This window comes from Botrytis porri (genome assembly GCF_014898465.1).
Source record: "Botrytis porri strain MUCL 3234 chromosome Unknown BPOR_017, whole genome shotgun sequence".
Taxonomy (NCBI): domain Eukaryota; kingdom Fungi; phylum Ascomycota; class Leotiomycetes; order Helotiales; family Sclerotiniaceae; genus Botrytis; species Botrytis porri.
The window spans coordinates 122,262-336,717 of NW_024066091.1; the positions used below are offsets into that span (position 1 = coordinate 122,262).

General features: G+C 40.8%; 66 protein-coding genes across 66 annotated transcripts; 33 read left to right on the forward strand and 33 right to left on the reverse strand.

The window, feature by feature from the left end:
• Window positions 1-7,365: 7,365 nt before the first annotated feature.
• On the reverse strand, window positions 7,366-8,506 carry EAF01_010572 (uncharacterized protein; the record flags this gene model as incomplete). The annotated part of the gene is made up of 2 exons (XM_038918829.1): window positions 7,366-7,409; window positions 7,810-8,506. 2 exons carry the CDS (start codon window positions 8,504-8,506, stop codon window positions 7,366-7,368), a joined length of 741 nt encoding a protein of 246 aa, XP_038765532.1.
• A 33-nt stretch (window positions 8,507-8,539) lies between these two features.
• On the reverse strand, window positions 8,540-9,217 carry EAF01_010573 (uncharacterized protein; the record flags this gene model as incomplete). Its single annotated transcript, XM_038918830.1, has 2 exons — window positions 8,540-9,057; window positions 9,115-9,217. The coding sequence occupies 2 exons, from the start codon at window positions 9,215-9,217 to the stop codon at window positions 8,540-8,542; spliced, it is 621 nt and encodes a 206-aa protein (XP_038765533.1).
• Window positions 9,218-11,110: 1,893 nt separating this feature from the next.
• EAF01_010574 (uncharacterized protein) lies at window positions 11,111-14,308 on the reverse strand (the record flags this gene model as incomplete). The annotated part of the gene is made up of 3 exons (XM_038918831.1): window positions 11,111-13,394; window positions 13,573-13,803; window positions 13,857-14,308. The coding sequence occupies 3 exons, from the start codon at window positions 14,306-14,308 to the stop codon at window positions 11,111-11,113; spliced, it is 2,967 nt and encodes a 988-aa protein (XP_038765534.1).
• Window positions 14,309-14,901: 593 nt separating this feature from the next.
• On the forward strand, window positions 14,902-16,144 carry EAF01_010575 (uncharacterized protein; the record flags this gene model as incomplete). The annotated part of the gene is made up of 2 exons (XM_038918832.1): window positions 14,902-14,946; window positions 15,284-16,144. 2 exons carry the CDS (start codon window positions 14,902-14,904, stop codon window positions 16,142-16,144), a joined length of 906 nt encoding a protein of 301 aa, XP_038765535.1.
• Window positions 16,145-16,995: 851 nt separating this feature from the next.
• Window positions 16,996-19,601, forward strand: EAF01_010576 (uncharacterized protein; the record flags this gene model as incomplete). Its single annotated transcript, XM_038918833.1, has 3 exons — window positions 16,996-17,808; window positions 17,858-19,311; window positions 19,409-19,601. 3 exons carry the CDS (start codon window positions 16,996-16,998, stop codon window positions 19,599-19,601), a joined length of 2,460 nt encoding a protein of 819 aa, XP_038765536.1.
• Window positions 19,602-20,088: 487 nt separating this feature from the next.
• On the reverse strand, window positions 20,089-21,283 carry EAF01_010577 (uncharacterized protein; the record flags this gene model as incomplete). Its single annotated transcript, XM_038918834.1, has 3 exons — window positions 20,089-20,407; window positions 20,479-21,117; window positions 21,231-21,283. 3 exons carry the CDS (start codon window positions 21,281-21,283, stop codon window positions 20,089-20,091), a joined length of 1,011 nt encoding a protein of 336 aa, XP_038765537.1.
• Window positions 21,284-21,555: 272 nt separating this feature from the next.
• On the forward strand, window positions 21,556-23,333 carry EAF01_010578 (uncharacterized protein; the record flags this gene model as incomplete). Its single annotated transcript, XM_038918835.1, has 4 exons — window positions 21,556-21,653; window positions 21,843-22,314; window positions 22,369-22,687; window positions 22,741-23,333. 4 exons carry the CDS (start codon window positions 21,556-21,558, stop codon window positions 23,331-23,333), a joined length of 1,482 nt encoding a protein of 493 aa, XP_038765538.1.
• A 582-nt stretch (window positions 23,334-23,915) lies between these two features.
• EAF01_010579 (uncharacterized protein) lies at window positions 23,916-24,797 on the forward strand (the record flags this gene model as incomplete). The annotated part of the gene is made up of 1 exon (XM_038918836.1): window positions 23,916-24,797. The coding sequence occupies one exon, from the start codon at window positions 23,916-23,918 to the stop codon at window positions 24,795-24,797; it is 882 nt and encodes a 293-aa protein (XP_038765539.1).
• Window positions 24,798-25,616: 819 nt separating this feature from the next.
• EAF01_010580 (uncharacterized protein) lies at window positions 25,617-26,114 on the reverse strand (the record flags this gene model as incomplete). The annotated part of the gene is made up of 1 exon (XM_038918837.1): window positions 25,617-26,114. The coding sequence occupies one exon, from the start codon at window positions 26,112-26,114 to the stop codon at window positions 25,617-25,619; it is 498 nt and encodes a 165-aa protein (XP_038765540.1).
• Window positions 26,115-29,249: 3,135 nt separating this feature from the next.
• Window positions 29,250-30,734, reverse strand: EAF01_010581 (uncharacterized protein; the record flags this gene model as incomplete). The annotated part of the gene is made up of 5 exons (XM_038918838.1): window positions 29,250-29,529; window positions 29,630-29,746; window positions 29,812-29,958; window positions 30,030-30,185; window positions 30,286-30,734. The coding sequence occupies 5 exons, from the start codon at window positions 30,732-30,734 to the stop codon at window positions 29,250-29,252; spliced, it is 1,149 nt and encodes a 382-aa protein (XP_038765541.1).
• Window positions 30,735-33,786: 3,052 nt separating this feature from the next.
• EAF01_010582 (uncharacterized protein) lies at window positions 33,787-36,390 on the reverse strand (the record flags this gene model as incomplete). Its single annotated transcript, XM_038918839.1, has 1 exon — window positions 33,787-36,390. The coding sequence occupies one exon, from the start codon at window positions 36,388-36,390 to the stop codon at window positions 33,787-33,789; it is 2,604 nt and encodes an 867-aa protein (XP_038765542.1).
• Window positions 36,391-37,678: 1,288 nt separating this feature from the next.
• On the reverse strand, window positions 37,679-38,305 carry EAF01_010583 (uncharacterized protein; the record flags this gene model as incomplete). The annotated part of the gene is made up of 1 exon (XM_038918840.1): window positions 37,679-38,305. The coding sequence occupies one exon, from the start codon at window positions 38,303-38,305 to the stop codon at window positions 37,679-37,681; it is 627 nt and encodes a 208-aa protein (XP_038765543.1).
• A 1,856-nt stretch (window positions 38,306-40,161) lies between these two features.
• Window positions 40,162-41,513, forward strand: EAF01_010584 (uncharacterized protein; the record flags this gene model as incomplete). Its single annotated transcript, XM_038918841.1, has 6 exons — window positions 40,162-40,231; window positions 40,331-40,391; window positions 40,447-40,475; window positions 40,536-40,972; window positions 41,024-41,297; window positions 41,350-41,513. 6 exons carry the CDS (start codon window positions 40,162-40,164, stop codon window positions 41,511-41,513), a joined length of 1,035 nt encoding a protein of 344 aa, XP_038765544.1.
• An 897-nt stretch (window positions 41,514-42,410) lies between these two features.
• On the forward strand, window positions 42,411-44,153 carry EAF01_010585 (uncharacterized protein; the record flags this gene model as incomplete). Its single annotated transcript, XM_038918842.1, has 1 exon — window positions 42,411-44,153. One exon carries the CDS (start codon window positions 42,411-42,413, stop codon window positions 44,151-44,153), a length of 1,743 nt encoding a protein of 580 aa, XP_038765545.1.
• A 10,352-nt stretch (window positions 44,154-54,505) lies between these two features.
• On the forward strand, window positions 54,506-55,572 carry EAF01_010586 (uncharacterized protein; the record flags this gene model as incomplete). Its single annotated transcript, XM_038918843.1, has 2 exons — window positions 54,506-54,914; window positions 54,980-55,572. 2 exons carry the CDS (start codon window positions 54,506-54,508, stop codon window positions 55,570-55,572), a joined length of 1,002 nt encoding a protein of 333 aa, XP_038765546.1.
• Window positions 55,573-56,860: 1,288 nt separating this feature from the next.
• EAF01_010587 (uncharacterized protein) lies at window positions 56,861-57,391 on the forward strand (the record flags this gene model as incomplete). The annotated part of the gene is made up of 1 exon (XM_038918844.1): window positions 56,861-57,391. The coding sequence occupies one exon, from the start codon at window positions 56,861-56,863 to the stop codon at window positions 57,389-57,391; it is 531 nt and encodes a 176-aa protein (XP_038765547.1).
• A 2,228-nt stretch (window positions 57,392-59,619) lies between these two features.
• On the forward strand, window positions 59,620-62,843 carry EAF01_010588 (uncharacterized protein). The gene is made up of 4 exons (XM_038918845.1): window positions 59,620-60,322; window positions 60,379-60,605; window positions 60,656-61,328; window positions 61,378-62,843. The coding sequence occupies exons 1-4, from the start codon at window positions 60,048-60,050 to the stop codon at window positions 62,567-62,569; spliced, it is 2,367 nt and encodes a 788-aa protein (XP_038765548.1). The 5' UTR covers window positions 59,620-60,047; the 3' UTR covers window positions 62,570-62,843.
• Window positions 62,844-63,190: 347 nt separating this feature from the next.
• EAF01_010589 (uncharacterized protein) lies at window positions 63,191-65,890 on the reverse strand. The gene is made up of 3 exons (XM_038918846.1): window positions 65,502-65,890; window positions 64,479-65,440; window positions 63,191-64,424 (listed from the first exon to the last, which is right to left on the reverse strand). Exons 1-3 carry the CDS (start codon window positions 65,786-65,788, stop codon window positions 63,493-63,495), a joined length of 2,181 nt encoding a protein of 726 aa, XP_038765549.1. The 5' UTR covers window positions 65,789-65,890; the 3' UTR covers window positions 63,191-63,492.
• A 1,218-nt stretch (window positions 65,891-67,108) lies between these two features.
• Window positions 67,109-68,565, forward strand: EAF01_010590 (uncharacterized protein; the record flags this gene model as incomplete). Its single annotated transcript, XM_038918847.1, has 3 exons — window positions 67,109-67,228; window positions 67,284-67,590; window positions 67,646-68,565. The coding sequence occupies 3 exons, from the start codon at window positions 67,109-67,111 to the stop codon at window positions 68,563-68,565; spliced, it is 1,347 nt and encodes a 448-aa protein (XP_038765550.1).
• Window positions 68,566-69,140: 575 nt separating this feature from the next.
• EAF01_010591 (uncharacterized protein) lies at window positions 69,141-69,338 on the forward strand (the record flags this gene model as incomplete). The annotated part of the gene is made up of 1 exon (XM_038918848.1): window positions 69,141-69,338. The coding sequence occupies one exon, from the start codon at window positions 69,141-69,143 to the stop codon at window positions 69,336-69,338; it is 198 nt and encodes a 65-aa protein (XP_038765551.1).
• Window positions 69,339-74,133: 4,795 nt separating this feature from the next.
• EAF01_010592 (uncharacterized protein) lies at window positions 74,134-76,117 on the forward strand (the record flags this gene model as incomplete). The annotated part of the gene is made up of 5 exons (XM_038918849.1): window positions 74,134-74,443; window positions 74,499-74,572; window positions 74,629-74,790; window positions 74,840-75,322; window positions 75,377-76,117. The coding sequence occupies 5 exons, from the start codon at window positions 74,134-74,136 to the stop codon at window positions 76,115-76,117; spliced, it is 1,770 nt and encodes a 589-aa protein (XP_038765552.1).
• A 541-nt stretch (window positions 76,118-76,658) lies between these two features.
• EAF01_010593 (uncharacterized protein) lies at window positions 76,659-82,152 on the reverse strand (the record flags this gene model as incomplete). Its single annotated transcript, XM_038918850.1, has 4 exons — window positions 76,659-81,461; window positions 81,518-81,556; window positions 81,751-81,883; window positions 81,965-82,152. The coding sequence occupies 4 exons, from the start codon at window positions 82,150-82,152 to the stop codon at window positions 76,659-76,661; spliced, it is 5,163 nt and encodes a 1,720-aa protein (XP_038765553.1).
• Window positions 82,153-82,620: 468 nt separating this feature from the next.
• EAF01_010594 (uncharacterized protein) lies at window positions 82,621-83,718 on the reverse strand (the record flags this gene model as incomplete). Its single annotated transcript, XM_038918851.1, has 4 exons — window positions 82,621-82,849; window positions 82,901-83,454; window positions 83,522-83,578; window positions 83,641-83,718. The coding sequence occupies 4 exons, from the start codon at window positions 83,716-83,718 to the stop codon at window positions 82,621-82,623; spliced, it is 918 nt and encodes a 305-aa protein (XP_038765554.1).
• A 356-nt stretch (window positions 83,719-84,074) lies between these two features.
• EAF01_010595 (uncharacterized protein) lies at window positions 84,075-84,939 on the forward strand (the record flags this gene model as incomplete). Its single annotated transcript, XM_038918852.1, has 3 exons — window positions 84,075-84,338; window positions 84,409-84,585; window positions 84,640-84,939. The coding sequence occupies 3 exons, from the start codon at window positions 84,075-84,077 to the stop codon at window positions 84,937-84,939; spliced, it is 741 nt and encodes a 246-aa protein (XP_038765555.1).
• A 178-nt stretch (window positions 84,940-85,117) lies between these two features.
• Window positions 85,118-86,046, forward strand: EAF01_010596 (uncharacterized protein; the record flags this gene model as incomplete). Its single annotated transcript, XM_038918853.1, has 4 exons — window positions 85,118-85,120; window positions 85,193-85,328; window positions 85,619-85,653; window positions 85,816-86,046. 4 exons carry the CDS (start codon window positions 85,118-85,120, stop codon window positions 86,044-86,046), a joined length of 405 nt encoding a protein of 134 aa, XP_038765556.1.
• A 450-nt stretch (window positions 86,047-86,496) lies between these two features.
• Window positions 86,497-90,059, forward strand: EAF01_010597 (uncharacterized protein; the record flags this gene model as incomplete). Its single annotated transcript, XM_038918854.1, has 7 exons — window positions 86,497-87,245; window positions 87,293-87,405; window positions 87,459-87,629; window positions 87,682-87,706; window positions 87,774-87,820; window positions 87,873-88,398; window positions 88,448-90,059. The coding sequence occupies exons 1-7, from the start codon at window positions 86,830-86,832 to the stop codon at window positions 90,057-90,059; spliced, it is 2,910 nt and encodes a 969-aa protein (XP_038765557.1). The 5' UTR covers window positions 86,497-86,829.
• A 226-nt stretch (window positions 90,060-90,285) lies between these two features.
• EAF01_010598 (uncharacterized protein) lies at window positions 90,286-90,627 on the forward strand (the record flags this gene model as incomplete). The annotated part of the gene is made up of 1 exon (XM_038918855.1): window positions 90,286-90,627. The coding sequence occupies one exon, from the start codon at window positions 90,286-90,288 to the stop codon at window positions 90,625-90,627; it is 342 nt and encodes a 113-aa protein (XP_038765558.1).
• A 2,677-nt stretch (window positions 90,628-93,304) lies between these two features.
• On the forward strand, window positions 93,305-94,409 carry EAF01_010599 (uncharacterized protein; the record flags this gene model as incomplete). The annotated part of the gene is made up of 3 exons (XM_038918856.1): window positions 93,305-93,502; window positions 93,579-93,647; window positions 93,711-94,409. 3 exons carry the CDS (start codon window positions 93,305-93,307, stop codon window positions 94,407-94,409), a joined length of 966 nt encoding a protein of 321 aa, XP_038765559.1.
• Window positions 94,410-94,691: 282 nt separating this feature from the next.
• Window positions 94,692-95,873, reverse strand: EAF01_010600 (uncharacterized protein; the record flags this gene model as incomplete). The annotated part of the gene is made up of 2 exons (XM_038918857.1): window positions 94,692-94,932; window positions 95,017-95,873. The coding sequence occupies 2 exons, from the start codon at window positions 95,871-95,873 to the stop codon at window positions 94,692-94,694; spliced, it is 1,098 nt and encodes a 365-aa protein (XP_038765560.1).
• Window positions 95,874-96,503: 630 nt separating this feature from the next.
• On the reverse strand, window positions 96,504-97,159 carry EAF01_010601 (uncharacterized protein; the record flags this gene model as incomplete). Its single annotated transcript, XM_038918858.1, has 2 exons — window positions 96,504-96,801; window positions 96,885-97,159. The coding sequence occupies 2 exons, from the start codon at window positions 97,157-97,159 to the stop codon at window positions 96,504-96,506; spliced, it is 573 nt and encodes a 190-aa protein (XP_038765561.1).
• Window positions 97,160-97,545: 386 nt separating this feature from the next.
• Window positions 97,546-98,823, reverse strand: EAF01_010602 (uncharacterized protein; the record flags this gene model as incomplete). Its single annotated transcript, XM_038918859.1, has 1 exon — window positions 97,546-98,823. One exon carries the CDS (start codon window positions 98,821-98,823, stop codon window positions 97,546-97,548), a length of 1,278 nt encoding a protein of 425 aa, XP_038765562.1.
• A 1,047-nt stretch (window positions 98,824-99,870) lies between these two features.
• EAF01_010603 (uncharacterized protein) lies at window positions 99,871-100,355 on the reverse strand (the record flags this gene model as incomplete). The annotated part of the gene is made up of 2 exons (XM_038918860.1): window positions 99,871-100,224; window positions 100,278-100,355. 2 exons carry the CDS (start codon window positions 100,353-100,355, stop codon window positions 99,871-99,873), a joined length of 432 nt encoding a protein of 143 aa, XP_038765563.1.
• A 1,403-nt stretch (window positions 100,356-101,758) lies between these two features.
• On the reverse strand, window positions 101,759-102,181 carry EAF01_010604 (uncharacterized protein; the record flags this gene model as incomplete). The annotated part of the gene is made up of 1 exon (XM_038918861.1): window positions 101,759-102,181. One exon carries the CDS (start codon window positions 102,179-102,181, stop codon window positions 101,759-101,761), a length of 423 nt encoding a protein of 140 aa, XP_038765564.1.
• An 869-nt stretch (window positions 102,182-103,050) lies between these two features.
• On the reverse strand, window positions 103,051-105,239 carry EAF01_010605 (uncharacterized protein; the record flags this gene model as incomplete). Its single annotated transcript, XM_038918862.1, has 9 exons — window positions 103,051-103,289; window positions 103,337-103,484; window positions 103,536-103,596; window positions 103,652-103,819; window positions 103,870-104,370; window positions 104,437-104,901; window positions 104,971-105,035; window positions 105,101-105,141; window positions 105,191-105,239. 9 exons carry the CDS (start codon window positions 105,237-105,239, stop codon window positions 103,093-103,095), a joined length of 1,695 nt encoding a protein of 564 aa, XP_038765565.1. The 3' UTR covers window positions 103,051-103,092.
• A 571-nt stretch (window positions 105,240-105,810) lies between these two features.
• Window positions 105,811-107,762, forward strand: EAF01_010606 (uncharacterized protein; the record flags this gene model as incomplete). The annotated part of the gene is made up of 3 exons (XM_038918863.1): window positions 105,811-106,297; window positions 106,357-107,599; window positions 107,664-107,762. 2 exons carry the CDS (start codon window positions 105,811-105,813, stop codon window positions 107,328-107,330), a joined length of 1,461 nt encoding a protein of 486 aa, XP_038765566.1. The 3' UTR covers window positions 107,331-107,599; window positions 107,664-107,762.
• A 1,339-nt stretch (window positions 107,763-109,101) lies between these two features.
• On the reverse strand, window positions 109,102-110,700 carry EAF01_010607 (uncharacterized protein; the record flags this gene model as incomplete). The annotated part of the gene is made up of 1 exon (XM_038918864.1): window positions 109,102-110,700. One exon carries the CDS (start codon window positions 110,698-110,700, stop codon window positions 109,102-109,104), a length of 1,599 nt encoding a protein of 532 aa, XP_038765567.1.
• Window positions 110,701-113,942: 3,242 nt separating this feature from the next.
• EAF01_010608 (uncharacterized protein) lies at window positions 113,943-114,560 on the forward strand (the record flags this gene model as incomplete). The annotated part of the gene is made up of 1 exon (XM_038918865.1): window positions 113,943-114,560. One exon carries the CDS (start codon window positions 113,943-113,945, stop codon window positions 114,558-114,560), a length of 618 nt encoding a protein of 205 aa, XP_038765568.1.
• A 1,521-nt stretch (window positions 114,561-116,081) lies between these two features.
• EAF01_010609 (uncharacterized protein) lies at window positions 116,082-117,218 on the reverse strand (the record flags this gene model as incomplete). The annotated part of the gene is made up of 1 exon (XM_038918866.1): window positions 116,082-117,218. One exon carries the CDS (start codon window positions 117,216-117,218, stop codon window positions 116,082-116,084), a length of 1,137 nt encoding a protein of 378 aa, XP_038765569.1.
• A 662-nt stretch (window positions 117,219-117,880) lies between these two features.
• On the forward strand, window positions 117,881-118,177 carry EAF01_010610 (uncharacterized protein; the record flags this gene model as incomplete). The annotated part of the gene is made up of 1 exon (XM_038918867.1): window positions 117,881-118,177. One exon carries the CDS (start codon window positions 117,881-117,883, stop codon window positions 118,175-118,177), a length of 297 nt encoding a protein of 98 aa, XP_038765570.1.
• A 108-nt stretch (window positions 118,178-118,285) lies between these two features.
• EAF01_010611 (uncharacterized protein) lies at window positions 118,286-119,379 on the reverse strand (the record flags this gene model as incomplete). Its single annotated transcript, XM_038918868.1, has 5 exons — window positions 118,286-118,493; window positions 118,542-118,638; window positions 118,687-119,002; window positions 119,058-119,293; window positions 119,358-119,379. The coding sequence occupies 5 exons, from the start codon at window positions 119,377-119,379 to the stop codon at window positions 118,286-118,288; spliced, it is 879 nt and encodes a 292-aa protein (XP_038765571.1).
• A 747-nt stretch (window positions 119,380-120,126) lies between these two features.
• Window positions 120,127-121,517, forward strand: EAF01_010612 (uncharacterized protein; the record flags this gene model as incomplete). Its single annotated transcript, XM_038918869.1, has 3 exons — window positions 120,127-120,559; window positions 120,611-121,366; window positions 121,414-121,517. The coding sequence occupies 3 exons, from the start codon at window positions 120,127-120,129 to the stop codon at window positions 121,515-121,517; spliced, it is 1,293 nt and encodes a 430-aa protein (XP_038765572.1).
• Window positions 121,518-121,832: 315 nt separating this feature from the next.
• Window positions 121,833-122,642, reverse strand: EAF01_010613 (uncharacterized protein; the record flags this gene model as incomplete). The annotated part of the gene is made up of 1 exon (XM_038918870.1): window positions 121,833-122,642. The coding sequence occupies one exon, from the start codon at window positions 122,640-122,642 to the stop codon at window positions 121,833-121,835; it is 810 nt and encodes a 269-aa protein (XP_038765573.1).
• Window positions 122,643-127,117: 4,475 nt separating this feature from the next.
• Window positions 127,118-130,473, reverse strand: EAF01_010614 (uncharacterized protein; the record flags this gene model as incomplete). Its single annotated transcript, XM_038918871.1, has 2 exons — window positions 127,118-130,339; window positions 130,402-130,473. The coding sequence occupies 2 exons, from the start codon at window positions 130,471-130,473 to the stop codon at window positions 127,118-127,120; spliced, it is 3,294 nt and encodes a 1,097-aa protein (XP_038765574.1).
• A 1,297-nt stretch (window positions 130,474-131,770) lies between these two features.
• Window positions 131,771-132,251, reverse strand: EAF01_010615 (uncharacterized protein; the record flags this gene model as incomplete). Its single annotated transcript, XM_038918872.1, has 3 exons — window positions 131,771-131,875; window positions 131,934-132,035; window positions 132,102-132,251. The coding sequence occupies 3 exons, from the start codon at window positions 132,249-132,251 to the stop codon at window positions 131,771-131,773; spliced, it is 357 nt and encodes a 118-aa protein (XP_038765575.1).
• Window positions 132,252-133,566: 1,315 nt separating this feature from the next.
• Window positions 133,567-134,001, forward strand: EAF01_010616 (uncharacterized protein; the record flags this gene model as incomplete). The annotated part of the gene is made up of 1 exon (XM_038918873.1): window positions 133,567-134,001. The coding sequence occupies one exon, from the start codon at window positions 133,567-133,569 to the stop codon at window positions 133,999-134,001; it is 435 nt and encodes a 144-aa protein (XP_038765576.1).
• A 331-nt stretch (window positions 134,002-134,332) lies between these two features.
• On the reverse strand, window positions 134,333-135,176 carry EAF01_010617 (uncharacterized protein; the record flags this gene model as incomplete). Its single annotated transcript, XM_038918874.1, has 2 exons — window positions 134,333-135,064; window positions 135,138-135,176. 2 exons carry the CDS (start codon window positions 135,174-135,176, stop codon window positions 134,333-134,335), a joined length of 771 nt encoding a protein of 256 aa, XP_038765577.1.
• An 838-nt stretch (window positions 135,177-136,014) lies between these two features.
• EAF01_010618 (uncharacterized protein) lies at window positions 136,015-139,722 on the reverse strand (the record flags this gene model as incomplete). Its single annotated transcript, XM_038918875.1, has 4 exons — window positions 136,015-136,434; window positions 136,503-139,021; window positions 139,070-139,647; window positions 139,718-139,722. The coding sequence occupies 4 exons, from the start codon at window positions 139,720-139,722 to the stop codon at window positions 136,015-136,017; spliced, it is 3,522 nt and encodes a 1,173-aa protein (XP_038765578.1).
• Window positions 139,723-140,527: 805 nt separating this feature from the next.
• Window positions 140,528-141,682, reverse strand: EAF01_010619 (uncharacterized protein; the record flags this gene model as incomplete). The annotated part of the gene is made up of 1 exon (XM_038918876.1): window positions 140,528-141,682. One exon carries the CDS (start codon window positions 141,680-141,682, stop codon window positions 140,528-140,530), a length of 1,155 nt encoding a protein of 384 aa, XP_038765579.1.
• An 822-nt stretch (window positions 141,683-142,504) lies between these two features.
• Window positions 142,505-143,554, reverse strand: EAF01_010620 (uncharacterized protein; the record flags this gene model as incomplete). The annotated part of the gene is made up of 3 exons (XM_038918877.1): window positions 142,505-142,961; window positions 143,016-143,346; window positions 143,398-143,554. 3 exons carry the CDS (start codon window positions 143,552-143,554, stop codon window positions 142,505-142,507), a joined length of 945 nt encoding a protein of 314 aa, XP_038765580.1.
• A 1,020-nt stretch (window positions 143,555-144,574) lies between these two features.
• Window positions 144,575-147,970, forward strand: EAF01_010621 (uncharacterized protein; the record flags this gene model as incomplete). The annotated part of the gene is made up of 1 exon (XM_038918878.1): window positions 144,575-147,970. One exon carries the CDS (start codon window positions 144,575-144,577, stop codon window positions 147,968-147,970), a length of 3,396 nt encoding a protein of 1,131 aa, XP_038765581.1.
• An 878-nt stretch (window positions 147,971-148,848) lies between these two features.
• On the reverse strand, window positions 148,849-149,437 carry EAF01_010622 (uncharacterized protein; the record flags this gene model as incomplete). Its single annotated transcript, XM_038918879.1, has 2 exons — window positions 148,849-149,144; window positions 149,194-149,437. The coding sequence occupies 2 exons, from the start codon at window positions 149,435-149,437 to the stop codon at window positions 148,849-148,851; spliced, it is 540 nt and encodes a 179-aa protein (XP_038765582.1).
• A 1,609-nt stretch (window positions 149,438-151,046) lies between these two features.
• On the forward strand, window positions 151,047-152,197 carry EAF01_010623 (uncharacterized protein). Its single transcript, XM_038918880.1, has 4 exons — window positions 151,047-151,616; window positions 151,672-151,754; window positions 151,834-151,918; window positions 151,983-152,197. Exons 1-4 carry the CDS (start codon window positions 151,592-151,594, stop codon window positions 152,042-152,044), a joined length of 255 nt encoding a protein of 84 aa, XP_038765583.1. The 5' UTR covers window positions 151,047-151,591; the 3' UTR covers window positions 152,045-152,197.
• Window positions 152,198-153,383: 1,186 nt separating this feature from the next.
• EAF01_010624 (uncharacterized protein) lies at window positions 153,384-154,282 on the forward strand (the record flags this gene model as incomplete). The annotated part of the gene is made up of 2 exons (XM_038918881.1): window positions 153,384-153,776; window positions 153,827-154,282. The coding sequence occupies 2 exons, from the start codon at window positions 153,384-153,386 to the stop codon at window positions 154,280-154,282; spliced, it is 849 nt and encodes a 282-aa protein (XP_038765584.1).
• A 5,418-nt stretch (window positions 154,283-159,700) lies between these two features.
• On the forward strand, window positions 159,701-160,228 carry EAF01_010625 (uncharacterized protein; the record flags this gene model as incomplete). Its single annotated transcript, XM_038918882.1, has 1 exon — window positions 159,701-160,228. One exon carries the CDS (start codon window positions 159,701-159,703, stop codon window positions 160,226-160,228), a length of 528 nt encoding a protein of 175 aa, XP_038765585.1.
• Window positions 160,229-161,610: 1,382 nt separating this feature from the next.
• On the forward strand, window positions 161,611-162,876 carry EAF01_010626 (uncharacterized protein; the record flags this gene model as incomplete). Its single annotated transcript, XM_038918883.1, has 2 exons — window positions 161,611-162,649; window positions 162,710-162,876. 2 exons carry the CDS (start codon window positions 161,611-161,613, stop codon window positions 162,874-162,876), a joined length of 1,206 nt encoding a protein of 401 aa, XP_038765586.1.
• A 293-nt stretch (window positions 162,877-163,169) lies between these two features.
• EAF01_010627 (uncharacterized protein) lies at window positions 163,170-163,376 on the forward strand (the record flags this gene model as incomplete). Its single annotated transcript, XM_038918884.1, has 1 exon — window positions 163,170-163,376. The coding sequence occupies one exon, from the start codon at window positions 163,170-163,172 to the stop codon at window positions 163,374-163,376; it is 207 nt and encodes a 68-aa protein (XP_038765587.1).
• Window positions 163,377-166,548: 3,172 nt separating this feature from the next.
• Window positions 166,549-167,964, forward strand: EAF01_010628 (uncharacterized protein; the record flags this gene model as incomplete). The annotated part of the gene is made up of 3 exons (XM_038918885.1): window positions 166,549-167,024; window positions 167,088-167,457; window positions 167,509-167,964. The coding sequence occupies 3 exons, from the start codon at window positions 166,549-166,551 to the stop codon at window positions 167,962-167,964; spliced, it is 1,302 nt and encodes a 433-aa protein (XP_038765588.1).
• A 2,474-nt stretch (window positions 167,965-170,438) lies between these two features.
• On the forward strand, window positions 170,439-172,773 carry EAF01_010629 (uncharacterized protein; the record flags this gene model as incomplete). The annotated part of the gene is made up of 6 exons (XM_038918886.1): window positions 170,439-171,006; window positions 171,186-171,202; window positions 171,267-171,378; window positions 171,450-171,841; window positions 171,895-172,048; window positions 172,115-172,773. 6 exons carry the CDS (start codon window positions 170,439-170,441, stop codon window positions 172,771-172,773), a joined length of 1,902 nt encoding a protein of 633 aa, XP_038765589.1.
• A 3,910-nt stretch (window positions 172,774-176,683) lies between these two features.
• Window positions 176,684-177,624, forward strand: EAF01_010630 (uncharacterized protein; the record flags this gene model as incomplete). The annotated part of the gene is made up of 4 exons (XM_038918887.1): window positions 176,684-176,738; window positions 176,803-177,097; window positions 177,178-177,484; window positions 177,535-177,624. The coding sequence occupies 4 exons, from the start codon at window positions 176,684-176,686 to the stop codon at window positions 177,622-177,624; spliced, it is 747 nt and encodes a 248-aa protein (XP_038765590.1).
• A 486-nt stretch (window positions 177,625-178,110) lies between these two features.
• Window positions 178,111-178,797, reverse strand: EAF01_010631 (uncharacterized protein; the record flags this gene model as incomplete). Its single annotated transcript, XM_038918888.1, has 3 exons — window positions 178,111-178,504; window positions 178,563-178,675; window positions 178,779-178,797. 3 exons carry the CDS (start codon window positions 178,795-178,797, stop codon window positions 178,226-178,228), a joined length of 411 nt encoding a protein of 136 aa, XP_038765591.1. The 3' UTR covers window positions 178,111-178,225.
• A 919-nt stretch (window positions 178,798-179,716) lies between these two features.
• EAF01_010632 (uncharacterized protein) lies at window positions 179,717-179,977 on the forward strand (the record flags this gene model as incomplete). The annotated part of the gene is made up of 1 exon (XM_038918889.1): window positions 179,717-179,977. One exon carries the CDS (start codon window positions 179,717-179,719, stop codon window positions 179,975-179,977), a length of 261 nt encoding a protein of 86 aa, XP_038765592.1.
• A 539-nt stretch (window positions 179,978-180,516) lies between these two features.
• On the reverse strand, window positions 180,517-189,195 carry EAF01_010633 (uncharacterized protein; the record flags this gene model as incomplete). The annotated part of the gene is made up of 1 exon (XM_038918890.1): window positions 180,517-189,195. The coding sequence occupies one exon, from the start codon at window positions 189,193-189,195 to the stop codon at window positions 180,544-180,546; it is 8,652 nt and encodes a 2,883-aa protein (XP_038765593.1). The 3' UTR covers window positions 180,517-180,543.
• Window positions 189,196-189,679: 484 nt separating this feature from the next.
• EAF01_010634 (uncharacterized protein) lies at window positions 189,680-193,220 on the reverse strand (the record flags this gene model as incomplete). Its single annotated transcript, XM_038918891.1, has 2 exons — window positions 189,680-192,874; window positions 192,929-193,220. The coding sequence occupies 2 exons, from the start codon at window positions 193,218-193,220 to the stop codon at window positions 189,714-189,716; spliced, it is 3,453 nt and encodes a 1,150-aa protein (XP_038765594.1). The 3' UTR covers window positions 189,680-189,713.
• A 3,308-nt stretch (window positions 193,221-196,528) lies between these two features.
• On the reverse strand, window positions 196,529-198,733 carry EAF01_010635 (uncharacterized protein; the record flags this gene model as incomplete). Its single annotated transcript, XM_038918892.1, has 4 exons — window positions 198,080-198,733; window positions 197,952-198,019; window positions 197,261-197,896; window positions 196,529-197,140 (listed from the first exon to the last, which is right to left on the reverse strand). The coding sequence occupies exons 1-4, from the start codon at window positions 198,162-198,164 to the stop codon at window positions 196,529-196,531; spliced, it is 1,401 nt and encodes a 466-aa protein (XP_038765595.1). The 5' UTR covers window positions 198,165-198,733.
• Window positions 198,734-199,821: 1,088 nt separating this feature from the next.
• Window positions 199,822-202,633, reverse strand: EAF01_010636 (uncharacterized protein). The gene is made up of 3 exons (XM_038918893.1): window positions 201,939-202,633; window positions 201,449-201,886; window positions 199,822-201,398 (listed from the first exon to the last, which is right to left on the reverse strand). The coding sequence occupies exons 1-3, from the start codon at window positions 202,042-202,044 to the stop codon at window positions 200,608-200,610; spliced, it is 1,335 nt and encodes a 444-aa protein (XP_038765596.1). The 5' UTR covers window positions 202,045-202,633; the 3' UTR covers window positions 199,822-200,607.
• Window positions 202,634-206,580: 3,947 nt separating this feature from the next.
• On the forward strand, window positions 206,581-207,065 carry EAF01_010637 (uncharacterized protein; the record flags this gene model as incomplete). The annotated part of the gene is made up of 2 exons (XM_038918894.1): window positions 206,581-206,600; window positions 206,627-207,065. 2 exons carry the CDS (start codon window positions 206,581-206,583, stop codon window positions 207,063-207,065), a joined length of 459 nt encoding a protein of 152 aa, XP_038765597.1.
• Window positions 207,066-214,456: the final 7,391 nt, after the last annotated feature.

The following is a 214,456-nucleotide window of genomic DNA, read 5'->3' on the forward strand; positions in this document are numbered from 1 at the left end:
AACATCTCCCACGGAAAGCGTTATGAATCACAGCGCTTCCACTAATTGGAGGGATTTCAGAGATCATCATTATTTCTTTCCACAGTGATGGTAGAGTGCAAGAAAAATTGTAAGTAGTCAGGGCCCGCGGTCCCAAGAAGATATATGAAATTTTCGAACCCCAAATTCTGCTGCCGATTGACCATCAAAGAAGCCTCTTATTTGCAGCAGACATCCGATTAGCATTGCTGTCGAATATTAAAGCTTCATTCCATGGAAAGAGTCAAGGAATGGCATCATTCATGCCGGCATTGATCATGCTACTTATACAGCAGCGAGTGAGCTAGCGCAGAGTTCTGATGGTGAAATTAAAGCAAGAAACAAGATATCGCGAGAAGCTCTTGCCATTGAAACCAAGTATTGAGGTAGCAAGAAACGGCACAATGCATACCGGGATGAAAGACTGTCGAAATTGACATCTAAAGACTGGAAGTTTGCAGGATCACCTGTCAGAAATCCACCCCAATGATAGAAATTTTGAGCTTCTTTTTTCTCCTGTTCGTAATTGACATTACTCAAGTCGAATTGGGTCATTGATCCGCCTTGAACATACACACCAGTTTCAGTGATTGTTACGCTTACGTTGGGCCAAGAGATTAGTAGACACACACTTTGAATAGACCTATGGATACATATGAAATGCCGAATTTAGTCGACTCGATCTTATAACGAAAGTAAGCAGCTGTCACTTCGAAATATTATTCCGTTGAATTTTGCTTGGACTCAAAGAATAATATCCACAGACAACATCTATGACCGCTTAATTTACTCGCTCACTTTTAATGGCTCAAATGCATTGCGATCTAGAGCGTGAGTTCAATGATTGTTGCCGGGATATTGTGTGAAGGGTTAAATTGAGTTGGCACAATCATGGAAGATGGAAAATAGCTGGATCTTGTGGCTCTCAAAGAGCTTGCGGAGCGATATTCCATAGGGCTTCTTTTGAGACTGCGTGGTGATTTTGCTCGATCAATCTAGTACTTAAGATTTGGTGGTCGAGACAAAGAGACTAATACAACCGAATAGATGCAGACACCATCACATAAGTATCGCGACGATGAACATTGACGAAGACCACCAGCACTTATTGACCTCCACTTTGTAGTTGCAAAAACTTTGCTATTGACATCGCAATTGACAAGCCCGCAGCTCCAGTCCTGATTTGGATATCCAATTCTCTGATGTAAACTCGAGGGACAATCTATATAGTGGCTGTTTGTAGTGCCAAGCTTTGCCGTCTGAATAGGTATGCCAGCGTGTCGTTCAAGTTGAATGTCGGAATTTAGTGGAATCGGCCAACTCAGCAACGTCGGTAAATATTCTGTGGTTCTTCTGTTATGTACCTCTTCCGTTTGATCATTTTAAGCCGTCTTCTGCACAGGACTGTATACATCTTGGTTGTAGTTTCGAGCTTGCCGTCGTCGTTTCCTCCATTGAAGCTATTCTTGCTGCACTGCTGTTGAGATTTCACAAGGCTTTGGCTCGATAGTTTCCTGGCTTCCATATCCTCATGCTCGTTGTATACGTTGCATAAGCCTCCTCCGCGTAGGTCTCTTGCTTCTTTCTCATACAATTGACCACCCTGCGCCAATTTCTCATTCCATTCAGTGTCGTATTTCCTTTTTCCCGCGTTCATGTTCTTTTCTCTTTGTGTTTCTGCGCGGACCAGGTTTCTCACTCCAGTTTAAACCTACTCAAGGCGTTTCATTCGGAAATCGAAGTATTCGTTGTACTCATTCCCCTTCTCATTCGCTTTCAATCCAACGGGTTCTATTAATTTGCACTTCCATTTGTCCTGAAATGTACAACACCGTACTACCTTTCTGTCATGATTCGCATGCTATCTTCTCTTCTTTTTGTCCCAATTCTGGATATATTCTGTAGACTACAAAATTTGCTACACCCGGCCTTCTCGCTCATCCGAGCGACGTTCGAGCGTATTGCTAATCTCAACCGTCCTGATCATCGTGTATGCACCCACACCTTATTCTCATTTGTTCCAATCCATGACACACTTTAACAATGGAGAGTGTCGTCGACGTACCATCACGAATGCTGTATAGGGGAAATGTGGGTAGACGTATGGCTTCATATATGGTTCTCTGTTTACCAGTAAACAGATAGCAAGAGCGTTGGTTTTGCCTTTGTACACAAAAATGGTACGAATGTAGAGGAGCTTCCTGTAAATCTGGGTCTCCTCATTTTATAACCCTTTCTTGCACATTTAGAGCGCCTCGTACATTCAGAGCCCAACCATGTACAACCTCTTGTCATACATTACGTTGCTAACGATATTCACCCATCATAATACTCCAGTGTTACCATCGAAAGAAATGCACTATAGGTGTGCATCTTATTCTGGAGTGTGCAGCACTAAGTGATTGGTCACAAAGCAAAAATGCATTAACCTTTAATCCAGTGGCTCAGGTGTGTGGAACCTGCGTATATCGCATTATTTGTGACTTATAGCCTCAATGGAACATCTCTTCGTCGCATAACAAGTCGCAAACATATTATAGAAGGAGTAAGCAGCGAAAAATACAGGTCATTCGTGTGTGTACGTTTGCAGTTGTTGGTCCAGTGTTCTTTTCAACCCCCCCGTCCCCGCACCCCCCCAGGCCGTCATCCTTCAACCTCAGTTGTAAGAGGTCTGGTGACTTAATTCCTGGTGCGTAATGTCTCAAGCCTATCGAATTCGTTGAGAAACGTGGTCCAATTTTCATTCCCTCATGATTGAATCCCAAGTCTCTTGTTGATCCCTTGTTGTCGAATCCCAAGTCTCTTTAATTCCCTCATTGTTGAATTCCAAAATCTCTCCCTTGTGATTGAATTCTAAGTCTCATATTCGTCTTTTTCGTATGCCAAAGTTCTTTAATACCATCAGTTCCCTCGTGGTCCAATCCTAAGAGTCTTGTTAATCCCTCGTTGTTGAATCCCGAATTTCGTCCCTCGTGGTTGAATCCCAAAGTCTCTTCTGTTCCCTCGTTGTCGAATTCCAAAATCTCTCCCTCGTGATTGAATTCCAAGTCTCATATTCCTCTTTTTCGTATGCCAAAGTTCTTTAATACCATCAGTTCCCTCGTGGTCGAATCCCAAATTCTCTTTTGATCCCTCATTGTTAAATCCCAAAGTCTCTCCCTCGTGGTCGAATCCCAAATTCTCTTTTGATCCCTCATTGTTAAATCCCAAAGTCTCTCCCTCGTGGTTAAATTCTGAAATTTCTCCCTCATAATCGAGTCCTTAGTCCCTCCATTTCCCTCGTAGTTGTATCCCAAAGTCTCTTCAATCCGTTCAGCTCCCTCGTGATTGATTCCCAAGTCTCAACTCCCTCATTTTTGTACCCCAAAGTCCCTTCTATTCCCTCGTGGTCGAATCCCAGGTCTCATATCTCTCGTTTTCGTATCCCAAATTCCCTTCAGTTCGTTGAGTTCCCTCGTTTCCGTATCCCAAAGTCTCTTCAATCCGTTCAGTTCCCTCGTGATCGAATCCCAAGTCTCTCCCTCATTGTCGTATTCCGAGTCTCATCTTCTTTTTGAACATATTCCAAATTCTTGTGTTGATCCCTCGTTATTGAGTCCCAATTTCCAATCCTTTTTTGATAATGACCCAAGTTCCTACGTTGATCCCTCGTGTTCGAATCCCAAGTCTCCCTGCCAAGTCCCACTCTTTCAATACCGATTCTGATTTCCCTCGTGGCTGTATCCCAAGTCACATTTTAAGGCTTCATCGTAGATCTGCTTTTGATTCCCTCGTTTTCGTATCCCAAGTCCCTTTCCCTCGTTGTCGTATCCCTAATCCTATTTGACCCTAGACTATTAAATGACACAAGGTATGAATTGATGGAAGAATACATACTCAATACCGATTTTTATTACTGTCATCAATGCTTCTAATCCTATGCTTTAATTGATCAAATCGATTTTGAACGATTCCTTGGTCGGTCCGGCTGTCCTGGATGTCGATCACAATTTTCTTGTTGTAAAAGTGAAATGACACTCATTGAGCCGTGTCTGATTTATCAGGGCGTTGTTCCATATAAAATTGTGCAATAAAATATGGGCGGTTTAAAAAGTCGCGTTTTCGACCTATCCATCTCAAGCCGAAAAAACATCCAAATTTCAAGTTTATGATTAACCGTCCAAGTAGAATCTATGTAAGTACATAAGCTTATTGATCCAGTACTCGATTTGTCGATCCATATTTTCCACCAACTCCATGCGATGTTTCCTCTCAATTCCAGCTCGAAGGCGTACGCATCCTATTTTCAGCAAAATAATTTCCTTCGAGTTCGTAGCAAGTCGACCATTTAGAGACCGTTAGAGTAAAAAGATGGCGTAAATTTGAAGTCAAATCTAGCATTGGCGCGTGGTTGGTTGATGATTAAAATCTGAAAGTTGTTGAATGAATTGGGTTGTAAAGTTGAGGACTAATTTTTGGAAGCTTCAATATTCGCGAAGGTGATTTGTGCGCCAGCAATACCCGAATATCACGTGTAGTATTACGGTAAAGATTCTACGGGGGCCAAGTCACCTTCAAGTTCTTACCAGAGAGGAAGATTGCTCCAAATGTTGATTTTGTATTTCAAGAAATTCAGAACTCTAAATTGACCAAAAGAGTCGCGTAGTTCAGGGCACTTAGTCAATCACATTTGAACCGATATAGATATGGTTGGAGGGAGTTACGTTGAGAGATGAAAAGGTAGGCACTTTGAGATAGCTTTCCATTCTTTTGAAGCTATGCGCCTCCGAGACTGACAGAGACGATTTCATTCTGCTGATGTTTTCAAAAATACGTAAATTAGGAGAAATCTTTGGGCTACTGATTGTGTAACTTTGAGAAAAAACCAGTATGGTTTCGATTTGCTGGATTTAAAAACATGTCGAGAAACGAAAGATGCAAAAGTCTTTTTCGCTCTAGTCAGGTACACGACAGAATAAAGAGTCCTAAAATTTGCGTTCAACGAGAGCCAATCATTTCAAAAGGCGCTAAGGAAAAAGATGAAACGTCAGATATGCAACAAAACTTTTCAACTTTTGGTCTAGACTTGGCCATGGGCACTAGACTGGGTATCAAGGGTCCGACTACACATGGTTCAATGTGTTAGCGCCGGGTAGGAGGCGGGATGGAGCATGTAAGGCTGATAAGGAAGACTTTTCGAATCTTCAGATGTGCAACAAAACTCTTTGAAATTGTGGCCTCAGCTTTGTGCTCGATGATCCATTGACCTCAGAAATTCACTAGCAAGGAGATCTAATATTAGCAGCGGGTAGATATGTCGGGAAGCACAGTTGTACTTGAAGATGTGCAACCAGATGCGAATCCACTTTGCGGTTGTAACTATGGGGTAAATCAGGCAAGAAAAACGCGCCCACGAGGCTGGCGGTCCATCTCCCTTGAAATATATATCATCAATCTTTGCGCGTGCGCGGTTATTGGTCAACTAATCTTGCTTACGTCAAATTCGATGTCCTTCAGATATGCAACAAATCGTTCAAAGTTGAACTTCCCACGTGGTCCTGATAGTGAATACAATAATCTGAATAGGAGCTGCCACATGTTGCATATCTGAACTACCACAATGTTAAAAACCTACCCCAAAAGGATTCTTCCGCTGAGTGAGTGGAGGCGCACGAGTTGATAAGAAAGACAAAACTTATATGATATTTGGTTCTTAAGACTGTTCCCAATAGCTTGTTGTATGAAAGTGAATTCATGGGTCGGGAGTTGCGAGACTCCACAACGGTACTTGAGATTGATAAGATCTAGAATATTCTGAAGGCTGGACTTGTCCAATAGACCGACGAGCGCAAAGCTCTGGTCACCTTCCTCTCTCTTGCGCTCAACGAGAGCCAACCATTTCGGATGGCGCTAAGAAAACGATAAAACGTTCAGATATGCAACAAAAGCGACCTGGATTTTCAATGTATCCAATAAATGAATGAGCGCAAAGCTTGGGTCACTTTTTTCTGCTTCCTTTCTCTTAAACACAACGACAGCCAACCATTCTCAGAGACGCTAAAAAAACGACCAAACCTTCAGATATGCAACAAAACTTCTCAAAGTTCCGTATGTATCCAATAATTTGACGAGCGCAAAGCTTGGATCTCCTGATTCTGGCTCTTTTCCCTTTGTGCTCAACGAGAGCCAACCATTTCAAATGGAGCTAAGAAAACGACCAAACTTTGAGATATGCAACAAAACTGCTCAAGATTTGTATATGTCCAATAGCTTGACGAGCGCAAAGCTCAGGTCACTTTTTTTCCTTTGCGCTCAACGAGAGCCAACCATTTCAACTGGAGCTAACAAAAAGTTCAAACAATCAGATATGCAACAAAAGATTTAGGGCTGTATTTCCACGCGCGAGCCACGCGCGGGCCACGCTGGTAAGGCTGACAGCAATAGTGAATAACTTTGAGGATGTAATGTTGCATATCTGAATTTGTGACCCTTGCTCAATGTCAAAATGGCTGTATTGTAAAGGGGCGCAAGTTAATCTTGGCTTTGCAATTGGCTTCTAAGTGGTCTGACACATAGTTTATGTCTAAAATATCGAAGGCGAGATTAAAGCGCAGAGGTGGAAACACGCCGACATAGTGTAAACATACAGATCGACAACTTGGAGGATTGTCGCAAAGCTTGCGACAGTCTTGTTTTGGGAAATGGCCACGAATCAAATAAATTATTAAACAAGATCAATGAGGAACAAACTAGCAACTATGGGTAATAGCAATTAACTACCCAATGTGAATTTTGTTCCATTAATTCGGGACATCATTCTTGCAGCACCAATGTTTTTGGTAGGTAGCCGCTCAGCGAACCCAACCACTAGAATATCATGCCACATACAGTAAGGAAACGTACTAAGACAAGAAGTTTGAGTCTTTCAATTGCGACAATCTTTCGAAAATGTTTTTCAAAGACTCTTCATCGCTGTAGTTCGAGAAGAGAATACGTGATTCAACTGGCATTGATATTGCACTTGCAATGGTCTACATCTCTTATCGGAGACAAACTTGCGCTGTGAGACGACCTCGCTACTACACGTTGCATTTACGAATAGGAATGAGATATACCTAGCTGCAACCTACAAGATGAGAGTCACTAGTAACGTGTCCATTCTGTCTAATACACTCCGTGAGAGTTCTAAATCTGATTGTGTAATGGGCTGAAGATCTTTCCTGGGGAAGGAAAATCATAGGCGGGTTTTGCTTGAAGCCAACTCACGAGACATTGGCTCACGGGAGAAATATCATCATATCAATAGATCCATTAATTAATCAACAGATTTACCAGAATTAACTGTCTGCGTACCATTTCATGTAGAATTCAGATTTCTTTGGAACGCATGTCGTTGAATTTGACGTTTGAAACTAGTGAGCATGATTACATAAACACTGACTCATAATAAGTCATTCCACCCACTACATTGATGACTGCGCAATCGAGAAGTGGATTTTCGAGATTGAAGTTACATCTAAGGATTGATAGGTAAAGATGTCTAAGAATGAATATTCATAAAATCATCGTTTACAATTATTATGATAATCATCACAATTATTTCTGTTGCGCCACCAGTGAGGTGTGCATGGACTGATGGGTCACCTCAAACTTCAACTATGTTATTTGATATCGGAATCCATTCTTTTATTGTTTATCTCAAAATATGCAAACTAATTTCTCAAAAGATATATCTCAACCGTTAGCTTCCCACATAATCTGATGGTTCACGTTTCTCTGGATCAATTCTGCCACCTGATATCATCATCCAACGCGCCCTTTGAAGTATTGAAAGATTGAAGAACTCCGCATGCAATATGTCTTCCATCAAGTCAAGACCAAGGGATACAGCCAATCTTAATATCCTTCCTCCGCAACTGGCCAAATCAATTTCCGAAGCCAAAAGCATCTCTACCATAACCGTATCTTCTCTAGATACCACCCACTCCAGCGCAATATTGGCCGTTTGTACCCGGTATAGACTGGCTCCACGATCGAGGAACTTGCGAATAAGTAGCTTGTTTCTTGCCTGGGCTTCTTTAGATATAGGTTTATCTCCTAGCCATTCCAATTTGTGTTCATCCAAGCGAGCGAAGTTTGCATCAAGACCGTATTTAAGTAGAAGATAAATGATGTCTTGACGCTTTGCTCCGTGGGCGCTTCCATTCTCGGAAAAGAAAGCTCCTGTTGTATCGAGGATATACTTCACTATCTCAAAATTTTCTAAACCAATATGCCTCGTAAGAACACTCTCGGTGGGGCGCTGTGCAGGTCTTGGAAAGAATTCTTCGAGGTATTTGTACATTTCAAGATTCCCTATTGACATCTGCGCTTTCAAAAGAGACCGCCTAGCGGATGATTCTTGAGGAACAAATGGCCTATCTATGAAGTTTGCATCATCGACAGTTGAACATGATGGCGGATACAAAGAAGTTCGTACTATCTCTGTGTCTCCGCTCATCGCCGCCATTATGATCGAGTTGAAGTGTTCAGCTGCTGAATCTCAACTCGATTGCGTCTCAATCACCATCTTCTGCAAATATTCTAGTAGGTGTTTATTTCCAGCCAATGCAGCCAATTTCATAAGCGAATGGAATAAAGTTGACCTCCTTCGTGGCGGGTATCCTCTTTGGAGTAAACGTTTTATAACAGGTATGAAATTGAGACATGTTGCAGCACACAAAAGATCCAACCCAAAGTTGAAATCAATCAAATGTGGCTTTCTGGCATTGGCACAATCTGTTGCTATTCTTAATATCGGCCAGCAAAGAGTTTTTATTGTGGTTTTGACGTCGTCTCCCGTTTCCGCACGGAGAGCTTCGACAAGTCTTTGGATGTGGCGAAAGTGGGGTGGGCAAGAATCTGAATTATATTGGACTCTGTATACGAGATAGGAGTGCCAAAATTTGCACACCCTTCGATTTCTATCAACATAGGGGAAGGACAGAAGTTTCCAAGTGTGGCAATCGTCCAGAAGGTGAGATTCAAATAGCGCGAACTGCACGTCTTGAGAAAATCGCTCTGTACGGTGGTGTTAGCGAATAGAATATTTGATTACTAGCAAAAGATCAAACTTACTGCATACAAGTCTTAATCTGAAAGACCTTTGGATTCCACGAGTAAGGATGGCTTCGAGCAAGATCTGGTGGACTAGCTCAGGAGCTAGGTCGAGGAACTGCATCTCTTGTAGTTTGGTATTGCAACTTGTCGTTGCAGAGCGATGCAAGTTGAAGAAGCTGTATCGATTTTGAGGAATAGTGGTGTCGAAGGGAGGTCGATTTTGGGAAAATGTTGAAGCTGCTCTAGGTGGTTGAGTTGAAGAAAGCTGGTGGAAAGCGCAACAGTCCGCTAGCTTGTCTGATTATTTGGTCTGACAAAAGTTCACTAGAGCGGAGTACCCAAAACAGTCACACAATTGTGAATGAATACCCAAATCAAACATGAACTTTGACTTTTGGGCTGTTGTAAAAGCCTTAGTTATAGGTTAGTCTATTGGTACATCATTCAAGCTTGAAACTTGCTTCGTGCGCCGCTTTTCATTACTCCATTTCTGCAGGGACATTGAGCTTTTGGACCTCTATCTGTAGGCTTCCACAAAGATCAAAACCAAATTCCTGCAATTCAATCTTATGTCTTCTCCAACTTTTTGGACAAAGTCTTTGTAGAAAGACAGCAAAAGACCATGGAACCTTAAGATCACCTCTTTTCCTTTATTGTACATGGTTTCGATTCAATCCCAAGATTCAAAAGCGCAAAATACCATAGTATCAAGCATCCACATCATTCATTCACAAACCATTCCAAATTCACTCCATCTCATCCTCATCCCCACAATTCCCCTCTCCCACTCGCCAAAAATCCACTCCAAACCATAAATCCTTCAAAACAACCATAAAATTAACATAAAAAATGGCAAAAGATATGGACCAAGGAGTAAAGCTTGTACGGACCATTCCAAACCAGACGAACTGAGTTCTTACAACCGAGGTCGTGTGTCTGCCCTAGAGCGTGCTGTTACCACGGCGGCAAATGGACCTTTATCGGCTGAGATGACAATGTTGACTTATTTTTGGATTTATAGTATGGTTGGTGTGGGCGGTGAGGATGGATTGTAGTCATGGGCAAAAAAGCTGGTGAGGGGGATTCAGTCGATAAAGTTATGTTACTTGATGTCTTGTCATTTGTTAAGACTTGGTAATATCTTGGAGGTACCCACAGGAAGATGACTGTACTCGAGCTTCTTGTTTGAATATCGAGCAGCGCATACGGCAAGTACAATGTTTTCCAGTATAAAACCTCCCGATTACGAATTTTCGAGACCATGTTCGTCAATCAAAAAAGTCGCATGAGGAAAAGACAACCTTGGGACGAATCTTGAGGGCCACCCTGAGATAACCATGAAATTTTCGGAATCAGAATCATCCATCGGCCGTCTAAGAACGAGAATCACACAGAAGGACGATTCCATCTGTTCCATATGAATAGAGCACAAAACACGCGCCTCACCACAAAATAGGTGAGATTCAAGTGTGTGCAATAATTAATATGGACTAAAGCATGGACTGATTATGAACATTGTGATAACTCACAATACGATGACCTCAACTCCTTCTCTCTGCTGTTTCCTGTGCCGGCAATATATCAAGCATTTCCAAATGATGGCCAGGCTTACTTGTCGGCTATTCGTGATATGGGCAACCCGCCCGTCAGATTTGGTGCTACCAACCACCTTAAATGGGACGGCAGACTTCTTCTAAATAGCTGGCAAGTAACAAAAACTTCGAAGAATTAATATTTGCAATTCCAAGGAGAGATTTTCTTAGTCTGAGTTTACTACATAATATATCGCAGTACGAGATATATCAAGAAGCGAAATCTCTTTTAGATTAGTAAAGGAAGTTCTCCTTATTGGGGACGGATGCAATCTACACGTAGGATATTCTCATCACAGTCGTTGCAGTGTTTTTCATGGTGATCAGAATATCTCTTGACTTTAAGATGAAGTAATCAAACTGGAAGGCCAAACATCTGTTGTTGAGTACCTAGGTAAGGTAAGAATGCCACTCCAACAGTTCTAGTGAGTCATGATCCACCTCCTAATCATTGAAGGTTCTAGTTTACCACCTTTCTGACTAAACATTTTATCCACAGTCGACACCTTGCTCCTCCAATATTTTCCCAGAGTCTCAGTCAACAATTTTCTAGAGGTAACTATTCGTCCGTTGCAATTGAGCGTCGTATTCGCATTTGCCCCGTTGTCCAGCATGAGTTTGACAATTGCTAAATGGTTCGAGACCAAAGACTTTTCCTCCTCAGAATATTGCGGATTTTCACTTTCTTCCGTGTCCACGGGCGGTAGGATTGCGCAGATATTGCGAACGGCTATCTCAAACGCAGTCCATTCACAAAGGTCTGGAAAGTCTTTAAGTTTTTTGTTAGGCTGCGCTCCGTGTTCCAAAAGTAATTCTATCATGCGATTGCTAGGAGGAAATCGATCTCGCCGATAATCCGAGTTCTCCATTTGCTCCATACCGTGCACGTAGTATTCATCTGTTCCCGCAAGCGCATATGCTAACAAGGCCTGAGCAACAATTCCTTTCGTTTCGGAGGTGAGTTTTTCTAAAATAACTCTGACGTATGCACAAAGATCCCATTTGGTTGCGATGTGTACAAAAGAAGAGAACTTCGCTGGTGCCCAAATGATACTTTTGGACCTCGCACTGTGCGTCAATGTCGCAAATGTATCTAATGGCTCAACGTAAGCATCGGAGCCCGCAATGTCGGCATCGTGGGCGAAATGAAGGACTGTTGCCACAAATAAAGGAAGGCCCGAAGGTTGATTCAAGATGTCTTTCCGAGGTTCGGAAATCTGAAGTTCTTTGATGTATGAGCACATAAGGGCAGTGTGTGGCTCAAAGCCTCTTCCCGCGCCATCTTTCATGAACTTCTGATGTATTTCTGAACGTTCTAAATATTCTCGGACGCTACGATGCAAATAAGTGAAATGATGTCCAAGATATTCAAAGCCTGGGGAGTATCTTGGTCCCGCCTCGAGCAATCCTGCACATCGCACTTTGAAGTGATCACTAATCTCTTTGTTTTTCATCTCTAGGTCCTGAAAGTTGAATCTGATATCTGCGAAACGAATGGTGCCATAATCAAGAGCAAAGGATAGAATCAGCGTGTCTAATGACTTGACGCTCCTCTGATGTACGTTTGCCGCTCGGACAATCAGAAAAATTGATGCAGCTTTCTTTCTATAAAAGGGCTCGATTTTTCCAAGCATCGAGGAGAACAGTTCTTCCAGGTCTTGCGGCACTATTTCTATACGTTCCTGTAGATCTTGCAAGCCGTCTCGATTGTCGAGACCTCTTAAAACCTCCTGTAATACAAGCCTAACCCACAAGAAAACCCCGTCTGCTCGCGATACAATATTTCTAATTAGAGTCAGTGCTTGAATGGGCTGTTCCACGCAAAATCGTTGATAGTTGACATTGTCTTGGAGACTCGACTTGACATAATGGCTAATATCGATACGTGTGAGATCTTGCAGCCGCATTGATGGCCCGGATCCAAAAGCATCATCGAATCCAAGTAACGGACGACTGGAGACGCATATTTTCAGCCACGGTACCTGAGCGAGCATGCTAAAGTATCCAGTAATAGCCGAAGGTCCTCCCTCATATTCGTCAAGACCGTCAACGAACAAACAAAGTTTGAAGTGTTGTACGCTTTGACTTACGAGGCTCCGCATTGCAGCCTGCAATTCAGTTAAACTCCAGTGCTCCATTTCCATTGATTGAAACTTTTGGTGTAGTCCACAGAACGGTCTGACCGAATCAGTGTAGATTTTGACCCACCTTTGGGGAAAACAGATAGGGAGAAGATCAGGAAGATGTCCCAGAATTTGGGAAAGAAGAGCTCGAAGAAAACCGCTTAGAGACCTTTGTACAAGGCTCCCGCTATTCCAAAAATAAAACTTGGCTGTGATAATGGGTAGCGGAGCCGACCATTTTTCTAAAAGTTCCTTCGTTTTACTGTGATCACATATGAATCTCATTAGTGTTGACTTTCCGGAAGCCGCTTTTCCATTGATCCAATAAATATTAGATCCATGTTCCAACCAATAGACAAAACTATGCCACGGTGTAGATTCATGACTGTCGTTGAATAGCCACTCGAATGTTCCTCGATATACATCCGCGATAGTTTCTTCACGTTCTTTCAATGCTAGGAACTTTAGATTTTGAACAAGGTATTGAGTAATCTGCAAGCGGAGTGCCGTTTCTTGCCACTCAGATTTATGCAACAGCTGATTTTGAGATGTTTGTGTTCCGGCGAGTATCAAGCTTTGGCTCCTAATACAAAGGAGAATGAGTGAATGTTCGGATCCAATCAAACATCCAGAGGTATCTAGGTAGTTTAAACGACTCGCAGGTCGAAAGTCTTTGGTTGACAAACGACAATCTGGACTGTTGATTGTCCGGCTTGAGATTAAATAATGTGAATTTAGAAAAGAACCGCAAAACAACTCACTGGTTTATTTCAATCTTTTCAATCTGCTGCAAAATTCCTGGCGGAAACATGTGCTTCTCAGCTAGAATCTCCATTCTACCGAGTAACTGAGTAATCGCTATCGTTTGATCTTGGATCCCTTTGCTGACTTCATCTTGATGGGTGAGAAGGGCAGTGACGATAGTCTTTGTACTAGTATCAAGGCGGTCGAAGCCAACTTCTTGACTCGGCGATATAGATTTGAGCTGATCCCTTTCGCTTGTCATTTTCTATTGATATCTGGCGGAGGTCATTGCTCTACTTACCGAAGATCTACAACGACATGCATCTGAATTGAATCTCTCAACAATGTCAAGCGATTCGTTAAAGTCGTCAATTCCTTCTCAGTCCAAACTGACTTCAGCGCTTGCATCACAGTCTCCCATTTCCTGCGCTTGCCAATAGCTGCCACTTTCAAATTGTTCAGCTTTCGATTCAATTCAATGGCCAATTCTGATGCTTCTCTGCAGATGAAGATAAACGCGTCATCTGATGGTGTAGAAATGACTCCCATCTCAGATAAGCCGCAGTATGAATCCGAGAGCCTCTTGGACATCTTATTGAGATCATCCGCCACAAGACCCAATTGTTGGTGAACGGCTAACGCCTCAGCACCCGATTTGTACAGTTCATTAGTACCAACCAACACCTTCCAGCTGAAATCCACGAATTGAATAATCGTTCCTGCCAATGACAACGCGTCTAAAGGGTTCATCATTGTGATGACCGAGAACAGATATCAAAGTAGTGATGAAAATTCTCACGAGAAGCGGAGGCTCAGCTGCAGCACAACCTCAATGTCGTGAAAAGGCTGTGGGATCTGAACCCATGACATGTTGCGCGAAAGTCATCATTTCCACCGGCTAATCAAGGCCCGGCTAATGACGAAAGATACCAAAACGCCCAGGATGGAAATTCGTCATTTTCCTCTTACTAACATAGAGAGCAAACAAAAGCTAGGTATGCGGCTTTGTCGTTTTGAATGAGGACCTGCCATATATCGTTTCGCAAGGACCCTTTTGTTGTTAAATTTATGAGTTCACCTGCCCGCAGGTGTAGCTTTGCGCTAGTCCTGATTGGGTGCGTGCTTCCGCTAGCGCCCGCTTTACCTCTCCCACCCCTCACCCCCTCGTTCGTCGCTCCGTTGTTCCAATGTTTTCTACTTTCAAGACTCTTGACAGGCAGCAGACTTGAGAACTCTTTTGGCGAACAGCAAGCGTAAAGCGGACTTCTTGGTAAGCATTGAGTTCCGCACAACATGATCAAACACTGATAAAGCAAAGATGAATTTAAGAGCACTAAATTATAAGAATGGCGTCAGTATATAAGATTGCGTTGGTGCAGCTTTGCCCCAAGGTTCGTTGACATTCCTCTTTTTAACTTATTCGGAAAAGATCTGTAAGTAATGGATCTGTATCACAATAGTACCATTTAGGGGCCGTTAGAAGCGTCTCCGTCTATTTTCTCATTGTTCAAGCCTAGCCAGTCAAAATAGGGTTAAATGTGGGGGTTTTGGCTTCCAGTCATCATTGCTATAAAGTTCGATACAAGAAGGGACCCTTGGTTCGAAAATATTCGCTTTGCTTTTTCCTTTTCTTTCATTAGATTGTTCTTCGTATATGTCATTCACAACATGCAATATCCACGATTTCCTAAGTTCTTGAAAGAACTCGAGCTCATATCTTTCTACTAGCCTTTAGCTATTGATTACAATTATAAGAAAGCGGTAGAATTTATCAGAGAAGCCGCTTCCAAAGGTTGCGACCTTGTCGTTCTGCCTGAATATCACCTCACATCATGGGTTCCAGATGAACCTGAATTCCTGCCACTGTGTCACCACGATGTCACATCCAGATATGTCTCTGGTTATAAGTCTCTCGCCTCCGAACTCGAAATATCTATCGTCCCAGGAACCATCTGCACTTTACACCCCGAAACTTCTCAACTCCACAACACGGCTCATTTCATCTCCCCTGAGGGTAAAATACTTTCCTCCTACACCAAGAAGAATCTCTGGCATCCTGAACGTCCACATCTAACTTCGTCTACAAATGATCCACACACCACTTTCGATACTCCTCTTGGCAAAGTTGGTATGCTTATTTGCTGGGATGCTGCATTTCCTGAAGCATTCCGAGAGCTCATCTCTCATGGTGCGAAACTCATCATTATCCCAACCTTCTGGACTCTCAGCGATTGTACTCCTGCCGGGTTAGCACGAAATCCGCTCTCTGAAGAGTTGTTTGTTCAGTCTGCACTAGTATCTAGAGCGTTCGAAAATACGTGCGGAATCATATTCTGCAACGCTGGAGCACCTGTAGGGAAAGGCAAAGAGGATTCTGGATTTCTGGGAATTAGCCAGGTCACCGTACCATTCCAAGGAGCTCTAGGAAAGATGGGAAGAGAAGAAGGAATGAACGTGGTGGAACTAAACATGCAAATTTTAGAAGACGCGGAAGAAGCGTACAAAGTACGCATGGATATTGGAGGAGATGATTGGCATTATGCACATACGTTGAAGAGAGGAAATAGCAATGAGGAAAGCAAGTTGTGAGGAAACTTGGTTCGATTCGATCGTGCCTTGCTATCAAACCATTTATCGATAAATCTATATCAGATGATTTCAATATCTCCAATCAGCTCAGATGGGTCCGGGATAGTCTATGAATGTGGTGTGGAAGAGAGAAAGACAAACAATCTTTCAAATTTGTAGCGGTCTTTCGACCATATAAACAGAACCGAGGAAGACCCAGCAACTCGCACACACTGCTGAATGCAGGTTTAAAATAGTAGATAGTTCCTGATATCTCTCCGTTTTGAATGTTTTTGACCATGATACTGATCCCTGAAATACTAATAAGTACCGAAACATTAGATTTAACGAACAGCTGAACTTAATGGAACAAACATTTAGATCCCAATGAACTTCACATACATGAATATCCCCGGTTGACTTTCAAACGTGGATGTGTTCGGATATGATATTTGTCTGCGCCGAAGATGCAGTTTGATAAATTACAACCCCCATTTTTAATATACACAGTCACGACCTCATGCTTATTAATCAACATCCAAGTTTCAAAATTCAACTGCGTCAGCGAGCTCCAATGATATAAAGGTTCTTGGTCGAGAATAAGCCATGTACTGGTATTGATTCAAAATTAATTAATATATATGAGTTGAGACTCAATAGTTCTCCCTCTATTGAGATCCTTCTGCTTTTGCCTACTTTCTATAATAAATCATTAATCCACAATATCCTAGATGGGGCGTCGCGGGCAAATCAGGTAGCAATACCCTCAAAGGTCATTCTTTCCGAGACAATGAGATCACATAGCACGACGCATACACGCAACCCATTTCAACATTCGCTGGTATCTCAATTACAAGATCCCACGGACAAAAATGCCTCCCAAGACCAGGGGAAAAGCAAAAGGGAAAGGCAAAGCTGCGGGTCAAAATGCAGTCCCAGATGTATATCGTGATATGCTAGAAGAGGCCATACCATCACAATTAGCAGTACCCGAACGACCTTTAAAGAGACGGAAAGTTGGTTCACGAGATGCCGTAGCTACGGCGTCAGAAGCAGGGCCATCGAGACCTTCTGTGGCGAAGCCACATGACGAAGCTGAAGATGATGAAGATGAAGATGAAGATGTCGAATTTGAGGATGTCATGACGGCACCAACGAGTCTCAATGGCGGGGACCCAGGAGAAGACGCGGATGGGCCCCAGCAGACAGCATACAGAGATTCGGATGAAGAAACAGATGAGAGCGATGCAGGTGTTGAAATTGACTGGAAAAACATCGATTTTAACCCCAAAGATGATGAACCATCAGGAGATCTAGAATTAACCCTCACTAGACCAGCACCTCAACGTCAAACTGCTACCCCCAGACGTAAAGCTCTCACACGAGGAGACAAAAGTCTTCGATTGGAGACTCACAAATTGCATCTTTTGTGTTTATTATCACATGTGCATAGAAGAAATGAATGGTGTAATGATTCTGTAGTTCAGGATTCTCTTAGACCGCTTTTGAATAGGAAAATGATGTCATTTTTGAGGCCAAGAAAGGATCTATCGCAATTTAGTCAAGCTGAATCGTTGAAGAAAGGTTTGGATATGGTGGCTGTTTTGTGGAGGACAAAATTTCAGATTACAAAGAGGGGATTGAGGAGAGCATTGTGGGCGGATAATGAGGATGATATCAAAAATGTAAGATTTCTTATTGCTTTTTTAGAAATAAAAATTGACATGTTTACAGTACAAATTGCCTGAAGATGCAGATGCTTCATATGAAAGGGAAGATTTTAGGCAAGCGGCGATGGAGCTAAATGGCTCTAGAGACTCAGGAGCACAACTATTCTGTGCATTATTACGAAGCGTGGATGTTGAAGCTCGCTTGGTATGTTCTTTACAACCTCTATCCTTTACCACTGGCGGCCCATCTATGCCCAAACCACCCAAGCCGAAAGCAAGACCGACAATTCCACCTCCACCCATGCCCTCACCAGGACCTATTAACTCAACTCTCCTCTCAAATCCACGCAGTCGCCTCGGACATCCCGGGGCCGCCGGCTACAATATTCCCACCATAAAACCCGCATTTTTACCTCCACCCACCCCAAAAGCAAAACCCATCCGCGAATCCCCCTTCCCCATCTTCTGGGTCGAGGTCCTCGACTGTGCTCACCAGAAATGGATTCCCATCGACCCCCTAGTCACGGAAACAATCTATAAACCCCGCTCCTTTGAACCACCTCTCACAGATAAGGAAAACGCGCTCTCATACGTCCTGGCCTTTGCCCCCGATTCCTCTGCTCGCGACGTAACTCGTCGTTACGCCAAAGCTCCCAATTCTAAAACCCGAAAACAACGCATCGAATCCATGCCAGGTGGACAAAAATGGTGGAATAAAGTCCTCTCCCACTTTTCCCGTGGTTGGAAAACAGATGTGGAACAAATCGAAGACGGGGAATTGGCAGCCCTAGAGGGTAGAGAACCCATGCCGAAAAACGTGCAGGATTTCAAGGATCATCCTGTTTATGCACTTGAACGCCATCTACGAAAAAATGAAGTTATTGTCGCCGAAAGAGAAAGTGGAAAAGTAGCCACCGGGAATGCGAGTGCGAGTGGAATCAAGAAATTGGAAAATGTATATCGTAGGAAAGATGTTCATGTATGCAAAAGTGCAGATGCATGGTATCGACTTGGCCGCGAGGTCAAGATGTGCGAGGAACCAGTAAAAGTCGTTCCAACTCGAAACCCACGAAAAAACGATCTTGCGGACGATGAAGAAAGAGAAGAAAGAGCAGGTACAGCCCTGTACACGCAATTACAAACAGAACTCTTCGTCCCACCCCCTATAGTAAATGGTCGGGTGCCCAAAAACTCGTTCGGAAATATAGATGTATATGTACCAACTATGGTTCCCAAAGGGGGCGTTCATATCTCAGCACCTGAATCAGTATATGCGGCAAAGTTGCTGGGTATAGATTTTGCAGCCGCGCTTACGGGGTTTGAATTCAGGGGGAGACATGGAACGGCGGTTTTGAGAGGGATTGTGGTGGCGAAAGAATATGCAGAGGCGGTGGAAGAGGTTGTAAAGGGATTTAGGGAGGAGAGGGAGAGAGAAATAGAGGAGGAAAAGAGGGAAGTGGTGTTGAGGCTTTGGAGGAAATGGTTACTGGGGTTGAGGATTAAGGAGACGGTGGATGGGTATTTTGATGATGAGGAAGGGGAGGACGATGTTGAGGTTGATGGAGGACGGGGCTCACAATGAAAAGGAAGCGAAACCCGAGATGGGGGAAGGTAGATTTGTGAGGGATGATGAGGAAGAAGAAGGTGGTGGATTCGTCAAGGATCCTGAGAATGAGGATGATGGTGAAGCAGGTGGTTTCGTGAAAGAGGATGAGATTATGGAGAGTGACGATAGTAGTGAGTTGAGCGATACGTATACGGATGATGATTATGACGATGATATGGGCGGTGGATTTATTCCAGAATAGAGGTCTATAAAGAGCAAGTATGATAAATTATACATTCATTGTTTTTATCTAACCATCTTAGATTTCCGGATCACAATCCATATATTCTACCGAATCCCACCTGCATTCATTGAAAGAATTTCATTTAATTCTAGCAGGGGGGCTTCATGACTACTGGCGAAACCTTTCAATGATCTCATTGTTCTAATTCAATTCAATTCAATTTAATTCAGAGAATCAAAAGCTTGATTAGTATAATAACTGAATACAAATGGATGGATTTGTTCAAAACGATTAAATCTCATAAACAAACCGGAATAGATCACTAGCGAAACTTTCGATAATATATTTGTTCCAATTCAACTCAAAAAGTCAAAAGCTCGAATAGTATAATGATTGAATACAAATGGAAGGGTTCGTTCAATACTATGAGATCTCATAAACTTAGGTATTTAATGAGGTGATCAATTTTGCCCTCTTTTTTCTCCCACATATAGCCACTCTCACACTACTCCTTAACTCCCATAACCCAAGTCATATAACCCGTTGGCCATGTATGTCTCTCCCTCCCACTCAATACCTTCCATCCATTTGTGTCACCGCCACTCTTCTTCATCAATGCCTCCACTTCACCTGCACTCCTGGTCCTTACAGAACTTATGATTCCATCAAACACTAGCACGAAAGGAATAATCGGTATAACATATGTGAAAAATAGATGACCAGGAGAGCGCCAAAAGTAAAAGGGAGTAATTCCGAGCATCATTATACCCATGGCGAACATGGTTATTAGGGAAGAGATGGTGCGCTCTTGGAGTTCGAAAATACTGCATCCATGTGTTAGTAACAAACAAATGGGAAAGAGAGAAGATTGGGGGTAAATAAGAGGAAAACATACCCAAAACCATCCGCAGTCTCCACCGTATTCTTCAATATATCGCCTCCCAAATCATCACCGAAATGATGAAAAGCCAAATTATACAAGCGGAAAACTTTCGTCTCGCCATGTACACCATTCGTCTCACCATTGACATTCTTCAACAGGTCCCTCGGCGCATTTGCTGCATCGACAGGTTCAGATATAAAATTAAGGTTCTCGCTGCGTTTCGACGCTTCTGTCCAATCGGGTATATGAGGATGCAAATCTGTTAACACAAATTGAACTTTTCCATATCTATCGTCGCCATTGACAGGACGTGGTGAGCGCAGAGCGAGTCCGTCTATCTGGTTCTTTGGCGTAGCTGCAACTTCGGCATATGAGACTTCATGGTTTGAGATTGATGAGGTCGAGGCATTGGTGGTAGAAGTAGAGGAGTGGTTCAAATGTGCATTCATGTACACTTCGATATAAGGAGTAGGACCCCCAGCCCCGGCACAGAAATCGACATAGGTATAGGATGTGACGTTGTTGGATAGCACTCGAGAAAGGGTTGTGGCGACTAGTTGAGCGGGGGAGGAGGGTTGGATGACGGGGACGCGGAATGTCCAGCAGAGGGTTAGGCAAGATTGAACCTTTAGACGGAGGTATTGAGGAAACCTGTGGAAAGCTGTTAGTCGTAGCAAGAGGTGGGATGATGATGATGGATCAATGAAAGATGGGAGAAGTGTGGAGCTTGGAGAGCTTGTCTTGAGCTGCAAGGGCAAACAGACCAGGGTTGATCATTGATCTCGAATAAATGAAGTCGTGGACAAATGAGTACCATTTTTCCTTTATGCTTCCTCGTATCTTCAATTCGATTACAATGAATATCTTAAGTTGTATAAATACCGTCAACTGAAAGATGTCAAGTTGTAACAAACGAATGATGAATGGTGTTGTATCCGAATAATGAGACATGAAGCTTTATCTCTTATCCTCACAACGCTAGTTCTAGCTCAAAATCCGGGTTTCTTCATTCCATCCTTATGCACATTGCATCACCACATTTTTGACGGTTATGATTCTTTGTCTGATGTCGTACGAATTCGAAGGAAAATGTTCATCTCGATAATTGTATCGATTGTCATTGCGATTTGTTTGGGGGGTTCTTTGTATAAAGGTTCGGAGATTAGGAGGAATGGAAAGAAACTTAGGTAAATAAACACGAATTTAGCACGAAATCACGAGGTTGCCACATCTTTTAGTGAAGATCTCACATAACATTGAAATTGCGTACGAGTGTACATTCATTTGTTCTTCCTGTTGACATCCAGCATCTCCCTCACGGATGTCCACATCGAAATCTTTTTCCTGGTCTCTTATCAAACTAATCAACCATCCAGACGACCACCAAATACACTACCATTGGTTGGAAATGGTATCCTCTTTCTCCAAGCTCGTCACAAGCTCTTTTCCTGGTTCGTTAAGTGCGAGCGCGAATTTGGATGGGAAACATTCGAAATATCAGTTCCTTCATTACCACCCGGTGTTGTGATCAATGATCCGAAGAATCTCGAGTTTGTTTTGAAGAATGAAGGCATTTTTGCAAAAGGGGACTTTTTCAAGAGCAGATCTTGGGATTTGTTCGGCAATGGAATTATCAATGCTGATGGAGATCTATGGAAAGTGCAGCGAAAAGCAGGCTTGAATTTTCTTAATGCTTCAAATCTGAAAGTTCTTACCGATGTTGCACTTCCAAAATATCTAGAGGAGACTCTAGCACAGCTTGGGATTGTAGGAAATGGCAAGACCATTGATTTGGAGGCCGTGTTCCATGAATTGACTACGAAGCTTATGGGTCGAATGGCATACGATGTAAGGATTTAAATATTCAGAATGCGACTAGGAACTTTTCACTGACAGTGTTAGATGGACATGCGCTCAGGTGACCCATTCTCGTTAGCTTTCGAACACGCATCCGGAGCTACCGGCGAAAGGTTTCAAAATCCTCTGTGGCCTGTCACCGAGATGGTATTTGGTGGTCGTTTTAGATCTTCAATAGCGAAAGTCAAAGCCTTCGGTACTGAGATTGTGTCGAATGCTGTTAGGGCCCGACAAGAGAAGTCTCTGGTGAACAACGAGCAAAACTCCTTGGATTCTATTTCTGGCAGTTTAATCAATTCTCTATTGGATTCAATTGACGACCATGAAATGGTAGCAGATGCAGCCCTGAATTATCTCTCTGCTGGTACGTATCGCATCGAATTGCCGTGTATCTATTCCTCAGCTAATGATGCCTAGGCCGTGATACTACTGCACAAGCTTTGACGTGGGCATTTTATCTTCTAATGCGTCACCCAAGAGTCATAGACAGTGTACGTCAAGAAGCAGCGTCTCTTACTAAAGAAAGTCCCCGCATACAGTCGACAACATACAAGCCTACAACTGTCCCGTATATTATGGCTGTTTTCTATGAAGCACTGAGACTTTATCCACCGGTACCATTTGAAATCAAGCAATGCGAGCAAGCGACTACACTACCCGATGGAACCTTTCTTCCTAAATACGCTGTATTGGTCTGGTGTCCATGGGCAATGAACAGGTCAAGGTCGATTTGGGGTGAGGATGCTGCTGAATTTAGACCTGAGAGATGGCTAGAAGATGGCGTTATAATTTCGAAGACCGCTTTTGAGTATCCAGTATTCAATGGAGGACCGCGTACTTGTCTAGGAAAGAAAATGGCAGAAGCTGTGGCTGCTCAGGTAATTGCAACATTGGTTGTCAATTTTAACTTCTCGTTGATCGACCAGAAAGAGAGAATTAGTAGGAATAGTCTTACTTTGCCCATGGAGGGTGGGCTGCCGTGTAAAGTAAGTATCATTGCCTCTGCATGAAGCATAAACCCATTCTCAGAGCCTTGATTGTTTAATTATGGAAAGAATCCTTTCGGTATCTTATTGGCAGCGTTCATTGCCCATTCAACCTCAGTCATGAATCATGAATGTCCCAATCCGGGCTGAACAATGTTATTCGGCGTTTGACCTAGATCTATTTAATCCCCGAGTTTGTGATATCTTGCGCAATATTTCGACATTCGAGGCTCTACTCCTTCTCATTGATTAATACCATGTGAACACAAATAAACATTCAAGAAAGACCTGAGTTCGTCGGAGAAGTGTAATCAAGGATGTTCTGAATTTGTTCCCTTGTTCGGCAAATCAACCAATCAGATACGCACTTATCACTAAGTCGTCAGCGTCATGTCAGCAAGTGACAAAGACAAAAGAATGGAAGTCCGCGGCCGCTTTCAGATTTTACAAACTCTGGCCAGCATATGCTTTCCATATTGGCATAATTCAGATATGGGTTGCGGAATGTACCCCGTAATTCTGAAGATAGACGTGTATAAATGTTAAGACATGAGCCACCTAATCGATCTCCATTTGCTTGATATAATCACGCATCGATACTCAACAATGACTGCCGTGCACCTCAAAACTATTAATGCCGATGGCGTCGACATATTCTATAGAGAAGCCGGGCTCTCCAATGCTCCTACGCTCCTTCTCCTCCACGGCTTTCCTAGCTCGTCTCATCAATTTCGCAATCTAATTCCTCTTCTATCTAAGAAATATCACATCTTAGCTCCAGATATTCCTGGATTTGGGTTTACTACAGTTCCCGAAAGCCTCAACTACAAGTACACATTTGATACTCTAACCACTTCCATCGAGTCTTTCTTGCGTGAACTAAAAGTTCAAAAATACTCAATCTACCTCTTCAACTATGGTGGTCCAATTGGACTTCGTCTTGCGATTTGTCAACCAGACGCCGTACAATCAATAATCTCCCAGAACGGTAACGCATATACCGAAGGACTTGGTGGTTTCTGGGCCCCCCTCGAACAGATGTGGGCAACCAGGACATCTGAGGAACTCGCCTCTTCCAGAGAATCCCTCAAAAGAGTCATCTCCCTTGATTTTACCAAATGGCAATACGTCACCGGAACCCCAGAAGCCAATCTCCATAAAATCGCACCAGAGTCGTATACCTTGGACTATGCTCTAATATCCCGTCCTGGAAACACGGAAATCCAACTTGATCTTTTCTACGATTATCGTACCAATATTGAGTTGTATCCCGAGTCTCAAAAATTCTTCAAAGAGTCAAATGTACCGATTCTAGCGGTTTGGGGAAAGAATGATGAGGTTTTTGTTCCGGCTGGGGCGGAGGGGTTCAAGAAGGATAGTAAGAATGTCGTGGTGGAGTATTTGGATGCGGGACATTTTGCTCTAGAGACTAATGTTGAGGAGATTGCGGATGCGATTTTGAGGTTTAAGGAGAAGTTTGGACTTTGAGAGGATGGAAAGACGAACAAGTTTGAGGTATTTGAGTTGGCTTTTCGAGTAGACAAGGGAGGGTCAAGCTGGAAGAAATGTTTCAAATTTTTCAAAGCAATCAAGATTTCTATTTATCAGACAAATTGTTATCTTGATTGAATTTATGGAATTTGAGCATGACTAGCAACTCTGCCTTGTTTCATCCAATGTTTTCGGGGCCGCTTTCAGAATCATGTCTTTTGTCTCTAGGGTCATAGGGAAAGGGTGCGATAAGTAGATGTCTATATCCTTGAAGTATGTGATAATGTTATTCGATTAATAGTCAACAAAGGGACTTGCTCTATTTCTCCATACGTTACCCATTCGGTAGTTACAAATTCATGGTTACATTATCTTCACATCTCTATCATTATGTAATGAGATCAAGTGTGATAAGTCTTTTAGGCTGATTTTGAATTTGTTGACAAGTAATCATCTGGTCACAATGTGTACTTCATATAATCAAAGAACCTGTCCGTATCACTTCAGCAGTGCATGGTAGTTCCAATGCATTGATTGATATTTTGTATATTGTCACTCCAGGCTCAAAGCTACGAAGCAATCTAACACTCGTGCATTTAACAACTCCCATGTGAAAGAATGAGCGTCCAGATCAATATCAATACAAGAGTATGTGTGCCCTCTCTTATCGTGACTTGATGAATCTTCGATATATCATAGACTATCAAATATTTCACCATGCATCAAATCTGTCATTAGAGGGCGACTTTTTTGAATATATTTCGGAACTGGCCCGGATTCCCCGTGCCTTTTTTTCTTGATCTGAGACGGCTCTACTCAATATCTTTTGACGAATTTTCGTCGTGAGATTTCATAAAGTTTTCTTTTGGCCGCCTCAAAGCCGTTTGCAAAATGGTCCATAGCTCCTCCTCCAAAACCAGTGGTTGTATTTTGAAGATCCCCTATTTGCACCAGCTCTGATGCGTCTTGCTGAGATTGGTCCTCGAAGAGCGTGGCTCTAATTTTAAGCTCATGATTCCTCAATTGTTTTAGACGATCATCCAGCTTCTCAAACCTCAAACGAGCAACGTTCTTTCGAGATTGATATATAACGTACCGAGAACAGACAAGGTAAAGAGAAGTGAAGATTGCAGTGTGAATTAAGACAATGAGAGCGATGATTGGCACGGAAACTCGTCCCCGGTCGGCGGTTTTGGTAATGTAGCAGGTGTTATCATCTTTACTTGTGGAATTTTGTATTAAGGAAATGGTGGCAGGAAACGATGGTGGAGTAGGGCTCGAACTCGCTGTGTAAGAGGAAGATGTGAGATCCATCTCTTCGTGTGATGTAATGCGTGACTTCTGAGGTTTAGATTAGGTGGACTGAGATATATTTCGATGTGATAAAGATTGAAGTTGAGATTAAAGTCAATTTCTGAGGGTTTTACAGGAATAAATATCTAAATGAACGCCGGTTTATGATTGGGTTCAGAATGATATAGTGGACCTATCTTTTTTTAGGGCAAACTCAATTGTTTAATTCATCCTCTAGATTGGTTAGCTCTGATATTAAGTGTGCTCGTATATTTCGTGACATAACTTCTACGGTTCAAGTGTAGACCGGTTTCAGAGGTATCTGGGTTAGTTAGACTCTACAAGACCTTAATCGTAATCCTCCTCAAGTGTATACTTCTATGTGTATTCTTATAGAATCTATCTCCATAAAACTTTACATCACTATCTTCTCATTATTTTCCAAGAACATCTATCGGCATCAACTTCATTTAGTACTAGCAAAGTTACTCCATCATCATCTCCCTGTTGCAATGATATGTGTGCCAAGCAGACAAAAAAGTCAAGACAAAAGATCTTCGAACATTCTAGCGAAGAGTTAAATGAAGGATTGAGTACAACTAGTAGATATAACCATAAGTCGGGTACCCCACTTTCGGACCACTCTTTTTTTAGGTTACTTTAAAAATTTACATTATATAATATTAAAACATTAATTATTCAATAATTATTTGGTATTATAATAAATATTTGAGAATACATTTTCATTATTATTATTAGTATCTTTTATATCAATTTTATAGTTTTTTATTTCAATTTATATTTCTTTAATCTTTTTAATCTTAAAAAACTTCGAATTTGGATTAATTTTCATTTTATATTTCTTTTTAAAAACGATTTATTTCAATTGATACTTTAATTGTTTTATTTAATATCCAAATTGCAGAATTTTATAATCCTTAATATCGAATCCCTTAATAATCTTTCTAAAAAGCTAGTGGTAAATATAAAGATTGATTTCTTTACTTCAAAGGAATATATATATATATAATCTTAAATCACTAGCTTTTTAAAGCATTTTAAAAGTTGAAATTACGGACTTCTTATTTCATTAATATATAGAATTATTATTAGAAAGTAAATTCTGATTTGTAACTTTTTTATTATTATTTTTAAACAATAATTTAAATATAATAGGCTTAATATAATTTAAAGGTTATAAATCTAAAGCTTTCCATCCAACTAATATATTATATTCTGTTAAATTATTTAATTATGTTTTCTAATAGTATATAAGGAAATTGACCTTTTCAATTACTTTAGAATTCAATAAAAAGGCTAATTTATTAAAATAATACTTATATGCTTTTTTGAAAGATAAGAAAACAAATAAATTAAGAGGTAATAGGATATATAATATATATAATGAAAGGAATAAAAAGTATATATTATACTTAAAATACTTATATATAAATTCAGTAGTTTTATAACTTTTATATTTATTTAATATAAAAAGTTTCAGTTTATTCAATGAGGGGGGGCTATTTAAGATATAAAGATCTTTTTAAATCATTCTAGGGCAGTATTATTTGTAATTCATTTATTATTTATAATAATGAAATACTATTTTTTATAGGGTTTCAAATCAGCTGGAAATCATTGTTATTATACTGATTTCCTTTTTAATATAATGAAAGAATTAAAAGCTTTTTTTATAGTTAAAATGTATTTTATAAGTAATATTCAAGTTTTAAAATTAAGCTCCTTTTTTTAAATAAAATAATATTTTAAACTTCTTAGAACTAGTCTATTTAATCCCTAGTTTTTTTGTATATCTACTTCATTTATATTATAATAATATTAAAGCTTAATATAATAAATTAAAAATAAATTCAACTTTGAAAATTATTAATTAATAATATCAACAATTATACCTTTAATATATATTAAATCAATTTTAATTTATCTTTTAATTTTAATCTCTAAATTCCTTTAAAGAAAATTCTATACCCATCATTTTCCAAATATAGAATCACTTCCTCTAATATTAAAAAAGTGCTTCTTAATTTTATAAATTTACTAATATATAAAATTAATACTTAAAAACTTTTAAACTAATATTTAATCTATTAATTATTTCTTTTATATTAAAGTTATCTTTATATATATTATATATCTTTATTATAAAATAAATAATCATTTATACAATTTTGAAAAATAATTCTTAAAATCCTATAATTTAAAGTAGTTTATTAGATTGAATGCCTATTCATTACCATATATAAACCCAAATTAATATCAATTTTAATATATATTTTAAATATAATATAAATAATAATATATTAAAATTTTAAATCAATTAATTCAAGAATTATAAAGTTATTAAAGATTTAAAATAGAAGATTGCTTTCTATAATGAGCTTTTTTAAAGTGGTTTAAAAGAGGGGTGGCCCGAAAGTGAGGTACCCGACTTATGTGAGTGTGTGGATTGACTGGTCACCTCCGATTTCTCGAAATTTTTAGCAAAATCATTTTTCAATTGTTCGATATCGTAATTCACATTTTGATTGTTTCATTTCTATTGAATAATCGTAAATATTCCTAGGATGTAAATACCATTTGATACATCAAGGAATTCAGAAGTCCATCTTTGCAGTGTCCTATCAGTCCGCACACCCACTGATGGACGTGGCGCTATGATCAACACTACATAAAATGGTGCTAAGGGCTTTTTTTACACTAAAGCCTGATCACGAGGATACCTTAGTTGAATTGAGCTAAACTTAAGAAATAATTATATTTCCATTGAAAGCTGTCCCTAGAAGACGGCGAAGATGTAAATGCTGGTCATACACTTGGACAATGTTAATAATATTCTCAGATCTCGCATTTATGAACTTCGCTTGTCAAGAATTCGTTCTAGAGAACGTGAAACGGAAGTCTTCTGCCAAGATCTAAGCGAAAAGCTGTTCAAACAACCGCCCGACCAATTTCCGCCATACTATTAGCTCTAATCCCTGGCTCGCGTGAGCTTTCACCGGTAACCAGCACTTCATTGATCTCACGACTACTTCCTTCTGTCTTACTCCTCGTAGTAGCACTACTCTGACCTTCAGTATTCTCTCCCCCTTTTCCACCCGATTCCCCAATTTTCCTCTTCCTGACCCATCTCCACAACTATGCAAATCCTAAAACTGCCGCCAGACCCCCTCCGAGTCCTAATCCAAACCCTGGCCCATTCCGCACGTCTTGGGAAAGCCCTTCCTTCGTTTCGCCCACATAATAAGATTGACATCGAAATACCCGATTTTCATATGCTGGTGAGTTGTAACCATACTGCGCTGCGAATATCGTGGATGTGTGATCGTACACTGTACGGAGGGGTGAACAGTTAAAGGGACGATAGGTTTGTACTCGAAGGGATTCGTTCAGATATTGAAGAGCTGGAAGTGAAAGGCTGAATTTTGTTAGATTCTGGAAATGGAGAAGGCAATCGAAACGGGGCATGACGTGGGGAGTCTAGAAATCTGACGAGGAAAAAGGAAAGAACCACATACGAGCAAACTTGACCCTGGACCAATATGTCCGTCGCATTAACCAGCCTGGGAAAATTTACATCCCCATTTACTGCCGCAGAGATTGAACTGGCATTTGCCAGAACCGGCATATGGAGTCTATTGAAATTGTCAACATTGGTTCAAAGATTTGAACAGCAAGCCGCATTGGATGGAAAACGTACGGTTCAATGAAACCTTTCACATCAATATCGGCGGCATTAGTAAGAGAGTCAAAGTTAATGGGTACAGGTGATTCATAGTTTGTTTGGACATCAATAGATATGGGACTGTGTATATCTTTACCCCCGATCAAGTTGGGCATCGATAGTCTGTAATTTCGTCAGAGAATTCTTTGATTGCATACATTTGAGAGGTATAAAAGAAGACCAAGCATACATACTCCGATATATTTCCCCACGTGGTGAGGTAGTCACACGATTTTAGAGCTGGGAATGTAGCGTTTAGAGCCGGCATCTGTATTATCGCATATTGACCTACAAGAACCGGCTGGCGAATTCTAATCTGTGATACATTTACCAAAAACCCAAAATCTATGCTATATTGAAACATTCAGATTAGAAACTGATATCCTCTCAAATAGCTCCCTCCATACTTAAACCTCGAGTTTCTAATCAAGACCAAATGGAATCACATACGTAGAGACATTCCCATTCAACTCTAAAACCCCCGCACTTTTTAGCCCGGGAAATCTCAAAGTACTCTCCTTATTCGAACTAACCGTCACATTCCCCACTGCCTTCAAGGCTCCCATAGACACAAAATCTAGATCCCAGGTTGTTTGATTTAGATCCAGACTACCTAGATATTGCAAATCATCTAGTACAATAGAAGTTAAAACAGGCGGACCAAATTCATGATAGATAGATATAGAGCCCGTGATATTAATAATGTTAGAGAGGGAAAATGTGCCTGGGAAGATGGAAGAGATCTGAACGGACGTGGGAAAAGTATCGCAGTTGAGAATATTGGTGATTTGAGCAGGTTCGCGAAAAATGGTGGTGCTATTTGTAAAAGTACAGTCTCTAGCATGGGAGTGGGCGATGATAGTAGCTAATGCTATCAAATTCAAGAATGAGGACTTCATTTTTCAAGATCCTGATCCGATGTTGTTTTACAGAAGAGTAGTGGATATAGAAATGATAGACTCACTGTGGACTTCCTCAGGTTATCTCCAGATCTACAAAAATGATAAGAGGCAATCCACTTTTTACATCAAAACCCCTACCGCCAAGTTTCAACCTCACATACGCTCATCAGAAAGCCTAACTCTCAGCCCTGAGGCACAGTAGCCATACCTGTTATCACAACCCTCGAGTCCTAGAGCGCACGAAACACAAAAATAGCCACCAACTTTCCCACTTGCAAAACGAAACTAAAACAGCCTGTTCATTCTTTCAAACATCCAAAAGTTGAGCTAATAGTGCAACAGCAAACCAAACAGTTAGACTGTGCCTCTTCCTTCCCTACCTATCTAAAGCCAATCATCCGCTCTCGCTTAACTGAAAATGTGGGTGACGTCGAAAATGAAACAAATCTTGGCAAAAGAAATGGTGGCTATGCTAGTTTTTGGGGAATTGAGATGAAAATCATGGGATGGACTTTATCTAGACGACGGAGTGGGGGCTAGGAAGAAGAGCCACGTGTGAAATGTGGTGTTTTTCATTAGCGAAGAAAATGGCTGGTAGAACTTTTTACAATCCAAGTGAATCGAGACGTTGAAATTCGAGTATATACGGTTCTGAGCAACTACTTGTGGGTATGGAGCCTCCAACTAGATTTTCTGCCAGGTATTATCCTGGCTTCCCCATTGTCTCATTTGAATACCAACATTGAAATATTGGGTTCGTTGAGTCGTGTTAATAAATGTAGAGAGGTCTAGTTTGAGAGGTTCAGTAAAAGCCCCAAGTAAAATCTCAACCTCGACGAACGCTTTCAGGAGTTTTGTGTTCGAGTCGGTGCCCATTTACTGGAGCCTGTGTGCCTAGAAGCGGGAATGGAAGTGCCGACACAAAGGGGGAACCTCTTGTAACGTCCAGCTCTCCCTTTCAAAGCCCTATAGTTGTCGCAATACATGTAATACAATTACTTTTATACTTTCATGAATTACCATGCAGCCTAAATATAACCATATAGTTTACCTTAGTAGAGAAAAAACCCCTCTTATGCCATGTCCAAAGTTTTCCGCAAAGACCTCGACACGATGATTTTGTTGCTGAGCTGTGAAATATTTTAGCATGTATATAAACAACTTCGTATGTAAAGATGTAACGTTTTAGAGCTCGTTCGAATCGTCTTTTCGAATTGTTATTAGAGGAACATTAATTGAATTATTAATTAATAAACTAGCTTACATTTTGTAGACCTAGTTTTGTATTTATAAGTTTAGGAAATATAAAATAATAAAATTCAATGTGCTTTAATTAAAACTTTATTATAACTTTAATAAAATCATTTTCTAAATTTTTAATCATTGTAAACCTATATTTAATAAGATTTTATAATAACATATTAATGTTTAATAAATTAATTTTGTTGATAACAAAATCTGGAATAATTTTGTAAACAATATTAATGTTCGATAAATACTCATTCGAGCTACATTTGGTGTTAATATCGCCTAAAAAATCGATTCGAATGAGCCATTAGTCCCTTGTGAAAGAGATATCTGGCTAAAGAAATCGAACCAACAGTGGGTATACGGGCTGAGCGGACACTTTAAAACCTGTCTTAGAAATAAACATTCAAAATGTAAGTTCTAATATCGAATAACTGAATAATGGATAGATTTCTGAAGTTTCGAAGTGTTCCATCAATCCATATACTTACTGGTAAACAACTTATCAAGCCACAATGTAAAGTTCGCAATCTAGATAGTCAAAGATAATACTCAAGTACAGAAGAACAAATGTATGACGAAACACCAGCCGTCCTTACTTCTACTACAGATACATGAAAAGCATAGAGAATTTGATTGAAAGATCTCTTGAAGCACATCGATTGAACTAGATGATTGTAAATTCAGCACCTTTCAAATTAGGCGATCTTCGCCTCGACTGGAAACAAGAGGAGAATATATGCCAACTGAGGTCTTGCCGACTCGTTTTCATGTTTTAAAAACATTTTAAGCTTTTAATCAATGCTTCTGCCATCAAAATCTTCAAGAGAAGAAATCCCGTGTGTCCGCGGATCCATATATTTTTCCAAAATTGCACAATATAACAAAGAACGAGCAACTCAATCAAGAATATCTAATCCCCAAGGAAAAAATCAAAATAAAGCCAGACACCAGCCGAATATATCATTCCCTTTCCCATTTCTTCGCCTCTTTCAGTGACTAACTTGATAAATCCTGAGAATGCTGCTACTTGATCGCCAGGGCTAGTCAAGCGTCTCTGGAATTCCGTAATCATGGAAGCTTAAGATTCAAGGTTCGGGCGAGAAATATTGTGTCGACAGAATATAAGTATTTGTGACGTTTTTATCCTTCATCAATTTTCGTTGGTGATACCTATGTTGTATCATATATTTACCAAAGAAAAGTCGTTGAGATAAAGGTTATTCTTGTTATGGACAATTTCGACTATTCTATGTAGAGTCTTGCATATCATTGTTGAATAAGCTATTAACGTCGGAAAATTGATTAGTATGAAATTGCTAGAAATATTTGAATATATAGAAATATGAATCCTCTTCCAATAAAATTATGATATTATGAGTACAATTGACTTTATAAAAGGAAAATGATATAATCACTATAAAGATCCGAAACATTCAGACAATAAAATGATCTGAACTAGCACATACCAGACCCCAACTCAATAAACCCTTATTATATTATTTAATTTATTCCCTACAGAAATTCACAACATACGAGTACATTATACATCCCTCGAATCACAAGCTTGTAAATGGGAGTTGTAATTCTTCTTGCCGCCCATTGTATTCCCAACAAGGAGTAAGCAACTATAAGCCCCTGATTTCATCAAGGATTCCATTTACACAATCATAAATCTTCCCTCCCCGACTAGTTTTTCTACTTCATCTATTTCTACAAATTATACAATCCTTCCCTCAGACCCTTCTCCTCACACCATCCATCTGCACCAATCAAAAAATTCTCCAACCAATCTCCAGCACTATCTCCTCCTTTTCCCCTCTTTCCTCCCTCCATATATCTCATCATCATCATCTCCTGGTCGTATACTTGGCATCCCTCTTTTAGCGCCCCCTTTGATATCTCCTACACCAACCCGTTCCGGATATCTCCTCTCTCGTTTATTTCTCGTTTCCTTTCCTCCATGTCGACGGATATATCCACCGACCGTTTTGTTTTCCCGTGATTCATGATCTTTAGATCGACTTCGTTTTGCTTGTCTTTCTTCGATGCTTGGCATTCTTTCGGGTCTCCGAGCATCGTTATCAGTCATTTTCATTCGGTCTACATCTTCCTCTCCTATTCTTCCAGCACCACTTCTCTCCATCTTCCTCTCTTGACTTCCTGGCATCCTCTCTGGTGTCCTCGTATCCCTTTCTCCAACCATCAATCTCTCACCCGAACTCAAATATCCTTTCCTCTTCTCTCTTTCCCTCCTCACACTCATCGCAGCAGCCAATCTCAACCCCAGTTGTCTTTTCCTCTGTCTATATGTTTCTTTTCTTCCTCTTTTCCCTCTTCCACGATTATCTTTCCGTCCGAAATCTCTCTTTATTTCTGCTTTGAGTACTCTCACTTGTTCTTTCAGTTCCAACTTCTCCACTTCTATCTTAAGTAGTCTCAATTTCTCTTTCAGTCTTCCCTTCTCTACTTCTGCTTTGAGTAGTCTCACTTCCTCTCTCAGTTCCTCCTCCAATTTTGCTTCGAGAAGTCTTAATTCCTCTCTTAGTCCCGCTTCCTCAACTTCTCGCTCAACTCCCGCTGTCAAATTCTCACTAATACTAATATCATGACTCCCTTCCATTTCTGTATCTGTTTCCACTTCTAAGTCCTTCTTCTCCATCTCCTCTTTCTTGTTCTCCACATACACATCCATTCCCACATCCTCCCCACTCTCACTCCCCTCATCTCCCAAATCCCCATCCTCCCCACTCAATCTCTCCACCTCCTCACTTCCCAAACCAGAAGCATCCCTCTCCCTCTCCTTCTCTCCAGCCCCCAAACTCAAACTCATACCCAAGCCCACCATCGGCGTCACAGGCGGCGTAACCACAATCCTCGGCACTCCACCTTCCTGTCCCTCAAGATCCCGCAACGCCAACCCCAATTTAAAATCAAACCCTCTCCTCCCTTTCACACTCGGCGAGAACGGTGGTGTAGAGAGCTGATTACTAACCGGACTCAACGGTGCACTTTGGGGTAATGGCGGTGGAAAATTAAGCCCAAAAGCTACTTGTAGCGCTTTTCGATTCGGACTATCAACAGGCCAGACACAAAAAACAACCTTCCGAATTCTTTTCCGTCGTATAGCGCCGAAAACAGGATGACGCAGGAAGTCTCTCACAGTACCTACGGCAATGCGAGCAGCGAGACGGTGGGGGAAGGATTTATGACCCGTGGAGATAGCTGGGAAAGCGACGGTTATACCTGTTGGTTTGGGCGAGGATTGCGGAATATGATGCTTCGAAAGACTGTGAGAAATTAAGGGGACGGATGTGGATGATATAGATGATGGGAGTAGTATTGGCGGAATCGATGTAATCGACGGGATAGATGTACTTGGCAGCAGAGACGGAGACGGAATAGGCGAAACACCAAATGCATCTAAGCTCATATCACTCGGACTCGCTAGACTCGCTGGACCACTCATACTCCCCGCCATATTAACTGTGCCGAAACTTCCTAATCCTCTTTTCCTTGACATGTCTGGTGTACTTTCCCTTTCTGCTGACATATCCTCATCTGTATTTGGCTCTGTCTCCGCCATGATCATATCTTCTCCTGTGGTCGTGGAGAACACTGCATTCCCAACAATTCCTTTTATTGTTGTATTCGACGCAATTCCCTCCTCCTCTTTCTCTTCTTCATCTGTTTGCCTCTCTGTCTCCTCTCTTTCTTGCCTCTCTCCCTCCTCCTCCCTCTCCGCAATCCCCATAGCCTCCACCAAAGCCCCCCGGTAACAATTAACCAACAACTGTTTCACCAACGGCGTACTATACGCTTTATCCGCGAAATTTGGCGCGTGCGTATGAATAATATATTTCGGTCTTTCATGTTCCTCCCTTCCTTCCACTTTCCCATTCCTCTCTTTCTCAGAACCACCCCCGTCTCCCAATCTAAAACTCCCACTCACTCCGCAAGCTCCTGCATTCAATCCTTCCTTCCAATTCTTTTCTCTCCACTTGGGCAATTCCTCCCCGGCACTTTTATCGATTAAGCCGGGGAGACTTATTTGTGGTGTCTCTGTGCCAACACTTATACTCATATCCATCCGGGAAGGCGAGTCCACGAGCCCAGAACTCGCAGTCCCAGAACTCGTAAACCCCGTCATCGCACCCTTCGCACGCATGAGTGGATAGGCAGACGGCGATTGAGAAATGGGATTTACGATGGCGGTGCAGGGATATGAAAGGAGAGAGACGAGACGTAGTTCGAGGGGTGCGAGGGGATCGGAAGAGGAGGAGAGAAGGAGGCCTTGGGAGAGGGGGAGGGGTAGGGGAGTTGAGGTTGAGGTTGAGGTTGTGGATTTGGAGGGAAAGGAGAAGGGTGGTTTTGTGTTAAAGGGGTTGGGGGTTGGTGAGGTCATTTTTGTTTGTTGAGCGAGCTGGATTCGATATATTTGTTGGATTGAGGTAGTGGGTAGGATGGAATAGAAGTTGTAAAACATATAATGGCGAACAATATACCAATCACCTCAAAACCGCAAATCTCATTTCTTCCGAAAATCGTTTGTGATAACACAGCACTTCCAGCACCACTCTCATCATTGACTTGTTTAATCAAAGCAACACAGACAAAAACAAAACCACCCACTCACTCACCCATCCCATCCCATCCCATCCCATCCCATCCCATCCCATCCCACCGAACCCACCCTTTCAAACCATCCATGTTCTCTTTTCCTTTGTATTGCGAGTACCCCAGACCCGTACCGCTAGCAAAACCAACACTAGTGGCCCCAGGAACAAAGACGCATTTCTGACACGCGGGGATATGATGGGTGGAACCGGAAAGAACTGGGACAAAGATCTTGTCTTGGCGTTTGGGGTTTTGTGGTATGGTATGTGTGAAAGTATGGTGTGTGTGATTGGAGAATGGGAGAATGAGTGGTATTGTATGTAGAATTGGAGGATGTATATGAGGATGAGGAGTTGAGGAGAAGGGGAGAAGGAACTGCGGAGAAGAATGATGGTTATTTCATGATGGTGGTGATGAGGGTAAGGTAACCTTATTTTTGGAGGATACTACCTACTGGAAATGTGAAGGGAGAGTTAAAATCAAACTGTTGATTTTCGATTTGGATTGTGCGGAATGGGGGGACAGATTTGGAGATATTAGATCTATCCGTGACTGTTGAAACAATTTCGAAATAAGATAATGCTGCTAAGCACTTTTGTTCATTATGGAAAATCAATCATCAATTCAGCAGAGCCGCCCCCCTACACTTACAATCGCATCAGCAACAAACACTACCGGTATTCAACAAGATATAATACAAAATTAATTATATGCTTAACAATCCATATATATTAAAAAAAAAAGTATACCAGAATCGAATGTCGAAGACTGTGGTATCATAACTCCAACCCCTTACACCAATCCTCTGATGAATAATCCGTACAATCCAAGTGCTGATGTCCTGATTCCATTTTATGCACAGTGTGTGTGTCCATTTATTCCATTATACCCAACCCAATTAATGTTTGATATTTAATTTTTGCTCCGTCGGTCGAATAATATCGATATCGATTAATTACTGAGACTTCCTCCTCCAAGTTCTTTTGTGACGCGATGGTAAATTGTCGCAAAGTGGCCGTCAAAATTGTATCAAGGGCTTCCCCTATCCCACACCCACATCCGTCAATCGCGCTGGATTATCGTTCCGCAGTACTCAACACCAAACCATCTAAAGCTCCTTCTAACCATTTTCCCAATTCTTCTGCCTGTCTCCTCATACCACTAATACCCACTCCACCTCCCCTCGCACTTCTCAAACTCGCCGTCTCGCTCCCTTCTCCACTTCTGATAACTTCCCTCTCGTGTCCCCCATCTGGTGACGCTGGTTGCGATATCGAAATCAACCCTTCTCTGTGAATCTGCGGTGTGGTGGTTCCTGAAGCCCCGGGTGCTGGTCCGATCGCGACGAATAATAATCCACATGCTAATAGTCGTATTACCATAATGCCCAATTCCATTTGTATCAGTATGCTTTTTGTTTCTCGAGATTTGGGAGTGCGAACATGGGATGGTTCGACATTGGGAGGAAGCGCGTCTGATACGGTTTGCGCCGGAAAGGGGGAGTAGAGCGTCCAGAGTGAGAGGGCGAGTGTACCTTGATGACGCAGTACTGAGGCGGGAGAGCTGGATGAGGTGCTGAGGAGCTTACCGGTGGGTGTTAGAAGCATTAGGGTATGGAGATGTGGTGAGATGTTGTTTTGAAGGAAGGTGGATATTCTTTTGCTCAGGAGCATGGTTTGACTTTGGGGTGGATGGGATGTCATGGTTTATTTGGGTTGATCTGATCTGGTTATTTTTTGTGCTATTGAATGAGATATTGTTAGTAAAGATTTATTTATTTGTATGGGATTGGTTGTCTGGAAAAGTATGACAAAATGTCAATTGGAATAATTCAAGACAATACATACATTATTATGAATCAGTTGTAGTGAAAGGAACTGAGTGAGCAAGAAAGGATAATATAATAATAATAAAAAGAAGTGAATTGCAATTCTGAGCTGATAAGAGGTTGAATGGCTCGGCTTGGGCGGGGAAGGTCTGAGTAGTTTATATATCGAGGATCATCTCGGTAAAGTCTAGGCTATGAGAGAGATCTCATTGTTACAACTTCGAATTTATATTCATAGCAGTAAGTGTATTGTAACACATGATATTCTGTTAAAACATTAATACTCATTACTTGCTTAAGCAAAAGGCTACTTAACTACTCATAAAACTTGTACGTGTAGACTCATATAAGGATATCAAAAACGAGTATGTCACTATGGCTTCTCTAGACTGACATTTGAATTCATACTTTCAGAATCCTATTTTACATACCATCTGATCTATCTGAAAAGATCTAATTATATATTACATTAAACAATAGAGATTATATACACCTTCTGAAGAAACTACTCTGCCTCCACGGCAGTGGCTCCTGGAGGGCCAGCGGAGCGTCATTCTCATTCATTGATTTGTTTTATTAAGGGGGCAAGCCCCCAAACCCCCATAGCTCGCTGCGCTCGAGTGTATATGTCATAAAAGATCGAGTTGCTCATGGGTTTTAATTTCCAGAGGTTGTAAGGTTTCAAAACACGTAGTATCATTGTGAAGCATATCTAGTACTTACTGATCAAATGTTAGTGCTGCGTTCTAAGGTGTACTAAAATATGCCCGTCACATTTAGCACCCACAAATCGAGAATCGATGATTTCTGTGTCTACCGGTACTATAAATACCCAGGTACTTTTCTGTGCTTAAATATTCAATTCTTCTACTGAGATCTTTAATATATGAAGTTTCCAATATAGAACATTATTAATCTTTAATACTTTCTCCCTTCTTCACAAGATCCATAAGCACGCACATAGATCACAAACTCTCGACGGTATCAATTCTACAGTAATTAGATTCTGCAAGCACGGACATCATCGACATCGGCAAATATGACGGTTCTTGAAAATTGGATGAAAAGTTATACACCCGAGGATCCTTTTTCATTACATTATCTCTTTTTTACATTGGCATTTTATTTTTCATGGACGTATGCTTTCAAAGAAATCATGGAGTGTATAGTTGAAGAGCTTAGCGATGCCATTGATTTTTTCGAAGAATTACTCTTTTATTAGAGTTGAAGGAGAGGATAATCTATATGAGCTTGAGTGATGGATGGTAAGGCCCAGAATACCTTCGAAGTCTGCGTAGGTTTGATTAAGCGTATGGAGAGGTCATCTACCGAGGTATACATACTTGAATACTGAGAATTCGAGGACTCATCTTGTACTTGGTACCTGAGTGTGGATAATCCTCTGATACGATTCTTTGAACCCATGCAAAAGAATATCCTGTCTACTTTGATATACGAAGCACTCGGTACTGAAATAGTCTCTAAATACTTCGTACTGCAGCTCGGATATATGCTCAATCCACAGCTTTTCATCGGACAAGATATTATTTGCTTAGAAATATTATAAGTTATTGGATCTTTCTAACTCCCCCCACGTCATATTACCTTCGTAGACTAGCCGAAGAGAGGGGCGTGGGAACATCATTATTGTCGAAGTATTTTTGTACCCCTCATCAATACAATTGTTTCTATTCATCTATAACACCGTCAACAACTTTCGCATTGCATTCCATGTACTCCTTTCGCAATTTAAGCAGACTCATTAAACCAAACTATTTACGACAAAGCATTGTAGATTCGGGTACGTTCTCAACAGCTATACCAAAGCTACATCAATCAGCTCAATCACTCTTATCGATCCCACCTTGTACAGTTTGCTAATACTCTGCTCCTTTTATAGCAAGTAGATCATACGCAACAATGGCTACCGATACCAACACCTATAAGTTTAACCACTCGATGTACGAATATAGAATACACATCTTTTATAATTGGATGATGCTAATCCGCCAAAAGGATTCGAGTTAAAGATCCTAAGGAATCTGGTAAGTTTGTACCTCAAATATATGCACTCGAATAGCTACAATATCTAACAACTTATTCAGTCAAATTCTACGAACACTTGGGCATGAAAATGATTCGCAAGATTGAACAACCTGAAGCTAAATTCGATCTTTACTTCATGGGTTACGATTCCCCCAAAGCTCTCTCGCACGGAAACCACTTCAGTGATCGTGAAGGATTAATCGAATTGACACATAACTATGGAACGGAGAACGATGCCGATTATAAAGTCTCAAATGGAAACACTGAACCCCACAAAGGGTTTGGGCATACTTGCATATCTGTCGACAATCTTCAAGCAGCTTGTCAACGAATTGAAGATGCTGGATATAAATTTCAAAAGAAATTATCCGATGGACGTATGAAGCATATTGCATTTGCATTGGATCCAGATAATTATTGGGTTGAGATTATTGGGCAAAGTCCTGTTGAAGAGACTGAGAATATCAAAACCACTGACACCGAGACCTATCGAATGGTAATCCCTTTCCTCTGCAAAATGACATCCAGGTAACTAACGGAATTGTAGAACCACACTATGATTCGTGTCAAGGATAAAGAAAAGTCATTGAAGTTCTACCAAGAAATTATGGGAATGTCACTTATGAGAACAGCTGAAAACCCAGGTGCTAACTTCAATCTTTATTTCCTTGGTTACCCTGGTGAAAAGGGTCTTCCTACATCATCAGCCACAGCCAATCGCGAAGGTTTGTTGGAGTTGACCTGGAATTACGGTACGGAAAAGGAAGACAACTTCAAATATCATAACGGTAACGATGAGCCACAAGGGTTTGGTCACATCTGTAAGTTACAAAATTATTCTTTTGCATATGGACTAGACTAAATCTACAATAGGCGTGTCAGTTGATAATCTAGATGCAGCATGCGAAAGATTTGAAAATATGGGAGTTAATTGGAAGAAGAGATTGACTGATGGTCGTATGAAACACGTGGCATTTGTTCTTGATCCTGATAATTACTGGATTGAAGTCATTCAAAATGAGAAATTGAAGGAGTGAGCTAATTGGTAAAGGCTGGAGTGGGATACCCAAGTAGGTTACAGTATTTGGGGGTATATCAGAACTTGCATAGTGCATATAGCAGATTGATGAAGCTATCATACATTATCAACCACCAAGAACGAATAAGCACAGATTCTATCATTTCATGTGACCTTCGTAACTTCTGTGATATCTTCTTTTTACCAATGATGATTAGAATTCGAATGAACAAGGTTCTTTGGATGGTCGGGCTCTCATCGACATTCCGCATATTATACATTAGTGTATTGCGGGGTTCAATTGCGGGGTGGGGGGCTATCCATAGGAGAAAGAAGAGGCCAAAATTAATCTCCCATTAAATTCTATAACTTATTAAGTAATCAATCAATAATAAAATTTAAAAAGTTAATAATATTAAGTAAATTCTTAAATTATTTTCAATCACAAAAATCATTTAAATATTCGGTTCTCTTATTAGTTGGAATGGAACATTTGAATTAATGGAGGGCTTGACAAGTCGGCCTGTTTTTGCTCCTACGTAAAAGGGGGGGGGGGGGGGGGGGGGGGGGGGGGGTTCCGTGTCATCTCATCTCATCAGATCTCAGAAAGTTTCATAGTCGAATCAGGAGTTGATCTTCAATTTGGGTGTGGTACCTCTATACAAAAGGCCAACCTTTCCTGTTCCTGTTGGCTTTCATTGTGGTTGTTATTTATTCACTTCTTCCTTATTTATCCCATGCTTCTTGATTTCTTTCTCGATTCTCTTTGATATTGGCCTTCGACCAACAAAGAAAGGGTATCAAGTCTGCCAGGTACTACTTTATTCCTAATACTACGTAATCCTTATACACATAACCTTCGAGAAGCTTTGAATTGTTCTTCAATCAAAATCGAAAAGAACATAAAAACTTCACAATGGCACCATCAGCCTTACCAAATCTCGACAATACCTCTTTCGACTCCTCAAATTGTCCCAAAATTCTCATTCCAGAAAAAGTATCAGTCGATGGTCTTGCTCTCTTGGGCAATACATTCGAAATCCATCAACCTAAAAACCTATCACCTACAGATCTTCTCGAAATAATTCCTCACTACTCCGCTCTCATCATTCGCTCAGAGACAAAAGTTACAGCGAAAATTCTCGCTGCTGCGAAAAATCTCAAAGTGGTAGCGAGAGCAGGAGTTGGTGTGGATAATATTGATGTCGAAGCCGCGACGAAACATGGAATTATCGTGGTTAATTCTCCGAGTGGAAATATTGCTGCCGCGGCAGAACATACCATTGCGCTTTTAATGGCCGTAGCGAGGAATGTACCGGCTGGGGATCGGTCGTTGAGGAATGGAGGGTGGGAGAGAGGAAAACTTGTAGGGACGGAAGTAGGTGGGAAGATCTTGGGGGTTGTGGGACTAGGGAAGGTGGGATTGAAAGTTGCGAGGATGGCAGTGGGATTGGGAATGAAAGTTTGGGCATTGGATCCATATGCGAGTCCACAGATTGCGGAGGCAAATGATGTGCTTCTTGTGAAGGAATTGGGAGAGCTACTACCCATTGTGGATTTTCTGACGATTCATACCCCGCTTATTGCTAGTACGTTGGATTTAATCGGGAAAGAGGAATTGGGGAAAATGAAGACAACGGCAAAGGTACTTAATGTAGCAAGAGGAGGTGTCTACAATGAACAAGCTCTCCTTGATGCTCTCGAAGCGGGTATCATCGCAGGAGCCGGTCTCGACGTCTTCACATCCGAACCTCCAACTCCTTCATCCCCAGCTCAGAAACTCACTCAACATCCCAAAGTCGTTGCAACTCCTCATCTTGGTGCCTCGACGATCGAAGCGCAAGAATCGGTTTCGGTAGATGTGTGCACACAAGTTCGTGCTATTCTCTCTGGAGGTCTTCCTACTTCTGCTGTCAATGCCCCTCTGATTCTTCCAGAAGAATACAAAAAACTTCAACCATTTGTCAAATTGATGGAGAAGATGGGTGGATTATACACCCAGCATTATCGTGGAAAGGGGGTGGGAGGAAAAAAATTCGAAGTAATATATGAAGGAGAACTTGCGGGGATCGCTAACACGCGACCACTTTTTGCGGCCTTGGTAAAAGGATTGGTGGGGAGTATTAGTGAACGCGGTGGAAGAGATGTGAATATTGTGAATGCGAGTTTGATAGCGAAGGAGAGGGGGATTGTGATTAGTGAGACGAGGATTAGTGAGAGTAGGTATTTGGTTTATGCGAGTTTGGTGACGGTGAAAGTTGAGGGGGGTGCGGGAAATGCAACTGGAAATGGTAATCAGATTATTAGTGGCTATGTAAGTGATCGGGGAATTTTCATAAGTAGACTTGATCGTTTTAACACGAGTTTTTCGCCCGAGGGAACGCTGTGTTTGTTGAGGAATAATGATGAACCAGGGAAAATAGGAGTTGTGGGGGGGATACTGGGGAGAGCGGGGATTAATGTCAGGTTTATGAGTGTGGCGGCTTTGGATAAGAAAGTGGGGGGGAGTGGAAATGAGGATGGGGAGGGGGGAATAAAGGAGGAAATTAAGAATGAGGCGTTGATGATTTTGGGAATTGATGGGGTGGTGGGGAAGGAGGTGGAAGAGGAGTTGAGAGGGGAAGAGGGGATTTTCGATGTAGGGATTGTTTGTTTGTAGGAGGAAGTCGGACAGTTGAGAATCTAGGAGAAGACTATGAGGTGTGAGCGAGGAGGGCTTAATTTTTGGAGAGAATGGAAAGATGGAAGATGAAGGAAATGGAACGGATAAGTAGGAGGGAAGTAAATAGGGGATCTGGTTTCAATAGCATTTCAGTATCTTATTATTATAGCGAATCGAAGTTGGGATACCATGACTGGTATCAGTATTATGTATGTTGATACTCAGGTGAAGATGAGGGGATAAGAAGATTTCTGAGAAAACATATATCTATTGATATATATCTTTAAAATCTTTAAAATCTTGAGAATCTTCAAATCTCTGTTTTCAACTCTCTACCCGACTATCCTACGCCTCACATCCCCAGCCCATCTGTATCATCTTATCTCATCTTATCTCCTGTCATCTCATCTTACCTTATTATATTTATACACTATATCCTACCTAGTAGCTATTCACATCTCTCTACCCACTTCTCCTCCTCCTTCTCACCCACTTCTTCTTCTCCTCCTCAATCCAATCCAATCAATCATTCATTCATTCATTCGCCTTCCTTTTCCTTCTTTCTTTCTCTCTTTGTTTTCTCATCCCATCCTCTAACTTGATCAGCAGATAGGTAGATAAGTAGATAAGTGGATTTTTAGAGAAATAAGTATATAAAACCCCTAAATCCCCCCTCCCCCAAAAAGCAAATTCAAACACGAACTTGTAGTCCAGTATCCCAAAACCAGGAGAAATCGTGGGTTTCAATTCGTTGCGGTGAGGTGTACGGTCTGCTGTTTGCACTGTGGGCTGTGGGTTGTGATGGATTGTGTGTGTATTCTAGAACTAATCAGGGGAGTTTTCATAGAGGTTTCTCATTAGGGATTTTGTTGTTACATACCTTTCTTGGTTTTCTTTTTGATTTTGGGAAACGATTGGGATGGATGTGAAGGGGTGTTAGGAAGAGAGGGAGGGGGGAATGTAGTGTTATATTGTGTTGTGTTGTCGTTTATCTATTCTGTTTGGGTTTATTTTTCTTTCTCGCTAGTATTTTCATTGTCATTATTATTTTCATCATCATCACATACATAGACTTATTATCAAAGACCTTCCATTTCTTGATCACGTCGGAAAGTTATGATTTTACCATCGATGATAGATGGATGTGTGTATGTATATGTGTATGCTGTGAAATATTAGGGGTTTAAAAACGGATACTTCAAAGATGCAATCTCATCTGGGGTTCCTGCGAATCAGTCTGCTTTTTTTCTTTATGGAGAGAAACCTTAAAGGGGAGAGTGGTGTTTATCTAAGTTTGTTTGTGATGAGAGTTTGCTCACGGAAGAGGGGAGAGATTGGGCGAGGAGGAGGGGAATAAGAGGGAAATGAATGTCGTGCTGAATTTGTGTATTCACTTCCGTGACGATGGGATTTTCTCAGCCTGTTGAGATTAGATTGCAAATTGATCAGTGGAATTTTTGGAGGATGGTGATTGAGAATGGTGAACGTATTCACTCATCCACATTTAAAAATGCTCTAGATAGAAGCTCACAGATTAGGAGTACTAATCAGAGCAACTTGGCGGTGTGGTCTATATAAGAAACGCCTAGCGGTTCATTCCATTTCATTTCCCCAACGGAAAAAGACGAAGAAAAGCGTGAGCACATTTTCCGGATAATTTTGGCGTTCCAGTGTCCCAACTCGTAGGTACCATGGTTGTATTAAGCTTCCATAGGAAGAAGGTAATACTTTGGCAGGTATATAAATGGATATCTTTCGTTGGTCTTTTGGTATTTGAATTTTCATTTTCGGATGAGAGGTTTTGTTGTTGTTATTGTCAATAACTATACTGACTTCATTTTGCTATTTTAAGATTTTTGTCGTCGATTTCGTTGGGATAATGCTTTTGTGATGTTAATTCTGGAGACGTCGACTTATAATGTATATGGATTAATTAATGGAAAGGCGTGTATCTTGGGGATGTTGGTAAGTATGGCGGGTGTAAGAGAACTCACTTCTGGAGGTATGGTTGTGTTCTAAGTCGGGTACCCTACTTTCGGGCCACCCCCCTTTTGGGCCACTTTTTACATCAAAAATGGAATTTTTAATTCTTTTATTTATGAACAGAATTTATTGAAAATTTGTGTATATATAATTCAGATCGTTTTGAATTTAATCTGAAGTTTTTAGATTTTTAGGATTTTTCTGTATTAAGATCTAGAGCTTCAAAATATCGATTTTTAAATTTGTATGGAAATCACATATAAATTTGAAACTTTTATAAAATCTTTAATAACTTTTTATTAAAAATTATTAAAAATAAACTATAAAATTTTATTATAAATTTATAATATATTTATTTTGAAGAATTCAGAAAAAAAAGAAAATTTCCTATAAATAGATATTTAAAAGAATACTCTCAAAATTACAGGGATTATTTATATTACTTTAAACTTATTGTATATTATATCTCTATATTTATTAATTTTTTAATTTTTTTTTAATTCCTATATAAATTTAAATTCAAAACTTTCAAAAAGATATATAATTTTCTTTTAATGGTTATTATTAAAAAGTTATTAAAGATTTTATAAAAGTTTTAAATTTGTATGTGATTTTTATACAGATTAAAAAATTGATATTTTAAAGGTTTGAATTTTAATATAGAAAATTCTTCAAAATTTCAAAATTTCAAAATAAGCTTAAAATAGCTTAAATTATATATATTCAAATTTTTATTAAATTAGATTATATATTGATAGAAATATTAATAGGTTAAAAAAGCGATTTTTGGTGTAAAAGGGTGGTTCAAAACAGAGGTGGCCTGAAAGTAGGATGGTCGACTTAATATGAATGTATATTTCGAATAAATAGTCACTAGGACTTGAGACGAAGTTCTTATTATACTATATAGAAGCTATTTATATATATCTAGGTACCCTAGTGCGCTAGTATTAGCGTACCAATATTCTTTTGTTCAAAAAAATAATGATTAATTATTAAAATATAAACATTAAGAAAGGCTTGATTTTGATGTATTTTCAAAGTAGTAAATATATTAATATAATACACGCACTAATAAACTACGTTATTATTCCTATTTATAATCTTTCTCGCTTATAATCAAACAAGAGAATATTTTTATACCTATAACATGGTTTAACACTAAGTGTACTATATCACCGAATACACTACTTTTATCTTAATTTATACTCTTCAATTTTAACATACAATTTATCAATCATTTATTATATAATTAATAAGAAAAGAAGCTCAAATACTTTTAACTATTAAAACTATTCAAAAAGATAAAAAGTTTAATATTTGTAAAGCTGTTAAACTATATAATATAATATATATAATACTTTTCTATAAAATGAAAGGCTTGCCTTTTTATATAGAAATTCAAGTAAATAATTATAAGATTACAAAATTAAAAGAAAAAGTAATTATTTAATATATATTTGATATAAATTTAAAAGGATTTTTATTTAAATTAAAGAATATAAAGAATATAATGAATAATATTCTCGAATTAAAAAATACAAAATATATTGAGAAGCTTTAAGTGTATTAATTCGTAAAATATTGAATTGAATTAAAGATATGTTTTAATTATATTTATAATTTTCAAAAAGCTTTCTATAAGGATCCTAAGCTTTTTAAAAAATAGTTTCGATTAGTTATAAATATATAAGCGAAATATAACATTTTGAATAGAGATTTCTATAATTTCAATGAAATAGGCTTTATAATAGGGATTATATATATAGTAATAGTAATAATTAATGTTGAACGAAATAATAGAAGTAAGGTAATATAATTAGATAATTGAGAATGGGTTACAATAATAATATATGAAAATAAAGAGAATGGAATTATTCCCTTATTTCTAATAATTCAAGAACAAGTTTATCTCTTCAATTAGTATATTGAAATGAATCTTTCTATAAAATAAATTATTAAATTTATATTTAATAAGTAAACAAATAATAAAATAGATTTAGAATAATTGAAATACTTTAATAAATATATTAAGAATTAAAAAAGAGCAAATATCGAATGTTAATATTAAATGAATATAAAAGTTACAAATCAATAGCTTTTTAAGTATACTATAAAGAGAATGATATTATATATTTATATTTATTATTATATTTAAGTTATTTAATTCAATCATTTAATGTTGACTATTTTAGTAATCTAAAATGTTTATATAATGGTTAAATTAATGGATTTATTAAAGTATATATTAATTATATTTCAAAGATTGAATTCTTTATAACTTTTAAAGTTATATATAAAGAATCAATTATTTTTCAGAATATGAAATCAAAATTTCGAGGAACAGGTTTAATTCCATTTAATGTTACGGGAGCTGCCTCTAGGATTATGTGAAAATGTCTAGAGTTCTTTCGAGATGATTTAGATTAGACTTCAAATAGGAATTCAATAAAGTTATAATTGATTGTAATTCTTGTAATTATAATAATGAAATTAATAATTATTCTTGAATACAAAGCTCTATATTATAATGAAATCCATTTTTTATATAAACCTTCGTCCTTTTTGGATAGCCTGAATAGTCTATTTATTCTGTTTATTCGCGAATAGTCTGAATAGCCTATCTATCCTGTCTATCTATCACATAATACTTATCCCATAATTTATAATACTTTTACTACTTATCTAACCTATACTTACTAACTAATCTATAATTATTATTTACCTTATATTTATTATAAAGTAAATACCAACAAATATAAATGTCTATCTTTTCTCAATCACTAATTACTTACTCAATTACCCTTATTCCTAACTACCTTTTAATCTCACGATTCCTATAATACTGTTTTCGTAGGTCACAACATTAAGGCTCGTCTTTACCTTATAATCCATATTGCGGTGCGGGTACCTCCATAACATGTTGTTGAATAATATAAGATTGAAAGTATAAATTAAGGTAAAAGTGGTGTATTCGGTGATATGATGCACTCGGTGTTAAACCATGTTAAATCTATTGGGTTTGAAATATTTCGATGACATAAGCTTGCCAATCAATTTGGTGGATCTAAAATATTTCATGCTAGTGATGTGGCGGACTAATTGAATGCACGGATCTGAAATATTTCGAAATATTTAAGAGCTAAGGATAAGCGAATCAATAGAATCAATGGATCCCAAATATTTCGATATATTTCGACTATATAATAAGTCCTCAAAGCCAATTGTAGATACGGATCTGAAATATTCCGACGCCACCATGAACACCTTGACATGGCCACCAACTTCATTTGTTGTTACTGCCCAGGTGGTACCTAGCACGCTTAGGTAGGGGTTTCTTATTGTCATTAATGGTATGTCATCGCCGTAGCTCTATCGTTATTGTCGCTTTATCCACTTTCGTTTTGCTCCAACAGATCATTATCCCGTAAACATTGGTCAATCAAGTAGGTAACTTCACATTTCTCAGCTTACAACAGCTTCATCTCTCGCCGACGTTGACCAGTGTGCACTCGTAATGCGGCCCGTTATTTGTGAATTATATCAAGTCTCTCCTAGGTTTTAAGAGCAAACCCAAGTACTCTTTGGTCTCTTATAATCCCTATGAAGGAAAACTCTGATGGTGGACTGGGTAGTACCCTTTTGGTATTCACTTCATTTTCAAATTGCGATTTACTTTTCTTGCTATATACATAGACTACTGTAATCGCGGGTAAAGAGTTAAATTGAAAATTCACGACGCTATCGTTGATGACATGTCTTGTGAGCCTGCCTTTGGTCCTTGCACTTCGCTACGTTCAGTACTGTGTGTAATTCGGGGTTTTGACGGCAAGTCATTCTCAAGATTTCTGGGAGAAATTCTGAAATTCCTTTCAATCGCATTCGTCATTGTCGTCTGAGAATTCTGTTACCGTCCATAATTACACTGTCACTCTCAACACGCACATTGTACTTGCACGAGATCAGTGCTTGATACTTGCATTGCTCCCACCACCTCTAAGCTCGTATCAAGCTCTGTCGCAGTGGCTTACACATTAGTTTCCTTCAGATCAACACCATACTTCTGACACTCAACTTATTCGAATGCTTTTTTGCGTCTAACTCGATTACTTTGATATTCAAATTTCTGGTCTTGTAGCTCTCAAATAATGTGCAGAGCATACATTCGGTAATGTGCGAATCGATAATCAAGAAAGAGGGGTAGACCTCGGCCTCCAACAATTCAAGTGAATTGTAAGGTCAGGTAGACTTTGGGAGAATCGCTCGGCCACCGGGGCTGTGAGCTTCGTGACATCGTTCTTGGAGCCATGGCAAGCGCTCTTGGGCTATATAAGAGATCGAAGGTTGGCAACTTTACTCAACATCTAATTCAGTGGATTTTTGGTAATTTCTACCTTCAAGTGTCTGCGGAGTGGGATGATCAAAGTTGTGTGAAAGGGAATATGTATAGGGATTTGTTTCCAGGAGGGAGAGAGTTCTGGCGAGAATGATATTATCTGGTGTTTTGGTAGTCTTTCTTGTTGTTGTCTTTTAGTTATTTTGATTGTCGTTTTCTTTTTTTGTTGCTGTTGTTTGTCATACATGGTTTACTTCAGATTCGCAAACCATTAGCACGCTTGTGCGTATGGTGCAAAAGCTTTTGGAGAGACAATCTGCGTAACAATCATTACTCCACAGATATTTGTCGGATGAAAGGCGCATTGGATATGGGCTTATTTTTCAATCTACTTCCTCCTCCATCCTTTTGACTATCTCTTTTTTAATATGCCCTTCTTTTCAAAATCTTCTTGAACGGCCACGAGATACCTTGGGGTCCGTGACACCTCATTAACTTCATAATTAGAGATTCGCTCACGTGTCCATATCATACAGAGAGGTAAAGAATCAATTCACTCATTTTCCGATGAATACGCTTGATGATTAGTATCTGGAAAACTTGAAGATCCATTTGTTTCGATCTTTCAATTGCGGGGAAGCTGACACTTGGGTTATTAAATTCACTCCAGAAGGTTGATGTTGAGCTCAAAAATCATACTCGTACACATGAAACAATGGCTTTCATGTGGAAGCACATTTTCTCTCCAGTTATTCGCTCTTTGCGATGAACAAAAGGTATCCAATGGGATCACTGAAATCTGCTGGACAATTGTTTTAGGTCGCAATTGATCTCGCACTCCAATCAAACATTTTAGCTTTTAGCAAAGATTAGAGCAGAGCTGTTTGGTAACTCTAGGACTTATTCTTACATCACACCAGCCAGGAAGAAATGAGATGGGATATTAGTGATAGCGAACACTTGGATGTTAGCAACGACAACGGGAATCGTATATCATCTGAATTATTTGTTGCTGTCAACATGTTCTTTTTTTCGTATCAGTCAACTACCATTGTATGCCCTGTTGATACTACCAGATCTTAGTGTCAAGGGATGAATCTTGGATCAGAGGTTGATTCACGCGACTTCTCTGGGGATCGCATATTTGCGACCGAAAGTTGGTTAATCTTCTCAGATCCAGAGACCTGCATGTTATATAATAACCCAGGCAAGAAAATTAGGGTAACCGTCTGACTGCATTCACTCGAACTTGAAGATATTCAGGCATTTTACAATTGCAACCTCAGAGGCGGAGTAAATTCGATTTTTGTTGATACCTAGATATCTCATGACTTTTAATAATTCACCCAGAGATAGGGGGGTATTCTCAGTTTCAGTTAGAGAAAATTCGTTCAGTTGAAATTTTGTGAAATATATGCTTGATTAACACATATTTGCTATGGAAAAATAACTACGATTACCAGGAAGCTTGATGAACACATCCATGACCCAGGTTGAAGATTTCTCTCAGAGCGTTACCGGAGATTCAGAGCCCACTTCATGTTGAGTTTGAGCTCGTATGATCTGTCTCGGAGACTGCAACCTAGAACTACCTACTACTGTCTTGACCTGCGGTTGTTCAATTGAGTGCCATCGTCTTGCCGATCTAAAGTATTCCTGTAAATTTCATCTTGATTGCCGTGCTTCTACACAGACTCCTCTATCTATTTCATCTTGTTAACTAGTTGATTCAATGATATAGGTCAGGATTGTAATACTTGGCATGCGTTGAGAACACCACATCACACAAGAACGAACTTTGCATTTCTCCTTGAAAAATATTCAATCCAAGACCTTAGAAGGCAATGTACTTAAGTCTAAATCTGGTAGGCAATTTAGGAAAGAAACGTAATTCGAAGTCGAGACCAATGGGTGGCTTATCGAGTTTCATAGAAATACTTCTTTATTTATGATTTACACATCTGACAGACGATCATTCAATGTTCATCACCAATTCCTGGACCTGCAGTCTCGCATTAACCTCCGTCACGCTTGATTATGACACAATTTCAACACCACAGCCCAATCTTGCACCACTATCAGTTTCCCCTTCGCACTCAGATCAAAATACGTACTTCTATCTCATTAGTGACCACCAAGCTTTAGTTGAACATCAAGTAGTGGTTTAATGAATCATTGGGCGAAATGATCTTAGCTAGCTAATCAGGAGTTTCATTTGACTTGCTATATTCTTGTCTTGTTCCAAGCAATCAGACAGCTGATTTATTTGGCTAAATCTTGGCTTTTTCCATGTCTGGAAATCGGAAAACAAGCCAAACGGGAAGCTGGCCTGATCACTGGAGAAAATTATTCCAGAACTTTAAAATTCATGGATTGAATTCTGTGACGGAACAAGGGATCTAGTCAGTATAATTATATTATCTAAGAATACTCCAAGCAATTTCTAACACAAAATTTGCCTAACCCAAATTCTTATCGATTTCGTTTACAGTTTTTCCGCTCTACTATTTTCCCAATGCTAAAAATACAGAAAAATTCATTCAAACAAATCACCGACCTGATATGGAAGACCAAAGAATCTCAAAATGTCAAATTGTATGATTAATATCGTGGGAATCTCCTCATGTATATCTTTTCGGAGAAAAAGCGCATGATGAGATGGTTAAATATCATTTAATTAGTTGTTCAATCCTACGATTCATACACTCATGCAACTAATTCCAAGATAAGATTGAAAAATTAGTAATGAAATTACGATCAATGTTTGATAATTTACAATCCTACATGGCAGAATTCAGAGCTAGCTCGGCAGGGCACTGAAGTTCAATGGAGATCACAACTCGGAGCTAACGCAATGGATCATTAGCTTTACAATATTGTAGCTACTTCTGAGGCTGGTTTCGAGCTTTTAGATATGTTGCAGAAGTTCCAGCCGTTTGAAGAAGACTTCATGATGGGTTTTGCCTTTACTTACCTGGGTATTATGTGCTGTTCCACTAAAGTTCCTATAACAGAAAGAGTCGAAGAGATTGGATATATATTTTGAAGAGAGTAAAGAACACCATGCATATTCTCTGATACACAGAACTGCCACACGATAGAGGTCTGAGTTGAATCTTAGATTCATGAACTCCAATCTTTCATACTTCTTTTAGAAACATTTCAGAGCTTTTAGCAAATCCAGGGTTTTGGAATTGCTTCGTGTACAACTGCGGGCCATGACATCAAACTCCTTGATAAGGCTGTAGGAGTGTAGGGAGAAAACGAGAAGCGGAAAAAGGAAATAATATATAATGAGAGCAAAAAATCAACTTTCTAATTCAAAAACAGCCATACTATAAATAATATCAAAATTTTATATCCATACCCCTCTCAAAGATCAAGAAACTTCTCGCACATCACATCACAGTCCCCTCAAACATATATAGTCATCTCATAATTATTCTAAACTTTTCTCCAATTTCTCAAAATTTTCACCTTGCTAAATCCCAAAAGCAATCTAATACAGCACCTTCGAATCACTCACATACAGTACTTCGTTACCCATAAATATATCATTTAAACCACTCGCTTATTTTCGCAAATCCGGGACTAATAATAATGATAAGTATGTCATGTACGGCTGTGGAAAGGTTCTGTAAGAGTCTAGTATTATCACTAGTGAAGCTGTACTGAATTGTATAATTTATATTGTATTGAGGGTCTGAGAACTTCTCGTATGCAGAGATAGATTTCTTTGCGCGGGTTGAAGTTTTCTTGTTACAACAATATCTTGCAGATTCGGAACAGGACTTACTCGAAGAACTCTCAGGATATCTGGCAAGGAATACAAATGAATTATCTTCTTGAGATGATGTATATTTACAAAATCTCCTCATTACATCTTCAACACTTCCACGAACTACTTCAATAGCTAAATAGTAAGTTACACCCATTCTCTTCTCTCCTCACTTTTCCTTCTCCTCCATCTGGCTCATTCACAACACTAACGATTCACCCTGCAGACTGAATAAAAATCTAAAACATCAAAATGCCCACATCAAATAAGATCAATGGCATAGATAATCTCTCAGAATTATTTGGAAGCATCATTGTGACCAACAGAAATGATGTCTCGAGTATGAACTCAATCTTTGGCGCCATTAGGCGAGACCGTGAAGAGGCAGCAGCAGCAGAAGCCGCTACCACTCAATCAGTCCCAAAGGCTGCACCTGTAGCCGAAGAAAGCAGGAAAGCTCTTGCAAAGGATCACGAAGGGAATATTGTGATGAGTGGGGATGATGTGAAGATCTCATCGCAACATAGACGCAATGAGAAATCCATCACCAGAAACACGGACAACGATAAGATCACGCCATTCAAAGACAACGACACTGAACGCAATGGCAATGCTGCTCCTGCGCCTAGGAAAGTACTCCAAGAGAAGGTGATCACCAGAGGTACGCCATCTAAATGCCCCCATCCCCACCACATACATCTGCACCCCAACTAACAACCCCCAAAGAACAATTCTCCCCCCATCTCTTCACGATCAAGCCAACAATGCGAGGAAAACAAATCGGCACATTCGCCACGCAGCCCATCCCAAGACACACCGAGATCCTGCGCGAAGCGCCTCTCATTTCTGGAGGGCCCACCTGGCCCGGCCGCGAAGCAGCCTACAACCTTCTCTCCCCCTCCAAAAGAGCAGCAGTTGATTCTCTTTCCAGCATGTGCATGTGCGGTAAGAAACCCGAATTCTGTCTCGAGACCCCTCTCATGAAAAGATGGGCCATCAACTCTTTCGAAATAAATCCTTTTCTACAAGTTGGTGATGTGACGAATAACAATTTTATCTACGATAAAGCATGTCGTACCAACCACGCTGGTCTACCCAATTGTTCGCGTTCCTTCCACTCAGAACATAGTATCTCGATTCGCGCGATGAGGGATATCAAGAAAGGAGAAGAAATCACCATTAACTATGGGGTTTATGGTTCCGCTTCTTTTCCGAGGACGAATATTTCGGAGAGATGGAAATTCACATGTACATGTACCACATGTGTCAAGGGAGAATTTGGAATAATATTGTGTAATGGGTTTCGATTGATCTTGTGAACATTTCGTTTTCGGATGTGATGGTACGGATCTATTTTTGTAGAACATTTGAAGTAGATTTTAACGCAATAAACAATTCTAACAATGTAATCATATCTTCATATATCATGAAAGTGAATATAATCTCTAGTAGCAGCAAAACTCAGTGATAGAAATCAGGATGAGAGACAGCTTCATACGTAGTGAGACATTGAACAATACTTACCGATCGAATCCGGCACGTTCTCTTTCACTTGATAGATATCAAACCCTTTGCAATTAGCTAGATGGATTTGATGCATCGTGTGGAAGTCTTTGATAGTAATAAACTGAAATGTCATGATGAGAGACAAACCCCTACTTTGTATTCGAATGGTGTGCATTAAATGGGGAAATAACGACACACACAATTCAACTCTCTTAAGAACCTCATCATATGAAAATATCATCCATGAAACGAACCACCAAATCCAAATTACCCAAAATTGCTCTCAACACTGATCCGATATACTTCCTATCAACGAGCTCACATACCGGGACCAGTCTAATATTTGAAAACTATAGTCAGGTATCCATTCTCAACAACCCCCGGCGAACCGAGAAGAAAGATCTCTCTTCTCAAACCCCAGATATCTACCCATCAAATCACATGTAGAATGGTAGAAATGTAAACACAGATATCAAATCTGTATAGAACACAAACATATCTGGCGAATATGCAATGATGTAAATATATTATATTGCTACATACAAGTAGCAAGGACCAAAAGATAAATTCCCATATAATCTGTAAGCAAGACTCAGACACCCAATTCCTACTCCCCATATCCCTAATCAAGAGAACCATTCACAAGCGAGATTTCCCCGTAAGTGCACTTTTGGAAACCATCCAGCAGTCAAAATGCTGGGCTTTTCGGCCACTGTCGAGAAATTATCAATTGTGTGGAAAGCCATTGTCTATATTCATAACTTGGCGAAAGTACGTCCTTCTTGCGAAATGATCAGAAAGTACGGTAGTAATCAGGTACGGCTTCCAAAGTCTTTCCTTGATGAACCATATGCTTGAACGATGTCAAAACACTTTGAGCCGTGTTTCTAGGTACGGGCAACAAGACTAGAAGCTCATAAGGTCCAGCCAATTACTATTGAAACCTATAAAACTTTCTCTCAGGTACTCAATAGCACAACACTTCCTCTCACATAAACATTTCTTCATCTATAAGATACTTCCAGTCTCCAGATCTCGATCTATCTCAATCCATCAAAGAAAAATCAAATAATCAACATTTCAAACTTTGCTATCGAAGCAATGGCTCCCTTCAATAACCAATCCCAAAGTGTTGAGGCAGCTACAGCCCTTCTTTACAAATTCAGCCTTGCTGATATCACGGAATCCAATGATAAATATAACCAACGCGTTTCGTCCTTCTTTCGTCCTAACACATCAAACCAGGCTGCTAAGAATAAGCGCAGCACGCCGACCAGTAACCTAGTGGAAAGTCCCACAATCAAAGAGGCACCTGAAGAAGTTTTTGAAGGACGAGGCACCATGGAAAAAGCCCCCAGGAAATTGTTTAGGCGGCGAAGAAATTATCGATCCCAGGTTCAGGACGAGTTAAGATCTAGATATGAATATGGCGAAACGATGTCAAACGGCCGGAATTCAAAGCACATCAATCCCCGAACTACCCAGCTTATGATGCGACGAGAGCAAGGATTGAGACGATTGTTGACTTTGAGTGATGATCAGACTTCGCATGCAGAAATCTTGACTGCAATCGTGGCTAGAGATACTACCAAAGCGAATGTTCTCAAGAAGACGAACACTGGCTCGAAGTAATCTTAGTTAGTACGCTTTTGAAATCCTTCTGTAACCATGGATCACAACAACTGACTGTTTACATCCAATAGATGCAGAAGCGAGATAACGATCAGAAATGCTGCTGCTACTAGGTTGACGGTGGGGTATGTGGCACTGCGGGGTTTGGGACAATGATGGTGTTGGGAGTAAGCGAGAAGCATCTTTCGGTTGGCGCAAATTAATGGCAATAAATATCATAATTAAACCATGTTAAAGATAATCAAATACAAGAAATACTTAAATTGCGCGTGAGAAAGAAAGCCATCAAATTTGTTATTAATCGTTTTCAAATATTAGATGATCACCGAATAAATTTTTGACAATGCTAACTCTAACGATATCCTTATCTCAGTTGCACAATGCATGATTGATAACGTGAACACATTTGACATCCCGCGTTGAACACAAAGTGTTACGCGCACGCTAATGTCGTGACCATGTTTTGATTGATTGGACAGAAACGTCACAATGAGGCTCTCGACGTTTATGAGTTTACCGGGTGCCATCAACAACGTGCGTGTTACCCGTGCTACCAAGTGTTTGTACATATCCAAGAGACATTGTTTGAGAGAGATAGTATCTGAAGCGAGAGAAAACTAAAACGTGAACATAATACGGGTTTTTGTGTCCCAAGATCAGGATGAACAAGTCTATTCTCGCCGTAAATAGTCTTGCATGATATAATTCCCCGAGACTTCGGCGAGGAACTTTGTTATGATGTTGTAGTGATTTCATTCCGAAACGCAGAGCCTTCCGATAACGTGAGGGAAGTAAGATCTCGAGAGGGATGCGAGGAAGAAAAAGAAAAAGAAAGTAGTGTACCCCAATGTTTCAAATAAAAGGTTTTGCTACCTCAGTTTCATTCCCAAAAAACATTTGAAATGATTCAAAATGTTAGGTGTATTGGATGGAACGACTTTCCATATGAATTGTGGGTAGAGTATCAAACTTTACATGTGCCATGAAACTTCATATGCTCTGATTTCCGTGTAGCCCGAGGTCGCTATGATTTCAAAGAATCTTTGTGACCGATGAGACTTCGCACAACCTGATACATCGACTTTCATACCGCATAAGGCTTTTGCGGGAATAACCTCAGCTCTTATTATCGCCATGTCTTTATCTCAGAAGGAAGATTGAAATTTTGCCAAGACGAGAATACATGCTCATATTCTCTTCATCTCTTCGATATGCGTATTATCTCGGCTTGACATCCTAGTCTTCATCCTGGAGCAAGATAGGAAAATGAGTACTTTTGTCAATTAACTGAATCCAAGAGTGTTCCAAGAAACAGTTGAGTGATGGTATGCCGATTGATAGATTTTTCACTCCATGCCAAACTTTTGAAGGCAGCAGGTATGTACTCATGACGGATAACAAGAGATAATATGCAGTCAGATCCAAATACATGTCTGATAGGTGATGTGAGATCAAGCTTTTGGTACGAATCAAAGACATTCTCAGGAGAGGAAAGGACGCAGATGAATGTAAGATTTCACTTGGGTGAAGATTTCGACCATATGGACGTCGAGGATATACACGCTAATGACGTAAGCACTGACCGACTGCTTGGTACTTGACTTGGTAGTGATGATATAATTGATTGATGAGTAGCGGCGTAGTGTGATTCTAGTGAAACACTGAAAAAGCAGAAGTCAGAAATGGAAAATATGGAAAATATAGAAAATGTATACGAGATACGGGGTAGAGAGAACCAGTCGTCCGGTACCAGACCTCCATACCTACGCGCAGGAGGAGAAAGAGGCCAACATTAATCACCATAATAAATTCTAGAACAAATCAATCAACCACAAACAAATCTATAGGAGTTATTAATAGTGTTGGAACGAATCCGTGGATATTGCTCAATTATCATAAGTTAGTTACTATTTATTTAACTAAACTTTTAGTCCTCTGAATCGAGAAAGAATAATAATTGTATTATTAATAAGGTCCTGGACACACCTCCTCCGTGTGCGTAGTGAAGCGTGATTTTAGTGAATGGGAGTGAATAGTGAATGGGGATACCAAGGAATATCCGATTTAAGTGGAGCACCACCATCGTCATATGTGCTTGGGACTGATCTGATTGGCCAAAGGAGATGAGCCCCTGATGTATCAACCCTAATTAGGAGATTTATCAAGGTAGGCTTCACTAACTTTCTTTTCTTTGTTTCGTTTGTCCAGACTGAATGATTGAACTTCACGCAACACCAACCACAACCACACTTCAGTACATCAATATAGGAATCCTTCACGAATAACGTTGATGAGTCTTGTCAGTATCAAACTGCCGTGTTCTGGATTCCAATTCGACGTTCTCCTTCAATTCCCACACCTCATATAGTACCACCACCACATTGATGTCGTGATCATTACACCAACCTGCCACTTTTATCACCCATTCATTACTTGCCTAGGTAGTATCCACATCTCGGCCGAGAACTTTCAGATCATCCCAGTACTCAGTCTAAATAAGTAACCAGAGCCCGAAAAGAATCTCGAGAGAGAAAAAAAAAGCTCCACCTCTTTTAACCACACTACAGAGTAACATACAGGGAGCTGGACCCAATTGAATTACTGTCGTGGACAGTGATCATTGGAGAATACATCACAAATTATAGATAGAGTTGAGATGACCTCAAAATCGATGGTCGGAAATAGTCGCTCAAGCTTCATCAGCAATGGCTACACTTCTACGAGACCTGCCATCTTGGGCCTTGCGAAGATTCTATTCTTGAGTATCTGCCAAATCACCTCAGTATCTGCCGCTCCTATTACAGCGTTTCTCGGGATTGCCAGTGAAGAGGATGCGCCAAAAGATGCCGAAGATGCAAGCTTATGGTTATATCTATCAGTTGCAGCTGTTCTGGTTCTACTTGGAGGTGCTTTCGCGGGATTGACGATTGCGTGAGTGTTCAATGGAAGTTCACACAGTTCCCATGCTAATAGAAATTTGCATCCAGATTGATGGGACAAGATGGCGTTTATTTACAAGTTATCGCGACTTCCGGTGAAGGAAAGGAACAGAGACATGCACAAAGGGTATATGGATTATTACAGAAGGGTAAACATTGGGTTCTTGTGACATTGCTACTCAGCAATGTCATTGTCAACGAAACGCTGCCTATCGTACTCGATCGATCACTCGGTGGTGGATGGCCTGCGGTTCTTGGTAGTACAGTTCTGATTGGTACGTTGTATAGTTATCGCATTGATGGAGTGTGTGTTGATTTGCGTTAGTTATCTTCGGAGAAGTCATTCCTCAATCAATTTGTGTGCGATATGGTCTTTCTATCGGAGCATTTATGGCACCACCTGTGCTAGGTCTTATGTGGCTATTAGCACCTGTTGCATGGCCAACTGCCAAACTTCTCGATAAACTACTAGGAGAGGATCACGGAACCGTATACAAGAAATCTGGTCTCAAGACACTTGTCACTTTGCACAAAACTTTAGGAACAAGTCCTAGCGATCGATTGAACCAAGATGAAGTTACAATCATCAGTGCAGTATTGGACTTGAAAGAGAAAGCAGTTGGAGATATCATGACACCAATGGATGATGTCTTCACTATGAGTGCCGATACGATACTTGATGAGGATACTATGAACGTCATTTTGAGTGCTGGTTATTCTCGAATTCCTATTTACGAACCCGGAAATGAGAAGAATTTTGTCGGTATGCTTCTGGTTAAGATTCTCATTACATACGATCCGGAAGACTGTAAACGTGTCAGTGATTTCGCCTTGGCTACTTTACCGGAGACTCGACCTGAAACTAGTTGCTTGGATATTGTAAATTTCTTCCAAGAAGGAAAATCTCATATGGTACTTGTTTCTGAATATCCTGGCGAGAACTTTGGTGCTACCGGTGTGGTTACATTAGAAGATGTCATCGAAGAGCTAATTGGAGAGTAAGTAGAATTTGTCGCTCTTTACTTGCATGGAATTAACAAACAATAGGGAAATTATTGATGAGTCTGATGTTTATATTGATGTTCACAAAGCCATCAGACGAATGGCCCCAGCTCCCAAATCTTCAAGAATCAAGCCAAATCAAGTCGTTGAACCGCCGGCCAATGGTTCCCTTAAAGGTGCCGAGGACAGTCTCATTGATCTCTCGGAAGACCGTCCAAATAACTTGCATGCTGGCGGAAGGAGACGTAATCAAACCGATGTTAGAAGCGTCAGCCCTGCCAATCATTTCGGTACTAGTCCCAAGACGACATTCATGCGTAGAGTTTCAACAGGTGACAACGACAGAAACATCGTTGCCGTCAGAGCTAATATGAATGATATGCGTGAACACTTGAAACATCTAGGCCCATCCAATCTTGCTAGTCGACCAAAGATGACAAAGTATCAGTCTGTCAAAATCAAGCCTGGAAACGTTCTTGCTGGTAATAGGACCGATTCCAGAACGGACTCGATTCCTCATCGTGGATCTGTTGTCGAGGAATCTGAATTTGAGCCATACCATGACTCTCCAGGACCTCATGGTGGTGAAGGGGAAGGGTTACTCAGATCAGCCGGACAAGACGCCAAAGATGGAGTTCAAGCTTTGCAACAAGGTTATGGTACTTTAAGCAACCGCATTCCTAGTAAACTTGTCGAGGAGGATTCGACCAAACCACCCCAATATGATGGTCCACTCAGCCCAGTAGGGCAACCACAATCACCCGGCAACAATCTTTCGATCTCCAACTTTTTCAACAAAAACAAAAGTACAGATACCGTCGGATCCCTACCATCTCAAAAAAGCGGTACAAGTCCTCCAGCCAAACCATCCAAGAAGAGAAGTACAGCTAGAAGTGGAAGTATCACAGAAAACTTGGTAGAAGCTGGTGGTATTAGAAAGATGGTCTTGGAGACAAACGCAAGTAGTGAAGAGGAAAATCATAAAGATGGTAGAGTACTACACTCAAGTAGTACTGGTAGTGGAAGCAAGAGTGCTAATGGAGGAGAAAATAAGTTCATGCAATTTTTGAGTAATGCAGCAAGCACGGATAAATTGGCTGATGGAGAGAGGAAGAGTCAGAGATCTAGTCAGACGGATAATACGGGGGCGGATAGTGGAAGTGGTGTTGGTAGTTCGAGAGGTCATAGTAAAAAGAAGAGTAAGAAGAAGGGAAAGAAGAAGAGTAGTACAAAGTAGAGAGCGGTGGTGATATGTAACTGTTTTCAGGTGTAGAAACGTTGTAGGTGAAAATTCAGAGGTGGATGAAGATTGCTTTTAAATTGCTAGGAATGGAATGAAAGGGGAAGAAGATGGATTAATGATATTGCAGGCTATTATGCGAAATGAAGGATGCGAAGTACGGAAGGTTGGGTGGACGGTGAGGGTAAGGGTTTCTGTATTTATTTATGTATGTATATAAAAGTTATTCAATGAAATGATGTGATCGCTGGCGGTCGCAATCAATTCCCGAATGAAATTTTCTTCGGGGTGGTGTTGTATATATATATGTATGTGTATATGTATATGTATATGTGTATGTGTATATGTATATATATATATGTGTGAATGTCATCATATGTTTTGCTATATAATCATAAATATGATTGGGTCTAGTACCATCCAGGTGTCAAGAGATTCTCCCAACTAGAAGAGAACGATGTAAGATTACATTTAGATTGAGCCTCGTAGTTACGAAGCTAGTAATTCTCTGCACATACGAAAAGCTTTCGCAGAACTCTCGGAACTATGATTTTCTTATAGGCTTTATGTATGAGAGAGATGAGAGGCTATGAATGAGCATTCTCATGAATTTCTATGATGTGTCGATTCTGTGATATATCAATTCAATCAAGTCAGTGGTAAAAATTGTATAATCATTGATATGATATCGAATGATTTCTTGAATATTGTTTAACTAGGTAGGTATAATTGTTGGAGTTGAGTTGAGTTGAGTTGAAATGGAATAATTGAATTGTTGAAGGCTTTCAAAGGTAGATTGTTGGTGGTTAGATTCAGGGGAGGGAGGGGGTTCAAGGAGGAGTAGATTTTAGATGTTGGACTTAGGAAGAGATTGTATGCTATATCTGCGTATTTATCTGGTATTACGGCATATCCATCTCTCAAGTCTTCCCCATAACCATTCTCGCCCATGTAGGTTTAATCGTCCTTTCTTTTTCCTTTTCCTTTTCCCTTTCTCTCCCTTCATTCCCATTCTTAATCTTCATCCTCCTATCTCCCAGCCCTTCACCTAATCCCTCTTTTGTCTCGCCACGCCCCGGACTCCCAGGTAAACTCATCCTTTCCCCCGAACTCTCCGTCGACGTAATACTCCCATCCGTATCCGTCATTTTACTCTTGAGCGAAAAGATAGAATGGGTACTGCTGACTAGTGTGGAGTTTCCGCTTCCGGGACGACTGGCGGGATTACTGTTACTGTTGCTAGTGGGAGGGGGAGGGAAATGGGATTTGTGGGGTGTGGTGATGGGGGTTGGAGAGCGGGTGGGGATGGGAATGCCGGAGGGACGGCGGGTGAGAGAGAGGGAGGGGTCTTTCAGGTTTGTGAAACTGGGGTTACGGGGGGCGAAATAACTTTCTGGGGTGCGGGGCGCGGGGTTGCGGTTCGGATTGGAAGAGGGGGAGGGAGATGGAGATGGAGATGGCATGGAGATGCTGGAGTTGGTGTGGAAGGCGAGATTGTTGATATTGAGGGTATTGGTTGGATGTGGTGTTCCGTAGGGAACATTGCGACCGCGACCTCGGGTGTGTGATGGTCGGCGTTTGTGCGGGTTGTTTGATTCGAGTACTTTGATGCGTTCTTCTGCGCGCATCAGGGCTTCGGTTTGTGCTTTTAATTGCTTTTCATAACGTTCTTTCAGAACGTCGTTTTGTTTCTTTGCGTGGTTGCGTTCGTGTTCGATTCGTAATTCGTAGGTTTGATCTTTATTTTGGAGAGTTGCGAGACGTTCTCGAAGAGTGATGTTTTCGGTTTCTAATTCCAAGATTCGGCTTTTTGAGGAAAGACTATTTTCGGAGATGCTTCTCATTTTTGTGTCTGGTTGTATGGTTAGAGTGGGTTTTGGTTGGGAAATGGATAGAAGAAACTCACTTATTGATCGAGACATGATGTCGTTCTTTTTGTGACAGCAAGATAAATGATAGATTTGATCTAAGCCTCCAAGTTCACATAATCTCTCGTTAACTTCTTTGATTGAAGGTCGCTGTTCCGGTTCATATAACAACATTTTCTCCACCAGACCAAGTATATTCTTGGCGTCGAAGTTGGGCTCTTCTTCGTCTGCTAATGCTGCTCTTATTGCTTTGTCCCTTAATTTATTAAGATGTTTAGATAACATCTCATACTTCATTGGCCATTCCTTCTCCTTCATTACTTCGTCAAATGTCGCTAATTCAGTTGAATCTCCATATAATACCGTCGCAATATTGAGGAATATACAACCCAGGGAAAAAACATCTGCACTAGACATATGATGATACTCCCCATCATAAACCTCCGGAGCTATCCAAGACGCAGTACCATATCTTCCACAGGTTATGCTATTGTCCGAATCTTTGACATCTCTCGCGATACCGAAGTCGGCGAGGTATACCCGACCGGGACTTAGTAAAATATTCTTGGGCTTTAAATCCCGATGCCGAATACCTTTATCATGAACGTATAACAATGCCTCTGTAACACATCCCATAAGCTGTTGTAGGAATCCCAGTGCGGTTTCTGTCCTTTTAATATGTGTCGGATGATCTGAAGGGAGAATTGGTCGTCTCAACATACACAAATCGTCAATTTTTCCAATATCCTTGAGTCCGAGAGCAAAAAGTCGTTTCATCGCATCATCCCTATCGGCACACGTATCGGAACGAATCCCTTCTATATCATCGAGAAAATTGCTCAGATCGCATGTTGCCGCCGGATAAAGAAGTAGGTATAGATTTTTGCGCTTATACGTATATGTGCCGACCAGCTTCAAAATATGTTTATGCGCCAATTCCTCCATGGCATTAGCTTCCTCCCGGAGCTTTTCGACCGTCATTCCACCTCGAGGTATCACGCTGAGAAATACACATCAGCCTCACGGAGTCATAGAACCGGAGTGTTGGAGACAATGCTCACTGTTTGCGGGCCATGGTAACGGCACCATATGTAACGCGCTGCACAAGCCCATAGCTTCCGGAGCCTAATTCTTTTTCTGACGATAGGTGCAATTTCTTATGATCCGTCCAGTTTTGAGGATGTTTACCAAATCCAGACCAGCCCCCTTTCGAGCGCTCCCATTCTTCTATTTGCTTTTCCTCCCGTATCTCACTGGCGGGTTGTCCGATCACCATTGTCCATCCATCATCTACCGCGCCCGCCATGGTGAATTGAGCCCTAGCTGTCGCCAATTCAATTGCGCTCATATATCTCCTTTCCCGCTCCAAAATTCCACGATTTGGAATTAAAGGGTTTCGAATATTCAATGAGGAAAGATTTTTTAACAACCCAAAATCTTACGGTACAATTAATTGTGAGACTGTTATGTATGATGCACTGCCTCAGTTCAGAGCTGGAAAAGTCGCTGAGGCGAAGTCTGTGGCTGGCATCCCCGCATATGCAGTGTAACATCACTATGTGTTTATCGTGCATATCAGATTTTACATCCCACTTTACAGAGGAAAATATAAACGGAAGCTTGATAATTCGACGTAATGTCTAATTACGCTATATACCTAGTATCGTCGTCGCTGTGAAGATACTTGAGAAAAGGTATGGTAAAAATACAGAGTAGTACTCTGTACGTACGACATATGATGACCTCCAAGTTTTCTAGAAAGTAGTATCTCTCGCAACCGCTGCTCGTCTTTGCTACGAAGTTTGAGAGAATCTAATTAATAAATTGCTCTCAACATTCCCTGGTTACGTTTTCACTCTAGATGTCCATCCTCTCATTCATTCTACTTTGTCAAATCACGTTTCAAGACGGTATCGTGGAAGGGTCAGCTGATAATGAGGACAGGTAGCTCCTGCCTCAATTGCCACATTGAAATGCTTGGTGCAGCATCTTTTTTGTCTTCACCTTTCCATCATAATTTAAAGTGGAATAGCAGGTGAATATTCATCATCCCAATCATCCACTGTGTGCTCTGTCAAAAGGATGAGTGTCGCGAACACCTAACCACGCATTTCAATTGACACATGTGTTTCCGTGAATTACATACATTTGAATGATGGCTACAACAAACTCGAGTATAAAAGTACACGAGTTTCCAAATCAGAGGCTGTTACAAGCCTTTAAACTCCCTGTGTCAATTCAGCAAGTACAGAAACTCGATTCCCTCCCTGGCATGGCAATCTCAACCAACGGCGTGGTTCCGGTTGACCTTTTACAGATGCTCGCTTATCTACAGTCTAGATTCTGGCCGCAGCAATGGCTGCTAAACCACCTCCAATCTGCTTGTTGGAATTGATGATAAGCGCTTGCCCAGAGGCTGTAAGACCCTGTCTTAGACCATTTCTCCTTTCTACGTCACTTATATTTTTGGTTAATCCAGTTTGAACATACACACCAGACCATATCCTACCAATCCTGCCCTCAAGCATGGCGTCATATCTTCGGTCAATCAAAATATAATGGAAAAGATGCCCATCTCTAATGGCTTCAGTTCTCAATAGAGTGCAATCACAGCCCATTAATAATCTTTTAAAATCAGATTGGACGATCAATTCATTCAGTCCACACCATGACTTCACTACGGGTTTTGAAACCAAATACATTGTATGTATTTTTCCAAACAAGAATACCGAGAGACAAGAGAGAAGCGAGAGACGCATCTAGACTCGCCTTAGAAGATGACAATACTGTATTTAATTCCTTATTTTTCTTATTACATGTTGTATTTACTGACAATCTGGTAGAGAGTTAGTGCCTACATATCCGGCTCAAAAGATCCCTGGGTTGGACGTTGGGGTAAATTAAACCCAACACGATCCACCAACAGAACATTGAAATTTAGAGATGTTAACCTTCGCCGCCGTTCCCGAAGTTTCTTCCTTTGGGAGATCATGCCAACAAATAACAATAACAGAGTGCTGAATCGTCTTCAGCATATGTATATTAGCAACAATCATGGCAATTGGATTGCCCCAAAAGCATTATTAAATTTCTTACAAACGTTGCATGGAAGTCATGGAAGAATAAATCTTCTATTCCAGCCAATTATTCGTAAGTGAATTGGCTCACTATACAATTATGTAATGCGTCACTAATTTACTGAAAGCTGCCCATGCATCTGGAGTTTTCAGAACCATCCAAGAAGCTGAAAGGAAACTGCCGATGCAAGATATGGGGTTACCAAGAAACTTGACGATACTGAGAGTACAGCCTGGTGAGAATATTCAGACAGTAGATTTTGAATCGAAACCTACCCTTAAGATCATAGGTATACCTCCAGAACATTCGCATCATCATCATCATCATCATCATAAGCATCAGCATCAGCATCGTTGCCGAAATCCTAGGCGTCACCGCTTGGCACCCCGGAAAAGTTCATGGCATAGAAGACAGCACTATTATGATCATAGACGCCCTCGTGACAGAAAGGAGTCTTTTGGGGACTACCCGTTGACTAAGAAGACAACAAATCTACCGATGCATGAGCCGATGGTGAGTGAGTATATAGAGCCATCTATAAACATTCAGCAAGATCATTCGCGACGATCATCAGTGCCTCAGTTATCATCAACAGCACCGCCAATCTATCCAATGGTCGGTGCCCTTCCACCTGGAGGCCACGTAATGCCACCTGTGAATGCTCCCCAGGTAGTCGCCGTACCTCAGTACCCTCAAGTCACGCCAACTATGATAGCCGGTCAACCTGTTCCACCACAGACTTCTGAGTCACTTCCAGTACCGATATCCAGTTCTACGTCTAGTAGACGTCGATTTATATCTTTGCAACCAAGTGATCCATATTATCGAAAGGAGCCTAAGTCTCAGAACTCTCATCACCCTTCAATTGATTCCGTTAATTCCAATCCCCGCCGTCGACGTAACTCTGAGTCTGAAGCAAGTTATTATGGGAAAAGGAATCCACAGGAAGAAAACAGAAAATCCAATCACGGACACCATCTCGGCTTCAGAGAAACCCTATCTCATATTAAAGATAAACTCATGCATCCTGTAACACCAGCACCCTAAGGTCTATCGATCACATGATAGATGTAGGTTTGATTTATATGAGAGATCTTGGTGTACGCCTGTGTATATTGTTTGTATGAGCAGATTGGTATTTTGGACGAATTTAAGAAGTATCTCACATCCATAGATACATTTTAGAGTAATAATAATTATAGAATGAACTGCTTTTCTCAGTTAAATAGAATTTAAAGCTAATTGGTACCATAATTCTCATTCAGAGATTTGAGTTGATGGTTCCTATGGGATTATTTCCTTTGAGTGTGTTTCCGTGCAGCAAATTCTTCACATTTGTAATAGGAGTACCAGTACTGAATATACCTATTCAACTCCGGTGGTAAGGAGCATATTATAGTGGAATCAAGTGATTCGCTGGTGTGATTCTCTCATATATAGTGAATCTGTGATGGCAAATGCAATTCACGCACAATTTCTACACTTTTATAGAGAAGTAACGGTAGCCTCGAACTCTACACCTCAACTTCTTTCACAATATCAGGACTTTGTGGCACACTCCAATGGTCCAGCAATAACAACCTGATTATCGATATCACAAGACCTTGAAGACAACTGTTCCGATGGCTTCGGAACAACCAGAAAATGAAACTTCGGTTTTGACGAAGTGGGGTCCAGTTGTAGTTTTCAACGGCAAAAACTACCCCTTCTTCGAGAACTCGGTCGTAATGGCTATGGTGGCAGCAAACACACTAGGGTTCCTTAGTGACACTGAAACAACAGTAGCGGTACCAGCAGAAACAGACTCAGATATGCAATGAGAATATACCAAAGCTACATAAACAGAAAAGACTATGCGATCTCTATTCTCAACTCGGCCATAAACGATATTCAACGCGCTGCAATTGTCGATCTTATTCAAGCTGTAATATAGCGGGGAGCTGGAATAAATTAGTTGTAATGGATCAGGCACAACATCCTCTATTTCGTGACAATGTGCTCAAAACCTTCTATCAAGAGACTTTCGACCTGAAGACTCAAACAACACGGCAATACATCGATATTCTATTAAATCATCAAATCATGATTTCTACAGGCAAATTTCCTATTACCGATACGGAACTCAGATCGGCACTCGAGAAGCTTCCCAATACTAGCATCTAGCGTTTTCCGAGGTACTTCGCTATCGCTGAGGAGCTCTCACTCGAAAGTACTATTCTGCTTCTTGTCATACTTCCAAGCAGGCCGATTCGGAAATCTGGCGCAGATGACGGAGATGCAGTGAATTCAGTTGACGGAATGAATGCTGATAGTGGAGATGCTCAGGTTGATCGATTTGAAGGGGGATCACGAACAAAGTCTGTTGTATAGAGGGGAGATGTTGTCAAATACAGGGAGAGCAGAGGCAGGCGCTTTGGATGAGGAGAGTTTCGACAGATATCGTGAATTTGGCAAAACTTTAATCTTAATTAAGCTGGCTCAAATCAGTGTCATTGCTTTTTGCGAGGGGATTGTGCTGTATTTAGATGAAATGAATACGAGATGAAGGCTAGGAATGGATATTGGGGAGCGTTTGAGTGGAACCAGTCACTAGGTGGAACAGTCCAACATTATAGTCCACTTTGAGAGAACATACGAATGGTTACTACTGCATGTTTTCAACGAGCACATCTCAATAGATGCTTGAAAAATCACGTCCTTTGATCTCTTAGCTTCATTTAAGTGAAATTTCTCACTTCAACTAATCTGATGTTGGTTATTTGTAAAATCATGCTCTTTCCAACACTTTCTTTTTCACAACTAGTAGAATACTCTTTGACTCTAGGGGATCTAATCATGAAATACGAATGTGAATTCCTGTCGGTAAATATCAACCTCTCTGCACTTTATTTTCCTCGTCCGACAATGCCACAGCTCAGCCTCTCAAATCGTATGTAATTGTCGGGTTCAAGAAGTCTATATGCTATTGGGGTGTATATAGTGTCGGCTCCAGCTTGGAGAGGGCCGACAACTTAAGCGAATAATCTAGAAACTGCATTCTTCTCTCACCTCGTATCTTTCCAACCCGCTAGAAAGCTGCTATGAATAGTTATATCATTCAACGAAATACTGATTGATATATACCATGCTGATGCAAAATCTTAATGGGCATGTTAGAAACAAGAAACGTGATGGTTTTTCTTCTGTTGAATAAGCCGTTGATAATCATAATTCCCAAGTCATATGTAAATCGCTCGATTATACCAAAGCATTTCTTTCTAGCCACAGCCTTTTTAATGCTCTGAGCAAACTATTCTCTTGAACCATTGTAGGATTGTTGACAGCGCTAATTGATTACTCGGGAGACTATGATGTGAAGGGAGTTAGCGATGGGCGGTTAGGGATGAGGGGCCACTCTGAGAGATGTATAAGTACACTATTGGAGCTCCTTACCGCTCTCCAAAGATCTGGCTTACTTACCTATGATCGCGGGGTTAAAAAAGATATCGAAAAAGATATATGAACGTGATCTACTTTCCAACATGAAAACCTCCCACCCCCAACCCCAAAAAAGATCTTAACTAGAACCATAACCATCTATCCCTATAATTACGTATATTACCAGGGGTGCTGTTTAGTCCGCACTAGAATCCAACAATCATGAACCTCAAATCTAAAGTGATGACGAAACGTACATAAAGAGTAAAGAAGCTAACGTGGTTTAACACCGAGTGCACCATATCACCGAGTGCACCACGAATTTTACATACAAAATACGTCTGTGCGTAACCGTGCACTTTCTTTATTTAATAATATAATTTTTCAAAATTTGAAATTGTAACATTTAATTATATAAATATTATAAAAATTTAATTATTTAATAAAAATTTGAATTAATATAGTAGTTATTATAGGAATAGTTTTTTGTAACGAAAATCGTGACAATTTCCACTTTTTATAGAATATAATAGAAATTTTTATATAGAAACTTAATACTTTTATAAAAAATATTTTCTTATTAATAAATCTTTTTTGTTTTTTAAAAAATATTGATTAAGTATTAAAATATGAATATTAGGAAAAGGCTAATTTTGGTGTATTTTGAAGTGGTGCATTCGGTGATATGGTGCACTCAGTGTTAAACCACATTAGTTTAGTTAACATGGTTTATCATCGAGTGACCCATATCATCGAGTGGCCCACTTTCACCTCAATTTACACTTTCAAACCCATATTATTCAACAATAATTGAATCAATTGATTAAAACTATTAAGAATCTAATAATTTAGAATCTATTATATTATTTTGACAGGTTCTTGTATTATATTCTGTCTTTCCACATTTACTACAACATCAATTAAAAGATGCTTCCTTATTAGAATTCCCTCCTTTTTAACACTCATCACATTGAATCTAAATATCAACCTTTTACTAAGATAATATATCAAGAACCTTTTATTCAGTAAACATTTTTCCTTAACATAATTGAGTTTTTTTTACACATCAACACTTACTTAATACCTCATTTGCTATCCAAAATATACAATTCTTTATACTTAAAAATATATTCTCATAAGCTAATCTCTCTATACCCTTAACTAAAGCTAATACAATTTCAAATATAAATATAAGAAAGCTTGATTAATAACAAGTTATTCGAGATTTAACTAATACTGATTGAGAAAGAGCTTCTGTTGAATTACAAGAGGTTTGAGAGATCCATTGATCTAGATCGAAAGAGAGGGAGGTAAATATGCGAATTTGAATATCTAATTTCGAGAATATAGCTTCAGAATTAAATAAGATTAAACCTGTTCCTCAGAATCCTGATTTCATATTCTAAAAAGTGATTGATTCCTTATATACAGCTTTAAAAGCTATAAAGAATTCAATCTTTAAAATATGATTAATATATATTTTAATAAACCTATTAATTTGACTATCATATGAACGTTTTAGATTGCTAAAACAACTAACATTAAATGATTAAGTTAAATGACTTGAATATAATAATAAATATAAATATATAATATTGTTCTCTTTATAGTATATTTGAAAAGCTATTGATTCGTAACTTTCATATCCATTTAGTATCAATATTCGATATTTACCCTTTCTTCGATTCTTAATATACTTATTGAAATATTTCAACTATTCTAAATCCATCTCATTATTCGTTCACCCATTAGATGTAGGTTTAGTAGCCTATTCTGTAAGAAGATTTGTTTCGGTATACCAATTAGAGAGATGAACTTGTCCTTAAACTATTAGAAATAAAGGAATAATTTCACCCTCTCCATTTCCGTATATTATTGCTATAGCCCATTCTTGATTACCTAGCTGTACTATCTTACTTCTGTCATTTCGTTCAGCACTAATTACTACTATTGTTGTACATATAATCCCCATTATAAAGCCTATTTCATCAAAATTATAGAAATCTCCATCCAAAATATTATATTTCGCTTATATATTCACAACTAATCAAAACCACTCTTCAAAAAGCTTAAAATCCTTATAAAGAGTTCTTTAAAAGTTATAAACATAACTAAAATGTATCTTTAATTCAATTCAACACTTTACAAATCGATACACTTAAAGCTTCCTAATACATTTCACACCCCTCGATTTGAGAATATCATTCACTATATCTTCCACATTCTTTAATTTAAATAAAAATCCTTTTAAATCTATATCAAATATATATTAAACAATCATCTCTTCTTCTAATTCTATAATCTTATAACAATTCACTCAAATTTCTATACAAAAAGATAAACCTTCCATTCTATATCAAAAAATCGTATAAAGAATATTATAAAGCATAACAACCTTTCAAATACTTAATTTTTTATCTTTATGAATAGCTTCGATAATAAAGAGTATACAAGCTTCTTGATTATTCGAATTCATTATAGGTTGTTGATAAAACGTATGTTGAAAGAGACAGATGTAAATTGAGGTGAAAGTAGGCCACTCGATGATATGGGCCACTCGATGATAAACCACGTTATCAATAATCGACTTTTATTAGTCAGATTGATGGAAATGATTAGTAATCACGCCGGTAATCACCAATTCGCCCCTCACTAGCAATTCACGCTTCTCCGGATAAAGATATCCAAACTGCGGGGAGATATTCTACAGATATATAATCATCTTGATTGGCTTCATAGGGACACTTTGGTTTATCTCAAATGGATAATAGTACAAAAAGGCTCCATGGACAGTTGGTTTACCAATGGCCGACTATCATCATCTACCGGAATGCAGCACCAAGACAAAAATGAATGATGCTCCAATAGGAGCATTTTGAGCGGAGAATTTCCTCCGATCAACGAGTACTTTGTACGGGGTAATTTTACACTGTAACCATAAGGAATATGTTGGCTTGCAGTCGTGATGTTAACCATAATTTGGATACGTCAGGTAAGTTAGGCTTACAATAGAGAGTTCTGATTTCAATTCGGCACGTCATCTTGACGTGAGGACGACATTAGAGGGAAGATGGTAGTTTAACTTCAGAGGTTTCCTCATCTTGAGGCAGTGTCACCACTTCTTGCTCTTTTTATAATTAGGAGTTTTCACAGGAAGCAATCCCAGCCGAAACCACAGAAACTCAATTAATGGTCGCAATGGCTCAAAACGTTCATCCTCTTCAAGCAATCCAATCTGCAATTGGCAGCGCAGGTGGTGACCCTCGTCCGCTTCAGCATGGCTCCCTCTTCAACAATGCAAATGATGGCCCTGCAGCAATTATTTCCAAAGTATCAGGCGTACAAAGCGGAGGTATGCGTGAAGACAATGGCCCTTACTTTACCAACAATGAAGGTATCCCGTTTCCAGACCCTGCACACAGTAAGACGGTAGGAGGCTTGCCTTTGGCCAGTGATGTTTTCTTGTTTCAAAAACAGCAGCACTTCAATCGAAGCAAGAATCTTGAGAGTGAGTCCTTATATATGATGCATACCTTGTGAACCATATGTTGACGAAGAAACAGGAATGGTTCATCCTTGTGGTAGTGGAGCTTTTGGTTATTTTGAGACGACTGCAGATGTCTCGGACTTGACAAAGGTGAACCTTGACATGTCTTACCCATCGGCTGATTATATTATACTAATATTCAAAAGGCAAACTTTCTAAGTGGTAAGGGTGTGAAGACTCCAGTCTTCATGCGCTTCTCCACTGTCACCCTTGGACGTGAATTTCCTGACTTGGCACGTAATCCACGTGGGTTTGCAGTCAAATTCTATACCGGAGAAGGAAATTACGATATTGTTGGACTCAACTTCGTATGTTACTCAAGTTGCTGAAACAATATTTTTTCTAACCTTTCAACAGCCCGTCTTTTTCTGTCGAGATCCCATTCAAGGACCTGATGTCATTCGGTCACAAAGCCGCAATCCTAAGAATTTCTTACTTGATTATAACTCTCTTTTTGATCTTCTTGCTCTGACTCCAGAAGCCAATCATGCTGGTATGATGTTCTTCAGTGACCATGGAACCCCACAAGGATGGCGATTTAATCATGGCTATGGTTGTCACACGTTTAAGTGGGTGAACAAAGAAGGGAAATTTGTTTACATCAAGTATCATTTCATTGCCAAACATGGACAGAAACAATTCACGGCGGATGAAGCCATCAAACTTAGTGGAGTCGATCCTGATTACTCCAAACGTGATCTTTGGGACTTTTTGGAAAAGGAAGAAGAAGTGGAATGGACAGCACATGTACAGATTATGCAACCAGATGAAGCCGATGCGAACATTCTCGGTTTTGACCCATTTGATGTCACCAAAGTATGGCCAAGAGATAAATTCCCGGTTAGTTGACTCAAGTCATCACTCCTGATTGCGACTTGCTAACCCAGAAAATAGATGCGCGAATTTGGAAAGTTGGTCCTGAACAAGAACCCAGAAAACTTCCACCGCGATGTTGAACAAGCCGCATTTTCACCTGGAAGCATGGTACCCGGTATTGAAGATAGTCCTGATCCACTCTTACAATTCCGCATGTTTTTCTATCGCGACGCACAGTATCATCGCATTGGAGTGAATCTTCATCAAGTTCCTGTAAACTGTCCTTTCATGGCAGGTTCATACAGTTCACTCAATTTTGACGGCCCAATGCGTGTCGATGCAAACCATGCCGGAAATCCACAATACGTACCCAATTCCTTTAAGCACAAATTCCGTCCCGATGTGGCCGAGGCTCCTTATGCTGTAGCCGATAATGTTGTATCTCGCAAGAGTCATTACCACCACGAGGGTAAACTATCAGATTACGATCAAGCGAGAGAACTATACACTCGTGTAATGACCGAGACACAAAGAGATCACTTGCATCAAAACACGGCAAACATGTTGCGTTTTGTCGACACAAAGGTTATTAAAGTAGGTTACCTTGCCCAGCTTTGGAATATCGATCCGCAATATTCCCGGGCCATCTACGATTTGCTCCCAGAGGAATCAAAGACAGGTGCAGAAGGCTTTGAGTTTGTAGAGGTGCAGAATAAGGCGAAGGGATCCGAGCTTGCTGGAAAAGAGGAAAAATTCAGGCCTAGTGATGCTTCTGAGAGACTAGTGGGATTTAGCCCTGGAGGTATTTATAATATCTGAGATACTTGGACTGGGTTGGCAAGCAAATGATATGTGGGCGAAGTCATTCAATTGTCGCTACTTAATATAATCTTTTATGTGGGAATTTATAGCATTTAATCTATTTGAACAATACTAATCAATCATGCTGAATTTCTCACAAGGCTTCTCTCACTATTCTTCAAGATACTAATTGAAGGGAAATAAAAAACTTCAAGCAAGCAGTGAAATGATTTCATTCAAATAACATCACAATCACTTCCGTAAAAGATGTTCGTGGGTTCGCTAGACTTAATCATGCACACTACGAAGTAGTCTTGAATAAAAAAACTAAGAAAACAAAGAATAAAAATGTACAAGTAGGTAGTATCCAATCTGTTCTCCTACGTTCTTGTCCGAAAATATGAACCAAATATCCATCCCCTAGGCCCATCTAATTTTCCAATCTTTTTTTCCTCCAGTGTCGAGAAATCAAACTCATGACATGAACTTTGAGAGATATCTAGGAGACAAAACCTCTTCATCACGTAATCCGTCATAACTGATGACCACTTATGTAACCTCAGATTTCATCCTCCCAATCATTACCTGCCGCGCCCGCGCTTCCACCGTCTCCTCCACCACTACCACCAGCAGCATCCCTATCATCTTTTTTCTGTCCGCTCCCTCGATCGTCCCTTCTACCGCCACCACTACCGCTATCGCTTCCTCGACCTCTTCCTCTACCTCTTCCCTTTCCTCTTCCCTTTCCTCTTCCTCTACCTCTCGGATTCCCCCCACCTATCCCCGTTTCCTTATCCTTCTTCAAAAATTTACCTCCATGACTCTGTTCCGCTCGAAGTTCATGCGCGAGTTCCATTTGTTCGTTTCTACTAGCGATATTCATACCGAAACCTCCTTGTCCCTGTATATTTTGACCTTGCTGTGGCGGCTGTTGTTGTAGCGGTGTGGGATGAACAAAAAATTCGCCAAAAGGAACAGGTAATGTATGACGGTTTAAATCTGGTGGTTGCTGCTGTTGCTGCGCAGCCGTACCAAATGGTGACCAATATTGCAATCTGAAGGAAGATGAAGCGGGTTGTAAGCTCTGTGGTGGTGGCTGATTTTGTTGTTGCACCGGGGTTCCAATCCTTTGCCCGGTTTGAACAGAGGGTATCATAGTTATAGGAAGATTCGTGGGTACAGTAGACGGTGGAACCCATTTTTTACCAGACTGGGATACGAAGCTTTTCGAAGTATCGAAATTAGACCAAGCAGATGCGTTACTCTTTGACACAGGGCTTTTCTTCGACGCTTGACTGCTTGTCGCTGCATTTAATAAAGACACGAATTTTGATTTTGGAGGCTTGGAAGGAGGGATGACTGGTTGGTGTCTGAATAACCGAGGATTTGGTACTGCTTCGCCATCTCGATATTTCATACCCACCCAATGGTGTCTATTGTCTTCCTGACAGTATCCTAGTCGCCCATCAATGACTGACGCAACAAAGAATAAGTTTCGATTTTCAGAATTATATCCTTCTGGTTGAGACCAATCTCTAGCAATGATAGTATTGTCATCATGAACCACGCAATTGACAATCGCAAGTTCATAACCCCCTAGCGTCGGATATCCTCTGAGGACTCTAGCGACTTCTTCATCTTTCCAAGAATTTTCGTGCCCGGGAAAAACATCATTAAATGCTTGCAATACTAATTCTAGAGTGAGGTTACCTCTCAAATAGTTAGGATGTTGATGGTGGAGTGAATGATACACCGCTCGTGGAGCGCAATCATGTATCCAGAGTGTTCGATTACCACCACGTGTCAGACCTTCGTTGAAATGTTCTAGATCGAGGTCAAAAGTCCATCCATCTCTGTTGAATGGGGCTCGGATAGAATTGATGCCATAATTCTCAATCCTGGGTAAAATGACAGCTGGTAGTATTGGTGGTGCCTCGACTGGCTCATTAATCACAATTGGATCAACTGGTAGCCTTTCAGCGGGTAACCTCTCAGCGGGTAGCCTCTCAGCTGGTAAACGCTCAGCGGGTAATCTCTCAGCTTGTAGCTCTACGGCTCGTATCTCTTCGGCTCGTGGCTGCTGAACTGAGACGCCCCATTCTAGATCTCCAATAAAGTTTTTAGATTCACCATCCCGCCTTCTCCGCATACCCCTCCATCCAGTTCGCGGATGGTAACCTACGTAAAGCAAAGGACTCCCTGAGTCGCCTCCATGAATACTCTCAAAAAATCTAAAATCTCCAGCAGCTATCTCGTGTGCAGTAATGACTGCGAGTCTGTAATGCGGTCTGTTATCTCTTTTTCTTAGTATACCTCTCAATACCACTTGAATATGCTCTAGAAAATAATCTCCGTCGTGGTGTGGATGAACTCTCTGGAATCTATGAAAGAGATCCTCATAGGCCTCGTTTGCCCTTATGTTATCCCATAACACGCCTGGATACTGCCAGTGCAAGGAATTCGCCACTGCACTTATTGACGATAGACCTTCCCGTAAAACAGCCTGTCCAGGGATTGTCCACTTGTCGACAACAAAATCTACTTTCCAGTCTGTCAAATCAAATTCCACCAGCACAGGTAAACGTGGCTCCGGTGGAGGGGCTTGACCACCAGATCCGCTGTCAGACTCATGCTCAGAATCAACTGACTTCAAGCTCATACCCTGCCAAATATCACCTGATAAATACAATACAACGACCGTTTTGGGTAGAATCACTTCCAAGGTATCCGGATACAGAATTTCCCGGGACAGATACTTGAAGCCACGATTCCGTCGGGGAAATTGTGTAACAGTCTTCAGAACAAACGAATGCCTGATTTTATATAGAACTTCAGCGACCTCACGTTCATGAATTGGGTCGATCAGGAAGTTGCTATCTCTCCCTAGTGTACCTGCTAAGTGATTCTGAAATATAATGGGCTCAAGATCGCCCTCAACATGATACGGTAATTGCTCCTGGATGGATCGTTGCAACGCCGATATGACACTGAGAGCAGGAGTTATATTATCTTGATCGTGTGGAAACACATTCCATCTCTCGATATCAAATACCTCATAATTTGTGAATACTGCTGGAAATAGATCTCTATCCCTAAAACGAGGAGGTGGCGGAGATGGAGTTGGGGAAGGTAGAGGCGATGGAGACTGGGGTCTCTCGGGTAGTTCAACGCCAGGTTCTACGCCGAATTTTTGGCAGATCTCGCGGACGAAAAGAACAGTGTCATAATGTAACGTTCCGATAAAATCCCAAAGGTCTTTCAATTTTAATATCCGATTGAGCTTACGCGCACTCAAATTCTCCGGACTGTCCGTATCATCGTCCACCCAGTCATTTGTCGCTCCTGGCCATGGAGGGTCACTCTCTCTTACCAACCTTGATAAATCGTCAAACCTGACTTTTACCTGGTTGCAAAGTCTCAATACAGAAATTTCTATAGGCTCTCCTTCTACACGTGAAATACCATTGTCTTCCGGAATATCTGGCATGTCTGGCATCTCTCTACCCCTTTCTTGCATTTCTCTATTTAAGGCTAGAAGGTTCCTTGCATAAATTCCTATAATGGGAGTCGCTATTTCCGCAACATTCAGAGCTTCCACTAGTGTTGGTTCTGCCACTTGTGCTTCTCTGAGTTGAACCTGCAGTTCCATATTTCGTGTCTCTAGATTAGTCACTTGTGTGTTCCTCCGAGCCACCCGATCTCTTAATCTGGCCAGTTCCGTTTCACTCTGAGTTTTATTCTGCAAGAGCTCGGCTAGAATCACTCGCAAACTTTGTCTCTCATCTATTAACAGATTCTTTTCAGTAGTCAAATTCTCCAAGTAACGCATTTGATCTACCATTTGAGGTTCTTGAGGTACTATATTCTGGAAATGAACCTTCTCAAGTGCTATCGACATGCGTCTGATTTCCTTTTTTGCGCCAGGGATAAAACCAAAATACTTGTCCAGAGGCTCGAATCTATTATCAGCCCAATTCATAGAGCCCATCGCGTGGTCAATTTGTGCCTTGAACGTAGCTATTTGCACGTCCTTGCTCGCAATCTCGCGGTTCAAGTTTTCCTTTTCTTCGTCACATTGACGTTGAACCGCCTCAATATCATGTTCCGGATCTGTAGAAAATTCAAACTTCTTGAGCTCTTCCGTCAACTCATTAGCTTCGATGATTGCATCTGTGTACAACTCCCCCAGCCGCGCAGACTCCCCATATAATGCATCCCTCTTGATCTGTTTCATCTCTTCTTCATGCCTGACTTCATCAAACTTCATTTTCTCCACTATCATTTCGGAATGGGCGAGGTTGTTCTCCGCACTTATCAACCTCTCTTGCAGTTTTCGTAAGATTTGTTGTCCTCTAGAATCCAAACTAAGTGATGTTACAGCACTTTCATCTCGATCGTCTCTCAAACGCTTGATTGTCACATCTCGTTCCAAAATCTCTTCCTGTGCCTGCCTCCTCAATTCAAGATTTTCTTGCGCCGTCTCTCGCCACAACATTGTTGCCCTACCATCGTTGACGGTTTTGAGATCCTCTTCTAACGTTTTGACCTTATTTTTGAGTATGACCATCTCAGCACCAGCTTCTACGAACGAAGAAACAAGAGTTTGTATCTGTTTACGGTGCAAATCTCTTGTGTGAACAGCCACGCCAAGCAACTTTTCTGTCGCTCTAGCTGGACCTCCCGCTAATATCAAGGCACTTGAAGCTTGACGTTGTGCGTTGAATTTTGCCAACAGTTCATCATATGCTGCCTGTTTCTCACCTTGAACTTCAAAATGGTGATGATGTTCTATGCATCCATTTCGCAACCTCAGCATTTGCAGAAACCTTCTCCTCCAACCATTTCGGCCCTCTATAGCGTTATTTAATCGCTGTTCAATGACGGTTATTTGCTGTGTAAGATTTGCGACTCGGTTCCTCAAACCCCGTCGAGTTTCTCGAAAGATCCAAAGAGACCGACACGCATCCAAAAGCAGATTTGATATAATCGAACATCGAACAATCATTTTAGCAATTTCGAGACGAGCACGACGGAATAAACCTCCTCTCCACCACCGAATAAGATCCAACTCTTCTTGATCTTGCTGATTCTGAACGTTGTCCCAATCACGTCCAGCAGCAGCCAACCTTCTCTGACGTTCGAAGATCATTGATGCAACACGTAAAGGTATCCATTCTTGTCTATAAAATATTAGGAAAGCCGGGACGCCAAATTCAACCACACGCCAAATAGCCAACTCAACAAGGCCGGGTGCAATGTGGCCAAAATATACAATGAGGGCTCCGTGAAGCAGGTTGTTTATGAATGCGCTTGACGCAAGAACCATTGGATACCACATCCACTCAGGCAATTGTTTTCTAACCTTTACAATATTATAAGTTTGAGTAAGAAGAAGGAAGGGTGAATATCATCACATACGATTAGTCGATACAAGCCCACAGAAATTACATTCATTGGCTGTAGACACCATGTTAGACAATGTTGGTATGACTATCGGGAAAGTGATCATCTACTAACAAGTGTATATAATAACACCCGTTGGTCCGTATGCCAATCCGGCATGAGAATATCAGACAGTCTATTAATCGATTCGTAAATCGCGTCCTTTGACATTTAGTATCGACAGGCAAGTCAGTGTCGGGGCTACTTACCACATTATCCCACAATCTCTTCGACCAGCCAGCGTCATTTCCTAGACAAGACATATAAAGCCACCATTGATCGTTACGCATCTCCCAAAAATCATACCCCGGTTCCCAACCTTTTACGTTTTCCAAAATTGAGCTACATTTATGTATATCTTTGAACGTGTAAATGTTCACCAGCCAGTAGGCTTGATAATAAAAATATATTCCGCCTACCCACCGCAACAAGCCAGTCAGTGGCGTAGTGGGCCATGTTCGATATACTGTGGATGCTCCAAGAGCTAATAGCAGCAGAAAATGCTTTTGCAGCCACTGAGAAGCACCTTTGACCTCAATTCGCCCAAATTTTAACAGTTCAGCTAGATGTACCAGCCGACCCTGCCTGACGGGAGGAAGTGCGTCGGCCATATTGCTCTAAGCTCAGAACCGGGCACAAGGAGGATATCAACACAATAGAAACCAAAATCCTTGGCGCCCGATTTTTGTTTCATTACTACGAGTTAAAAGAAATGATACTTCCCCCGAAGTCTAGGTGTCAGAAGAAATGATGTATCAAAGACAAGGATAGTATAAGTGATATGAAATTGAAGTTGAACAGATATCGCAAAGCACCAAGTGATTTGCAGTGAAGTTAACAGTTATAAAACAAAGGACAAATACTGTCATTATGGTCACAAAGACTTCCACGAGGTTTCTCCAAAAATTGTTTCAAACACACAAAGAGAGCTGAAGCAAGTCATTTTCCCCAAATGCGGTAAAATTGTAAATGAATTTAAAGTGACTGGGAGACTCAAGAACATGAAAACGAGGCTTGACCTATACAATGGGCTGATACTACCACTTTTTTTTTTTTTTTTTTTTTTTTTTTTGAAAAATTTAGGATGCATCACTCTCGTTGTCAGATACATCAAACTCTCTAGCCCTACCCACTTCCGTTTCTTCATCGTTTTTTATCTTTCCAAAGCCTTGGTTGAATGCAGCTTCTCGTGACGGGTAAGGCTCATGACATTTCGAGGAATGCAGCCTTGGAAAATACCTTCTATATGAGAAATATGCTAGAGAAATGCCAAGGATAGATCCACATGTTACATCATACACATCATGACTATAATATCGTTAGTTAATGTCATCGAAAATTAATGAAAGCGCAACTTACCGGTAATCTTCGCATCGACTAATCGCAATCATGGCAGCTCCAAGCAATGGGGCGAGGGCTAAGAGTACCCTCCCGAGATCAGTTCTAGGTCTGAACACATGTGTTTGTCCAGCAAAGAAAAATGCGAGATATCCAAGTCCAGCAAATGCAAAGGAAGAATGACCAGAAGGAAAACTTCTCCATCCATCATGCAATGTATGGTGATCTTTTTCCGAGCATACATGAATGGTTACCAACTTATTTTCTGGTGTTTCAGGCGTAGGCTTGCAGCGAGAGATAAGATCGGGACGAGGTCTCCCAACAGCATTTTTGATAACATCAGTAATAAAAGATGTGAGAACCAGTCCTATAAAGAAGCCCAACATAGTGACATGGGATTTGTGGAGGTTCGCTCTCGAAATTCCAAGCCAAACGGCCAAGGTTATGCATGGAATAAGTCCTGCATATATCAAATTCCATCCAACGGGTACTCTCTCCACCAAAGCATGTGGGTATTGAATATTGATGTTGTTTATGAAAAACATGCGGTGAAATGGCTCTTGAAGAAATTCGATCTGAATGAAGGGGGTTGATTAGAACTTGTACGTATATAAGAAGGGGAAAATGGACCAGGGGAATTACCAAAATATATGCCGTCAATAGCAATACAAAGCCAACATAATCTGGCGCATAACTTTTCTAGAATAGAAGTATTAGGAGAGTGAAAATACAAATGAAATAATGTGTTTGAATGGCTTTACCTCCCAGAAACGTGCTACTGCACCAATCCAACCGGGTTTTGAAGTCAATCCTCCATTATTCCGTCCGATTCGAGACATTCTTGCGACGCAGCGCAGCGGTAAAAGTCAGGTTCTTCTCATTGAAGGAGTATATATCAAAAAATTCACAGATTGTGCCAGAACGTTTGGTTTCGTGTTATGAACTGGGCAGTTCGTGAGAAGATGTACCTTGAAAGGCACGCGACCCACTTTCCTCAGCCTTGTCTGGCACGGGGGGATCTTCGGTTGTAAGCTACTATCTAATCAATGATTGTCTACCAAGTCCATCTACCATTGTTTGTTAAAACAAAAGTATTCAACTTTCGACAACTCCCCAACATTGGGAGAGCTTGACTTATCACACGTTTCGTCAATTATCTCAATTCCATGAAAGATAATCCTTGCCAAAATCAATCATGGCGGAACAACAGCAGCAGCAGCCAAACTTAATAGCACAGGTTTCCCCCGGTCCACCATTATTTTGGAAGCAATTTACTACCGATAATCTTGAACGGATAGAGAAGCTACGTGCGGAGAACTTTCCAAACTACAAGGTCGCCGACAGTTTATCTTATAAGCTTCCTCCTCGTATTCATGATGTTCCCGTCGAGTTACGATTTCTGCAACCCCCAGAACCACCAGCGACTGGACTCTACAGAACCTTTGGACAAATGCGACAAGTATGTTGAACGCGCTACTGAACATTGATCTGTCAAATTGAGGATGAGAAGTACTAATATCTTATGTCAGATTAAAAATGAACTTCCTCCTCTTGAAGAGGGCATTGAACAAATATATACACCACCTACCACGCCAACAGGAACCGGGAAGCATGAGGATCGCAAGTTAATTCTAAAACGATTCGCAAAGTCGTTGCTGTTGAATTTTTTAGAATTGGTTGGTACAATGAGTATCCATCCAGAACAGGTATGAGAGCCATTTCTCTCTCGCCAAAAACTATGCTGATTGAGACATCTATAGAGCCACGAAAAGATCGGGGATTTGCATACTATATTCGCCAATTTCCATCATCTGCTGAACGAATATCGACCATATCAAGCGCGAGAATCATTGATTGCAATGATGCAGGACCAATTAGACAAATCCAGGGCGGAGACTGAGGGCATCATGAAAATGAAGGAGAAGGTCGAAGGGATGCTAGAAGGGTTTATCGAGATCAAACTAGGAGATGAGGCAAATGCCAGTAGTCGAGAACATGAGAATGTAATAGAGGACGAAGGAAAAGATATTTGGGAGCAATTGGACCTGGAATTTGGTTGAAAGAATATTGTCCAGATGATTCGAGAAGCCCGGGATAGAACACAGCCATCCGCTAGTGCCATGCATCTAGGTGTCGCTGCCATATTCCGATAAGGGATTTTCGGACGAGACGCGTCTACTGAGGCGTTGTGAATTCCCTCTCGAAATATCATCTGAAAAACCGCATATAAATTCTACAATGGTAAGGCTTAGCCACCACAGCCTCACGGGCTATAACCGTTTCTGGTACAGACGAGTTGATCTCAAATGTTAGACGGCTTGCTATCCTGGTCGAACCCAAGCTCCACTGTTCATCCCCAAAAGAAGGCAGACCAGCACGGAGGTGGGAATCTACAGCCACTTGGCAGCTTTTGAGATCGAGTCGGACAGGATGTTTTTAATGCCACATAGTAAATAAAATTGATAAACGACACCCTTGAAACCCGAAACTTAACCAAGGTTCCATTCTCTGCAAGAAAGTCATAATGATTATCCGCTAATTGCGCCTCCACTATTACATCGTCCAAAATGACGATGAGCCAATTGCTAGGCGAGTTCCAAGCTTCCAAGATTCATGCCTAACAATTGACTTTCTTTGTGTCAAGCCACGTCTAGAATTATATATCAGATCATTCACTTCCCTCCTTGGCCCTTTCTTCCCAAGCACAGAAACACATTCAAAGATTCCAACCCCATTCAGAAATCTTGTCTACAACTATCAATCACAACGTTGATGTAAGTTATGATACTCCCCCGAATTTCTTACAGCTATGATATGATGCTAGCTGGTACCACATATGACGCCACAGCCGTCACAATCCAAGACATTCCCCTTATCAAGCTTGTATCGTCATCATAAATAATCAGGCACAAAACTGACAAACATTCCCACTGCAGACCCCAAAACCACACAAACTCAACCTCATCCTCAATCCAAGTCAAATAAAACAACTCAAAATGTGCACCTCAACCTCCACCGGCCTCGTCAACCGCAACGGTCCTGGCTCTGCAGCCTCATCCACCATCTCCGATATCGTGAAGGGTACCAGTACCACTGGAAAGACAAAGTGTCTGGAGTGTGATGGATATGAATGCTGTTGCATTCCTATTCCTTGCACCGTTATGTGAGGTGCTGGGAGAGAGTTGAGATTATGGGAATCGATGAAGGGCGGTGAACGACTTCTTTCTGAGATGCTAGGGAGGATTTTGGAATACCATATGGGGATGAGAGATTGCTTACGTGGATTTGGACTTTTACTGGTGTTTGGGAAATGGGAAGGAGAGATACACACGATTGCTGATATTATGAATAATGAATGGATATCTTTTTTCAACGTTGAGCTGTACTTCAAAATAAGTCTCTTGTCATCTATATTATGGATGTGTCTGCGTGGTGGTAATCTTTAGCATGGGATTACGACAAAGTATATTACATCTTTCTGTATAGACTGATAAGCAGTAAGCAAGGCTATTTTTTGTAATCCCCATGCTCAACTAGGTGCCTTATCGTCTCTAGGATGCTATGCTGACTTGTCAAATCATTTATTATTGCTCTTCCTTTTTGCACAGCTCCCACACACTGAACTTTCCAATCTTTCGGCTCAATCGTTTCTTGGTCACTCCCAACTCTCACACGATATCATGCACAGCAAGGCTATATTATGCAATAAAATACTAAAGAGGAAAGTATCAAACCATTATTATGAGGCGAAGCACATTCGCAAAGACGTCTGCCATAAATTGGTTCTATAAGAACATTGACGACTCGGCGTGTTGAGCAATATGCTCAATATATGATGCAGCTTTCGATGCCTTTTTAGTGTCGCTGTGTATCATTGTCCCCAAACTTGTTTTTGAAATATTAAAATTCATACTCTCAATTTCCCAAAGGACCGACCAAGAAGTCTTAAGATGGCTGAGGCTCTTGGTGTCGCCTCGAGTATTGCTGGTTTGGTATCACTGGCTGATACTGTTGTTCGACTGGGCTACAAATACATCAAAGATGTCAAAGATGCCGAGAAATCTGTTCGTAGCCTTGTTGAAGAAGTCAACAACCTTTCTGGTGTACTTCATAGTCTCGATAATGTGGCACAGGCACTGGAAGCGCAAGATACTTCGGTGCATAGCTCCAGCAAGATACAACATCTATATTCTTGTCAAATAACCCTAGAGAAAATCACAGACCAACTCGAGAAAGCTATACCAGAAGTAAAGTCAACATCTCAGAAGCTCAAGTGGCCATTCAAGAAAGCAGTGGTTTCAGAGTTGTTGAGAGAGATACAGAATCACAAATCTACGATGATCATGGCCTTAAATACTCAACAAATGTGACACATATCAGCCCCATTGTCGCCTTTTGCTCAACTAACTTCAGCAGGTCAACCTTGATTGAGATACTTGCCAACCAAGAACAACTTAAGAAGACCGTTGCTGACACAAATTCCAGTATGGAGGATGCTCGAGTAGAATGGCGCAGGTTGACTACGGGTGAGTTGTTGGTCCAGTGGAACCTGCTTGCATCTATGCTGACTATGATGAAGATGAGAGTCTAAGGGAGAAGCTCAATCTTTTAGGTACCATCGATGTCATGAAATGGCAAAATTCGAATGTTAGATTGAGACAACCTGGAACAGGCGTCTGGTTCACCGAGAGCAAGGAATTCGAGGATTGGGCATCTACAGACAATTCAAAGTTATGGATCTATGGAATACGTTTGTTCACAATCTAGCCTTCAATGTCTCAGATGAGTTCTGACAATCGTAGCCGGAGCCGGGAAAACAATTCTGATGTAAGTCGCGTATCTATGTTTATGTCAAAATTTGATTCAAAAGAAATTAGTATTGAATTGCGAATAGGGCATCTGTTATAAAAGAGATTGAACAAAGCCAGGATCCATCTCATGGTATGCAGACACATATTCCGAGATAAGGACTTGGACTGACACTCTGGAAAAGGAACTGCAATGTTCTATTGTGATTATAAGGATACTCAGACTCACGATCCGCGGACCATTCTGGGGTCTTTGGCGCGACAACTGATTCTTCAGCATGAACATGCTTTTACGCAACTGGAAGCTTTCTGTGAGAAGCACCATATGACGGAAAACACTCAAGGCTCAGCCACTACTGACGATTTTTGCGAATTTATCGTTGAATTATCAAGAAATTTCACCACTACTAGTATCGTAGTAGATGGTCTGGATGAGATGGCTGAAGATCGCGCAGAGGTCACAAGACTTCTTGAATCATTGGACAGGCCATCAGAAACGATCAAAACCCTCCTGGCGAGTCGCAATGAGGTGGATATTCGAATTGTATTGGAAGATTATCCCCGTGTTTCCATTGCGGCAAAAAGTGGTGACTTGCGACTTTATGTGCATTCTGAGATAGAGAAGCGAACGAAAGTCGGCAAGCTCCGTATTAAAGATCATAACCTAAAGGACCACATTGTCAAAGTGCTTACAGAGGGCGCTGATGGCATGTATGTTTCATACTCCATGTATCCTACACGTGAAGCTGAGTAGATCTAGGTTTTGGTGGGTTGCATGTCAGATGGACTACCTTTGCGAATGCAGTACGGATAGAGATCGTCGTGAAGCCTTACGCAAATTACCCCCAGATCTGCCCAAATCATATGAACGTATTCTTGACAGGGTCAATCGAAGCAGTAAAGAGAATCAAACCCTTGTCAGGCATACACTTCTTTGGGTGGTATACGCCCAAAGGCCGCTAATGATAACACAACTGCTCCAAGCACTTGCAGTAAGACCTGGTGATGAGACTTTCGAGAGGGAAAATATGACTACATTGGACGAACTCCTTAACTGGTGTAGTAGTCTCATTCGCCAAAAGTCTCAATCGGATGAGCTCGAACTTGCACACTTCACAGTGAAAGAATACCTCTTGAGCCTTTCCGAAGAATGTGGTCCAGGTATTTCACAGTACAGACTTTCAGGGGATCATGCTGAGATTGTGAGAATATGTTGTGACTTCTTAAGTCTTTCGGAATTCGATGGTTTGCCACTGCCAGTGACGGGTTTCAAGCAGGAGTTGACAGATTTCAATAAATTCTGGAAGGAATTCGAAGACAACTACTCGTTCATGAAATATGTTCTTGAATTCTGGTCTGTGCATGTTCATCGAAGTTCATGGAGTGAAATTTCAAATGAAGTCATACTTCTTTTTGATGAAACGAGAAGCAGTTACAGACTGTGGACATTTGGCTACTATCATTATACAATGTCAGGTTCTTGCAAGTGCACTGGATTGTTAAATTTCGATGATTTTCTACCAGCAGATCACCTGAATTGCGTGATAGGGTCATCAAGACCTTCTGCCCTTCACTGGGCTGCTATGGTGGCTTTGCCTGATATTTGCAACTCTCTCATCGATCGTGGAGCTGATTTAAATGCCCCAAGCGTTTTTGGCAATCCACTTGAGTGTGCGATACTGTGCAATAACGCAATATATGAGGACGCACAGCTGTTATGTGACCATGACCTTGTATATCATGAACACTGGAAATGGGATTCAAGGAAGAAGGTTATTAAACATTTGATCATGGCCGGTGCAGCTCTCGACAATATCGATGTCATAAAACTCCTCTTTCGACACTCATCTACATTCGCAGAGTGTCATGGCGAGTCGGATGCTGATCTATTCCAAGTCATATTTGACAAGAATCCGACCTTTTCCGTTGAGAGTCTGTTTGCATTTCTTCGAGGCATTTTCAGAGAAAGAAACATGATTGGCTATTATCCAGAAAGAGGAATACATTATAATAATGCTAGCCTATTCGTCGAATTACTAGCATGGGGGGCACGAACAAATTTCGCACATTTCGCAACGGATACATTCCCATTATTTTTCGCTATTGTTTATGATTGTTTAGCGATCTCGAATTACCCGCCGTCGATTCTTGAACCTTTTCTCGATATTAAATTTCTTGGAATATCACGGCATCACGGGATAGGTACGCATCCTATTTTACCGGCGCATTCCGGGGATTGTGTGACTCAACTCCGCAATTTAGCATTGGATTTTTTTCGAATTTCCAGAATGAATTCGCCAAACTCGCTGGAAAGGATGTTCTCAGAGGTACCATTATGTGGTGTGCCCCAAATAAGCCAATACATTTTTTAGATCAATAGATTGATGAACGACAACATTGTGTTAGATTTCAACTGGCAAAATGAAGAAGGGGACACCATTATTCACACAATTCTTCAACTTCAAGCAGCCTTTGCTGATGGACCGGCGTTGACGGTAATCTCAGAAAGCCCTTTTGCAACATGGAGCAAGTCTGACTGTCTGGAATGACTTAAGCATCACGCCGATATAGTTACTGATACGTCGCCGAGATTACAAAATGTCGAGCTTCGATGAATTATGGCAGCTGGGTGACATTTTAACCGCGTGTAACAACATCTTTGGCCTACCTAGAAAGTTACTTCATGCGGCAGCACACTCACCCAGTAAGATGGCTTATATCTTTGGCCGCTTGGCCAAGGAAGAAGACAAACACGAGAAACTTCTGCAGAATTTTTCGGCTCGTCATTTTACTGCGGGTTACATGAAGTGGCTATTCAGGCAGCACTTCGGAGTTGAGACACAGATAGATTTTATTTCGGTGTTTGATGAATGGAGTAGCGATGAAGGAAGCAGCGATGTCGGATCGTTTGGAGAGGCTGAACACGAAGCTGGCATCTAGATCAAAGAGAAAGGATATGGCGATAACGGCCCATCGATCGTAAGCGTGATTGAAAAAAACACATCTTCCACCCCAAAAGACATCCATAGCTCTTTACCGGTTGTAGAAAATCAAGATGATGGCTTATACGTTGTGAAACAATCGGAACGTGCGACTTCAGTGGCCAAGACTGAAAATGAACCCTCGAATAGACCTCTGGAAGAAAGACATGGGCCTTCAGCCATAGATGGAAAGAAACATTCGGATCTACATTTACTATCAGACAGCCACGACCCAGCAGATTTTGGGAGGCTACAATTATTGTTAGCACATCATCCCGACTTAGAAATCCGTAATCACCAGGATTTCACACCACTTGCCATCGCCATTCGATCTAAGAATTTGCGTGCCATGTTTGCTTTACTTATCTCGGGCGCAAATATAGAAGCTCATCTCAGCCACAGGCAGACCTACTTGCATCTGGCCTGCTGTCTAGGGAATGAAGAAGCTGTGTGGGCACTGCTTTCTGCTGGTGCCGATACTTCCCCAAAAGACGATTACGGGCATACTGCAGAGGATCTCGCCGGTATTATTGGTCGTTCTGATATCGTCGATTTATTGCTTGGGCAAGGTGACGATGGCTCTTGGACAGGATATCAATATAGCGAATATTGCACCAACGAATCTCTTGACAAGGGTTTATTCAACGGCGATGAATCTGACATCTCAGATTCTGGTCAACTTCCCCCATTATCAACATCTCAAGACCTTGCTTTCCGTCCCAAATCAAGCCAATCTACCTCAAAGCTTGGAGAGTAAGCCGTTCGATTCAGCAGCCGCAGCTAAGCACTATTCATGAATGCTATGGACGAAATCTCTGATTATCTGCGACTCGGTTGTAGGTTGGGAATCGAAACTCTTCCAGACACACTGGTATAATATAGAATGAGGGATGAAGATCAGCTAGCGGACAGGTAGTTGGTCGTCTTAAGATTTCGAGAAACAATGATGGATCAAACTCCCCGGTTGTACGGAATTTTTTGAAAAATAGACAACATGCATGCCATGCTTAGAAATACAGTCGATTTTCTGCTTCTCCTTTAGTATAAAGTCTTGGAGTTATATTCACGCAATCTATCGATTCAAATACTAGAGCACCAACAATGGGTGTACGGATTCGTAAGACTTCATCAAAGTGAGAAAATTAAATCCTAATATCGTTTGATTTCGATAAAACCCCAAATCCGATCACTTGATTCATAACGAGTACTTCTATAAAGGTTTGAAGCTTTTGAAGCAATGATGCAAAAGTTATCTTCAAATTCACGTCTCACAAATCCGTGCACGTGCCCAAGACAAATCTTTCCTGTCTCTCGTGCGAACGACTTCTACCGACTTTACTCCTGAGCAAAAGGTGGGACCAAACGGGTTTATCAATAAATACATTAGTGACCGTTGAGTCCCGAGCATCCGAAGTTCTCAGGGCAATACTTTGTACTACAAAGACTATATGAGCAAGCGATATAAATCTTACTCTTACTAAAAGCTTTTCATATTTATAGAATTTATTATTGCTTTAAACGAATTGAATAGATAATAAACTATTCCTTTTCAAAATTCATTAATTGAAGCTTTTACTTGCTTTTTATTAACTTTAAGAATTTCATAACATTTAAAGTTTTTAAAGCTTTTTATAGATTCTAATTAGACTTATCCTCTAAGCCGCTAGTGACGGCCGGGTCCGCTTACAATGCTTTATCAGCGAATCAAAGTAATATGATCTGAGAGGTTTTGAAATCATAAATTATATTTGTTTTGAAATCATAAATTATATTTGTTTTGAAAATGAAATTTAATAGGGTTTAAAAACATTTAATAATTTTTCTCAAAAATAAAATATATAAATCTATAATTTACCTTTCGATTGTTACTATTTTAATAATTTTTAACCTTAAATTCAAGCTAAATAATTCTTATTCTCGCACGGACCACATTTCCTAACCGTAACTAATAATTTAGAGGATAATAGAGATTCGAATTCAAATTCCAATTAAAAGTAATAATGTTGAAAAAAAAGTGTAAAGATTTTGGATAAAATATAACTTTTACAAAACTTCCACCAGATAGATTTTACCATATAAGTTTTCAATCAATAATGTGATTTGATTTGTTCAAAGGCCTAAAATGAGGACACATTTAGGTGCGTTTTACATTACTTACCCCCTCAACCATTGTAGTTTGAAATCTATTTTTACATCGATCGACATCAACACGAAGTACTTCGTAGATATTAAGAGCTTGACTATCCTAGAAGAGAAAACCCTCAATCCAACGGGTATTCAAAGAATCTTATTTCGAAGATTCTTCTTCTTATGTATTGATTCTCTTGGCTCGTAAACGAAGCTTAAATGCATGACAGGACATCATGGAGAAATGATCCTCAACTTGGCTTTTTTTTTTCAGAATTCCTAAACACGACCCTTGATGCTTATGGCCCACCTTCAATTTCGGATATCGATATTTTCAAGGAAGATGATGTTGGCCATAGCAAACAAAATTGCGTGTACGGTCGAACAACCTCGTATCGATCCACCTGAAAATATGGATCTCACGAGGTTGGGCTTTTGGAATAAATACATTTGATATGCAGTTCCCCCCCCGTAAAACTCCACAACTTGTAACCCTTTATTCTTTTCACATGTTCAAACGTCAGAGTATTCCCTTATGGGGACTGTGGTTTTGGTGTTTGTCGTTACAGTCGAGGAATGCAAGTGCGAAGTCATCGAAGTATCAGGATTTGAATGAACAGTATGGTGGTGCGTTGACGGATTCCGGGGCTTATTTGTATGGGTCGAATAAATGGGGGGATGATGGGAGTGGAAGTCAGAATATGACTGTATGTTTTGGATCTCCAATCCGAAGTTTGCGATTGAATGTTGCGGGAATTTGAGATTAATTTTGGCTTCTCATAGGTTCTTTTGGCAGATGACAATGGCGCAAGTTTTAATGCGACCTGGATGTGGGAAAAGAATATCGAATATGTATGTTCCCATCCCATCTAAGCTCATCGCCACTCTGAGAACTTCAACCCTAACTTTCCTCAGGTCCACGCCTATCCCAACGTCGGCTACCAATCCATCCAACTCCCCACGACAGTGAGCAACGTCGACTCCTTCCACCTCAGCGGCAGCTGGTCCGTCTTCCCCGTCGCCTCACCCACCGCTTCAAATATGACCACTGCCCTCAGTGCCATCGCCTGCAAAGCCGACATTGCCCTCGACATGTTCCTCGACGCGAATAACGTCTCCTCAACCAACGCATCCCTAGCCACACACGAAGTCATGGTCTGGCAATCCGTTTGGGGCGGCGTCTGGCCAATCGGATACTACGATCCTCCTACCGGCGCTCCGGAGTACAATCTATCTGGCATCACTTATCAATTATTCACCGGACGCAATCAGCAAGGACAAAAACAAGCCGTGTTTTCGTGGGTTCCAACTGTATATCAGGAATCGATCAATGCGGATGTTTTTGAGCTTGTCAAAGAATTGGTCTCGATTGGAAATATTACGAATGATATGTATCTCGGACTGATACAATTTGGATCCGAGACGGTTCATGCGAGCGAGCCGGTGGAGTTGCAGATGAAGGATATTGATATGAGTATAGGGGTGAGTAGTAGTAGGACGGCGAGTCCGACAGCAACGAGTACGAGTAAAGGGGGGGCGGATAGATTTCAGGCGCAAATTACAAATTTTGCGGTGCCCGCTGCGCTGGGGTTGGGGGTTATGCTGGGGATTTAAATGTGTAATATTAGATAGCTGTTTTTTAATTACGACTTCATATGAATATGAGTAATGTTTTATTCTCTTAAGTGTTTGAGGATTGCGGCTCGCGGCTCGGTAGAGGTGTGGCACATGCATGCGACGAGTGACTAGTGACATCAATTCATGCAGCTAAGCTTTTAGGTTTTTAAATAATATAATTTGTTTCCTTTTATCCCTTTGTTTACTTGCACCCAAAGATATTTTTTAACGCCATGCTAAATCATACCTCAGTAAACGAACAAAAAAGAAACGGAAACCTCAAGATCTCAACTCATATCCAGGATGCTTTCTCCTCAAGTGTCTAAGCAAATGATCCGATCTCGCAAACCCCTTTTTGCAATCCTCCATAGGACAAATAGGTTTTGACACCGACTCAGAGCCCGAGGAACCGACGTCCTTGTGCTTGGCTGCGATGTGGCGCGTCATATCTCTGCGTCGGGCTGTGCGGTGCGGACAGAGTGTGCAGGCATGAGGAAGGGTGTGGAGGGGTTTGTGTTTACTGGAGGAGTAGTTAGTGAGTATTTGGAGCGGAGAGGAATGGAGATGGAAGATCTGGAGTGAGAATATAGATGAAAGGACATACTTGAATTCGAATCGCTTAGAAAATATTTTGGAGCAAATTATGCACGTGTATTCATTCTGGGTACTTGGTGGTGAATTGGATGTGGAGCGATCACTTGAGGGTGTAGTTGAGTTGGAGTTGGTTCGAGATGTTGAGATGGAAGTGTTGGTGTTGGAATATTGTGTGGGGGATGACATGATTTCAGAGTTGCTTGAAATAGGAGATAGTGTGGTGGAAGATATTGAGGGGAGGTGAACTCCAGTGGACGAACTTATATATAGCGAAGATTGCATTGGATCCCAGACAGTATTGTCTAGTATCGGTGGGTTAGTGGCCCAGTCGATGGGATAAGACTCATAAGCTTGTTGGGCCTCCGAGTGGTTGGAAGTCTCTGAGAATGGATCGCAATGAATATCGTTGGCGAGAAGTTCGGTACTGGTGATCTGAAGAATTGGACCAATGGAATAATCGATTGATGACAGTGAATTTGTAATAATTTCGTCCATATCCATAGGTGATATGGATAAGAGGTTATCGAGATCGTCCAAATTTGCTAAGTCCAATGTCCCATTCGAATTGTTCCAGTTTGGTACAGACAGCACTCCTAGCTCGTTCGCAGCATAAACGCCACTATTATAGCATTCTCCACCAAAGTTAGTCTCTGATGGGTATTGTAAGTTATCTCCATTAGCATTGGAAGTGGTCTGCGATGACTCGGAGTTTAATGAAGTCCCATCCAGCCAGTCTTGATTCCACTCCAAACCAATAGCGTTTATGTCTATGTCAGCCCCCCATGCGAATTCAGTGTAGGCGTATGGAATTCGGTCGGCATTTTGAGGCCAAGACGGCGAGTTTGAGCTGCTCTCTGTGTCATCCATGATTGGTAATATGGGGGTCTCTGTCGATGGTTGTACTTTGTTCGTTTTGGACAGCTTGTCGGCCTTTTAAAAGATGTGCAGACGGAGCAAGCGATTTTGAAATGAGTTTATCGGTCAAATATGCAGTTTTAAGACGTACATCGGTCATGTCCAAAAGAACCATCGAATTGTTGTCAAACCCGTCCATAATGAGGATGTCAAATCTTTGCAGTAACTCGCGGCCAAAGCGCAAGGTTGATTGCGAAAACTGAGGATGATAATGGCTATGACATTGATCATTCCTGTGACATCGACAAGTTCGATACTCCCAGGTGACTCGTTTAAAATCACCGAGGAGTATTAGATGCTGATACACTCGCTTCGAGGTATGAATTCCGGTGAAAACAAAAACAAAATGTGGTGAATGAAATAAAAAGTCGTTGGTTTCTTTCGAGGAAGTCGACGGTGTACCACCTTTAGGCGACAATCTGTCGGAGAGCAAGGCTCCCGGGGTCGAAGAGAAAGTACTGAAACATAAAACCAGGACCGTAAAAGGAAATTTAGCGAATAAAAGAATAGTCGGGAAATGATAGCTCTGGGAGCTACATATTGATATGACAGTGCCCGCGGCTATCGAAGAAGTTGGAGAAGTTATAAAGCGGTATCCCCCCGCGCGCTCCAATCGGGAAAACAGTTAATGCAAAGGCTTTGAACGTCATCATCTGGTAGACGAATCATCCGCTCTGAAGTGAAGACAGCGCTGTCCAAATCGAACTTTGCCATCTTGATGCCCTCGACATGAACCATTGGATTCTTTGCGAATGAAGAAAAGGCGCTACTCAGTCCTAGGACCCAAGTAAGCGCGTCACCTTCATCAAAGTCAGGCCGGATGGATGGAGCTGGTTTATAACCAAAAACTCCTGGGCTAAAGCCTTCCATATCAATAGTACTGCGAGGAGTTAGGATACATAAAACTATTCAAGGTAACCATTTAAGGCATCTTTAATTCTTGAGGAACAATGTAAAACTCACGATGTGATTAACTTGGAAGGGAAATAAGTATGGGGGCAGCAAGGCCAAAATCTTTGGTTTTGCTTTAGACGTTTCAAGCGACAGTAAAGGGGAGATAAGTTAGGTGAACACGAAAATGAAGAGAAAGTTTTATGGAATGAGGTCTGACAGACAAGGTAGTTTTGTATCCCATTCAAATTTGGAGGCCCTCCATTGTCATGAGCCATGCGCCGCGTTGACCCACAATAGATTCCAGCCCAGGCGAGATATGAGCTCCTATTGGTTAACCTCTGCATTGGTCGTACTGCGGCGAGCTAAAAGGGGAAAATAGTAAGCAAGTCTAATTAATCCATTAATGATTGGCTATCTAGGTGTTTATATGGGGCTATCATCTTCATTCATCACGCCTCATAATAATTTCAATGCCTCCAGAGTACCTAGATAGTCAACAATGATTCTGCCGCCCTGCTCAATCATCTAGTCTCTAGAACATAACCATCGATGGAGAGTTGAGGCTCGCTTCAAAAGATCAGTCAAAAATGCTTTATATACTTTGCTAATGAGAGACAAACAATATGCTCTCTCGCTATGGTCTATAATTCCTGGCAGTTCTATATAAACTATTTCCTGCTTTTAAGGCTGTGGCTTTCAGAGCTGCTAATTTTCATCCTTGTGAATATGATTACATAGGTGGATTGCAGTCAACGAGAAAATCCCGCGTAGCATGGAAATTCAGAGCGTCCTTTAAAAGCACCAACGCTGGCGGTTTCTGCCACTCGTGCGCCACTTTCTTCAAACCCGTATTAAAGCGTTTTCTCTCTTTCTCTACATCGAAGAAAATCGTCCCAGTGCCTGGAATGTGACCGTCTTGTATCTCGATTCCGGGTGGCTCTGTAATGAGCTGTGTATCTTTGTCGGGAGGCGCAAGAGTCTCTCGGTGTAAATGTCTGACAATTTCATTTTTATCATTTCTAGCAGGATAGTCCCTCAGGTTCCGGCACAATCGTTCGTAAATGGCCTTCTCCTCATTAACCTTCTCCTCACGTTCGCACGGTTGCTTTGAATCATGTCGATTATGACCCTTCTTTACCCTTGTCACCTGCAAGCAGTATTTGAAGTAATCGCGTGCTAAACAAGCAAACGTCACTTTGGTAAACCTTCTTAATTGAAAACGCCATTTATCTTCCTCTCTAGGAGAATCTGGAAGCTTATCGCTAACTTGAAGGGCCCTAAAGTCGATAGCTGACCAAAAATCACTGAAGACGTAGTACAATTGGTCATCGGTCACGGAGTTGTAGAAGAATGTCTCCAATTGGAAGTGATTCGCTATCGATCTACATCTTCGTTTAAACTCTTCGCTCATAATATTTCCCAGCACAATCATAGATGTGATTGCTCGGGCTCGTTCTATCGTTCGTTCTCCGATGTCGTTCACAAACATTTCCATTGATCTTTTGTAGTTCTCGAAAACTCGGTGGTAGGGCCTTTTTCCAACACGAGGAGGAGAGGTTGCTCTGAGTTCTTTGGCGGGCAAATAATGGTAGCGAAAGTATAGAAACTTCGTCATGTTAATTGCGGGTATCGGTAAATTCGTTCTCATATCAATGAGATCAAAACGAGGTGGAGTAAATGGAACCTCATTGATGAGATCAGTGTTGTGACCGATGTATGAGCCTATGAATATGTGGGATGAGGTTGACTGACAAAGCGACGATGAGTAATGCAAACAGCTATTGGAAGATAGAATGTTATAAATTACCTGACTGAGAGAGCTCACTGATCTTAATCTCGGCTGCCTCCAGGCAGCCGGGTGATCTGCCGGTGAAGCTCCGCGTCCAGTTAAGACATAGAGATAGGTTGCTCGAAAATCTTCATCATCCTGGATCAATTTGCCATAAATACACCGAAGCTCCTTTTCTAAAGACTTTTCGGCCAAAAAGATTTTAATTGGCATCGACATGACTGCACTCCTCTGGTTAGAGAAGTATGGCAGTCAAAAACGACGAGTGATTTCAACAATATAATCATACAGTGGAGTGAAAATGCAGTAAAGGATATAGACGACGATGGATGCACGAATGAAGCCGATCATAAAAGCAAGAATAATATCTTTATACATCTAGAATTTTATGACACGTATGATACAAAAATGAATGTCAAAGACAGGTAATGGTATCCAGACGAGGCTTGAAATCTCCTGATTTGGAGAGTTGGAAATAAGCGAATGAGACGGATCAATGAATTTTGTATTTAGAAATAAGAGTGAAGGGAAATCCAAAAGAGAATTAGATCATGAGTTTTTATGGTATGTAAGATAGAGAGATGAAAGTTTAGGAGAGGAAACGAATGTGTACCCAAGTTTATATGGAAACAGAAGGGGAAGGAAGATTTGCAATAGCTAGTTTATTCGATTTCTATTCTGAATGAAGCGGAAAGAGCAACTTTGCTTTCTCTTCTTGCCTCACTCGACTTTCTATTTAGCGATGAACATATGACATCTGTCCTGTAACATCCTATTCATTTCACAATAAATTATGTGATCTACCAACAACCCATTCGTATAACTTCATAAATTCATCATCCAATCCGTATGAATGTACCCGCATTCACTTTGATCCGGCCATTAGGCAAAAAAACACGACTTTTGTCCATACCCATCATACTTTTGCCAACAAATTAGATGTTTGCGTGCATAGCCAAAACTGTGACGACAACCATGTCCCATGTCGTCGGCCTTGTATATCCCACGCGACAATTTTTAGTGCTGAGCGACTTCCGAACTCGATTATCAGATGATCATTGACCATACTGACAATCTTCGATGTTTGAGCCATAGTTTGACTTTTTCATCTTCCAAATAATCTGAACATCCCACACGAACTTCAACTTAAGTGAAATAGCAAAGGATGATTGAAAAGCCTCCACCCCTTCTACGCTTTACTCAATGTTTGACAGTGAGGATCTGGTAGATCTCCTTTCATCCCCAACCTTCCACAAAATATTCCCCTTACAACAACCCCACCACACAAACCACCAATCCAACTCCAACATTAACCCACACCATATCCACCTTTACACCTCTCCCGGAGCCTGAGTTCCCTGTAGCGGCTTTTGCAGCATTTGAAGATCCGGGACCAACCGCCGAAGCAGCAAGTGTATAGCCCGGTAACGAAGCTACCGTTGATCCAGCCTCCACAGCTGATACTGAGGCTACAGAAAGAGAGGAGGCATAAGAAGCGAGTGCGGCTTGGATTTCCATTGATTGAGATGCGGATTGAGAGGCATTGAGGGTAGTTTTTGCGGTGGGTGTTGGGGCTGGAGTAGACGTTGGAACTGCATCTGAAGAAGGAGTCTGCCTGGCCTAGCGAGAGTTTGTTAATAATTTTCGGAATGTAAATGGCAATTTATATTTACCTCTATATCAACTGCAATAGAAGATGTAAAAAGAGCCGCGACAGCAAGTATAGTCAATCTGGAAATCGGAAAATACATGGTTGCGTTCTTGTCTTACTAGAAGAATGAAAATTCAGCAACAGAAAGACGGAGAAGTGTTTCTTATAGATATCAAATCTACTTAAAACGAAAAGACTCGACCGTCTGATGTACCAGGTAACGTGTACCTGCTTTATTGCGTGTTTCATGATAATATGTGGTTCTGTTCTATATATATTGTAATGACGTTAAAACTTCGCCGTGATGGTATGATCGTCTGGATGGATCGTCAACATTATTAATCACAAAACCATTCTACAAAAACGGTGAGATACAAGTCACCATTCATCTCAAAATACAGAAAAACAGTTACCAAATCCATATCTATATCTATATTTATTCCAAGATATATGTCAAATGTCAAACGTCAGATCGCAATAGGCTACAACTACGCGCTGTGTTACTTGATAATCAGTACCTAGGGTGTCTCACCCAAGTATGTTTCATGATTCGTTCATTTTCCCTCAAGCATGTTTCGGGAACGTTTTATCCGTTATTCCACGTGAAATTGAGTGGATATGATAGAGGGGTCGAGCCCTTAGGTTCACTCTAGTCCCCCTCGCTCGGAGTCAAAAGATATGGAAGAAGTCCCTGCAGGGTGGAATTCCGATCGAATTTCGACATTGAAAAAGATGGCTTTCCCAAAAATTTGACAAAAAAAGAATACAATGGCAAAAGACTGGTGATGAGAGTGGGATTCGAACCCACGCCTATTACTAGACCAGGAGACTGTAACATTCTTTAGATAAGAGTTGAATACCTTAACCTGGCGCCTTAGACCAACTCGGCCATCTCACCTTTGAACAGATTAGATCCGTTTGATGAATAAATTGTCGCCGTTTTAAACTATATTTAATAAAGCGCAAAGGTGGGATGAGTGAAAACTTTCGATGTTCGGGTAGTTCTGTGATTGGTGCGCTTGTGGGAGTATTATGTAAGCAAACACTGAACACAGCCACTCAAGTTAAGTTACATAGGTATTTAAGGTAAGCTTTCCGAAGGGTCTAATTTCATCTAGATCCGCTATTGAACCCTCATTTATTATAGATAGGACTTCGAAAAGCATTCAACATGTCAAGATGATGGTTACACAAGTTAACCTGCAAACCAGCGTTTGATATCAAACATTTTGAAAGACTACACTGTCCTTGTTATTTCACTTCTTACAAGTATTTCCTGAATGCCGAGCACATGATACTACAAACCTACGAATACAGACTGTTGGACCTTCGTAGCGATAAGTTCTTCGTTCTGGGAGCTGACTGCTTTTTTTACAAATTAACTAATCGCAAAGTTCACTTCTGGTAACAAAATTCCAATTCCATTCCAAATCCCAAGCAAAACTCTATATACATATACATGGTATCATATCTCAAATCACAAAGCATCCCAAAATAAACTTCTCAATCGTCCCCAACAACAGGTCTTCCACCTCCTCCAGCTCCAGCAACCGGTCTTCCCCCACCAAACCATCCTCCCATGCTCCCTCCCATGCTCCCTCCCATGCTCCCTCCCACTACTGGTCTTCCTGGCCCAACCCCTGGTGGAGGTCCAGGACCCCCAACAACAGGTCTTCCCGCTCCTCCCACTCCCACAACAGGTCTACCTCTTCCTGCTCCACCAATAACCGGTCTTCCTATCCCCGGTGGCGGCAGAGGAGGTCGTGGTGAACTTGTGGAATTCGATTCCGATTCCGACACTGAACTCGAAGAATAATCACTATAAAAAACTGTTCTCCTCGAAAGTCTAAATATAAAAAATGCAACGAGTATTAATGCGAATACGAGGAGAATCACTATGAGAGCTATCGCATCGTTCTCTTTCATTTTTGTGATTTGTGAGGAGTGGTACGGGATTCGGCTGGAGTTTGTAAGTCGGGTATGTGAGGGTGATGCGAAGGGCTGTTTTTTTTTTCGAGGACTCGAGAGAGGACTCGATGTGTGATTAGCTCGGAGCGACTGAAAGAAACTGTCAGATAAAATACTAAGAAATAGAAATTTCCAAGTGGAATGCATTTTTGTTCATACGATTGAAGAAGTACCTCAACACCAAGTGATTGAGCACTGTTCTTGACATCAGTAGAAATGCTGATCAACAATCCGCAAGCTTTGGCAATACTGCGAACAATTTCAATTTGAGGTTTCGATTATCGATGATTTTATATAATTTTCGTATAAGTATACAAAACCGAGATGATTCGAGAATATCGATGATCGGAGCCAACAATGGACAATTATGTCAACATCAGAAAATAAACTAAATTTCGAGAAGCTAGCTATTCAAGATGTAAACAAAAACAATTCCTTCAGCTAGATGACAAAGCCTTGCATAAGGGGTAACACCAGGGTAGTCTTCCCAGGATCATGGTAACGCCCTTCGGAGAACCAAAAACTTTAGGACCTATCATATTTCTGAAATGGTTCCGTGGGAGTACAAATTCATAACTCGAGCGGCTGGACAACATACAAATATTACTTTTTTGAAGCAACATCCCGCCAGCCACTATATCGCTTTTTGACTCTTTGGCTTCGCCTTGAGGTAACGAGAATTTCTCACTCATGTTCATTTTTCTATTAAAAGCTCGAGAATTTGTTCAACTTAATTATATTCGCAAGACCTTTTCAACCCTTTACTTGATGGCGATGATCCATATGCTTACATCAATTCAAACATATACCCATTTTCCACAGATCACTCCCAGCCGCGAACCACGAAATGAAGAAAATTAAGCAAATCTCTACAAAAATTCTTTCGTAGCTTCATATCGCTGATCACCATATAATAAAGCAAATGTGATGCTTCCGGAATGAATAGCCGTCTCTATTTTGTAAGGGATTCGATAGAACGCCTGGTGACCAACTCCGGTCTTTCTAGGAAAACTATCTGCTGGTATGCCGCTAATATCTGCGTGGATTTTAACGAGCTCGGAAACATCTAGAATATGATTAGCCTTACTCAGGAGTGGAAGAGTAGGTCCTCACGTTTCCTGTCCAGATGCACTGGTGCTTGATCTTTTTCACTGACAAGTATCCTTGTTTCTATAAATGTTGGGCTTCCGTCTAGGACAGGCTTCTCCCAGAAGAATGGCTGTTGTGTCACGACTGGTTTTGTGTCTTCGACGTTTGTGTTCTACGATCAAAATGAGAAGTTATCAGATTGTCATCGAAAAAAATGACATACCTTTTGAATAAACCACTGCATACATGGCACAACATAGCCAGATGAGTAAGGGCTTGGTTCCCTAGAAATTTTCTAATCAGCACTCTGGAAAGATGGTTGGAATTCCGGGGACAAACTTCAAGTTTTCGTCATGCACACCTGGAATGAAAGTATCATAGGCCATGGTACCATAATGCCTGCGAGCTACTCTCGAGTCAATTCCGAAACTTCCGATGGCATAAGGATGTCCAGGATCCTTCTTCGAAAGCCCACTGATCAAAGCTCCTTTGACAATCGCCGTATCGCTACACAAGGTCAGCTTTTTCATGATTTAATTGTCAAGTAGTAGACATACCCATTTGCTACCCTTCTCACTTCAATACTCGTGCCAACGACATCTTGAATTCTAGTGCGCAAATACTCACTCGAGCCAAATCCACCAGCCATAAGAACGGCAGTAACAGGTCTAGCAGTTTTACGAATCTGTGTTATCACCAATGATATAACATCTTGAATCACGGGCTCAAAGACGTTTTTGATTTCTTCTCCTGACAGTCTGAGCTTGTTTCGGTGAATACCCAATTCTGGTTTATTCAAGCCACGAGCGGGAATGAAAAAATGTTGGCTTATGTCTCCATCGAAATTTTTCTTGATATCATCTTCGAAAAACTTCAGAGCATCAGTTTGGTATTCTTCATCCCAATCTGGGTAATTGGCGAACTTGTCAGATAGGTGTTTGGCGAAAATTCGGTTGAGAAATATGCTCCCACAAAGTCCACCCTCTCCACGCGCAGCTTCGCGGAGTCTGGGTACCGGTTGCAGTTTTGAGATGGTGTAAGAAACCAAATCCACGGTTCTGAGAAATTCGACTGTTAGCTTGACAGTTGTTGCGCTGACAAGGAGACGAATAGTGCCGACTTACCCCCCACCAGCATCACAGAGAATGAACGTCTCATTTTTCTTCAAAAACGTCGTTGGCATATTAGTTAAAGCATAAATACCCGCAGCTTCAGGCTCTGTTATGATTTGTACATGATCACCCATTCCAGCTTGTTTTGCACACTCCTGGGTTCGGCCTTGAGCCTTATCATCCCAAACAGCAGGGACGGTAATGATATATTCTATTGATATTCTTGAGAACACCGATGGACCGTACGTGTTAGCCATATTTGTTTCGGAATGAATCCTCAAACTTCTCAAGTAATGGATTACCACTCCCTCCTTATCATCTGTGGAACGTGCGATCAAGGAGTTGGTACTCGGATAATCCTTTGCAAGACCTTTGCCTTCACCACTCGGGTGAAGACCAAGCTTAAACCACTCATATCTGGGGTCATTTCCTCTAATTTGGTAGCCCCACAGATACTCGGGGCGGTAAAGTAGTGTTCTTTGAAAAGATTCTTAGCTTATGATTCACAATCAGAAGTTGAGTGCTCTGAGTTACGAAGTTACTCACGTTGGGGCTTTATTGTGGCTAGCACCATCTCCAGGCCAGTTTTGGACTAGATTGTGATCGTTGGGCTAGAAATCAAAACGTTAGCCTAATATGTCTTCTTGGCTAGCATTTTCACCCATGACATGCATACCTTATCTTTTAGAGCCCAACAAAGACCAGAAAATGTAGTCCCTTGTGGAGTTAGCTGACTTCATCGGTCAAATACAGAAGATCTACGTACCAAAGTCCACTGCAATCAGTACTTCCAATTTATCGCTCAAATCCGACATGCTTACAAGATAAATAAAAAGTGATAGCAAGAGTAGGCACGATAGTGGTACTATTTGAGCGAAATGTTGGCCTCTAAGACTCCTGATAATCCATTGATTTGAGGCTCTGCGGGATCTATTATGAAGGGCTGATCAGCCCCTTCGTATTTCGTTATGACACTAATGGTAGGCGTTTCCAGCCGTGGTAGTACTCGCAAGCACACATGGAGGTGCTCTTCAATGCTAAATCCTCAACAGTGCTGATGTGACCCTTTCCGTGTACGCCACAGGCAATCAAGCATAATAGGTCGTGTGAGATTCATACGACTTGCCGTCTGCCCCTCTTTTTTTTTGCTAATTACCACAAGCCTTTCTGTGCTGATTTACTGACCGAGTGCGAAAGGCAGCCAACACAATCACTGAGAATTATTGCTATTTGAAACATATCATGGGTGCGTTGGCATGTTGCGGCTGAGGGAGGTCGCACAGCATACACCTAAACACGAAATTTTTACGCTTTCTTGAGTGCGTGAAGCAGGCTCGACAAACATTGCAAAATATCTTCAACACAAGCAATTCATCTTAATACAAAATGAACGATTCGGACTCTGATGACTCCGAAAACGCCAACCTCAAGAAAGAAAATGAGGAATTGAGAAGAGAGTTGAAAGCATCAACATTACATCTAGCCACGCTGGCACACAAAGAGTACCAGGTACCCGATGGATCGATTAGAGAAGATTATCAGAAAATCTGTCGAGCGTTTGAGACATGGATTGATTACGCGTCCTCTAACGAGTCCGGCGACTTCAGGAGTGACTTCAGAGATGCTCTCCAGTCTGAAGAAAAGACTCATGCATTGAGAGCTATTGGCATTGAATACCAACCTCCAGCGGCCTCGGACCCCAAACTAGACTACCTGAAGAGTTTAGACATGCTTCATTACTTCATTCTGTCGCTCTTAATTGGAAAATACGTCTTTAATGAAATTTTGAGAAGGAAATATCCAGTTGGCGTTACCGAATCTCAAGAGGATACGTTGCTTGGTATTGAGAAGGAGATGATTAAGATGGGAAAAGGTAGGAAGCTCGTCTTCACTTAGTATCACAGTTGACATACTAATTGATACATTGGGCAGCAAAATCAAAGATCAGCCAATGGAAAGCAGATTCGTTGACTGCGTTATGTGCTTCCAGAGAGTACAAAGATGAACAGTCGAAAGAAATCTCTCATCTACAAAATGATCTCGAGGAAGAAATGTCTTTCTGGTGTGACTTCGGCGATTCTTCAAGATCAAAAGCTCGACTTCGAAGCGAAATCTTGGAACCTGCTGTCAAACTTCATTTGGAGATGCAATGTTCAACCCAAAGTTATGAGATTTTCGACGAGCCTAGGCGTAGCTCTAGCAAGGGAGAATATTCACAAGATCTCGTGAAGGAAATTTCAACGTGGAAAACAATGACCAGTGACGGCACCGAAGATGTTTTTCAGTGCGTTTACCCTGGCGTGATGGTGCAAAGTATGGAAACTGAAGATGAGTCGGTGCTGGTAGAACCCATTATGGCTGTCTATAAGAAAAACTTCTGGCCACAAGCAAAACGATCAACGACATCTTCCTCCATGAAATCCTCTTCGCGCGTAGACAATTCGATGAAAGGACCACGAAACTCCAAGCATCAGAAGATATCAACTAGCGCTTCGAAAAATTTGATTGGCTATTTTCGTAATCCCTTTACTGGAAGTAGCGGTCGAAAGTCCGGAGATGATCGACAGTCTCCTGAGCGTAAGTCACCAAGAAGGCGTCGCTCACTGGAGTCATCATCCTCGCGGCCTAATCGACGTGCGTCTCGAGATACAAGTTCAAAACAAGTTCAAATTATATCATCGGGCCATGATCAAACAATAAGCTATCAGGATTTAAGTCAGCCTCTACAAGATTGGAAAATGGCAGTGCACGGGTCTTCCACTACTTATACTCGTGTATTGACGGCTAATCCACACGAAAACAATGAATATTTCGTAGAAGTCGAGCCTGAAGAGATGTATACTGCAAGTCCTGAGCAATCGAGCGTTGCTTATTATGGTAGAGCTAGTGTACCGGATGAAGCGTAGATTAGGAAGCCCACTGGAGACGAGATATGCCTCGTCTAAGGATACAGCAAGGGACAGAGCAATGTCGGAGAGGACTAGTTAAGTTCAGTACCCCCACTTTTCGGCCACCCCTCTTTTCGGCCACCTCATAAAATATATATATACAATTTTAAACTTCAATAATTCAACAACTATTCAACTACAATACAATCTTCTATAGTATCAGTTTCATATATACTATCGGAGTCCACTCTATTAATTTTATGATCATCGGCTTCGATTTGAGCCTGGTATATAGCCTTAATTCCAGAAAACTTCGAATTTGGGCTAGTGTTAACCTTCCTCTTTTTTTAGGTATAACACATTCTAATTTGTGTTCTAATTCCTTTATTCGACGCTTAGACTTCATAATTTCATAGTCCTTAGTATCAAATGCTTTTTGGATCTTTCGAAAGAGTAATCGACGAGCGTATAAGTCTGTTTCTTTTTCAGATTCCAATATTAATATATATTTTCGTAGATCATTTGCTTTTTGTGGCGTTTCCTATCGAATCAAAGATGAATCTATATTCCATTGAAGCATGAAATCATCATCTGAAATCGAATTCAGGCTCTGAACTTCTTTATTGCTATTTTCAAGCAATAATCTGGACAAAAGAGGCTTAGCGCGGTTTTGAGGCCATAAACCTGAAGCTCTCCATCCTGAAGTGATATTATTCAGAGTTAAACTCTTTAATCTTGCTTTCTGATAGTATGCAAGAAAATTCCTTTTGCCTATAGGTGTAGAATCAGATAGTGAACCTAATTTATTGAGCTCATGCTGGTATTCACGTTTTAGAGAAGAGAATATCGATAAATCAAGAGGTTGTAGTACATGTGATGTATGTGGAGGAAGAAACAAAAGGTGTATATTGTTTTTGAAGCATTCAAGCATAAATTGAGTGGTTTCGTGGCTTCCATGCCCGTCCAAAACAAGCAATCTAGCCTCTTTTGGGTCAGAAAGGGCGGTTTGAGGAATAAAGACCTCTTTTAGCCATGCTAGACCTGTTTCATTAGTAGTCCACCCATTTTCTGTAGCATGGAACTTCCAATCCTTATATATATCAAGCTCAATAGAGAACCATTGTTGTTGAATACTTTTACCCTTATATATAACGAGGGGTAATAGTGCTTTTCCTGTAGCAGAGATACACTCAATAAAAAAGGTCCAACTTCTTATGCCAAGCTGCTTCTTTTGAATAAAGCATCTCTCAGCACTCCCAAGTACCATACCATTCAAGCCCTAGCCTTCCATAATACCAGCTTCATCCATATTCCATCTGTTTTCCGGTTTAATATGGATAATAGCCAGCAAATTCAACTTTTCAAAGAACTTGCTAATAATTTCGATAATAGCACCTGAAACACGTTGATTATCGATTCTGATTTGTCTTTTGGTTCGAATTTCAGGGTTTCTAAGCAGAAAGTTGCATATCCATCGTTTTCCAAGTATAGACTCATTCCCTTTCACCTCAAAAAGGGTTTCACCAATTTCTCATATCTGCCAATATATAGAACTAATACCCAAAGCCTCTTGAACTAATATCCGTTCGACTAATGCTTTCTCCTGTATCGAGGCTATCTTTTGCATATTTTGAGCACCTTTTTGATGGGAAAGGTGACCTTTTATACAGCACTAAAGAGTAATACAGGGTATCCCATAAGTCAACTACCCCACTTTCCGACCACCCCCTGTTTCCGACCACCTAAAAAATTCATATTATCTACACTTAAAACTTTAATAACTCAATAACTATTGAACTTCAATGAAATCGCCTGTAGAATCACTTTCTATAGCACTAGAGCTATCATCTACCTCATCTTCACGATCTCCAGCTTCAATTTGTGTACGCCTTATAGCTCTAATCCCTGCGAACTTCGAATTTGGAGATACCACAACCTTTCGCCTTTTTCTAGGTAATGCTTCATCTAATTGATATTCTAGCTTTCTAATCTTATTCTCTGCCTCTAAGAGTTCATAATCCTTAGCATCGAATCCTTTTATAATCTTGCGAAATAGTAATCTTCGTGTTGGCAAATCGATCTCCTTCTCTTGAATCATTATATCTCTATATTTTCTGATATCGGCTCCTTTTTGAGGGGTTTTCCATTGAATAAACGATGAATATATATTCCATTGAAGAATAGGATCATCATCAGATTCAGGATTAAGTGATAAAACCTCTCTATTGCTATTTTCAAGCAAAAGTCGACTCATAAGAGGTTTAGCCATATTTTTGGGCCAAAGACCACTAGCTTGCCACCCAGACTTGATATTTTGAATAGTTAAACCTTCTATTCTAGCCTTCTGATAGCAAGAAAGGAAATTGCGCTTTCCAATTGGTGAGGAATCGGATAATAGACTTAATTTATTAAGTTCGATTCGATATGCACTTTTTAGGGGTGAGAACACAGATAAATCGAGTGGTTGTAGTACGTGTGACGTATGTGGTGGGAGAAGTAAGAGATATATGTTGTTATTAAAGCATTCTAACATAAATGCTGTAGTTTCATGGCTTCCGTGTCCGTCCAAAATGAGGAGTCTTGAATTTTCCGGCTGAATAGGGGTAGTTTGAGGGATATAGATCTTTTTCAGCCATTCTAAAGCTGTAGCATCTGTAGTCCATCCATTTTCTGTAGCGGTAAAGTTCCAACCCTTGAATAGAGTCAAATCTGTTGGAAACCATTGTTGTTGAACTGATTTTCCCTTATATATTACAAGGGGAGTAATGCTTTTTCCATTGGCTGAAATGCATTCTATAAAAGAGGTCCAAATTCGAGATCCAGGTTGCTTTTTTTGAATAAATCTTCGATCAGTGCTTCCTACTACTAGTCCATTAAGACCCTGACCCTCCATTATACCTGCTTCATCCATATTCCATCTGTTGGCCGGCTTAATAGCCTTGATTTCAGGGATTGCGAGGTTCCGGAACCACTTCTTAATAATATCAGATGTAGCACCTGAAACTCGTGCAGAATCGATTTGATGTTGCTTCTTAGTTCCAATATTAGGATGCCTTCGAAAAAAGCTATGTATCCATTTCTTTCCAAGTGAGGGATCCTCCCCTCGTACAATAAGGAGGTGCTCTGCCATCTCTCTGATTTGACGATGTGTAGGGCTAGTACCAAGAGCTTCCTGTACTAATATCCATTCTGCTAGTCGATTCTCCTGAATTGGAGATAACTTTTGAAGTATTTGGGCGCCTTTTTGATGCGAAACTCCACCATATATTCGATCGTGAAGTGTGGTACGTGGAACACCATAATCCAAGCTAGCTCTTCGTATGCTTGCTCCATTTGTAATCGCTCTAAGAGCCTCTGCGATATCTTCTTCGGTATATCTATTCTTCATATCACAATTATAATAATATCAAAATTTCAAATCAATTGATTAAAGCATTGTTGAGTTATTCAAAGTATAAATTTTATAATTACTCAAAGCGGTGTGGTTTTTGAGGTGGTCGAAAAGAGGGGGTGGTCGGAAAGTGGGGTAGTTGACTTAATTCAAACCAGCTTTTCTGATAATCATACCTCCTACTATAGCACTAAATGCCATAGCAATATCATCTTCAATATAACCACTGCCCATAATATAATTGACAATATATCAAATTTTTGAATCAATTGATTCAGTGATTGTTGAATCATTAAAGATTGAAGAGAGGTGGTTGGTTAGAGTGGTGAGATTTATGAGGTGGCCGAAAAGTGGGGTGGCCGAAAAGTGGGGTACTGAAATTAGGGGGTTATTGGTCGTGTATTTGACGAAAGAGATTCCGATTAACGTGATTTATCAGTGTGCGGGTCATATCAGTGTGCGGGTCATTTTCACCTCAATTCACTCTTTCAAACTCATATTATTCAACAACCATTGAATCAATTGATTAAAACTATGAAAATTATAATAATCTAGGATCTATTATATTATCTTGACAAGTTCTTGCATTATGTCCGGTCTTTCCGCATTTACTACAGCATCGACTAGAAGATGCTTCTTCATTAGAATTCCTCCCTTTTTGACGCTCGTCGCGTTGAATCTGAATATCAACCTCTTGTTGAGATAATATATCAAGAGCTTCTTGCCCAGTAAGTACTCCTCCTTGACGTAATTGGGGTTTTTTCGCGCGTCGACGCTTGCTTAATGCCTCATTTGCCTTTCGAAGTGTACGAATCTCTGCATTCAAAAGTGTATTCTCATGAGCTAATCTCTCTATACCTTTAGCTAGAGCTAGTACAGTCTCAAATATAGGTGTAGGGGAGCTTGATTGATGTCGGGTTATTCGAGATTTCACTAAAATTGATTGAGAAAGAGCTTCAGTTGGGTTGTGAGGGGTTTGAGAGATCCATTGATCTAGATCGAAAGAGGGAGGGGTAGGTGTACGAATTCGAATATCTAACTTCGAAAGTACGGCTTCAGGGTTAAATGGTATTAAACCTGTTCCTCGAAATCCTGATTTCATATTCTGAGAGATGATTGATTCTTTATATGCAGCTTTAAAAGCTATAAAGAATTCAACCTTCGAAATATGATTGATATGTGCCTTGATAAATCCATCAATTTGACCACCATATGAACGTTTCAGATTGCTAAAACAGCCCACATCAAGTGGTTGAGTTAAATGACTTGAATGCGGTGGTAGACTTAAGCATATAATATCGTTCTCTTTGCAATATGCTTGAAAAGCTCTTGATTCATGGCTTTCATGCCCGTCTAGTACCAACATTCGATACCTGCCCTTTCTTCGGTTCTTAGTGTGCTTGTCGAAGTGTTTCAACCATTCTAAACCTGTCTCATTGTTTGTCCATCCATTAGATGTAGGTTTAATAGCCCAATCCGCAGGAAAATCGGTTTCGGTATACCAATTGGAAAGATGAACCTGTCCTTGAACCACTAGAAATGGGGGTATAGTTTCACCCTCCCCATTGCCACATATGATTGCTGTAGCCCATTCTCTATTGCCTGGTTGTATTGCCTTGCTTCTGCCATTCCGTTCAGCACTAGTTACTACCATTCCGGGGCATATTATACCCATCATAAAGCCCGTCTCATCGAAATTGTAGAAATCGCCATCCAAAATGCTGTATTTCGCTCGCATATTCGCAACCAATCGAAACCACTCTTCAATAAGCTTAGGATCTTCGCAGAGAGCTCTTTGAAAGTCATAAACACGACTAAAACGCGTCTTTAATTCGATTCGACGCTTTACGAATCGATGCGCCCAGAGCTTCCCAACGCGCTTTGTACCCCTCGATTCAAGAATATGATTCGCCATATCTTCTACATTTCTTAATTTAGGTGGAAATCCTCTCAAATCCATATCAATTATATATTCAGAAATGATATTCTCTTCTAGTTCTGAAAGATTATAAGATTTAGGTCGATATTCGGAACGGGAAGTAATACCATTAATTCTACGCTGTAGTGTTGTATTCGAGATATTATATATCTTTGCAACCTTTCGAATACTTGTTTTTTTGTCTTTTTGAATAGCTTCGATAGCGAGGAGTATACGGGCTTCTTGATTATTCGAATCCATTGTGGATTGTTGATAAAAACGCGTATTGAAAGAGAATAGAGTGAATTGAGGTGAAAATGACCCGCACACTGATATGACCCGCACACTGATAAATCACGTTACTGGTATTTAACATCAGCTTTATATACATGGTCATGAAGCGGTACGGTATATGATGAACGAACGTGCAAGAGCTACAAATGAAGTCGCGAGCAAGTTTTTGCCAGAGTCTACAGCAATTAATTCGTTCACAGGTCAACAGAAAAACATTATGTATTGTTGCACCTTGAGCTGTCACAGAGTCAAGTTGTGAAACTTTAGTGACTGAATAATCTCAATTGATGTCATAAATGGTGAGGAGAGAAGAACTAAAGCTATGAAGAGAAGCCGTATCCATACCCTCCTCCGTAGCCCCAAACTTAGGTCATATCCCCAGTACACGACGCACGTACTCCCCTGATCAATTTTGAGGTATAAATAATATCAATTAGATTTCATATTATAATAATATGAATGCTTGATCGAAGTTCAAGAATACTAATGATCTAATTAGTCATTAAGATTACCATTGGGCGACGGCTTCTTTACTTGATACGCAAGAGAATACATATTACAATTTGGTCGAAACAGGAAATTCCAGACGAGATAGGTAAAATAAGCGATGCTACATCAACAATAGTACATTATTTAGGTTTGGAACTGATAATGAATATCACTATATAGTTCTGTAAAGAATATCAGAGATTAAGTGAACAATTAGAATCTGGATTTAATAAATTGCTTTCAAATTAAATATGTCGTTGAATGGAGCAAAGTTGAAATGTTGTTCGATCAAAAAGCATATTAGGAATAACTTATAAGACACTTGATCTATGTGTATCCTAGTATAGTATCCTGAACTTTTGAAGATTAGCTCTCCCCCATAATACACCTAGGAATTGTGTTGATAATAAGGGTTCACTAGTATAAGACCAATCGATACGTCATATCGAATGATCATGCTACTGGCACGTTGAGAACATATATCACTCTAATTAGTAGAAACCAAAAGATTGCTCATTGCAGTATAAGGTGTAAGAATATGGCCTTCACACTCTCCAACAACACGGCGACTTTAAGCTCTATGACATCTTTGTTCATAACTTCTACCACTTCTTCTCCTACAATAACCACCTCAAATCTCAACGCAATGGATACTAAGTCGACCTCCTGCTGCACAATTACCAACGGTGGGGGATGCCCATTCCCCACCACACCTCTCATCGCTTTGATTATTCTTGCAGTCCTCCCTTGGATATTTCTTGTTATCACTTGTTACGTGTTATCGGAATACCGATCTGAAAATGACAAGCTCGAGAAAGCAGAAAGACAGGGAATCGTGGGAAAGCCATATTTGAAAAAACATCATGAGAAAGTCATTCGACAGGAGATCTGGGAAGAAGACTTCCAGCGAAATGCGGCCCGCATGATGCACATTCAAGTCCTAGATGAAAAATGCAATCATGCTGTCAATCCGGAGAATGACATTCTTTTCCGTTATAAATCCCAGACTGCACAGGAGGTGGCGTGGATAGAGATCCGAGATTCGATCAGGGCAGAGTTCAGAAAGAAATACATAATGGATCAGTCTGACATCGAGGTCGATGCGATGGGCAAATATGGACCTGTTCCGAGAAATCATCGCTTATCCTTGTTGTAAAGCTAGTAAGAGGACGAGCTTTCCAGAAACTTGAGGACGCAGGTTCTGAATTAAGAAATATGGGGCCTACAGAGAAAGGGTGTGGTATTCAGCAAAGGAAAATTTTCAATTCTCGGGCAGGTGATTATTTTCATGGTCGAAAAGTGTCACATAGCTAAAGATCTCCCTAAAGAAGATAATTTATTATAAATCTAGTCAAGAGGGACTGTCGAAAACGAAAGGCTGTCAAAGAGGGTTAGTCCATATTATAAGCAAGATATTGGGCTGGATATAAGGCTTCTTAGAATAACAATACCACACTGCCACATACAGCTATAAGGTAATGGAAATCTGCGAAGTTTTAAAATGACGTTTCTGGTGTGAGTCTGAATATGATTGTGACTGCGCAGAATTTCACCAACGCTGAGTATGCTACTATAACATGAGCTCTTTCAACTTTTATACTGGTATCAATAGGATTATAGCATATGTATTAGATATATAGTGTCTAGAAATGCCATGGTACATAAATTGCTATCTAAAAGTAAGACGTTATCTTTAGTTGTACGCATATGTATATATCATGGAAGCTTCTAGAGGCAGTACCGAGTTTTTTCATGTTCACACTCACTTATAATGCACTCACTATCTGACTATCTATGCTACATATATGTATAGCAAAGCTTCCAAATTATAGGCCTCTACAGGCTCAACACGCTACAACAGATATGCAACAAAAGAATTCCACGGGGTAATAATAGGATTTGAGTGGTCGATGGGATTTGCGAAGCGAATATCGATAGTGATTATTCAAAGGAGAAAAAAGAGGCTAAAATTAATCACCTCATTAAATTCAATAATAAATCAAATAATAATGGAAATTGAGAAATCAATCACATCGGATAAATTCTTGAGTAATTTTCAGTCATAGAAATAATTTAAACTTTTGATTCTCTGAATTATAAAGGAATATTTGGATTATTGAAGGGCTTGACTAGTGGTCAATTCCGGCCTATTTTTTCTCCTATATAGAGGGGGAATGCAAGGGACTGTTGCTTTTTCTTCATCAAAGACATTTCTTTTCGCTGCATATTATTTCTATTACCCTAATAATGTTGAGTTTCAGTTCAGGTTAATGAACCTTTCAATTGTATATTACCGATTTTCGTGATTAGGTCAAAAGCACAAGGCCACTCACCGGTGGGTATACGAACTGACAAGACATAATTGACTTAACAATATCTTTTGAGATCTCAATTTCTACATCTTAAAAATTGCTTCAATAATCCATTCAAGATTGAACAATGGAACAATGAAAAAATTTGCATTCATTACAAATTTTGAAAGTCGAGAAGTGTCCTGCTAGTCTACACACCTACTGGCGTGCTCACATCTCAATAATATCAAAAGTCTCAGAAACTGCACTAAATAAATACCATTAGATACATTACACAGTAAACATAACTAAGTATACTAACTACACCCACCTCTTCTCACCAAAATCTACCTCTATACTTCTATTCTAATCTATCCTTCCCAAACTCAAAAATCAAAATTCACCTCCGGCCACTCACTACTAGGTCCATCCAAAACCTTCCCTCTAATCCCCATAAACCACTTTCCAAAAAACGCCCCCACAAACGCTGTTTCAATCTCCAAAATTCTCACACCACTAATCGTCCCCAACAAATCCTCAAATCCCTGTACTCCCAGCATCGTAGCCCACACCGCCAAATCCGTATAACTACCATGCTGCGTCGCATTGACCCTGACATCTCTCTTCCACCCTCCCAGCTTCACCGAATTTCCCCAGAATTCATACCATGTGGGATCTCTCTCTTCCGTCCTCGTGTGATTCTGATTCCCCATAATCATGAATGATTTTTCGAGTCCGCTTTGTACGACATCGCCTTCGATTGCACCGTCGAGATTGACTCCGTAGGAGAAACGGGAATCATCATGCATAGCTTGGAAAGCTGCAGCTCCGCCCAATGAGTGACCAAAGGTTCCGACTGTTTTGGTTTGGAATATTGATTGAGATTTTCCATATCCATATGAATGGGATGAGGAATTCTGGATACCAGGAATTTGAGCAGTGAATAATGGATCCGAGAAAGAGTTCAACACAAATTGCATATCTTTAACTCGAGCATTCACATATGGAATTGGAGCGGTATAATTATCAAAGTCCTCGCCTACCCAGGTTGCTATTGTACCATTCGAATATTCGATGAATTCGACATCGAAAGGGTGATCGATAGTGATGACGAGATAGCCCAGAGAAGCGATATTCTCGGCAATGACGCTATAGATAAGTCGCGTATTCCCATAGCCGGGGGAGAAGAGAAGGATTGGGAAATCGAATGAATTGTTGTGGGAAAGAAGAATAGGAGCGGAATTATAGGAACGAGAAGAGAGATCTTGGAGGGTAGCGGAAGGGAGAGAGTAGGTTTCTGCTAAATAAAGAGCCGTGGCTGATGGGAAGGTGGGAGCGAATGTATAAGATGTGTCTTTGGCGGATGTAGGGTAGAAGAGGGAGAGCATTAGACTGCGGGAGGTAGACGAGTCCGTTACTTGGAGAGTGGTGGTGCCAAGAGTATGGGACCCAGGTAGTGGAGGTGCTTGAATAATTCCATAGACGACATGGGAAAGATTGAGAAAGAGCCAGCAGATTTTCATTGTGATGAAAGTCATATTACTTTTTGTTGATGTTAATCAATGTGGACAATTCAAACAATGAAGCCGTCTACCTAGATCACTTTATATAAAGTTTGAGTTTCTCAGCCGCAAGGACAAAATTTGTCTGCCTAGAACTAGCGGTACTCGGCAAGTACAAATTGCATGACAGCGGACCATTACCATTGTTGAAGATATTCGCAATCGTACATTTTTGATCTGTTACGCTATTCAATAACGTCTGTATGCTGGAATACGAACCGTAAGATGTCATTCGTGATTTATTGGGCACGTTTGACATAATACGCTTCGTGGCTGTGCATCAGCCCTGCAAAATTGGCAGTCCCTTGTGGAGTATTCTACCGAAAATAAAACATGCCCAATCATTTCATTTTCGACATATTGTTCTCGAAACTAAGAGTCCAAGACTAGATGCCTCTACAGCCTTGAACTTACGAAGAAAGAATGCAGAAGCCCTGCCCCTAAGCTTTGAAGGGGAGCCTTCTTTGATCGCAACCTGGTGACATTAATGTCATAGCTTAATTTATCACAGCCCAGTGGATAGATACCCTATGACAAGGCAGGGCAGGATATTTACCACATCTGATCATTCAAACCATTGCACTTACACAACGCTCCGTGTCAACTACACATAGCAAGCGAAGATGCCTCCTCGATTAGACCTAGTCGTTCGAGTCGGGAGACAAACACGTAGAAGACCCCCTGGACTGGTGACAATCCGACCTATCCGAAGACATCCGGTACGAAGAAGGCCGCCAATACGAAATGTAGGAGCGAGAGGAAGAGGTGGAAGGAGAAGATGTGGAAGAAGAGTAGCTACAAGGACACGACTGGATATCTTGCTATTTGCAGCTTCATACAGTGGTTGGGAAGACTCACATGGAGTAATCTGTCGATCTGGAAGGAGACAAGGAAGGTTTTCGGACGATGGAAGCACATGAGTGAATAAATCATGTTCACTCAAATTGCAAAATGGATATTGGTGGAACTTTGGACAAATGCTACCATATATTGATTGAAATACCGCGTAGCCTCATCAATTCCAGAACTTACTTTTGATATTCAAATTTGGTCATCATAGTTCCGATATGTGGTAAAATCTCAACCGAGAATGAATCTCCTTCCCTCAGATATTCCTTTGGTGTGAAACTATTACCAACACCCGCTGGAGTACCGGTCAAAATTATAGTACCTGGCAAAATAGTAGTACCTTGAGAAAGGAAAGAAACAATTTTCGCGACGGGGAAAATCAAATCACTGTTACTGGTCAGTTTACGGCTGAAAATCCGGATCGGGTATTCATACTCTGTTCCGCAATCTTGCATCACCTTCCCGTTCTTTAGACCTCTAATTCGAAGTTTCGATGGGTCTGGAATGAGTTTCGTGGATACCAAGACTGGACCTAGAATATTGTTAGCTTCAATTTCCAAAAACGAATTAAAATGCATACCAATTGGGCAAGCACCGTCAAAACTTTTGCTGAAGCACCATTGACTTTGCGCAAATTGACTTGCACGACTGCTGACATCGTTTGCTGCAGTATATCCCAAAACGTAATTTAATGCGTCTGCCTCGCTGACGTCCTTGCACTTATCTCCAATCACAATTACCAACTCGGATTCGTAATCGCAGCAATCATCTTTCAGCGCAAACTTTGGAATAACTGTCGGGGATGGATATGGATCTGCGAGAGAGGTCGAAGGTTTCATAAAAACGGTTGGCAGATCTGGAATGGCCATTTTAACTTCGTGTGCATGTTGAACATACTGCAATTTTTAGTCATTCCCTTATGCATATGTATTTCAGAGATTTGCTTCTTACGTTCAATCCAATACATCTAATTGTGCCAACTTCAGACTCTGCAAGGGGAGATAGGAGTCTTCCAATTTCTGTGATAGTTCCAGTTGAAGTGCCCGGTTCTAGGACTGATGATCCGCTGTATACATCAACTTTCACGTCCTTTCCTGCAATGATTGCAGCTCCCACATCGAGCTCTGAGTCTACTGGTTGACCAATGAGTACCTCCTCAGAAGATTTAGGTACAAATCGTACGAGACCTAGAATGTTATGTCAATTATCTTGTCGAAACAAGTATTTCGATAGGACTATAGAACAACGTACGCTCAAATGATGGTACTAGCATAGCTGATGTATGGGTGGGATACTAGAACTTCGTGGTATTTACAATGTTGATGAAATTGAGGAACAGAAATTGAGTCAAGTAGGTCTTTGGGAGTGAAGGAAAGAGAAAGACTGAAGAGGACTGTTTTGATTCAGACAAACATGACCTTCGAACTCCCCACCTACTCTTCTTCACCCCACTTTGATGGAAGCCGATTCAACTGCCTTCATCATGGCAACAATTGACCCGATACAGTATTATCTATACCTGTCACCATTCTTCGTGGATGGTCAATTTCACTCGGTCGATATTCGTACGGGAAGTATTGCAATCAGCGTGGACGCGTAAGAAAAGACCAGAGTCCCCACAAGATTTGAAGTCGAAGGGGTGGGGAGCTTTGAGGGGAATTCAAGGTTTCAAGACGCTAATTTGTGGGGATTATTGAGCATTGAATCCCCCGAAGCTTCAGGATGAAATTCCCAAGCTTCAACGATAGAGGAGTGTCCACTTGATCAAATCAATTCGTACTCGTTCGCTCTTAATAACTATTTCGCAAGCTCTCCACATCAACTGAAGCCATGGGCAGATCATTATTATCAGGTCATGCTTCGGCTCTGCTAGTAGTCATAGATTGATTAATTGAAGAACATCCATATCCAGACCAATTCCTCCTCCAGACTTTTGAACAACCCATTGTGATATAAGCTTTCTGCACATCAAGACCCAATCTCTTACCACAGCTCTAAGTCCTGTTAATCCACAGCAGATATGGCAATTTTACTAGAGAATTCAGGATATATCCAAAGTTCAGACCCTACAAAGCCTCGATCTGATGCAGCTGTCCCTTTCCGCGATATCATACCCACCCCAGACCATCCTCGCATTGCTGGGATACAAGATCATACAGCATTAAGTTGGTGCGAGTCCAGAAGGCAAATTGAGGCTCCAGCTTGGCTGATTAACCGACTTGATGCAAAGAATCTAGAGAAACCATACAAAGGATTCACATCAGACGGAAAGGTCAGAGAGGGGCTATATAACTATGCTGAGGATGAAGGTGCGCCAACGGAGGAGGTGATTTCGAAAACGGAAGAATTTTTGAAGGTCCTGAGTGAAGATCAAAGAAAAGTGGTTCAATTTGGAGATGTTACAGACGATGAATTTAGACTGTGGTCGAATCCAGAATTATACATGAACCCAGGTAAGGAGTGAAGATGCCTCTATCTTAATCTCATACTTATCTCTGAAATAGGTGGACTACGACTCGATGAGTGTTCCTCGGAGATTCAAGCCGCAATTCATGCCATTCTCAGAGCTTCATCCTCTAAGCAGGGCTATGAAAAAATTCACGCTTGTTGCCTCACAAATGATTTCCTTGGACATCTAGTGAACGGCAAGAAAGTTCTCAATGAACATTCCTACAACTTTCGCTTGTTTGGTACACCATCCATGACCAAACCATTCGGATACACATTCTTTGGACACCACTTGTGTTTTTGTGTAGTTTTCCTCGGAAAGAGAATGGTGATTGGTCCTACATTCATGGGAGCAGAACCTGATAGAATTGACGAGGGACCACATGCTGGCCTGAGGTTATTTAGATCAGAGGAGATGGATAGTTTAAGCTTGATGCAAAGCTTACCTAAAGAATTACAAGAGAAGGCAACTCTGAGTAAGGGTATGGATGGAAAGAGTTTGCCAGCTGATAGGTGGAATCCTTTTGACGAAAGACATCTTGGTGGTGCAAGACAAGATAATAGGATTGTACCACATGAAGGATGTCCAGTTTCTGAATTTCCAGCAAACCAGCGAGAGCAAATCATCAAGCTTTTCAAATCTTTTAATGAATATTATCCCGACTCGGTTTTGGAGCATAGGGTTGCACTATTTAAGAAACATCTCGATGAAACATATTTCGCTTGGATCGGAGAATACGGAGACGATGATCCTTATTACTATCGGATCCACAGCCCGGTAGCATTTATGGAATTGGATTTCCATTGTGGAAGTAAGTCTCACCATTTCTCCTGTTTGACATATCTGACCTTGTTTTAGTTTTCTTGACAAATACAAGTCCAGCAAGATGTCACATTCATACATGCAACAGATTGCCTAACCGAGGTGATTATGGGCGAGCACTTTTGGAACAATTGAAGTAGATTGAAATTAATGAAGTGATCAAAAATATATCTGTTCAAGAGTTACCCAGCTTCTTATTTATTGTTTTCGTGATTAGTCAATTTGTTTGACTATATGTGTATTATTGAAGATTGTGACTGCATCTCGAGCTTTGAATTTAGATACTGGGGACAGATTTTAAGAATTATCTTAATATTCAAATGTATACCAGACGAATTTTTCTCCTTTCACAGATCGCTAATAAATTTCCAGCAAATCCAATATTTTGGCTACCAAGTAAGAGGGTATCCATGCTGCCAAAAACTCCCAAACGCCGGTCAAGAAAATCGTACTGTTCATTCCTCTTGTAGCATAAAACTTTGTAGTTTCGTACTTAGCATTTTGATATTGCATATTTCAACGTCCTCAGGAGTATCTTCGTCGCAAATGCGGAGATTACTCGGAGGAAGTTTCTGCCTAGGATTTAACACTCCTCCTATCCCCTTTCGTTTTAATCCCCCCGTTCTGGACAAATCAAAAACACCAGTGAATCGATACCATGGGTAGTCTGCGCTCACTCCCGGATACAGAGAACCCATCTGAACATGCCATTCAACCGTGTAAGATACCTCACTCCCCCTCTCAACCGCAATACCTCCCACATGAAGATGATGCTTATAAAAATATTCCACCACCTCCGTCATCTGTAGAAGATCCGAGTTCTTACCCGTTAACGAAAACTTTCGATATCGAAACGGATTTTCAACCTCCTCGCCTGCGTCATTGACAATAATTGCGCGAAAACCAATATGTCGAAACTCATGATGTTTCTCAATGACGTATTTGTGAGCAACTGAGGGGTGAGTAACTTGTGAGCCTTTCTGACTTGCTTTTGGATCACTGAGAACCAGTGCGCAGAAGTGACATCCCCAGCCCAGGAGTTGGAGGTCATAGGAACTCTTGGGATTGGGAGGAGTGCTACATGGAGATGTGATGTCTTTGGATAATGACATGGGTTCTTGGGGGTAATGAATCCATCCGTGATCGAATCCGCGCGTGATGAGCCCGAATAATCCGTAGGTGGTTAGGAGCATGTAGCTGCAGGTTCTACACATGTCGTCGCCATCGCTGATGAACATCTTGTGGAGACGGTTCGGGTCGGCCATTGTCGGTTGTTGTTGTTGATGTATTCTTTGTCGAATTGATGTCTGCTGTTATGGAGGAATATATGCTTCGAATTGATAGTTCTTATGATGATGGAACATTTGATTTCAAGAGTCTTGGGGGAATTCATTATGCTTTTACTGGTGCAAATGAATATTCGAACCAGTTTAAGACATCGATGGAGCTAAGTTGAAAGGGTTCTGATATCAGGAGCTAACGGATCGCTTATCTTGTCGAGCTAGAGCGATACTTTCGCTCTAATGCATCGTCAATCACAGTCATTGGGTACGTGATATGTGAATGATGTTTTTGAGGTTAGTGTCCTTGTTTGAGCTTAGCTTCCGATTTGTCTGATGGGTATCTTGAAAACGTTAAGGGTCAACTAAGATGGATCATTATAATACCTAGGATACTTGACGTTTGGCGAGAGCCTCGAATTGAGATATGACCAGTCAATGACCTAGTTCCGCAAGATTCAATATAGGACTCAAATTTCGAAAACTTCGTACACCATTTATGCCACTTCATCTCCATTTCCCAAGCGCCATCGTCACAGAAAGCTATCTTCCCCAAGTTTCCTAGGTTGATAGCACGGGCACCCCAGAATTTCGGATATTTCCCACTCTAGGCTGTCCAACCGCCACGCATACTAGTTGCCGGTACGTTGGGACACCGATGCCCCATATATTAGCTCGTGAACTAGCTAGAATGGATTTAGAGTTAGGTGTCGAGAAAGTACTATTGTGAACAGTCCTCTTTGATTCAGGGGTTTGAGTGAGCACGGTGCATTTGGCACTTCATGTTGGTTCTCTTTGGTGAAGATCAATCACTTTGACTAGGTAGGTATGCCGTATTATGATGGAAGTGTTGAGATAGTGGTATGAGAGTGCGGGACCGATATTGGAGCCGCGCGGAAACAGATGACTTGGGATTTCTCGACGAGTATTCTGGTTGACTCCTGTCTGTAAAAATACTTATCTGATCTATCCGAGCAGTATCCCAAATTACATCAATGTGATATAAGAGGCGGTGAATATGATCTACATGATTAGTGGAGTCTTAAGGTTAGGGTCCAAGCACAAGATATCAACGTCATACAATTTTTGCAAAAAATTACAAGCCAATGAACATCTTGAATTGGCTTTTCAGATGTGCAACAAAACTGTTTTTTGTGGTATGTGCTCTATATTCACTTGCAGATGTTCTGGCATTGACTGTGATAAAGGGGTGAATATCAAAGAGTGAATATACTACCTAGCTAGCTGATATGGAATGGAAGTGGCAGGAGTGGCTAAAGAGTGAATGAGGTTTAAGTTTTGATATTTGGCATGTGAAAGGTATTTTGATTTCCTACGTGTTTAAGAGGCATGTAGGTGTGCTTGAATTTTTGTGCCACATAAAGACTAAGAAATCCCAAAACAGCATGCGAAGGACGGCCTCTGTAATTGGATCACTGTGACGACTTTATGTCCTTCTGGTGTCTCGCACGTAAAATGTCTTCGGCGTTGAAGATAACTGTGCGAGGGGCCTACGGAATTACAAGCTAAGTACAAACTTACTTATCATCACTGTCATTTATAGCACTGCTATTCTCTAGTCGCCCATCAGTGTAGGCAATAGTATACTATAGTAAAACGATGGCGTATATGAAGCTTTTAATACTATAAATAATATGTATTAAAGAAATATAAACTCACTATCATACATATCACTTAAACGAATATATATAAAGATATACAATAAATCTGAAACATGAAAACCTAAAAATAAAAAGATAATATTGAAAATCAAAATTAATCCTAATAAAGCTTAAATAATGAAAAAATACTCTCAAAATATTTAAATTCGTAAAAATAATATAAAAATATTAATATTTATATTTAAAGATATTAAAAAGATGAAAATATTTGATATTATTAATAGTTTATTATTGATTAATAATAATTCAATTGAATATAGGATTTGATATCGTTGAAATCTAGGAATAACTTTAAATTCGTATATTTCGGTTTATTTCATATCAATTAGAAATTCGTATTCTCATATCTTATTAATAATATTTAATATTAGAATAATATTGAACATCTTTAGTGATATTGAATTCCATATTATGTAAGAGTTTAAGCCCTAGCTTATTATATACTAAATAATAACATATTAAAAACTCTTATTTCTTTAACTTTTAAATTATATATTAATTTAATTAATTTATAAATTAAGTTTATAAAAATGATATATAAGATTAAGAATTATTAAAATAATTTAAAAAAAAACAAATGAAATATTTTTAGCTATTTTTTTGAGAAAATTATAGATTCTTAAAATTAATATTATTAAAAAACTTGAAAAAAGTGGTTTTTTTATATAAGAAAAGTATTACATATTATAAATTTTGAAAAATTTCAACTTTAAAAACCTATAACTTTATGTTACAACGGATTAGTAACAGGCTGTAGAATCACTGACTTATAGGCTATAATGGTATTATAGGCCTCAGTGATTCAGCTGCAGTATACCGGGGGACACTAGGCACCCAAGGAAAGCCTCAGGCATGTATATAGTATTAGTTATAGAATACACTGAATCATAGGACATGGTTCCTAGGACAGTAGGGTCCTAAGAAGAATAAGCAATACAGGACACAGTAAGCAAGAGAGGTCTTGCTAGGATTAGTAAGCTCCCAAGGGATTAGCCCTAGGACAGGAAATAAGACAGGACGACAAGACTCACGGGACTAGTATCACGTGATGGACCATCCCATCAGTCCCACCGATTATTATCAATGGGATCAGTGGGATCCCACTACGCCCACTACTCTCAGTGAGTGGGATCGATGGGATCGCAGAGTGCAAAGGTCTATATAAGGGAAAGGGTTTCCTTACATGTAGAGCTTCGTGCTCAAGAACAATCATTAGTTTCATTACTATAGTTACGAGAATTGCAACCAGTTACAACCTTATTGAATTCCTACTTGAAGTCTAGTCTAAACCACCTCGAGAGATCTCTAGACACTTCCACGTGACCCTAGAGGCAGCTCCCGTAACACTTTATTAATTTTCATAATTTCAAAGAATAATTTAAATTTAATATTTTTTATATAGTTATTTTTTATATATATAATTTTCAAATTAATTCTTCAAATAGTTAAAGAATTATGAAAATAAGTAATTTATATAGGAAAATAATATTTTTGTAGAGATTTTGTTATGAAAAAGGATAGTGTGCGATAAACCGGGGCCTCAACTCTTACATCATTAGAATTTAATGAATATTTACAAGAGCTCGATTATCAACAAGCAGAAATACCCACACGTATTTATGTATACCTAAGTACAAATCACACACCATCAAGATACGCATAAGTGAACACCCTACTTACCATCCTACCTCTCCCTCTCACCCTTCCCCCTTTCCCAACTTCCATCTCCACCTCCCCTCCATCCCATATAACCTCCCCTCTCCCCCTCCAAACACTTCCCCATCCCAAAGTGACAAGCAGACTAATGATCGAAATCCAAGGAGCGCTGTACACCACAATCCTGATTTTCCGTAGTATCAAACCTCTCATACACACAAAATACAAAATATGTATACAAACAATACACACACACACACACAGCTCTAGAAGCAAGTTCAAGCAACAGGGAGAGGAGAGACGACACATCTGACAGCGACTCCGAAATGAATATTACACCGAGAGATATGCAATTGACAGCGAGGATAGAGTGAAGACAACGGGGTTCATATCTTCCAGGGGATGAGGGTGCTGATAAAATAATAATAACCATGATGATGACAATCACAATGACAACAACAATCATTAGCAACAATCCCTGAATCCGAATCTGAATCCGAATCTACATCTACATCTACATCTACATCTAGAAATAAAAACTAATCCATCATCTCATCTCATACCCAAGCACACCACTCCTCAAACTCCTCAAAAAACAACACAAATATCATCCAGCCTAGGTATCTACCTACCAAATCCACCAAATCCATTCATACATCTCCCCTTGCGTTCGCTTAACCTCAACTCATATCGAGGTAGTTAGCCTACGAGGTAGAATCTAGACAAGCACGAAAAAGTCCAATCTCTCATTCATAAACTCCCACACAACATCATAGATTCATGAAAGAGTTCAACTTCGACCATAAGCCGTTGAAAAAATGAATCTTTCTTCCTATCAAGAAGCGAATTATTAAAACCCACAACGCCAACAAAATTCAACAAGTGTATAGAACCAAGCATAACAGACAGGTAATTCCGATCAGCCAATCAATCAATCACCAAACCAACAAGTTCAAATATTCTAAATCTCTCAAAAATCTATAACATTGACTCCATGTAGAATCTATATGCAATCTAAGTAATTCCATCTCATCTAACGACCGTATTCTAAAGATATTTGCAACCATCCACCCCCTCCAACCCGCAATCTAGGAGCAACACCTCACACGTGCAAGCAAGCATCTAATAAACCTCCAAAACATATCTACCCGCTTCCTTCAATCTCTCAATCTCCTTCCTTCCATCCACCTTCTTCCCACTAATTCTACCATCTTCCCTAATAGCTTCCTCAAGAACCTCTGTAATATCTGGAACTGGCCAGGTAGGACCACACAAATAGAATGATCCCTCATCCTTAATATACGCCTGGATAATATCCCTAACGGTTTCTCTCATACGATCTTGAATATAGATCTTTTGTTTCTGATCACGAGAGAAAGCTCTTCCTAACAACGTAATGACGCCAGCATCTTGATAAGCTTCCCATTCTTCACCATACAAATATTCTTCGCGTTGATGACGGGATCCCATGTAAAGAAGAATGGAACCGATGTCTTTTCCTTGAGCTTTTTGCATAGCTCTGTATTGAACAAAGGCACGGAAAGGAGCAAGACCCGTACCAAGACCAGCCATGATGAGAGGAGCTGAGTCGAGAGCTGGGAGTTTCATGACGGAAGGCTTGACGGAAGCAGTGACATTTGATCCGACGGGCAGGGAAGAAAGATAACGTGTAGCTTGACCGAAACGATCGCGACCCTTTGGATCAACCCAGGAGACGACGACTATCATGAGAGCGACGGTGTTTGGATTGACGGCTTGAGAAGAGGCGATAGAGTATTCACGACGCTTCATTGGTGAAACGATACGGGCAATGTCGTGGAAAGATGGGTGAGCGGACTTGAATTCAAGAAGGATATCGGCATAAGTGATGGTGTCAACTTCAGCCCGACGTTTGAATTCATTGGCACCTTCTGGACCACCAAGGGTAAGAAGTTCCTTCTTTTCATTCTCATCAGAAGCAAATTCGGCGAGGGCTTCGTAGAATTTCTTTGGTGGTCTACCAAAGATATCGATGTTTTGTACCAAAGATTGGAAGACTGTTCTAGTTTCCCAAACATTGTTATCCTCACGAGATGGGACCTCGACAACATCATCTGCATTGAGACCGTAGAATTTCATGAATTCTTCAACTTCAGCAACATCATTAACAGCATGAATACCAAGAGCTTCCCCGATATCATATTTAAGACCAGAAGTTCCCAAATCAAACTCGATATGGAAAATGTTACGGTCATATGTGATAGGGGTCAAACGACGGTTCTCCTTTACTGTGATTTCATAGGTCTTAGCAGTGAGATCTGGTCGAAGTGCAGATTTAGTGTCATAAGCTTCCTTGAAAAGAAGACCCTTAGCAGCTGCGTGCCAATTACGAAGCTGAGATGGAGCCTCAGTATCTTCCTTTTGGAAGCCAGTAAAGCTGCTGGACTTGATGGTTGAAGGAAGGTTGGGGACTTCAGCCTCAGCATCGACTTCAGCCCAAGTCTCAGGGATCTCGACTTTGCGCACAACCTTCTCGAGATCGGCTACAGCAGCTTGGAATTGCTCTTGGCTTCCATTGATAGCGGCGAGCTTGTCTTTGCCAGCTTCGAGAAGTTCTGGACGAGCAACCTTCAAGAATGCGAGCTCAGCGAACAAAGTTTCAAGAGCAGGTTCTTTCTCAAGAGCTTCTGACAAAGTTGGATCCAAGACAAATAATTCAACATCTCTTTTCTTAATTTCGTTACGAACGAAGCCTGGAATCTTCTTTTCCAAATCTTCGTCTTTGACACCTGGAAGCTTGACAATAATCTTTCCACCCAATTTGACATTCTGCAAGATGGCAATCTCCTTGAAAAGTTTCTCCTCTCCAATGTAGGCGACGTCGGCTTCTTCAATTGGATAAGCAGCCTCGATTGACTTCTTTGAGCTTCGAATATCAGTTCTAACGACACCACCTTGAATGAAGTTGTCATGAGTTTGATTGATAAGGACATTGGCAGCCGAATCTCCAGAAAGGAGTTTGCTAATTGCAGAAGGTGCAGTAGCAGCAGCAGAATCCTCAAGATCGAAGAATGAATATTGTTGAACTTGTCCAACTCTCAAAAGTGAAACGAAGTCATTGAAGGACTTGCCACCAAGTTGATGGAAGATGCTAGCGATGGAAGTAGGTGTGAATACTTGCGATCGAGCATACTTGACATCAACTACCTTGGGAGAAGCTGTGAATTTATCAGAGAACACAGTTGCTGCCAAAACATCCTCATACAAGTTAGAGTGACCAGAAACATCTGTTGCGGCCGTCTCGTCCATAACTTGACCAAGGACTGCAAGATTTCTGACTGATGCAGGAAGAGCCTTCAAGAAAGCTTCCTCTACAAAAGGTCTGTAGACTCTGACATTGATGACGCCAACTTTCTCTCCTTCAGCAGAAAGCTTCTTAGCAACTTGAGTAGCAAGAGAACTCTCAACAGAACCAAATACAACCAGGACGGATTCAGGTGACTCATGTCCACTGTACTCAAAGAGGCCGTAAGATGTACCAAGTTCGCTGTTGAAAGCCTCAAGAAGTGAAGAAACCTTACTTTCAGCATCCGCCCTCTTTCCAAGTTTCGAAATCTCTTCAAGAACTGTCTTGTAGGAACTACTAAGACCAGATTGACTAAGAATGTCAATGACACGAAGAGTATCACGACCAACAGTGATTCCATCATAAGTATGAATGGTTGGAAGAATAGTCGCTAACAGGGTAGAAAACAGAGACATATGTTGGGCTTCATATGCAGATGAACTAGAAACCAAACCAAGTCCCAATTCCTCTGCTACAGTTAAAGCAGTGGCATAGTCAGTGACGAGGCCAGTAGATCCTGGTGCATAGTCAACGGCCGCAACGTGGGCGACAAATGGGTTGGCGACAGAGTACAATAGGGAAAGTTGATCGAGAGTTGAACGCAAGCTATGCAGACTGGAAGAAGAGGCCAAAAGTGATTGAGGGATGTGTCTTTTGGTCAAGTCGAAATCCTTTGAAAACATGTATCCAAGAGCAATTGATCCAGCGCCAGAGCGAGCCTGCATGGGAGAAACTTCTGTAGTATATCCATTGGCATTCTTGGTATTTGCTGCAGCCCAAGACTTGACAGCAACATCCAAATCAAATGATTCTGGGGAATAAGAGAAGATCTTATCGGAGAGCGCATATGCTACTTGTTGAACCAAAGTTTGTGCAGTAACATAGGTAGGACCACTGATCGCATCGTATTCGATTGATTGTCCAAATGGTAAATTGGAAGACTTTTGGGAGAAAGTTCGAAAAGAGGACTCATTTTCGGAATTCCAGGTAGAGTTGAGGGTATCTTTTCCAAATGGGACCTGCAAAGACGAGAATGATTAGACACTGGTAAATAGTTCCTATGATTGTTTCTTTGAATCACCTGTTTAGATCCATCACCTTCTGGCTTAGTATTTATGCCTCTGGTTTGATCATAATCTGTTGTTGCCCCCATTTCTGCGAGTTGATGGGTGGCGGGGTATCTTTGAAGAACTTTTGACAAGACGACAAGAATGCGAATAAAAGAAAGGAAACTTCAAGACAAACTGACTTGACACAATTCTTCCAAGATAAAGAGAATGAGTTTGTTGTAAATAAAGTAAAGACAACAACAAGGTACTCAATCGAAGGATATATTATCCCTTCACAACTTGGCTTTGAAAGGGAAAGATTTATTGGTGTGAGATATATATATATAATCTTTTGGCAAGTCATTGGAATGGAAAAACCGAGATTCCGATCAATCACCTTATTTAGTAATAGGAGAATAGGAAATGCAGTCAAATCGTATGGACTTCTACCATTTGGAACTGGTGAACCTACCTAGAGTATCTTTTCTTTCTTCACTTATTTATTACCGTATCAGAAGATTGATATTAGTGAATGAAGTGAAATTTGGTGAGAGCACGAGAAAGCACGCAATCACCAGCACGCTGAACGCCTTCGACTAAATTATATACCCTTGTCGAGCATGTGAAGGAAGAAAGTTGGACCGATGCCGATACCGGTGACCAGTAGGTTTTCCTTTGTTCTCCATTCTTCCAGTTCTCCAGATTCTCCATTGCGATGCTATTTTGGGAACTTCGAATTTGGCATTGTTAACATTATTTTATTGTTGAAGATAGATCCGATGATATCGAGAGCTTCATAACCGAAGTAATTCTGTCATTCGAACATAAATCAATATCATTTACCTCCCTCGGATGATTATAACTCGCTTCCAATGAGCCTGATAGCCAAGTCAGAATGTAGTGGCATCAATTGGACACATTGGACTGGTAACGGAGGCTGAGGGAGTAATTTTCATTTCACAGTCTAGACGTTTGTTAACCTTTGAAGCGGATAAATTACAAGTCTCAGATGTCCTTGAATCGAATTCCTGAACGTAGGTCGACAAGGAGAATATCAACAGCTAGTGAGTTGTGCATCGAAGTCGATGGTTAAATACACCACAAAATACACGACGAAAAGGAGTATGGTACATTACAAGGTATCAAGTATGATTGTACCGCTTTTGAAAGACCACATATGTTTCAGAGTATGTGTGAGAGTATTTGCAAAAGAAATACGGTTTTCTATTTTGAATCGACACAAAAATCACCAATGCATAGATCAACAAACTCACGTTGTGTTTATTTATCATTATAATACATATGGCTACCTACCATCTGTCTGCTGTCAAAGACCTCAAAACTGTATTATAACACGCAGCTTCAGATTTATCATCAACCTTTATTCATCATCATAATTCATTACTTCTTCTCCGTAGCAGGTCTACTTGGCCCATCAACAGCCTTCTCAACCTGTCCGGCGAGACCATCTTTTGCAGCGTCGAATTGGGAACCGATAGCACCATCCTATGTACAATTAGCTTTTGATGAAGAATCGAGTATACAGAGCACGCTTGAACATTACCTTTGAGAATGGACCACCAATCTTTTCACCGATTTGTCCAATATTTCCATCGGGGTTGAATTGCTTGCCAACAGCACCTGCGGATGAAATGACAGAGGGGTTCTATATTATAAGATCAGCTTGCTGTACTCCAAGATCTCTATCACGGAAAGCAAAGGTAATACTTACGGATGGACTTGTATCCTTCTTCTCACCCGCAACTTGGGAAGCGGCTTCAACACGACTATCTGCCATATTTCTTGAGAAAGTGATTGTTGACGGTTTGAAAATAGTATTTGCAGATTGGGAGAAAGTCTTTCTGGAGATAGTGCGCAACATTTGGAATGAATTATTTCAAGAGTAAATGTAAAGAGGAATTGCAAGAGATTTATATGCTTCGATTGATATTTACTCTGAACGTTCCCTTTCTACCAGTATAGTGCATACCTAAGCTGACATCGTCATACTAAATCATGACATCAAGACTAACAACGCCACGATGAGTGACGATGAATCTCAACCCAAAGGAGAAATCTCTCCTAGGAAACTTTATCCATTTCTGACTTCTGGATTGACATACAAAGGCTCATAGGCTCTAGGTGCTTCCAACACGCCAACTATTATCTCACAGATCTAGGTATCGTATATAACAAATGATATAATTTGATATGCTAATGATATGCGGAGAGCGGGGAATGTTCCGGACCGGTATGTATGATGGTGATGTATGATTACCTACTAGGTAAGTGGAAATGCGATTTCCAATTCTACATGGGAAAGTTGGTAAAGACTGATATCTGAGTACCCGTATCCAATTGCTCGATTCTGCTAGATGACACTCACAGTCTCGTACCCAGGTATCCAGTACCGATACATATTTGCGGTGTAATAATCCGATGTTAGTATGAAGTTACCTCGAGATTACTCCATATCATTACCTCAGAGAGGAGTTTCTTCTCCGAATACAAGAAATAGACATGGCTCTACTGGTATTAGATAGTATGTAGCAAGTATGCACTCGCTGTTGTCGTATTTATGAATTACATACTGCTATCCATACCTACCTATCTATACTCAAACACTCAATCCAGCTCGTCAGTAGAACAAACATGAAACAACGATATAATATAACAATGAGTGTCACCATATATACCCAACCTAGATACCGTGATACACATACATAATATCCAAATATACTCTCATTCAGAGGCAAGACCTATTACAGTAGTGTGGGGTAGGTAGCTCTCAGCTCCGCTCCTAACAACAATGACGTCGTCATATTAACACACACACACGCATGGAATTCGAAATCTTGTCTATCTTATTTTCTGAACATAATTGGTATCTACAAACATACATACAAACAAACAATTCAACAGACAAACACGCAGATACGATTCAATTGAACGAGTTACAAATCAATCACACTTGATTCATGTAAGTTGGTCATATGTCTTCGTCGAGAGTACAAATGTAATTGGGTTCAGTCATGATGGAGCTGGATGCATGACATACTAGGTAACATTTGGTTCTGAAGACCACGCTAATTCAATTGACAGCTTTACCTTTGGAAGAAACACCATACGATACGATAAAACACGATACAAGACACTGCACCACATCAAACCAACCAACCAACCCACCCCAACGAAAAATGTCTCCAACCCCCTTCCTCCGTCTCCTCCGCCTCTCAACCATCACACGCACAAGGTCCCCCCTCATTCCTCGTACCCTCCTCTCCGACCAACCCCTCATCACCCGCTCCTTCACCAACACTCCCACCCTCCTCCTCCCCCGCAAAGACTCCCAACACAAAGACAGCATCGACACGACGGCAACCGAATACTCCAAATCTGGGAGTGACGATGCGGCCGCACGCGAAGGATCCGCCGCATTCGATCCTTCCATTACATCTCCGGAGTCTGAGAAGAGTGAAGCGGGGAAAGGAGGAGAGGGGAATCCGTTGGATGTGAGTCCGGCGAATCAGGAAGTGAGTAAGCCGAGGGGGGGACAGGAGGGGGGGGCGGAGAGGAGTCCCGGGGATAGGAATGTGAGTGGGAGGAAGGGGAGTGGGTTTGGGGGGAAGTAGAGGGGGAGGAGCATAAATGATGAATGGGGTCATGATGAAAATCGGAGAGTAGTCCCCGTAAATGGTTGTAGGAAACGGTAGGAATGAAAGGTGTGAAAAGTGTGAAAGTATGAAAATAGTAGCAATCTACATCCGATGAATCAATCAGTAAATTATTTTGTCTGAAAATACACAATGAACACATCCAAAGTGACACATAGCCCAGCAACAACATAACATAATCCTCCAACCAAGAATCAAAACTCCATTCATTCATCCGTCCATCCATCCAAACAAAGCATATCCCAATCCTCTTCCTCCCCATCACAATTCCCCATCCTCACAACCCCCATCACAACTCCCCCTTTCCCCTCCACTCCGTCTTCCCCAACCTAACAATATCCCTCTGTCCCAACTCCCAGACCCTCGGAATCTCCCCATTTTCCCCATCCCCCCCCCTCATCGCCCTAACCCCCGCCTCCACCGCCGCCCTCCCAATAACCCTCGCATCCTGCGCCCAAAAATCCTGCAATCCCGGATTGACCCAGCCCAACCACCCTGCCACCTTCCTCGCCACAAACTCCGTCGGTCTCGAATCCTCCCTCTCTCCTACTATCAACCCAGGTCTCAGGATAATAATATGTTTCACCCTACTTCCCTTCTTATCTAGCAGTGCTTTCACCGCGTCTTCGAGCTCGCCTTTCATTTTGGAGTAGGGGATCATGGAAGAGGGGTTTGCGCCGTGGGTAGAGACGAGGATGTAGATTTTATTTCTTTCCTGTCCGTTTTCTCCATTCTCCGCGGTCGGCGAAAAAGTAGACGCAAGCTCGAGATTCAAATCGTAGTCGATTTTGCGCTGGGCTTCAATACTACCCGCTTGCGCTTTCGTCGTGCCGAGCGCGGAAAAGAAGAGGAGGGGAGAGGGAGAGAGGGAGGTGAGGAGCGAAGACCATGTTGATGTGTCTGTGGAGGTGAGGGCATGGAGTTTGGGAGAGGTGGTGCTGGGTTTGGGATCGCGGCGAGAGAGGGAGTGGACGGTGGAGATGGAGGGGTGAGAGAGAAGGGTCGAGAGAATGTGGGAGCCCTGGTTGTGTTAGTATTTGGGGGGATGCAAAGGAGGAGAGGGAGATGTAAGGAAAGCGGAAAGGCAGACGTACGACGAGACCGGTACTTCCTACGAGAGATGCTGAAGCCATTGTATATCGTCTGTATCTTCTATACTTTTCGTATTCTTATCTTCAAAGGTACGATATATATCCCACTCGAAATCCTAATATCTCAATATCCAGAATTCAAAAACAATCAGCAAAGACAGAGCAAAAACCCTACCGAATCAAGCGCCCCCTCAAAATCCTTATCCCTCCCTCTGAGTTTCCCATCCCAAAAGCCGAACATGCCATCATCTCATCTCATCTCCACTCTACCCACCCAGTTGGCATGCAAAACGCTTTGTTCCTTCGCCACAAATTTTCGGCGATAACGATATCTATGTAATCATTTTTGGGCCCGTTCAGCGAAGGCTTCTTTTGTAGGCCTCGTTTAACCCTTTGGTCCAATCAAGTCCCGAAGTTGTTCCTTTTCGGAAGTTTTGGGCTTTTTGGACTTTTATCATAGTGATTCTAGGAATGAAGATGAAGATATAATAATAATTGCGGTTTTGCGATTATCGTGATTTCCAAGGGACACAGCATGTAGGCACACAAAACTGTAGTGGTGCAGTGTATGTGAACCGTCGGAATTAGTAACTTTTGAGGATAGAAATTCCAGCGATGTACTGGTCAGTGGAGACTTGGTGAGTAAAGAGTCACTAAGAGCAATACAGCACTCGAATACATAACAACAATATTCATTTCTCATTTAACAGCCATTTATCATCATATCCCCATGTAATCCAGGAACCCCAAAAGAAATGCTAAAACCCCCTCAAAGCGCCAGTCTTAATTCCGTAACCCAAATCTAGTATAAGATATTTCCTATCCAAACCAACAATCGTAATCTAACCACCAAGAAAATATCTTACTTTACAAAAATACGTTACCACCTTCTACCATACAACGAGTCTTCTACCTTTCTAGCTTGAAAAGGTGTTGGTGTAATCTTCCTTGGTGCCGATGAACTTTGTGAACCATAACTATCCAAAGTGGCTGCACTTTTACTTGGACTTCTACTGGCAGATTCCTTCAAGATTCTTGGCTTAGCACCAAGATCATATGCACCAGTAGTAGGCGGAGCATGTTCAGCATCTCTTCTGAATAATTGAAGAATCTCCTTCATTCCCAATTTACCAGCACCACCTTTACCACCTTCAATAGTTTGATTTGCAAGTTCTCGTTTCTTCTCTTGAAGAAGTAAAATCCGTTCTTCAACTGTGTCTTTGATGGTAATCTTGTAAACAATAACATCAATTTTCTGCGTGAGACGATGTACACGATCGATGGCTTGTTCTTCAACGAACTATGAAAGTATGTATTAGTAACTATGATTATGAAATTTAATCTGAGCAGCAACAGAAAATTACTTACAGGGTTCCAGAATGGTTCAAGGATAACTACACGAGTAGCTGCTGTAAGATTGAGTCCTAGAGAACCACACTTCAAACTACAAAGTAAAACTCTGCAATTCTCGTCGTTACGAAGTCGGTCCAAACTAGCCTCACGAAGATCATTCTTCATACCGCCATCGTATCTGGTATATTTGTAACCCTTTTGGCGTAAGAATGGTTCGACAAGATCTAACATCGATGTGAATTGCGAAAAGACAATAAATTTATGCTGAGCGGCTTCTTTTCCGAGGATCTTCATTAGATGTGTAATCTTGGTAGAGGCAGCAATTCTAGAAAGCTCGGCATCTTCATCGGAACCAAATTCGTCTTCAACGTCAGATTCCTCCTCCTCTTCTTCAGAGGAATCATCATCCTCTGACTCCTCAGCAGATTCTTCGGTGTCTTCTTCATCACCACTATCAAGATTGACGACCTTCTTCTTGCCAATATCTTGAATGTCAGGAAAAGAATCATCGAGATCATCATCATGATCCGAATCAAGCCATTCACCACCACCTTCACAATTCTCGTCTTCCCTTCCACCAGCCTTTCCAAGAGTAAGAGCACCACGTTTCTTTTCTCCAACAAGCCATTCGCCTTGCTCTTCTTCTTCTTCGTCATCACTGTCTTCAATAATATTCCTGTTTCTGGGTTTACGGATTGGAACAGGTTTGACCTCCTTGTGCTTCTTGCTCTTCTTGCTCTTTTTACTCTTCTTCTCCTTGATCTTCTTCTTTGGACTAAGCTTCTTCCCAGATATTTCATCCAAATCCGCTTCACAATCCAAACAGCGAATGGCACCTTGTGAGATAGCTTCTTTACCAAGATCAATTTGGCAAACCTCACATTTTTTTGAGCCTACACCTAATGAACCGAACATATCTGCCATCTCATCAACATCTGTTGTTGATTTCGATTTAGGGTTGCTGGTTTCTGCTGAAAGTGCATCGGTATCTTTTCCTAATTTATTTCCAACCAGTTTTGGATGATTACAAGCTTGTCTCAAACGCAATAGCAATACCAAAGCACTTGCGTAGTTAACTTTGCTTCCACCCATCATCTCTTCAATACTTGCATCGGTACGTCTTTCCAGTCTTTCATAAAATCTGCGCTCCTCTGGCGAGAACTCTGCAAAGACCTTTTCAATTTTTCGTTCGACGACCTTAAAACCTGTTGAATTGGCTTGTCCAGGAGCAGAAGGCTTTCCTCCAGGGTTGAGGGCTCCATCTTTCTTTAAAATGTCCTTGGTACGTCGCTTCATGAAAATCTGCAAGTAGTGACGAAGACGCTTGATAGCAACATCACCCCTACCATTTTTCATTGGTCGGTCGATTTGATCCTTCCATTCGCGAAGGTTGTCGTAAGGCTTAATTCTCAAGAATTTGATCAAACTTTGCAATTCATCCAAATTGTTTTGCATCGGCGTTCCTGTCAAGCACCAACGGTATTGACTTCTAAGTGAATAACATGCTTGTGTAGCTTTGGCGTTTCGATTTTTGATAGTATGGGCTTCATCAAGAATGACTCTGTACCAATGTATACCAAAACAGCCGACCTTGACACCTTCATCATCATCGTCCTTAGACGAATTACCCCATTCTGAAACGAGGATTTGATATGTTGTAATAACGACATCGAATTTTCTGAGATCCTGGAATCGCTTCGTACGTTGAGGGCCATGATGAACACAAACACGAAGAGAATGACTCTCTTCAACTTTGTCTTTGATTTCGGCTTCCCATTGTCGAATAAGTGCAAGAGGTGCAACAACCAAAGTACATTTGTCCAGACCAGAAGGTAATTTGCGTTTACTGTGAGTTTCGTCTGAACTTGATGGTTTGGGATTGCTCAAAATGAGTGAAATCGATTGTAGTGTCTTTCCCAAACCCATATCATCGGCAAGAATGCCTCCTTTTGGTACCATGCCTTTCTTTCCTGTGCCGATTTCTCGACCAATCATCCATTCTAAACCTTCAACCTGATGCGGGAGAAGTTTTACGTTGATTCCTTCGACAGTTCCATCATCTTCCTCCTCCTCCTCCTCTGATGCAACTTCGAGCTTCTCTTCTGGTTCAACATTTAATCCATCCATTTTTGCCATCAACTCATCAACCTCCGCATCCTTCTTCTTTCTGCGTGATCTTGTTCTTGGTTTCGTATCTTCCTCATCCTCAATAACGCCCTCTAAAAGTGCCTTTAGATCTTCTTGTGCCTTTGCAGGATCAACATAGGTATGTGGTTCATTGTAGTTTGGCTTGCCCATGGTAAGGTCAATATAATTGCTAGATGAATAGGTATTCACGGATTGGAAACCACCTCCATTGTTGTTTGGAAGGGAGCCGAATGTCGGTGCAGGTGCAGGGTGAGTTGTTGCATATGATGATGAGCCAGGAATCGGTGCACGAACTGCTGGCTGACTGTATTCCGCTGGTGCTCGCGGCATAAGGGGGTTGATAATCTTTCGGGCAACATCTTTTGCTGCTTGCAAATGTGGATGTGCTACGTAGATGTTAGCACCGTGACATAACATGGCACATGCATACATACATTGTCTTTCTGGATCTTTATGAAATTCGGGACGGGATTTTGGTTGAATGAATAATTCGGAGTATTGTTGCTGAGATTTATGATTCAATGGAGACTGTGGAAGCGTAGCTTCTCCGAATCTAGGAATACTGGATAGATGATTTGCTGTATTGCTTTGCGAGGGTCGATATTGATCCTTGGGTTCTTCAGGTCGAGGTGCCTGCACCTTTGCTGGAGATATTTCCCGAACCATATTGTTTCCTTTCTCAACAGGATATCTGTCGAATCTTGTAGTGTCAAGCACAACCACAGTTCCTTTCCTAGTCGAACCTAAATTGGATGCTCGACCAACTATTTCGAGGGACGAATCAAAGAGTGCAGTTGAATCACCAAGGTCACTCAAAGATGGACTATTCTCCGTCACTGGAGAAGGGAGAGTTCTTCGATAGTTGTGCGGTAGACGGATAGCTGGTGTTGTTGTTTTCGAAGTGTCGACAACTCTTTTGAACTTGTGTTGTTTAGTGATTGTATTTCTATTCTGACATTTGAATTTTGGTGTTTCCGTTGATCCAATGGTATTTAGCGGGGTGAATCCACCTCTGGTTGCTATCAGTAAATAAAATTCGAGATGACCCTCCACCTTTGAAATTGTGGATATAAATGGCTTACTTCATGAGGCTCAATAATAAGACCTTACTGTTATTTCAGGTTTTATGCAAATATCGGTGATTTTGTTTGTAAAAGGATTTATCACATAGAAAGGCGCGTCAAATTCTTAAACCAAGGGAAAAAGTGCAAAATCATGGTTGTTGGCATGGAAACCTTATCACCAATCAAAAACCACTTTACACGACCCTACCATAGAATGGCAGTATGATATGGAAATTCATTAATAGATACAAATTCAAGTGATACTGAACTTTATGCTTCTATATTGATAGTATTCATTAACTCCAATGTCATAAATCCAGAGCGATCAAACCGGACAAGATCAAGAAATAGGAAGTGTAATTCCTGAGCTCCAGCACTCACTCACACATTTCAACCTCACTGGGAGCCAACCAACAAACTCAGCACAACTAAGTTTTAGGGCATCTTATTAGTCTGATTGTCGCCTCTTCTGCAGCCGAGGAAACTTCACCATGTGTTTGGGGATGGTCTATACGGCGGAATAGAGGTGGCATGCCTGCACTCCTAATGCCGTTGTACAAGCTAGATTCCTGTAAGTCTGAATGGCTAATCAGGGAGTGATGAATACAAGCTCATGAGGTGAATGCATATGTCGTTTGTGAGCCATATACAAAGAACAAGTCGACCACATCTAGTCCGTCTAGATAGATTATTATAGTAAGTAGCAGCTACAAATGGTCAATATGTGTAGGTATATAAAAGAATAAATGACATGCTGTTGGAGTGAATTTCTTCAATTATTAATGTATGGGTATCATGAGCAACAAATTTCTATACAATTTAATGGCATCAGGCGGTAAGATTTGATGGTGCAACCTCTTCATCCTCCATTTCCTCATCTTCATCTTCGTCCTCATCTGAAGAGACATCACTAGTATCGTCTTCAGATTCCTCACTTTCATCACTTTCCACCTCTGGTCCGTCTCCAGTTGCTTCGACATAGGCTTTTTCTAGCATAAAAGTTTCTGGAAGTTCATCCGACTCAAATACATACAAAGTAGGAAACTCGAGGATTGTGCGATTCTCCAAGACTTTGGAAAGTGGCTGTGTTGGGTCTAAAGGTATCAATACTTTAGGATATGATGATCGAGTCTTAGGTCGATGAAGATAGAAACGATACTTGGAATCAAGCTTCGGTAGTGCATGAGTTTGGCGTATGGAGTTCTGGTTGTTTGATAAAATTGGGTGATCCAAAATTGTATTCCAAGCACCAGTCGAATCCTGAAATAAAGAAAGCGGTGATATATCCAACGAACGTTCATCTGTCTTGACCCTCTTAGCCTTGTTTTCTTTCAATTCGTCTGCCTTCCTTTTTTTCAGGGCTGCCTTTTCCTCTGGTGTCATGCTCAGCCTTCGTTGTTCTTCCAAGAGCAGAGAGTAGGTATCGTTTATTGACCATTTGTCTATCGATTTATGCAATATCCTTCCGCCTGCATCTGCCTCTCGAATCCATTCTATCTGCCAATTCATACACTTCTGCGATTTGCTCCAACTAGATGTATTCTCCAAATTTCTAGACATCCCGCTGGGCGCTTTGAATACCGTTATTCCAGAATTTTGAAGCATTTTAGTGAGAAAGTCTTCACGCTGGTTGCCTCTGCTTTTGTTGGGTCGTCTTCTATCGTCCTTGGGGCCTTGCCTTGCCAACTCAAGCTCCATTTTCTTTACAAGTCCTCGCTCTTCCACTATCTCCTTTTCCGATCTCTCAATTCGATGCTCAATTGAATGAAGGAAGTTATAATCATGATCAATGCCTGAAGGGGTTGCCAATTGCGATCTTGGTTTGTAGACAGTAGGATCGCGAATACCAGAGCATGTTGACCAGACTTTGTGACGCTTGGAGCAGGGAAGTGAACATGTTTGTTGAGAGCATCGTGGGCATGTATATTTCGTGGGATTAATATGACAGATGCGACATAATGAGGATAAAAGAGGATCTGACATTGTCGAGGAAGAAATTTATTGATATAAATGTTGTAGCGATGATAGATGATTTTGTTAAATCTTGTTATCGGAAAACAAAAATTATTATCGTAGCCTTGCAGCTAGTATGGAGAATTTATGACTAGCGCGAGGCCACCAAAGCGGGACAAGGCTGGATTCCCCATGACAGAGCCCTGATTGGCCGAATCGAATATATCATTCTCAATTGCTCCCAAATACATCTAAATGAGAGCCCATTCAATACTATGCCGTCGGTAGAAGGCTTATCAGGGACAAATTACCACCTTTTGTCTCAGTGAGTCTGCCCAGCGATTACCACTCCTTCGACCACATACCTAAGACCTAGGAGGTAGACCTCAAAATACTTATCATGTTCATCTCCCTTCTCGCTTGCCTTGACATCATATGTATACCCCAATTCTTCTACGGGTCTCCAAAGTCTCATATCCCAGACGGTCGTCGAGATCAACAGAAACAAAACAAAAAGCGAGACACATACAACAGTGGGGATTCGCTGGTGGTCACCCACCCAACTACTAATCCACCGATCTGAAGCTTGTGTATGGCAGAGCGGACGGGATGCCCAATTCTCTTCAGTCTATGGTCGTATGTGGCAGGGTTAGAGATATTAGACGTTATATCTAGAGTCAAGGGGCAGGCAATAGACTCCAGAGGCAAACAGCCCATCAAGATTTAAGATGCAATAATATTAGAGATTTAGATCTTCCTCCACCTTGGACTTTGTGTGGGAAACACACTAAACTGATGAATCATGGAATAGTGAGGCCATCTTTGGGATTCTGACTGTCACAAACCTCCAACTCAACCCAATTTTCCCGGAACGAAGGGGTGACCAGCACTAAGTCCTCCATCCACAGCCCAAGCCTGACCATTCACATAACTACTCTCCTCACTTCCTAAAAACAATGCCACCCTAGCTACCTCATCGGCATGTGCACCTCTTCCTAGCGGATTTAATTGGCCAATCTTCTTTTCCGATCCCCTGGCGCGTGCAGCTTCATACATCGGTGCTGTCATACCTGTTTCGATGACGCCAGGACAGATAGCATTGACGCGAATTCCAGTGCCTGCTAGTTGATAGGATATCGTTTGGGCGAGGGAAATGACGCTAGATTTGGAGGCAGAATAATCGCTGGGCCCTGCATTGGAACGTAGACCAGCAACTGAAGCGGTGGCTATTATACTACCAGATGGATATTGCTTATCCGGTGATGTTAACATCATAGCTGGTGCCGAGTATTTGGCTGCCATTGCCACACTATCTTTGAAATTAGTATTCAGTCTGCTGCTAGGAAAGTTGTTGATATTTTACCTGACAACATTTGTTCGTAGAGTAGATAGAAACTCATCTGAAGAAATATCCGTAAATACTTTATTTGTGCCTACAATTCCCGCATTTGCAAAGAAGATATCTAATCTTCCATACGTCTTCACCGCATGATCAATAACCTCCTTCACAGATTGTTCATCCGCTGCGTCAAACTTCCGCGTGTGTACTGCGACACCAGGGTATAATGATGCAAGTTCACGTTTATGGGTTTCGAGATTCGTATCATTGTAATCGCATATGTATACAGCTCTTGCGCCATTCTGCGCAAACTGATGTGCTGATGCTCGTCCAATTCCCAGAGGACTATTGGTCCCTAGAAGATATGTTAATATTGTAGAATTTGGCCTGGAAAGGAAATAATTACCTGTTACAATGACCACTTTTCCTTTGACTCTCGGGCCGGTTGAATCTGGTGCAATTTTCTTGAGAATTGGGATATTTTCAAAGTTACCCTGATCTTCAATGGGTTTCACAAGCTGCTGAGAAAGTGCTGCGAGTCTTCTCTTTGCGGATGCCGACATAATGGGTATTAAATGATTATTTATGTTTGACAAAATACAACCCAAATTCAAATGCTGCTTAGAATCCAACAACAAAAACCAGGGAAATCAAATATTTGAAGAGAAACAGAAGAGAAGGATTTGAATGTTCAACTGGGTATCTAACCTAGGTAAAAAGAAGAGACACTGTTTCGATTAATCGAATAGGGAGTAAAATAATAATAACAAGGCGGGGGAATCTGCAAGTATTCCCGAATAAAGTCTGGGGTAAGGTAAGATCTCCAATTGCCTCGGCCCTCGCCGCCCTATCCTATGCAAGTATGCAAGTATGCAAGTATGCAAGTGTGCAAGTATGCAAGTGTGCAAGTACCTAGGTACCGTGGGTAGGTAAGTAATAAGCACGGCGCTTTGAAAGGGATTTTCGTTTGATCTCGCTCGTCTCGTCTGTTTGATTTACTTTGAGCTCTGATCTTTTCATTGAGCGTCTCGAGAGCGCTGCGGACAACTAACTATAACTAGGTATGTACAACACACCCATCTATAGGAATCCTCAACTCCATTGATCCCTTAATCACCTTGATCCGCCTGATCTACCTTTCGAAGGGTAATCTACCTAGGTATACACAATGTGAGCGTCTGCATATGCGATCACCAAAGGAAAGGGCGGGATTGAGTGATACTCTGTAACACATGGTGGTATTTATTAGCAGAGAAGAAAGCATAAACCCAACAGAAATTCATATGCGCCATTTCTAAGACAGAAATTGGCTCATAGAATGCAGAATTACGTCTTCCGATATGAAGAGAACATGAATCGTTGTTCCTCTCCTGTACTATACTCTATATCTTCGTTGGGTGTATAACAATTGATGAGACCTCACATACTCATCGAAACTATATGTGAGTTTTTTGTTTTTTTGGCTTTTTCTTATCTTATACTGGGTTGTATATCTATAGAACCTTTGCTTGTTTTACATATTCGCCATTTTTTTGGAATAGTGCTCGGTGTCACACAAAATACGCGAGTTATCAGTGATGATGATGTCTCGACCTTTATTAACGAAAAAGGCATGGAGCTACTACGAATGTAAATCAACATTATCTACCAATTCCCATACATTACACGGCCAATTTTTCTTATTACAAACTCCAGCCTTTACAGAATCTTCTTATGTTTCTTCTCTTTCTCAATCCTTTACAAATTCTATTTTGAGATTTCAAGAGGAAAGTGAATATAATTGGAACAAATGGGAGGATTCATTTGTTGATATCGACCAAGATACAGTAGCGATGGAAAATGATATCACGGGGCATCTTTCCAGGACAGCTTCAGCCGCCTCGATGAGGAGTCAACGGTCGCAGACAGTACGTGGAAAGTCACGAAGACTGGCTTCGCAGATATCCAGTTCCGCATCATCGATATCGGATAAATCATTGACTTCATTCCCCTCATTCTCGGGGGATTCGCCAACACAAGAACGATCCCACTTCATACTACCTACAAACGATGGAATTGCGAATCGAAAGGCTTCCGCCGCAGCTTCAATTGTCGATAGCTTAACTACATCCTCCCCTTCTTTGCACAGTCGTTCTGCCTTGTTCGATGATGCACCATTAGGCTCCTCTCAAGTACCTGGATCAGTGCATCATGCAAACGACGAACATATCGAGAGATTGATAGCAAGGAATGGAGCTATCAAGTTGGTCAGACAAATCGCAGAGGATTTAGCTCGACGAGATGCGCAAATAGCTGCGCTCAGACGCAAAGCAGAAGAAAGAGAGAGGTCATTGAAAAAGATTATTCTGGAATGTGGTTTATCGAACCTGGATTTAGAAACTCGTCTGCGAGCCATCGAAGGCGAACGAAAACTCTCGGGTGCTCCAGCTCCACCCAGCGAATCTGCGCTAGAGGATCTAATGAATGATGCTATGAGTGAAACAGTGGTCGCAGGTGAATTGGAAAGTTTGGAAAATGATGCTACAATACGTGCTAAAGAGCCCTCGCCAGGTAAATCGACTACTGGAACGTCAAGAGGATGGAAGGATTATATTTGGGGTGGGACAAGTAAGACAAGTCGTACAACCAGCCGGGCAAGCAGCATCAATGGGGATGTGATCACCAACAGCGCAACCGCTCATGCGCGCAGTGGGGGCCCAGGTCGACGCACAATTCTACAAAATGATATTTTCCACCCACCAGATGCTGTATCCTCCCTGGAAAGTTTGAGCCGACCTCCCAGCAGTGGTTCAATAGCTGGCAATCGACAAAGGAAGCAATCTAGTCTAGCAACTTTGGCACTAAAGCTTGTTGCCGGTACCGCGACTGTTCGTGATCCGGATGGTAAAACAGGTCGCGGCAGATCGAACAGTGCCGAAACTGAACCATCAGATCGTACTCCTTCTAGAACTAGTACCAAATCCACAACTTCTGCTCGGGCGGTACCAAAGATGAACCCTAGAGCCATTCGCAATCCTACCCCGTTGACACAAAACACGACTGTTGCTGCACAGGAGAGATGGGATACAATGGGGTCTAGTCCACAGGGCTCTAGTACCACGGTGAAGGAGAATTTTGGTCCCGTCGAGATGGATACAATTTTAGCACCAGAAGATCAGCCACCAACCTTGATGCAATATAGAAACTACAACAATCCAGATTTTCTGACTGACCGATTCGGATTTATTTATGATCAGCGACGCAAGAAAAGGCAAAGAGAAGCCGCTGAGAGGATGCGAAAAGGAAAGAGAGGTAGTCGCGTAGAGATGCTTAGTGGTGGGAGGAGTAGCACTATCTCCGCTGCAGTAACTGAAGGCGATGATATCGATGATCTTCGGCCTGGTTCACCCGGATCCACAGCAACTGACGACAAGGTTGATGATGAAGATAAGCCAGTCAAACGTTGGCAAGACTATCTCAAGATAGCAACATTTCCCACGGAACTGCTAGCCCATACACCATCAGGTAGTATGCCTGCCTTTGAAGTCATGGAAGGAGGCGAGGTGCCAAGATCCCCTGGAATATTAACCGAAGAAAGAGGATTTGTTCCTTTGGCGACTACATCAGCCCCTGCATTGTCTATCGCATCAGATGCCGCCACAATCTCCAAGCCTACACCCTCAACGACTTCTACACCCGATCCTACACCAGAAGATACTGAACCTGTCAAGCTATTGCTACAACAACTGGGTGAAGTTCATGATTCCCTGCAAAGAGACAAAACAGTACGATGGAATGATTTCCTTCGCAAAGTCAGAGCCGAACGTAAACGTGAAGGAGAGGCTGCTGCTGCCGCTCTTGCCTCGAATACAGACCTACGGTCCCACCGGCCTATACCAGTTATGCCCGAAGCAAGCTTAGCAGATGGAGAAATGATTGGTGTTTCTGGTTTGGGCAATAAAGGAAAAGTTGGCCGTGCTAAGTGGAATGAGTTTAAGAATCTGGTTCTTGGTGGTATCCCAGTAGCATACAGGGCTAAAATTTGGGCCGAGTGCTCTGGAGCTTCTGCGATGCGTATCCCAGGTTACTATGATGACTTAATAGCTCGTAGTGAGGAAGATGATGATCCGGTAGTTGTTACTCAAATTCAGATGGATATCAATCGTACATTGACGGATAATATCTACTTTCGAAAAGGTCCCGGAGTCGCTAAGCTCAACGAGGTACTCCTAGCCTACTCGAGAAGAAATCATGAAGTTGGGTATTGTCAAGGAATGAATTTAATTACTGCATGTTTATTGCTTATCATGCCAACTGCAGAGGATGCTTTCTGGGTCTTGACTAGCATCATTGAGCATACCTTGCCACCTGGATACTATGATCACAGTCTTCTAGCTTCCAGAGCAGATCAACAAGTCTTGCGACAATATGTCACCGATATCCTTCCCAAATTATCCCAACATCTAGATGACCTCTGTATCGAGCTCGAAGCCCTCACTTTTCAATGGTTCCTCAGTGTCTTCACTGATTGTCTATCGGCAGAAGCCTTATTCAGAGTATGGGACGTCGTACTTTGTATGAATGATGGTAGCACATTTCTCTTCCAGGTCGCACTCGCTCTATTGAAGCTCAATGAACAGCAATTACTTCAATGCTTATCGCCTGCAAATGTATACACCTATATTAATCATCAAATGACGAATCATGCCATCAGTATTGATGGATTAATCCATGCTTCAGAAGGATTACGCAAAGTAGTTAAGAGAGATGAGATTGAGATTAGAAGAGCAAAGGCTATTGAGGCAGAAAAGGATTTAGTTAAACAGCGAGAGGCAAGGAATGCAGCACGCAAAGCTGAGAGAGCTGAAAGAGCTGCGGCATTAGGGTCGAGTCCGGAAATTTCAATATCTTCGCCAACAAAGGATAAGGATACCGGGAGTGATGAATCGGCCGAATTAACAGTTAGGTCGCCAATGCCAGTCAATGATGATGTGGATTAGACGTGGGAGTGATTGCATCGAAAGGATGTTTCCAGCTTCGGAAACACATTTCGGTAAATCTGAGGGGTGGATCTTGCATTTACAACGGAGCAGAGCGAGTTTGGGAATGATACCCTGGTTTCTCAACTTTGTGTTTCCTTTCGGGCCGTTTCTTTTGTTTTTGGATCATGGATACTGGGGGGTCGTTCCGGGGGTAGAAAGTGAAGAATACTTGTACATATGATAGGAAGATTCGAAAGGGTGATGGGTGGTTGGATGAAAGATTTGTTATGACAGGGATGATGTTGAACAATACCCTTATACGCAAGCGTTAGACATTCAATAGTATACGAGGAATTCAATACTATATCAATCACTAAATGGATGTAGAAGCTTGAGTTTGTGTGATGTGAACGTATGTGTGTGAGTGAGCTACTGTTGGTTACATGGAATGATGGGATATATTATATACAGTTGAGATAATCCCTTTGGATATTGGTACAGATGCTTTAATTTCTCAAAATGATTCATTTAACACAACTCGAAACAACGAAAGTATCAATCACAGCTTGAGACAAATCAAAAAATTGGAAAACAGCATTTATCGAAAACTTGAAGCAAGTGAAGAGTATTCCATCAGTTCATCTAGATAACTAACTCATGAGCTACCCTAACCTCATCAAAATCTCAACAGCAAACGCCAGCTGGGTATCATAAAATTGCAAAACCAACTTTCCGCTCAGGAGTCTGCCGTGCAAATATCTGAAATCTGTGGTTGTGTATGTATATGTGTATGTATGACACATCATCATCATCATCATCATCATAGCCATGTCTAAAGCCATAGCCCTACAACTCTCCATCACATCCTCATTAGACTCCCCCTCCACCCTACCATCTTAACCCTCTCTACCCGTCTCCCTCTCCTCTCTCCTCTCCTCCCTCTCCTCTCTCCCAACCTCCTCAATCTCCCCCCTCTCCCTCCCAATCTCCTCAATCTCCGCCCGCAACCTCTCATTCCCATCCATCAACACCCTCCTCAACTCCGCCTGAGCGGAAACCGCTTCGAGCGCCTCGTGCATTTCGCGCAGTTGTTTTTCGCGCTGCTGACGGAGGATTTTGGCGCGCTCGTTTTTGAGTTGCGTGACTTGGAGGTGGCAGGAGGCGCAGAGTTGGGGGAGGAGCGGGGTGTGTGCTGTGAGGGGTGTTTAGTAGGAAGTAGGAAAGAGAAGGAAAAAACTTACGACCCTCGATAGGAGGCAAATCCGCATCACAAATCGCGCAGCGCGGATCTTCAAAAATCTCGAAATCGAGCCCAGAGGTTTCTGGGCCGGGGAGTGTGTACTGGTTTTGGTGAGTTCCTGTGGGATTATTCGCGCGGGAGTGTTTTTTGTTTTTGGTGGGTTTTTGGTGGGTGAGTTTGGAAGATGAAGATGCGAATGTCGATGTCGATGTCGATGTCGATGTGGATACCGATGGGAAAGACATTGATATTGTGGGTGTGGAAGTGGTTCTCGAAAGTAGTTTTTTGGTGTGGAAGATGTCGAGCCAGGAGTGAGGTTTCATGGTTTTTATTTAGAGCTTTTTATGTTGGGAGGATGGGTGTGGAAATGGGAATTGGAGATTACTACGGAAGAGTGAATTGTTGATGTGGTGATGTTTAGGTCGGTTACTTGGAGTTGGTATTCATTAATTTGGATTGTATGGATGCATTTGCCTGATGGGTATTCAGGTGTCGTGTGATTTTGTCTTTCGTATGGTAGACAACAAGGTTATTTGACAAATTAAACTAAAGATCAATGATGGGCGGGAAGTCGAAGCAAATTTTGGTCTTCTCTTTACAAAGTACTGTACAATCTTTGAAATGAGTGAATAAAGATATTATTGCTCGGCCATAACAATATCTTGTATTAAATTCATACTTCTCATGTGACTTCAAGTGAAGGTATACCTACAGCTTCTGGCTACAAGACAGTGAATTCTGAAAGTCATAAAAAGATCAGGTATTGGAAGTTTTCATGCGGCATGAATTTACGAGAAGATTTGAGTCCGCCATTTGATGAATGCCAGTTTCGTTTCATCGCATCCACTTCATACAATCTGTTTCTTTCTTTCTTTCTTTCATTGTCCGTCTTCAACAAGCACATCGCAAAGTGTTACAAGTGCCCAGGTGGTCAAAGACTTGAATGGCAAGACGGAAAAGGAATCTGCAGACGATATTGATGGGAATTTATTACAATCTCACTTGAGAGTTCATGTTTTGGAGCCTGCGAGAAATCTTTGTTGAGGTTTTGGTATTGCAGTCTCACTTGAGAGTCCATATTCTAAAGCTTGCGAGAGATGTTTGTGTTGGGGTTTTTGTAGATTTTTATAGATTTTTGTATATCATGAGGTTTTTTACCTCTATGTCAGGTTTATACAGAGTTGTATGTTTTACTGATGTTGATGTATAATTATATCATATGATTTGGTGTCTTTTGAGAATGGGGAGGGGAGGAGGGGAATCGGAACACTACCCCTCCTCTCCAATGGTAAAAAAAGAGAATAGAAGAGGGGATGGAAGGAAGAGAGCGAAAGAGAGAGAGAAGAGAAAAGCGAACTGAGTGAGAAAGGCTCTCGACCAATGTGTTCAACGAAAACCAAGATGGAGGATGAGAACTAGCAGATCGATGTAAGGGTGTTGATTCTATGATACGTGCTGCTGGAGTGACATCATGAAATTTGAGACTTGTCATGCAGTATCCTTCTTCTGTTTCTCATAGCCAGAGCCAAATAGGGGCAGTGATGATCAAGAAGTAAAGTATAGCCGACAGGATGGTTTACTCCGTCTCTTGTTAGATGGTCTGGCTCATTTCCATACGTACCATACGTCTCATAAAACAACATAGCTCATACCTTACTCATGCAACGAGATCCATATACACAAAAATAAAAAACTTTCATTGAACCAATCAATATTAGTTAACTTCACATTTTTCTGACTTGGCAAAAACAACCAAGTCGCGGTGATCACATGATAGCGTGGAGTTCCCCATATTATCATGCACGTCACCATCGTGTTCGTGCCGTGTCGTTTGTATTCGCGATCTTGTTTTTGTTTTGTTGATCCTGTCTAGATTTACCGGGTAGCCACGTCAGAATATCTGAATATCAATTTATTCACCATTCTCCCTTTCCCCAGGATTTGCTTTTGGATGGCTTTTTGAGAATCCGGGTAGTGGCAACCAGGGGGGTAGCTGGAATTTCTCCAATCACCACTCGGAAAGGCTTCATGTACAGGGTTTGTAACAATCCATTGACATCATGATAAAATGATATCAGGATCATTGCGTTAAGTGTTACAGGAAAGTACGCAACAACATTGAATCTGCTTGATCTTGATCGAAAACAAGGTACTGCTTCAATTGTTGCCTACTCTAATCAAGTTTAGCATCATTCAATCACCCCTCCTGTCGATACTTGACGGAGTTTCGCTCCGGGGCGAAAGAATCAAGCAGATGGGAAGTTGAAATGGCTATATATACTTGGATATCTCCAGTCAAACTCTTTTAAATCATCAACAAGCAATTCACATCTTTCAAACATTGAAACAATTCAAACAACTCCAACAATATACCAAATAAACCATCAACCAATCTCAAAATGAGCGAAACATACAAGCCAACTGGTAAGTTGTTTCTCATCCCTCTGTGAAGCATGAACATTGCTAATATCTTTCTTAGAGCACGGAGGTCTCAAGGAGGACGGTACTCCAGACAAGAGAGTGGGAACTGGCGAGTTTGCTTACGGCCAAGTCGACCCAGTTGTAAGAAGCACTCTTGTCTATTCAGCAATCTGCATTCTTTATGTGTTTCAACCTGCTAATCATTCTCCCCTCATCACAGGAAGCTGGAGCCAAGGGTGGATCCACCAGCGACGCAAGCACTGAGAGCCCCTCCACCACTGGCAGCAGTGGTAGTGGTAAAGGCGGTATGTGTTCATACCAACATACTTCTCATCATTCACGAAGGTCGATGCTAACGATTCAATTCAGAATTTGCACACGGAAAGGTTGATCCAGTCGAGGCTGGCAAGAAGGGAGGACAAGCTTCTTAGATTGTCTCAAGATTTAATGATGTCTGAACTTTCAATGATGGGAATGTCGGCTGTGTACGACGAAATAATTTCGGATATCATTAGTTCTAGGTTTATGATGAATTATGATAACTGCGAAATATTGAGTTAGCAACAATGATATAATTTCATAACATATTCTTCCTCATGTACTGACAAATAATCACATCGTGATATTGTGAGATGCTGGTATGTTATGCATTATCACATTCGAATTCATTTCTCTCGGGTTGGTGATACAAATTATCATTCGAAAAATCGTGGTATAATCCATTGGCAGAGAACAAATTGTAGTTCACATCGTACCATATCGAATCTTGAATGACGTTGAAAGATATACACGATTAGGTAATGAATGTTGTACTCCGCAACTGGCGAATCTCTGGTTGAAACAGTCTGGTCTACATCTGACAATTTTACAATCCCTACCTAGCTACACAAATATTGTCTCCTCGGTGACTACTTGAGGGCTAGGACAAACCCAAGAAGGATACCAACACTGCAGATTTCATTTGTTGGAATATCTGCTTGGTGGATTCCATGAAATTTGCATGTTTTTCCTGCGAACGGCCGAGGCAGGCTTCTGCGGGATCTTGCATTACATGTTCTCGTTTGTTACCTAAGTTGAGTCGTTCAGGTATTTCCTTCTGGAGTTTTCATGTCCAGCTGCCCATTGAGACTCATTCGCCTTCAACATGTGCTTGCGATATTGGCATTGTGCTTTACTCTGAAGTGATGAGTGCTGTTCAGAAAAATGGTCGTATATCAATGGGTTTTGTGTAGCTTACCCCACCCCTTCATATGGATGAAGCAAACAACGAGAATTATCTACAGATATGATATGATAAGAATTAGATCATGATCACTTTCGACACAAGAATTCAACAAGGTCGACAACGTGTTCGTGCAAATCTCCGATGATGTAAGTGGTTAGTGCTATTCTTTGTAAACATTCAAGATATCCAAAAGCTGAGCAAATATTTGAACACTGCATTTTTCACAACATGAACAAGGACCAAGACGTTATACTCGGCCTTTCCTTGTTGTCGTTCCTGAATATCCCCTCTTTTCGTACATCATATACCATGTTTTTTATGGTAGCAATCGCATGGTCAGGCACCCGAAGGAAGGGTTGCCATGCTGATATTTGTGATAGATATGGGAGAGGCGTTGATACCGGATACAACCGTACAATCAGGGTCTAGAAAATTTTGATACGACTCATAGTTTTTGTTATAAAGGTTCGACGTCTCCATGAGAATGTAGGAGCTCTTTCTTTTTAGATATTTTTACGATCTAGAATTCATCGCTAGACTTCACGATGTTCAGTTTTTTAATAATACTTTTCCTGATTGCAGGAATCTGCATGGCAGATGTTTCCAACATCAAGACTCCAGCAACTCCAGGTTGCAATGCAGATAATTGTTATCGTGCAGTTAGTGGAGACTTTCGTGGACCTTTTCAACAAGCTATAGCATATGATGATTGTATCGAGTACATGGAAAACTTCTGCACAGTCGATATTATAAATATCACTGTTACATCTACCATCTTAACAACAATTACCGAAGCATTCACCGTGGGAAAAAGAGCAGTAGCAACGACTACATTTTCACTTCCATCATATGCTAGTGCTTGCTCAAACGAAGCTCGCTATTCGAGTGCGTGTTCATGTTGGGGAATTTTACCTGATACTATTACCAAAACTGTACCTGTATGTATATTCCCTATATTGTTTAGGAAAATCTACTAACAAACCCCTAGACATACACAACCTTCACCACTTCAACCGTCACCACCGGACTTCCCCCAGTCTGTCCCACAGGTAAAGCTCTCATGAAAGATGCTCTCAACTGCGGCTCCTGCGGCTACGTCTGTGATACCGGCTATTGTGAACACGGCACCTGCAATACCATTCCCTGTACTCCCAACAAATGCGAAGAAGGCATCAAACCATGCGCTGTCGATTCCACCTGTTTCTGTTTCAATACTATTACAGGACTTGGTTTCTGCGGTGAAAACGTCGGATGTGCTGAAGCGAAAGATTGTTATGATGACGGGGATTGTCCAAATGCTTATGTATGTGCTTGGGATACGTGTTGTGGAAATAATGTGTGTGTGCTGGGGAATTGTCCGAATCCGGCGGCGAGTTTGATTAGATCGGTACAGAGGAAGAGAGATGCTTTGATAGGGGATACAGCGGCTTATAGGGCGGATTGAGAGGGGATTTTGTGTAGTTGTGTGGGTAGGAGAGATGAGATTTACAAGTGGTGACTTTTCTCGGATTGGTTTCGCTCATTCGAGCTTGTTGTATTTACTGAGGTGCCACGATGAATCATGATCAGTTACGAAGCGATATCTTATGTTCTGATTGCTTGACCGACAAGAATCTGTTTATCAAGCACGGAAATAGCTTGCTCAATACACAAGACATGTTCTTTCGAAAGATGTCTCTGAGTATTTAGAATTCCACAACTTCCCTCGCTTCCAACTCTAACGTCAAGATCATCGTAAAACTTCTACAATTTTTTGATCATGCACAATCCCTAAAGCTCCTTTTTAGATCTCCAAGGACTAGTTCCAAAGGACCATTAGCTGCATCTATCCTTATCCCTACAGGGAGGACTTGGTTCTTTTAATACTAATTCATGAGTCTCTCAGATCTCTCAACGGAAGAGTAAGTAGCTTTATGCCACAATTTTCAAAAGTTTGTATCACACTTTTTTACCTCTACTAAAGGTTTTAAATATTCCGAAATAGCTTTTGAAATGTAACATCTAACATTCAAAATCAACTTTAATTTGCGGATTGGACTCAATGTCATCAACGGTTTGACTTTCAAAGCGAATTGAGAAACCCACGGAAAAAAGTAACTTTCATTATCTTATTGCAGTTTGATTATAGGAATTCTGGCTTTGGCTTTAAGAAGGACACTTTTCTAACCGTAATCTCTCAAAATTTACCTGGTAGTAAGTTGTTGACATATATTTCTTGAATTCATGAGAGGAACAGTACATCAGCATCTGATATCACCAAAGGTAAATGAACATCGAAAGTGAGCAGGATATCCAAAAAATGGCGAGAAATTTCTCGAGAAGCCAGAAAAAGATGTTAAATTGGATAGCAGACGCCTCTGAATCTCACGAGGAATTGATTGAAGATTGTAAGGGGTGAGACGACTTAACTCGTAATGAACATTATACAATCAAGAACCAAATTGGTAGTAAAAACCTACAGAGGTGATGACTCAGACTTCGAGAAACTTCTTCAAAGTTTAGATCAACTTGCCTTTACATTAATAGCCATTCCGAAATATAGGCATGATGTTATCGTCATTGCATCCTCGCCGCCAGCATACAGATCAATATCTAGCACCTCGAAATTCACTACCACCCCACAATACCAAGAGACCACGTCTTTCTTTGTATATTCTCACGTAAAATGACAAAAAGTCAAGCCCAATCTAAAGACTGAGAACTTGTTCACCTCAATGCCCAGTCTCGAATTGTGATATAGGGATGGATGGATGAACAAATAGATAAATAGATCTAGATCATCACTTGCAGCCAGTAGTGTCAAAGATGCTCAAACAGTATATCCGAACTCGCCAATCCGATATCCCTCACTTGATGGCACGTCCTAGGACAGTTTTTCTCTGAAACGAATAAAAATACAGGGAAATTATATTTCACATAGACAAGGATGAAGATATCGATGATGTTGTACTGTATTAGCAAAAGCACTAGTCACAATTTATTTTACATATGCAAAATCGCGTCTCTCAGCATACAAAATCAAAAGATTTCCCTGCTGGCGCAATGGTAGCGCGCAAGACTTCTATTAGGCTTGATCCTATGTGACAAAATCTTGAGGCTACAGGTTCGAGACCTGTGTAGGGAGTTACCCTGAGTATCATCGGTTTGAATCCGTTGCTAAAGATCATTTCTTTTTGCATTTTTGGTTGATTTTTGAAAAGGGGTGTTGATGGATGATGTCGAGGGCTTTTGGGGGGTTTTCCCCATCCCACCCAAGTAGAATTTTGAACGAATAAAAAGAATAGATTAGTTAGTTAGTTCTATAGATGTGTGAAAGGCTGAGTGAGTAATGGAGGGAGGGGTCTTCTCAACCAATACTTCAATCAATCCTCTACATAAAAAGTCCCGTAAATTTCTGGATATCTCTACAGTATGAACAAATCAAAAAGCAGTGTATTCTCAGATCCCTAAACTCAATCTAATAACCCCACTAAAATTCTTTTTTTATTTACACAAACTCAAGTGAAAGCGGGGTGGAAATATATTATCACTCCACTGTATCCGCTAGCTATACTTCGCTTGTGCCCGTTTACCCCACCATAGAATTCTCATCTTTTTCGATTTCGGAAAATTACACAAAAATGATATGAAATTGATGAATCAATAAAGAATTGGCAGATCAAAAGCAAAAATTATCTACCTCGGGTGGACTCGAGATCGCAGAATGCGGCTTCTGTGGATCGAACACAGTGCCTCCAGATAAACAGATAATAGGATCTATTAGGTTCCTGAAGTGGACTTCAGTCTGGCGCTCTCCCAAGTGAGCTAAAGCCGCTTGGTTGTTCGTGTTATGTTGAACATTGAGCTGAGATTTTGCTAATTGTTTGAGATTGAAATTTGCATCGTTTGGAAAGTCTGGCGATGTGTGGTTGGGTTGTAGAGTGATTGGTTGGTTGGGGCGTTAGATGTGGGTATAGCTTTAGTTAATACTGAGGCTGATATATGCATGACTTGCATGTTGATACTGGCTGCTGATGTACCGATATTCGATATGTATGGTTGTGTGATTGGGATATTGTGGTGAAGATTAAACAAACGTATCGAATAAACTCAATTCCTTCTATTATCGTCTAATCGCCTTACAGCAAATCTGAAATCAGCACATCAAGAGTCCGGCTGATCTATATAGGTACTAGTAGGTAGTTGATAAACTTCTCTTCAGTATGTATCGTAATCATACCTAGCTATAGGTAGGTATTTAGGTATATCTTCTATTCTAACCACTAGCTTTCCCGCCCCTCTCTTCCCCAGACGACAGTCAGTATGTTTTCCACCACAAAATCGTAAAGTATGGTTTGAATGTTCACCCATGATCAACAAACGGTTCGTACATGACAAATTTGACGACAAAGTGTAATTTCAATGACTAGGTACCTAGTCATTCATGATCATTCCTCGAGAAGGCAACTCAATTCAAATCACCCATTACCAGACCACACGAGGGGAAACATTAGACTCAAATCATTGTCGGACCATTATTGGTGTTACATTCAAAGTAGAAGTATCTAGGTAGCTAAATTCGATGTTACAATTACAAAAATAACAACAGGACCTAATCACAGTTATTGTAGGCAGGTACGAGTACGGACGTCCGAGACCGTTGTCGGTCTCAAATCGTAGCCCGTTATTCCGTTGCCTATGGGAATATCTTGACACTCTCACAACTTCGGGAACTTGTACCCCTGGGTGGAGCACGTCCAATTTTTGCTATAAAATAAAGAATTATAGAACGAATATAATGATTTTTGGCAGAAAATATTCGATGCTTATTGCGATATTGTGATTTCAAAGGATCGAAGATGAGAGAGTCGAAACGGTATGGTGATTCTTTAACAGACCTGGCCTGGACCTTGAGATCGTCCCAAGGTTGGCCGAGCACTCCGGGTCTCCGAGCTTATTGTGTTTGGAAGCATAAAATACACAATCGGATGCTTCTGTGGAGATTCTAGGCCGGATGCTCCTTGCCGTTTTGGATGAGATAGGGAAGAAAGGGTTTAGGATATAACGATTAGAAATGAATCCTACCAAGGTCTATGGAATCGATTTCTTAGCAATGTCGTCAGACGATGAGTGTTTGTAGAAAGACGAGAGGCAGGATGAACCTAACAACTCCACAGAATGACCAGCTGTCAAACTGGGGGCATTAACTATATCATTCTAAATTATACACAAGGTCAAAATCATAAGCAGTAAATAAATCGGATCGAGCATCATCACACCTTTCTTTTGACTCTTTTCCCCAGATCCTACCACCATATAGCTATAGATAGACTGAATCCATTAAGAATTTACTACTACTACTACTACTACCACCATAATCCTAATTTCAAACAATTGACCGCCATGACCACCTCGCTCAGATAACAAGCAATGAGCTTGCAATCCTTCCAGCAGACCACCAACCCTTGAGTCCAGATCATCACCCTGGGATACTGCCTTACCCTGGATACATTTTCCGAGAAAGAAGAAGAAATCCAACGGTTTATGACGTCGGTCCAGACTCAATACAAACAAAACTCCAATTCCATATGAGACTGTTAGAGAATTTTGTTATTGATTGCGAATATCCGAATGGCGAGTCTCTACCTGTTTGTGTACCAGCCATACTCGAGTACATATTGAGTAAATCCTTAATTAGAGTATTACAAGTACATTGTATACAAGCCACCGATGTAAATTCCGCCGTCCGATGTGTTTGTAATTTGTAACGTGAGAGAAACGGGCACAGCGGAATTTCATCGGTTAGTACGAGATATAGGGTTTGTTTTCAGGCACTGCTCGTACTTGCTCAGGTGGGCTTAAGGGTAGGACGGACCCCGAAATCAAAGTTTTGATGAGTGTATACGCAGGATGCTAGAATAGTCGAAGAAAATTTAAAGAAATTGAGAGGAGACTCATGTAGTGTGATGTGATGTGATGTAGGAAAATTTACAAGCAAGAAATTGTGGAAATGAAAAGCATCGGGAAATGAAGTCGTGAAATGGAGATGCCCCTTCATTTTTCGCCAATCTATCTTACTTTACCAGCCTTATCTCCACGAGATCCTTCAACATCACTTACAAATAATGGATCAATCCTAGAAAACCAGAATTCCAGTTTATGAACAGATAATCATCGTTCTCTCCATCCAATGATCATTCTCTGATTTATTAAAACCATCAAAATCTCCATTCATATACATAAAGTGTCTTGGAATACTTGACAGATCATCCACCAAAATACGCACAAGTATTCGTATCAGATGAGGTGGCATGGGGCCAAAAATGATTGCACCAGTGATCAGTGAGGTTACAAATTACTTTTTAGGAGTTTTATTACTTTAGGTAGTGATACCTATATGCAGGGTCTGTGAGGGGTGACAATTTAGGCTTTTGAAAGCTCCACTATGACAGAATTATGTGAAGAGAAACCCTTGTTCAAACGCGGCATGGTGGGCGCAAGATTTCTTTTGCCCTCTTAGACTTTACTCAAGGAAGCCGGAGTTACGACGCACATGGAACGGATGGATTTGAGTCAAGTATGTATGTTCCAGTTATTAAAAGTGTAGGTCTCCCCTCGGAGTGTGGATGATCATTTGGATTGCTTTTCTATATTGTGTTGGATATTCGCTGTTTTGCTTATATACCATCTTGAATCTTTATATCTTTTTTTTCAAGGTTGTGTATGGGTCAATCTACGTATTGATATTACTTTACAACTCTTGATATACTTCTATATATACAGACCGAATTATAGGTTATATATATAAAAATCACCTAAATATTTACATTGAAACCCAACATTCGAACACAACGAAAGCATTACAACCAACAGTCATTAGACAATGTCTACCTCACCCAGCCCAAAGGCCACACTTCGCCCCTCCAAATTCATCGAAGGACCTCCCCTCACCTCCACGGCCCCCAATCTCGCCCAAACAGATTCACAACTACAACTCATCCTCCTCGAAATGGATTCCTACGAATCCTCTCGCAAATCACCTCGCAAATCCAAATCGCGAACTTCTTCGAGTAGTTCTTCTAATTCTAACTCCTCACATTCTTCTCACAATTCTACTTCTTCGCTATCTTTTTTTGCCAATTCTTCCAAACGAATGAGTTATGATTGTTATTCGGCTTTGTCTACAAGTAACAAGATACTTAGTGGGGTGAGAGCGAGTATGGATATGAGCAATCCTTTTTCAAGCTCAGAGTCATTGGGAAGAAGTAGATGCAGTATCATTGAGAGCACGAATGAATCAGATGAAGGATCAATCAAAGATGCACAGCCACTAGGATCAAAGATTAAAGGCAGATTGAGGGCGTGGAGTCGGGGGAAGGACGATGCGTTTAGACCTTATGCGGCCACCTGAGTGGAATGGGATATGTTGGGAATAAGATTGGAATGGGCTACATTACGAAAGTTACGTTACGAAGTTACACGATGATTGAGGATACTCGATACGATATGAGGATATTTGAAGGAACGAATCACGGGCAAGATATACTTTGTCAGATGAGGAAGAGATCATTTAATGAAGGCAAATTGAAGAACACACATGCATGTCGATGCTCCGAAGAGGAGGCAGACGCTGTGTTGCAGTAGGGTGGAAGGAAATAGGTTAGGCAAATAGCCAACGCACAGCCATTTATGGAGAAGAGGTCCCGAGACAAGATTATGTGGAGGGGGAACCGAGCACGACACGCGATAAGTCGAGACAAGTAGATGGAGGGTTGCTTTGACAACAAGATTATCATGGAGTACTTGTAGGATAGATCAATAAATACATATTTTAAACACATGATATCGTTGTCTGTCCGTATTTGATATGAGATGCTATGTTATTCACATGTTGTCGTTTTCCTTATTTGATACCAAATATCATGATTCATGATTCATGTATGCAGTAGACTCAACGCATGTCAAGAGTTAAAATCGAAGTCGAATATCCTCGAATCCCGCGAAACCCATGATCACCCATGGACACCACCCAATCTCCTTTTTTCCCACCCCCTCGAAACCGAAAAGTCATTGAATGATAAACCGACCAAACTCAATGGCTAACGAGTACAAAAAATACAAGTACACCAGGTGACTTTCGATATTTTCCCACCCGCAGAATCCCTAACTATTTACAGCAAAATGCCTTACCCGTCCCTGTCTAGCCCCATGCGAGCCGGTAGTTGACGGTTCATTCCCCAACCTCGTGTTTCAGGCACATGCAAAACTACTGTATCAACTCAGTAGACTCGGAATCTAATTAACTGTATATAGCCCTAGTATGTGAGCCTCAACCTGACATAGTAATATTACAAATCAATACAAAACATGTTTCTAATTATTTAGATAATAAGTCACTAAATAAACAATTTATATTTTCCTTTGAAATTCTGAGTCTTAATATTCTTTATTAATAAGATGATAAATATTTAAAAAGAAAATTTGAAATTGAATTATTAAAAATCAGATTTAATTATTCACATGCTTCAAGCACGTGTATTATTATTTTATAAGCCAACGGAAAAGTGGAAAAAAAGTCGGATTTCAACAAGTCCGTCTGGGGAGATCGGCAATACGCTAGGCTGTATACGGCTAGGTAGATTCCGAGTCTACCGAGCTTATACGGTAGCGATTCGAACGATTCTTTTCGGACATGCATTGAAATTTGAGAACCTCTCCCTTCTCGTCTCTTCCTGCAGATGAAACATTGATTATCGAGTCACTCACAATTTCTATTTTCATTATATTTTTATCATGCGCGTCTCGTACCCCACAAACTCTCATATCCGCGCTTGGCAACGTACCTCCCGGTTTACGCAACATTGCTACCGCGTAGCCCGGCTTGTCTATTCGTTGGTGATCGTTACGCCGCAGATACCCCTTGTATTTCTCTCTTTCTTATTCTCACTTTCTTACTATGGTCGTCCGCATTGGTCCTTCACATATCGTGCTTCTCTCCTCATCGGCTCCCACTTAGCTTGGTCTTTAAATCCTGGTACCCAACCCCTTAAAGATGTCCTCTCTTTTTCCGCCCGCTGTTCCATCCCCAAACTCACCGACGATCAAAATGTACAATTGGAAGTCATACCGCCAGTAGATGAACACTGGCTAAAGGGCGATGCATCACATGCGATCATCAAACCAGAAAGCTGTCCATGTTTCTGGCAATGGACACGGAATCTTTCGTCTCCTATTGGCGACACCTCTTCCCCCGTATCTCAAAGAAAAATCATGATGTATTTCGTAGGTGGCGGAATGGTCCAAGGTCATCCCCTTACATCTGCTATTCCCTGGCGCGTCATCCAGAAAACCAATATCCCCATCTTCGGCGTCAATTTCCGTAAATGCGTAACTACCAAAACGGCATTTCCAGCAGCCTTACAAGATGCATTGTCGGCATTTTATTTCCTCCTCGAGATGGGATATCGTCAGGAGAATATTTCGATTATGGGAGATTCGGGAGGTGCGGGGATTGTGGTTACGCTCTTGTTGTATCTTAATAGATATCGTTTTCCCATGCCGGAAAATGCGGTGTTGATTTCTCCATTTGTGGATTTGACGTCGAGGTTTGATGGGAAGGGGGTGGGAGAGGAAGAGGAGGGGACTTTGATAGAGCTGGATTTTATGAATAGTGAAATGCTCGCAATGGCGGGGTATCAGTACTGTGAAAATAGACCGGAGTTGAGGGGCACACTTTTGAGTCCAGCGAGGGGAAGGTTGCCGGAAGGGTATAAATTTGAGGGACTGTGTAGGTGTATGGTTGTTTGGGGAGATGCGGAGGTTTTTGGTCTAGGTATGTATATGTTTGAATGTCTGATTGTATAAGTGATAACTGAGTATTAATATTACAAAGGTATACGAAAACTCGTCAATCATCTACGTCAAGCGGGTGTTAAGGTAGAAGCGGTGGTTGGAAAAGATGAAGTTCATGACTTCCCGATTTTCTCGAAAGCTGATGGGTCGAACGAGTTCTTCGGGCGAGTAGGAAGGTTTCTGGAAGGAGATGGAATTTATGATTGAGGGAACCGAGCTTGGAGTGTGTGGGATTGTGTTTGATTGGGTGAAGTTAAGAGAATTTGGGTAAGAATTAGGGTTGAAGGGTTATGGCATTAAGTGCATGAGTGAATTGTTTGGGAAGCTTACCACTTAGGGAAATTTTGCTATCATTGCAAGCCAGCCAAAACAATTCAATCACAGTCGTTTGCACAGTGCACGATCACCAGTATTTGTGTTCATTCAAAAGATTCAACAGAGACCAATTTCTTGATGAAAATCTTCGATTCCTAACTAACAAATGTATACGACGCATCAGTATGTTTTCCCTGTGCCACAAGGTTTTAGCGGAATCAATGCCAGCCCGAAACATGATCGTCCTGGAAAAGGTTAGGTTCGTCCATATGATTCGGAAAGCTGGTGAATCAGAGAGACTAGCTATGAGTTTGGGTGGCAGAAAGAAGTTCAAGAAGAGAAGAGAAGAGGCAATGAGAGCCACCGTGGAGCAGAAAGGGTACGTCTGTTAATGGCTGTTCGTTATCGAGTGGTAACCGAAGGAGAATTTCATGTCGTCAATGTGGGAATTGGAAAAGCATTTTTTTTCGGTCTATTCGCTGGAAAGTTCTGGAGGATCTTGGTGAGTACTCGTGATTGAATAAGTGAAGGAGGTGTGGTAGAAGGTCCACCAATGATTGAGCCATAGTGGTGAGTCTCTTGTTGGCTTCCTGATCAATTCGAGTCCTGTTCCTTTGTTGAATAGCTTTGCTTTGCCTTCCTAAGATTTCGATGGTTGACTTGATAGCATGAGAACAATTGCAAGGTGATTTTCGGCAATTGAATCTTCTGAAGTGTGACGGGTGTGTGGAAACGGCTTGTACTTGGAATGAAGAAATGGTCATCTGCAGCGGTCGATGCACATTCTGAAGCATCTCGTTCTTTCAGAAAATCTACAAAATCAGTTAGCATGAGCAACATCGGTAATGAAAGCAACGTTGGAGTTACATAACATCTTTGCTAGAATATTTGCTATGCTATCTCCTGAAAAAAATGAAATCCATCGTGATATGCTGGTGTCGAATGCGGTAAAGGTGTTGCTTTGAAACTTGAGATACTCGGTGCGAACTTCAATGCCTCGAACAATCTCAATCAAATGTAACTTCTGGACATTCTGTTGACCTTTACAGTGACGGCTAGAATCTACATCCAGACTTCGTTCATCCTCGGAGGTGTATTTAATCGCGCAATGTGAAACATTGGATTCCTTTTCCCGAGTGGTGTAGCATCATAGGTCGTTGACGGCAGAATTTCTGTCGGCTGATTGAAAGTGGGAAGGTGGTAGGGGCGAAAATGACATTATGGCGAAGACTTTACTTTTGACGGAAACAGAATCTGTAGAGATGGATCGAGATGTAGCTGCACTCGCCTTTATGCTGGCATCTCTGACTGAATCTGAAGAAGTCGAAATAAAGGAAGATCGACAGCTAGGAAGAGAAAAGTGCGAGAAATTCCTCTTCCCAGCCGATTGAAGATGAGTGTTTGTCGCGTGGAGGCTACCTATCAAGTAAACCAGATGATCGAAATATTGAAAGACTCGGAAGCGGTTGGTCCTTGAATATCATAGATTGAATGGTTCATTGGCAAACAGAAAGAAATGGAAGGATCGTGGCTGGAGGAAAGGATATGTTGCGTGGAGTTTATCCATTTGTCTTCAGAAAACTTAGATCGAACAGGACTTGAGGATGTCAAAACTGGAGAGTGGAAGTTGTGATTGAAAGGAAAAGAAAAATGAGGTTGTAGAGAAGAAATTTTAAATTCGCTAATGGAAGCGAGGAAATCGGTTTAAATTCACTTGTTCGCTTACCTATGGAAAATTTCACGCTGACTTAAAGCGTAGTTAATATTAAACTTCGGACTAAAAGTGTAATAGTGAAGTCCGGATGAGTACTGGATGCCTGTTAGAACTCACTTCTTCCTTTTTTTCTCCCTTTATTTGCTGGAGGAGAACATCATACTTCCCACTTCCCACAAGATCCTCCTCCCTAACGCCAGAGGTCTTTTATCTGATACGAATACAACAAATGATAACCTACAACCACTACGGAATTGAGGGCGCATATCTTACACTTTATCTGGAGCCCTTGTGTCTGTGAGTTTAGATCTGAAGGAGAAGCCCCTCGTGACCTTCTCACTTTTCAATAGTGGCCTGTTCCTCCTACCAGCCACTTCTCACCAGATATAGAACTCAAAATATGGACCGCACTCTGAGAATGAAGACATCTCCGCAAGCCCTCATCTGGGACTATGCATGTCGAAGTACAACTTTCGTGTGAGATCCTATGTCGAGCAAGTATGGGGGGGTTTGCATATAGAGAAGATTGTCTGCTATCTGTGGCCTTTTTTTACGGCTCGAGCCAATTGCACAACCTTCACGATGAGGTTCGAACTATGGTATGATTGGGGCCCCGATGAATCTCAGGTCAAACTCACTGCTTGGAATAAAGTTCAAAGATGACCATTCTGTATCTTCGTTGCCTGCACTCAACTGAGGGCTCACTTTTACAGCAAAGCCTTTCATCACTACCCAGGCTGGGAGTTGGCTCGGATCAAGAGAGCGAGATGAAGATGAAGCATGGATTTCATTACTCCTCGGAAACACAGTGATGAGATGGACAGCGCAACGTTACTGGCACCAAAAATCTGCTATAATTTTGAAGAATGGCATCCCACTACTGATGATCCATAGTATAATCAACTCACTACCCATACTCTTTGGCAGACATGTTCTATCGACTTATCTAGTGTTCCGGTCTTTCTTCAATTATTACTTAATATCATCAGGCTTAACCCTAGATTCGGGTCTCACAACGTTCAATTATATGCCCAGTGATACGCCAAATTAAAATCAACGAAGAGAACTTGCAAGATTAAACCAAAGGTATTTCAACCTCAAGCAATCGATGTCAGAGTCTATTCACGTTTCTGATTGTCAATGTCCGTGCACAATAGTCTTTGCTATCTTTCCTTTTTTGTGAAATCCAGGAACAGAGAATCTCTTGAGATAATGAAGGGAGACCCTCAGAAAAGAGAGGGCACCCTTTGCTTGCCTTCTCTTCCCCCTCACGTAGCACCTCCATCGTCCGTATGATTAAGTCAAAGTTAAAGCCAATCAAACTTACCACAAAGCATAATCGGCTTGCTTGAGCTGTGGGAACCTCACGTGATTTGTAAATCAGTCAAATTTTCAAGATCGTGATGATCTACGCCCTGAAACCCTTTCACCGCGATTATTTATAATATTTCGTACGATGACAAACATAGTGTTTTAGACAAATTCGGTACCCGATATCGGTCAAGCGAGAGATGGTGCGACCAGATCATCCATGGTTTTTTCTCAAGGATTAAGAGAAAAGGCATTGCGCCTGGTGATTGATTATAGTGCTGGAGATCACGGAAGGCACAGTTGTCTGCAAATTAACGGATTTACTACATCTGAAGCCTTTATGCTATGAATCTCATGTCCTGAAGTTTTGCATAATCATCTAAGTTATGTAGTTCATGACTTCTATATCGGACTCTAAGTAGAAGATCATGTGGAGTAGATATAAAATGGAGATATAAAAAGGGATTGAATTCCTCTTCACTACTACCTTTCTCCGAAACACTTTTAACATTTCCAGTCTCTCTTCTTCTTACTTCAAGATGTCATTGTCCGCCACACTCAACCTGTGGCCCACCCAGCGTTACCACACGGTCGATTTTCGACCTCCCACTTTCAATGTGACGAAGACGGGAGAAACTCAATCAGGCTTGATTTTCATAACTCCAGCTCTTCGTCACATAAATGAGTCGAGTTCCAAGGCCGCAATCTCCGCCGTTGGACCTATTCAAACTGATGCGTTTGGTATTTTCACTGAGGATGGGCAACTTGTGTGGCAGGGCCCACATGCTTTAAGGAAGGAATACACGCCAGATTTCGGCGTGGTTACTAGAAACTTTATGGCTCAATATTACATGGGTAAACCCGTGTTGACATACAGGTCAGGTCTTGGTTCGAATAACGGAATGGGATATGGAAATATCACTATACTTGATGACACCTATACACCAATCACAACGATCTGTCCCAAGTTAGGGCTACTCACCCCACCGAGTGCTAATTTGACTGATCCTATATGGTTTGCCGATTTTCACGAAACGTTAATTACACCTTGAAACACCCTAATTGTCATCGCAGCCAGCATTACCTCTATGGATCTTAGCCCGGTTGGCGGTCCAAGTCTTGGCTATGTATATGACTCTCAATTCTACGAGATAGACATTGCTACCGGTAATATAGTGTTCAACTGGAGTTCTGTTGCCTCTGAAATTCCCATCACATACTCCGAACTTAGACCAGGTGTCAACTCCGGAACTGGTTTAAACTCGAGTGATCCTTTCGATTGGTTCCGCCTCAATAGTATATCATCTGTTGGGGATGGATATCTTATTAACAGTCGTACCTGCTGGACTACTTGGTATCTCAGTAGTGCTGGTGAGATTCAATGGCAAATTGAGGGCAACAACACCGAAGGACAAAGTAATTTCTTCGTTCCCGAAGAAGCAAACTTCGTAATTGATTCCCCAAGCCATCAGAAACCACAAACTAACTACAAATCGTAGGAATGGCAACATGATGCTCGCATCAGTAATAATACCAACACAAGCGCTGTCCTTCGCTACTTTAACAATCGCAATAATGAATTCTCAGATCGAAGCGTATTCAACCAATCCAATGGTCTCCGGCTCTCTCTGAATCTCGTAGACAAAACTCTAGTTGTGGAAAAAACTCTCACCGATCCTGCCTACCGTAATTTCCCCAATTCCCAAAGATCTTTCGGCCCGCTTGAAAATGGCAATACATTTATCGGCTGGGGCGCCGTTGCCCGCCTTACAGAATTCGGACCCGATGGTGATAACGACGTTCGTCTACGAATCCAGTTCGGTTATGACCACGCCCAATCCTTTCGCGCCTACAAACAATCCTGGAACGCGACGCCATTTTGGAATCCAGATGTTGTGGGACTTAACGACACCGCGTACATGAGTTGGAATGGAGCGACTGATCATACGACTTAGGTTATATATATAGGAACTAATGAGAGTGATCTCGTGGAAGTAGCTACTGTTCAAACAGGTAATCTTTTCGAATCCAGATATCCGATTAGTAGTGAGGCTCGGTATTTGAAGGTTGCGTCATATACCGGAAATACTTTTTTGAGAAACTCGTCACTGGTTACTGTTAGGCCTTCCTCTTAGAATCCTGTTATATCATAGGTGGCGCTGGTGACGATGACGTTGAATTTCAAAGATCATGAATATAATACGATTTGACAAAGAAGTCGAGAGACTGGATTCCTTAATTCATATATTGGATTTATCAATTTTCTTTCTTTTCCCTCTACGACTATTGGGTTTTTCTTATTCGCATAGTTTTCATTTGGAAGATTCTCACGAAAAGATTTTTACCCATAACCTTACACATAAACGAAAAAAAAACAGTCATTCCCTTGATGATCAACTGCTCAACACTCCACTGGCTACTGTCCCAACCCTTAGAGATGTTTCACTTGACTCAAGTGAGCACAGCTTAGGGTACACGGAACCATTAATATTTGATGTCCTACCCGTATGTTTCCCAAGAACAAACACTCTCGTGATAAGTTTATATTCGGGTCAGTTTTCTCAGGGAACTAGACCTTATTGGCTTCTAAATCTTCTCATCACAGAATATATTCATAGAATGCGAATTGACACAATATGACATTCTGCTCGATAACATTTGATCAGAATTCTGATTCAATCAAACACGCAAACAATTCATCTTCAAAAATGAGTTCATATATTGAATCAGATAATTGTTTTACCTATCAAATTTGCATTATCTTTGCAAGTATTAATAGCTCGAAATGAATAGTGTCTAGATTAGGATGGCTGCTTCTTTCTCTTGAAGTTGCTGATAAGTATTTATATAGTACTTTGTGGTTTTGGATGACCTTCTGACGAGGGGTTGATACCATGAGTATCAGTTCTACTGTTGATTCCCATGATGGCATGCAAATTATGGCTATATTTCGCAACAACCGGTTTCGACAGTGATACAATAATAGCTGAGAGGCTACTGAGAATGCTTGCATCTCAATCTGAGTTTTTTTCATTGAAGACGGGATGTCATTGTGTATATGGATCCTTATGAACACAGTGAAGGATAATTTTTCATAGCTGCTTCGATCTCACAGTCCACACTCAATGTGCTCGAATGCCGTGCCACTATCGTAGATGTCGAATGATTCTGCACAAAAGCAAACTCCAGCAAAGTAGAGATTTTTGAGGCCCAATGAATATCAAAATCGTTAAATAAAGGACGGAAAGGTAAAACCCAAAAGTTTATGCTGATCAGAAGAGTCCAACTAGAAGGACTGCCCTTCTTCCCATCGTGCGAACAACTGAACTTTCAAACGAGCAGATCTATCATTGAAAGCGACTGCTCACATATTTACTTTTTGCCCTAGCTGGATCATAGGACTAGCTGATTTGGCTCCTATTATAACGTCCAGCAATTGTAGAGAGCGATTTTCCTCGCTCCAACCGCGAACCCCTTGGTAGACGATGGGATATGCATCAAAGAGCATGTGAAGCGTTCCAAAGATGATGGACATGTAAATTGAAGACGCAGGAACACATAATTCTCTAAAAGTAAGATACATGGCCGCCTTATGAGAGCCGTGAATAAGGCTTGGTAGCCGCGATATTTTGCATTACCTCCTGCGCAATCCCTCGCTTGGTAACCTTAGATTTTCAGAGGGGAAATAGTGTATATGTCTCTGGGAGAAAAAGCACTCAACTACCCACACAACACCTCGAAAAACAGCCATCAATTCTACAATCCATTTCCATCCGGCCAACTGAACACGGGAAAAACTCAAAAGAGAACTTATGGTGGGTCCTGATAATGCCGCTATCGTTCTGCTTGTAAATTTGATCTCCGACTCATTTGTGTCCTTACTATCTCGAGAAGTCTCGGCTATAAGGGGCTAGAGCCGTCGACACTGAATAACCGGCCCGGATAGTACAATGGCAACTAATACGAATTAGGAAGGTTCAAGAATATTCAAAAGCTATCAGTATAAGTCACTTGCCCCACATTCCTGGTCACCCCTCTTTTTAGGCTATACCATCTCGTATTGGATGAAGTGTGTCACCATGAGATAGCTAATCGTGAAAGATATGTTACAGCATCGAGTATGAACTCCGATATGTGTGCGCATATCAATCTTCCTCGGCAATGTACGCGCATTGGTGCAGATGATTGACATCTTGTGTAGATGATCAGTATTCTAAATAGATGCAGCTAAGTCCATTTTTGGATAAAGATTTTTGTCTCGAGTCAGGCAGTTGACTTTACCCTCTAATGGAAATTTCACGCCCAGCCATTTCAGAAGATAAATACTCTGAAAAGACTTTATCAGCCTGTCATGATTTAGATTACGTTCAAACCAAACGCTGTGATAAAATTTCCACAACTTCAATGTTCCATTGAAGTAACAGCAATTATGAACGCAAACGATGATATAAAAGTTCGATCTATCACTGGGAGAGGTGTGCATGCCAAGAGCACTCAGGCCTTTTCTTCTCTTCCAAGTCCAAATCAAAATTTGAACAGGTTTAATAACTTGGATTCCTCCTCTCAGACATTACCTAATGGAGTTACTGCTCCAGAAGATATTCCCATTGCCATAGTTGGAATGGCGATGAGACTTCCCGGCGGCATCAGTAACGAAGAAGAGCTCTGGGATACGTTGATAAAGAAGAAAGACAAAAGAACGCTTGTTCCTGCAGATCGATGGAATGTCGATGGATTCTACAGCGAGACTCCTAAGCGAGGATCCGTCAAGACTAAGCATGGATATTTTCTTGATGGTGAAGCTCTTCGACAATTTGATGCATCGTTGTTTTCCATTACTCGAGCTGAACTCGAGAAGGTTGATCCTCAGCACCGACTTCTTCTTGAAGTTACTAGAGAGTGTTTGGAGAACGCCGGTGAAATCAATTGGCGTGGTAAAAATATTGGATGCTATGTCGGAGTTTTCGGAGAGGACTGGCTTGCAGTGCATGCACAAGGTATTTGGAATAAACCCCGATATCTCTTATCTGAGATGTATCAAAATTTCGGCATTCCTGACATGATATGAGACTCGTGCTAACCTATGTGTTTCATAAAAGATACACAGGATTCCGGGCTGTATACAATCACAAGCGTTGGTGATTTTTTGCTGGCAAATCGTATCTCTTATGAATAGGATTTCAAAGGTCCAAGGTAAGCTACACTGCTTTGATTACAACACATTACCATAATCAACTTGATCTCACAAATTTTTTAGTATAACCGTAAAGACCGGGTGTTCAGATTGCTCAAAAAATGTACGCAGTATTTTCGCGGAGGTGCTATAGAGCCAATCAGACCCACCAAAGTATTTGATGCCATTCAGATTGGTTAGTCTATCAACCCAAAGGCTGCTCCTTTTCAGGAGCAAAGCTTACAGTGCACTGACTATTTGTAACAGAGGAAGCTTTCCGCTTCATGCAAAAGAGCCAGCACATCGGAAAGATTGTCGTTAGCATGCCCGCAGACTCTCTGCAGCTGACCACTTCCAATACCCATAGCCAGTTCTCTCTTCGCCCTGATGTTTCTTACTTGCTGGTTGGTGGCTTAGGAGGATTGGGCCAATCGGTTTCGACTTGGATGGTAAAAAATGGTGCAAGACATCTCGTTTACCTATCAAGGGGTGGCGGAAAGAAAGAAGAGGAGGTTGCATTTGTCACTGTACTCAGTGCTCAAGGATGCACTATCCAAACTATTTCCGGTAGCGTTGCAAATATGGTCAATGTCGAACGTGTTATTAGCGAAGCGCAATTTCCGATATCCGGTGTTATTCAAATGTCAATGGTCTTGAAGGTAAGCTCCTTCTTCAATTCATGACATTAAAATCTGGCTTTGACCTATCATAGGACGGTGGATATGCCCAAATGACTCACAGAGATTGGGAATTTGTTCAAGCGCCAAAAGTTTTAAGCACATGGAACCTTCACAAGGCTTTCGAATCAGTGCCTCTCGAAATTTTTGCGCTCTTTAGCTCAGTGTCATGTCAATGGGGCCAATGGGGTCAATCCAACTACTGCTCTGCTGGCACGTTCTTGGATGTCTTTAACTAATATCGACATGGTAAAGGTCTCCCCGCTTCTGTAATAGACGTTGGTGTTTTGGAAGATGTTGGTTATCTTAGTGAAAACCCAGCCATTTTACAACAATTCAAGACAAACGGGGTTCAGACCCTTCGGGAAAATGATCTTCTCGAGACACTGGAGTTGGCCATCATGAAGTCCAAAGCAACATCTCAAGCATTCAGCTTCTTTGCAGATGGCTACGCCAGTGAGAGCTATATAGGATGTGGTTACAAGATGTCGATGGCAGTCCATGCAGACAATAATCGTAATGTCTGGAAATGTGATATTCGAATGAGTGTATACCGAAATCTCCACAACAGCACTATTGATGATAGTGCCGCAAGCCATGAGGGACTCAAGGACTTTCTTGCTACGGTCTCAAACAACCCGCAAACTCTGAAAGCGTCATCCGCTGCGGAATTTTTGGCAGAGGAAATTGGCAAAACGTTGTGCAGTTTCATGATGCGGCCAATTGCGGAGCTCGATATCCACCAGTCATTTAAGACGCTTGGGGTTGATTCACTCGTAGCTGTTGAGCTGAGAAATTGGTGTAGGCAAAAAATTGGCGTGGGACTGACCGTGTTAGATATCATGGGTGCGGCATCGATTAAGAGCTTGGGAATGATGGCCGCGGGTGGTCTATTGGACAAAAGGGCGATTTAAAAAACAGATACGAGCACGTAAAATACCTTGGTAGAGAGTGACCGGACGAGACATGATAGAAAGCGGTGGAATGTTGTTGAGAGTATATCAAAAGTGCGGGTTTCACTCCCTTTTCTAGCACCGGAATTTGAATAAGCAGACATTTTGAAATGATGTCTGATGCGCAAGGATGTAGAGGGGCGTTTTTTTATCGTAATCTGTAAAGAAGAAGATGGAGTTCTTGCTAGATCCGTCCAGATACAACGGATAGGGTGTGGGGTAGAAACTAGCTATTGATGTTTTCGCTACAGAAACTCGAAGAAGAAGCATAATGCACCCATATCGTGGACCGGATATTAAGAGATTCAGTAAACTTGAGGTCCAAAAGCTGCAAAGATTGTAATTCCTGCAAAATCATGGCATCAGCAGTGAAAAGCACCTTCCACTCACCGACCTTGAAAGGTGCTCGATTTTGTGAGGCTCTTTGAGAAATTGAAGGGATTTTCAAGCATCAAATCAAATCTAGATTATACTAAAATCGCCCTTAATCCGACACATGTGACTTTCGAGACTTCTATCATGTGATGTAAAAGTCGCTGCCCTCCCCGGGATGCAGTAAGAAGTAGAACATCAAATAATACCCCTTATAACACTAAGTGTAATGCTTTTATGATAGAGTGTCTTGAGGCTAGTCAGGTTGAGAATGTTTTAACATTCCAAGGTTGTTATAGCCAAGTGGCTATAGAGAGAAAGATATCCAGTTTTCCAAAAACAGCCTTGCCATAGGGTTTTATCAAAACATACTCTTATCACATTCGTTGCGGAGGCATGCCCTGATCTCAAATTGAAGATTTCTAAGGGCGGTTGAAGATTCCATCAGATGCGAGCCAGTCGATGCAAAAGCAAGTGCCCATCGGTCTCGTGCAACAGGCATCTTTGCCCCTGATTCGCCAAAAAGATACAGTCAATAGGGACGATGATGATTTCATCCGGATAAAGTATACGAGACGCTTGCACTTTGGGCCTATCGAGACATACTCATCTTTAAATTTCTCAAGAATTGCGTTCAAGAAGCTATAGATAACCAACTATAGCTAGGTCTTGAACAGAGATTCGAGTCGCTACAAAGTTTTGTCTTCAAGAACAAAAGCTCACGCACTCGTAGGAATGTAACCCGCATCAGTCAAAGCACCACCCCGGACGAGTATGTAGAATTCAAAAGCTGACAACTTGATGAAAAGCCCTCGAACTTTCACGCTTATCTAGTGTCGACTTTATGAAGGGTAGCTCTTTGAATTCATCAGGGTATCTCTCCTCGAATCTATGCTGCTTTGTCTGAAATGATCCCTAGAGAGGTCTTTCATCGAATTTTTGTCAAGGAGAAATACAAATATTTCTCGTAAATCCTTCCGATGTTCACATTCCAGAGTGCGTATTCTGGTCTACCATATTGACTCAATAGGAAACAACGCAATCTCACGTTTCAAGCAGAACATCTACTTTTCAGCCTTTATTGCGCCTTCATATCTGCATGCGGTGAATACCAGGCTAGAAGAGATGAAACTTTCGTGATTGATATGTCGATGGGATGTGACAAGAAATGAAGACTCCAGGCTGCTTGTTAGATACCGGCCTCTTCCACCCGGTGCTGACCACGAGGTGTGACGTGAAGGGGAGCGCGCAATTTAAAATGCGGGGAGAAGAATGAAAACCAGCGAGTCAATATTAAATGCAAGAGCTCTGATTTAGTGGGTAGAGAAGCTTGGCTCGTATATAATGTGAATTGATGCAATGGGCTACACACCTCCTTGATTCTATATTCGAGCGTAAGGTTCCAAAAGCTTCAGAATGACTCTGGAAACAACAACGTCCCCTTGCATTATTGGCGATGAAGGCTGAACAGCTTTTCTATATCTCTCCTGCATCAATCAGGGACACACCCGACTTAGAATACACCTCACGCATAAACTTCACCAATTAGACGACGCAAGGTATTGCGAGTCAGAAAGTTTTGTTGCATATCGTATCGGATGAACTTATTGCGGTTTTGTCACATTGTGCTTCTGACGTTTCCCAATTGAGAGCATCGCGCATTCACGGGGTTACATTTTTAAGCCCCAGATATTCCTCTCGGGGGTTAGATTTTCAGCGTTCTTCAGGGAAGGGCATAAGAGCTGACAAATATGAAACTTATATATGCGAAAGCTAGTGAGGATGGGATGGAAAGCGTAAGGGTGTCGGCGTTTGTTGCATATCGTAGGTGTATCCACTTGGTCCTGAAGAAGGAATGTGTGTGATACGGGGGATGGGTTGCCGGATGAGGATTGGGTGAAGGGCTAGTGGTTGGGAATACAGATGGATCGAGGTGGTGTGGGTGATGAATGAGAGTGGTGTTTGTGAGGTTTGCGGCACGGGTTCCTTTCTATACAACTGTACGACAGACAATAAGTCTTGATGTCATGGAGATTATTGGTCGGCCGACGTTGTACAAAGTCAGATGATGAAAGAACACAGCCAATCAAGATTCAAACACATGTAATTTCTCTGAGAAAAGACATGCTTTTGTTGCATGTCTCTACTCCATACGTCTCCATAAAAGTCCATTCATCACGTGCCATGTATGGCAATCCATCACTTGATCATAGTTGCATCTAGAGAAGAAGCACAGCGAGTATATTCAGTTCTGTGAAGGAGCATTTGATTGTTATCGTCCTCTTCCTTAACTTTTATTTCATCGATGAAGCCAATCTACTTTCTAATCTACTTTCTAATTCATCAGCTCTTCAACTCTCATACAAATAGACTAAATATCAAAGCTCGATTCCTATTCCTCGGATCCTCCCAGAAATAGGGGTCCATGAACCCCACATTCACATCCGCAGCTATCTACGAAGTACACAGTAATAGATGATAGAAATATACCTACATGGGGTATGGTATGATCGTCTACGCTCCAGTTTCTACAACGTAGGAGTAAAAGATCCGTTTCATTGTACTTTTCCACAAGGAAACAAAACTCCGGATTTTATCATACGATAATAACACATTCATATCTCGTGTAATTTGGAGGAGAGACGATCCAGACTTTATTCGGTCGTAGGCGTGTTAACGAAAAATATTGATCTGCTCTTAAACCATTTTGATATCAAAACATCGAGGAGACGAGTCTCCGGCTGTCTTTTAGATGTGCAACAAATGTTAGCATTATGATATTTAAGAACAGTATTTGGAATTGGTTGGGTGTGGGATGAAACTCAAGATAAAAAGAGTTTGGGCGTGAAGCATGAATAATAGAATGGCAGTGCTTAGTTAAAAGCAGATCTGAGGGCTAGATCGTGGTGGCGATGAGGGTAAACGTAAAGTCGCAAATGTTCCTTTCTGGACTTATTTAATCGATCATAATTGGCCAGTATACTATTCTTCGGATGATTCTATACGTCGAAGTATATTTGTATCTTCATCCTTCGTTCGTCGTTGTTCTCATCTGTCTCTTCATACGATTCTACCTCTATTTGCATCTAGTCGTGATGAGAACAGAAAACACCATCTTCACGTTAACCTACCAGTTAACCAGATTACTAATCATCGGTCTCATCGGTCTTCACCCTGCCGAGCTTCTTACAAAGCTTCCATCATCAAGCTGCAATCGTCATTTCTCTACAAACAAATGCCATAGCTAAAAGTTTAATCATCATATATACAGTCCGTTGATTGAACGAAGCTGAGTACTGATGCATATAGTATTATCAATCAAACATATTGTCCCATCTCGCTGTTCCACCTCGCAATTTCTATATAGATCTTCTTAAAGTGCTGTGTTTCCCTTGATTTCATACCCCTCATCTACATCACCGATTCTCAATACACGCCTTCTCATCGTTTGCTACAAGTTTTGTCCATTCTAAGCTACTGTACAATTCATAATACGAACATGCCTCCATCCAGCAGTTTCTTTAGCATCGTCGCCGGTGTTGGTGCAGGCACTGGTATGTTACCCAATACCATAACACCTACTTGACAATAGAGATTCTAATACGCATCTTCCCTTAGGCCACTCCGTCGCCCTCAAGTTTGCCTCCACCTACCCCGTCGTGCTTCTAGCCCGTAATCCCGCCAATTATGAACCTACCATAAAAGCTATCACCTCATCCGGTGGACAAGCAATCGGAATCAGCACCGATGTCTCTGATCCCTCTTCCGTATCCAATGCATTTGAAGAAATCAAGAAGCAGTACGGTTCTAAGAAATTGGCGGCTGCGATCTACAATGTAGGAGGCAAGTTTGTGAGGAAGCCATTTTTGGAGTTGAGTCTGGAGGATTATGAGGCGGGGTATGAGAGTAATGGGTGAGTAATGTTTCTTCTATTTATCTGAATAAAGGAATGGTAGCAAAACGAGTTCAGAACCAAAGCTAAAGAATGCACAGAAAGGGATTCTACCTCTTTGCACAAAAAGCCTTACCACTCCTTCTGGATTCCGTGGCTGACTCTCCACATCCACCCTCTTTGATCGTTACAGGAGCTACAGCATCAATTAGAGGCGGTGCTCTAATGTCATCATTCGCGAGTGGTAAATTTGCTTTGAGAGCAACGACACAAAGTTTAGCTAGAGAGTTTGGTCCTAAGGGAGTACATGTTGCTCATGCGATTATTGACGGTGTGATTGATATTCCTAGAACCAAGGAATGGGAAGCGAATGGAGGTGTCGAGGATGGAAAGATCAAGGCCGATGCTGTAAGTACTTGTTATGTAAATTCACCGTCAATTACTGACATGATGTATAGATTGCGGATGCATATTGGTATTTACACACACAACACAGATCACATTTCACCCAGGAATTGGATGTTAGACCATACGTTGAGAAGTTTTGATTTTGAATGAATTATATTTCTGGTAGTTTATCAGGTTGCATCGGACAATTCTAGTAGAGATTGTCAATTACCTTCGATGAGACGAGTAGATAGCATAATTATAAAACAACAATGATGTCCCTTGCCATCAAACTCTCGTTCTTCAGAGATTTTAGTGAAATCTAGAGGAAAGTCTGCAGGCAAGAAAGTTAACTTCAAAGGGAAAACTTTGGATTTGCTCTCCGCTCGTCGTTTATCTCGAAAACAATAGTAGAAAATGTCAACAAGGTGATATATGAGCGTAAATAGTCACGACAATGAACATATGTGGCACAATAATCCTAGAGCAAGTTAGTGAAGGGTCAGTCCTCCCAAAACAGGTATAGCAATCAACAACACAACAAAGTGTTGTCACAAGTATCTTCTTAGACACTTGGTGCTTCGGGAGGACTCCCATGGAGCATTTCACAGTGGTACCAGACGTGCAAGCACGGAGGATGTGAAATGGCCATAATTTTTCATTTGACTATGTCTAGCACATCCAGCTGGCAGAAGCCAGGGATTAATGCACGTAACGCTCATCGAAAGCACGCCAATCCCAACCCAATTTTATATGCCAGATTTATGCCTTGCTCTTCAACTTCTCCTTGATCTCACGACCAGCCTTGATGCGCTCAAGGATGTTCTCACGGTCCTTGTCCAACTTCAACTTGGTGATGATGACCTTGGATGGATGGATACCGAGGGGAACGGATTGTCCAGAGGACTTCTCCTTGACGACACGCTCGATGTGGACGATGTACTTGAGACGGTAGACGGAGGTGATCTTTCCCTCGGAGCCCTTGTTGGAACCACGAACGATGGTAACCTCATCATCCTTTCTGATTGGGATGGAGCGGACCTGAAAAAGATCCGTTAGATGTTGAAAATCGAGAATGTCGTGGATATTTTATACGTACGTTGTACTTCTCACGGAGTTCCTTGCTCAGAGGAGCGCTCATGATGGTACGTCTGACGCTGGATGGGGCATCGAAATGAGCCTTACGGGACTTTCTCCTTGAGGAGTGGAGGGCTGAAAAAAATCCTTATTAGCTTTGCGATCTCATGAAATTACTAGCAAAACCAAATTCAGAATTGCGCAGAATCACGGTAGTAATCGATTGATGGGTACATACAGGTGTTGATCTTCGTCATCTTGTCGGATTGGTGAGGAACCTGGATTTGTCGTCGTCGTTGGTTGTTTCCAAAAAGTTCGTACCGAGATTTCTGGAATGGAAAATTGTGTGCGAAAAACGCTAGTGTAAGCGAATCTCTTAGCTGCATATCACGTGTACCGGATCAACAAAATATGGGGAGCATTAATGATTCCCATCTGAAGGAACGTCGAAAAAATTATCATTCTCATTCACAGCATTCCTATTATTTATTTTACTCGATGAATATGCTCTCAGATATCTACAATACCAGTTCCGCAGCACTTCTCTTGCTTGTTATTTCCTACAAAAATAACCTTACGATGAGAATAAGAGGCCCATTTGAAAATGATTATCTTCATTCCAAGCGTGGATTCTTCCAATATATCACACATCACTTTATATAAAGAAAAGATATAATCCACATCGCGAGGTTAAGATGGGAGTCTAGTCATTCCATCATACTTTCTATTCAAGTTCCTTGCGAACACTTATTCCTCGAGGGTTAAAGTCAACCACGGGAAGCATCCAAGAGGGATGTATCATCCCCAAGACTTTCATTATTCAAATATCCATAAAGTTATGGATTTCAATTACACAATCTAAATTAAAATGATCTTCTTGATAGAAAACTCATATCGACAATCCCGTGGTTCTAATCCACCATGATGGTATTCACACAAACAAGCAGGTCATGACTGTGATTCCTTGTGTTCCTATACCCATCACCATTATATTTAATGGCTTCTTCTCTTCTCTCGCCTCTCTCTCTATCCATCTTCAAATTCCACAACATCGCTTCCAAAACCACATTCAAACCTACACCCATATACTCCCTCAAATCCAAATTTCAAACCTACCACTCCTCCAACCCATCTCATTCCCTCGTCTCCTAAACCTTCAACCCCTCACATCTCAAAATGTGCACAACAACCCACTGGTATTGGAAAGCCTGCGGTCACACAATCGCAACCGAATGTCTCATCCTCTGCAAAGAAGTCTACAAAGGTTGCGCCGGCGAAAACCCCGACAAGATAGAGAAGAAAGGAAGATGTCCTAACTGCAGGAAAGATCCTGTCGTACAAGTCACGACCATAGACAGGCTGCTCGTTACCTTGGAAGGAGGTTGGGAAATGATAACTGAAGCTACCATGAAGGAAATTCGGCAGATCAAACTTTAACATGGGGCGTTGAAAAATTTGGCGTAGTACGTCGGGGTTCGATATTTTATAGTTGTTTCTTACGGGAGATGTTTATATTCGAAGGATTTTGACTAGATTTTGTCAAGGGCACATGGTTGTGTTGGGAATAGATTGAGTCTCTAAGAACCATAACAATACATTTGTATGATGAGGTCCACTCTTCAGAAATTTACATTCTCATTCGCAAGTGTATCTCATCCTGTTGCATGTTACAAACATCTCACAATACATTAAGAATGATCAAGTGAAAGAAATTTCGTATCATTCTAAACATAAGATCTCACACAAAAGTTCATGTATTCAGAGAAAGCCAATGATAAACATTTCCAACCACTCGTTCGCCCGCCCATTTTTCCTCCAAAATCTCTTACATCTAAAACGAATACATTTAATTCCCAACCAACCGACAATCACAACTGCTGACATAAAAAGAAATAAAATAAGAAAACTAATCAAACTATATATGAGACTAGTGCTCACGCCCAGCACTTTGATGCCTGCTGTCACAAACCAAAACACTAAACAAAATTTTCGCCATTTATCCTTTACCACTTCTTCGGATACCTTCCCGTGGCTGCAATGTTTCTAGGCCTTAGTACTGTTACCAGTGTAGAGGCGCTAGCCGATGCGGATGCTGATGAACAGGACGAAGTACCATTACCTTTACCACAAGGGGTAGTGCAATTTGCAGCTGACAAGATACCACCTGACTCTATGTTATCGCCACATACACACTTAACTCCACTCTCAACTGCGTAGTATTCATATTCGGAACAAATTATTGAGCAGATAGCTGGTGTCATATTCGATGAGTATGTTGTTGGACCGTCCAGGGTGCCCGTTGAGTTTTTAGAACAGCCAATGTAATCAAATGACGACGTTACACTAGCAGAGGCACCAGATAGTGTGTTCGATGACGAGGGGGTTGAAATGAATATCGTTATGCTAGGAAAATCAGAGCTTGATACTGACTCGGTACTAGAACTAATCCCTGTTTCAAAGGTCGAGAGCGATGGATTTGTACTTGTACTAAGAGGTAGACTGCTAGAATCTGTTAAACCTTGTGTACTGGAGGCCACAGATAGTGGCTCAGTGCTAGATATCTGAGACTCGGAAGCTGGCAATGTGGTCTCAAAGGCAGTACTGGTGCTAGTGCTTCCAGATATTACACTGTTGATGGGAGGTATACTGGTTCCAGATTCACTGGAGATTGAGAGCGATCCGATAGCAGAGGAAGACCTCGATGGTAAGTCACTTGAAAGAATACTGCCTGAAGATGTAACTTCTTCAAAGCTTGTCTGAGAAGCACTTGGGACGAATGTACCTAGAAGTCCTTCTGTCGAGGATGCTATAGGAAGTACAGATTCATTGGTTCTTGAGGACGAAGCTGTACTTTGCAAATCAGACTCTGAATTTGATATCGTGGTTGATTCAAAGCCTGGATTTGCTAAACTACTTGAAGATCCCGAATCTATCTGAGAGGCCGAAGCCGAAGCAGAGAGACTTAGAGCGATCGAGCCTAGTATATCAGTAGTAGACGATGCCGTAATTGATCCAGATTCGGAACCAAAATCAGACGAAGACGTCGAAATCACTGTCAGGATCACGGTAGTCTCAAGGCTTGTGATTGTTGCGCTTGCACTTAAGATTTCGGATGATGCAGTCCCAGCCAAGTCGGAAGATACAGCTAGCTGAGATGGTTCAATCAAGACTGTTGAAGAGAGGCCTTGTTGTGTTGATAAAGATATTTCCGCGGTTTGTGAACTGGAAATCGTCGACAAAATTTCACCCAGCTGAGTTGAAGTTGCCACTGATGATATACCTTGTGTTGACGAGGGATCTTCAGTTGCAATTCCAGTGCTCGAAAGGGTAGCAGGGGATAAAGGCTGCGTGGTTGGGATAGCTTGAGGACTTCCAGTGGAAGGAAGAATTTGCTCAGTGCTAATATTCGAAACTTCAGAATCGAAAGTTGTTTGTAAAGAGCTAGATTGAGACCCTGAGCCAATAGCTGAGCTAATGGCAAGTGATTGTGTCGAAGATATAGCTTGTGATCCTCCAGTATTTGTAAGTGTACTCTCTGAGCTAAAAATAAGATCGGGTATCGAAGATGAGGTTTCAACGAAAGTCTCTAAAGGCGCTGTATTTCCCAAGGAAGTGGAAGAAGACAAAATAGGTTCCGAAGTCTGTGATTCAACTGTCAAAATGACCGTGCTTGAAACTATCACAAGACCAGAACTTACAGGACCAAATTCCGATGTCAATGAACTTGGCAAAGCAGATAGAGGTGTTTCGGAAGCTGAAAATTGAAGGGAAGTCCCCGAGCCAATGTTTCCAACAATTGGAATACCGCTACCAATTGTGCTACTAGCTTCAGCAGCCGAGGAGCTGGTGACAACTTCTCCATTTGTAAATGATGGAGGCTGGGAAAAACTACTGGAAAACGACTCGAATGAGACAGCAACTGAACTTGTACTCAGAACAAGCTCAGAAGAGATCTCAGATCCAGCAAGCGTGGGTGAGAGAGAAATGAGCGTACCGACAGTCGATAGTTCTTCAACGGTCGAAGAAACTTCAGACTGTGAGAACGCAGATGATGGTACTATCGAAGCAATGGAGAATATCTGGGGCTGCTGGGATAATAATTCCGAAGAAAGGAGACTGCTGGGAGCTGCTACAGAAGGCTCAACTACAGGCAATGAATATTGAGCAGACTGGACTGAAGAAACCAGAGAGTTTCCAATCGTACTGGAGGGTATTCCTGAAGGTAAGGTACTTGGTGCTGCCGATAGACTTTCAATTTCGGAAGATGAAGCTATTGTGGATCCAGGGTTTAGGATTGAATTTGATGGAGCTTCGGACTCGCTGGAAATGATCGCCGTCTGTGATTGAGTCTCAACGATGGAATCAGTAGACTGAATCGACGGAATTGATATAATTCCGGAACTTTCGACGAGACTAAAGCTTCCAACTAAAGTAGACGGAAGTGCTGACAAACCAGGAATGCTTAGGGTAAGCAATTGACTCTCAACCCCGGAACTTAGGGAAGCAATAGAAGTCTCAGTCGGATTCGTAGACTCAATCGTGCTTGCGCCAGTACTACTCAAAACACCGGTAGTCTCGATCAAAGATTCAGTTACTCCACCGATACTTCCCGAGGTCTCAGCACTCAATGTAGATTGGAGTGCAGTGCTTGAGACACTACCAGTGGAGCTAGGCTCGGAAGGCAGACTTGTTCGAATGTTTGAGCCACTCAATCTAGTAGAGACCTCGGTTGGTAAAATTAAGAATCCACTCGTCAGTGTACCAACTTCCGTAACTAATGACGACACTACAGTACTGCTAATTGTTTCTGAGGCTCCAAATGAAGTTCCGGACCCTGGGCTTCCAACTATTGGAACGGTTGTTCCAGTGGATTCAATCTTATTCGTTGACACAGGAGCCGAATTCGTTTCAAGGATTGAAGTGCTGGCACTTAAAGAAGCTTCAATTGGGAAAGATGAAGTCATAGGGGCTGAAGTACCGAGTTGGGATTCCGTTTCTATGCCCGGATTTGATGTAGTAGCAAGACTAGATCCAAGTCCTGGGCCATTGGAAGTTTGACTCGCCTCGGTAGGCAAGGAAGTGACTTCATTTGTTGATATGCTACTACTTAATGCAAATGAAGAATCAAGGGTCAAGGATCCAGGCCCAAGACTTGTTTCTATACCTGTATTTGAAGTGGTAATGGCACCGGATTCACTGGTAGACAGACTCAAAACTGAGGACAATTCATTTGGAGGAGATGAAGTGGTAGCTGGCAAGGACCCTGAGCCCAATGAAGTCTCGATATCAACCACCTCGGTTGAAGATTGGAATATTGTACCAGTCGTTAATGGGAATTCTGAAGTTGCGTCTGTCATACTTGTCACTTCCGGTAATAGTGATGAACTTATAGGTCCAAAACTACTGGTGGATATGATTTCAATACTGGAGCCAGAAGATAGCGTCGAAATGGGCGCAATAGATGAGGTGCTAACTTCCTCACTGAAAGGGCCTGAAGACGTTTCAATACCATTACTCGAAGCCGATATAATGGATTTAACTGGTACAGTGCTAGTAGCTATTGAAGGAGTGGTCACTTCATCACTAAAAGCAGTAGAAGAAGTTTCAAATCCAGTATTTGATGGTAATACAGATGATCCAATCGATGTAGTGCTAACAGCAATCGTGGGGGTTATGACTTCATCACTGAATGGCGTAGAAGTTTCGGTTCCACCAATTGACACTGATAAAGAAGCTTCTGACGTGGTACTAATTGCAATAGATGGAGTAATGACCTCATCACTGAAGGTATAAGTGGTTAAGATTCCACTAGTAAAGGCTGGTAGAGATGATTGGATCGGCGTGCTGAAACCAGCGGAATTTTCAGCAGAATTGATCACAGTTGATTCAATACTGCTTGAAACCACCGATCCTATTGCTGCTTCAGTGTTACTGGATAACTCAGATGCTATTGAGGTCAAAGTGGCACTTGATGCACCAAAAACGGTTGAAGAACCTGCTCCATTGGTTAATATTTCGGTCGTAAAATCTATCGATATTGCAAAAGATTCCAAGGTACTAGTTGACTGAGCTTCGAAAATACTTGAGGTCCCGCTACCAGATTCAACGTTGTTTACAGGTGGAATTCCAGTGCTGGACCCAGTGACTGTCGATAAAGGTTGGAATGAAGACGCTGGATCGGATTCTGAGTTCTCAATTGAAGTTGATGGGATTGCCGCCGAGGAAGTTGGGAATGATGTTGGTGAAACGGAAATAGAAGATATAGCAGAGCCATCCGAGTTAGTTGTACAAGTATCAGGAGGACAATACCCATGACTACATGCAAAGTCACAGAGTGGATCGTATGTTTCGGCATCAAAATTCCTAAGAGCATATCCACGAGTATTGGTCTCGGGTGGAGGTTCGACCGCTGAGAACGCATATGCAGTACATGTACATGGATCTGCACATAATCCAAAGTTGCAAGTAAATTCACAGAGGTCAGAGTTATCCTCGGTGCTAGATCCTGTACCTTCCACGCAGAAAGCCGATGGACTTGAGGAAGCGGAACTTTGCGTTGATGATACACTAGATTCCAAGAATGATGATGCTGCCGTTGATAGAGCGCTCGGAATTTCAGTAATTGATAAAGTATCAATGGCACTCGCAGGTAGCGTTAAAGTTTCCAACGGAATTGAAGTGGATAATAGACCTTTTGAAGTAGCCGCCAAACCGCTTGATAAGGAAGCCTCGGTAGTTGCCAGAGAAGTACTTTCACCGATAGCTATACCCGATGAGCCAATACTACCTCCTTCAGAAGGTATGGAGATGAGACTTGTGCTTGAGGCTATCAAAACAATTGAGGATCCAAGTTCACTGGATGAAAGCTGTGTTCCAAAATTCGTTGGAGTACCAGATGGAAGTTCAGTACTGGATACTCCAAAATTTGTAGAAATGGCAGCCGTCAGAGACTCTTCGAGACTACTGAGCGACGTAGAAATCCCAAATATTGGTTCAGGCGTAGTTTGTATCGAAATTGAAGCAAAATCCAAACTGGTCAAGGTCGAAGAAGCTACAAGAGATTCACCCAATCCAGAGCTAACACTAAGAGCACCATCGGATGTGGATACCGAGGGCTCAATCGTGCTACTGAGGGCGATTGATGTGATAGGTGTCGATAATATACCACTTGTTTCCGAATTGCCCATGCTAATAGAAGGAAGCAACGTGCTCTCGGGTGGCGTGGTCTGCCTGGAAGTTTGGATGAAACTAGAAGCAGCGACCGACTCTGAAGGTTGCAGTGTTTCACTTTCCACGAGCAAAATTATCGTTGATTGAGTAACACTGATATTCTCAGTCTCGAAAGCGGCAGAAGGCAATGATGAAATATCCAGGGGATTAGTTGTCGAACCAGATGGAATTGGTGACTGGAAAACATTGCTGCTAGTTTCTTGAGACGTAAAAGATGATATCAAATTACTTTCTGCAGATGTAGTAACTTCATTCGATATGCTGCTCGTAGTCTCCGAGAAAAGACTAGTTAATGCTGCTGAAGAGCCACTTGGGGTCAATACATTTGTGAAAGATGAAGCCGGTTCTGACTGTAAAGGAGCAGAATCTGTGATAATCTCAATGGTCGTCATTAGTATAGATAGAGAGACGGCTGAGGACTCAAGGATACTGGTCGAAATTCCAAGCAACCCGGAAGTATTTGACTCTCCCAGTGATTTACCAGTCGATGTTTCTAAAGCACTGTTCACCACTGATGAAGTACTAACACCAATTTCGGTTGTTGATGACTGGGGAGGAGACATAACAGGGCTTGTTTCCAGTGTACTGCTAAGGCTAGAAGGTTCAATTGTCGTAGATTGTGTAGCAGTAACCGATATTTCAATCGATTGGGATTCTAAGACAGGCAAAGAAGTGCTATCAATTGGTTCAGAAACTATGGTAGATAGAATCGCGCTAGTCAAAGTTGTAGAGCCACTATCACTCGTTTCAATCCCTGTGGAAGACACAAGTAAGAAGGTCGAAGTAGCTTCTGTACTCAATACAGCAGTCTCAGTCAAAGTTGCAAAGCCAGAGCTAATGGTGGATGTATAAAGACTACCACTTTGTCCGATACCATTACCAAAAGTTAGTTCGGTACCCGAAAAGCTTGCAGAAGCAGAATTAACAGATTCAGAAAGCTGTCCGAAACCGCTGGATGATATGAGTGAAGGTTCTGTAGCGGAAGACTCCAATCCAATGGTTTCGGTTGTCGTAGAAGGCGCTATTGAGATGACTGATGTCGAAGATCTAGGTATACTAGCGGCTCCCGAAGAGAAAGATGGCTCCAAAGTAAATAGCTCAGAGGCACTACCAGTGACGATCTGAATTGTACTGGAGAAAAGACTTTCAGGATTGGATTGACTCGCTTCGCTGGTGATGGCTTGTGAGCTACTGGACGACGTCAATGACGGCTCTTCAATTAGCAATCCTGAGCTGGTGATGATTTCAGTCGAACTGGATATCGGAATCAAAGTGAATTCACTCGTGATGACTGGCAAACTACTAGTCACTATCAATGATGATTCCCCACTCAATAATTCCGATGTGCTAGCAATTTCAGTTGAGCTAGTTAACGAATTAACAACGCTCGTTGTCAAGGATAAAGGTTCACTCGTTGCCACTGGTAAGCTGCTTGATTGGACCAAATTGGATTCGGAGGTAATTTGGGCAGTACTACCAAGACCTGATTCTGAAACCGACACCTCGAACGTGCCTGTAAATGTGGGTATCAAATTGGAGGTTTCTGAAAGTTGTACTGATTGACTGATATCCGTACTTGATCCAAAAGTACTCACCGAGTTACTGAGGACTTCAGTCAAGCTAGGCTCAATGGATGTAACAATTGGAGTTACCGTGGGAATAACAGATCCAAAGCTGCTCGTGAATTCGAAAGTGACGCTCTCTTGCATCGAGGTAACTATTTCAATACCTGTAGATGATTCAATAGGTCCTATAGTGTTACTAATCCCTCCCGATAAGCTAGGTTCTGTTGAAGCTATCGTAGAAATGAAAGATCCAACATTACTTGTGAAGATGAGACTGGCACTGTCTGATATACCCTCCGGTACTTGTGATGAGGTACCAAATTCAAGGCCCGTGGAAGTCTGGATAGGACTTATGACATTACTAGTAGCCTCAGATAGACTTGGTTCGATTGAATCTATCGTGGAGACAATAGATTCAATACTGCTTGTGAGTGCAAGGCTGGTGCTGTCGAACAAAATCTCCGATATCTGTGTTGAAGTAATAAATCCAAACCCGGTGGATGTCGAAATTGCAATGAGAGTACTGCTAGAGCCTTCCGTCAAGCTGGATTCGATTGAACCAGTCGTAGATATAACAGAACCAAGATCAGTTGTGAGATTACCTGTGGATTGAATCGTCGTCGTCATGGTTCCAGATCCTACGTTGTTGACTGGTGGAATGCCAGTACTATTTTCAGAAGTCAATGAACTTTGTTCGATAGAATGAGATGTGCTAGCCAGTGTTTCTGTAAGTATCGTGGATCCAATATTGCTAGATATCTCAAATGACTGACTGGGCGACCCTATAAAACTACTGGTAGCCCCGAGAGTCGGTTCGATACTTGATTCGATAACAATAGTAGTGCTGATGAAAGACTCTATAAATGTAATTGATCCAATATCACTTGAGGCCTCGAAAGATTGACTTGGTGATCCTACGAAAGTGCTCGTTATCCCAACAGTTGTTTCTATACTTGAAGATACGGATTCGGGAAAACTAATAACAAGCCTGGTAGACAAAACACCGCTAGATTCTTCAAGTGTACTCAACTGTTCACTGTTCGAAGGGATGATTGACAATGCCGGGGAAGAGAAAATAGCTGTACTACTTGCAGCTCTAGATGATGGAGTTAATGTCCCTGTAAACGATTGGAAACCACTTTCAGAAGACACAATAGTACTCGTGGATAAGATCTGAGTTATGATCAAGGACTCGAGGCTTTCAGTCGAAGAAGACAATTGTAGGCTGATCACTGTACTTGATTCCAAATTGGAGGGTATTCCTGTTGAGGACTCGAATCCAAAAGTTGATGAATTTTCTGTATTCGAAAGCCCTGTCGAAGTTGGTAATATATTGGTAGTTAATGTAATAGAAGTTCTCAACACAGAAGTCGAAATGAATGATTGGCTTTCAAAACTCGATATTGTCTCTTGTGCTTCGGAAGTATTCTCTGAACTTGTCAAGGAGCCTACAGTCTGGACGCCGGAACCTTCAATAGTTAAAGCAGAAGACCCAATTAGGATTTCGCTCGAAGATGTTTGCAGAGACGATGTTTCACTCAACTCGGAAGAAGTTGTGATTTGAGGCAAAGATGATGGCCCCAAAGTAGATGTGAATTCTGGCAAAGATGATGGTTCGGACAAAGACAAAGACACAAAAGTAGAAATAACTTCAGGTTGGGATGTTGATTCCAAAGCAAATGAGCTACTTTGCTCAGTCGTTGTAGTTGAGCCAGAAGCTACATTGTTGACGGGTGGAATACTAGTGAAAGTTCCGTCTCCGAAGCTCGAAGATTCAACACTCGAAACGGATGTAATAGCAGTGCCTTGAGTTTCTGAGGGTTCAAAACTTAAGAGTGAAGTTTTGGAGAAGCTAGTCATGAATCCAGAAGATTGAGAAGCCGAAAATGATGCCAAGCTAGATTCATATGAAGAGAGGACTTCGGATATTGTGCTTTGAATGATGGATGAAGACGATAGAGTCGATAAAGAGAAGACATCAGAAGCCAATGATGTACCTTGGGATTCTTGTTCAGAAGAAGTTTGCAGAGTTTGAGATAGAAAAGCGGACTCGGATTGAGAAATTGACTCGGAAGTAAATGATGGATAAGATGAACTAATAATAGAAGAAGAAATTGTGGCGAGATTACTAGGTGAATCGAATGCTGAAGAGCTAATGAAGGAACCGACCGTCAAAGAAGTGGCAGTTCCTTGAGTTGTAAAAACTGACTGATCTGAAAATGAAGATGATATCAAAGAATACGAACTGGACACCCCGGACGGTTTATTCGTAAAGTCGGGCGAGCTGGTAGCAAGCGATCCGCTAGAAAAGACAACTGATGAGAAAGAAAGAGTGACTTCAGTCGAAGTAACGGGGGGGCTTTCCAGACTCGCCGAACTTAAACTAAAAAAGACATTGTAGATCCAACAGCCGTGGTTGTGGCGGAAGGATCGAAAGGCAACATCAGCAATGAAACAGTTACACAAACTGCTCCAGGTGATAACATCAAGTAGATCGATCCATGACAAGCTTGTATAATATTAGCCGCATTATATGGTAATGTCAAACCAATGGAACAATCTGGATTGATAGATGCTACAACAGGTTGGTAACCAAGCTGTTGATATTTGGTAGCAGTAGAGAAGAAAATTGCTTCATTTCCAGCATTGTGAGTATCTTGATTAGATGCCAATAATACAGGATTTCCAAAGAAATCTATAATATTGAATTGAAGTTGACCAGTAGTGGGTGATAATGAAAAGGTCAAACTCTGTGCTGCATCTGTGGTGAATGATAAAGCATCATCACCGAATGAGACAGGATCCCATAGATATTGCGCTGGCATACCTGTCTGATCTACCAGGATTCTGAAAAATGGTGCAACAGGACATCCAGCAATTGAAGTTGAAGATGTGATAGGCGAGAAGGTTGAAGTACCTGTCATCAGACCCCAAGTTCCAGATGGTATAGTTGTTGCGATTAATGGAGTAGAAGAAGCTCCAGTTTCGGATACTTCAGTGCCGATTAATCCTGTGCTTGATTCTGTAGGTGAAGCAATGGTTGTTGACAATGTTGATGAAGGTCCATTGACTGCAACAGCGAAAGCTCGAACTTGAGTACATGCATCTCCCCTTTGAATTTGCTTAGCTGGTGTCAGAATAGTGAATATACCACTGCAAATAGCCAGAATATTGTCCCCAGTGTTCGGAATATCCAAGCCAAGTGAACAATCTGCCCCAATACTAGCAGTAAATACTCTCATGCTGTCTGAAATATGGTCCGCAGTGAAAAGTTGAAGAGGAGATCCTAAAGCGGTCAAACGAACAGCAGCTGAGATTGGAGCATTATCAGAATGACGTTTCGCTTGGAAAGCGTTGCCAAATCCAATGTTAAAACGAGCTGCTTGGGCGCTTGATAATACGGGCGGCAATGTATCATAGCCCCATGTACCTTCAACGGTTCCACTATCTGGATAGTTAAGTTGTGATAACCATTGTTTTGGTTTGCCAGGTTCATTAATGACTACATTGAACAGGCTTGGGACACCTGCGCATACATAACTATATGAAGGAGGTGCAATAGATGTAGATGATGGGGAAGAGCTTGTAGATGATACTCCTTCCTCACTTGTTGAGAGAAGAGCAGTCGTCGTAACTACAATTTCGGTAGTCAACCCCGCTTCCGTAGTAGACTCAGGTCCTTCAATTGTTGTGCTTGTTGTCATGGTACTAGATCCTACATTGTTTACAGGTGGAATGCCGGTACCAGTGCTTGTGCCCTCAGGTACATCGGAAGTTGTACTAACTCCTGGTTCTTCAGTGACTACAGCCCCAGAAGACGTAGTAGCCGGCCCAGTTTCTTCGAGGCTCGTAGTTGATGTTGCTTGTGGCTCTTCAGTATTGATGATCTCAGTTGAGCTAGTAGCCGGCCCAGTTTCTTCGAGGCTTGTAGTTGACGTTGCTTGTGGCTCTTCGGTATTTATGACCTCCGAGATCGTCGTAAATACAGGTCCCTCGGTACTCAAACTCTCAGTCCCTTCCGGACCAGAGGTTGTAGTAATACTAGGGCCTTCGGTATTAACAATTTCCGAACTCGTATTTACTTCTGGTTCATCGGTACTAATAACAGCTCCCGACGTTGTAGTGACCCCTGCCTCCTCAGTATTGACGACCTCAGAAGTTGTAATAGGAGTCGGTTCCTCGGTATTATCAACTCCCGAAGTTGCACTAGCACCTGTTTCTTCGGCTTCGGAGGTGGTAGTTGCTCCTGGCTCGGTAAATACCTCAGTGGTAGACTCAATATCATAAGTAGTAGTTGTAGTGGTTAAAGTGCCAGATCCGACATTATTGACAGGTGGAATACCGCTGCCAGTGCTACTAGCTGCTTCTGTTGAGCTGACTCCAGGCTCTTCAGTATTGACGACATCAGTAGTACTTGTAGCTCCTGGTTCCCCGGTGCTGACAATAGCTGAGGTACTAGTAGCTTCCGGTTGTTCAGTATTGATAATTTCCGAAGTACTACTGGCGCCTGGCCCTTCGGTGTTAACAACTTCCGAAGTCGTTGTAGCTCCCAGTTCACTCGTGCTTACGATACCTGCCGAGGTGCTCGTCACTCCCGGCTCTTCAGTCACAACTGCGGATGTACTTGTCGCGCCAGATTCTTCAGTATTGATGACATCAGTAGTGCTCGTGAACCCTGGTCCCTCGGTGTTGATTCCTGTAGAAGTGACGCCAGGTCCCTCCGTGACAATAATTTCAGTCGTTGAATTGGCGCCCAGTGTTTCCGTTGGAAGGATTCCTGTAGAAGTGATACCAGGTTCCTCAGTGGCAATGATTTCACTCGTTGAGCTAAGGACTGGTGTTTCACTTGGACCGACATCTGTAGGACCGACTGATGTTGGAAAAACATATCCAGCCAATTCGTAAACAATAATCGCATCTCCAGGAGCGCGACGTCTGAGTCTTCTGGTGGGTGAAAGACTTCCCCCACATATTTGTGTCGAAGCGCCTGGGCAAGGATAGAAACAATCGGTGGTTGGTTCTGCTTCAAGCTTTCCGTTCGAGCAATAGCAGTGTCCTGGCCCAATTGCTGCGTATCTAAATGGGTTACCTCCATTGTCTGTAGAGCAGAATTCAACGCAGTGACCGACTGTATCGTGAGTATCTGGATCGGTACTATCCGTGACAGGTGGAGCCAATGGAAAGCCAGTACCCTCTTCATCTGAATAACAGTCCACTGCGTTAGAAGTACCAGCTGGTGTATCGGCAGATGAAACGCGAGTTGGTTCCGAAGGTGGCAGAGTTGTAACTCCCGGTTCTTCGGTACTGACAACTTGTGTTACTGTAGGCTCGCTAGTTGTAATAGGTGGCTCGGAAGTGACCTGTGGAACTGAAGTCGCTGATACTTCAGTATTAAATGAAGACCCAGAATTGTGATTGTCAACTGGTGGAATAGTGAAACCAGAAGATGAAGTGAATTCAGAAGATACAGTCGAACTACTAAGAATATCCGATGAAGGGGCCGCAGAAGAAGACTGTGTGGTGCTACCACATTCGGATGCTATTCATCATTAGATTGGGTTCATAGTTTGACCAATGTATTCAAGGTACTCACCGAATACAGTTGAAGCCGGCTCAATCACAGTTGTTGTTCCATCGAAGATAGTCGTAGTTCTACGCTTAACTTCTGTGGCTGTAACATATTGGGTATGAATTGAAGGAGGTGCAGTGTAAGTAAGAATTGAAAAAGAAACATCAGTATAAGTCGTATATTGTGGAACGACTGAAATTCTATAACGAGTGACAGTTGAATAAACAGTAGCTGGTACCGCATGAGCGAAAGTAATGAGTGCAATACCACAAGCAGCAACCTGCAGCAGGCACTTTGGAAGTGAAGTGGGACGCATGGTCCTGACGTAGTGTCTGGGTGAACTCGAGTAGATGATATTTGAGGCTTCGAAATGTCTGAAAATAACAAATACTTGACTTCTGTATAAAGACCGACGTGAAAGTTTGTAAAAGAATACTTCTCAAGGAATTGAAGAATATATAGAATGTAAGCTTTGTTTTTGAATATGGTACTGGGAAGAATGTAGGTGGCGTCTTTCTCGCGTCAAGGAGACGATAAAGTCAGAGACATAGGATACAAGTTAATGACAAGAATATTCAAGGAATGGGTAGAGTTTGGCAAGATTCCCATATTGGAATGTGATATCGAATGACAGTCCTTAAATTCTGGTGTAATTTGACTTCAAACATGTAACCTAAAAGTCACTCGACTTCATTGTGTATTGTAATCGAACAAATCAATGTATCGTCTGATATTGAATACAGCGAACATTTCGTACAGCCCTGATGAAATTAGCACAGCATCATAAAATAGTCGATATCGATAGACCGTCGTAGCAGTATTCGGAATTTTGACGTGATTTCATACCTTGTTTACTTGCCAAGAAACGTTTGAAATGGATGTACATTCTTCACCTCTTCGAAGCTATGGCGCCAATAGGAAAGGTCTGTCGGTCCTCCCTAAGATATGTTTCAAATCTAGAAGTATTAAAGCTGGTGTAGAGCATCTAGAAAACGGCAAAAGAATGCCACATGAAGGATAGGACAGTCTGGGCCAAGTACTTGGAAAGAAGAATACCATTTGATAGGCATGAGAAGGAAATATCTATTGAAAATCATGGCAATTCGTTGGTATGCTTGAAGACAAACAATGAAGAGATGAGAAGAAAAGGAAAGGAAAGGAGAAGAGGAAAAGTTCGAGTAAACAAAAAAATTGCACGACAAAGTTAAGCAAGCAAGTGCTACCTACCTTTCCCTCGCAAGATTAGAAGGCGCCGCCACCACTCCATCAACGACAAAAATCGCGCATTCCAAAGACTCACCGCATCACTATCAAAAATGCAAGAAGACTGCTCTAAACCAAGCTTTGAAAACCACGCGTACACTCAGAAATGATCGCAAAGTACCCCAAAACCGACATCCTCAAATTTCCCCCACGCCTCTGACATCAACCTTCTAACCTCCCCTGAATCATATTCCATCCTCCCGCATTCCGCAACATGGCTTTGGCTTTCCGGTGAACCTACCAGATCTCACTTATGATCTTGATAGTAGTTGAGAAGTAAGGGAGCCCCAAAGCACATGCCAAAACATCTCACTATTTTCTTATTTGACAAGAATAGATCCACTCTTCACGTGTTTGTGGCGCCAGCCTTCGTGTTCCCAAAGAATGAATAAAAAGGAAGCATCTTCACTACCTACAGCAAGTTCTTTCCCTTCAAGACTTGGTTTCCGGTTAGCTGTAGGTTTGTCACGTGATATCATCATTTCCGAAGACTTCGGTCAAGGGATGGGAAAGTTCAGTTGACGTCCACCATTGACTAGATTGACTTGACCGGCAAACAGACTCAACAATCAATTACCTGAGCACTAGACATATCGAGCTCAAATCTATTTTCTCCAGAACTAACCAAAAATATTCCAATCACCAAGCATCATTTACCCTAACCCTCCGAATCCATCTCAAATTTCAAATCCATTATACCTACCTAGGTACCTAAGCATCTCAACTCATTCCCTAGCTTAATACCATCATCTATTCTATACTATGTTGACTGCCGCAAACTCGACTCTTCATTCATTCATTCATTCATCAAGAAAGAAAACCAATGAACCAAGTTACATACCTCATACATAAACTGATCAATCAACTACAACCCATCATTTCGCCTAATCAAATCAACTATCCACCACCTCTCTATACCTACCTAAATATCATAAGTTGCCCCTTCCTTCCCATCCATCCATCCATCTATCCATCCATCTCAAACTCTCACCCCTACAAAAAAAATCTATCTCCTCACACCAACCCCACCCCCAAAAACATCTTCTACTGACATACCCCCACAAACCTACCCCCTCACCACTTGACCCCTCTTCCAAATCTCCATAGCCCTCTATCTATCTACACACATCCACATCCATATCCGCTCCTTTCCCATCCATTAGCATCAATCAGATAATTCAAATACCCATCATACTTTTCCTAGAAAAGCCATCACCCATAACCTGAACCAAACACCTACCTACCCATATCCCCTCCATCTATCCTCCAAGAGCTTCTAACATTTCTTTCCATTTACCCCCAACTTTCATTCCTAAAACTAGCTAGATAGTTCATTCGAAGAAAACCACCGCAAACTCTCACTCAAGAGGTCCTATCTACAGTCCCCTCCAAAAAGGTAGATGGGTCAGAAGATAGCCAGTTGATTGATTAATAAATAAGTATTTAGTGATTCTCATGGAATCGAAGAACGGGATTTATTCTTTTCTTTATATGCTAGTAGGACCTACCTAGGTAGGTATACCTAGGTAGGTATACATGAAAAAGAATCTCAGGAAGAGATTTAATTCTTAATTTCTCATCGGGAAGAAAGATCCTTTGGGTTAATAAGAGTATATTTATAGCGAGTAATAGTATTAGATATATAGACACATGATTATCATCATTCCCATCCTAAAGTATGCAATACACCAATCCAATCTAGTAGCCTCAACATCTCCCCTATAGTCACCAATCCTAATCTCTCAACTTCCCTCCTAAACCTCCTACCTGTACATCTCTAGATCTCAGATCCTAGCACCCACTCAAATCCTTCACATGTATCCCTAGATCCTAGCACACACACCATCATCCCTCACCGGTGACACAATGAAATACAACATCATACAAGATACCACCCCTCTCCACCTCTCCCCTTCTTCCATATCAAATTCCTCATATACTCTACATTCAGACAACACCATTTCACACCATCTAACTCCTCTCCTTCATTATAATTCAAATTTCAAAATTCAAATTTAAAAGATATATAGATAAGATCCATAAGTTTCTTATTCACTTAATCTTGAAGAAGAATCTGAAATATACTTCTATAAGAATATTTCCCAGGTGCAAATTCTTGATTCGGAGGTAAATCTGAATTCAATCCCGTAATTTCAATTTGATATCAATCCTAATTCCAATCCAATGCCATCCCAATTCCCGAATCCAATACCGTTTGTTGATTTTTCGGGGAAAAAAAACTCCAATCGCTCCCATAGTATAGGTATGCATACACCCAATAAAATCTTCTAATCCCTCAAAGAAATTTGTACTCAAAATAGGTATCTCAAACTCATCTCAACTTCAACCCACCCTCTCCCCTCATCCTACCTCTCCATCCCTTACCCCCCCCAAAATCATAACCCCCACCACACTACACCACCCCCCCAGCACCAGCACCGTCAGCACCCCCGCGCCCACTCTATCCCCCCTCCCCACCACCCCCTCCCCCTGCATCCCCTCCCTCCCCATCTTCCCACTCCCCGCCGCACTATCCCCCACACTCGTTCCGCCCGAACTATTCGTCACCGGTCCAATCCTCGCATTATCCATGCCGGGAACCGCCACCATCGCGCTCTGTATCGCGCCCAACGCACTCATCTGTTGTCCCGCCCCCACATTCCCATCAAAAGTTCCTTCCGTCCATTTAAATCCACATGCATTTCCCGTGCCCGTACATTGTCCTCCTGCTGCTTTCGCGGTGCTTTGCAAGATGGGGAAAATACTTTGAGCGGTAAAAGGCGCGAGGATGGAAGTAGAGGCGAGCCAGGCCGTAAAATAGGCTTTGAAGGATAGTTGATCGGTATCGCACTTATTAACATTTTCGCAGGCTTGTTCGGTGATGATGGAATTTGTTTTGTTGGAGGCGAAGATGTTGATTGAGGTGTTCATTAATTGGTTTGTGCGTTGTTGCCAGGTGGAATTTCCATCGGTCTGAGTATGTAGGTCAGTTTCCTTTACTTTCCTTCCTCTGTATCATGCTCGAAAGGGAGAAGTTCCCTCTCTATCCATCTTTGGGTTTCAACGACACAGGATCTGAGAGAAAAAACTCACATAATTAAACATGTTCGCCGCTCCATGCAAATAAATCCCCGCATTATAACTCCACTGCAAACGATCCACACTCGCACAATTATCCGTATCACTACTCCCATCAAAGATATTATATCCACTATCAATCAATCCCACACTCTCTTCCCATTGCCAAATCGTCTCCGCCCAATCCGCGTACGTTTGATTTCCCGTATACCTCGCCAATCTCGCGCCTATATTAAAAAAACATCCATTTGCAATGGAATTTTTATACGTGAACCCATTATTGAAAGTGAAGATCTGCCACCTCAGTCCACCTCCACAAGTACTGGTATCCCATCGACTGGCCATTTCGTTGAACACCGCTTGAGCCAATGCAAGCCATTGTGGTTGATCTGCAGGAGGATTTTGAAAATTCGATTCAGCAGCCAACATAGCAGCCATTCCCCAAAATCCTTGATCATCATTCCCTTCATCTTTGGTCTGATTCGCAGGCATATAATCGGCATTTGGGCCAGCTTGAAATAGTAGAGCTTCCGAGACAATACTATTGTATGAAGTATCTCCCGTGTAACGCCAATAATCTATCAATGTCATGAACATTCCACCACCTTCCCACCAGAAATAAGGTGGAGGTAGAAGTCCTGGTGTTTGGCCCTATAGAACGTTAGCAAAGAATTTGCATCGCACGATACTATTAAAGTTCACATACCGATTCATTCCCATGATAATACGATATTAAATTCGCCGCAACAGAACTTGCAGCACTTTTAACCGAATCTAGAAATAAACATCAGACTCAACATGCCAATCTCCACCATCAAAATAAAACAAACATACCAGCCTGTGAAGTATCAACCGTCAGCGCATCCACCACCCTCCATCCAAGCAACGACCAACACCATAACCAACTCTGAATGCGCATTATAAAATCACGTATACGTATATCTACTCCAACCCAAAAAGCAAGCCAGATAAATAAACAAAAGTAAAGTAAAGTAAAGCGGGGAAACCTAACCCAAGAAATAGAAACCCGTCTTGGAAAAGGCTTATTTAAACGTGGCACAGATGCTGCAATAATAATAAAAGATCGTAAAGATGACTGCAGCTAATACGAATAGAAACAATATAGTCCTATCAAAGGTACGTTGGTAATATTCGTATCGTATTCAAAGTGCTTGTAGATACTCCGTTACCAAATAGGTAAAGGTCAAGTAGTTCGATATCCGCTGATGAAAAAGAAATAGAAGATAGAAGAGAAGGAATGACGAGAAAATAATTAAAAAATAATAATATGATAACTTCAGTGTTATGGATATCAAATCCAATCAATCAATCAATCAATCGTAAAAGACAGGAAAAGTTTGAAGAATATAAGAGAAGAAAAGAAGAAAAGACAAAACATCATCAACAATCAAACCCTGAACGAACCACCACTTCCCAAACCTCTTCAAGTTCCAGCAGCACAACCAAATAAAACTCAAATAAATCCATATCCTCTCCGTTCCCCATCCCCCCTTCGATCAATATCCCAAAATCCATCCCAACACCCCTCCTAAGACTTGAAACCCCTCAAGTATCGTCAGATCAAGCCTGATACATGAAAGGTTCACAACCAAATTGCTAATCCATCCTAGTCTTGCCATATCAGAAAGTCTTTACCAAATAACGCCACTTACCAAAAAATATCTTCGCTGAGTATTCCATCAGAACTACTATAAATAATCCATTCCAAATCCCAATAAATGACGCTCCGCTGGCCCTCGGGGAGCCACTGCCGTGGAGGCAGAATAGAATATTTGTCGATACAATACGATGCGATGCGATAACCTTATCAAGCACACACGATAAGAAGCCTTCTCTCGCTCTCCTCCCACCCAAGAATTCCTCTCTCCCTTCCCTTCCCTTCTCTTCCTCTACCCTCCCCTCTATACAATATCCACGAATTCCCACATCCCCAACCAAAGAAAAGACTTGTTCAGAAATACAAAGTAGGCACCTGTGATACCCGGTAATTGAGCCGTAGGTGCAGTTACGAAAGAGCTAATTAAGCATTCGCCAATCTCCACGCCCAGACTTTTAGCAAGTAATAAATAATACTTTTTGGAATCCCCACTCTGGATAGAAGAAGAAAAAGGCCAAATATAAGATCTTACATAATTCATTTATTAGAGTTCTACTAATTTATCTTCCCGGTATCCGGGGGTCTATTACTAATAACTTATAACGTGGTTTATCAGTACATGCGTCATATCAGTACGTGCACCATTATTTTTACATACAAAAAACGGCCGTGTATAACCGTACACTTTCTTTATTTATTAGTATAATTTAATTTTTCCTTATATATATTATATTTATCTATATAAATAATACAAAAATGAATTAAAATAGTAAAATCTTATAATAATAATAAAGTTATTTAAAGAAATAGATTTTTATAATACAAAGTGTAACATTCTTGAGCTACAATTGAGATATCTATAAAAAGATTAAATTTTATAAATATTTCATTTTTATTATTCATAGGGAAACTTTTTCAGAGAAAAAATAATGATTAATGATTTAAATAAAAATATTAATAAAAGATTAATTTTGGTGTATTTTGAAGTGGTGCACGCACTGATATGGTGCACACACTGATAAACTACGTTAATAAGTCATCAATATAGTACAGAGTACACTTAAACTCTCCCCTTCAACTCAATTCCGAAACATACATTCCATACCCTCAATGTCACTATCCATCCATTAATAGAATTCCGCTTTCTGTACATGCATCAATTCAAATTATATGTAAACCCCTCATTACTCACTCATACAAATCCAATCTCACTTCAATACTCAAACTCAGAATTCAATCATGAATCAAATTCTTAAAATCTCAATGTATTTGTAATAATCGCTCGAAAGTGTGATTTGAATACCTATTTCGAGTTAACCCAAGGTTATTCGAGTCGGAGGATTTATTATCCATTATCCATCATCTCATCTCGTATCGTTTCAACATCCCACTAACTCGTCTCATCTGATCTCATCTTGAGTCATCATCTATCAAGGTGTCCTTCATCCATCCTAATCCACCAACCAAAAAAAACTATTCACAAGAATAAACTGTGATTAAAAAAAACCCCTAGCCTGCTAACCACCCTCTTAAAAAGGAACGGACAGCTAAAAACGCCATTAAGTGAGGTATCAACCACTCCACTCTCCATATCTACCATCAAAACATAACAAAAACAGGGAACTGTGGAAAAAAAATGTTCAAGCTGTTATAATGTAAGTAAACCCCCAACCCAATGCCAAGCTAATTTTCAAAAATGCAAATGCCAAAAAAGGACCCCTGACGTATGCGATAATGCAGTACTTTACAAAGCCATCATAGCAACGACTGCCACAATTCCTGCAAATACACTGCCTTTGAGGACTCGTTCTTGATTTGCAACGAGGCTATCTGCACTGCTTTTGCTAGTAGTGGTAGAGCCATCTCCTTGGGAAAATCCACTGCTGCCAGTTGAAGATGAACCACTGGAGGATGAAGTTGCTGATCCCGAGCTAGAATCAATACTGCTACTGTCATCACCAGAATGGTCATCTCCAACTCCTCCACCACCCGAACCTGTAAGTCCAGGTACTGTTGCGGCAGTGGAAACAGCAGTTGAACCGGAAGCTGCTGCTGATTCTCCCGCGGTCATATTTGTTCCAGTAGCCAAGAGTGAGGAGAGGATAGTTGCGTTGTTTGAATCAATGACGGTGTTATTGGTTCCCAAAGCACTGTTATAATAGTATGACTTTCCGGAATTGGTTCCTGGAGCAGATTTTGCGTTGTAACATGAAATGTCAACCGATTCAAAAGCGGCATAGTAGTAACCGTTGTCTTTAATATCCTCAGAATTCCAGTCAATTTCACCACCTGCCCAAGCGATAGTTCCAGCACCGTTACTTGCGAGACCACCGGGCCAAAGAGAGAGTTGGACTCGAGCGGGAGTTTGTGGGAAGTTCCATTGGTTTGCGGTTGCATTCCAAGTATCTGCACGCTTCTTTGTACGTCCAACCTGTCCATCTACAAGCCAAGTAATCTCATCAGGAGTCCAATCGATTTCGTACTCGTGATAATTGGCATATGTATCGGAAAGAGTGATATTTAACTCGTTGTCATCTTGTAAACAGATTAGTATATTCTCGTGCCCTCATGAGAAATTTACTCACAATTTGTAATACCCTGGAAATAATAGTTGGATTGAGCAGTGGTCAATTCCGAACCAACAAATTCGTAATCGATTTCATCCTTGACGTCCGAGAAAAGAATAAAAGCCGTAATCACACCCCGACCTCTACTAGTCTTGAACTTTGCCTTTACATTTCCATACCACATATAAGTCGAAGATGCCATAACCGTTCCGACCGAGTTTGCCGACATAGTCAACAACACATTGTCATTGTAGATAACTGGACTTCCACTATAAACCCAATTTGACTTTGATGCATCACCCAAGTATTTTATGTTTGAAGTTATTCCATCCATGCTCGTAAATGTATATGAAGCGCTCTCGCAGACGGGTTCGGGAACGCAGGAATCGACAGAGAATGACATTCGAGGATCACAACCTCCTAAACAATATGCACCAGTACCACATTCTCCATATTCTGCGGTTGTTAGTTCAACCTTCCATACTTATACTAGTAAGAGCAGACTCACGAGAGCAACATGGAGTTTCTTCGGGACAATGACTGTCAAGACTGCAAGCAGCGAACGCCACCGAGGCTGACGCCAGGACGGACAATAATGCTGATTTTCCAACCATTTCGTATGTATATGCAGAAGTCAAAAAAGAGAGCCGCCCAAATTGATATCGAAGCGATCGGCGATATCGAGGGGTCTTAAGGTAGTACGAATAGTACGATGAACTATCAAAGAAATATAAAAGGTCCACGATAGAAGTGTAATAAGATCAACGACTTATTGTACTTAAAATATTCTCGTATCGAGTGAATAAGTATGTGCTGGGTGTGATTGAATTTCTCGTTCGAAGATTGGGTAGTAAAGTTGTAGTTCCCCGCGAAACACTAGAATCCCCTGATTCTTTCCTTGTCGTAATATGAAATCTGTCGGTCGGCCGTTTTATGTGCATTAACTGTTTCTTCGTATGGTGCCTTCCCTTGAAATTCGTCCAAAATTGAAGGATTATTAAATTGCTCTTGCTTGCTTGGCAGATGTAGTGTAATGGAAGAATGGATTCCCAAGCGAATGTGATTGACGAGAAAAATGACAAGAGAACAACAATAGGACTCAACAACGAATAACGAATGATGTCGTGAATACTTTTCTTGATCTACCTACGTCTTTGAACAACGGATAGATTTTGGAGAAAGAAGTGGGATAGGGGGGAAGGAAAGGGAGAGATATGTATTTGAATGGGGAAGACAAGCTCAAGGAGGACAAGACCAGTAAAAGAGGGTCGAGGAGTTCTGGGCTATTTTCATCCATGCAATATCCGTGGTGGTGACTATTCTATCAACTAGTGCTCGACATTGTACCGCGAGTATTTTGACAGTACCAGGTAGGTGTTTAAAGACGGCTTGTGCTGGCTTTGCATGTATTAACGGATTTGGTATTAGTTTTGAATGTTTTGATCTTTTTGGTCTTTTTGATCATCATTTACTCCACTCAAGACTCAAGCCTCGAAGAGCAAGACTTACGATTCAACACTCAAGAACTCACGATACCTATACCAAGCACAATCGCCACGGAGATTCTCAATACACACGAGACTTTCAACCAATGAAACCTCATATATCCAACGCCCTTAGCTTCCTTCACCCGAGGTTCTCAATTTTGCAGAGCATGACATCCATCTAATTTCATCCATGATCCATCCCTCCCGACCTAAATCCCCATTCGCCCTAATCTCGATCTGCATATCCTCCGCACCCGTCCCGACTAATCACCACTAGGAGATTTCTATTTTGGCGAAAGAGTGGGCATGAAGGATCATTTAGCATGATCAATGTGGGTTTATTCACATCATCCCATTTATCAATCTCCCAATCACCACACGTATAAATATGGACCATCTCGTACTCGACATGCATGCACTTCAAGAGGGAGGCAAATAATGAAGAAAGAAAAAACAGACCTGTATAATCGGGGCGATTACCAATTGGTAGTGTTGCGAATTGGGTGGAAGGACAAGCCAATACAAGGTGAGTCCTTTTGAATCCTTTTGTGGCCGTGAAGGGAATACGAAGGAGCGTTTTCAATAGTAAGAGGAGTGCTGATGAATTGTTGTATGAGTAAGGTAGACAGGTAGGTAGGTAACTTGTAAACATTCCTTGTATTTGATTAATAGATTTATTTATGAATTTATAATGGAAATAGAGATAACGTGGTTTAACACCGAGTGCACCATATCACCGAGTGCACCACGAATTTTACATACAAAATACGTCTGTGCGTAACCGTGCACTTTCTTTATTTAATAATATAATTTTTCAAAATTTGAAATTGTAACATTTAATTATATAAATATTATAAAAATTTGAATTAATATAGTAGTTATTATAGGAATAGTTTTTTTTGTAACGAAAATCGTGACAATTTCCACTTTTTATAGAATATAATAGAAATTTTTATATAGAAACTTAATACTTTTATAAAAAATATTTTCTTATTAATAAATCTTTTTTGTTTTTTAAAAAATATTGATTAAGTATTAAAATATGAATATTAGGAAAAGGCTAATTTTGGTGTATTTTGAAGTGGTGCATTCGGTGATATGGTGCACTCGGTGTTAAACCACGTTAGAGATAGAATTATATATTATATATTATTATACATTATAAATTATACATCATAAGATAGAGCAGGTTCGAGGTGTTTCGCCCGCTACATCCAGCGAGCTTCGTGCGAAAGAATTGGAATATTTTTTTTGGCTGCCCTAATAGCATTCCTTCAATGAAAAAGTTGTTTTTAACCACCTGTTTCAATCACGTTATATGGCACAGAGCACCTGGCCCTAATTGTATAGGAAACTACGAAGTACACCCGGAACGAGAGCAATGACTAACCCTCTCGCGAGGCACAACACTACCCATTACACCTCTGTAAGGGTCGATGAAGCTTAAAAGTTAAAACACAAGAAGTTCCAGGAATCAAGAGAAATAGTCAATCACGGTAGAATTCTGAAAATCAAGGGTGTCCTTAATTCACCTATCATTGGCTAGGAAAATAGTATTTCCGGTCCGAATCTGAGTTCCAGTAGGAAGCACGTGAGTAAGGACCTTTAGACTAAATTACCATATTGGTACACCGACTAACCAGAGGCACGTGAGAACTTAAGTGGCTCGTAGTTGGTTCCCGCATTTGGCATTTGGTCTCGCTTATTAGTATGCTGACTTAAGTAGCATTAAGTTCGTTGGCCTATACTATACCTGTACATTTTTGCTATCTTTTCTCTTGTTTCCATCGCCATCTCCATATTCCTTTCTCCATTTCCATCGCCATCTCCGCATCCCTCCATCTCTATTTCCATCGCCATCTCTATATATCCTTCTATCTCTATTGTACAACATCTATTACGATTATACAAACGCAGTCTTTCTATCGTTATCTCACTATCCCTCTATCGCACAACATCTATTACGACCATACGAGCACGGTCTTTCCATCGCCATCTCCATCGCACAACATCTATTACGAACATACAAGCACAGTCTTCCCAACAAAATCGCTCCTATATTGCGTTGTGTACAAGAATTGTATCTTATTGTATCTGCTGTTTAGAAAAACCCTGGCAGCAGTTACATTCTTCAATCTCTATTATTTAGAAAAACTCTAACAGCGGTTACATTCTTTAGTCTCTATTATTTAGAAAAACCCTAGCAACAATTATATTCTTTAATCTCTACTGTTTAGAAAAACCTTAGTAGTAATTATATTCTTTAATCTTTATTATTTAGAAAAACCTTAGTAATGGTTATATTCTTTAATTTTTATTATTTAAAAAAATCTTAATAATAATTACATTCTTTAATCTTTATTATTTAGAAAAATCTTAATAATGATTATATTCTTTAATCTTTATTATTTAGAAAAACCCTAATAGTAATTATGTTCTTTAGTCTTTGTTGTTTAGAAAAACCTTAATAGTAGTTACATTCTTTAGTCTCTACTATTTAGAAAAACCTTAGCAATAGTTATATTCTTCATGTTACGACGGCATCCAACATACCGCGTCACATGACATAAATTACACGTGATGGAGCGTCAAGGAGCTTCAGCGCTCCTGGAGCGCGTTGCGATCCTTAACGATCCAACATATCGGAAAGGTTTTAGAAATCAGGATAGAGAACGAAGGTCTATATAAGGAAATAGGTTTCATTATAATGTAGAGCTTTGTGCTTAAGAACAATTATTAGTTTTATTATTATAGTTATGAGAATTGTAACCAGTTATAACCTTATTGAGTCCCTACTTGAAGTTTAATCTAAACCACCTTGAGAGAACTCTAGACACTTCCACGTGACCCTAGAGGCAGCTTCCGTAACACTTCAGTCTTTACTATTTAGAAAAACCCTAATAATGATTACGTTCTTTAGTCTCTACTGTTTAGAAAAACCCTAATAGTAGTTACGTTCTTCAGTCTCTACTATTTAGAAAAACCCTAGTAGTAATTATATTCTTTAATCTCTACTGTTTAGAAAAACCCTAGTAGTAATTACATTCTTTAGTCTTTATTATTTAGAAAAACCCTGGTAATAGTTATATTCTTTAATCTCTATTGTTTAGAAAAACCCTGGCAGTAGTTATGTTCTTTAGTCTTTGCTGTTTAGAAAAACCTTAGTAGTGGTTACATTCTTCAGTATCTATTATTTTGATCACTTCTGTATCTCATTTTGTCCGAAGGGTCAAGGCTGCTCTACAGCCTGGAGGGGTGGGAATCACACATAAAGTGTGGGCTAGCATTATGTTGAGTGTAATTATTCTTTTATTATGTTTCATCGCTAATTATGGTTATAGAAGTAAATTTTGTCGATTCCGATCGAGAAACTTTCACGATCGCCCAAGGTTCCACGGCGTCCACCACACAGCCTACTGGGGGGGTGGGTGAATGAGGAAAGTCGGACAGCGGATAGTGGACAGCCATATTCATCATTGTTCAGGCTGCAAAAGCCTTATATGATGAATCTGAATACATTGTAGGCTTAGCACGAGGCTTTTCCTATTCGGCCTCTCGGGAAAGGGGACTTGGGAGGATGTTACCTATCGGTATTTAGGACGTGTATATTACAAAGATGCAATGCCAGCTCACCGATAAAGAAAGCAGACTTGAACAATATATATGTCAAATTTCACGAATTTGTTATTTGAATTCTCAGTAGTTCTAGACTGAATGGCGCGAAGATCATACATTTGTTCTTACCCAAAGACCACGAAACCCCATCTCTTGAGAACCTCTGTCAATTTCTAACCCAATCTATCGATAGGAAGCCTTGCAATATAACCTACCTTAATTTCTCTGATACAGATGAATCGCCTTCTCGACATGACCTTAGTGTAGCGGAGCTGAAATCTTTACTAGAGGTCTTGACCACAGATAGTCTGAATATGAACAGCTCTACCAATGCTTGCCAGCCGCAAGGATGTATCTTGCTTGTCGAGGACCTAACAAAAGATATGATCGAGATGCTTGGTTCTCAGTTAGATGTTGACCCTTTTTTCTTCGCCTCCCATATCAATAGTCCAACTGTTACTGCCCAGATCTCAAGGCCTACCTCAGTTATACTGCCGTCCGAGGCAGCAAGACAAAATTTCCTCAGTCTTTAATATCACCACGTCCAAAAATTTGGCAGAAATGCTGCCTGCCGCCTTAAGAAAGCTATCCAGCGACGAGAACATTCCGCGAAAAGTAATGTTGCTCCCTGCGATACGGAATACTCATATTGGGTTAGCGCAACAATCCTGCTAGGTCCTGACAACCAGCACGAGGAAGGGATGGCTTGGTAAGCATTTATGTTCAGGATTAGAAACATCATCTAATTGTTTCTAGGGCTAATACTAGTGGGTGCCCCTTCAACATTAAACACTTGAGCCTAAGGGATAAATCGAATATAGTATGAGAGTTGAATTAAAGTCAAATTATAAGAAAGAGCTTGATTGAGCTGAATTTGCTTGCTTTTTCTAGGTTTTCTTTAAAGAATATCCTAGGTTTATATAGTTTATAATGAAATTCTAGTAGTTTCTATACTTATAAATAAGATCGATTTGAATCGAACCTTATAAAATTATTTATATTATAAAAAGAAAGTATAATTAATCAATTTAGTCTGATTTATTGATAATCTTTCATACGATTTCATTATATTCTATTTTATTACAAATCAATTTGATAAGAGATATAATAATATAATAATATAATAATATAATAATATAATAATATAATTTATAATTTATAATTTATAATTTTATAACTAATATAAAATCATATTGTATATGTATTAGTCATCAATATATCTCTTGATTAGTAAGATAATAATAAGTGGTTTAGTATATTTATTATAGAATCTCATAGTATAATCTTCGAGGTTCTGTTTTATAGTCGATTAGAAGGTCGTAGAGATGACTTAAGGTTTTTCGATATCTGAATTCTAATAAATTAGTCTTATAGATAGAACGAAAGAGTATCGAGGTCGATAGCGATTATTTTACTAATATACTAAAATTAGAATTCTACCTGAGTTAAAAGCAGATTTAGTATTTCGTAGTGTGATTTTAATAAAAACTCATTGATCTAAACCTTTTAAACTTATTATATATTCTAATCTTTATGGAAAAGCGATATATTAAACTATAAAATTATACTATTAATTGAGTAGATTCTATTAATCTTATTCTCAAGATTCTAGTCCTAATAATTCTTATAAGATTAATTACTAAAGTTAAAGTAACGTAACGTATGGGGAACTCGGACATATGGGGAACTCGGACACTTTTTCAATTATTCTACACGCGATCTTGTTCTACGAGCCACACAATCCTCCAATTCCAATTCCGAATCACTTGAACTATTCTCTAGCTCTTCTTCTTCAATCTCTTCTTCTGATTCTTCAATTGGGCGTTTGCGTGGCCGTCCTCGTGGCTTTTTCTCCTTCGGTTTTTCCTCCGCCTCACGTACCATTTTCAATACTTCCTTAGTACTAAAGACAAATTGACCTTGTAATTTGACTCTTTTGCCTTTAGTTCTTTTCTTTCGAGTCTCAATTACCTCCTGAGCATCAGAGAGCTGTTTCCGAAGTAGGGCTATCTCAGCATTTTGAGATTCTACAAGCCTAGTCATTCTCTTGGCATATCGACGAGTTGGCGATGCAGGAGAACCACTGCTTGCTAGAGCTGTATTAAAGATCTGATTTGCTTGCCTTAGTTCTGTTCCATCTGGAGGAGAACTCCTGAGTATAGACAAGTCTAGGTCTTGATTGGGGGTTCTCATTTGTGGAGTAGAAGGTTGCTGGGAGGAGTTAAATGGTAATGAATCGAGTACTTTTCGTGGGGCAAAAGGTACTAAACCAGCTCCTCTCCAGCCAGCTTTAATATTAGAAGAATTCAATGCTTTTTTTCTAATATTTTGAAAGAGTTCTACCCATTCAGCTCTTTGGATTCGCTTTACACCAGCTCGAGAATATCGATCGACCTCTAAAGCATGATATCGTTTCATTGGCCCATACACCGCAATATCAAGTGGCTGAAGCAAGTGAGAGCAATGAGGAGGTAATATAAGTAAATCAATATCATTATCTATACAGAAAGCAATAAAGCTACCTGTAATATGGCTTGAATGGCCATCCATGATCAAAAGTCGAGGTCGGTCACCTGACACTTTCTTGGATTCTGGTTCGAAAACCCTTTTTAACCATTCTAATCCATGGCTATTTGAGGTCCATCCATTTGTACTAGTAGAGAACTGCCAGCTTTGAGGTGTGTCCTTTGGAATCCATGCAGAATTCGTATTCTGAGCCTTGAAAATGACCATAGGTGATAGAGCATTTCCAGCTGCATTGACACATTCAAATGCAGTTATCCATTCTTGCTTGCCAGCTGTAACTTTCCAATTCGATTTCTGAGTAGAATCGACTATAATGCGCGTACTTTGAGTACTTCCAACTCCAAATCCGGTTTCATCCATATTATACATATCATCTAATTCATACTTTCGCTCAATGAGACGCGTGCGAAACGCGTCAAACCAAGCCTGAATATTCTCCGGAGTTGCTTCTTTAGCCCGATTAGACTCTAATTGACGTGAATAGCATGTTTTAAGTTCTGGATGTCGTTTTTGGAATCTATAGATCCATTCGTGGCCTATAGGTGGAATTTCTGTCGAGGTAGGATTTCGAGATGACGCGACCCGAACGCGTCGAAGACGAATTTCGTCGGCCATTTCCTTCACCAACATAGGTGTAGCAGGGAATCCAGTGATGGTAAGTCGTGAAATCCATCGTACAAGAGTATTTTCTTCTGCGTTTGAAAGAATTTGAGCCATTTCGTGGGTTTGGGAACGTGTTTTCTTCCCAGCCAGCCTATCAGCTAGGGTAGACTTAGGGACTTCAAAATGCTCTGCAGCCTTTCTAATTGATTTAAATTCTTTCAATTGAAGTGAAATTATAGCCTTTTGAAGCTTCTCTTCAATTTGAGCAGATGTAGAAGGTGATTGGGTATGCATAATAAAAGTTATTGCGGTTTCAAGTTGGTGATGGGCTAAAAGTGTCCGAGTTCCCCATATGTCCGAGTTCCCCATATGTCCGAGTTCCCCATACGTTACGTTAATTGAGAAAATTAAAAGGAGGAAGTTAAAGAAAAAAATGTTATTTTATTAATTAAGCGAATGTAATCTTATCTTATTGAAATACTTTATATAATGATTAACATTCTTTTTAATTTAGTATATAACTTTAAATTAATTTATAAAAGAAAAGAAAACCTAACAGAATTATTAATTCAAATATAAAGAATCGACCAGTATTAATTTTAAGAATTTAAGATGAAAATTAAAGTTTTTATAAATTATATTAAAATTTTAATTTCAAATTAAAATAGGTATCTTAAATATAAGAATCTATAACTAATTCACTTGAGCTAATACTAACTAGATAACATTTTTAATATTAGCTTATAATTAGAATAATCTCAAGTAATAATGTTAATCTAAATTAAGTAATTCCTTAACTTACTAATTATTTAAAATTTATATACAACTTTAAATCAATCTATCAAATAAATAAAACAGCTATTTTATTATCAATTAGAATTTCAGAAATCGATTAATATAGGTTTCAGAAATTTTAAGTGAAAATTGAAATTGTTATCAGATTTATTAAAATTTAAATCATTTTGATTATAAGAATTACTTATCTTATTATATACTTAGCTCTTTATAATTATAATATTCAATATTTTTATATTCTATATTATTATTAAATTTAATTTACATTAGAAAATTCTAAACCCTATATTGATTAATTCCTGAAATCTTAATTAATAATAAACTAACTTTTCTTTCTATTTGATAGATTGATTTAAAGTTGTATATAAACTTTAAATAATATAGAATTACTCGAGAACTATATTATATAAACATTTTTTCTAAGATTTTTATAGGCGTACTATACAAATTATAGATTCGTTTTTATATCAGACAGAATTCTATTTTTAGTGTATTAACAAAATGATCGTTATCGGCCTCGGTAAAGAGTAGGAAGACACTAAGAAATAAGCTTAAGTTAAAGTAGAGGTCAAGGAAATTTATTAAACGTGTTTCGAAATCAAACAACTACTCTGTTGGTTTAAGAAGGATACGAAAGACGTAGCACCCACGGTATTCGTAGGTCATAAATGTCTATATTATATTCTGTCTAAAGAGCTAGCTATGTACAGGAAGTTGTAGGCCTTATATAGACGCTACGAAAAGAGCTAGTCTCTTTCGCTTTCACTTAAGGCTTATAATATAGTAGCTAATGAATTAAAGCTATTTACTAGATTCTAATAATTAACGTTTATATATATTCGTTTATTTAATAGTACGAAGATTGAAAGAGTAAGTATTATAAATCATACTAAAAAACGATCGTATTTTTCTCTACTTTTAAGTTTTAGATTAATTAAATTATAACATTAATTGAATATTTATATAGTAAAATTTAACAGGCGAAAGTATTATTAAAAATTACATTTCATTTAATTTAATTTTTATTTTATTCGAAATTATTAATTTTGATTAGATTTCGAAATATAAATTCTATTTAAAGTTTATTTAGAATCTTTAGAAAACTTTAAAAGCTTTAAACATATAAAACTATTGAAATTAATAAAAAGATAAGAAAAAGCTTCAAATTTTGTATTTTGAGGGGGAATAGATTAATATTTACTCAAATGACTTAAAGCGGCGATAAAATCTCTTAAAGTAGTAAGATTCTACTAAAAGTAGGTTTTACAAGACTTACTCCTTTACATACGACCTTCGTACACAATTACACTTTTCCCCATCAAACTCCACTCAAATTCCGGGGAGAACCTTTTCTTTTAAACCTTAGTGTCCGGGAAGTTAAACCCCTGAAAATCCCTTCCCGCGAGATCACGAAAAAGGAAAAAAGAAAAGAAAATATGTGGAATGGAGCGTTGGAAATGTTAACGCGTTTATCTCAGAGTGTCATTGTACTCTGTTTATCTTTATTGGTTCTAGGGTATGATCTTCACCTTGTATTACGACATATGTGTTATACAGTGAATAATTAGCGTAGGTAAAATTGTTGATATGGCTCGCATGAATAGAGGAGATGATAGTTTCTCAAGAGAATCACAATGTATCATCTCTCCATTCAAGACATCGATTTGGTATCTACACAGAACAACACTTATTGTTGCGCATCTATGCCAAGACCACCTCTTTTTCAAAAGTAAAAGATTATTCATCAATCCATTCCCCAAGTACTCTCCATCAGCCTTACATCAATCACCCCTCATATCCATATTCACATTCACCCCCAGACGCCATATCCACCTATATATCATCACATTATCATAACTTGTATACACTCACCCCAGCAATACATTCGTACCAATACATCAATACACAATACACAATACACAAATACAACTAACATTCCCTACCCCTCAATCTAATCTATAGGTCATACTAGTTAGGTACAAACCAAAAACACGGCACAACGCGGTGCGGCACGCGATTATTGTACCTCTATTTGTTATATATTTTGTGTAGTCAGATGAGCATGAGATGTGATGAGATATGATAAAGTGAGATGAGATCTAATGAAATGAGACTATATCAGGAACCCGTCAATGTTCCTGGATTATACGATGTACTTTGTGTTATCGGGCGTATCATATGTATGTATAGGTAGATGAGTAGGTAGATATCTATAATATCATGTAATATTAAAACTTCAAAGATATATAAATTATACATATATACTCACGGCATATGTATATATATATCTACATCTATTCCCATACCTATAAATGTCACCTACCTAGTCTCTATACATATTAAAATCCTATAAGAGAAAAATCAAGTAGATTAGATAATATAGAATCGAATAGTAAATCCTCATTTTAAAAGAAACTCTTTATACTACCTCATTTAATATATCTAGATATTCTCAAATATCATATATCAAATATTAAATATCAAATATCAAATATAATCATAATCATAATAAGATATAGTATATAATAATTCTTCATTTTCAGATTATGAATAATCTCAAGATAAGACTAGATTAGACGATATAAGACTAGATTAAATTAAACAGACTCTATTATTCTATATATATATAAGAGATATTAAACTTACTTATCGTATAACTACTATAATAATTTATAATATAATGTCTATAAAATTCTTGTTTTCTTATATAAACTAAAATATTAAATAACTATTTTTAAAACTTTTCAGAAAAATAATTGAAATCTATTAAAATGTAGAAAATTTTATATGTTATTTTTTACTATTTTAATTGAAGTTTTGTATTAGCTTGAAATTAAAAAAGTTAGAAAACTCCAACTCGTAACATTTTATTTATTTATAGAATAAGTAATTTCTCTGAAAAATCTAGGATTTTTTACTTTAACTACTTATAATTTTACCAGAAAGATATTTAAAAATAAACTAAATAATTTTATTTATATTTTCGTTAATTAATTATAATTTAAAGGAGTAAATCTTTGATTTATCTTATACAATAATGATTAAACTAGGATATCAAAAATCAAAAATTAAAAGGTTTTAGCCGGAAAAACGTTACGTATGCAGCGAGGAGGGTCTAGAACTCTTACCTATGTATCATACACCTATTATAGATATCATCTCATTATGTCTCACAATCTCATAACCTCGCAATAAATAAGCAACAATACTCGAGCACACCTACTTCCTCCAATCTCTCCAAAGTCTGGAATCCAGAAGCCCAATATCTTTCTCTCCTGATGGGTATCATACATTGTTACGACGACATCTAACATACCGAGTCACCTGATCAGAAAGTCACGGGATTAGAGATTCCCACTGGATCCCACTGCTCCCACCTGGTGGGACACGATGGGATCAATGGGACAACAAGGAACGAAGGTCTATATAAAGAATGGGTTTCATTACAATGTAGAGCTTCGTGCTTAAGATCAATCATTAGTTTCATATTATAGTTATGAGAATTGCAATCAGTTACAATCTTATTGAATTCCTACTTGAAGTCTAGTCTAAACCATTTCGAGAGATCTCTAGACACTTCCACGTGATCTTAGAGGCAGCTCCCGTAACATACATCCATCTGTCCATTTATCCATCCATTCACACCCCTTCTTTATCAAATTCCTCAAATAGAAAACACAACTTCTATTCGGTGCCAAATCTAATTTATCTCATCCCATCCCAGCCCAATCCATTCCAACTCATCTCACCTCCCACCAAAATACAAATTGAAACCTCACTATACCCATTTCAAGCACAGCTCAGTACATACAAAAAAATGCATACGAAAACCCCCTTACTTCATCCGATCTCCTTACTGCCTCATCCCCTAAAATCCCGTCTACTCGAGGATTTCGAAGACCAAATTCGGCTAGCCAAGATAGATCAAACAGTCGACAAGCAAACAAGCAAGCAAATCACAAACAAAACCAGAGACAGAATAAATGAGATATGAGAAATG

Bases quoted from the DNA above. Each gene is read 5' to 3' on its own strand.
- EAF01_010588 (XM_038918845.1), top strand. From the start codon at position 60,048: ATGACCTCAAAATCGATGGTCGGAAATAGTCGCTCAAGCTTCATCAGC. The intron at 60,606-60,655 runs GTACGTTGTATA...GATTTGCGTTAG, and splicing joins TGGTAGTACAGTTCTGATTG to TTATCTTCGGAGAAGTCATT. The intron at 61,329-61,377 runs GTAAGTAGAATT...AACAAACAATAG, and splicing joins ATCGAAGAGCTAATTGGAGA to GGAAATTATTGATGAGTCTG.
- EAF01_010589 (XM_038918846.1), bottom strand. From the start codon at position 65,788: ATGAGCGCAATTGAATTGGCGACAGCTAGGGCTCAATTCACCATGGCG. The intron at 65,441-65,501 runs GTGAGCATTGTC...TGTATTTCTCAG, and splicing joins GTTACCATGGCCCGCAAACA to CGTGATACCTCGAGGTGGAA. The intron at 64,425-64,478 runs GTGAGTTTCTTC...CCATACAACCAG, and splicing joins CATCATGTCTCGATCAATAA to ACACAAAAATGAGAAGCATC.
- EAF01_010623 (XM_038918880.1), top strand. From the start codon at position 151,592: ATGAGCGAAACATACAAGCCAACTG. The intron at 151,617-151,671 runs GTAAGTTGTTTC...TATCTTTCTTAG, and splicing joins CGAAACATACAAGCCAACTG to AGCACGGAGGTCTCAAGGAG. The intron at 151,755-151,833 runs GTAAGAAGCACT...CCCTCATCACAG, and splicing joins ACGGCCAAGTCGACCCAGTT to GAAGCTGGAGCCAAGGGTGG.
- EAF01_010636 (XM_038918893.1), bottom strand. From the start codon at position 202,044: ATGGTTGGAAAATCAGCATTATTGTCCGTCCTGGCGTCAGCCTCGGTG. The intron at 201,887-201,938 runs GTGAGTCTGCTC...TAACAACCGCAG, and splicing joins AGAAACTCCATGTTGCTCTC to AATATGGAGAATGTGGTACT. The intron at 201,399-201,448 runs GTGAGTAAATTT...TCTGTTTACAAG, and splicing joins TTTCCAGGGTATTACAAATT to ATGACAACGAGTTAAATATC.